We start from the raw sequence: 288,358 nt of genomic DNA, 5'->3' as shown, positions 1-288,358 counted from the left end.
AAATTGTTGTGAGTTATAATGTAATAATAATCTTTAAAACCTATTTTTAAAAAATGTACCCTAAGGAGACAGAAAACAATCCAAACAGCCTGGAAAGGAAACAGACACAGAAACAAGAATGCAAGATCACTGCCTATTGTGTCTCTGTTTTGTTAAGTGGAGCTTTAAACCAGAGGGCACTTAGATACAGTCTGAATTGAAGATCCCTCCAGGCATAAGAGTTGTGAGTATTAAGTGGATGACTGACACTTGCTATGGCCTTTGGCTGATGCTCTTGCTAATTACATTTTAAATCTTAAATTATATTGGGGACAGGCCATACACATTAAAATCCTCCATGCAGAGGGAACCCATAAACACAGCCCTGTGGAGGAAGTAAGATAGGAGGCGGCATGACTACATCAACAGGTATTGCTTCCTAGAAATCATTTCCATGAACAGGGTAAATGTTGAGTCCCTCTTTGCTCTGAGACCTTCAGAAATTGTAAACACCAAATCCTCAACCATGGTCAGCCCTACCATTAGGAAGAGTGAGATGAGTGCCTCAGTGGCAAATACAGTGGCAGCCTCCTGGCTGTTCCTCCTGAACTCCTCAGCTGTTCCCTTTTGTTGGAGGACAGAGCAGTGTAGACGACATGCCTGTCCTGGGCCCCCTAAACTAGCCTGCTGCCTCAGGTGTGGAGGACACCATTCCATCACAAGTGTTGAGGGAAGTTTCAACAGCCAGTCCAGCCAGCTTCTGTACATGGGATGGGGAGCGGATGCCATCTTGTCCTTCACCTCAGGAAGCAAAATCTTAAGTAAAGTTCTTCGGCTCCACTTGGCTTTTAGGTAGCATTTCCGACCCTTGTGACCCCTGTTTGCACCCAGGGCTCTCTGCATGCATCCAGGGCAGATCCCTGGGTGAACCCCTGCTATTATATATTTAAAACTCTAAGAACAGATTAACCCTTAGGTGCCCCACTTTCTCAGTGTGATGTCCTGCCATTGCTATTCTAAGATAAATCAGCCAGAGACTGGTGGGTGATCCTACTGCCTTGACAGATCCATTGAAGTCAGTGCGATTAGCAATTTAGCAGACTTAGGAACATCAGCATAACTGTATTCTGGATAAAGCTGCCTACTTGTTAATCTTTCCCTCACATTTTTATCTTCATGTAATTATTTCTGATTATAGTCACAAGTTAACCATAAATACATTAAATAGCGTCATAAATCTAGCATCTTCATTTGCTTTTCTGTATTATTTGGAATAGTAGTGCTATGGATCAGATAGTGTCCAATTACATTCCCTGCAGGGAGAAAAAACCCAAGAGATCAGCAGTCTTTTATGCTTTTGCCTAAAGGTATCAAATGAAAAAACAAATTAGGTGTCTAAAATAAAATTAAGGATAATAAAATTGATTTTTATGCCAGACTTGTTTGTATTCAATGACACAGACTGACTGGACAGGTAATTGTTATAATCGGTTTTAGAATGAGAATTTGGGAAGCAAATTAATTTTATTTGTTCTTGGACAGTTAAAAAGGATATTGAAAGTTAAAACACTGGAACACTGGAAGAGCTTAGAGGAACACTGACATATTAGCTGGTGACAATGCCTTATTTCACTGGAAGGAACACTGACATCTTAGCTGCTGACAATGCCTTATTAGGCAAATAAGTTATAAAACAAACAAAAATGATAACAAATAAGTCAGTGTGATTGGAGTCTTTTAAAAATAAAAATGTATTGGAATTTTCTTTTACAATTTTCCTGTACAAATGAAACAGCAATTGCACCCACACAGAAAGCAGGATTGTTAAATAACTTATCTAGTGCTTAACTGAAACTGATGATAGCAACTAGGGATCTTCAAAGTTCAAACTAAATTTTGTCTCTGGGTTTGTAACAACACACAACTATGAATTTCAATAAACAAATGTTGGTGCATTTTGTATATGGGAAACAGAGACACACACCAGATGTCTTCAGACTCAACAGCGATTCAGTATAACTTACAGAAACAGTCACACAGCAACCTTCTTTGACTGGTAAGAGGAGCATAAACAACTTAACCAAACACTTGTCCTTGGTAACTGGTACAGTCATATAGGCCCATGGTTGTCCTGGCCTCTCAGGAGATCATAACAGGCCCAAGCCACTCTTCGTGACTTGTGCCCCAAAGTGAAAGCATTCCTCTCTATTCCTCTCACATGGTGTGCAGTGTGCTAACACTGAAGCCTTCCAGGCTTGCCTCTTAAGAGGCAAAGCCACGCATCATTAAACTAACATGAACTGCCCCATGAAGTAGAGAATATGATTTTAAATAGTCCCACATGAAATGTTATGGTAACTTTTACAGTTGCTCCTTTGTACACTTTTAATCAGCCACCTCCCCATTGTAGGGCCCATCCTCAATTACCTTGGCTGAGCTATACCACTATCGCCGTTCTTAGTAGAACAGGCATGCCCATACTCTCCACAGAGGGCCGGTTCACACTTGGCAAATAGGTTGTACTTGATGTGGAACACAGGAGCAGGCCACAGATGCACACACCTCCTCCACTGCACTATTGACAGAGGACTATTGCACATCAGTGCCTAGACAAGAAGGACCTTCTCATGGGATCTGTCCAACTTTTTTCACAGTAAATGGATCACATAAATGTGGCTTGGTTTGTTCTTGCTCAAGGGCAGAAACAGCAGCAAAAAACAAACAAAACAGGCATTGTGCAGAGGCTAAGAGAGGCAACCATTGCAGCTGAGGGAACTGTCTGTGATGAAAGTACTTGTTCCATCTATCTGGAGTACTTTGATCTAGTGACTTTATTGACTACAGGCACAGCTTCTACCAAGCCTGCCTCAGCCAGTGCCGAGGATTAGTTTAGCACATCCTCTTCTTGCTCTCAGTGTAGAGAAAGGCAGGAGGGAAGAATGAATGGAGGAATGATTGGCAGCAGGAGACTGAGATGGAATGATGATGGGTAGAATCAGAGAGTGACAGGTGGAGAATGTCAGTTGAGAAAAGACAGTTGCTTTAGAGGGAGGAGTTTGTGAGAGAAGAATAATGAAGTAAAAGGCTAGGGGTTTATTTAATTATTTGATTTATTAGCTACCCATCTGGCCAGCTACCTGGCCACTCTAGGCAGTGTACAATACTAATAACAAATTTACATAATCAACTGAACAAAAAACAACAACACTGTTCTAAAAAACCCTAACCCACCCCAAATGCCCACCTGAACAGCCAGGTTTTTAAAGCCTGGTTACAAAAGGATTCAGCAAAGGACCATCAGGCCAAACTGATAGCTAACAATATTGCAGAAATGGCCAAGAAATGTCAGGAGGAGCAAGGAGCAGAAGGAAAGAAAGTGTGAGCATTTCTACACCAGCCTAAAATCCCGCATTTAAAATGGGGCTTTCTCGGTCCATTTTAAATGCAGAATCACCACAGAGTCCCTATACATGTGCTTCCTTCCCCCCCTTTCCCCTTCCCCCCTCCTTTCCCCCCTTATGTAAGGATAATCAAACCCCATCTTGTGGTGTACAACAGATCGAAGGAGCAACCAGATCACAAGTTTCTGAAGAAGGAGAGAGAAAAGCTTGTGGACACAAAATTGGCTGAATTGCTGAGAAGGCAAGAATGTCAGGCACAATTAGAAATGGAAAAGCAGAAGGTCAAATCTGCCCTTGCAAGATTGTAGAAGTTTCTGGAGGAGGAACAGTACCTCTGACTAGGTCAGCTGAGAGTTCTTGAGAGATGGAGAAAGAAAACCTCATCAAATTCTCTCAAGAGATTTCCCAACTCAGTACGCTGATCACAAAAATTAAGGGCAAGTGCTTACAGCCAGCAAGTGAATTCCTGCAGGACATCAGAAATGCACTGAGAAAGTATGAAAAGTTTTTGTAGGGCATGTGATGGACCCGGAGAGGGCTCCTTCACACTGAGCTGTTATCCTGCTATTGAGATGGCTCAATCACGGAAGTTTGTAGGCTCTTTAGATGATGCCGTGAATCATAGAATCATAGAATAGGGGTGTATGAAACCCCGCTTACCTGGCTCCGCCGGGTTCTGCAGGTGGGGGGAGGCAATCCGTTCCTCCCCCCGGAATCCTCAACAGAGGGGAGGTGATCCGTTCCTCCCCCCCAGAATCCTGCCCGGCCAGCTCCGCTCCACGGCCAGGCCACAGAGCCACCAGCCAGGCCAACCTGCAGTGGGGCCTCCAGCCGCTGCCAGGTTGCTGTGGACGCAAATGGTGTCCTGCGTAGGGGACGCCATTTGCGTCCCTACGCAAGCCCATGATAGGCTACGTATATATTTACGTAGCCTATCACAGCTAAACTGGGAACGCAAATGGCGTAGGGGATGCCATTTGCATCCCTGCTTTAGCCGTGATAGGCTACGTAAATATATACGTAGGCTATCATGGGCCAGCGTAGGGATGCAAATGGTAGGGGTGTACGAAACCCCGCTTACCTGGCTCCGCCGGGTTCTGCTGGGGGGGGAGGCGCTCCGTCCCTCCCCCAGAATCCTGGCCTGCCGACTCTGCTCCGCCAGGATTCCGTGGAGCCGCCAGCCGGCTCCGCCAGCCGGACATCCGGCCGCTGGCTAGCAGGGACGCAAATGGTGGCGGCCGTAGCCACCGCTGTTTGCGTCCCTGAATTCAGCCGTGATAGGCTATGTAAAGACTTTCGTAGCCTATCACGTCTGGGTTTAAAAAAAAAAAAAAATACGCAAATGGCGGCGGCTATGGCCACTGCCATTTGCGTTCCTTATTTTTTGCTGTCTTAGTCTACGTAAATATTTACATAGACTAAGACGAAGACAAGAAAGGGGAATGCAAATAGCATAGCAGACGCTATTTGTATTCCCCTTCATTTTCACCATCTTACTCTACGTAAATATTTACATAGGCTAAGACGGCGAAAATAAGGGGGAACGCAAATAGCATCTGCTATGCTATTTGCATTTCCCCTTATTTTCGCCATCTTAGTCTACGTAAATATTTACGTAGACTAAGACGGCCAAAAATTAGGAAAGTAAATGGTGGCGGCCATAGCCGCCGCCATTTGCGTATTTTTTTTTGTTGTTGTAAAGATTTTTTGTAAATCTTTACATAGACTACGGCGAAAATAAGGGCAACACTATTTGCGTTGCCCTTATTTTCGCCGTAGTCTACGTAATCTTTATGTAGACTACAGCGACCAAATAAGGACTACAGCGACCCTCTTAATACAGGAGGGAAATTATGACTTGATAGGTATAACTGAGACTTGGTGGGATGACTCTCATGACTGGAATACAGCAGTTGAAGGATATAACTTGTTCAAAAAGAACAGGAGGAACAGAAAGGGAGGTGGGGTTGCACTGTATGTGAAAAATACATATCTCTGCACAGAAATACAGGAGGAGGAGCTTGGTAGCCCCATCGAGAGCATCTGGGTTGAAATAAATGGAGCAAAGAATAAAAGGAACCTGGTGATCGGAGTCTACTACCGGCCACCCAATCAAGGAGAAGCCAAGGATGAAACTTTTGAAAAGCAAATAGCCAATGTTTTAAGGAAGCATGATGTAGTAGTAATGGGGGACTTCAATTTCCCCGATATTTGTTGGGAGACAAATTCTGCAAAACATGGCCCCTCCAGGAAATTCCTGACTTGTGTGGCGGATCACTTCCTCCTACAGAAAGTAGAGGAAGGAACTAGAGGATCGGCTATCCTTGACTTGATCCTAACCAACAGAGATGACTTAGTGGATAAAGTAGCAGTTACAGGAACTCTGGGGGAAAGCAACCATGTTGTACTTGAGTTCTTGGTTCTAAGGGAAGCACAAGCCGAGTGTACTCAAACGCGTACCCTGGATTTTAGGAAAGCTGATTTTAATAAACTCAGAACAATGATCAGTAAGGTCCCATGGCAAACAATGCTAGCGAGAAAAGGAGTCCAAGATGGGTGGGAACTTTTAAAAAAGGAAATTCTCAAGGCACAATCACAAACAATTCCAACAAGAAGAAAAGGTGGAAGACAACAGAAGAAGCCAATGTGGCTTCACAAAAAGCTTAGGGATGACCTGAAAACAAAAAAGGACACATATAGGAAGTGGAAAGAAGGCCAAGTAACAAAGGAAGAGTACAGGCAGGTAGCACAGAATTGCAGGGATGGCGTCAGGAAGGCTAAAGCGGAGAACGAGGTGAGGTTAGCGAGGGATGCTAAAAACAACAAAAAGGCTTTCTTCAGCTACGTGCATAGTAAAAGGCAGAGGAAAGAAATGGTTGTTCAGCTATTAAATAAGGATGGCAAAATGATAACAGATGACAACGAAAAGGCAGAGGTGCTCAATTCCTACTTTGGCTCAGTCTTCTCCCAAAAGAGGGTCTATGACCCCCCTGGCAAAGGCGAAGTACAGGCTGAAGGGGCAGGATTGCAGCTTGAGATCGACAGGCATATGGTCAAGGAACACCTCATTACTTTGAATGAGTTCACATCTCCAGGGCCAGATGAACTGCATCCTAGAGTAATAAAGGAACTGGCAGAAGAACTCTCAGAACCGCTGTCTATTCTCTTTGAGAAATCATGGAGGACCGGGGAAGTGCCAGATGACTGGAGGAGGGCTAACGTTGTCCCTATCTTCAAAAAGGGTAAAAAGGAGGCACCTGGGAACTACAGACCAGTCAGTCTGACATCAATCCCTGGGAAAATTCTGGAGCAGATCATAAAGCAATCCATCTGGAAGCACCTTGACAACAATGCCGTGATTACTCGAAGCCAACATGGATTTGTCAAAAACAAGTCCTGCCAGACAAATCTGATCTCATTTTTTGATCAAGTCACCTCCCTTGTAGACCGTGGGAATGCTGTAGACATCATATACCTCGACTTCAGCAAAGCTTTTGACAAAGTGCCCCATGATATCCTGATGAGCAAACTTGCTCGAAGTGGGCTAGATGAAACAACGATCATGTGGATCCACAGTTGGCTACAGAATCGGACTCAAAGAGTGCTTATCAATGGGACCTTCTCAAGCTGGGGAGAGGTAACAAGTGGGGTACCGCAGGGCTCAGTCCTGGGCCCAGTGCTCTTCCACATTTTTATTAATGACTTGGAGGAGGAGGTGCAGGGAATGCTGATCAAATTTGCAGATGACACAAAATTGGGAGGGATAGCTAATACTTTGGAAGACAGAAACAAAATTCAAAGTGATCTGGATAGACTGGAGTGCTGGGCAGAAAACAACAGAATGGCATTTAATAGGGACAAATGCCAAGTTCTGCACCTAGGAAAAAGAAACCAAATGCACAGTTACAAGATGGGGGATACGTGGCTCAACCACACTACGAGCGAGAAGGATCTTGGAATTGTCGTCGATCACAAGCTGAATATGAGCCAACAATGTGATGTGGCTGCAAAAAAGGCAAATGCTATTTTGGGCTGCATTAATAGAAGCATCGCTTCCAAATCCCGGGAAGTACTAGTTCCCCTCTACTCAGCACTGGTTAGGCCTCATCTGGAGTACTGTGTCCAGTTCTGGGCACCACACTTTAAGAAGGATGCAGACAAGCTGGAGAGGGTTCAAAGGAGGGCAACAAAGATGATCAGGGGACTGGAAACAAAGCCCTATGAAGAGAGACTGAAAGAACTGGGCATGTTTAGCCTTGAGAAGAGAAGACTGAGGGGAGATATGATAGCACTCTTCAAGTACTTGAAAGGTTGTCACAGAGAAGAAGGCCAGGATCTCTTCTTGATCATCCCAGAGTGCAGGACACGGAATAATGGGCTCAAGTTACAGGAAGCCAGATTCCGGCTGAACATCAGGAAAAACATCCTGAGTGTCAGAGCAATACGGCAATGGAACCAATTACCTGGGGAGGTGGTGGGCTCTCCCACACTGGAGGCCTTTAAGACGAGGCTGGACAGCCATTTGTCAGGGATGCTCTGACTTGGATTCCTGCATTGAGCAGGGGGTTGGACTCGATGGCCTTGTAGGCCCCTTCCAACCCTACTATTCTATGATTCTATGATTCTAAGGAATGTGAATGGCGGCTCCCTATGGGGGCCGCCATTATCCGTACGCGCTTTTTTTTTTTTTTTAAGTCACCCGTGATAGGCTACGTGACGATTTATGTAGCCTATCACGGCTGACTTTGCAAATCTAGCCATGATAGGCTACGTTAATCGTCACGTAGCCTATCACGGGGGCGTTTTTTTTTTCTTTTATTGGAATGGCGGCAGCAGCAGCCGGTCAAAAGACCGGCTGCCACTCCCGCCCCGGACGAAGACCCGACGAACCGCCGGCCGGACCCACCGCCGGGAGGGACATTTGGGAAAGGTAAGTCCCATCCCGGGGGGGGGGGTGCGGGGGGTGGGGGGTGCAGAGAATTTCTCCCCAAAACTTGTTCGGGGGGCCGAACATGTTGGCGCTCGGCCCCCCGAAGTTTCAGGGAGAAATTCTCCGCCATCCCTTATTCAAAGTAATTAGGTGTTCCTAGACCATATGCCTATCGATCTCAAGCTGCAATCCTGCCCCTTCAGCCTGTACTTCGCCTTTGCCAGGGGGGTCATAGACCCTCTTTTCAGAGAAGACTGAGCCAAAGTAGGAATTGAGCACTTCTGCCTTTTCTTTGCCATCTGTTATCATTTTGCTATCCTTATTTAATAGCTGAATCACCATTTCTTTCCTCTGTCTTTTACTTTGCACATAGCTGAAGAAAGCTTTTTTGTTGCTTTTAGCATCTCTCGCTAACCTCGGCTCATTCTCAGCTTTAGCCTTCCTGACACCATCCCTGCAATTCTGAGCTACCTGCCTGTATTCTTCCTTTGTTGCTTGGCCTTCTTTCCACTTCCTATATGTGTCCTTTTTGTTTTCAGGTCATCTCTTGCCTTTTTGTGAAGCCACATTGGCTTCTTCTGTTGTCTTCCACCTTTTTTTGTTTTTGGAATTGTTTGTAATTGTGCCTTGAGAATTTCCTTTTCTAAAAACTCCCATCCACCTTGGACTCCTTTTCTCGTTGGAGTTGCTTGCCATGGGACCTTACCTATCGTTGTTCTGAGTTTATTAAAATCAGCTTTCCTAAAATCCAGGGTACCAGTTTGGCTACACTCGGCTTGTGCTTCCTTTAGAACCAAGAACTCAAGTATAACATGTTTGCTTTCCCCCAGAGTTCCTGTAACTGCTACTTTACCCACTAAGTCATCTCTGTTGGTTAGGATCAAGTCAAGGATAGCTGATCCTCTAGTTCCTTCCTCTACTTTCTGTAGGAGGAAGTTATCCACCACACAAGTCAGGAATTGCTTGGAGGGGCCATGTATTGCAGAATTTGTCTCCCAACAAATATCAGGGAAATTGAAGTCCCCCATTACTACTGCATCATGCTTCCTTGAAACATTGGCTATTTGCTTTTCAAAAGTTTCATCCTCATCTTCTCCTTGATTGGGTGGCCGGCAGTAGACTCTGACCACCATATTACTTTCATTCTTTGCTGCATTTATTTTTTACCCAGATGCTCTCGATGGGGCTGCCAAGCTCATCCTCCTGTATTTCTGTGCAGAGATAAGTATTTTTAACATATAGTAAATCTCCAGGGTGTCTCCTGCACTAAATGCCCTTTGTTCTGTTTTTAAATAGATTGCAGGTAATGAGCTATCAAATTACCCTACTGTGTTCTGCTTGAGTTCCCTCTGTGAAAAGAGGAAAATCTGCAAGAAGAGGAGCAAGATCAATGAAAGATATGGAAGGAGTCATTGTGATCCTGCTTTTAAAACGGAAGCAGAAAGCCCCATTTTAAATGTAGGATTTTAGGCTGGTGTAGAGATGCTCTTTGCCTGAAGCAAGCCATGAAGAAAGAGAATGCAACTGTGGATTCAGACAGGGCAAATTCCTTGCTCATTCTGTCTAGTCTCTTGAAAATTATGAGAAGGGGTTATGAGGAACAGGACCTGCCTGACAAGCCAGAGAGATCTGACTGGAAGCCCTGTATGTTGGGCTGCCAGAGACTTGCTTGGTGGGTGGTAAAGGTGCGGGGAAAGGGAAGTTGGGAGATGCAGAAGACTACTAGGAAGAAAGGGTGTATCAGCCTTAATCCAAGCCATTTGTGACTCATCCTCAGCTTGTGAATTCTCAGCTTTTACTTCCCCTGAGCTAACCCTTTATATTTATACCTTGAGAAAAAAGCCCAGAAATATTGGGGTGGTCTTGGTTTATGAAGAGGGTCAGGTGGAATTTCTTTGATGCCAATAGAGATGAATTGAGCTTCACAGTTTTGATTCAAGTTCATACTATGGGGAGGGAATTTGACCCTGCTACCAGGTGGAGACCTAACCTGAGCTGCTGAATGGAATCCCCACCATCCTGAAAGGAGGAGACACTGTAGAACTTTATCTGTGGCTGCTTAAGAGCCAGATAAAGGGCTATAGTCTTAATGTTTTTCAGGTGGAACCTCCTGTTCTATATGTGGATTTTTTTAAAAAAAACACCTTAAAATTAAATACAATCCTTTAAGAGTATGGCAGGATACTACCAAGTTTTGGTTACAGCCAGATTAAGAAAGGAAAAAGCAAAATGGAATATATATATATATATATATATATATATATATATATATGTTTGTATGTTCACCTTGAGGTATGTTAAAAGAAGCAGTTCTAGCTATTCTACCCCTGAAAGACCAAGGGGTGGGCAGAGAAACATTTTGCCCAAACTGACATTCATGCTAACCCCCAAGCATTTTAGTGTCTTTCCTCCTAAGAGATAAATGCAAATATAAAGAACAAATGAACAACTAACCTTCCTGATTCCAATTCACCCTCAGAGCAAGCAGGAAGAAGGTAAACAAAAGTGAAGATAAGCACACAGGACTAAACTACTACAGATAGTCAAACTGACTCAGACAATACAGGCTCTTAATCCGGCAAGAAACACAATACAAAGGCAATGGAAGCTTTTGCAAAATAAAGCGATTTCCAGCGGGTAGCCCTGTTTATGTATTGCAGCAAAAACAGCAAAGAGACTTGTGGCACCTTAAAGACTAAGAAATTTATTCTGGCATAAGCTTTTGTGGACACTGGCCACTTCATCCGATGCATGGATACTGAAACTCTCCATAATACTCAAGTGCATCTGATCCATGAAAGCTTATGCCAGAATAAGTGTGTTAGTCTTTAAGGTTTCACAAGACTCTTTGTTGTTTTTAAAAAAGCAGGATACTTCAGCCACAAAAGTGAAGGTACCTGCTTATTCCTTCATATATCGTACTGAAAATCTCAGTGCTGGTAGAGGAAAGGAGGCGGCAGCAGCAGTGGAAATTTTTGCTGATTTGTCTTTCCCCCTGTGCCCTGCAAAAATCTGCTCCAGAAGTTTGGGGCACCCTCCAGAGCAGCATGGGAGATGGTAATCTGCAAATATTTCTTAAGAAATGACATCTCCTAAACTCCAAAAATGCCACTTTTATGGCTTTTTAATGAAATATTATGTGAATGCCCATTCATAGGTATATTAACAAAGTTACATAAATGCAATAGATTGTTTAAAACTGCAAATAAGGACTTTTGATGTACAATTCAACATAAAATAGTTGGTGCTTAACTATTAAGTTAGCACAGCACAATAATAACACATTAAAATCAAGAACAGAAAAACTGACAGCCATGGCATCCAATTAAGTCATAAAGAGGGATTGGTTCTTGATTCAAAAGTGATAAAAGGTGGAGTTGTTGAGGTCTATATGATTAAAATATTTGTTTGAAGTTTCAATCCATGTGCCTGTTAACGCTTGCATCCTGTCACCCACATATATACCCCCCCCCAATGTTGATGCACAGGAGAGCGCTTGCCAGGTCTTTATATGAAAGTGTAAATAACAGGGAGCTAATGACTCACTACACAAAGGTAACAGCTCTAATATTTCAGCAGCTGCTATCTAGCTACCTTTGAATTGGTTCAATAGATCCCTGTCTATCTGCCTAGATATTATTAACTTGCCTTCTTTGTTTGTGGTAACAGGCAATTCCTTGGAGGAGGAAATTAGTGGTGAGAGAAGCAGCTCAGAAATTGTCACTAGGTTAAGTAATTCCTTCTCAGTAGGGCTAGTGACTTTAGGGTGACCTATACATTTGCAAGGATGGGAATACATGAAACTTCCAGGCTGCGGGGGGGAGGAGATGCTCCCAATTTTGTAGTGGAAGAGGAAGTGCTCAAGACAGGCCTGTAGAGCTCACTGTCCATCAAACCACTTGTAGTCTTGCCAGCTCTGTCAACTCAGTCCTTAATAAGCCTCCTGCTTTTTCTGTTTTATTGGGACTTGAAAAAACAGGGAGGTTGCCCAGCAGCTGGCTTGTACACTGCTCTGTACGCCAGGTCACAGATTGTCCAGGTCTGGTCTGAAGAATGCATTTGTTTCAGTGGTGGGAAGCTGATAGGGCCCAGTTAAGACAAGCTATTTTGCCAGAACAAAACTACAAAAGATATCTGGCAGGAACCTCACAACTTCACATCATATAGATAGGGGTATGTTTCTTAACAAGGAAGCAAAACATGCTTCCTTGTTAAGAACCAATCTCAGCCACTGCTGTTCCAATCCTAAAAGAATATATGCTTTTTTAAAAAATGAAGTTGAAGGCCAGGTGCCTTTTCAATTCTAAATGGGGAAGATGAATACTAGTAAAATATTTAAAATGAGGGCCAAGACGAAAACGTACGAAAATGACTTACCTTTTGTGGGTTAAGTTGATGGGGGGGGAGGCATTCTGTCCCTCCCCCTGGAATCCCGGCCCGGGGGGGAGGCGCTCCGTTCCTCCCCCCGGAATCCTTGAACGGCTGGCTGTGCTCTGCGGCAGCTCCGCGGAGCAGCCGGCCATGGCCCGGCCCAGCCAGGCCAGAGCCGTCCGCAGCCAGATTTCCTGCCGCGGAGGGCTCTGGGTAAAAAACACACACACACCGCGTACGCAAATGGCAGTGGCTACGGCCGCCGCCATTTGCGTTCCTTCTTTTTGGCGGTCTTAATCTACGTAAATATTTATGTAGACTATGACGGCAAAAATAAAGGGGAACGCAAATAGCGTAGTGGACGCTATTTGCATCCCTTTTCATTCACCGTTTTAGCCTACGTAAATCTTTACATAGGCTAAAATGGCGAATCAAAAGAGGACGCAAATAGCGCCCGCTACGCTAATTGCGTTCCCCTTTATTTTCGCCGTCATAGTTTACGTAAATATTTACGTAGATTAAGACGGTAAAAAGAAGGAACACAAATGGCGGCGGCGGTAGCCGCCGCCATTTGCGTACGCGTTTGTGTTTTTTAAACCCACCCCCAACCATGATAGGCTATGTAAAGGTTTATGTAGCCTATCACGTCTTTTTCTTCTTTTTTTTTTAAACCTAGCCATGATAGGCTATGTAAATCTTTACATAGCCTATCACGTCTTTTTTTTTCTTTTTTTTTTCACAAGCCTGGAAGACCGCCCACCTCCGCCGCTGCCGAAGCTGCTGCCGGAGCCGCCACCGCCAGGAAGATCCGCCCAAGGTAAGTCTTGTCCCGGGGGGATCCGCAGGGGTGCGGGGGGGGGGTGGCAGGCCGTACCGCCACAGATTTCGGGGGGCCGAATGCACTGGCATTCGGCCTCACCGAGATCCGTGGCGGAATTCTCTGACATCCCTAGTATGCTATAATCTGCCAGCAGTGTCCTTCTGCAGTCTATATTGGGCAAATGGTCCAGTCTCTATGCAAAAGAATACACAAATCAGACATCAGAAAGGTCAGTTACCAGGAAATGGGCCTGTGGTGCTGCCCTATGTTGGTCTCCACCATTGGTCACACTGCTGGCCACACACAATTACTGGGGAGTGAGGCCATGCTGTTGGCGCCTGCCTGAGGTATCCATGCATTGGCATGGACATCTGCACTGAAAAATCAGCAGCAGTTGCTTGTGTGTCGAGTTCCACGTGATCGGAAGTTTCTACAATGAAACCAGTCCAAATATACAAAGATATTGAGGTCTGTGCTCTTTGCAACAGTGGCCATCTTGATGATGTCATCACGGCTGTGTGCCACACATGAGAGAGTGGCATGAACAGGTTTTTCACACAACATGCTCCCTGACTAATACATAAAGAAACAGTCAATGCAGTCTACCAGAACACTGTTACACAGCTTAGCCAGTCTTTGTGGTTTAACTTAATCCCCAGACACAAGTCCATGGCAATCTAATACAGTGAGGTGATCTGCAGTATGGTAATTGTAACTGTGACTTGACTCATTAATTTTTGGTAACAGTTTCTTAGCAGCTCATTAGGCAGCTACTGAACAGCAGATGTCAATCTGGGGAGGATTTCTCTGAGAAAGGAATTGTGTGTGTTGGGTGTACCACAAGTTCTAAGCTGTTCAGGTTCTATAAACATGTTAGGCTTGGACAGTCAATAAGCTCTCAGCTCAGTGAATCAGAGACACTGTATATATAGGGTACTTTGATGAGCGCATCGGCCAGGTATTTCTTGTTATAGACTGATTTCCAGGGGGGTGGGGAAGGGGGGTGGAGACGGAAGGCTGAAATAACATTAATCTGCACCATGCTAATAGGTGACACAAGGTGGCTCATACAAATCCCAGTTTTCTGTTTAAAATATTTTCATTCAGGATTCACATGGACTGATTTGTTGATGTGTATTGAGTCAGATGCAGTACATTGGCTGCAAATAAGTGAGCATTAGTTCCTCTTCATATACCTGCTGCACCTTGGCTATGGTGAGCAATCCACAGGCATGAAAACTAAAGCTGTCAATGCACAATGCGGAACATATGCTTTAATCGCATAGCTGCTATATACCTAACCAATTGTTTTCATGCACCAGTAGTGTGCGAGGGGCAACAGGACCATCAGCCGGACAATGCTGAAGAGACGTAACAAACTGCACTTTTTCTGTGCTGGAAATAGAACATAGTTAAATCAAGAAAACGAAGAAAAACATGTGCAAGATTACACATGCATCAGGAATAGACTGGTAATACTGGAAAAATCTGACTGATTTTGCTTTTCTTTTGGGGATGGAATAAAATTTTATATAATCTAACATAGACAGGGTTTTAATTGTGTTAATTCATTTAGAGCAGGGATAGGCTACTTGTGGCCCTCCAGACATTTTGGCCTACAACTCTAAGCATTGCTTGCCATTGGCTATGCTGGCAAGGGCTGATGGGAGTTGTAGGCCCAAATGTCTGGAGGGCCACAAGTTGCCCACCCTTGATTTAGAGTGCCTATACTTCTCAATGGCAGCTTCAATTTGCATTATGTCCCTTTAACATAGAGGACTAAATGCCATGTTGTCAATGGCTCCACGTAAGTCACATCTACATTCACTGTAGCACACTGTAGTGTACGCATGACCGCAACCTTAAAATCCTAAATGATCTTTTTCTAACATAGTTTAGAGAGCCCCTTCTCTCATATGAACATTCCCATGCCCTCAGGTCTTTGGGGACGCCTGAGCCGCATATCACTTATTAAATTATTGCTGCTATCTAGTAAGCAGAGCAGGACTTTCTTAATGGTGACACATGAGTGCTGTGGAATAGTCTCCCCTGGAAGACTGGCCAGGTTCTTTCACTGTATATTATCTAGCCAATGGTTTTAAAAAATATTTTCTGAAAGTTTTGTTGTGTTTTATTTGCTGGTTTTAGGAAGTTTTGTTAAAAACTTTGGGTTTTTTTTAAATTAAGCTTTTTTTAATTGTTCATTTGTAGTATTGTGCCTTTGCCTTAAGCATACTGTGGAAAGGGAACGAAGACATTTTATAGATTGGTCCAGAAGACCTAGCTCATAGATGCTGAAAGTGCCGAAAGGCAATTTCCTACTGCAAAGCAGGAAGGACCATCATCCGCACAGCAGCACCCTATGGATCAAGCTCTGCAATTCATAGCTTAGTATAACACTGAGAAGTACTCCACAACAAAGTGACTGCTTGAAGAGTTCTAGTTCTAAAATTTTTTTTAAGCATTGTATGCTGTAAAGTTCAGAAGTATTACATTACAGTAGATCATCAGACCTATGAACACTTAAAGGACAGAGATCTTCTGAAATTTTTGCCCTATGTGTACTATTTGCTTGATCTCTGTATCCGAACTCTCACCCTCCAGCTGCTATTCCACATGTCCTAGCACTAAGAGCAGAGCAATACAATTCACAAAATCATATGTTGAGGCTCATGCTGGATTGTACCACTTCAGACTGTAGTGCGTTGGGGTTTGTTTTTGTTTTGGTTCATATTTGAAAGCTCCCCTCAGGTTTTTTAAAAAAATCTTCCCTACTTATAAAAATTAAAAAACTATTTCTAGCTCAGCTTTTTCCCTGTCATGTTATTTTTCTACATGCAGTGAGTCTTTTATATGAAGGATCATTCAAAAGGGCAGTCTCTCTCCCCACCTGCTCCATGTGATTCTCTCGACTTTATAACTTGACTCTAATTGGGAGCTCTGAATATTGCAAAATATATTGCAGAACTGTATCTTCTTATCTGGGTGGGCTTTGCTTCTTATTTCTTGAACGCTTGTTAGTAAAATCAGCAACAATGTCCTCACAATGTTTCCTCATAACAATATTCGCATACGAGGCATGGATTTTTGTTAGCCATTTATGAATTACTGGCTCTGCATGCCCATTGCAATTCCACTCACATTTCTTTTCTTTTTTTATGTCATTCATGGCTCAGCTGTGGGAAAAGGAATAATTTCAAGGATTAGTAATAGGATATGGAGCATTTCACCTCTAGGTCACTGGTTTGAATCCACCCTCCTGTCAGCAGTGATTGAAAATCATTGCCATTTGATTGCTTTTCAGTGGCCTATCTGACATGAGCTGGTGGTCCCAGCCTAGATCCTAATAGATGAGTGCCCACATCTGTCTTCAGCCTCAGAATTACCTGGCTAGTTCAGCCTGAGCAAAAAATACTGTGCAAGTGGCTGGTGCCTGATTTTTGGAGCTGGCACAGGCCTTTCAGGAAAGGTTTGTTGTTGTTTGACTTCAGACAAAGGGATCCTTAAGCCAAATCAGGAAGTCCTTTCTTAGGGTGCGTTCATGGTATGAGTGGTCCATGTGATTACTGCAGATACTATTTCATCATCTAAAAACATAGGGAACTGTTGCCATCTTCCACATGATTTCTTTATGACCCAACAGTCAGTCACAACAAGCCAACGTCAAGGGTTTGTTAACAGATTAAGTTTGTTAATTATGGGTTGTTTGGGAGTGAGTGGAACCTTGCCAATTTCTGGTGCGATAAACTACCCAGGGACACTGTCCATGTCATCAAAACCTGGAACTCTGGGTTGTTGAGGGAGAAACAACCCAGAGCTATAATCCGTAGTTTGTTCTTGGGTTTTAACTCTGGGTTGTTTCTTCCCTAACAACCCAGAGTTCCAGGTTCAGACATCACAGCTGTTTAACACACCAGAAGTGGATGAGCAGTCAGGAGCCAGCACACTTGTTCATTCCCACTCACTCCCGAACAACCCATGGTTAACAAACCGGGTTGTGCAAACCAGGTCAATAAGCCAATTCCAGGTTAGCTATCACTGAATGCAACATATTAATTCATCCTCCTTGGTTTTCATTTAGTACAAACACCCATTCCAAAGAACAGAACTATGAACTGACAAAAAAAAAGGCAAGCACAATTGGGTCCCATATGATTTTTTCAGCATATGATTCTTGTTTCAGTACATGAGACGTCACTATTAACAAGCGGATACATGGAAAAAATGGTGGATTGCTGAGGAGTCTGTGAAAATAATGTGGTGGATAATAAAGAACAGTCTAAGATCACTAGCGCAAGAAAGAAGTCATGATATATTTCCTCTTTATCATGGAGGTCTCTTTTTTCTTTCTTTTGCCAATTTAAGATCAAGATCTTTAAAAGAATTGCATTCTGTCTTTGGAGGAGTGACAGAAACTCATTTTCAATTACAATAGAACAACAATGTTAGTGCTTTTACCTCATCCCCAAACAAGATTATTTCTTGGTTTTAAAAGGTGACAATTTATAAATAATTGCAGAAGGATCTCTTACAAATGCTTTTATTTTAATAAAACTAAATACTCTAGGGAGGGTGGGATTCATGAAATCTTTAAGAGGAAAATGATATTTCTTTGGAACATTGTAATAAAGGAAATGCTCCTCATAAATTGAAGTAAGACGGAGGTGCCTATATTCCTTTTGGTTCACAACTGCAGAGTGGCCTTTGGTTTCACTAGGTCAATGTTTGTCGTCATAGGGTCTGCTGACAGGGAAACTCAATCTATCATAGAAACTATGCTGGACTCTGACTCCAACCTTCCCATGCTCTTCATACCGAAGCACTCCTGTCCTGTTCCTGTCCTGCCACTTGCATATCTTTCCTCTCAAAACAGAATGTCAGTTGAAAAAAGCAACACCTCCTGGTCTTAACTGCTCAGGCCAATTTCAAGGATCAGTTCAGCGTACAATATGTGTGATACTCTAGGTCTACAACAATCCTTTAACTTGATCTTAGCCACTTTTCTGATACGAGTGGCAAATCATGGTATCAGGATGTATATTCAAATTTTTCATACTAGTATAGGAAGTGTGCTTGTTTGAATATACTTCAGAATTAAAATAAAAGAAGTGACAACAGTGTATTTAACAGAGTTTAGTCCTAATGAAAAAGGATGGATGACGGATAAAGCAATTAACAGAATTAGATAAATTTAATTATTATGCTTTAAACTATAATGTACCATTACCCTGTCAATCATGTTTTCAGACTTGGTAGCCACGGTCCACTGACTTTCGAATGCACCCATTAGAAGATGGGTATGCACCTTCTTTTTTCTTTTCATTTTTACCTCTGTAGTCTGCGGGCCAAACTACCACTGTCACCCTCCCGCTGCAGTCCAACAAGCTTTGCACTAAGGTCTCCTGCAGTTTGTCAGTTCAGAGAAGAAGAGGTGCTGAGTGCTAGAGCAAAAATGAAAAAGGGAATACTCAGTCCTGAGATACAGGTTCATGGTCAACAGAAATTGTGCCGTACATTTCATGGCTAAACCTGTTCCTCATAGAATAGCAGTAGTTTACATAATGAAAGTGGATGTAATTATTACGTACATTATTATTATGTATTAATTATTAAGTGGATGTAATTATTTCATTATTATGTAATGAAAGTTTACATAATAAAGAGTTGTACTCTTTATTATACTTACACACCAGTGGGGCATTGGTCCTTAAACATATTTATTCACTTTATAGATTAATTTCACTTTCATTTCAAATGTTACTTAGGTAGACAATCGACCTAATCAAGAACAAAGTTTTTTTGTATTATCTGTTTTCATAACATGAACATTTAAAAACTTGACAAAGCCTACAACATCCTGGGGAAAAGAGATAATGGTCTTTCCTCATACAATCTTTTTTTTTTTTTTGTAATTGTGCAGAACATTGTAAACTGTATATTCAGTGATAAAATATTTTATTCTGTTAACTGTGGTTTGGCATAAAGGTTTTAAACTTCATTAAATTATGTGCCCCACCCCTTTCTCTTCTCTCATTCCATTAACCTTAGTATTTTTTTAAAAAAAAACTTTAACTTTGGATAAATAGCTTTCCGATGTTTTTCCTGCTAGCTTTTGACACACCTCCACTATTTTAAGCTTCACCTGCAGAGTATTATTTTCTAGTTTTAAACCACCAAATTATTTCTAAAGAATTAAAACAATGTTTTTCTCCGTGTGTGTGTGTGTGTGTGTGTGTGCATACACACACCCACACAGTATGCAGTGTGTGTTTTCGTTTGTTTTAACAGGAGAAAGCTTTAAATCTTGGTACAAGTAACCTGATGTGGCTTTGATGGTTTTGCATGATGAGCGTCTAATGAAAAAAATGAATTCAAAAATAATGGTTGGCAAATGACTTTATAGGTCCTACCCCCCTGTTAATAAACTTCAGGAAACAGACGTATATCTGTCAATTCTTTTTAAAAGAAGAAAATCACTTGCATCTCTCAGCATTCAAAAGACAACATTATGGATTTATGTAGAATTAAAAGGTGATTCACACAAACACTTGGTGCTTATTTTGCTGCATGGGCTGTTATTTTCTCATTATGCAAGATCCTAGTGTGCTAATGGAAAAGCATCCATCTGCATACTTTGTCATGGATGCCCCGTTATAACTGGAACTGCCAGGAACACACATGGTGCCACCCATTTCTTTTTCCTCAAATCCCTTTTCACAACCACCCTTTTCTATGAAACCCCTGGATTATTTCCCTAGTCTTTATCCTTAGCTAAAATGAAGCCTAAGTAGTGACTCAGCCAGCATAGGATTTTTTAGTGTGTGTGTGTGTGTGTGTGTGTGTGTGTTTTGTCATTTAGGGTGCATGGCCGGCTGGGGCATACTGGGAGTTGTAGGATTTTTTTCTGTCTAAATATGCATAGGATTGTAGCCTTATACAAGCTGATTTAAAAAGGGGGGGTAGGCAACATGAACGCACCCCCCGTGACCCCCCGACACACACACATGCACACACAGAATAATAGAAAAATATTATATTTCATTTACAACAAATGACAAATTTGGTACTACAGAACATTAAAAGGGTCAAATCTAGTTTGTTTTCAAACTACGAATTTCTAATTTTTTAAAAAAAATCAGATTATGGCCCAAGGGTTGGGGGGAGTGTCTAGGGGATGAAAATTACCCCCATATCTACCACAGTTGCCCACTCCATATTATACTCACTTTCCTGGGAGTAACCTGTATTGAACTAAATAAGACTTACCTCTGAGGAGACATATATAGAATGGTGCTGTTAAAATGCAGAGTTTGGTCAAGTGGGAAGAAAGTAGACAGGCTCACTCATGCATCAAGTCTGCTAATGAAACTCAAATATCACTGTAATTGGCTAGTGCCTAAAGTGTAAAATTATGTGTAATTTGCATGGTAAGACCAGACTTAATAAATGGGAAGACAAATCAGCAGGACAACTTTCATAGAGGCTAAGGAGATGAATGCTTTATACTGCTTTGTACTGAGGAAGAGTATTCAAGCATCCAAAACAGAAAAAGACATAATATGCAGGTAAGGTTTCATTAAACAAAATGCAGAACTACAAGCATGAAGTTGTACTTGGGGATTGTATACGAATGAACAAAAATGCTGAATGAGGAGTTAAGATTATTTTAAAAAATTGTGCATTATTTCCATAGCAGTTAAATTAGAAGATCTATAATTGGATACAAATAAACATGAGTAGGGGTGGGGAGGGGAATCTGCAGCCATAAAAAATAGAAAGAAAAATAAAAAGGGAGTAGTTGCTCTGCATATATCGATGTAGTTGGAACAACAACATGTATAAGGGGAAAAGAAATAATCCAAATAATTCATTATCATTTTCTCTCTATTTCAAGTTTTAAAAGCACAGCTTTCTAACATGTTTCAGCAGTGATAACTCTTCCTCTGGACTAATCAGCACCTGAAGATATATCATGAAACGTCATGCCTACTACAAAAAGATCCTCCTTGCTAACTTATTAGCTTGAGTTGCTTAGGGCACAGTCCTATCGATTGCACCCTTGATGACTGGAAGCCCCTGATCTCGGAGGCCCCTGAACTTTCAATATTGCAATGCAGGGTGGGAGGAGCAGTGGAGGCGATCTTCGCCTCCCCGTCCTCCCGCCTTGCATTTTTCGTTAGATGGGCTGTTTTGCCCATCTAGCGGTGAAGCTTTGGGGGAGGGGAAGGAGGCTGGAGAGGCCTTGGGACAGCTCATATCCTGGCCTCTCCAGGATCCTCCCCTACCTGCCCACCGAAATGCCCTCCTTTGCCCCTCTCCAAGGTTGAGTTTCCAACCTCGGAGAGGCAGCCGGCATGGTTCTCTCCACACTGGCTGCCCCTTCCACAGTCGGGGCTCTGCCTCTGACCTCAGAAGGGTTTTACAAGCAATCCTAAGGCCCCTGGGACACTTGCCCAGGGACTACAGGATTGCTCCCTCCCCTTCTGAGTTTAAGCATGCATCTCCATAGCTGCACAATAGGTCCATCCCAGAGCATTAGTTGTGTGGCTGGGGCCCTCCTACTTTGGAGCATTTTTCTTACTAGGGCTGGGCACGATACAAGTCATTGGTAGGGGTGAGAGGATCACTTACCTGGCTCCATTCCAGGGATCCGCGGTGGGGGGATGCAATCCGTCCCTCCCCCCAGAATCCTCTCCGGCTGGCTCTGCTCCACAGCAAGTACGTGGAGCCACGGGCTGGGGCCGCCCGCAGCCAGACCTCCGTCCGGTGCTGAGCCACGGTCACAAATGGGAGCTGTCATAGCAGCCGCCATTTGCATCCCTGTGTTGCCGTGATAGGTTACATATATATTTACGTAGCCTATCATGGCAAAGAGCAGGGACGCAAATGGTGGCCGCTACACCATTTGCGTCCCTGCTTTTTTCCGTGATAGGCTACTTAAATTCTTACGTAGCCTATCACGGCTAACGGGGCGAGGGAAATGGTTGCTGCAGACCAGGGCCGCCATTCGCACCTGTGGACGGCTGACAAAAGGTAGGTTCCGTCCTGGGGAGGTTTTGTGGGGTGGCGGGGGGATTGTTCCATTCCGCCATGGACTCTGGGGGGCTGGATTCTAAAGAATTCTAAACCCTAAAGATTCTAAAGAATTCTAAAGAATCCAGCCTTACTGGAGTCCATGGCAGAATTCTCTGCCATCCCTAGTCATTGGAGGGAGACCAGCTACCCCATCCGACTGGCTGTCTCCTGAAGCATGTGGCTGCGTCAAAGAATAAATATTGCAGCTGCAGTCTCCATTGGGAAGGATCTTTGTTTATGTGTTTATCTGAGCACTTTTACAGCTTACAATGCATTAAAAAAATCTAAAATTCAATGAACAATACATAAATAAGATGTAATAATAAAATAAGTATCAGACTGAAAGCTAAACTTAGAGCCAGCTACAATAAACCCAGTGCAAGGGAACACAAAACTCAAATCAATGCAAAGGCCTGGCAAAATAAAAATGTTTTTATAATTCAGTGAAAGGCCATCAGAGCGGGGCTCAATTGGGCTTCCTGGAGGGAAAAGAGTTTCCACCTTGGATGCCATGACCGCAAAGGCCTTGTCCAGCATCCCAACCCAATAAGGCTCCGACAATGACGGGACACAGACCAAAGTCTCTGATGATGAATGCAGTGTGTAATTCACCATTACATCTGAACCAGGAAATCTTGGCTTGATGTCCATTCACAAACCAGAATAAGAAGCCAGGATCAGATTGTAATTTGTATCTCTCAGCATTCAAAAGACAACATTCTGGATTTATGTAGAATTAAAAGGTGATTCACACAAACACTTGGTGCTTATTTTGCTGCATGGGCTGTTATTTTCTCATTATGCAAGATCCTAGTGTGCTAATGGAAAAGCATCCATCTGCATACTTTGTCATGGATGCCCCGTTATAATTGGAACTGCCAGGAACACACATGGTGCCACCCATTTCTTTTTCCTCAAATCCCTTTTCACAACCATCCTTTTCTATGAAACCCCTGGATTATTTCCCTAGTCTTTATCCTTAGCTAAAATGAAGCCTAAGTAGTGACTCAGCCAGCATAGGATTTTTGCTATGCAACCCAATAAGGCTCCAACAATGACGGGACACAGACCAAAGTCTTTGATGATGAATGCAGTGTGGGTGAAGGCAGCCCTTCCCTTAACACAGTTTCAAAACCTTCTTCCGAGGGAGCGGAGGAAGATGCTCAGGCAGAGATGCTTCCTGCCTCAAACCACCAGAGCTGAGCCGAAAGAGTGAAACCATGTTCTTATTGCTCAGTAATAATGTTTGGCATGTATACAGAGCTTCCAAAATGCTTCACATATATTATCTCAGAAATCCCTACAGCTACATCTACTGTAAGGTGGGTCAGTTTTATTATCCCCATTGTGCAAATGGGGAACTGAGGCCAGTGCTGGATTCAGGGTTTAGAGCCCTTGGGCAAGACTAGGGATGGCGGAGAATTTCTCCCCGAAACTTCGGGGGGCCGAGCGCCAACGTGTTCGGCCCCCCGAAAAGTTTCGGGGAGAAATTCTCCACGCCCCCACGCCCCCCACCCACCCCCAGGACGGGACTTACCTTTGGTGACTGTCCCTCCCGGCGGCAGGTCCGGCCGGCGGTTCGTCGGGTCTTCGTCTGGGGCGGGAGCGGCAGCCGGTCTTTTGACCGGCTGCCGCCGCCGCCATTCCAATAAAAGAAAGAAAAAAAAACGCCCCCGTGATAGGCTACATGACGATTAACGTAGCCTATCACGGCTAGATTTGCAAAGTCAGCCATGATAGGCTACGTTAATCGTCACGTAGCCTATCACGGGTGACTTAAAAAAAACAAAAAAAAACATGTACGGATAATGGCGGCCCCCATAGGGAGCCGCCATTCCCGTTCCTTATTTGGTCGCTGTAGTCTACGTAAAGATTACGTAGACTACAGCGACCAAATAAGGAACGCGAATGGTGGCTCCCTATGGGGCCCGCCATTTGCGTACGCGCTTTTTTTTTTTTAAGTCACCCGTGATAGGCTACGTGACGATTTACGTAGCCTATCATGGCTGACTTTGCAGATCTAGCCATGATAGGCTACATTAATCGTCACGTAGCCTATCACAGGGGCGTTTTTTTTTTTTAACTTTTAATTTCGCGGCCGGGCGAGGCGAGGCGCCTCCTCCCCGGCCTGAATTTCGGCCCGGCGAGGCAGGAAGCCTCCCCCCCCGGCCTGAACTTCGCGGAGGGAGCAGCGAAGCGCTTCCCCCCCACCGCGAAAAGCTGCGAGACCAGGTAAGTGACTTTCGTGCACCCCTAGGCAAGACGCCCTCAAAGGGCCCCCTCTCTCAGTGAGTGAGCTTTTCATTGCCTAGGTCACCAGCTGCTATTGTTCCTCCTCCACTTTCTCACCATTGCCACCGCTTGCTCGCTTGACAGGCAGAGGCCCAGTGAGCAAGTAGGCAGGGGCATCGACTGCTCCTCCTCCTCACCACCACCATTGTCTAGGCCAGAGAGAGAGGCAAGTGAACAAGCAGGTTGCAATAGTGAAGAAGAGGAGCAAGTCCAGGGGGCTCTTGCCAGTGGACCCCTGCTGGGGAGTGGGCCCTCGGCACGTGCCCAAGCATCCCCACCCTTGACTGGCCCTGACTGAGGCTGAGAGTTACCCGCTTGCCTAAGGCCTCCTAGTCGAGTTTTGGACATGCATCCACAGCCTCCTAAACCACGCTTTCTGAGCGCTGTGGAGACTCACTCCTCACTTGCCTCCCCTCCTTGTGTCATGCGCCAGCTGTAGTGCAGAGATACTGCGTTATATTAAGCCAGAATTCACCATTACATCTGAAACAGGAAATCTTGGCTTGATGTCCATTCACAAACCAGAATAAGAAGCCAGGATCAGATTGTCTATCCTGAACACATTAGAGCAATTTGCTCCAAGGCTCATGTGTCAAGAAAATCCACCTAGTACTGATTTTTTCTTCTTCTCACAAAGTCCATTCAAGCTGAAGGGAGTTTCTCATACTGATTCAGAATGGCCAATGGCTCATTCAGTTAAGATAGTTAGATACAAGTGTAAATGGTGTTTGTTTTGAATTTTTAAATTAAGACTTATCTAAGCCTTCCCTTTGACTTTGTTCTACCTGGTCTATTCTTTTTTTCCAAACTGCGTGTGAAGCATCAGCTCTCATCAGCTCTTGGTATCAGATGCCATAATAATGAAGGCATAATTAAAGTTGGTAGACTGCCTAGGGCAGTAATAATTTTAAGCTGCATGCAACAGCTTCATGACTATTTACTTGTGACAAAGCAAACACAAGCACTGTTTATTGTAATAAGGTATCTAGGGGTTTCCCTGCATGGAAACTATAGGGGAAACATTTAAGAGGTCCATACAGTGATACCGATGAAAGGAAATTTAGTTTGACTTTTCTCACTGTAAAGTCTGCAGAAGCCAATAAGGTCCACCACCTGTTTATACACTTGTCAGGGCCTTTTGCATGACATAACCCTGCAACATTTGTTCAATCTGTAGTAGTTGGACAGCAATATAATGCTTGGAAGTTACAGTGTGCTGGTATTGCTTTAAGTGTTAGCAGATGGAGTTATTTATTTATTTATTTATTTATTATTTACTTAAGATACTTATAGGCTATCTTCACAATGTAGGGTGGCAAGGTGTTCTACTTTGCAGAAGACCATCCTCTATTTTGGAGAGCTGGCAGAGGACAGTCCTCCATTTGAAGGTGTCCTCTCTGGTAGGCTGCCCAGTCCAAGGCTTTCTTCACACGGGCTTTTATCCTGCAATCGAGACTGCTCCTTCATGGAAGTTTGCGGGCTCTTTACATGATGCCGTGAACCTCCAAGGCATCTCCTGCACTAAATGCCCTTTGTTCCATTTTTAAATAGATTGCAGATAACAAGCTATCAAATTACTCCGTTGTGTTCCACTTGAGTTCCCTCTGTGAAAACAAGTAAAGCAGCAAGAAGAGGAATGAGATCAATGAAAGGTAATGGAAGACTCAGATATGGGGAGAAGGAAGGAGAAAGGGGAGGGGGGAAAGGAAGCAGGTGAAAAAAGGAGTTGTTGTGATCCTGCATTTAAAATGGAAGCAGAAAGTCCTGTTTTAAATGCAGAATTTTAGGCTGGTATAGAGATGCCCCAAGTCTGGTTTAAAGCCAAAGAACCATAAGGAGGGAGAGCAGCAAGGGCCTCAAAGTTGTTCATCAATACTTACCACCAGATGACAGACTGAGCAGGCACACAGGTCACCTTGTCACAGTCTTCCCCACTATGGTGAGATGCATTGTACTTCCATTTAAATGATAGTTATTATTTCTAAATTTGTACCTATAAATGTATATTTGCATATAAAAATGTCATGCAGATTGGTGTCCTCTTTTCTGGTGATCCAATTCCTCTTTTTTGGCAGTATGTAAGCGGCCACCCTTCGCAAGATGGCTTAACTCTTTTGGAAGTAGTGCTGTATCAACACTGGAATCTCAGAAAAGTTAGAGCAAAAATCGGGGAATTGGGGTGCAAGGAAGGTGTTCAGGTATGCTTTACAGTGAATCCAGCCCAATTTTCACTTTCTTTCCTACATACCCCCTGTACCTTATTTTCTTTGCAGACTATTTTAAACCATCTCCTGCCCTTGCATATTTCTCTCATAAGTATTTGCACAGTAAGAATCTCCTAGGCTGTTTCAGTCTTGGAACAGGTTCTCATTAAACATTCTTAGTTCATTCAGCATTGCATCAACTTTGCTACACAAACCATTTTTCCCCCTAATTTCTTTTGGTTATATTGAAAGAAAAAGGTGGCTCCCAATATACCTCCAAATCTAATTTCCTAATAAGCATCCACCAGGCTCAACAGTCCCTTCAGTTTTTTGTTCTAGGGCCTAACAGCCATGACTATGCATGTTAATTGCTTTGGCTTGCGCTATTCATTTGCATATATCTTTAAAGAGACAGGGTTAATATGTATATTTTGTTGCTCCTCTTGACTTTACAGAATATGAAATATAAATTATAGACAGATCAACTTAAATCTACCACATCAGTCAGTAATGCAAATCTATCTGGGGACGTATCAAGCTGATTTTACAAGCTAACCAAGAAGCCTGCTGCAGATATGAAAGAATTCAAGGGCAATCTAGGAAATAAGATTCATTATTTCTGGTTACATTCAGATCTAATGTAAGAATTGGGTCCATTTAGCAGTAAATACTCTCTTAATTCCTTGACAAATTATTGTTTATTCTTTATTACTCCAAACTGTTAACATGTCTAATAAAACAAATAAACATGAGTCTCACGCCTTGCTCAAAGGGTTGGTTTTGCTCTACTCATGCCAGCTAAACTGTAAATAGCAGGGTCTGGATACTGCCAGAACCACCCACAGAAGAGAGGTTGTGGAATTCTTGTTATAGAAAATACCATCTACCAAATTAGAGTTTCCTTTGAGCAAGGAAGGCGAGTGGGTTTTTTAGCAGCATGGTTGCTGTTCAGGGGTTCCCAACCTTTTGGTGGGCACATTTGGAATTCTGACAGAGTGTCATGGGCACTCAGGAAATGGCTGCCATGACGGCAGGGCGGGTGTTGCCCATTCACACAATGTTGCTATGGGTGGTGTGGCCAGCCACAAAACACCCATTTCCCAGAAAGCAAACCTGTGAGACTAAAAGAAAAGTAACTTGCCCAAGAACCAGAGTACAAGGCAGAGGTGGGATCTGAGCTCAAAAATACCAAACCACTTTTTGAACCCACAGTTTTTTGCTTCAACATCTATTTCACAGAAGGCAAACTGATGAGGCTCAGAGATAAGTAATTTGGCCAAAGAACTGCATTGAACACAGAGGTGGGGGCTGAACCCCAAATGCCAAATCACTGTTTGCACCCACAAACCACAACAAAATACTAATTTCACAGGAGGTAAATTGATGATGCTCAGAGAATCACAAACATCCCCACCCATACGCAGGCAAAATACCCATGCCACAAACCTAGCCAAAACACCAGATGTGTACCTGTGCACACACACACACAGGCAATATGCACACCACACCAAAACAGCCACCCACCATTTTTATTTTCTAAGTAGGTCTTTGGGGTTCAGAGGCATTCTTGGAAATAAAGATGGTCCCAAAGGCTGGTGTTTTGCTTTGAAGAACACCAGCCTCCCAATTAAAAAAAACTTTTTTAATTTAAAAAACCCTTTTAAAATAGAATGAAAATAGAATAGAATAAATAAAAAATAAAATAATAATAATAACTAAAATAAATGAACAAAAATAAAAATAAATAAAAACATGGGCGAATTTAATTCAGGTGACCATCATATCTACTACTGTGGGCAAGAATCCCTTAGAAGAAATGGAGTAGCACTCATAGTCAACAAAAGGGTGGGAAAAGCAGTACTGGGGTACAATCACAAAAACAATAGAATGATCTCAGTACGAATCCAAGGCAAACCATTCAACATCACAGTAATTCAAGTCTATGCCCCAACCACTGATGCCGAAGAAGCTGAGGTTGATCGGTTCTATGAAGACCTACAACACCTTCTAGAACTAACACCAAAAAAGATGTCCTCTTCATCATAGGGATTGGAATGTTAAAGTAGGAAGTCAAGAAATCACCAGGATAACAGGCAAGCATGGCCTTGGTGTTAGGGATGTACGAAAATTCCGCCACGGATCTCGGGGAGGCTGAATGCCAGCGCATTTGGCCCCCCGAAATCAGTGGCGGAACGGCCTGCCACCCCCCTGACACCCCCCCCCCCCGGGACGAGACTTACCTTGGGCGGATCTTCCTGGCGGCGGCAGCAGCGGCTCCGGCGGCGGCTCTGGCGGTGGTGCAGCGGCTGTGGCGGCCGGTCTTCCGACTGGCTGCCGCCGCTGCCATTTCCAGTTAAAAAACAACAACAACAACAAAACGTGATATGCCAAAATAAGGAACGCAAGGGCGCCGCCATTTGCATACGCGTGTTTTTGTTTTTTTAAAAAAATCAGCCGTGATAGGCTACGTAAACATTTACGTAGCCTATCACGGCTGACTGCAGGGACGCAAACGGCAGCGGCTATGGCCGCTGCCATTTGCATCCCTGCTAGCCAGCGGCCGGATGTCCGGCCGCTGACGGAGCCGGCTGGCGGCTCCGCAGAATCCCTGCAGAGCCGAGCCGGCTGGCCAGGATTCTGGGGGGGGGAGGTACGGAGTGCCTCCCCCCCCCGGTGAGGATTCCGGGGGGAGGAATGGAACGCTTCCCCCCCAACCATTAGCATAATCCCCAAAAGGTAAGTGATTTTCGTACATCCCTAATCACAGGTCGGAATTAAGATTGCCAGGAGAATTATCAACAACCTCAGATACGCAGACGATACCACCCTAATGGCAGAAAGCGAAGAGGATCTAAAGAGCCTCTTGTTGAGGGTGAAAGTGGAGAGTGCAAAAGCTGGTTTGAAACTCAACATTAAAAAAACGAAGATCGTGGCATCTGGCCCCATCACTTCTTGGCATATAGAAGGGGAAGAAATGGAAGCAGTGACAGATTTTATTTTCTTGGGCTCCAAGATCACCGCAGACGGTGACTGTAGCCATGCAATTAAAAGACGCTTGCTCCTTGGGAGGAAAGCTATGGCAAACCTAGACAGCATAGTAAGAAGCAGAGACATCACCTTGCTGACAAACGTTCGTATAATCAAAGCTATGGTTTTCCCAGTAGCAACATATGGCTGTGAGAGCTGGACTATAAGGAAGGCTGAGCGCCGAAGAACTGATGCCTTTGCACTGTGGTGCTGGAGAAGATTCTTACGAGTCCCCTGGACTGCAAGGAGGTCAAATCAGTCCATCCTAAAGGAAATCAACCCTGAGTGCTCATTGGAAGGACAGATACTGAAGCTGAAGCTCAAATATTTTGTCCACCTAATGCGAAGAGAAAATTCCCTGGAAAAGTCCCTGATGCTGGGAAAGATTGAAGGCAAAAGGAGAAGGGGACGGCAGAGGATGAGATGGCTAGATAGCATCACCGATGCAATGAATATGAATTTGAGCACACTCCAGGAGAGAGCGCAGGACAGGAAGGCCTGGCGTTAGGGATGTACGAAAGGCACTTACCTTTCACGGATTATGTTTATGGTTGGGTGGGAGGCGTTCCGTCCCTCCCCCCGGAATCCTCGCCAGTGGGGGAAACGCTCCGTTCCTCCCCCCCCCCCCGGAATCCTGGCCGGCCGGCTGTGCTCCGCAGGGATTCTGCAGAGCCATTGGCCGGCTCCGCCAGCAGCCGGACATCCGGCCGCTGGCTAGCAGGGATGCAAATGGCGGCGGCCATAGCCATCGCCATTTGCGTCCCTGCAGTCAGCTGTGATAGGCTATATAAATGTTTACGTAGCCTATCACGGCTGACTTAAAAAAAACCAACACGCGTACGCAAAATTTGTGTTCCTTATTTTGGCACGTCTTAGTCTACGTAAACATTGACATAGACTAAGACGGCAAAAATAAGGGGAACGCAAGAGCGTCGTGGATGCTACGCTACTTGCGTTCCCCTTATTTTCGCCGTCTTAGTCTATGTAAAAGTTTACCTAGACTAAGACATTCCAAAATAAGGAACGCAAATGGCGGCGGCCGTGGCCGCCGCCATTTGCGTACGTGCGTTATTGTTGTTGTTTTAAAAAAGTCAGACATGATAGGCTACGTAAACATTTATGTAGCCTATCACGGTTTTTTTTTTAAACCTAGTTGTGACAGGCTATGTAAATCTTTATGTAGCCTATCATGTTTGTTTGTTTGTTTGTTTGTTTTAAACGGGAAATGGCGGTGGCGGCAGCCGGTCAGAAGACCGGCTGCCGCCGCCACTGCACCGCCGCTGGAGCCGCTGCTGGAGCCGCCGTCGCCAGGAAGATCCGCCCAAGGTAATCTCGTCCCGGGGGGTGGCAGGCTGTTCCGCCACCGATTTCGGGGGGCTGAATGCACTGGCATTCAGCCTCCCCGAGATCCGTGGCGGAATTTTCGTACATCCCTACCTGGCGTGCTATGGTCCATGGTGTCACGAAGAGTTGGACACGACTTATCGACTGAACAACAACAACAACAACAACAATAAATAAAATAATAAAAATAAAATAAAAATAAAAATAATAAAATAAAATAAATAAGATAGAATTAAATAAATGAATAGAATAGAATAGAATAGAATAGAATAGAGATCAGGAGGGGCCTGGCAGGTGCAACAGAGGTGTCTGTGGGCACATTGGTGTCCATGGTCACTGTGTTGGAGACCTCAGGTTACATAGTGCAAGGATAGCCTGCTGGCAGCCTGAGGGCCAGATCCCGCACCAAAGCAATGTTATCAGCCCCCCCCCCCCCCCCCGGTCATATCACATTTTAAGGTATGGTTAAAAATAATATGGCCAATTGGACCAGTATCATTTGTAAAGAAAGTGGAAGAGATTGTAAGACATTTACAGTTGTAAGAATCTGACAGATTTCATAGTCTACTGTTATATTTTTCTTGTGGTTTTTGAATCTAAAGGCATATAATATGTCAGTGCACTTATTTGTTTGCAGTGCTGTGGTTCAGCAGGTGTGTCATATAACTATTGAACACTTACTGTTTGATAAACAGCAGCTTTACTGGGAGATCAATTTGCGTGGCAAAATATATCTTCACCCCAAGAACTGAGTAGTACTTGAGAATGTAGAAGTTGCTGGTCCCTGATGATCCGAACTAAATACCCAAGTTTTAAATATAAAGTGATTTATACTCACTAAATATCCTAAACATATTTACTTGATTAAATCTCATTGATTTCAGTGAAGCTTATACCTGTGATGAAGTTCACAGCCTTCCTGTACACTTATCACTATAAATATGTTTTTACTCATTTGTTTTGAGTGTTTAAAAGGTCATTGTAGTTGATATAATTAATTTTATCTGATTACATGGTCATGTGAAATTTTGTTAAGCCCTTCTCTATGATTTTGTGTATGAAGAATAAAAAGAGTGGATTGTGTGTGTCTTTCAAGGCAATATAAAATGCTGTTTCAGTCATGGGTGAAATAATGACTTCATATTATTACAGTGTAATTTGCAAAGAATCTTGTGATCTTTTAGGGTAATGGTTATTATAGCAAACCTGACATGATAATGCAAACATGCAAGGACAATAAAGTTGAGATTGCTGAGAGAACTGAAACTGGCTTTTCCGTTTAATGCTACATTAAGACTTGCTCTGTTTTTACTTTAAGTATAATAAATGAAAGTAATTATTTAAATGTGTGTGTGAGAAAAATCCATGAGCATTCTGTGATCAGAAGTAGTTAAGGAGGTGTGTTCCCTTTTCCTTCCTCCCCTTCCGCAAATAGATGCTCTGCAAGAGAACATCTTATCACCCAATGAAGCACTTTGCCTATCTTCAATAGCAAGGAGAACTTAACGTTCTGGGCCTTTTTAACTTTTAAGAACTTTTCTCTCTCCTCTGCCTTCCTGCTGTTTGATTGCATGTCCTCACTGAATATTTTAAACCCTCTTCTATACAAAATAATGCAGAATTAATGCCACCTCTTTCCCTTCCCCAGTCACGTGAGTGTTTAATGTCTGGCATTAAAGGGAAACCATCCTCTCTCTCTGGTGTCTGCTGGGCTGTGGGCCATCAAATAAATTCTCCTTTGTCCATATGTAAAATAGCTAACAGTTATAGCTTCTGTATATAATGGAGCCATTAGCAGTAATCTGCCCCGCTCTGCCAACTGATTTTCTCAGATGAGTATACATGAGTTGGTGTTCAACTGCCACATAGGCCTGACTATTTTGTTACCCTTGAATATCCAAAGGTACATCAAAATGTAATGGCTTGCTCTATTATACCTCTGTTGGATGCGATTACTTATAATGGGATTACATGCTGGTGTGGCTGCACTTGGATTTCCACTCCTATTGCATTCCAGTATTAGAATTTACACAAATATGATTCATGATCCAGCATAATGCATAAATAAAATGCTTTTGATTTGATAATGTGTATCTGATCTGTGCCGATTATGCTCAACATTGCCGTTGAACAGCCTAAGCTCCTCTTAGTATTTGCCAATTCACAAACACAGCAGATATTGTAAATGGATTTTGAAATCCTTTGTAAATATCCTATCTGACTGCACTATTATTATCTGTGGTAATAATTCCACAGATTTTACATATATATATATATATACACACACACACACACATACAAACAAACACCTCTCATTTCAAAGGCTACCAGAATTACAATGTGCTGCGGGCAGGTTGGCATTTTCCAGAGAGAAAAATGAATTTAAGAAAGTGACGTAGTGCAAATACTGTGTGCGCACAAAAAGGATTGTTGTATGGTATTGTTTTTTTATGGGGATCAACATTCAGGAGTGAATAATTACTCCGCTTTGATAGTTAATAAATGAAATACTGGGTAGTCTGATTTTAATAGTCCACTTTAGTTGCAGCGACAGGTAGCGGTTGACACTACCACAGTTGTAGCAACATTCCATGCTTTGCAAGTGCAGAGAGTCATGGAAATCTGTCCTTGTCATTATGAAAGGCTGCATCAAGAAATAGGCTTCTAATGCCACATAAAGGGACACCAGAAGCTCCATATGGCCAGGATCAACAAGTGAAGGTGGAATTGGGAAGATACCTGCTGGCCATGCCCCTGTGTCCACACATTGTGCACACAGAGCGGATCAAAACAGGGTAATAATTTCGATCCCTGCTCTTTGCATTGCTTCCACGCCCACGTAGAACCCAAATAGGACTGTAAGTATTGATGTAGAAATGTTTGGGAAGGATGAGGAATGCAAATGTACCAGTGGCTGCTATTGTACGAGGGCTGAAAGGGGCTAGTTGAACCTTTACTCTGGTAACTCTCAGTTCTGGGAAGTCTGGGTTGATTCTTAAGATTCGGAGGTTAGGGTGGAGATAACAGACACATCTCACATTATCATGGCCAGAGCCTTAGGGTGTAGGTATATGTTAACAATGCAAGTATGTATAACAAAATCCCTGATGGCTACTTCCAACAGAGCAAACTGTCATGGCCCAGGCCTGAAACACGGAGTCGGAGGAAGAGGATGAGCTGGCTGAGCCCGAGGATGCTGTGCCACCAACCAAAGAACGGGACTGGTCCCCAGACACTGAGCCAGAACCTGCTGAACCAAAGCCTGACACACTGGAGCCCAGACCTTTACAACCCGTCCCTGAGCCCAAGTGCCTCCCATGCTATCTCAACAGTCCAGTGGTGCAAGGAGTGAACCAGATGAGAGCACAGGCCAGAGGGCTGACACCTTAAGGATCTGCAGTTTCCCAACAAAGGCAGCAGGGTTTTAAGCAGGAAAGGAACAGGCAATTGGAGTGTCCCGTTCTGTCTAATCAGTAGATCGTCTGTTTGGTGTCAATACCTGTTGTGTCTATGGATCTTTGTTGTTGTTGTTGTTCAGTCGTTCAGTCGTTCAGTCGTGTCCGACTCTTCGTGACCCCATGGACCATAGCACGCCAGACCTTCCTGTCCTGCGCTCTCTCCCGGAGCGTGCTCAAGTTCATATTCATTGCATCGGTGATGCTATCTAGCCATCTCATCCTCTGCCGTCCCCTTCTCCTTTTGCCTTCAGTCTTTCCCAGCATCAGGGTCTTTTCCAGAGAGTTTTCTCTTCGCATTAGGTGGCCAAAATATTAGGCTGTGTCTTATTCAGCAAAAACTTTTGTTTTGTGTCTATTGTAAACCACAACATCTCTTTAATAAGGGATTGTATAATTTGGCTAATTGCTGGCAGTGCAATATAGCAAATGCTTCTTTTAAACCTATATTTTGGTAATGTTCAGTAGATGCTTCTTTTGGGGAGAAGGTTATTAAACGGATAAATTTTGTACAGGAACAGTCTTTAATACTCACTGATATACATAGTCTTTTAAATTATTTATTTGCTTCATGGAAATTATCAAATGATCAGCATAAATGGATTCTCTGCACCCTTTTGACAGCTAAAAGACTGATATTACAACATTAGGATTAACGCTCACCTCCTATAATGCAATGGATGGAGGACCTAACAATACTTTCCGTATATGAATGGGTGGCATATAGATGCCACTTTCTAATAGATACTTATTTGGATATCTGGTCCACTTTTGTTGAAGCCTATGTATAATTGCTAGAAAGTTGTACTTTCATATATATGTATTTCATATGTATTCATTGCTATGGATATATACAAACGGAAAATCTTAATAATAAAAAGGAAAAAACAAAAATAAAGGGATCAGTGCATAGGAGGGGCAGAGCAAGTTGTTCAGTAGGAGCTATCCACATGCCACTTGCATCATGGGCTCATTCTCAAAACTAGAACAGCGCACAAACCAGTTTTGGGTGGAGAGAGATTTAGAGCAGAGAAGTAGTGAAGGTAGAGCTTAACCCTTTCCCTACTCACCACATGGGGCACATGTTACTCTTTACTCTTGCAAACATACCCCAGTATTTATTTTTACAAACATACATCCAGAACCTCTTGGGTGGTTAGCGTGTCAAGGGAAGTTGCAATGGAAAAGTGGCACATTGGCAAAGGTCTAAGCACCACTTCTCTGCTTCAAATTGCACCTACCCACAGTTGCTTTGCCCTAATAGAACTGGCTTTTGTATATGGGAAATAGCAACACACACCAGATGTCCTCAAACTCAACAGCGATTCAATATAATTTACAGAAACACACAGCAACCTTCTTTGACTTGTAAGAGGAGCATAAAATACTTAACCCAACACTTGTCCCTGGTAACTGGTACAGTCATAAGGCCCACGGTTGTCCTGGCCTTCTAGGGGATTATACAGGCCCAAACTGCTCTTACTGACTTCTGCCAGGAAGTGAAAGCATTCCCCTCTATTCCTCTCACATGGTCTGCTAATACTGAGGCCTTCTGGCCTTGCCTCTTAAAGAGGCAATACACAGCATGCCTGTTGGGGGTTGTCACACATTTTTTCATGTTAACATATAGTTATGCAGCTATTATAAATATGAAGATTATGAAAAACTCTGCAGAGTCCATTGTCACAGGAATTGGGTTGGCTGAAGATGCACTACCAATGTGGAAACACTGGATCACAGGAACTACCCTTCATAGGAACGTAGGAATCTGCCTTATACCAAGTCAGACTATTGTTCCACCTAGCCCACTATTGTTGACACTGACTGGCAGCAGCTCTCGAGGGTCTCAGGCAAGAATCTTCCCTCACCTTACCTGGAGAAGCCAGGGATCGAACCTGGGACCCTCTGCATGCAAAGCATGTGCTCTATCACACTGAGCTATGGCTCCTCCATTCATGTGAATTTAGAATTTAGAGAGTATCCTGTGCTCATCCCAAAATAACCCAGGCCCTTCGAGGGTTCAGTTCAAATCCTCAAAAACAGGTGGAAAGGGGAGCATTCAAAAGAACTCCCAAACAGCCTGATTCCCCTCCCCTGCCCACTACTCTTTTTCAATCCCCAAGGGAGAAAAAAATGACCTTGGCGGTCAAGACAGGGTTGCAGATGTCAGATGCGGCTCCCTTGAAGCCAGAGGAGTCCTACCAGGTCTCTTTTCCTGCCAAGTGAAGATGCTGCCACGATAGACCATACCACTGGCCCCACAGTGAACTCTATGATTCTTTGCTCCTTGGGTGGGGTAGGAGATGGTGGAGGAGGTGAGGTTCTGTGCCTGCCCCAATTCTATTTGCAAGAATTCAAGCAAGGGTGCTCACCTCTGTGAGCATCTCTGCTGAATTTTTTGTGACACCACTATGAAGCTGGTCCAGCTATTACCCTTTTGGTGGGGTCTTGGAGAAAATCATATGGGCCCATCATATGTATGAACTGGCCCTTTAGAGTTCATGAATGAACATAATGGAGGATGTAGTTGATTATTTATGTTGTCGCCAATCAGAGCAGCTGTACCATTCATTCAGGCAAGGCAGTCGCTTGGGGTGGCATAATTCAAGAAGAGGTGGTGGTCGTATTAGCACATTAGTCTCGGCACATGCAGTATTGCTACCATGGCTGCTTTCCATGGGGAGGGAGAGTCCCAGAATCCTCTGCAGTATAGCAGCAAAAATCTGTGACACAGTCACATTTTGCCCTGACACATCCTTGTCTCCGACACATCTCAGGCAGCAAAAAAATGTGAACTGGCCCTGAACCCAGGCTATTGGTTTCATCTTTCCCCAAAAAAATTCTTAAGATCTGGCTTTGGCTCCTTTGGATGAGTTCTTTAATAAAGGTTAATCACACCTTGCCTGGTCACCTTATAGAACAAAATTGATGGATTGGCATAAAAGTGATCAGATGTAAGGGATGGTGTGTTCCAATAGAGCAAGCAGAGCTCAGATAATTGTTCCCATTTACCCCCAAACAGGCAAGAGGAGCATCAACAGGATTGCCTTTGCCAATGTGGGGTTTTTTTTAATCCCAATTTTTCACTTTTTATTCGGAACTAAGCTTGTCTGACTCTCTGAGCCTCGTGGGCTATTACTGTGCTCTTTAGCACACAACAAAGAAGTGAAGCAAATACAGTAAATGCATTTCAGTTTGTAGTACATTTTCATGGCAGGCTACACATGGGTTTTGCTAAGATGGCAGTCATGAATTTGATGCACCATAAATTGCTAGTGAATTAGGGCCCTAAGGGTTGTTTAAATATTACAATAATCATCTTGTCAGGCAAAGCCCCAAATTCTGCTCAGAGTAAGCTGACGCTTATCGGGAATGGCACAATAGAAGGTTATTTAATTTGGATCATGCTGGATTGGAAAACTGGCATCAGCAGGAGAGAAATGACCCAAATTGGAAACATTCAGTGTAATGGGAGCCAGAGGGGGGAAAAGCCTACAAAGTGCATGAAACGCACGCACATTACTTGGTTGTGCACTTTTGGTTTATTACATAGACACAAAATAGTAGGTGAGATTTTTAGCATTGCTCTCATTCTGCTTGTGATAAAATCAGTGGGAGTGTTGGCTTCAAATTTTGGCTTAATTGGGCTCTGATTCTGAGCTAGCATTTATTTTTAAAGTGGCATCCTAAAAGGTTTATTTTGTTGTTTTGTTTGCCACTTCCACAGGAGCATGCAGTAAGTCAAGCAAGCTAGAAGGCACAGACGGTATGCTGACCACAAATGCATAAATCGGATTTTCCCTTCTGGAGCAGAGATTAGAGCAGGCTCCAGCCTCTCTGATAGGAAACAAAGTAACAAACTGCAGTACTTACTTTTGAAGAGGAAGGAATAGGTATGCACAAATCTGTTGATTGCGAGCGGAGATGGGTTAAAGAAGACGCAGACAACAAGCTTGGGTTGAAAATTGGGCCACATTTTTAAATACCTGCAAAGGGGTAACTAGGACGGGCATCTAACTGTGTCAGCGGCTAGCTGGCACTTCTTGGGCGAAAACATACCCAGCCTGAGGGGTGGCGGTGATCTCGCCATCCCTCCGGACTGCCCCTTCTGGGGGAGGTAGACCTTCCGGTGTCACCCCCAAGCCGGTGCCGCACAACACCTGGGTGAGTGAGTAGGGTTGGTCTCCCAGGCAACCCTTATCCCCCCGCCGAGCCGCACAACCTGTTCGGGGGGCCTCAGGCGTCACCTGTCACCATAAGGTGCCTCTGCATGCACACCATCCCTACTTTCCTGTTTTTGCCCATCCTAGCCGTCAACTGGAATGTGACCAATGATAAAGACCATATTCCCTTACAGGACACACTCAACCCGCAAAACAGTGTGACGTAGGCAAAAAAGACGCACAGTAATAGGCCAATCGAACTGTGAGCCAAAAAATTCCTACATGGTTCCCAAAGGGCAACCGGTAATAAACCCACACTGCTTAGTAGAGGGTGGGAGGGAGCTGCGTCGAGCCAGAGAGCTGAGATTGGGAAGGGGGCTGAGTTTAAGGCAACTCAGCCTGCCCCTCCTTGCATGGTGGTGCTACTGGGGTGCACCAATCAGAGGCCCCTACTTCTTGTCACCCCACCCGCCCGCAATAGCCCCCCCCTTTTGGCCAGACAAGCTGGCGCTGGGGTGAGGGCATTTGCGAGCGGAGATGGGTTAAAGAAAACGCAGACAACAAGCTTGGGTTGAAAATTGGGCCACATTTATTAAATACCTGCAAAGGGGTAACTAGGACGGGCATCTAACTGTGTCAGCGGCTAGCTGGCACTTCTTGGGCAAAAACATACCCAGCCTGAAGGGTGGCGGTGATCTCGCCATCCCTCCGGACTGCCTCTTCTGGGGGAGGTAGACCTTCCGGTGTCATCCCCAACCCAGTGCTGCACAACACCTGGGTGAGTGAGTAGGGTTGGTCTCCCAGGCAACCCTTATCCCCCTGCTGAGCCGCACAACCCATTCGGGGGGCCTCAGGCGTCACCTGTCACCATAAGGTGCCTCTGCATGCACACCATCCCTACTTTCCTGTTTTTGCCTGTCCTAGCCGCCACAGGAGTCACAAGCCTAGAGCTTGTGAAACTCCCCCCACCTGCGCAGAAGAACTTCCCACAGGCCCCTTTGCAGATCAGACAGACATATGTTATTCACTAAATGAGACAGGCGGACACCGTCCTACCTGTAACGCTCCCTCGATGTCCACAGAATTCCCTGGCGGGTGGTGTATCCATCACCTCATTCACATGGCCATAGGCCATTTTTCTGTGCACTTTCAGACGTGCCCTGCTACTGGCAATGTCATTCCATTCCTTCCCATTGATCCATGGGAGCAGTGAGGGCTGCAATAGGCTACTTCCGGCCAGGTATGCCGGACCACCTGCATCTCAACCAAGGCCTGTTCGATCAGGTCCTCGCCTGGCTTACAGCCGAAGTCATTCCTTCCAATGTGCAGCACCTGGACCTGCGGAGGAAGACTGACAAACTTTGGTGGGACAGAGTGAGGAGGGGACTCCCACCGTATGCCACGTCTATGGAGCCACTGGATCTTAATGTGACGGGGTGACAGAAGCTGAAGTCTGAAGATGACATACACGCCCTTCATGCAGCTCCAGACATCATAATGTGCCCATGTAAGAGCACCCGTACCGGCGTACGACGAGTCTACTGGTCTAAGGAATAAGCACATTAGGGCAAACAAAGCGAAAATTGCGTCAGGAAGAAGCGGACAACTTGCGAACGCAGGCCGAAACGCTGAGAAGCCCCATTTTCAAAATGTCGTAACATGCCTGAGAGATAAATCTCCAGCGGCTACCATGGAGACTGCTTCCATGTAACTACAGTGGGTTCTGAACTGCAAATTACCTAGGCATAGCAGGGTAAAGCTAATGCAGAAACTGCACAATTGCCCTTAAGTCAACAGTAAACCGTTGAATTGATAAAAACGGAGGCCCCTCCTCAGACCCATGGCATTCCATAAAACCCGTAAGGTGCCACCAGAGCATAATCCGTTGACTTGCATTTGGCCGTGGGCCACTGCCGTGCCCTTGCCATACCGATCAGTTTGATCACCAATTATGTAAATGGGTTACATTGGGCCAGACCTGTACCTTGAAGCAAATCAAGGCCCTCCGGGACGAGTCGGCCTTGTGAGCCCAGACCAACCCTGCATTCCGTTAAGGCTGCTACGTGGAACAGGGAAACGTCTTACTGGAAAGCTCAAATGGAGGGCCATTACCCCCGGAGCCTGAAAGGGGTATCCGGAGAGAAAGGGTGGTTAATTTACTAATGCAGGCAACATCTGTGCCCAACACTATCTTGCACGCCGAAACCTAAAATCTGACATGGAGTCAGCGAAACCCACCTTTGTGGGCCGAAGGCTAAATGGCCAGCTTGCGACTTATGGTCCAAAATAGTCTGTTGTTCCTTAAGGAGGCGTGAAATTGTGGCCAATGATCTATAGATAATGGCCATGAATCCTATCACTGAGGCTTTGCCTAATGCGCGGCACACCCCACCTGCTCTGTCACAGGCGGCTCCTGTACGGAAAGCCATGGAATGCAGGCTGGCACGCCTGGCTTCAGTATCCTGGTCTCCCATAGTACTGCAAGGATGGGATCTGAGAATGGAGCACCCACGGGGCTAAGGCCTGGAAGATGTTGACCTAATCGCATGACAAGGCATCGACAATTGGGTTTGCCTAACCCGGCACATGGTGGACCCAGAACCAGATGTTGTAACACTGACTCTGGAGCGTGAACACACTGACACATGACATGACCCTCCAATTTCAGGAGGACGGAGAATGAATAACGTGGTCATGTTGTCATACCGAAGGGGGGGGGGTTACTGACTTGGCTATAAGGTCATCCCACAATGTGCTTGGCGGGGGCAGCAGTCTCCACTCTACGGGCCACTACCCACAGCACGATTGGACCTGCCCTAAGAATCTGAAACCCCTTGGGGTAGTGGCGGAACCATGTGAGTCCGCAGTCCAGCTTTGAGGAGAGGCTCACACTTCCGGAAGGAGGTGCCATTAAAGCCCTACTAAGTTGAAGCCATGCCTGATGTATAACTGCTTGGAGCTGTGCCTAAAAGACCTGAAAATTGTCCTGAGGGAAGGGAGAATAACACCTAAGGGTATCAGATAGGCTTCACCGAATGTTGCTGTGGGAGACAGGCCCTCAGCCTTTGTGAGCTAAGGGGCACCGAAGTAACAGGAAAGGGGAGCAATACTTGCATTAGGTCAGAACATTGACCACCGTCTTTAGCACATGCCCCTCAGGGACCCGTGGACAGGATCCCAGACCAAGACAGCTGCCTCATGAAGAGGTGTGTTGCACTGAGCAGAGATGATCAAGGATCTTGTGATTAACTGACTGGCCCTCAGGGAAGAGAGGTTACGAATCAGGATAACTCCCTAGAGGATTTCCTGGGTACCATTTCAAGAAGGGAGATCCCTAGAGTAGCTAACGGGGTGTGGAGAAAAGGGGGGGCTAAAACCCTTCTGCCAGTACTGCCTTGTTAACCGCTTAGAACCTAGCATAAACCGAGTTCCAAGTTAAGACGCGTTCCCCCAGTTGGGGTAGTGTCTTAAAGCCGGAGTAACGGCGCCAACCTAACTAGGCATGGGCCATCCAGAGCTTCCTACTGCCTCGGCTTTTCCAAGGGGGACCTCCCCATCCCCGGGCATTGGACAAGAGGTGCATGAGTGCTGACTGCTACAAGGGAGCACTCACGACGGAAACTGCAAGTGTCCTGGGAGTATGTGCCCTTGGGGCTCTATTCCCAGCACAGATAGCAGTGCTGAAGCAGCGGACCCGCCAAAGGCCGAGGGCCAGTGCGGGAGACCGCTTGGTGAATGTGGCCACTGCCAGATCTGTTGCCAGCCCCGACCGGGAAGGAGTCAAAAATTGGAGCGAAAGGTCCTGGTCCAACAGGTCCTTATGCAGAGCAGTGCAATGGCGGCCCTCCTGTGAGAGGCCTCAACAAGCCATTCACACACCTCCTCAGGTGAAAGACATTACGAGAAGGAGTAGCCCTGGTGACAATACAACTCGCCAGATTAGCATAGGGATATGATATGCCCCTTACGTGGATGCCTGAATGGGCGGGGGCAGGCGAGGGATCCTAAATTAATCCAGCAAAACCCAGTAAGATGCTGCATTAAGCGGCTGGGGTTACTGGGGTGTGACTGACGGAGCTGCAAGCGGCCCGGGCATCATATAGGGAGATGACATTGGGAGGGACAGCCGCCCCAGGGAGGTAAGCTAAGGCGGCAACCCCATGGCCCTGAAGGTCACCCGTCTGGACAACTGGGGTGAGGTGCAGTCATCTCACCCATATCCAGGGCAGCCGTGTCTGGGTCCCCGGGAATAAGGGAGGCGATGCCACTTGTAGTGCTCCTGATGGAGATACCCCATGAGGGCGGACCGCCTCCAGCTGTGGTGTGTCGCCTGGCCTGGGCGAAACCCCAAGGAGGAGGATGTTGCTTGGATCACTGCTGATGGAGATGCCGCAGGAAGGTGGACTGCCTACAGTGGTGGAATGCTGCCATGGTGAACCTGCGAAGGCGAGATGGAGACCTCAATGGCGTCCGGGTGCACTGAACCCAGAGACGAGCTGAAATAGAAATAAGTAGCGAGCGTTGGGTCTGCTGTCGCGTTCGCTTAGGCTGGACCAACAGGATCCCCGAAGAATGCTCAGCGGCTTCCAGACGAGCAAGAATTGCCACCAAAACCGGGTCTGTTTCATCATCAAACTCAGAATCGGGCCTTGGCAGCGGACTGTTGGGGAGGGGAGGCGGGGCCGTACTCTTCCGGGGCCCTACCCTTCTCGATCTTTCAACCTTGGCCCTTCTTGGGGGGGCATGATGTAGAAAGTGAGGTAAGCTTGGCATGACATTGGCAAGAAGAAGCAAGGGCCCGGGTGCCCGGACCCAGTCCAACACACCAACCACCACCTCAAGAAGTAAATGCGGCAGGGGTCAAAGCACATAGCAGGAGGTTCCAGTAGGGATGGCGGAGAATTTCTCCCCAAAACTTCGGGGGGCCGAGCGCCAACGTGTTCGGCCCCCCGAACAAGTTTCGGGGAGAAATTCTCCACACCCGCCCCGCACCCCGCACACCCCCCCCGGGACGGGACTTACCTTTGCCAAATGTCCCTCCCGGCGGCGGGTCCGGCTGGCGGTTCGGCGGGTCTTCGTCAGGGGCGGGGGCGGCAGCCGATCTTTCGACCGGCTGCCGCCGCCGCCATTGCAATAAAAGAAAGAAAAACGCCCCCGTGATAGGCTACGTGACGATTAACGTAGCCTATCACGGCTAGATTTGCAAAGTCAGCCGTGATAGGCTACGTCAATCGTCACTTAGCCTATCACGGGTGACTTTAAAAAAAAAAAGCGCATACAGATAATGGCGGCCCCCATAGGGAGCCGCCATTCGCGTTCCTTATTTGGTCGCTGTAGTCTACGTAAATGTTTACGTAGACTACGGCGAAAATAAGGGCAACGCTATTTGCGTTACCCTTATTTTCGCCGTAGTCTACGTAAACATTTATGTAGACTACAGCGACCAAATAAGGAATGCGAATGGCGGCTCCCTATGGGGGCCGCCATTTGCGTACACGCTTTTTTTTTTTTAAGTCACCCGTGATAGGCTATGTGGCGATTTACGTAGCCTATCACGGCTGACTCTGCAGATCTAGCCGTGATAGGCTACGTTAATCGTCACGTAGCCTATCACGGGGCGTTGTTTTTTTTTTTTAACTGTTTAGTTCGTGGCCGGGCGAGGCGAGGCACCTCCTCCCCGGCCTGAATTTCGGCCGGGTGAGGCGGGAAGCCTCCCCCCGGCCTGAACTTCGCGGGGGGAGCAACGAAGCGCCTCCCCCCCACCACGGGAAATCTTCGAGGACTGGTAAGTGACTTTCGTCCACCCCTAGGTTCCAGTGGGCTAGTGGGGGCACCCCGGGCAACAGGCGGCAGCGGCTAGAGAGGTGAGCTCAAAAACATAGACCCTTTCTCTGTATGTGTCTATGTGTTCACATTTAAGACACTGTGTGTCTAGCCATTAACCTTATTAGCTTATAGGGCAGGGGTGGAGAATCTGTGGCTCACTCAATGGCTCTGCAGGGGTTCAGAAAGGGGTTTTCTAGCCCTACCTGGAAATGCCGGGACTGGACCTGGGACCTTCTGCATGCCCAGCAGGGGCTCCGGCCTTAAACGATGCCCCTGGAAAGGACTCTAGAACCTGGGACTCTCAAGTCCCAGTCCAACACTCTAGCCACTACAACACAGTGGCTTTGAAGGGGGCGCAGTTGCCACCTGCTGCAAGCCCGGCGCCCAAGAGGCGCAGCAAGGGCCTGCGGCCACGGGAGCCGCTCCTGAGCGGAGGCGCCCCCAGGTGGTTATTTTTGTTTTTGTTTGTTTTGTTTATTTTCGAGTTTGTGTGTGTATTTTGGGGGGGGATGCACGTACTGCCGCCGCGAGCGCCCCACGCTCGCGGGAGGCAGCAAGAGCCAGCGCCGATTTGCTCGGCACCCAGGCCCGTGCAACTGCCAGTGAGAACAAAAGCGGAGGGTTTATTGTTTTTTTTGGGGGGGGGGTTGGCTGAACATTGGAAACGGCCTTATACTGGGCCAGACCATTGCTCCCTCCAGCCCAAGAGTGCCAACATTGCTCGGCAACCATGGCTCCCCAGGGTTTTCTGGCAGAATTCTTTCCTAGCCCTGCCTGGAGCTGCCGGGGATCAAACCTGGGACCGCTGGCTTGTCAAGCAGGCACTCCCCCCACAGAGCCATGACCCCCGGTGGGGGGGGCGGGCACCTGGCGGCCTTTTTTTTTTAATATGAGCGCGGTCGCCCCAGCAGGGGAGCGCACTAGGAGGCGCCGCGCCCAGGCGCGCACCCGCACACCCACTGGCGCTCCCAATGGGCGGCAAGCGCCGGCTGAGGGGGCGGCACTTGCGTACACGCGCCCCGGCCGCGAGCGCCGGCAACCCCGGGGCCGCGCCAGTGTATGCACGCGGCAATCCGCCCGAGGAGGCGAGCGGGGGGGTGCTCTAGGAGGCGTCACGCCCAGGCCCGCGACGTCACAGTCGCCGGCATCCCCATCGGGCGAAAAGCGCCAGCCGAAGGGGCGGCACTCGCGCACACGCACACACGCCACGAGTCCCGGCAACCCCGGGGCCGCGGTGGTGTAGGCGCGCGGCAATCTGCCCGAGGAGACGAGTGGGGGGTGTTAGAAAAAGAGACTCCATAACCGTTGGCGCCTCAGTTACGTAGGAGCCCGAGTGGCGGGAAAAATGTGGGCGGAGCAAAAAGGAGAACCATAATGACGCACTCATGACTAACGGCTTGGTAAGCTGATATTGACTGTTTATTGGCTATTGGTTTGGTAAGCTAATGTACTGACTGTTTCATTGGTTATTGGCAAGAACGATAGAGGTGATAAGGTATAAAAGGCTTTTGCACACGTGTCTCGGGGTCCAGACTGCTCTGCACCCATTTTGTAAAATGTTCAATAAAATAGTGTTGGATCCACTGCTGCCTGCCTGGCATCCTTTTCTTCTAAACCGAAAGCAAGAACTTTTTATCTGACAATTTGACTCGGATCCTGCTTCGGGGCGCGTCCCCTTCGTGCTGAGCCGAGGGGCCGCGGAGGAGAAGTGGCCACAGGCGGTTGTGCCTTCTCCTCACGTCGGCGGCAGCGGAGGCGCTTGGGGACCAACGCCAGAGGGAGAGGGGGACGTGATCACTCCTTTTTGGCACCGGCAGTGGATCAATAGGCAGCTGGACGCGGCTGCGGGCGGGACAGAGGAGGCCTCGGGGTAAGTGAAACAGCTTACTTTAGGGGATACACGCGGGACGGTGGTGTGTTTGTGATTGTGTGAGATGCCTACGGGCGAAGCGAATGAGGAGCCCCGATCTGCATTTCCCTGTCTCGGCGACGGGCTGGGTCAGAGGAGGGCGAAGCGCGAGATTTGTTGAGTGAAATCCCACTGTCATGGGCGGGTCCCAATCCAGGCTCACAGAAGAGTCCCATACGCCCTTGGAGTATTGTTTGCGCAACTGGTCACATTTTAAGCAGGATTATGGAACTAAGATGACAAAGGATCGACTTGTCCTTCTTTGTGCCTGGGAATGGCCGATATTAGAACCCAAATGGCCACCCAAGGGTCTTTTGACTCAACCCTGGTATCTGCTGTGCGCATAATAGTAATGCAGAGGGGAAGTTGGGATCAGTTCCCCTATATTGATTCATGGGCAACTTGCGTACCTCTCGGCGGCAGGCCCGCCCCATGGGTACTTAAATGTATGTCCTTGGCCCTCCCTGTGATAACTGAAAAAAAATTGACGAGGAAAGGAACACCTAGGGTGGCAGCGACAGCCCCTGAGGATCCATTGCTTCCTCCTCCCTACGGGACTGCTGTCGCGGGGAGACTACGCCCGCCCCAGTCCCCCCCCAAGGGAGCCTGCCCAAGAGTTGCAATCATTAAAAATTCCCGAGATTGGGTCTATGACTGAGTTCGAGGACACTCTCCATTTGGACGCCCTCGAGAAAATTTTCAAAGAGATGAAGGGTGCTTGGGGGCCTCGAACCCAGGAAAAGGTGCCTGATAAAGAGGAGGAAACCAAAGGAGGGCCTAATTACAATTTACGAAAGTACCCTCAACCGCTAGTAAAATTGACCTTCCCTATTAGAGAGGTCCCCGATCCTACCGCCCAACACCCACAGGGGACAATTTTGTTTACGTTCCCTTTACGACATCTGATTTGTACAACTGGAAACAGTTCAATCCTCCCTTTGAAGAGGACCCTGGTCCACTGTTGTCCTTAATGGAAAATGTGAGGCTTACACACAATCCTACCTGGGATGATACACAGATGTTGTTAAACACTTGCTTCCTTAGTCAAAAACCAACTATCCTTGAGGGGGCGCGAACTAGATTTAGAGAAGAGAACCCCCAGGCAACTGAGTGGCAGAGGTTTTGCCTATTGGGAGGCCTGACTGGGGAGTGGCCACGGCAGCGCAAAGGCAATTATATGCCAAATACTTCCGGCTTGTTTTAGCGGGCATGAAACAGGCCGCTCGAAGGGCCCCCAATCTGCAAAAGGTCTTGACGTTGAAACAGGACAAAAGCAAGCCCCCCGCCGTCTTCCTCCAAAGGCTGAGAGAAGCCTTTGCTAAATATATTGACATCGACCTGAATGACCCAAATAACCTACGAATTCTCACAACACAGTTTGTAGGAAATAGCTGCCAAGATATTAGAAAGAAGTTACAAAAAGTCGAAGGAGGACTGGCGGCTGATTTGGGAGTCCTGGTTGAGGTAGCCCAGAAGGTCTATGAAAGATGAGAGGAAGAAGAAGAAAAAGAAAAAGATAAAAGGCAGGCAAAACTACTTGCTGCCGTTCTCAAGCCAGAGAAAGGAGGGACTAAGAAGGGTGGAAAGGGGAACAGAAAAGGGCCTCCCTTAGGAAAGGATCAGTGCGCTTTCTGTAGAAAGACTGGGCATTGGAAACAAGACTGTGAAGCCCTGAAACAGAAAGAGAAAGAAAGCAGGGGGGAAGAACAAAGAGTGTTGTATGAACAAGAAAGAGATTAGGACAGACCGGGGCCCAGACCCCTCTTCGCCGTTTCCAAGGCAAGACAGGACCCCATGGTCAAAATTAAAGTTGGGGGTCGCTCCTTTGATGCCCTTGTGGATACAGGGGCTGCCTTGTCCATACTCCCCCTTAACAAGCCACCAACGGGAAGTGGGGGAACTACCACCATAATGGAGGTCGAGGGAAGGGCAACGCGAGTGCCCCTTTCTCGTCCTTTGTTTACTAAAATTGGAAAAACACACCTAGAACACATGTTTGTCTGTACCCCCTCCTGTCCGGTGGCATTGTTAGGGAGGGACTTATTGACTAAGCTCCAAATTGAGATCACTTTCACCCCTGATGGAAGAATGGAAGTACGACTTCCCAAGCAACAGAGCAGCAACTATCAAATGGCCCTTTTTAAAGCCATGGAGGAACCCACCTCAGAGGCAAATGAAGACTGGTGCTTAATAGAAAACAGAGTCAACCCACTGGTTTGGGCCGGGGTTGGAGGGGCCTCTTGTGCCAAATTGGCAGCACCATACAAAATTCCTCTCAAGGAAGGGGCGAAACCAGTTCATATGAAACAATACCCCCTTTCCCGCCAAAGGAAGCTGGGTCTACAACCAGTAATAACGAAGCTCCGAGAGGAAGGCCGACTCATCGAGATAATGTCCCCCTACAACACGCCCATTATCGCTGTGTCAAAAGGGGGGCGCAAAGGGTTTCGCCTTGTGCAAGACCTCCACCTCATTAACCAGCAAATCGAGGCCCCCCACCCTGTGGTCCCTAACCCACTCACCCTTCTTGTAAGAATTCCAGAAGGTCATGCATGGTTTACTGTCATAGACCTAAAAGACGCTTTCTTTAGCATCCCACTCCACCCTGACTCGAGGCCTTTGTTCACCTTTGAGCGGGAAAGCCCAGAGGGTGAGTCAAAGGTTCAATTAACATGGACAGTGATCCCTCAGGGGCTCAATCTTTCACCGGTCATTTTTGGTCAGCAACTTCAAAAGGACCTCGAGCCTTGGGTCCATCAGCACCTTGAGGTGCATCTCCTCCAATATTGTGACGACCTCCTGATCTCAGCCAAGGCTAAGGATATGTACCTAAATGGAACAATTTCCCTCCTTAATCATCTAGCAGAGAGAGGTTATAAAGTGTCAAGGGAGAAGGTGCAGCTAGTCCAACCAACTGTAAAATTCTTAGGTTACCACTTAGCCAAGGGGACCCGAAGCCTGGGATCAGAAAGAGTCGAAGTCATTCGTGACACTCCTGTCCCTACGTCCCCCCGTGAGCTAAGGTCCTACCTAGGATTGACTGGATTCTGTCGGCTGTGGATAGCCAACTATGGGGAAATAACACGACCACTATATGAGGCACTGCAAAAGGATAAATTAGACAAATGGAAATGGACTAAAGAAATGAATAAGTCTTTCCTCAGCCTTAAAGCTGCCCTTGTGTCACCACCGGCCCTCGCCATGCCAAATCCCAGTCGACCATTTAGACTCTATGTGCATGAGAATAAGGGCGTAGCCTTGGGGGTACTCTGCCAACGGACGGACCCTTCCTGGAGGCCAGTGGGTTACTACTCCAAAGTCCTTGATGTTGTAGCACAAGGATGGCCGAGCTGCTTGAGAGCGGTAGCAGCGACAGCCTTGATCTGCACTGAAGCTGAGAAAATGACAATGGGAGGGACCATCGAGGTCTGGGTGCCACATGGGGTGCCGCAAATCCTAGGGTCAGGGGGAGGAAGCAAATTCCTCAACCCGGCTCAGCACTCCCAATATGAAATAGGCTTGTTAGCGAATGAAAGCCTCACTTTCAAAGCCTGCTCTAGCTTCAACATCACCACCCTGTTACTGGCAATACAGGCCACACGTGGGCCGGGGCTCCCAGATCATGATTGTCTTGAAGTACTAGACTTGAACACCAAGGGTCGGCCAGATCTTGAAGATGAACCGTTGGAGGGGGTCGAAGATTTGTTTGTGGACGGGTCCAGTTATATTCTAGACGGGAAGCGTTACACAGGGGCGGCTGTCATCACCCATAGCGAGAGTGTCCATGAAGAACGACTGCCTCCTCATTTCTCTGCCCAATCCGCTGAACTGGTGGCCCTGACAAGAGCTTTGCAGGCAGGCAAAGGAAGGCGGGTAAATATTTACACTAACAGTAAGAATGATTTTGCCGTTGTGCACGCTCATGGACAGTTATGGAAAGAGAGGGGATTCCTTACAGCAAATGGATCCCCAGTTGCCAATGGCAGCTTAATCGTAGACCTCTTGGATGCCCTCCAGTTACCCTTACAAGTGGCAGTTATCCATGTTCGAGCCCATGGAAGGGAAAAAGAGGAAAAGTGGAGGCAAGGAAATCAAAGAGCTGATGAGGCCACAAAGAGAGCAGCCAGGGAAGGAATCCAAGGAACATTCCTTGTCTTACCCAGAAGGGGGGAGCACCCCACATACTCCCCCTCTGAGCTGCAAATGGCACAAGAACACAAAGTGAGTCCTCGCAACGATGGATGGATCCAGATGACGGATGGAAGACTGCTTCTTCCACAGACCCTGCAGGGAGCTATCCTGGAACAAGTGCATCACTCTCTTGGACACCCTGGGGCATCAGCCATGATTGACTATTGCAAGAGGCTATTTGTCTCCCCTGGCCTAACTGTACTCACCCATCGACTAGCCGCAACCTGCTAGGTCTGTCAGAAAACTAATTCCCCCAGAGCCCCCCCTCCACCAAAAGGAGGGCGACCATGGGCGTACTATCCCTTCCAGAGGGTACAGATCGATTTTGCTGAAATGCCACCATGTAGGGGTTACAGGTATTTGCTTGTAATAGTGTGTCAAATGACGGGGTGGGTAGAAGCGTTCCCATGCAGGAACTGTCAAGCAAAAACTGTAGTTGCTAAATTGTTACAGGAGGTGGTGCCCAGGTTCTCCTTGCCTGAAGTTATAGAATCCGACCAGGGCTCACATTTCACTTCAGCTGTTACGCAAGGGTTGGCACGAGCTCTGGGGGTAGAGTGGCACTTACACTGCCCCTGGAGACCCCAGGCAAGTGGGCAAGTTGAAAGAACCAATCGGAGTCTCAAGGAGACTCTAACCAAGCTCCAGCAAGGGGTAAGACTCACTTGGGTTGAGGCTCTGCCAATAGCTTTGACAAAGCTTCGAAAAATGCCAAGAAAAGACATAAAGCTGTCCCCCTTTGAGCTAATGTTTGGATTCCCGCCTCGGGTACACTGCGGAAGGAGGGAGGAGGTCAAATGGGAAATGGGAGATCAGATGTTAAGGGGCCAGTTGATTTCTCTACAGTCTGTTCTTTCACAGCTAGGAGCCTACTCTGTCCCATTCCAGAGATTGCCACTAGATGCTCCCATCCATCTCTTCCAACCGGGAGATGAAGTACTGCTGAAAAAGTGGAATAAAGAAGCTTTAAAGGAAGGGTGGGAAGGACCCTACCTACTGGGACCAACCAGCCATTCATGTGTAAAACTTGTAGGTTCTAGCAAATGGACACACTGCAGCCAGTTGAAGCCATTTAAACGACCCCTGCCTCCTCCTGTCACCCAGAGAGAACAGGAGGACACGGGCAACGGTCCTCTGCTCCCTGGCACCCCCCAGGAAGCTGCCAGGGCCACAGGCGAAGAAGCCATCCAGGAGCCACAATCACCTCTTGTCTATAAATCCCAGCACCTAGGAAAGGCCAAGATCTGACTTAATCGGGGTTAATAGAATAGCTACTCTTGCTAAAATGAAGTGGCTGTGGATCCTAACATTGCTTACCTATGGAGTAATGGGATCAAAACAATCTTGTTGCCAAGAAGGGGGAAACACAGTCTTCAGAACTTCTCTAGGGACAGAATACTACAAATCCATGAAGTCTATCACTTGCTTAGGAAAGAAGGTTTTCGAGATACAATTAACCAAACCCTACACCTATTATCCTGGTACTCGGAAAAGCCAATTACCACTAGGGGCCAAAGTTTGCCTCACTAAGGGAGGGCAGTGGGGATTAGATCGATGGAGCCCACCACGGGTCCATCAGACCATTAAGCAAGTTGTGCAGCAAGCCAGGCTAACCCCTGCAGCCCCACGTCTGCCCCCCTTAATAAAGATCCCAGAGATAGAGAAGTGCCCCTGGAAAGCCAGATTAGGGGTCCCAATAATAGAAGAAACTGATAATGTGTGGCTAGAATGGGTAAAGTACACCGCCAAGTCCTTAAATAAGACTGACTGTTTTATTTGTGCTGCAGGAAGATCGGTAGCAAGGGTACTGCCTTTTCCTCTGGGATGGGACACTCCCTCCCTCCTCACCTGTGTGATCCGTTTGTACCAGCACCCTAATGCATGGGGAGAGGAGGAGTGCCAGACTCTCAATAAGTTGTACCCTCCCCTCAAATTAGAAAATCGTGTTATACCCCCTGTAGCTTTTGTGCAACAAAGAAACCATACTGGATGTATATACCGAAATCTTATAGGGGGAGGGGAGCCTGTAGGGAACCTGACAAACAAATGGAGATGTATTAATTCCACTAGCTTTAAAAATTATTCCCTCCCAATCCCACGGGCTGATCTCTGGTGGTATTGCGGGGGTCTAGAGTTGTATGAAGTATTGCCCTTCAATTGGTCACGAGTTTGTGGACTGGTCCAGTTGGCAGTCCCCTTTTCAATTGCATTTCATCCAACAAGGGAGACTAGCCAACCCCGACAGAAACGGTCAGTAACCCCTTTTGATAATCGAATATACATTGACTCTATAGGGTGCCAAGGGGAGTGCCAGATGAGTTCAAAGGGAGAAATCAAATCGCTGCAGGATTGGAGTCTACCCTGTTTTGGTGGGCAACCATTAACAAAAATGTAGATTGGATCAATTACATTTATTATAATCAACAAAGATTTATAAATTATACCCGTGATGCTGAAAAAGGATTGGCTGAGCAGCTAGATGCCACTAGCCAAATGGCCTGGGAAAATTGGCATGTTCTTGATATGATGTTAGCAGAAAAAGGAGGGGTATGCGTTATGTTAGGTGGGCGGTGCTGCACTTTCATCCCTAACAACACTGCCCCAGACGGCACAGTAAGAAAAGCATTACAAGGTCTCACCACCTTATCTGAGGAGTTAGCCAAGAATTCAGGGATTAACAACCCCCTGACTGCCTGGCTAGAAAAGTGGTTTGGAAAATGGAAACACCTAGCAGCCTCAATCCTTATCTCGCTTGTAGTGGTGGTAGGAGTTCTGGTATTATTTGGTTGCTGCATTATCCCCTGTGTCAGAGGCTTATCCCAGCTAGGGTTGGCGGAGAATTTCTCCCCGAAACTTCGGGGGGTCGAGCGCCAACGTGTTCGGCCCCCCGAACAAGTTTCGGGGAGAAATTCTCCGCACCCGCCCCGCACCCCGCACCCCCCCCCCAGGACGGGACTTATCTTTGCCGAATGTCCCTCCCGGCGGCGGGTCCGGCCGGCGGTTCGTCGGGTCTTCGTCAGGGGCAGGGGCGGCAGCCGATCTTTCGACCGGCTGCCGCCACCGCCATTCCAATAAAACTAAAAAAAAAAAACGCCCCCGTGATAGGCTACGTGACGATTAACGTAGCCTATCACGGCTAGATTTGCAAACTCAGCCGTGATAGGCTACGTAAATCGTCACGTAGCCTATCACAGGTGACTTTAAAAAAAAAAAAAAAGCGCGTACGGATAATGGCGGCCCCCATAGGGAGCCGCCATTCCCGTTCCTTATTTGGTTGCTGTAGTCTATGTAAAGATTACGTAGACTACGGCGAAAATAAGGGCAACGCTATTTGCGTTGCCCTTATTTTCGCCGTAGTCTACATAAAGATTTACGTAGACTACAGCGACCAAATAAGGAACACGAATGGCGGCTCCCTATGGGGGCCGCCATTTGCGTACGCGTTTGTTTTTGTTTTTTTTAAAGTCACCCGTGATAGGCTACGTGACGATTTACGTAGCCTATCACGGCTGACTTTGCAAATCTAACCGTGATAGGCTACGTTAATCGTCACGTAGCCTATCACGGGGGCGTTTTTTGGGTTTTTTTTAACTTTTAATTTCATGGCCGGGCGAGGCGAGGCGCCTCCTCCCCGGCCTGAATTTCGGCCGGGCGAGGCGGGAAGCCTCCCCCCCGGCCTGAATTTCGGCCGGGCAAGGCAGGAAGCCTCTCCCCCGGCCTGAACTTCAGGGGGAGAGCAGCGAAGCGCCTCCCCCCCACCGCGAAAAGCTGAGAGACCAGGTAAGTGGGTTTCGTGCACCCCTAATCCCAGCGATTGATAGAAACCGCTCTGTCAAAACAGATGCTCTTGCTTTATTGTACCAATAAAGAAGCTCCGTTTTGAACGCTTTAAGACGTGAGTAAAGACTTAAAGGAGGGAATTGTTAGAAAAAGAGACTCCATAACCGTTGGCGCCTCAGTTACGTAGAAGCCCAAGTGGCGGGAAAAATGTGGGCGGAGCAAAAAGGAGAACCATAATGACGCGCTCATGACTAACGGCTTGGTAAGCTGATATTGACTGTTTATTGGCTATTGGCTTGGTAAGCTAATGTACTGACTGTTTCATTGGTTATTGGCAAGAACAATAGAGGTGATAAGGTATAAAAGGCTTTTGCACACGTGTCTCGGGTCCAGACTGCTCTGCACCCATTTTGCAAAACATTCAATAAAATAGTGTTGGATCCACTGCTGCCTGCCTGGCATCCTTTTCTTCTAAACCGAAAGCAAGAACTTTTTATCTGACAGGGGGGTGGGCACTCGGCCGCCGGGAGCGCGGGTGCCACAGCAGGGGAGCGCACTGGAGGTGGCGCGCCCAGGCCCGCGGTGTCACAGCCGCCGGCGCCCCCGTCGGGTGAAAAGCGCCGGCTGAGGGGGCGGCACCCACACAAACGCGCCCCCGCTGCGAGCGCTGGCAACACCGGGGCCGCGGCGGCACAGGCGCGCGGCAACTGCCCAAGGAGGAAAAGGAAGGGGGGCGGTCAGTCGGAGGGCAAGTCTCGGCCAGGCGGGGCCACGCACAAGGAGCAGGCAACCAGCGCCTCCCCCGGGTGAGTGCCGCTGGCGCAGCCGCCTGCACTCCTGCCGGCGCGACCAAGCGCCGGCCGTGAAGGGGGCGGCGTCTGAGCATGTGCACCTCCGCTACGGCTGCCGGCAAGCCGGAGCCGCAGCAGGCGCACTGAGCCCTCGGGACCAAGAAGGAGTAACTGAGGAGAAGGAGGAGTTCAAGTGGCTGGAACAACGACGACGATGGTTTCCAGCAGGCAGGTGTCCTTCATTGTTCCTTGGCGGAGCTGAAGTTCTCTCTAGCTTCGTCGAGCCAGAGAGCTGAGATTGGGAAGGGGGCTGAGTTTAAGGCAACTCAGCCTGCCCCTCCTGCATGGTGGTGCTACTGGGGTGCACCAGAGGCCCCTACGTCTTGTCACCCCACCTGCCTGCAATAGCCCCCCCCTTTTGGCCAGACAAGCTGGCGCCGGGGTAAGGGCATATGTGTTGATTTTGTGTGTTGTTGTTGTTGTTCAGTCGTTCAGTCGTGTCCGACTCTTCGTGACCCCATGGACCATAGCACGCCAGGCCTTCCTGTCCTGCACACTCTCCCGGAGTGTGCTCAGGTTCATATTCATTGCATCGGTGATGCTATCTAGCCATCTCATCCTCTGCCGTCCCCTTCTCCTTTTGCCTTCAGTCTTTCCCAGCATCAGGGTCTTTTCCAGAGAGTTTTCTCTTCGCATTAGGTGGCCAAAATATTGGAGCTTCAGCTTCAGGATCTGTCCTTCCAATGAGCACTCAGGGTTGATTTCCTTTAGGATGGACTGATTTGACCTCCTTGCAGTCCAGGGGACTCGTAAGAGTTTTCTCCAGCACCACAGTTCGAAAGCATCAATTCTTCAGCGCTCAGCCTTCCTTATAGTCCAGCTCTCACAGCCATACATTACTACTGGGAAAACCATAGCTTTGATTAGACGGACCTTTGTCGGCAAAGTGATGTCTCTGCTTCTTACTATGCTGTCTAGGTTTGCCATAGCTTTCCTCCCAAGGAGCAAGCGTCTTTTAATTTCATGGCTACAGTCACCGTCTGCAGTGATCTTGGAGCCCAAGAAAGTAAAATCTGTCACTGCTTCCAATTCTTCCCCTTCTATATGCCAGGAAGTGATAGGGCCAGATGCCATGATCTTAGTTTTTTTAATGTTGAGTTTCAAACCAGCTTTTGCACTCTCCTCTTTCACCCTCAACAAAAGGCTCTTTAGATCCTCTTCACTTTCTGCCATTAGGGTGGTATCATCTGCATATCAGAGGTTGTTGATAATTCTCCCAGCAATCTTAATTCCGACCTCTGATTCATCCAACCCGGCATTTCTCATGATGTACTCTGCATATAAGTTAAATAAGCAGGGTGACAATATGCAGCCTTGTTGTACTCCTTTCCCAATTTTGAACCACTCGGTTGTTCCATGTCCGGTTCTTACTGTTGCTTCTTGACCCTGGTACAGGTTTCTCAGGAGACAGGTAAGGTGGTCTGGTACTCCCATCACTTTAAGAATTTGCCACAGTTTGTTGTGATCCACACAATCAAAGGCGTAGCGTAGTCAATGAAGCAGAAATAGACGTTTTTCTGGAATTCTCTTGCTTTCTCCATGATGCAGCGAATGTTGGCGATTTGATCTCTAGTTCCTCTGCCTCTTCGAAACCCAGCTTGTACTTCCGGTAGTTCTCAGTTCGCATACTGCTGAAGCCTAGCTTGTAGGATTTTGAGCATCACCTTGCTGGCATGTGAAATGAGCGCAATTGTGCGGTAGTTTGAACACTCTTTGGCGTTGCCCTTCTTTGGAATTGGAATGTAATCTGACCTTTTCCAGTCTTGTGGCCATTGCTGAGTGTTCCAAATTTGTTGGCATATTGAGTGCAGCACTTTAACAGCATCATCTTTTAGGATTTTAAATAGCTCAGCTGGAATACTGCCATCTCCGCTAGCTTTGTTGTTACTAATGCTTCCTAAGGCCCACTTGACTTCACTCTCGAGGATGTCTAGCTCAAGTTCAGTGACCGCACTATCGTGGCTATCAGGGACATTAAGATCTTTCCTGTATAGTTCTTCTGTGTATTCTTGCCACCTCTTCTTAATCTCATCTGCTTCTGTTAGGTCCCTGCCTTCTTTGTCCTTTATCATGCCCGTCTTTGCACAAAACGTTCCCTTGAGATCTCCAATTTTCTTGAAGAGATCTCTAGTCTTTCCCATTCTGTTGTTTTCCTCAATTTCTTTGCATTGTTCATTTAAGAAGGCCTTCTTGTCTCTCCTTGCTATTTTCTGGAACTCTGCATTCAGTTGGATATATCTTCCCCTTTCTCCCTTGCTTTTCGCTTCCCTTCTTTCTTCAGCTACTTGTAAAGCCTCATCAGACAGCCACTTGGCTTTCTTGCATTTCTTTGTCTTTGGGATGGATTTCGTTGCTGCCTCCTGAACAATGTTACGGACCTCTGTCCATAGTTCCTCAGGCACTCTGTCTATCAGGTCTAATCCCTTAAATCTATTCCTCACCTCCACTGTATATTCATAAGGGATATGATTTAGGTCACACCTGAACGGTTTAGTGGTTTTCCCTACGTTCTTCAATTTCAGCCGAAATTTTGCAAGAAGCAGCTCATGATCTGAGCCACAGTCAGCTCCAGGTCTTGTTTTTACTGACTATATGGAGCTTCTCCGTCTTTGGCTGCAAAGGACATAATCAATCTGATTTCGATATTGACCATCTGGTGATGTCCATGTGTAGAGTCATCTCTTGTGCTGTTGGAAAAGAGTGTTTGCTATGATCAGCGTGTTCTCTTTATTAGCTTTTGTCCTGCTTCATTTTGTACACCAAGGCCATGCCTGCCTGTTATCCCGGTGATTTCTTAACTTCCTGCTTTAGCATTCCAGTCCCCTATGATGAAGAGGACATCTTTTTTTGGTGTTAGTTCTAGAAGGTGTTGTAGGTCTTCATAGAACCGATCAACCTCAGCTTCTTCGGCATCAGTGGTTGGGGCATAGACCTGAATCACTGTGATGTTGAATGGCCTGCCCTGGATTCATTCTGAGATCATTCTATCGTTTTTAAGATTGTACCCCAGTACTGGTTTTCCCACCCTTTTGTTGACTATGAGTGCTACTCCATTTCTTCTAAGGGATTCTTGCCCACAGTAGTAGATATGATGGTCACCTGAATTAAATTCGCCCATTCCTGTCCATTTTAGTTCTTTGATTCCCAAGATGTCGATGTTCAATCTTGCCATCTCATGTTTGACCACCTCCAGCTTACCTTGATTCATTGATCTAACATTCCAGGTTCCTAAACAATATTGTTCTTTACAGCATCGGATTTTCTTTTCACCACCAGACACATCCACAGCTGAGTGTCCTTTCGGCTTTGGCCCCGCCGCTTCACTCTTTCTGGCGCTACTTGGAAATACCCTCTGCTCTTCCCCAGTAGTATATTGGACACCTTCCAACCTGAGGGGCTCATCTTCCGGCGTCATCTCTTTTAGCCTTGTGATACGTTCCATGGGGTTTTCTTGGCAAGAATACTGGAGTGGGTTGCCATTTCCTTCTCCAAGGAAATTTTGTGTACTTCTCAGTAAAAACAAACACAACCCTCTCAAAGCACCTTAAAAATAGAACTAATTAAAAACATACTAAAATATATAACCATTTCAAATAGCCAGTCATTAAAACAAGACTGAAACAACAATTGCTGCAAAACCAAAGAAACATAATCAGTGTTCCCTCATCCAGAGGGACCTCCCCCCCTCAAGCTCGGACAGTACCTTTTTTTAATGAAAAATGTGAAGCGGCCATGCAAGCTTCTATAGACAGGAAGTTTTAGAGGTATGCTGCCACTGTTGAGAAGACCCTGCTCCTGACCACCACCCTCTGTGGTTCTGATAGTTCTACAGTTTCAGGCCATGGGTTCTGAGAATGCTCTGTGATGTGGCTTTCGTTGCAGGGTTCTACTATGGATCAGATCTGGAGCAAGGGTCAGGTTATATCAGGTTTCTCTGGAAGCAAAATGAAACGAAATCAGCACTACAGAAAGCTCTAGGCGGGGCTGGACACTAGACAGGCCTGCCTGCTTATTGCTCCAGCAAGGACCAGACTAAGACTGAGGTTTATAGAAGTGTTGCTGGAGTTAGGCTGGTTTGCCCCACCTCCCTGCTGACTGAGCTTTTGTCTCTTCAAGGGGCCTGGCCTGTTTTAGCCATCTCAGGCTGCATTGATGTGGGATTGGCAGTGGCGTACTAGTTTCCTCCTGGGCTGGGCCCTCAGAGTTTGAGGATGGTGATGCAATTTCCTCTGGCTGCAAGGGAGCTGGCTCCTGTGGTTTTCATGGAGAACTGGGCCCTGCAAAGGTGGAAGCCTCATGCTGCCTTTCCATAGCCAGGTCTTCTCCCTGAACCATTAATTCTGGAGCCTCTTCTTGTGAGGACAAGCGTTGGTGGTTCTGGTCCATGACAACAGTATTGCGTGGAACTGATAGATAATCCTCCTTTACATAGGTCATTTACCCTGGGGAAAGAGCACAATGTAGTCTCCAGAACCTAGATTCAGGAAGATAAGGTGGTTTGCTGATACAGCATCCCAATCTTAGCAAATTAAATCTGGAAGTCTAAGATACAAACTGCCTAAACTTACGGTCAAACTACATGTGATATTAACTGTGTAGTTCTGTCACTGAATGCAGGGTGTCCCCCATACACACACACACACACACACACACACATTGCCAGTGTAGAGTAGAATCACAGAATAGTCATAGAATAGTAGGGTTGGAAGGGGCCTACAAGGCCATCGAGTCGAGTCCAACCTCCTGCTCAATGCAGGAATCCAGGTCAGAGCACCCCTGACAGATGGCTGTCCAGCCTCGTCTTGAATGCCTCCAGTGTGGGAGAGCCCACTACCTGCCTAGGGAATTGGAATTGGTTCCATTGTCGTATTGCTCTAACAGTCAGGAGGTTTTTCCTGATATTCAGCCGGAATCTGGCTTCCTGTAACTTGAGCCCATTATTCCGTGTCCTGCACTCTGGGATGATTGAGAAGAGATCCTGGCCTTCTTCTCTGTGACAACCTTTCAAGTACTTGAAGAGCGCTATCATATCTCCCCTCAGTCTTTTCTTCTCAAGGCTAAACATGCCCAGTTCTTTCAGCCTCTCTTCACGGGGCTTTGTTTCCAGTCCCCTGATCATCTTTGTTGCCCTCCTCCGAAGCCTCTCCATCTTGTCTGCATCCTTCTTAAAATGTGGTGCCCAGAACTGGACACAGTACTCCAGATGAGGCCTAACCAGTGCTGAGTAGAGGGGAACTAGTACTTCCCGGGATTTGGAAGCTATGCTTCTATGAATGCAGCCCAAAAGAGCATTGCCTTTTTTGCAGCCACATCACATTGTTGGCTCATATTCAGCTTGTGATTGACAGCCATTCCAAGATCCTTCTCACTTGTAGTGTTGTTGAGCCATGTATCCCCCATTTTGTAACTGTGGATTTGGTTTCTTTTTCCTAGGTGCAGAACCTGGCATTTATCCCTATTAAATGTCATTCTGTTGTTTTCTGCCCAGCGCTCCAGTCTATCAAGATCACTTTGAATTTTGTTTCTGTCTTCCAAAGTATTAGCTATCCCACCCAACTCTGTGTCATCTGCAAATTTGATCAGCATTTCCTGCACCTCCTCCTCCAAGTCATTAATACAAATGTTGAAGAGCACTGGGCCCAGGACTGAGCCCTGCAGTACCCCGCTCATTACCTCTCCCCAGTTTGAGAAGATCCCATTGATAGGCACTCTTTGAGTCTGATTCTGTAGCCAACTGTGGATCCACCGGATCGTTGTTTCATCTAGCCCACTTAGAGCTAGTTTGCTCATCAGGATCATGGGGCACTTTGTTGAAAGCTTTGCTGAAGTTGAGGTATATTATGTCCACAGGATTCCCACAGTCCACAAGGGAGGTTACTTGATCAAAAGATGAGATCAGATTTGTCTGGCAGGATTTATTCTTGAAAAATCCATGTTGGCATCAAGTAATCATCACTGCATTGTTTTCAAGGTGCTTACAGTTACAGATGAATTGCTTTATCATCTGCTCCAGAATTTTCCCAGGGATTGATGTCAGACTGACTGGTCTGTAGTTCCCAGGTTCCTCCTTTTAGTTTTTACCGTTTTTGAAGATAGGGACAACATTAGCCCTCCTCCAGTCATCTGGCACTTCCCCCGTCTGCTATGATTTCTCAAAGAGAATAGACAGGGTTTCTGAGAGTTCTTCTGCCAGTTCCTTTATTACTCTGGGATGCATTTCATCTGGCCCTGGAGATTTGAACTCATTCAAAGTAATTAGGTGTCCCTTGACCATATGCCTATCAATCTCAAGCTGCAATCTGAACCTTCAGCCTGCACTTTGCCTTTGCCAGGGGGGTCATAGCCCCTGTTTTGGGAGAAGACTGAGCCGAAGTAGGAATTGAGCACCTCTGCCTTTTCTTTGTCATCTGTTATCATTTTGCCATCCTTATTTAATAGGTGAACCACCATTTCTTTCCTCTGTCTTTTACTATGCGCGTAGCTGATTCTAAAGAAAGCCTTTTTGTTGCTTTTAGTATCCCTCGCTAACCTCAGCTCGTTCTCAGCTTTAGACTTCCTGACACCATCCCTGCAATTCTGAGCTATCTGCCTGTACTCTTCCTTTGTTACTTGGCCTTCTTTCCACTTCCTATATGTGTCCTTTTTTGTTTTCAGGTCATCTCTACTCTAAGCTTTTTGTGAAGCTGCATTGGCTTCTTCTGTTGCCTTCCACCTTTTCTTTAGGGGTGTACGAAACCCCACTTACCTGGCTCTGCCGGGTTCTGCAGGTGGGGTAGGCAATCCGTTCCTCCCCCCCCCCGAATCCTGCCTGGCTGGCTCCACTCCGCAGCCAGGCCGCGGAGCCGCCGGCCGGGCCAACCCACAACGGGGCCTCCAGCCGCTGCTGGGCTGCTGTGGACACAAATGGCGTCCTGTGTAGGGGTAGCGCTCTTCAAGTACTTGAAAGGTTGTCACAGAGAGGAAGGCCAGGATCTCTTCTTGATCATCCCACAATGCAGGACATGGAATAATGGGCTCAAGTTACGGAAGGCAGATTCCGGCTGAACATCAGGAAAAACCTCCTGACTGTTAGAGTAGTACGAGTCGACAATGGAACCAATTCTCTAGGGAGGTGGTGGGCTCTCCCAGACTGGAGGCGTTTCCAACCCTACCATTCTATGATAGGGATGTTAGAGAATTCCGCCACAGATCCCAGGGGGCCGAATTCCAGTGAATTCGGGCTTCCGGAATCCATGGTGGAACGGAGCCCCCCACCCCATCACCCCGTGAAAGCCCAGCAAAACAGCGCCTACCTGGCTGTGGCTCCGGCAGCTCCGGCCGCTGCCAGGCTGCTGCAGCTGCAAATGGCGGCCGTCGTAGCAGCCACCATTTGCATCCCTACTCCGGCCCGTGATAGCCTACATATATATTTACGTAGCCTATCATGGCTAAAGCAGGGACGTAAATGGCATCCCCTATGCCAAAACGGCAAAAAAAAAAAAAAGGGAACACAAATGGCAGTGGCTACAGCGGCTGCCATTTGCATTCCCTTTTTTAGCTGTGATAGGCTACGTGATAGGCTACGTGATAGGATACGTAAGTATTTAGTTACTTGTAAATATAATAGGCTACATAAGTATTTACGTAGCCTATCACGGCCATTCGAAAGACGCAAATGGCGGCTGCAGACACGGCTGCCATTCGAGGAGCACCGGAACGGTCGACAAAGGTAGGCTCCGTTCCGGGCCCATTTCGTGGGGGGGCAGGGGACTTCGTTCCGCCATGGAATTCGGGGGGCCGAATGTGCTAGCATTCAGCTTCACTGAGATCCGTGGCAGAATTCTCCACCATGCCTACTTTTCTTCTTGTTGGAATTGTTTGTAATTGTGCCTTCAGAATTTCCTTTTCTAAAAACTCCCACCCATCTTGGACTCCTTTCTCATTAGAGTCGCTTGCCATGGGACCTTACTTTTCCTTGTTCTGAGCTTATTAAAATCAGCTTTCCTAAAATCCAGGGTACAGATTTGGCTACACTCAGCTTTTGCTTCCTTTAGAAACAAGAACTCAAGTATAACATTGTGCTTTCCCCCAGAGTTCCTGTAACTGCTACTTCATACACTAAGTCATCTCTGTTGGTTAGGATCAAGTCAAGGATAGCCGATCCTCTAGTTCCTTCCTCTACTTCCTGTAGGAGGAAGTTATCTGCCACACAAGTCAGGAATTTCCTGGAGGGGCCATGTTTTGCAGAATTTGTCTCCCAACCAATATCGGGGAACTACATCATGCTTCCATGAAACATTGGATATTTGCTTTTCAAAAGTTTCATCCTCACCTTCTCCTTTATCGGGTGGCTGGTAGTGGACTCCGACCATCACGTTCCTTTTATTCTTTGCTCCATTTATTTTGATCCAGATGCTCTCAATGGGGCTACCAAGCTCATCCTCCTGTATTTCTTTGCAGAGATATGTAGGGATGGCAGAGAATTCCGCCACGGATTCCAGTGAGGCCGGATTCTTTAGAATCCGCCCCCCCCCCAGAATCCGTGGCGGAACGGTCTACTGCCCCCCCCGCCCACCCCCTCGCAGTATCCCCGGGGACGGCACTTACCTGGGGCGGATGCGGCGGATGCGGCGGATGCGGCGGCGGCGGCTGGTCTCCTGGCCAGCTGCGGCCGGGCTGCTGCAGCCGCCATTGGCATCTTTGCAGCTGTGATAGGCTAAGTAAGAATTTACGTAGCCTATCACAGCTAACCCCCCCCCAAAAAATCCAGTGTACGCAAATGGCAGCGGCTACGGTGGCCGCCATTTACAATCCCTATTTTTCACCGTTCTAGCCTACGTAAATATTTATTATTTAGTAATAATAAATATTTACGTAGGCTCTTACGGCGAAAAAAAGGGGAACGCAAATAGCATAGTGGGCGCTATTTGCGTTCCTTTTTTTTCACCGTAAGAGCCTATGTAAATATTTATGTAGGCTTTTACGTCGAAAAAAGAGAAAGAAACGCAAATAGCGCCCACTACGCTATTTGCGGTTCCCTTTTTTTTTTGCCGTAATTGCCTACGTAAATATTTACGTAGGACAAAACGGTGAAAAATAGGGAACGCAAATGGCAGCCGCTGTAGCCGCCGCCATTTGCGTACGCCTTTTTTTGTTTTTTGGGGGGGGGCATGCCATGATAGGCTATGTAAATACTTACGTAGCCTATCATGGCAGCCTGGAAGGACGCAAATGGCGGCCACTACGGCAGCCACCATTTGCATCTGCAGCAGCCCGTCCGCGGCTGGAAGTCCAGCTGCGGACAGCCCTGGCCAGCTGCTCCGCGGAGCCGCCACGGAGCAGAGCCGTCCGGGCAGGATTCCGGGGGGGAGGACCAGATCGCCTCCCCCCTCGTCGAGGATTCCGGGGGGAGGGATGGAGCACCTCCCCCCCCCAGTGGATGCCCCGACCGGAACCAGGTAAGTGTTTCGTACATCCCTAGAGATATGTATTTTTAACATATAGTGCAACCCCACCTCCCTTTCTGTTCCTCCTGTTCTTTTGAACAAGTTATATCCTTCAATTGCTGTATTCCAGTCATGAGAGTCATCCCACCACATCTCAGTTACACCTATCAGGTCATAATTTCTCTCTTGTATTAAGAGCTCAAGTTCATTCTGTTTGTTTCCCATACTCTAGGCATTAGTATATAGACATTGAAGACCATGTGCTTCATAGTCTGGCTTTCTTCCTACATGTTTCTGAAGTCTATTATTGGGCACTATTAGAACTGTTCTCTCCGTTGCAGTGCATGAGCCTTCATCCATTGTTACCCCCAACTTTACATCTCCCTTCCCCGTAGGATTCAGTTTAAAGCCCTCCTGATTAAGTTCTTCATGCTGTGGCCAAACACATTCTTCCCATCCTTTGTGAGGTGCAACCCGTCCCTTGCCAATAGTCCATCTTCCAGGAAGTATAGCCCATGGTCACAGAATCCAAATCTCTCGTGTTGGCACCACCTTCTTAGCCAGTCATTCACCTGGAGTATTTTTCTTTCCCTTTCTTTCCCTCTTCTAACTGGATGGATGAAAAAACTATCTGGGCCCCCAAGTTCTTGCATTTCCTTCCCAAAACTTCAAAGTCTGACGTGATTTCTTCGTTGCTTCACTTGGCGGTATCATTTGTTCCCACATGGATGAGAAGAAAGGGATATCTGTCAGTGGGCTTTAAGAGCACAGGCAATCTTTCAGTGACGTATATAATCCATCCTCCCAGGAGACAACATACCTGACGAGTCCACGGGCCTTCGCGACATACTTGGGTTTCAATCCCATGCTGCAAGGAGTCTCCCACTACTACTACTCTTCTCTTCCTGTTGTTGTAGGCTTGGGTTCCATCGCCTCTGCTTGACTGACCTTCAGCCTCTTGCTCACTCTCATGCAGGTTCCCCTGTAATTGTTCCTCTGCAGGCTGTCCTGCAGTCTCATCCTTAAGTACCTGGAATCGGTTCCATATAGGGATGGCGGAGAATTTCTCCCCGAAACTTCGGGAGGCCGAGCGCCAACGTGTTCAGCCCCCCAAAGGAGTTTTGGGGAGAAATTCTCCGCACCCCCCCCCGCACCCCGCACCCCCCCGGGACGGGACTTACCTTTCCCGAATGTCCCTCCCGGCGGCGGGTCCCGGCAGCGGTTCGTCGGGTCTTCGTCAGGGGCGGGGGCGGCAGCCGATCTTTTGACCGGCTGCCACCGCCGCCATTCCAATAAAAGAAAAGAAAAAACGCCCCCGTGATAGGCTACATGACGATTAACATAGCCTATCACAGCTAGATTTGCAAAGTCAGCCATGATAGGCTACGTAAATCGTCACGTAGCCTATCACGGGTGACTTAAAGATTTTTTTTAAAAAAGCGCGTACAGCTAATGGCGGCCCCCATAGGGAGCCGCCATTCCCGTTCCTTATTTGGTCGCTGTAGTCTACGTAAAGATTACATAGACTACGGCGAAAATAAGGGCAACGCTATTTGCGTTGCCCTTATTTTCGCCGTAGTCTACGTAAAGATTTACATAGACTACAGCAACCAAATAAGGAACGGGAATGGCGGCTCCCTATGGGGGCTGCCATTTGCGTACCCGCTTTTTTTTTTTTAAGTCACCCGTGATAGGCTACGTGACGATTTACGTAGCCTATCACAGCTGACTTTGCAGATCTAGCCGTGATAGGCTACGTTAATCGTCACGTAGCCTATCACGGGGGCATTTTTTTAAAAAAAACTTTTAATTTCGCGGCCGGGCGAGGTGCCTCCTCCCCGGCCTGAATTTCGGCCGGGCGAGGCGGGAAGCCTCCCCCCCCCCGGCCTGACCTTCGCGGGGAGAGCAGAGAAGCGCCTCCCCCCCACCGCGAAAAGCTGCGAGACCAGGTAAGTGACTTTCATGCACCCCTAGTATAAAGTGGGGCAAAGGCCTACTTTTTGGAGCAAAACCAATATGTAGATGAGGAAAACTCTCTACCAACCTATGACTTACTTTCCCACAACCCCTCTGCCCCTCGGCCATGCATCTGTTACCATGGTTGCTCAGGATATGTTGACCCAATAGGGGTGTACGAAACCACACTTACCTGGCTCCGCCAGGTTCCGCTGAGGAGGGGGAGGCACTCCGTCCCTCCCCCCGGAATCCTCACTGGGGGGGAGGCGATCCAGTCCTCCCCCCCGGAATCCTCGAAAGCCGGTTGTGCTCCGCAGTGGCTCCGCGGAGCAGCTGGCCAGGCCCAGACCTTGGCTGTCCGCAGCTGGATTTCCGGCCACGGAGGGCTCTGGGTAAGGTGGGGGGAAACGCGTACGTAAATGGTGGCGGCTATTCTTATTTTTCTTCATCTTAGTCTACGTAAATATTTACTGTAGCCGCCACCATTTGCGTACACCTTTTTTTTTTTTTTACCCAGACGTTTTAGGCTACGTAAAAACTTACATAGCCTATCAGGGCTGGGTAAAAAAAAAACCCCCACATACACAAATGGTGGTGGCTACGGCCGCCGCCATTTGCATTCCTTATTTTTCTTCATCTTTTTTTTTTTTTTTACCCAGACGTTTTAGGCTACGTAAAAACTTACATAGCCTATCAGGGCTGGGTAAAAAAAAAAACCCCACATACACAAATGGTGGTGGCTACGGCCGCCGCCATTTGCATTCCTTATTTTTCTTCATCTTTTTTTTTTTTTTACAGAGACGTGATAGGCTACGTAAAAACTTAGGTAGCCTATCACATCTCTCTCTATATATAAAAAAAGAACAAGACTGCAAATGGCGGCGGTGGCAGCCAGTCGGAAAACCAGCTGCCGCTGCCACAGCCTCCGCCGAAGCTACCGCCGGAGCCTCCACCGCCCGGAACATCCACCCCAGGTAAGTCTCGTCCCGGGGGGGATCCGCGGGGGGGTGGGGGGGTGGCAGGCCGTTCCGCCACAGAGTTCGGCCTCACCGAGATCCGTGGCGGAATTCTCTGACATCCCTAGTATCTAACAAATGCTTAATCCTACTTCCATGGTTGGGGAGTAAATCCGTTAGGAACAGTGATACATTGGGGAATTTAATCTAGTAGAGATGGTTCAAAAAACTAGTGCCTCAGCCAAATTAACAGGAGCTATCATGTATAATTTAGCACATCTCAACCTAGTCAGATGTGTAATAGATGCATGTGTCTTAAGCAAGCAGCAGACCATTTTTGGTTCTTATATCAGAACCCGGCCAGTCTATATGATTTTGACAGATCCGGATTTAAACACATAAGGTTGTATCCAGTGTTGTTGTTCTGATCATGTAAGACTCTTTGAGGGTAATGGGATCCTCCAGAACAGCATGAGTTATAAAGGAGCAGGGGGGACTGGTAAAAAACACTGTCCCCACTTTTGGTCAAAGAAGCCTCCACTGAATCGAAGTGTCTTCTCAGAGTGGAACAACACCATTTGATACAACCCAGGGATCTGTCACTCTGCCATTGGAAATGCAGACAATATGCAATTCACATGGAAGTCAACAAAGGTTGTGGGCACTGAGTGGGGGTTAGGGGTTGGGCGGGGGGGTGCAAACCAGGCCAGTAATGTCTAGAAATAGCCTAGGAAGATTTCAGACATGAAAAGCCTTGTGACTTTGATAATGTTTTATATCTTCCGATTAAGCAACATCAAACTAACCCTAATCCCTTTGCAAATGTTAAGACTTGACAAAAAAATTTGCTTGGCCCTGTATCCCTGGGCTACCAGATGCCACAGCTAACAAGCACAGCAGTCAACATAAATAAAACAGTAGAGAGCTCTTCTCTTCTGTAGTGTAGCCTTATTACAATTGGGCTATATTTTATCCTTCAGAATTCAAAGTTTTGCTTCAAATTCTGCATATCACAGCCATACTAAATATCCCCTCAGACAAGGCGCAAAGCTGCTGAGTAAGATCCCTACAAATCAGGGAGGCTTTTTCATAAGGCCAACATGCATAATTTATATCTGCATACCATTAGCCTGTTTACATTTATACATTTTCTGTTTCCTTTTATGTGAAGTGTTCCACAAGATACTTGGTAATGCATTCAGAGAAAAACTCTTCTTTTTTAAAATAAAAGCTGCAGGACCAAACAATTTATAAAACCTAACACCTAATAAATACTTTATGAGAAATGGGTGGAGAAAAGGTGTGTTTTCTTAATACAGCAGCAGTGTATTTACATACAGAGGGTTTTGCTCTTTTTCTACATTTGGCTTTACATCTTGCTGGAAGTTCATCGTTTCTTTGTGATATTGGTTTGCATTCCATTTTTAATTTGCACAGGTGAATTCACTGAATATTGAATTGGCAGCTCCCTATGCAACCCACAAGGGCGGTTTGTACTGTAGCAGCTCAACATTTACAGCTTTTCCCAGCGTGGAGACATAGTGATGGGAAGGACTTCGCCTGCTGAGTCTCTGCCTGCTATGAAAGGTGCAGCAAAGATAGTAATCCTCTAAGGATTTATAGCAGCAATCCTGCAAATATTAAACAGCAGCCACATGTGTATGATACAAAAAAGAAATATATTACCAAGGCCATCAGTTTTCTATTCCTTAATACAGGGCTATGCAGAAGGTAGTTTGGGGTCATGAGAAAGGGGCTAAAGTTGCAGTTATCAGTGGACCATGAACAACACCACACATCCAGGGGAAAGCTCTATGGTAGCCTTCCCCAACCAGGGGTCCTCCAGATGTTTTGGACTATAGCTTCCATCAACCCAGCCAGCTTGGTCAATGGTTGTGGATGATGGGAGCTGTAGACCAAAACATCTGGAGGACACCCAGTTGGGGAAGGCTGCTCTGTGGCAACCTTGGGATCAACAAGGGATAGGTTAATGCTTTGGGCAGAAAAATTAGGTCAGGAGTCCCCAACCTTTTTGGACCCATGGACATATTTGAGAATTTGAGAAACTGCTGTGGGCACCACCACAAAATGCCTAATTGGTGGATCGCAGCTTTGGCATCTCCCTGTCACATCTATGGTTCTTAGGCTGCATCTCATTCAGCAAAAACTTTTGTGTCTATTGTGGCTCTTTAATAAGGGATGATCTAATTTGGCTAATTGCTGGCAGTGCAAACAGCTAATGCTCCCTTTAAACATATGTTTTGGCAAGGTCCAGTAGTTGCTTCTTTTTGCAGGGAGGTTATTACACAGAAAAAAATTGTACTGGAACAGTCTTTAATATTCACTGATGTACACACTCTTTTAATTCATTTACTTGCTTCATGGAAATTAACAAATGGCCAGCATAAATGGATTCTTTGCATGCTTTTGACTGCTAAATGACTGATATTACAACATTGGAAGGATAAAAATTCACCTCCTATAATGCAATGGATTGAGGACTGTACAACGCTTTCAGTATTTGAATTGGTGGCATATAAACACCACCTCGAAATGCATACTTATTTGGATATTTGGTCTGCTTTTGTTCAAGTTGTGTATAATTGCTAGAAAGTTGTATGTGTTTCATACAATTCCATGTACATATATTTTAAAAAATGGAAAAAAGTAAAAAAAATATTAAAAATAAAAAATGGGTGCCTGCAAAGACCACGTTGGGGAGCCCTTGTGAGCCCCATTGAAGGCGCCAATGGATGCCATGTTGGGGACCCCTGGATTAGATGGTGGAAACAGAATTATGATTAGTAGTATTGTCTCCACTATGAATACAAATAATTTGAAAACCTCTTTCTTTAAATACCAGGTATTTTATATACTGTCCGTCTAATCAAAGCTATGGTTTTCCCAGTAGTAATGTATGGCTGTGAGAGCTGGACTATAAGGAAGGCTGAGCGCCGAAGAATTGATGCTTTCGAACTGTGGTGCTGGAGAAGACTCTTACGAGTGCCCTGGACTGCAAGGAGGTCAAATCAGTCCATCCTAAAGGAAATCAACCCTGAGTGCTCATTGGAAGGACAGATAATGAAGCTGAAGCTCCAATATTTTGGCCACCTAATGCGAAGAGAAAACTCCCTGGAAAAGTCCCTGATGCTGGGAAAGACTGAAGGCAAAAGGAGAAGGGGACGGCAGAGGATGAGATGGCTAGATAGCATCACGGATGCAATGAATATGAACTTGAGCACGCTCCGGGAGAGAGCGCAGGACAGGAAGGCCTGGCGTGCTATGGTCCATGGGGTCACGAAGAGTCGGACACGACTGAACGACTGAACAATAACAACAACAATTTTATATACTACTAGTCAGCATTTGTAAAGCTTAACCCTCCCAAACAATGATGTTTCTTGAAAATGAGTGTATTTCTGTGCTCGAAGATGAAGTAGAGTTACCAACTTCTTTTCTTACAGGGTTTCTGTGTTTTTAACTATGGGGTAGCTGAAAAGGGGATTAGACAAATTCATGGAGGCTAAGTGGCTATCAGTCATGTTGGGTATATGTTACCTCCAGTATTGGAGGCAGTATGCTTCTCAGTACCAGTTGCTGCTGGGGAACATGAGTGGGAGGATGCTGTTGCACTCATATCATCCTTGTGAGCTTTCCATACCATCTGGTTGGCCACTGTGGGAACAGAATGCTGGGCTAGATAGGCCTTCGGTCTGATCCAGCACAGCTCTCCTTATGTTCTTATTTTAAGAAGCCCAATCTTAAAATAAAATAAAAATCTTATTTTGTTTTTCTGAGCCATACCATCCTACATCTGAATAAGAAATTAATGTTAAAAGAGATGGTAGAATTCATTAGAGTATTCTGTGCACCAGCAGAAATTACCATCTCCTGCAGCTGCTTAAGTATTAGTGATAAGAGAGAGCTGGAGGGAAAACGTTAAAAATAACAAAACCTTAAGAGGAGAAGGTACATGCGTGTTGGGAGATGATTATAACTTATTTTACAGAATGCCTGTGTTTCTGGTAAATTCAAACAATTAAGTTGTTTCCAATTATACTGTCAGATATTGTGCTGAGTGCATTTACAGAAAATTCCTTTGAATTATAGAAAGAACGTTACAAAAATTATCCTGAGAGAAAATTACTCCTAGTGCAGCTCCATAGATTTTCTGTAATCACCCAGGAATGAAGCTGGTTCTCTGTGTTTGTTCTATAACCTGTTTCTTTTTATAGCATGGATATTGCAACCCTATCAAAGTTAGTAGGACACATGCTTGACCAATGTATTTCTCATCATTTTTTGTGATTAATTTTAATGTTAGAATTTTGTTTCAGTGTTTATTCTACAAAGGAATGAATACCAATAGCTCATTAATAGTAATATTGTGACTTATTTTTGCATTACTGTTGTTGTTGTTGTTGTTATTTAGAATATTTGTATACTGCTCCACATCTAAATAGATTCCAGAGCAGTAAACAACAAGAGATAAATTGAACAAGAGATAAAAAGAAGAATGAAACATGATATTAAAATTCTCTTTAAAAAACAGAGTGCCAATAAAACCGAGCCTGACCAACCAAGGAAAGCTTCTTTGAAAAGAGCTGTTTTCGGGAGGCACTGAAAAAAACACAATGTTGTTGTTTGCCTAACCTCCAGAGGCAGGGAGTTCCGTAGGAAGGGAGCCACCACACTGAAGGCTCTTCTCTGGGTGAACTCCAGTCAGGCCATAGGTCCATGTGGAACCACTAGGAGCATGCCCTCTGATGATCTCAGTGATTGGGCAAGTTGGTAAGGCACTCTGTCAGGTATCCTGGTCCCAAGTTGTTTAGGGCTTTGTACACTAGTACCAAAACCTTAAACCTGGCCCAGTAGCAAATGGGCAGCCAGTGCAGTTCCCTCACCAAAGGAGTTGCATGCTGAAAAGGGGCAGCTCCTGACAACAGCCGAGTTCCTGTGTTCTGGCCTAGCTCTAGCTTCCAGAGCAGCCTTAAGGGCAACTTCACATAGAGCACATTGCAGTGATCCAGTCTTGAGGTTACTAGCACCTGTACCACTGTGGCCAAGTTTTCCCTGTCCAGGAGAGACTGTAGCTGGCGAACCAGCCAAAGCTGGTAGAAGGCACTCCGAGCTGCCATGGCCTCTTGGGCCTCCAGCGACAGTGATGGATCTAGGAGTATCCCCAGACTACGAACCTGATCTTTCAGAGGGAGTGCAACCCCATCCAGCACAGGCAATGAGCCTACCTACCGGACTCAAGAACCACTCACGCACTGGACTTCCATCTTGCCAGGATTTGTTTTCAGTTTATTGGCCCTCATCCAGACCATTACTGCATCTAGGCACTGATCCAGTATTTGCACAGCCTCATCTGATTCAGATGTCACAGGGAGATAGAGCTGTGTGCCATCAGCATACTGATAGCACTTGGCTCCAAGTTCCCTAATGACTGCTCCCAGTGGCTTCATATAGATGTTGAACAACACTGGGGACAGGATGGTACCCTGCAAAACCCTATAGCTCAATTGCCAAGGGGCCATTGACCCAATGTTACTCTCTGATATCGGCCCCGCAGCTATTGTGTTGTGCTTGCATTATTGTACTATACATCAATATGATTAAACAAATCTGTATTCCATAAATATCTGGAACAACTCAAAGGCAGAGCATAGTAGGCAAAAACTAAGGCAAAGCTGATGACTTCATAGTGCTAGGGTTGCTAGATTGCAACCTGGGGAACAAGTAAGGTGATCAGGTGAGACACAGGATGCTTCTACCTATTCCCTCCTGATTCTTTTGTGTGCCTATCTTGGAAGGAAATGTTTTCCCAGGAGTCATTCTATTACTCTTGTATCGTAAAATGTGTGAATACTACAGGGTGAGATATACTGGAATCAAATCAAATGATACGAAGGTGTATGTGAGGAAATCTTAAACATTGTTTAGCTCTCTTAAATTACAATTGCTGTTTGATTTTAGTGAAAGCACTTATTTTTTGCTTCATTTTGCTGTTTATTTTATTAAATCAATAAAAACTATTAATTAAAAATAGTACAGAGAGCTTCGGCTATTGGGCGGTATAGAAATGAATAAATAAATAAATAAATAAATAATACAGAGTAAGGCATATCCTCCTGAAGAACCCCTTAACATTGTTCATTTAAACCCCCTTCATGGATGGATCACATGATAGGGATCACATCTAAAACAGCTGCAGGGCTGGTCCTGTGGTCCTGCCTCAGGGTCTTGTGGCTCCACTGGCCCCGCCTCCATGCAGTACACATAGAATCACAGATTAGTGGGGTCGGAAGGGGCCCACAAGGCCATCGAGTCCAACCCCCTGCTCAATGCAGGAATCCAGGTCAGAGCATCCCTGACAGATGGCTGTCCAGCCTCGACTTGAATGCCTCCAGTGTGGGAGAGCCCACCACCTCCTTAGGGAATTGGTTCCAATATCGTATCGTATTGCTGTAACAGTCAGGAGGTTTTTCCTGATATTCAGCCGGAATCTGGCTTCCTGTAACTTGAGCCCATTATTCTGTGTCCTGCATTCCGGGATGATCGAGAAGAGATGCTGGCCTTCCTCTCTGTGACAACCTTTCAAGTACTTGAAGAGTGCTATCGTATCTCCCCTCAGTCTTCTCAAGGCTAAACATGCCCAGTTCTTTCAGCCTCTCTTCACAGGGCTTTGTTTCCAGTCCCCTGATCATCTTTGTTGCCCTCCTCCGAAGCCTTTCCATCTTGTCTGCATCCTTCTTAAAATGTGGTTCCCAGAAGTGGACACAGTACTCCAGATGAGGCCTAACCAGTGCTAACTGGAGGGGAACTAGTACTTCCTGGAATTTGGAAGCAATGCTTCTATTAATGCAGCCCAAAAGAGCATTGGCCTTTTTTGCAGCCACATCACATTGTTGGCTCATATTCAGCTTGTGATCGACAACAATTCCAAGATCCTTCTCGCTTGTAGTGTTGTTGAGCCACGTATCCCCCATCTTGTAACTGTGTATTTGGTTTCTTTTTCCTAGGTGCAGAACCTGGCATTTATCCCTATTAAATGTCATTCTGTTGCTTTCCGCCCAGCGCTCCAGTCTATCAAGATCACTTTGAATTTTGTTTCTGTCTTCCTTCCAAAGTATTAGCTATCCCGCCCAACTCTGTGTCATCTGCAAATTTGATCAGCGTTCCCTGCACCTCCTCCTCCAAGTCATTAATACAAATGTTGAAGAGCACTGGGCCCAGGACTGAGCCCTGCGGTACCCCACTCGTAATCTCTCCCTAGTTTGAGAAGATCCCATTGATAAGCACTCTTTGAGTCCGATTCTGTAGCGAACTGTGGATCCACCGGATCGTTGTTTCATCTAGCCCACTTTGAGCTAGTTTGCTCATGAGGATATCATGGGGCACTTTGTCAAAAGCTTTGCTGAAGTCAAGGTATATTATGTCTACAGCATTACCACAGTCCACAAGGGAAGTTACTTGATCAAAAGATGAGATCAGATTCATCTTGCAGGATTTGTTCTTGACAAATCCATGTTGGCTTCAAGTAATCACTGCATTGTTTTCAAGGTGCTTACAGATGGATTGCTTTATAATCTGCTCCAGAATTTTCCTAGGAATTGATGTTGGACTGACTGGTCTGTAGTTCCCAGGTTTGTACTGACTGGTCTATAGTTCCCAGGTATCCTTTTTACCCTTTTTGAAGATAGGGACCACCTCCAGTCATCTGGCACTTCCCCCGTCCTCCATGATTGCTCAAAGAGAATAGACAGCGGTTCTGAGAGTTCTTCTGCCAGTTCCTTTATTCCTCTAGGATGCAGTTCATCTGGCCCTGGAGATTTGAACTCATTCAAAGTAATGAGGTGTTCCTTGACCATATGCCTATCGATCTCAAGCTGCAATCCTGCCCCTTCAGCCTGTACTTCGCCTTTGCCAGGGGGTCATAGACCCTCTTTAGGGAGAAGACTGAGCCAAAGTAGGAATTGAGCACCTCTGCCTTTCCTTTGTCTGTTATCATTTTGCCATCCTTATTTAATAGCTGAACCACCATTTCTCTCCTCTGTCTTTTACTATGAATGTAGCTGAACAAAGCCTTTTTGTTAGTTTTAGCTAGGGATGGCGGAGAAATCCGCCATGGACTCCAATGAGGCCAGATTCTTTAGAATCCACCCCCCTGGAATCCGTGGCGGAACAGATTACCCCCCCAAAATCCCCCCAGGATGGAACCTACCTGCCACCAGCCAGTGGGGTCCATCCGCTGCCACCATCCGCTGCTCCGCTGCAAATGGCGTCCAGTGTAGTGGACGCCATTTGCGTCCCGGCTTTAGCCGTGATAGGCTATGTAAATATTTAGGTAGCCTATCATGGCAAAGAGCAGGGACGCAAATGGTGTCTGCTACACGATTTGCATCCCTGTTCTTTGCAGTAAAAGGCTACGTTGCGTAGCCTACGTTGGCTACTGGTGTAGCCTACGTTGGCTACATTGCGTACATAAACGTTTACGTAGGCTATTGCTGTAAAGAACAGAGACGCAAATGGTGTAGCGGATGCCATTTGCGTCCCTGCTCTTTGCCGTGATAGGCTATGTAAATCTTTACGTAGCCTATCACGGCAAAGAGCAGGGACACAAATGGCATAGCAGGCGCCATTTGTGTCCCTGTTCTTTACAGTAATAGCCTACGTAAAGATTTATGTAGCCTACTGCTGCAAAGAACAGGGACGCAAATGGCGTCTGCTATGCTGGACACCATTTGTGTCCCAGCGGCCGGAAGTCCGCCAGTGGCCAGAGCCGGCCAGCAGGGTTGTGGACTCGCCGCAGAGCGGAGCCGGCTGGTGAGGATTCTGGGGGGGAGGGATGGATCACCTCCCCCCCCTGCAGACCCCCAGCGGACTGAAGGTAAGGCTGTTTCGTACATCCCTACTTTTAGCATCCCTCGCTAACCTTAGCTCATTCTCAGCTTTAGCCTTCCTAAGGCCATCCCTGCAATTCTGTGCTACCTGGTTATACTCTTCCTTTGTTGCTTGGCCTTCTTTCCACTTCCTAAATGTGTACTTTTTTGTTTTCAGGTCATCTCTAAGCTTTTTGTGAAGCCACATTGTAATTGTGCCTTGAGAATTGCCTTTTTTAAAAGCTCACACCCATCTTGGACTCCTTTTCTTGTTAGAGTCGCTTGCCATGGGACCTTACTGAACATTGTTCTGAGTTTATTAAAATCAGCTTTCCTAAAATCCAGGGTACGTGTTTGACTTCACTCAGCTTTTGCTTCCCTTAGAACCAAGAACTCAATTATAACACTGTCGCTTTCCCCTAGAGTTCCTGTAACTGCTATTTTATCCACTAAGTCATCTCTGTTGGTTAGGATCAAGTCAAGGATAGCCAATCCTCTAGTTCCTTTCTCTACTTTCTGTAGGAGGAGGACCATCGAGTCCAACCCCTTGCTCAATGCAGGAATCCAAGTCAGAGCATCCCTGACAGGTAGCTGTCCAGCCTCGACTTGAATGCCTGCAGTGTGGGAGAGCCCACTACCTCCCTAGGGAATTGGTTCCATTGTCATATTGCTCTAACAGTCAGGAAGTTTCTCCTGATGTTCAGCCGGAATCTGGCTTCCTGTAACTTGAGCCCATTATTCCGTGTCCTGCACTCTGGGATGATCGAGAAGAGATGCTGGCCTTCCTCTCTGTGACAACCTTTCAAGTACTTGAAGAGCACTATCATATCTCCCCTCAGTCTTCTCTTCTCAATGCTAAACATGCCCAGTTCTTTCAGTCTCTCCTCACAGGGCTTTGTTTCCAGTCCCCTGATCATCTTTGTTGCCCTCCTCTGAACCCCCTCCAGTTTGTCTGCATTAGGGGTGTATGGAACTCACCTTCGAGTCTGCCGGAGGGGTCCACGGTGGGGGGGAGGCGATCCGTTCCTTCCCCCAGAATGCTGCCCAGCCAGCTCCGCTCTGTGGCAAGTCCACGGAGCCGCCAACCGGGTCCGTCCGCTGCCACCTTGCCTGTCTTCGGACACAAATGGCATCCAGCGTAGCAGGCGCCATTTGCGTCCCTGCTCTTTGCTGTGATAGGCTACATAAAGATTTACGTAGCCTATCACGGCAAACGGCAGGGATGCAAATGTCGTCCACTACACCAGACACCATTTGCATCCGAAGACAGGCAGGAGCAAATGGGACAGGCGGTAGCGGACGGCTGGCAGAAGGTAGGATCCGGCCCTGCACAGTTTCCCCCAGGTGGCAGAAGTTAGTCTTTCATTCTGCCGTGGACTCCAGGGGACTCAACGGACTCATTGGAGTCCGTGGTGAAATTCTCCACCATCCCTAGTCTGCATCCTTCTTAAAGTGTGGTGCCCAGAACTGGACACAGTACTCAAGAGGAGTTCTAACCAGTGCTGAGCAGAGGGGAACTGGTAGCTGTTGTGATTTGGGAGCTATACTTCTATTAATGCAGCCCAAAAGAGCATTGCCTTTTTTGCAGCCACATCACATTGTTGGCTCATATTCAGCTTATGATCTACAACAATCCCAAGATCCTTCTCACTTGTAGTATTGTTGAGCCAAGTATCCCCCGTCTTGTAACTGTGCATTTGGTTTCTTTTTCCTAGGTGTAGAACTTGGCATTTATCCCTATTAAATGTCATTCTGTTGTTTTCAGCCCAGTGCTCCAGCCTATCAAGATCACTTTGAATTTTGTTTCTGTCTTCCAGGCTATTAGCTATCCCACCCAATTTTGTGTCATCTGCAAATTTGATCAGCATTCCCTGCACCTCCTCCTCCAAGTCATTAATACAAATGTTGAAGAGCACTGGGCCCAGGACTGAGGCCTGTGGTACCCCATTCGTTACCTCTCCCCAGTTTGATATGATCCCATTGATAAGCACTCTTTGAGTCCAATCCTGTAGCCAACTGTGGATCCACCGGATCGTTGTTTCATCTAGCCCACTTTTAGCTAGTTTGCTAATCAGGATTCCCTGATTAGAACATTTAGATTCCCTGTAATCAATATATTTTATTGGACACATGGACCATCCTTGATGCAGGTAAAAATACATTAAGGGTGCAGTCCTCTGCATGTTTAGACAGAGAAAAAGACATGCTGGCTGGGGCATACTGGGAGTTGTAGGCCTTTTCTCTGTCTAAACATGCAGAGGATTGCACCCTAAATATCCTTCCTTAAACTTGGCCACCAACAGGCAGTTTAAATAAAAGCATGTTACACTTCTTCCAGAAGACATGTAGGCTCTGTGGAAGGGAATTCCACTGAGGAGCAGACACCAAGATGATCTCTTTGTGTGCTATCATGGTCCAGATATGGCACATAATATGTATGTTTGTTTATTTTTTAAAAGTATGTATTTTGCCTCTTCTATCCAAATAGAGTCCTCAGAGCAACTTACAACCAAATATATGCTAAAAAGTTAAAATGATAAATCAACCACTATCCAGCAGCAACAATACAACAACCAATTAGCAGCAGAAAAACATCAACATGCAGGGTTATAAAATCCATATTCAATCCTTAATTTAGGATGTGCACTGTCTGAAGACAAGATTTGGTTCAGAGCTTGCTTTGGTGATTTGGGAAGCTGGCTGATTTGGGTTTGACCGCTTGGGGCATGGCTTGGGTCCAGTGCAGAACCTTGCTCCAGAAAATCAGAGGCTTTATAGGTCTCCTCAATGACTTAAATGAGGAAATGAACAAATGGCTCTACAGTTTTAGCTTTTTGATAAAAATGGATAACATTTGCAGACACAGTAGCCTTTCTGAGGGTGAATTCTGCCCAATTTCAGCTAAATAAGTACAGGAGTTTCTGTGCTAGGCAACTATATAGTTTGATTGGTAGGGGGGTTAAAGAGACACCTATAACTTTTTAAAATTTCTGGGTAGAATTGGATGAAATCTGCAGACATAGTAGTCCCTTATAAGAGGATGAAGTCTGCCAAATCTCAGAAAGGTGGGTACATTTTGTGTTTATTTAAGGGGAGTCTCTAAAGTTGGCAAGATGGATGGATGATATCCTAGAGGTGATGGACTCGACCCTGGGGGAGCTGGGGGTGGTGATGGCTGACAGGAAGCTCTGGCGCGTGGACTGGTCCATGAAGTCACGAAGAGTCGGAAGCGACTGAACGAATAAACAACAACAACTCTAAAGTTGCAGGGGGCAATTTGTATGAAATAGCATACTTCACAGAAGTGTCCCTCGTTAACTAACCTATAATATTTCAGAAAGGCAGGTCCAGGGGTTAGGGCATTACGACAATTGAAAAACAATTTCAAGCTTTGTTTTTCTTTCCTGGTCAATTGTCCTCTTCTACATCCCTTCCAAGAGCACTGTAAGTGGAAATCAAAAAGGAGATCCCTGGTAAAATAATGTCCTGGTTGGAAACTAGAGTTCTGAGTCACAAAACTATACCCCAGCCTGAATCGCTGCTCTGAAGCAGACCACTTTGATTTTGGATGTGGACTTCATCTGAAGTGGACACAAACCTTAGTTTTAAGCTGCCATTTGAACATGACCAGTGGATAGATCCCTAGATCCCCTGGATATTAAAAGAGAATATCTCTGGTTGATCGTAGAAATTATGTTTGAATATAGGAGTACCATATAGTATTTGAAGTTCTGTTTTTTGCTATAATGTTTTCCGTTTTAGATGATTAAAACGATTTGCTTCTTTATACAGCTGAGAACTCCTTAGCTTTCCATTTTGTTTTATAAGAATGTTAGTTTCACTCAATAACTTGTATACTTCTATACCAACAGAAAAAGATAGTCCAATCAAAGCTTACTCATTGGTATCACATAGTTTTGGGAACCAATATAGCAGTAACTATCTAAATTGTGCAACAAGGCATTTTCAAAAGGTTGGTTTGGCATGCAGATAGATAGCATGTTTGAACCAGTTCTTAGAAAGAGGATATGGTAGAGTTTTTCATGGGCTATATCTCTTTACAATCTAAGTGAGGAATTTCTTATTTGAATGCTGCCCATGGGAGAAAAAACCCTCCCCAAATGCAGAAGTGTTTTCATGGGGAAGGCTAGTTAGAACTCCTCCCTTTGACATGTTAGCTTTCCATATATGAAGTGTGTTCTGAGTCCAGAAAGGACCATATATCTTTTAGCAAATAAACAAATACCAATATGTCTTGGGAGAAATCATAGGAGGCTTTCTTCAGCACTGAAGTATCATTGTCTTGTAGGTATGAGAATGTCCCACACAGATTACTTCCGATTTTTCCAGAAAAATTACTTATTTCTGTGTCTATCAGGAGACATATGTTTTCATGCATTGCAAATTGACAACAGATGCAATGTATGGGGTATCTGAAGTTACGGTAAGCTTCAAATCAGGAGTATTTAATATTGTTTTTAAAGAAGATATGAATAAATTCACACCAACATTCTCGATGGTTGACCACATAATAGCTAATCTGCTAGTAAATTGTTCTGAGGGAAGTCTCAGTGAAGACAAAAAATGTTGTCCATATGTTTAAAGGAACTAACAGAGCAATCCCCTACCCACTTTTGTGGGAGTAAGCCCCATTTCACTCAATGGGACACTTCTGAGTATTTATTTATTTTTAAAATAATAAATAGTAGTCATATGTAGGATTGTGCTGTAAGACCAGGATTTTATACATTTCAGTGTGTAGAAATGATTTGATGTTGTATAGTGTTTATTCTTTAACATAATATTGTACTTTTCTTCCCAGCAAGAAATGTCTTATTGTATCAACTTGTCCTTTGCATTGGCATTTGGTGAACTTTACCTACCTGTGTGTGCTGGGATTTTGGTGGCTGTGCTGGAGTTTGAAAATATATGAGCAGATGGCAAGGGCTTATAAGTTATGTACACATTCGTGTATATTTCAGTATAGCTCTGTAAAATAGAGCAATTAGAAAAGGTATAAAGGAAATGCAGAGATCATGAAAACTGGTCTCCCAAGGTTTATAAGACAAAGCAAATATTTTATTTGGCTTTACTGAAGAAAAAAAAAAGATAGCAGAAAGCCTAGAAATTCTCTGCTGAGCTTCTGCTAGAAAACTTTTAAAAATTGCAAAACATTTTTAAAAGTATGGTCATATATATATATATATATATATATATATATTGTTGTTGTTGTTCAGTCGTTCAGTCGTGTCCGACTCTTCGTGACCCCATGGACCATAGCACGCCAGGCCTTCCTGTCCTGCGCTCTCTCCCGGAGTGTGCTCAAGTTCATATTCATTGCATCCGTGATGCTATCTAGCCATCTCATCCTCTGCCGTCCCCTTCTCCTTTTGCCTTCAGTCTTTCCCAGCATCAGGGTCTTTTCCAGGGAGTTTTCTCTTCGCATTAGGTGGCCAAAATATTGGAGCTTCAGCTTCATTATCTGTCCTTCCAATGAGCAGTCAGGGTTGATTTCCTTTAGGATGGACTGATTTGACCTCCTTGCAGTCCAGGGCACTCGTAAGAGTCTTCTCCAGCACCACAGTTCGAAAGCATCAATTCTTCGGCGCTCAGCCTTCCTTATAGTCCAGCTCTCACAGCCATACATTACTACTGGGAAAACCATAGCTTTGATTAGATGGACCTTTGTCGGCAAGGTGATGTCTCTGCTTCTTACTATGCTGTCTAGGTTGGCCATAGCTTTCCTCCCAAGGAGCAAGCGTCTTTTAATTTCATGGCTACAGTCACCGTCTGCGGTGATCTTGGAGCCCAAGAAAGTAAAATCTGTCACTGCTTCCATTTCTTCCCCTTCTATATGCCAGGAAGTGATGGGGCCAGATGCCATGATCTTCGTTTTTTTAATGTTGAGTTTCAAACCAGCTTTTGCACTCTCCTCTTTCAGCCTCAACAAGAGGCTCTTGAGATCCTCTTCGCTTTCTGCCATTAGGGTGGTATCATCTGCATATCGGAGGTTGTTGATAATTCTCCCGGCAATCTTAATTCCGACCTCTGATTCATCCAACCCAGCATTTCTCATGATGTACTCTGCATATAAGTTAAATAAGCAGGGTGACAATATGCAGCCTTGTCGTACTCCTTTCCCAATTTTGAACCAATCGGTTGTTCCATGTCTGGTTCTTACTGTTGCTTCTTGACCCTCGTACAGGTTTCTCAGGAGACAGGTAAGGTGGTCTGGTACTCCCATCACTTTAAGAATTTGCCACAGTTTGTTGTGATCCACACAATCAAAGGCTTTAGCGTAGTCAATGAAGCAGAAATAGACATTTTTCTGGAATTCTCTTGCTTTCTCCATGATGCAGCGAATGTTGGCGATTTGATCTCTAGTTCCTCTGCCTCTTCGAAACCCAGCTTGTACTTCCGGTAGTTCTCGGTTCGCATACTGCTGAAGCCTAGCTTGTAGGATTTTGAGCATCACCTTGCTGGCATGTGAAATGAGCGCAATGGTGCGGTAGTTTGAACACTCTTTGGCGTTGCCCTTCTTTGGAATTGGAATGTAAACTGACCTTTTCCAGTCTTGTGGCCATTGTTGAGTGTTCCAGATTTGTTGGCATATTGAATGCAGCACTTTAACAGCATCATCTTTTAGGATTTTAAATAGCTCGGCTGGAATACTGTCATCTCCGCTAGCTTTGTTGTTAGTAATGCTTCCTAAGGCCCACTTGACTTCACTCTCGAGGATGTCCGGCTCAAGTTCAGTGACCGCACTATCATGGCTATCAGGGACATTCAGATCTTTCCTGTATAGTTCTTCTGTGTATTCTTGCCACCTCTTCTTAATCTCATCTGCTTCTGTTAGGTCCCTGCCTTCTTTGTCCTTTATCATGCCCGTCTTTGCACAAAACGTTCCCTTGAGATCTCCGATTTTCTTGAAGAGATCTCTAGTCTTTCCCATTCTGTTGTTTTCCTCGATTTCTTTGCATTGTTCATTTAAGAAGGCCTTCTTGTCTCTCCTTGCTATTCTCTGGAACTCTGCATTCAGTTGGGTATATCTTCCCCTTTCTCCCTTGCTTTTCGCTTCCCTTCTTTCCTCAGCTACTTGTAAAGCCTCATCAGACAGCCACTTGGCTTTCTTGCATTTCTTTTTCTTTGGGATGGATTTCGTTGCTGCCTCCTGAACAATGTTACGGACCTCCGTCCATAGTTCCTCAGGCACTCTGTCTATCAGGTCTAATCCCTGAAATCTATTCCTCACCTCCACTGTATATTCATCAGGGATATGATTTAGGTCATACCTGAAAGGTTTAGTGGTTTTCCCGACGTTCTTCAATTTAAGCCGAAATTTTGCAAGAAGCAGCTCATGATCTGAGCCACAGTCAGCTCCAGGTCTTGTTTTTACTGACTGTATGGAGCTTCTCCATCTTTGGCTGCAAAGGACATAATCAATCTGATTTCGATATTGACCATCTGGTGACGTCCATGTGTAGAGTCGCCTCTTGTGCTGTTGGAAAAGAGTGTTTGCTATGATCAGCATGTTCTCTTGGCAAAACTCTATTAGCTTTTGTCCTGCTTCATTTTGTACACCAAGGCCATGCCTGCCTGTTATCCCGGTGATTTCTTGACTTCCTACTTTAGCATTCCAATCCCCTATGATGAAGAGGACATCTTTTTTGGGTGTTAGTTCTAGAAGGTGTTGTAGGTCTTCATAGAACCGATCAACCTCAGCTTCTTCGGCCTCAGTGGTTGGGGCATAGACTTGAATTACTGTGATGTTGAATGGTTTGCCTTGGATTCGTACTGAGATCATTCTATCATTTTTAAGATTGTACCCCAGTACTGCTTTTCCCACCCTTTTGTTGACTATGAGTGCTACTCCATTTCTTCTAAGGGATTCTTGCCCACAATAGTAGATATGATGGTCACCTGAATTAAATTCACCCATGCCTGTCCATTTTAGTTCGCTGATTCCCAAGATGTCGATGTTCAATCTTGCCATCTCATGTTTGACCACCTCCAGCTTACCTTGATTCATTGATCTGACATTCCAGGTTCCTAAACAATATTGTTCTTTACAGCATCGGATTTTCTTTTCACCGCCAGACACATCCACAGCTGAGTGTCCTTTCGGGTTTGGCCCAGCCGCTTCACTCTTTCTGGCGCTACTTGGAAATACCCTCTGCTCTTCCCCAGTAGCATATTGGACACCTTCCGACCTGAGGGGCTCATCTTCCGGCGTCATCTCTTTTAGCCTTGTGATACGTTCCATGGGGTTTTCTTGGCAAGAATACTGGAGTGGGTTGCCATTTCCTTCTCCAGTGGACCACATTTTGTCAGAACTCTCTGCCATGACCTGTCCGTCTTGGGTGGCCCTGCACGGCATAGCTTATGGCTTCACTGAGTTACGCAAGCCCCTTCGCCACAACAAGGCAGTGATCCATGAAGGGGATATATATCCCCTTCATATATATATATATATATATATATATATATATGTATTCAAAGCAAAATTATATACATACACACAAAATGTTTTGTTTTTATTAAATACATTTGCATATATTGAAGATGCAGTGGTTATGCAACACAATAACAATTATTACATCACATGTATTTTTATTCTGAACCCTGTAATACTTTGGAGTCCTATGTGATGTATCGCAAATAGCTTGCTCTTCTGTCTAAACAACTGGCCCTTTGTGTATTAAACTTGCCCATGTTCTCTCTCCAGTGTGTAAGATTAGGGATGTACGAAAGTCACTTACCTTTTCGCAGCTTGGCTTCGCGGTGGGGGGGAGGCGTTTCGCTTTTCCCCCCGAAGTTCAGGCGAAGGGGGGGAGGCTTCCCGCCTCGCCCGGCCAAAATTCAGGGCAAATTTTCAAAAAGACCCCGTGATAGGCTACGTGACCATTTACATAGCCTATCACGGGTGTTTTTTGTTTTTTTTTACTTTGGGGGGGGTTGCAATGGTGGCGATGGCGGCCGGTCGGGAGACCGGCCGCCACCCCCGCCCGCGACAAACCGCCGCCGGGACCCGCCGCCCAAAGGGACATTCGCTGAAGGTAAGTCCCGTCCCGGGGGAGGGGCGGGGGGCCGACGGAGAATTTCCCAACCAACTTCGTGGGGCCGAATGCGTCGGCGCTCGGCCTCCCTAAGATTCGGGGAGAAATTCTCCGCCATCCCTATGTAACATACTATGTGCATTATATGGAAACAGGCTACAGATTCAGATAAATAATGTGTTACTTGTGTCTGGAACTGTACTATTTCAGACTGCTGGCAGAGGATATCTGAGTGAGGTTAACGGGACTTGTTTCCAAATAAATATATAATGGATGAACATTAAAACTCCTTTCACATGCACATTAAAGGCCTCATCGTGCATCGAATGGGGCTGCAGGGCCAGTCATTTGGCCCCACCTCTGAAGTTGCAGGGCACCACTGGCCCCACTCCTGATGTCCACGTGTTAGGCTTGGACATCTGCAAGGAAACCCTGCCCACAGAGACCTCAACACATATAGGCATTTCCGACATTTCAGAACCTGCACAGGTAGGATTCCAGAATTCAGGGAAAGCCTATGGACACAGGCTTTCCCTTTCCAAAAATATGTTCACCACCTTGGATAGCTCCTTTAGAGTTCTGGCTGGTTCTGACTGAAACCCTGAATGGATACACAGCCCCACAGAAATCAGAGCCACCAGCCTCCACTATCCCTTCCAGTTATCAACATTTTTATTAATTACTTGGATGAGAAGGTGCAGGGAATGCTGATCAAATTTGCAGATGACACAAAATTGGGTGGGATAGCTAATAGCCTGGAAGACAGAAACAAAATTCAAAGTGATCTTGATAGGCTGGAGCACTGGGCTGAAAACAACAGAATGACATTTAATAGGGATAAATGCCAAGTTCTACACCTAGGAAAAAGAAACCAAATGCACAGTTACAAGACGGGGGATACTTGGCTCAACAATACTACAAGTGAGAAGAATCTTGGGATTGTTGTAGATCATAAGCTGAATATGAACCAACAATGTGATGTGGCTGCAAAAAAGGCAAATGCTCTTTTGGGCTGCATTAATAGAAGTATAGCTCCCAAATCACAACAGCTACCAGTTCCCCTCTGCTCAGCACTGGTTAGAACTCCTCTTGAGTACTGTGTCCAGTTCTGGGCACCACACTTTAAGAAGGATGCAGACTAGGGATGGTGGAGAATTTCGCCATGGACTCCAGTGAGGCCGGATTCTAGGAATCCAGCACCCTGGAGTCCACGGCGGAATGAAAGACTAACTTCTGCCACCTGGGGGAAACTGTGTGGGGCCGGATCCTACCTTCTGCCAGCCATCCGCCACTGCCTGTCCCATTTGCTCCTGCCTGTCTTCTGACGCAAATGGTGTCTGGTGTAGCGGACACCATTTGCGTCCCCGCCGTTTGCCGTGATAGGCTATGTAAATCTTTATTGTTGTAGATCATAAGCTAAATATGAGCCAACAATGTGATGTGGCTGAAAAAAAGGCCAATGCTCTTTTGATAATAGAGGCATAGCTTCCAAATCCCGGGAAGTACTAGTTCCCCTCTACTCAGCACTGGTTAGGCCTCATCTGGAGTACCGGGTCCAGTTCTGGGCACTACACTTTAAGAAGGATGCAGACAAACTGGAGAGGGTTCAGAGGAAGGCAACAAAGATGATCAGGAGACTGGAAACAAAGCCCTATGAAGAGAGACTGAAAGAACCGGGCATGTTGAGCCTTGAGAAGAGAAGACTGAGGGGAGATATGATAGTGCTCTTCAAGTACTTGAAAGGTTGTCACAGAGAGGAAGGCCAGCATCTCTTCTCGATCATCCCAGAGTGCAGGACACGGAATAATGGGCTCAAGTTACAGGAAGCCAGATTCCGGCTGAATATCAGGAAAAACCTCCTGACTGTTAGAGCAATACGACAATGGAACCAATTCCCTAGGCAGGTAGTGGGCTCTCCCACACTGCAGGCATTCAAGTCGAGGCTGGACAGCCATCTGTCAGGGCTGCTCTGATTGGATTCCTGCAATGAGCAGGGGTTTGGACTCGATGGTCTTATAGGCCTCTTCCAACTGTACTATTCTATGATTCTATGATAAATCAGTATTGTGTAGGGATGTCAGAGAAATCTGCAACAGATTCAAATTAGTTCTGATTTCTATGAATCTGACCTGCAGAGTCCACAGCGGCTGACTTTTTCTGAGTGGTACGGATTCTGTAGACCTTTGGAGCATTTTATTTTCCTTTGGGGGGATTTGTGTACTTGTGCTAATGTGTGCAATAGTGTGAATTAGCTCAAGTATTCATTTGCAAAGAGGAACAACATTCTCGTACATCCCCCCACCCCCAATCTGATTCTGTCAATGAGCTAGGGATGGCGGAGAATTTCTCCCCGAAACTTCGGGGGGCCGAGCGCCAACGTGTTCGGCGCCCCGAACATGTTTCGGGGAGAAATCCTCCGCACCCCCCCTGCCCCCTGCCCCCCCCCGGGACGGGACTTACCTTCACCGAATGTCCCTCCCAGTGGCTGGTCCGGCCGGCGGTTCGGCGGGTGTTCGAGCGAGGCGGGAGCGGCAGCCGGTCTTTCGACCGGCTGCCACCGCTGCCATTGCAATGAAAGAAAAAAAAAATGCCCCCTGATAGGCTACGTGACGATTAACGTAGCCTATCACGGCTAGATTTGCAAAGTCAGCCGTGATAGGCTACGTCAATTGTCACGTAGCCTATCACGGGTGACTTTAAAAAAAAAAAAGTGTGTACGGATAATGGCGGCCCCCATAGGGAGCCGCCATTCCCCTTCCTTATTTGGTCGCTGTAGTCTACATAAGATTTACGTAGACTACGGCGAAAATAAGGGCAACGCTATTTGCGTTGCCCTTATTTTCGCCGTAGTCTACGTAAACATTTACGTAGACTACAGCGACTAAATAAGGAACGCGAATGGCGGCTCCCTATGGGGGCCGCCATTAGCGTACGCGCTTTTTTTCTTTTTTTTTAAGTCACCCGTGATAGGCTACGTGACGATTGACGTAGCCTATCACGGCTGACTTTGCAGATCTAACCGTGATAGGCTACGTGAATCGTCACGTAGCCTATCACGGGGGCGTTTTTCTTTTTTTTTTAACTTTCGCGTTCACGGCCGGGCGAGGCGAGGCGCCTCCTCCCCGGCCTGAATTTTGGCCGGGGCGAGGCGGGAAGCCTCCCCCCCGGCCTGAATTTCGGCCGGGGCGAGGCGGGAAGCCTCCCCCCCGGCCTGAACTTCGCGGGGGGACCAGCGAAGCACCTCCCCCCCACCGCGAACGTCCTTCGAGGACAGGTAAGTGACTTTCGTCCACCCCTACAATGAGCAGAAGACAGGATAAAAGATGCCTGACAATCCGTGAAACACGAACAGAACAGATTAAACAAAATCCATATATCCCTTGTGTCATGAACTTGAATCCTTTGTACTGATGATATCATTTAAAGGAAAGTAATTCCAGGGAATTAGCAAATCAAAAGGTGAACAATATAACAATGAAGACTCAGAAAAACTTCATTGCTGTCATCAGGGCTGTTACACAAAGTTTCTCTGAGACTTTGAGAAATTATTTTGGCTTCTTCTCGGGACCTATGAAATCAGGATGGCACTCTCTTGCAAAGATGTTATGATGCTTAGCGTATTGTGATTTGTAAAATCCCATGAAATTCACACTTGGCATGAGCTTGAGACATGGAAGCTAATTATTTATGTTTCACTCTCCCATGCACTTTAATTGGTTCTCACTGTGCTTAACTCCCCACCCGAGACCCTTTCTTCCCACTTTTTCTTATATTAATGGCTAGAGAAAATAATTGCTGTCCCAAGTGATTACCATGCATATGTTGGAGTACAAGATGCTTATGACTTGTATCCTCTACAATAGAGCACACTAGTTTCTAAATCCTGCACTGTATACTCAACCAAGCCTCCACCAAAGATGGTGGGAATTACCAGAATTTAAATACATATTCACAGCAATTTTTTTACAGTTAGTTGAATTAACATTGCTAAATTGAGAAGCCCAGACTGAACAACAAATCCTCTCCTTTTTACAGACTTCGGGGGTTGGGGGAGATATTCTCATTATCTTTCACTGAATGAAATACCTAGTCAGAGCAAATGAAACAGCTGGAGAACCTCCCCCCGACCCCCAATATTACAGACTGGGTAAATCATGTTGAAGTCTGAATGATTCACAACAAGCCCATGGCAAGGTCCATGATCATTTAAAAGTCCTTACAAACTTTCATGAATTATTTATGAAGATGATGTTTCTGTAGAGAAAAGAAAATATATTGTATTAGTGTGGTACCAGTTGGCATCCTGTGATTATCTGCACATTGAAACCAAGTCGCAATTTAAGTGGGCTGTCCCATGTAAAGTTGTCAGTCTGTAAACAATTCAAGTACACACCTTAAGTAAAGTAATTAATAATGGCCCATGTGGCTATAGATGTCCCTGGAACCATGAGCAGTCAACCCTGATCTCTTTGGGTACTCAGACCTATTATTGTAGTCTTGGGGCTTCTTCACAGGGAGTTGTGATCCTGCTATTGAGATTGCTCACTCACGAATGTTTGTGGGACCTTTAGATGACATCATCAACCTTTATTCCATTTTTTAAAAGATTGGAGATAGTGAGCTATCAAATTACCCCACTTGAGTTCTGCTTGAGTTCCCTCCATGAAAACAGGAAAAGCAGCAAGAACAAGAGAGAACAATGAAAGATTATGGCAGACTCAGACACCGGGAGAAGGAGGGGGGAAAGGGAAATGCGTGTAAAGAGAGTCCATTGTGATCCTGCATTTAAAATGGAAGCAGAAAGCTCTCTTACTCAAGAATCTCTCCACACCAAATAAGAGTTCCGTTCTGCATAGCTATCCCTGTGAGCTGCATGGGAGATGGCCCCAGGCTTTGGGGCTAAACAGATCCTTCTTGGTTCCTGAAAAATCAGGGCCTAATGACACACTGACCTGGTTCACATGATCACTGCAGCTTAAATAAGTTCCAAGCATTCTCATTTAAGCCATGGAGCATGCTGGGCACCATATGCCTAATTACTCACCCAGGCGCAACTTGTTGCGCAGTCCAAACCTGGGTGGCATGGCTCATTTGAGGGGGAAACAACCCTCAAATAACACAACAACAGGCCCTCGGTTATCTGAGGGTTGTTTTCCCCTCAGACAAGCCATACTGCCTGGGTTTGGGCGACATAGGCCACGCCCAGGCGGGCAACTAGGCAAATGGTGCCTAGCACGTGCTGGCATGCACCATGGCTTAAACAAGCCACTGTGGCTGATTGTGTAATCGTGTGTTAACAAAATGATTAGCAGTCATGTAATGGGTTAAAAATAAATAAATTCCAGGCACTGGTGTGTGTGTGTGAGAGAGATTGTGATTTGCACTGCAACACATGGGAACGGGGAGTTCAAGCCTTCACACCCATTGGCACCAATGTAATGTAATGTATAGTTAGGCCCCTAGGTTAGAGACCTGTTGTAAAACCATCCTCTCTCTGGTGATCACACTCCTCAGCATTCAGAAATATGGCCTTGCTTCTAAGGATGGACGAAAGTCCCTCACCTGGTCCCGCAGCTGTTTTCAGTGGGGGAGGGAGGCACTCCGTTTCTCCCCCCGAAATTCTTGGCGGGAGGGAGGCGCCCCATCCCTCCCTGCCAAAATTCTGGCCGGGGGGGGAGCACCCTATCTCCCCAGCTGCGAAATAAAAAAGTAAATTGTAAAAAAAAAAAAGTGATAGGCTACGTAACGATTTACGTAGCCTATCACGGCTAGATTTTCAAAGTCAGCCATGATAGGCTACGTAAATCTTTACGTAGCCTATCACGGCTGACTTTGGGGGGAAAAAACCGCGTACGCAAATGGCGGCGCCCATGGGCGCCACCATTTGCGTTCCTTATTTGGGCACGGGTAGTCTACGTAAAGATTTATGTAGACTACGGCAAAAATAAGGGCAATGCAAATAGAAAATAAGGGCAACGCAAATAAGGGCAACATGAAATAAGGAACGTAAATGGTGGCGCCCATGGGCGCCGCCATTTGCATACGCGCTTTTTTTTTTTCTCAAAGTCAGCCATGATAGGCTACGTAAAGATTTACGTAGCCTATCATGGCTGACTTTGAAAATCTAGCCGTCATAGGCTACGTAAATCGTTACGTAGCCTATCACGTGTTTTTTTTTTTTAACTTTACTGGGAAATGGCGACGGCGGCAGCCGGTCAGAAGACCAGCTGCTGCCCCTGCTGCCGCCGAAACGCCGCCGAAACGCCACTGGGACCCGCCGCCAAGAGGGACATTCGCACGAGGTAAGTCCCATCCCGGGGGGGCGAGGGGCGGAGAATTTCCCCACCAATTTCGGGGGGCCGAATGCGTTGGCATTCGGCCTCCCGGAGATTCGTGGAGAAATTCTCCGACATCCCTACTTGCTTCTCACTCGAGGGTATGGGCATAGGAAGGGCTTCTGAGGCTCCATCTGGCATTGTCCTACCTCAAATAGAGAATAGCCTACAGTGTGGTGGCTCCATTCTAGGGGTGGACGAAAGTCACTTACCTGTCCTTGAAGCTTGTTCGCGGTGGGGGGGAGGCGCTTTGCTGCTCCCCCCGCGAAGTTCAGGCTGGGGAGGAGGCATCTCGCCTCGCCCGGCCGCGAACTCCAAAATTTTTTTTAAAAAAAACAAATGCCCCCGTGATAGGCTACGTGACGATTAACGTAGCCTATCACAGCTAGATCTGCAAATTCAGCCGTGATAGGCTACGTTAATCGTCACATAGCCTATCATGGGTGACTTAAAAAAAGAAGCGCGTACGCTAATGGCGGCCCCCATAGGGAGCCGCCATTCGCGTTCCTTATTTAGTCGCTGTAGTCTACGTAAATGTTTATGTAGACTACGGCGAAAATAAGGGCAACGCAAATAGCGTTGTTTTCGGCGCCTCCTGAAAACAGTTCTTTTCCAGGAAGCCTTCCTTGGTATTGGCACTGTGGGTTTTTTTAAGAATAATTTTAATATCACATTTCATTCTTTTCATCTTTTGTTCATTTTATCTCTTGTTGTTTACTGCTCCAGAATCTGTTTAGATGTGGAGCGGTATACAAATTATGTAAATAAACAAACAAATAAATAATAGTGCTATTATGCTTCCACTACAGATTTGGTATGCTTATGATGTGGGTAGATACTGAGATAAGTACTGACCAAGGAAAACCTAATGAATATACATAGAACTACTTTTCTGCATATTTTACTGCACATCTGCACCTGATATATGATAAAAAATTGTCCTTACCATAGGCAGGAGGATACAAACACAACTGGCTTACCAAATGGTTACATGCACACCATGATTAGTTACCATTTGGTAAATCGCTGTCTGCATCCATCACCATACCATTCATAGGTATTTTAATGCTTGAATTAACAAAATGAAAGAAAAAAAAGCCATAATATAGTAATTAAAAATGGAATGCTTAAGCCAAGATGTAAAGATAAATAAATGCAATTTTTAGAACTACCAGAAAAATGACAGACTGAAATTTAAACCAGATATCCTAAAAGAACAATGCAAGAAAGAATAGGACCAAGAAAGATAACTATTGAAAATCTTATTCACTAGAAAATCAAGATACAGCTATCTAATTTTCATGAGCGCCTTAAAGTTCAATAGGCATAAAATCATACAGTTAAATTACAAAATACCAGCACTTTAAGTCATGCATACATACATACAAACAAGATGTTTAAAAAAAATGTAATCTTATTTTAAACAGCTTGTGTTCCCTTCCAGAACCAATTTAGCAATTTTGTCTGTAATACCCTGGCATGGTTCCTATGAAAAAGTAAGCAATTTCAGATTCAGCAAATCAGATAGGAATATTTAAAGTGCAAAAAGGTATCTGATATACTGAGATATATTACAGAGTGTCACTTTTACTTTTCGCCAATCCAGTTAACATCTGAAACTCCAGCAGTTAAAGAAGGAAAAAAAGGACAAATCTCCAGTTAAAAGCCAAAGATAGAGATTCGAAGGCCATCACTTCCATCTACACTTCAAGGGAACTATACTTTTTATTTGAAGTGGTCAATTGCTAAGTTAGCTCTCTTGAACCCCAATATTAAACGCATTGGATTTCACCAAATGTTGCAAGAATGGCCTTCCCCTTCCTCTCCTCCCTTCTACAACCCCCTGCACCCCTCCAACTCTGTTCCAGATGGTCCCCCAATCCTCTGGACTGGATTGGAGGGGGGCTTGTGCGGGTGCAGGGGGGAAGGGGGAATCTGTTCTACCAGTGGTGTCTTTTCCACTGGTACAACACACTGTCAAACATCCAATAGATTTTGATAGAAGTTGTGCTCATCCGTTGACTGTAAGCCAACGCAGAGTTAGGCAAATTTAAATCCAACTGAAATCATTGAGTCTTAGGCTACAACCTTATGCACACTTACTTGAGACTAAGGGCTTTTCCACATGAGGCTTTTATCCTGCACCTTTACTGAGGCTTCTGCTTCCGGATTCTTTGCAGGATTAAGCTCTGCTCCTTTACACGTGTTTTTTCCAGGTTTTTTCTTTCTCTGCCTTTCTATATGTTTCATTACACAACCATTAGATGGTGCTGTGGTATAGCAGCATTGCAGAATTACATGAGAATCTCATTCTACCATTTCTAAATAATACCACACTTTCCTCGATCTAAAAAAAGCCAGGAAAATGGTTGCAAAGAGTGGGAGAAGCCCTGGAGGACGACATTGTGTAAAGGACCCGCAAACTACCGTGAGTGAGCTATTGTGAGCACAAAATAAAAGTCTTAAGTAGAAAGGCTGTGCTCTCCACTGAGCTCAGTGGGACTTACTTCCAAGGAGCACAGGAGCAGGCTGCATTGCACCTATGTAAATGATAGTGGAGTGTAGCCATTTGCCTTGACCCAACTAAGGTAATCCATGCACAGAAGCAGACTGTTGCACATCATCCATTTGCGAAACAGAACCTGTGCATCATGCAAAAGACCAGTGGTGCCATGAGGTAATGTTAGACTCTGAACTAATGCCCTCTCCCCACCCTCTTTAGATAGTAATGTATATTCCGTAATGTTGCGGAATTCTCTGACATCCCTACTTTTTTTGCCGTGATAGGCTATGTAAATACTTACGTAGCCTATCACAGCTAATGCAGGGATGCCATTTGCGTCCCTGCAGAGGCCATGATAGGCTACGTAAATATTTACAAAGCCTATCACAGCAAAAAAAAGGGAACGCAAATGGTGGCCGCCGTAGCCGCCGCCATTTGCGCCCTTGTTTTTTTGCCGTGATAGGTTACGTAAATATTTACGTAGCCTATCATGGTGAAAGACAGGGGCACAAATGGCAGCCACTACATCATTTGCGCCCCTGTTTTTTTGCCATGATAGGCTACGTAAATATTTACATAGCCTATCACAGCAAAAAAACAGGAACACAAATGGCAGCCACCGTAGCCGCCGCCATTTGCATCCGCAGCTCCGCACGCATACAAATGCACCCAGCTGGTGGCTCCGCAGAGTTGCTGTGGAGCGGAGCCAGCCAGGTTAGGATTTCGGGGGGAGGTGTGGAGCGCCTCCCCACCACGCGAATCACGCCCTTTGAAAAGGTAAGTGAGTTTCGCACATCCCTAGTGAATCCGCTCTGGGTTTCAGTCAGAACCAGTCAGAACGCTTAAGGAGCTATCCAAGGTGCTGGACCCTATTCCCAAATAGGTTCAGCATCTTGGATAGCTCCTTTAGAGTTTTGACTGGTTCTAACTGAAACCCAGAGTGGATTCACAGCCCCGTGACATCGGAGCTATCAGCCTCCACTGTGCAGGACCATTTGTGTGTGGAGAGATATTTGCTGATTTGGGAGCAGGGGGTGGGGGGTGTAATTCTAAGACCTTTCAGGGGTTGTCTTACCTTTAATACCTGTGAGGTGTCTGAAGGCTCCCCCCCCCATTTTTGTTGTAACTGAAGAACAAAGTCTTGCTGCGTAGCACAGCACAGTTTGGGTGTTGGGAGGACTCTTTGATTACCTCCCTGGAACGGTAGATCTGTGTTCTCAGGGCTGACAGTGCTGTTCGGTAGGCGGCTAGGTGCATACCTGGAGAGTCTTGCATGCTGCATGAATCATGAAGCCTACTGAGGTGCACAGTCACCTGCGTATCATGACCAGGGATGCCATTTCATAAGGGAAGAGATTTTGTGTGTGTTGGGGACAAGATTCTGAGCAAACTTTTTAAGAAACCCTCACTCTTGGATATACGCAAGATCTTTTAAATGGCAAAAAGCAGCATATTTTTAAGACCACCCACCCACACATGTATGTGTACATTTTCAATATCTCATTACAGCTGTAGCAATGCAAACATTACATGTCAAAATGTCACCTTTCAATAATAATAATAATAATAATAACAACAACAACAACAGCAGCAGCAGCAGCAACAACAACAACAACAACGGGGTTTTGTTTATTCCATTTAGGGAGCAGTCCTATGGCCCCTAGACAGAGTCTGAAGGGCCATAGGATATTTTGGATTCCTGAATCCAAGGTCAGAGACAAGCTCTGGCCTCGGAGCCGACCTTGGAGTGGAGGGAAAGGGGGTATGCCAGTGGGCAGGGAGGGAATGAGACTGGGGAGGCTGGCTTACACTGTATCTCCAGGCCTCCCCAGCCTCCTTCCCTCCCTCTCCACAGGGTCCCAGCTAGCTAGATGGGTGAAAAGCCTGTCTAGCCAAAATGCAGAGCCTGAGGAGCACAGAGGCAAAGATCGCCTCCAGCATTCCTCCCACTCTGCATTGCATGGCCATAAGCCCCCGAGTTCAGATGCTTACAGCCATCCCCACAGGACTGTGCCCTTAATTGTTTATAACAATAATAACTCAGTGTGTAGAACCAGGCCTACTTCTTATTCAGGTAATAAACCTCTCTATGGGCCATAGTACTTGAGACTGTGGGTGGGGGCTTCTCCTTGACATCTCATTGACATCTCGTTGTCTTTGTGCAATGAATTGAATTTTGGGAGTCCCCACCTGCAGTCTGAAATGGTGCAACCAGAACACAGGGTTACCCCCTCGAGGAGAACCAGACCTCAGTTGAACTCGAGATAAACATAGGGGCCTAGAAGAACAATTCCCACCCACCCCCATTGAGGGATCAGGCCATTATGACTTTGTCCAATTTATTTCAGTAGGACTTGTGATGAACTTTTGCTGGAATGTCCCCAGAATATTTAGGGTAGGAGTGGCATATGGGATGACAAAGGAAAGTTCTCATGGGAAATGATATGAAGAAATGAACATTCTCGGGGTGAGCTATATCATTCCACTTGAGTTTGCGAAGCCTCGGTTTCTGTACAGTCAGTCACTGAGCCATGTGATGTGGGTAAGAAGTCCTTGAAGTGGCTATACAATGCTGTTACACCCTATCTAGGCAGGGAAGGTTAAAGAAAAGGTATCCCTCTTTCTAGATCAAGTTATTCAACCTTGAACTATTACTTTAAGTGTTTTTAAAAATTCAGAATTAAAATCATATAACTTTAACATGAGTTGAAAGGGTTAAACGTTTATTTTAAAAAATATATTGCTTTTAAAATATTCAGGTTTCATACATTTCACTTTTTATATTAAGATGAGTCCTGCTGTGGGTTATGTCAGTCTTGTCAAATTCTATCTTGTCAGCCATCAGAAAGATAAATGGAACAAAGAATGGAGATAAAAAGTTAGGTTAGTATGCAGAGGAGAATTTAACATATACAAAGGATGACTAGAAATGGAGATGGGAAAGAGGAAAAGGATGACATGAAGAAAGACATACGGCCAGAAATATTGGAACAAGGATAACTGTTTGGGCAGTTGGCCTCTGTACACCACCACATTGAAGGTGAAAGGAAACACACCCAGATGGGAGCGAAGTCAGGACTTTCAGCTGGAATTCAAGGGGTTTGACAAAAGTGGGGCACTAACCATTCAGGAAGGACAGCCAGTGGCATACACATACACACACACCCATCATTGGTGGCTCATAAGTAATGGAACGAATGGCTGACAAGCAGCTGCATGGCCAGGTGTGCCCTGTTTCCTGGGTACCCCATGACCAATCAAGCAGATAAGAGGCCTGGAGGTGGTTCTGAGTGTTACATTTGCATTTGGTAGCTGTTCACTGGAACTCTCAACATGAGGTCCAAAGAGGTGTCCATGCGAGTGAAGGAGGCCATCATTAGGCTGAGGAAACAACATAAACCCATCAGAGAGATAGCAAAAACAGTGGGAGTGGCCAATACAACAGTTTGGAATGTCCTGAAAAAGAAGGAATTAACTGGCAAGCTCAGCAACAGCAAAAGGCCTGGAAGACCACGGAAGACAACTAAAGTGGATGACCGCAGAATTCTGCTCATGGTGAAGAGGAACCCTTTCACAACATCTAGCCAGGTCAAGAACGCTCTTGAGAAGGTAGCCATGTCATTGTCAACATCTACAGTCAAGAGACAGTTTTATGAATGTAAAATACAGAGGCTTCACAACAAGGTGCAAACCACCAGTAACGCTCAAGAACAGACAGGCCAGATTAGCCTTTGCCAGCAAACACCTAAAAAAGCCTGCCCAGTTCTGGAATGAGATTCTTTGGACTGATGAGACTGAGATTAACTTGTACCAGAATGATGGGAAGAGAAAAGTATGGAGAAGGAAAGGAAGAGCTCATGATCCAAAGCATACCACATCATCTGTCAAACATGGTGGAGGCAGTGTTATGGCATGGGCATGTATGGCTGCCAATGGAACCGGGTCACTGGTGTTTATTGATGACCTGACTGCTGAGAAAAGCAGCAGGATGAATTCTGAAGTGTAGGGCTATATTTTCTGCTCAGATTCAGCTGAATGCTGCCAAACTGATAGGATGCCGCTTCATATTGCAGATGGATAATGACCCGAAACATACAGCAAAAGCTACCCAAGAGTTTCTCAAGGCAAAGAAGTGGGATGTTCGCCAATGGCCAAGTCAGTCACCTGATCTCAACCCAATAGAGCATGCTTCTTACTTCCTGAAGACAAGACTGAAGGCAGAAGGACCCACAAACAAGCAGCAGCTGAAGGCAGCTGCAGTAAAGGCCTGGCAAAGCATCTCGAGGGAGGAAACTCAGCATTTGATCATGCCCATGGGTTCCAGACTGCAGGCAGTCATTGAGTTGACTGCAAAGGATTTTCATCCAGATATTAAAGGCGATCCTTAAGTTTGAAATGATGTTGGCTTGTTCCATTACTTATGAGCCACCAATGATGGGTGTGTGTGTATGCCACTGGCCGTACTTCCAAAATGGTTGGTGCCCCACTTTTGTCAAACCCCTTGAATTCCAGCTGAAAGTCCTGACTTCACTCCCATCTGGGTGTGTTTCCGTACAACTTCAATGTGTGGTGTACAGAGGCCAACAGCCAAAACAGTTATTCTTGTTCCAATATTTCTGGCCGTGACTGTATGGTGTAGAGTCCTAGGCTGCCCTTACAATTTAGTCTACACATAATCATCATAATGGGTAAGTTTAACTGTCCTCATATTGACTGGATTCATATCACCTCAGTAGTGGCTAGGAAAGTTTATCTAGTCATAAAAGTATGCTTTCTGGAACACAGAACTAAATGAGGTGGCTAGGTCCTAACTTCTGTCTGACATTCTCCCATTATGAAGCTTTTCTGGTGAACACAGACTACTATATTAGTAGTAGGTTAAATATAGGTCAGATTTATGTTAAAAACAAACATCATCATAAGGCAATGACAAGAAAGATGTTCTATGTAATGATATTTACCTGTCATAACTTGGGATGGGAGAACCAGACATGTTTGAGCTCACCAAAATTCTGCAAAATTCACTTCAAAGCTCACTTTGGCTAGCTCCCATTTTTGTTTGCAACGTGTTTTCTTATTTGTTCAAATGTGAAAAGTGCACATTTCTGTGAGTATTTTTCAAAAGTGTGCACTTTCCCCCCATCAACTAAAGCATGAAAATGCTTTTTAAAGGTTAAAGAAATGTGCATTTCAAAGTGCACAGTTTTTAAAAATATGCATTTTTTAAATGTTCGCAAGTTTGAGAATGTGAGAACATTTATTTTTAGAAATGCACTCCCGTTCATGTTCGGGGTTGCAAATGGGGCAAGTTTGGATGATTTGCTAATGCTAACTGAAACAAAATTCTCATACATTCCTAGTCAGTAGGGATGTCAGAGAATTCCGCCACGGATCTCAGTGAGGCCGAATGCCAATGCATTTGGCCCCCCAAAATCCATGACGGAATGAAGCCCCCGCCCCCACGAAAGGCGCGCGAAATGGAGCACTTACCTGCTGCCATCTGTGCTGACTTGCGAATGGCAGCCGCGCTGCATCCACCATTCACTTCCTCATCATAGCTGTGATAGGCTACGTAAATAATTACGTAGCCTATCACAGCTAATGCAGGGATGCCATTTGCATCCCTGAGGAGTAAGTATTTACGTAGCCTATCTCAGCAAGCTAAAAAAAAAAGTACGCAAATGGCGGCGGCTACGGCAGCCGCCGTTTGCGTGCCCTTTTTTTCGCTGTTTTAGCCTACGTAAATATTTACGTAAGCTATTACGGCGAAAAAAAGGGGAATGCAAATAGCGTAGTGGGCGCTATTTGCGTTCCTTTTTTTTCCGCCATAATAGCTTACGTAAATATTTATGTAAGCTAAAACAGCGGGGAAAAAAGGAATGCAAATGGTGCCCACTACGCTATTTGCGTTCCCCTTTTTTTTCGCCGTAATAGCTTACGTAAATGTTTACGTAGGCTAAAACAGTGGAAAAAAGGGAACGCAAATGGTGCCCACTACGCTATTTGCGTTCCCTTTTTTTTTCGCCGTAATAGCTTACGTAAATATTTACGTAGGCTAAAACGGCGGGGAAAAAAGGAATGCAAATGGTGCCCACTACGCTATTTGCGTTCCCCTTTTTTTTTCGCCGTAATAGCTTACGTAAATATTTACGTAGGCTAAAACGGTGGGGAAAAAAGGAATGCAAATGGTGCCCACTACGCTATTTGCGTTCCCCTTTTTTTTTCGCCGTAATAGCTTACGTAAATATTTACGTAGGCTAAAACAGTGGAAAAAAGGGAACGCAAATGGCAGCCACCGTAGCCACTGCCATTTGCTTACACTGTTGGGGGGGGTTTTGGCTGCAGGCTGCCCAGCGGCTGGATGTCCGGCTGTGGGCAGCCCTGGCCAGCGGTCCTGCGGAATCTCTGCAGAGTGGAGCTGGCTGGGTTAGGATTTCAGGGGGAGGTGCGGAGCGCCTCCCCCCCACCACGAATCACCCCGTCAAAAAGGTAAGTGACTTTCATACATCCCTACTAGTCAGAACTATGCAAAGTGGAAGAAAGATGCTTTCAGACCTTAAAGCTTATCTGAATGAAAGTGTCTTTAATGACTAAATTAGTGTAAAGATACTCCAAGTGAATGGCAGCCCCAGCCGCACCCAAGGAAATGTCCCATAAAAGTTGTGAGAAGTCCAGGTTCCTCTCTGAACTCTACTAGTCAAGGCACAGCCATTTCCTCATGCCTGGGAGCCAGAAGCTGTTCTCAGCTATGTCCACATCTCAGACCATCTGTGGTTGTTGGCAAGGACAATGACATTTTGCACACACACACCTGTCATGTAATAAAAATGGAATAAAAGCACCCTTTCCTCCTATTTTTCTTACCAAGAGAAGAACTGGTAAATCTTATCAAGAATTTAAATCATACTTGACAGACTGCCTTAATTGGTCAGGGCAAAGGTCTACATCCTGGGGACTGACTGCACCATTTTGTTCCAGACTGTTGCTCTCCTTTATGGAAGAAAAGCTTTCTCAGTTCAAGGCACATCAAGGCACACAGATACCACTTTCTGCCTTTTCACTGGTTGTTGCTTGTGGATGCTGAGCTCCATACAACTACAGAGCCAAATCTATAGCATACCATCTTTCACAAATGAAAAAAGTAAGGCTGCAACATTTAAGCTGCAATCCTAGGCACACTTTCCTGGGAATAAGTCCCATTGAGCTCAATGGGACTTACTTCTGAGCAGAGATGCATAGATTGCATTGCTAACTGTTTTTTTTTAAAAGGTGCTCCCAATTATTTGAGAAACAGATATATTCCCCAAAGAATAAGTTTGGTTTACTAAGGATTGATAGCAGAAAAAGATAATTTTGAAAATATTTTTAATACAGGTATTTATGAAAACTACAGGTGGCAAAGGAATGGAAGAAATGTCTCTTCTAAGATGATGCCTTCTGTGTACATACATCATCTAAAGAATTTTTTTTTTGTATGAAGCATTTTGCTTTAGAATGGTTGTTTTTCCACACATGCAAAGTTATGTACATTCAACTGATTAATTCATCGGCTTGAACTCATACAGTTAATCAACTAACATTTATTTAATCAGATGACTGCCCTACAGAGCTGTCATATAATCACAGCCAGGATCTGTGCATGAGCCCCTGTCCTCCCACTGCTCCTCTGCTGAATAGTTTCTCCGCCTGCTCTTTGTTTACTGTCGCGCAGGGCTACTAAAACAGTGTGTGTTAGGAATCTGACCTTAGCAGTTGCTTTTTAAAAAAAGAAGTAAGAACATTTAATTTCTGGCTGTACAGCAACCCAAACCCATTCAGCGCCATTTTATTATCTGCACACGCAGTTATAGGAGAGTAAACTGGTATTTTGTGTCAATGGGCTGGTTTAGGCATAACAATCTTGATCCAATAAACCATGGTTATTTGGACAGAGCGTTGTGCCAGCATCCTCCCTGCCCTTCTCTTGACTCTTTTGCTCCATAATGCAGAACTACTGGGGTTTGTAAAATCACGGTTGACTGGTTTGTTATCCTGGTTTGTGATCAGAGTTTCCCAGCTGTGGATTAACAAACCCTGGGTGTTTTGTGATACAGTGCGTACATGAAAGAGAAAGGACAAGGGAGTGTGGAGTCATAAGGCTTATTCCTGGTCCATTAAACCATGGTTTGTTGAACCGAGATCATTGCACGGGCCAATATGTGTGCATTTACATGCCTATGCACTACGATCAAGATTTATGTCCCCCAACCCCGATTCAGCGATTTAATTTCTAGAGAACGAGGGAACGCAGCTGAAATCTGAACAATGATAGCAAACCCCACCAACATTTTTTTCAAACGGACCTCCCAAAATCTCCCCCAAAGAATACATAGGGATGATTTACTAGGGACCAACAGCAGAAAATAGACATCCCTGGTAATTGGGCAAAATTGAGCTTATTTGGGCACAATTGTCTCTGCTAAAATGCTAATGCTAAGTGTGATGAAGTTGCAAGGGAGTTTTATCTGTAGAAGTGGATGCTTAAATGGCATGTGATTAACAAAATAATAGAGGGAAACAAGCACAGGCTTCCTCTGCACTTGACTCTTTTGACTTTAATACTTTCGCTGTAACCTGACACTGTCTTTACTTTCAAGCCATAATATGCAAACAGGAGATGGGAGTCTGTGGCATTCCATGGAATCACTACCCTTCCAAGAACATGACAAGATATTTGAGATTTTACCCCAGCCCAGTTGTTATAACATGCTACAATGCAAAGGGGGAAATATCCTAGTTGAGGATTTATTGCAGGCTGCTAAGCCCCAGGCTGCTCAAAGCTAAGTTCATGGTGAAGGTGAAAACATTTAGTCTCCAAAGCATAAGAGCTATCCACACCAATTTGCAGTAGGCTAAGTGGCATCAGCCGGAGGAGGCCTGCTTGCAGTACGTTGGTAGCTATAATCAGAAAGACAATGGGGAATTTAAAGGGCGTAGTCAGATAAGGGGAAAACTCAAATGGCTGGATAATATCAAGGCTCCAAATTCATATTCATATGTTCCTTGAGGACTGGGATGATTTAGAGCAGGAGTGGGCAACACTTGGTCCACAGGCCGGATGTGTGCCCCCCCCCCTTTTTTGCTTTCTGCCACTGCTGCACTTCCAAAATTCGATGGTGCAGCAGCAGAGGGGGAAAGGCCCTTTGGGGGGCGCAATCCTATTGGGATGCCTGTTAGCCACCGAACTCAGAGGCTGACGTGCATCCTATGCAGAACGCGGAGCAGTGCGGAGGCAATCTTCAGCTCCATGCTCCTCCCGCTCTGCATTTTTGCTAGACGGGCTTTTTCGCCCATCTAGCTGCACAGCGAGGAAGGAATGAGGCTGGGGAGTCCAGAGGATTCTTTGTAAGAGGCAGCCAGAGTGGTTCTCTCCATGCCGGCTGCGAGGGGGAGGAGGAGGAGAGCTCGGACTCCTGGGTCCGAGGTTGGAGCGCTCTCTCCAACCTCAGAACCAGGAATCTGAACTATCCTATAGCCCACTAGATGCTGTCTAGGGACCATAGGATTGCTCTCCCCATGGCTTTACAATAGCCCCTTTTTGCTGCTGCATCACCAAAATTCAGTGGCAAACTGCTGGTCTTCCTTGTAAAAGTGGCCCCTGGAGGTTGCCCACACCTGATTTAGAAAAAAGAGTCTCTCATCTCTGTTTGAACATTTATTTATTTGATTTCTATCTGACCTTTCCATCCAGAAGGTTCCCAAGTTGGCTTACATAAGGTAATAAAAAATAGTTACTGACACTGCTTTTAACCCCTTCTGACATTCCTCTGGGACAACACATTACCCCCAAACCTAGTTCTTATTAGGTCACTGTGGCTGTTCTCCTCACCTTTCATCCCATCTTGCGCTTTTGATTGCTGGCAATTGGTGGTCCATTTCTGCTCTGTGTGCTCCTTACTCTCTTCACTCAGGACTGCAGGTCTTCAAACAGTCCAAGGGAGGGGAGGTCAACTCTGGCCTGCAGGCGTAATCCAGCATGCAGTGTTGCCAAATCTGGCCTGCTGAGATCTGGGCACCCTTGATGGACCCCCTCCCCTCCCCTCCCCAAACCCCACCTCATGGAAAGGAATCCCCTTGTTATATCTGATCGGAGATAACAAGGGGAAATTTCTTTGTTATCTCGGATCAGAGATTGGAGATAACAAAGGGATGCCCCTGCACTCGGCTGGGGTTTGCAGGACTGGATCCTGCAAGTGCTGGCTGAACCTCATCCTGTCCTGCTTGCACCCCAGTAGGGTAGGAAGGAAGCATTCAACTTGGCCAGGGCTTGCAGGTTCTGGCTCCTGCAAGCACTGGTCAAGTCCCTTCCCTCCCTGCTCATGACTTGATTGGGTGCAAGTGGGACAGGAAAGAAACATGCGACCCATCTGGGCCTACAAGGACCTGCCAAGTCACTTTCCATGGAGAGAGATATTCTGCATGGAAAAAAAGTGGGTGGGGGTGATGCCAATTATTTCATGGGAGGGGGGCCTTGGGGAGGGGCCACAGTCCCTTGACATCATGTGGCCTGGATTGCCAAGGGGCAATCTAACCCCCAGACCAAAAATGGTTGCCCCATTCCCCCGGTCCAAGGGCAGAGATGAAGGAACCAGATCCAGCAGCCCGATTGCCATCTGTTCTGTATACTCTTAGGGCTTGACATTTGGGCCTTATATTTTAAAGCATTCAGTAACTATTTACTCTGATCAAAAGCTCTCTGAAGCTTCAATGTACACAGGAACTCCACACGAGGAGGTGTGGAGTCTCCCATACATTTACTTGTCACATATGAGCCCTATTCAGGTGTTCAGCTTTAAAATTGTATACACCGAGCTGGGGATGCCAGTTCCGCCCCTGCCCCCTCCACTTCTGCAGAGGAAATGCAAGGGTATTCAAGCAGCAAGGCAAGGTTCCCAATTGCGTAGCACTTTGTAATCACACTGACCTGAATGCGTTAACACTTTCACCGCAGATCTTCCCTGTCAACACAGTGGAGGGGCTGGAGTGTGCGTCCCCAGCTCCCTCTACACAATTTTAAAACTGAATGCCTGAATAGGGCTATAGAATGGTTTATAAGTGTCTTTTCAGAACCTCCAAATGTACACCAAAGCTGGACTGGCTTGGATCCAAAGGTGACTGTCTGGTAGCAGAAAGGCTCTTCTGCTCATGACCCCAAATCCAGAGACGTTTGTCTATTTGCACAAGCACAGCTGCGTTGCGCATGCACAGAACTGTACTTTATCTGGCCCAATGCATTTCAGAGAGATCTTATTCATTTACTGAACAAAGCAGCCTCAGTCTCTGCTCCCCAGTGATTCAATTGCAAAGTGCTGCTTTTTTGTTCAGCAATGCTTCTGGAGAAGACCCTCTTCAAAACATATTGGACAAAATAAAGTACTGTTCTGTGTACCTACAGATTTCCTCCTTCCACCTTTCTGTGCTGGTGTGCCTTTCTCCCCTTTATTTTCTTCACAATCAAATGTGAAAGAACACTCACAATCGCAATGGGTGGCAGACCTATTCCATGTTCCCCAGTACAAATAGCTGCTCAAAAATACTTTGAGTCACATCCAATCCCAATGTTCTAGCCCAGTCTTCCCAACATGGTGCCTTCCAGATGTTTTGGACCACAATTCCCATCAGCCCCAGCCAGCATGGACAATGGTCAGGAATGGTAGGCATCGTAGTCAAAAACATTTGGAGGGCACTTGGTTGGGGAAGAGTGTTCGAGTCCCCATACCACACCGGTTCTTTGCCTGAGCTACACAATTGCTTTCCTGTGAAGATATTAGCTAATTTTTCTTCCATGTCATGACTAGGGGTTGGTTAATAATTCATAATACAATCATTTAGTTGAGGACACTGCCTTTTTCCAATTCGCAAATTATCCACATATACAGTACATACTGCAATTTTCTAGAATTTATTCATTATTAAAAATGGCTTTGTGAATAATTGTTTCCTCCTAATTTGTGCTGAATAGCTCATTATAAGGATACAGCATTTAAATCAGAGCTGCTCTGTGGTCACATGATAGGGTTCTGCTCTCTCTTACAAGGAGGCTTCCTCCATGGTTACTTATCTTTATTAAGCTTAAAACATGGAACCATTCAGTTTCTTGAAATGGTAACTTCAGGAAATATTCCTTCCTATGAATGTAATGGTTGGTAGGTACAGAAATGCAAACCATTGGTCCCCGGTCATCCAGGGGTGGAGGGGGGGTCACTGTGCCAGCTGCAAGGGCACAAAGAGAGAGCAGGAGGTGGCTCTGTCTTGCACAATTAGCAGTGGTCTGAGATGGGCACTGCAACCCAAATCCCACCCCTGGAGCCCACGATATCAGTCCACTCCATGATAGGACTGAATGTCCTGCCACCCCATAAGATTTTCCCAGCATGGGGGCTGGGTGATTGTGTCAGGCTGTCTGATATCTGGATAATCGCCCTGTGCCATGCCAAACTCTGTAAGCTAGAAGCAAGAAATGTTGTGCCCATTTTTCACCTATTTTCTGTCAGGGCACAGTTCTAGATCCCACCTCCCTGCTCCTCTCTACACTCTGGACACAACTGAGGATTATTATAGCAGGTGTCCTACATTCTTTCTCTATTGGCTTACTTGCCTGTGTTGAGCAATGACAGTCCCTGCTAGAGTCTAGGTCAGAGCAGAGGTGTGCAACCTTTTGGCCCCTGTGGGCCACACGGGCCAATGGCTGGTGGGTCAGGGGCCACAACAACATGTGCATGCAGGTACTGCATGCGCACGTACTCTTCCCCACACATCTCAGTGTGCAGGGATGGGGAGATTTAAACTTACTCCTCCCTGCGTGCTGAGATTGTGCCTCCTCCACATCACCAATCAGGAGCCCAGTTCTGCTCAGAAACAGGGCATGTGGGGATTACTCTCCTGGTATGCCCTGTTTCCCAGCATTTCCCCTGACTATGCTGTGAAACAGGGTGCATGAGGAGAGTCATTGTGGCATATCCACTTCCTTAGCACTTCCCTGTGGGAGCAGCACACAGGAGGAGACAGGACACCCATAGCAGGCTGCACAGGCAGTCTCTGGGAGCTGCTGGTGGCCTGTGGGCCACGGGCTGCCCACCCCTGGTCTAGGCAATAGATAAAATGGGGAAAGCCTTTCCTGATGGCCTGTTTTTCTTTTTAATTAGAAAAAGTTTCCAAAAAGTTTATTTCATCCACGAGTACCAACATATTTCAAATTCAAAGCAAAACATGTAAGAACTGCTGCAACACGTCTAAAAATCAACCCTTTCTTATGCAAAATAAATTTCTCCTGAAGAACCTGTGAGTTCCATGTGCATCACAACTTGGGCTTAATAAACCTTATTTACACCCATAGAAGCCATATGCTATTTCTGGTATTTGGATGCTGCCCTCTTGTTGCTGCATCTATTCTTTGTTTTAATCAGTCAGGCTCCAGACCAATTTGACCAACTACTGTGGTCCAAAAAGTAAACATTGTGGTCTGTTACATGTTTGGAATGCCTCCGCTATATTTGATTAGATCATACATTATCTCTGCCCCCTGCGTTGGAGAACTTACCTACATTTTTGGTTTAATACTCTACTGTATGGAACTTTTAATTAAGGGATGAGCAGGTATGGTTTAAGCTTTTAAACAAGACATCCAAGAGGACAGACTTCCCCAATCTGGTGTTCTCCAGATGTTGTGGACTTCCACTCCTATCAGCCCCAGCCAGCAAAGCCAATGGCCATGAATCTTTGGAGTTGTAGTACAAAACATCTGGAGGGTACCAGGTTGGGGAATAGGGAGAACACTAAAGTGTAGGGATGTCAGTAAGGAACAAGCTCATATACGTAGCATAGGCCTTTGTTGGTAGAGCTGTACAGTTCATCTGAGAAGCCTGAGTGAACAAAGTAACCACCCAGGATTCCAATTGAAACCCCTCGCTGACGATGCCCCATTAGGGGGTCATCTGCTCCTATTTAGCATTATCTGTGGTCAGGCATTGTTCTATTATCTTGTGCTGAAAAAGCTGTTGTTCAGCCATGACTAATTTTCACTTACTAACTCTATTTCCGTAATGGAGAACATTTATCATAACAGTGTTATGATAATTAAATGAAGTCATTCAAGGTTATTTATGTCTACCACAGGAACAGTGAAGTAGAGATTCTCTACATGGTTTCCAGGCCATTTTCTGTTTAGCTGCCACATACAACAGGATTTAAAACTGAACTTCATCTTGAAAGGACCAACATGCAAATGTTTCACGGTTCATTCCTGCTGTATATGTTTCAGTGCTGCTTTGAAATGAGTGATTAAGACTGAAACAATGTTTTTTTCAGACAGGAGAGTGCTTGTAGGCCTGTAGGTGGGGCATCATGATATGTGTGTGAGTACAGTAGAAAGAACAGCCTTTGTGATAAAACATAGGGCAGTATCCAGTGCTGCTGCTGTGCTGACAGAAACATAGCGCTTGCTAGCACAACCAGCAAATGACTGCTTCTGGCATGGGACAAGTCACTGGAGGTTCTGGAAGTGCTGGTTTTGGATAATTTATTGGATGTGTTAGGAAGCACTACTTTCCTGTTGTGCTAGCAGTTATTCCCATTAGCGCAACATGTTTAGAGCTCGCAGATTACCAGCACTGCCTGTAGCCCACAAGCAGCCAAGAAAAACACCTCTGAAAAATCATCCTTTTGTTTAATAATGGTCTTCCACTTTGTCTTTTCTCTTAGTTCTCACATTTTTAATCTTTCTTTCTTTCTTTCTTTCTTTCTTTCTTTCTTTCTTTCAAAAAGCTCATATGGGGTTGTCTACTTTACCTTTACAACAGCCTTGTGTAGTAGGTTGGGCTGACAGTGATTCAGCCAAGGTCACACACTGAATCTCGTGAGTTAGTGTGAGATTTTCGACCCAGGTCTCCCTAGATGAAGAGAACATGCACTACATTTCAGCTGTAAGCGCATGCACATTTTAGAGGTGCAATGCAAAGATAAGACCTGGCCTTTTGGGGGATGGGCACGTCCTGGCAACCAAGACTAGCCAAAATGTATGGAACCCTGATTAAAAATGAATATTTACTATAGGGGAAAAAAAAGGATAACAGCGGCCCAAATGTTCACAGACACTACTTAACAGCTAGTAACACTAGCTGTTTGGAATGACCAGTGGAGATGCTACACTATTGTTTTAGGCTATGGTGTACTTTCATTTGTCATTCCTTTCTTTAAAATACATTTGCTTAAATTCTTCTCCCTCCCTTCCTCCCTTTGTGTATATGTGTGCATCTTTTAAAGATGTGGAGAAGAACTCTTCAGGGCCAAAAATGATTTTATTTTCTTATAAAATAGTAAAGTTAAGAGACCTTTTAAAATGGCTCACATTACTTTCTGTGGTTGTTTCTATAAATTTTCCAAAATGGTGGATAATCTTAATGCACTCGCTCTACAACTGTAGTGCCTGGCAGAGAAGCTTTTATGTTGATCTTGTTCCTGAGAGGTTATTGGGCTTTCAGATTCTTACTCAAGATCTGCAGAGAGTTTAAAAAGAAGTTGGATATATTGTTTCATTGCTGCACTCACAATATGCAATACTGAACATCATTTTCAATTTCAGCCTCCATAAAACACATACTGCTTTTAACTTCTTTGTTACGTGTGGGTACCACAGACTGAAGATTCCCTTCTTAGTGGATTTAATTACTTTTAGCTCTAGAATCTGGCCTGTTTCAACAGATAATCTGAGACCCTTGATAAAAACTAAACACGATTAATTTGTGTTTTTCTGTGCCCTATGCACTCAACATTTTGTTGGTATCTTGGAGTCTTGTTATAAGATTCCATAAAATAGCAAAGCTAAAGGTAAAATGGATACTATAAAACCTCCCTTGCCTCCATGAAAGAAACTAAAATACCAGAGCAGTGCTGAAAAACAAATCATTCACACATCAGATTCAAAATCTGGACCTTCTTGAAAACTATACCTAAAAATGCTGCCAAAATGTCTGGGAAGGTAGCCCAAACCCAATTTTTTTTTAATACAGACTTCTTAATAGGGCTACCAAATAGATATTCTGACATCAGAATTGATACTTTGGTGCAAAAAAAAGCTCATTTTCTATTTTTAAGTACGTTTTTGAACATCCAGGTGTGAGATTTGCCACCTGATCTTATGTGCGTTTCCTCAGAAGTAAGTCAACTGAGTTCAGTAGGATTTACTTCACATAGTAAGCATGTTTAGGATTGCAGCATAAAGTTGTAATAATCACGTTTGTGGAGGAATAAGTTACTTTAAGGCTGCAATCCTATGCACACTTACCGGACAGTAATCTCTATTCAACACAGTGAAGTTTACTTCTGAGTAATATGTGTAAGTTATTACTGTGTTCGCGCTTTCCCCTCTAAAAAAAAAAAAAGTAATATGTGTAAGTTATTCAACAAAAACATCCCCTTTGGATGGGAATATACAGAAGCAGGCTGCAAACCTGTGCACAGTTACTTGGAAATAAGTCCCATTGAACTAATTGGAGGCTTACTTCTGAGTAAATATGCTTAGAGTTGGGTTGAGTCTCTGTTTTGGTAATGGGGGTTGGAAGTGGTTGATGTGAAATGGTTGTGTGTGAAGGTTGGGGCTGCAGTTCTAGACAGCTATCACACAGACAAGGTGGAAGCATGGATGTAACTGGAGGTTTTTGGAAAGTTTTTTTCCTACCGCAGCTTATCACTTGGCTGAAGAGGCAAGCCAGTTTTAAATGGAGATGTGGCTTGCCTGTCGGCTGATTAGCTGTGGAATGTAAAAAACCGCAAAACTGTTCTCACTGCAAAGCCAACATACTTCTTTCCTGGCTAGTCTGCAGCTGTCTAGGATTTCTGCCTGGATGTGCAAACCAGAGCTATTAAAATCAATGGCAGTTGTGCTATCTTAACTTCAGTCAAGGCCAACCCCCTCTTGAGGCAAGGTGAAGCACTTACTTCAAGCAGCAGAGTGGGGGAGGGCAGTACATTTGGTGGGAGTGGGGGCAAGAACCCATCCCCCACCCCGGCCCTGGCCCCCCATCTGACTGCTGCTGCCACCCACCTGTTGCCAAACAGAATACAGGTGCCAGTTTGTTCCTCCAGTGATGACTGGCAGCTTGCTCTCCCTTCTGAGATTAAAGCACGGTGCCTGCCAGCCAGCTGGCAGCCCCCACACTTTAATGTAGGAAGAGAGAGCTGCATGCCTCCCTTTCCAGCTGGGCGTCAGCTGCTGGCTGTTGCATTGCTCTGCTTGTTTCAAGTGCAAGGAGAAGGAGAGCTTGAGCCTTCCTCTACCTTGTCTTCTTTGTCCCTGCAGTCAGGCTTCGGTTGCTAGAACAGCTGCCCGGCTGGGTTACAGCAGCCACTCCCGTTGCCATCCCTCCTTGATCTCTGCAGCCGAGAAGGGGAGGTGACCCAGGGCTTCCCTCTTTCCCTCCCCCATTTGCTCCTTCTGGCTGCTGGGTTGGTCTGTCCTCCCTCCTCTCCTTCTAATTGCTCTGGTAGGAAAGGAAAGGGCAGGAGCAGGACACAGCTTACTGGCACTAAAGCAGAGGGCAGGATGAGGAGCGAATACTGTCGCACTGCTGCAAACACCTGGCTTGCAGCAGGTAAACAGTTGTGCTTTTGTTTTGTCCTGGGACTGTATTTTCTGAGCTACTTTGGGGGAAAGGAGATTAGTTAGCAGTGTGCAATGTGTTTCTCCTGCTGCTATGCCATTGGCAGCTGATAAGGAGCTCCTCTCTTGTCCTGGGTTGTTTTTTAAAACAAACTTTGTTGAAAAAGAGAATGGAGAAGTTCTTTAAAAGCAGCCCCTGCTAATCCTCACTCAGCTACCCTTCCTCTGTTTTGCTTCCCTACCCACTGAAAGGATTCTCCCTGTCCCTTGCAATTCTGTGGTGATGAGGGCTTGCTTTCTGCCAGGGCTGTGTAGTTGTGCTTCCCTTGCCACCCTACCCCTTAACGTTGAATTTCATAGTACAAAGCTGAAAGAATTAAGCAGGGTCTAGGTATGGTCTGCTCCCCCTCCTGCATGCAAAACTGCCTCCCCAACCTTGCAAACACAGCTCCTCAAAGCAAAGGGCTTTTCTACATGAAGCTTTTAACCTGCGCCTTTACCAAGATTCCTGCTTCCGTATTCTTTGCGGGATTAAGGTTGGCTTCTTTACACGTGTTTTTTCCGGGGCTTTTTATTCTCTCTCTTCCTTTCCATATGTTCCATTACACAATCACCATTCAGGAAAAAAGCCTGGACTTTCCTCATTAGGGGCAAAAAAAAAAACCATGACAATGGTTGCAAAGCACAGGAAAGGCCCTGGAAGATAACAACATCATGTAATGGACCTACAAACTACTGTGAGTGAGGAATCATGGCCACATGATAAAAGTGTTGTATAGAACAGCTCAAGATCCTCAGAACTTTCTAATCTCTGTAGGTAGCAGCCAAAAGTTTATTTCTCAGGTAGTTTCTTTCAAAAATAAAGTTTGAGTCATAGAATAATCATAGAATAGAAGGGTTGGAAGGGGCCTACAAGACCATTGAGTCCAACCCCCTCGATGGCCTTGTAGGCCCCTTCCAGCCCTCCTATTCTATGACTCAAACTTTATTTTTGAAAGTCCTTTCATGTGTGGTGTAGTGGAAAGAGTGTTGGACTAGGAGCTGGGAGATCTGGGTTCTAGTCCCCACTCGGCCATGGAAGCTCACTGGGTGACTTTGGGCCAGTCACAGACTCTCAGCCCAACCCACCTCACAGGGTTGTTGTGAGGATAAAATGGAGAGGAGGAAGATAATGTCAGCCGCCTTGGGTTTCTTGCAAGAGGAAAAAAGGCGGGGTATAAATGCAATAAATAAATAAATAAATGCCTGTATAATTGAACCTGTTAAAATGTACCTGTGTGTGCTTGAGCATGTTTGTTTTCTTACATGGAGTAATAGTACCAGGGCATGGCTGGGAATTTTGTTCTCACTGCTAGGCCTTAATCTTTGCTCATGTGAAGTAATTAGAGATGTTAAAATAAATGTTGGTGCTTCAAGCTAAATGCTTCTGGGCATGTGCAGACCTCTTCCTCCAAGAAAGACAGAATTTCATTATTTTAGACAGCAGTCCTATGGGGATTGACGGTCACCTCTGAACCCAGGGGTGACTGCCTATCCACTGCAGGGCGGGAGGAGTGGTGAGGAGCGCATCTCCTCCATGCTCCTGCTACCCTGCTTTTGTGGCTAGATGGCCGATTTCAGCTGCCTAGCTGCGGGACCTCAGAGCGTGGGGTGGGGAGGTTGGGCAGCACATAGGAAGTGTCATACCAGCGCTTCTGACCTCTGCGGCCTGGCGTGCCCCCAGGAACACCCTGTTTCCCCCGCTCTGCACTGCTCTTCCGGGTGTGGAGCACAGGGCCAATCTGTGCTGCCTACAAGGTGGCGCAGCAGGGGGTACAGGCGGTACAGTTCTCCAGGAACTGACCGATCCTATGGCCATCTAGCCACTGACTAGCGGCCATGGGATTGATTGTACCCTTAAAGAACCTAACATCTAATTGTCTCTCACTATGTCTATTGTGACTTTGGGGGGGGGGGCTGGTGGTGGCATTTGCTTAGGTATGTCAGAGAATTCTGCCACGGCCAGTGCATTCGGCCCCCCGAAATCCATGGTGGAATGAAGCCCACACACCCCCAACCCACAAAAGGCATGCGAAATGGAGCACTTACCTGCTGCCGTCCGCGCTGACTGGCGAATGGCGGCCGCCCTGCGGCCGCCATTCACTTCTTCATCATAGCCGTGATAGGCTACGTAAATATTACGGTGAAAAAAACGGAACGCAAATAGCGCCCACTACATCCACTAAATATTTACGTAGGCTAAAATGGCTAAAAATAGGGAACGCAAATGGTGGCCGCCGTAGCTGCCGCCATTTGCGTACGCTGTTGTTTTTTTTTGGATTGCCGTGATAGGCTACGTAAATACTTACATAGCCTATCACAGCAGCTTCGCAGGACGCACATGGCAGCCGCTACAGCGGCTGCCATTTGTGGCTGCAACAGCCCGTCCGTGGCCAGAACTCTGGCTGCGGATGGCCCTGGCTGGCGGCTCCGCGGAGCTGGCCCAGGGAGGATTCCCGGGGGGAGGGATGGAGCACCTCTCCCCACCGCGAATCCAAGCTCTGCAAAGGTAAGTGACTTTTGTACATCCCTACATTTGCTGCTCTGCTTCATGTATCAAAATGACTCTTCACTAGGATGTGAAGCCAATGTGGGAGCCAGTGTGGCATAGTGGCGAGAGTGTTGGGTTGGGAGTTGGGAGATCCGGGTTCTAGTCCCCACTCAGCCACGGAAGCTCACTGGGTGACTTTGGGCCAGTCACAGACTCTCAGCTCAGCCTACCTCACAGGGTGGTTGTTATGAGGATAAAAATTGAAGAGGAGGATTATGTACGCCGCCTTGGGCTCCTTGAAGGAAAAAAGGCAGGATATAAATGCAATAGATAAATAATAAATAATAAATAAATAATGTGAATTATACCCTAAAGCTGTGGCAGAGTTTCTCATTGGCTCAAAGTACTTCAGATTCATCCTCTGTGCATTTGCTCAGGGACATTTTCACTGACAGAGCAGACAAGATATAAGTGGAAGGGAAGGTACGGCCCTAAACATTCTAAAAAACCCAAAACAAGCTGTTGCCCAAAACTCTTAAGACAATGAGAAAGCAAACATATTTCAAAGCAGAAGAGAATAATTTTTGATTTCGCATTACTTTCTTCATCAAGTCTGACCCAAGTTACTAGAATTACCATACTTATTATGTGTTTTATCTTTTGCTTTCAGCTGATCAGTGACATTCAAATTTGTGTCCCAATGTCTCTTTCTGCATTTCCCCCTTCGCTCTTTTATGTTTTTTTTCTTCTTCCCTATACTTATATAAGCACATGGAAAGCAAATATATCTCAGTGGAGTTGAAATAGCACAACCTTTTTTCAAGTTTTTTATTCAATTCAGAAGAGAAGATGAAGAATGCAAGCAAGCGAAAGTAGCATACATATGCTGAGGGAAAGTACAAAAAAGAAGTGGCAATTGAATGAGTCCTTTCACTTGAAAGGTCCAGGAAAATGAACCATCATTCTGAATTAGAGCAGGCCAGGATACAGAAATCAGGATTTCCCTGAAATATATTAACAATTGCAGAAATTGCAGAAAGTTCTTTACAATTCTAACTTAGATCTTCAGTAATAGTGGCAGATACAGCCTTCCTTATTTCAAAAATTTTATAAAATGTAGCATCAAATATTCTTCCATTCCAAAAAGCTTCTCATCCGAACTCCCCAATTTTGTTAACTGCTTGGCTTTTCACATCATCTTTAATCATGCAATCCTATGCCAATCTATGCAGAAATAATTCCCATTGAGTGTATAGGATTTCAGCCTCAGTTCCATAGACATTCTCAATGGTCTTCTCCCATCCCTATAAAAGTGCTAAGGGCTTCTCTACATGAGCAATTTATTGTACGCTTATGATTGGCCACTCACAGATGTTTGTGGGTTCTTTACACAATGTTGTCAACCTCCAGGATGTCTCCTGCACTTTTCCTTGGTTATCCTGCTTTCAAAAAGATTGGAGATAAGCTGCATTTTTTTTTTAAAAAAAAAAAGCAGGATATCGTCCGTGTGTAAGGCTGGTGTAGTGCTATAATTCAGTCACTAGATGGTGCTGTTTCATTGAACATATAGAGCATGCTGAGAAAGGAAGTTTTCAATTCCATATCATGTGCTCCCTATCTAAAGGAGCCCGTCGTAATCCTGCAAAGAAAACAGAAGCAGAAAGTCCCAGTAAAGCTGCAGGATTTGAGCCTGGTATAGAAATGCTCCAAGCCTGGTGGGACAAGGAGCTATGGGATGATGCACACAAAATAAGGACTCCACCTGTATTTTTCGGTTTCAGATATGCAGGACACCCTGAAGAGTTAAAGACCTTCTTACCCAAACTCTTTGGGGAGACCCCTCAAAATCTGTTTGCTTAAGGAGGACGCTTAAACCTTGCTTTGGATTGTCCTTTAGGAAAAATCCAGAGATAACCAGCTGCAGTAGCACCCTGACAAATGTTTCTGGTCTTGATGAAACGCTTGACTTTCCAAGAATTCTTTCTGGTGTTTGACCTGAAGGGGAACTCAGATTTTACTTTAAGCCATATTTTGGAGTCAGCCGCGTAACGCTGTAGGAGAACAGTGGCAATAGCAAAGAATTAGAACAAAGTATCCAGGGGTAAAGAGAAGAGAGGTGAGGCCCTGGATGATTTCTATATGCCGCCATCCTGATTCATGACGTCACATGCAGCGTGATACATGGAAATGGACGTTCTGCCCAAGCAGGCTTCTCCGGTGAGTTCAGTGGAAGCTGCAGCTTCCGGTGGAGGTCAGGGCAGCCAGGGGCGGGGCAGAGAGGCAGGATTTGGCTCTCCTGCAATGGTGTCCCAAGTGCAGCACTTTTCTTTATGCTACAGGAGTAAATAGCAGCCGTTCACTCATTGTGGAGAATGTAAAGGGGCACAGGCAGGAATACCATTGAAGTGGGGGCTAAATATGACCCTTACCCATTGGTACCCCAGTGTCTGGGGCAGGGAGTAGCTTCCATCACTGTCAACATTTTCCCAATTGCAGATCTTTTCCTTCCTTAGGGCATAAACCTATGTGTGTTTAGACAGAAAAAGCCTTATGACTCCCAGCATTCCTCAGCCAGCATTTAAGGGCTCCCACTGACATGCCAAAATGGGGAGGGGCGTAAGAGCAGAGGAGGGTCCTGTATACTGCAAGCATCTCTCTCTGGCTCCTGTTAAGTTCTATGGGAAAAGTAAATGGCTGCTCTGGCATACACAACTGAAGGTCAAAATCTGCCCTCACCCCAGAACAACTGACATGACATCGCAACTGTGCCTCCAATTGCAGCCTTCAATTGCTTCTATTAGGGAGCAATCCTGTGTCCCCTAGACAGCCTCTGGGGGACATAGGATTTTCCAGTTCCCTAGCCCTGAGCTCGTAGACAGGACTCCAAGCTCAGAGCCAGGGAACCATGCTCCCCGCCCCCGGCCCTGCCCCCTTGTAGCTGGTGCAGAGAGAACCGGGCTAGCTGCCATTGCATATTTGTAAAATGGAGCACGGAGATGGGGAGAAGGGGGCGTTCCCAGGGGAGAGGAGGAGAGGGGGGCATTCCTGGGGAAGGGCGGCATTCCTACGATCTTTCCTATGGCCATCCCACAGGAAAGCCTCCTTCCCTCCCCTCCCCTCCCCACCCCACCGCACCCCACCCCACAGTCTCTGCTAGACAGGCAAAGAGCATCTCTACACCAGCCTGAAATCCTGCATTGAAAATGGGGCTTTCTGCTTCCGTTTTAAATGCAGGATCACAATGACTCCCTCTTTCACCCGCTTCCTTTCCCCCCTTCCTCCCTCCCTCCCTCCCTTCTCCCCATATCTGAGTCTGCCATTATCTTTCATTGATCTCACTCCTCTTCTTGCCACTTTTCCTCTTTTCACAGAGGGAACTCAAGCAGAACACAACTGGGTAATTTGATAGCTCATTATCTGCGATCTATTTTAAAACGGAACAAAGAGCATTTAGTGCAGGAGGGTCACAGCAGGGTCACGGCATCATGTAAAGAGCTTGCAAACTTCCATGAAGGAGCAATCTCAATCATAGGATAAAAGCTCTGTGTGAAGGAGCCCAAAATCGCCCGTCTCACTTAGATGCAGCGTGGGAGGCACAAGGTACCTCCTGCTCTGCATAGGATACTTGTAAGCCTCCAAGTTCAGGATCTTATGGGTACCCAGAGCACAACCCATAGGATTGTGCCTGTCACATCCTTTGGACTTCAGCTTCCATCAGCCTCAGCAAGCATGGCCAATGGTCAGGAATACTGGTAGTTGTAGTCTGAAACATCTGGAGGGCACCAGGTTGGGGAAGGCTGCTGTATTTATTGTTTTAATGTGCTTTAGTAAGCCATTTCAAATGTATTTATAAAGAGGGCAGAAATGTCTAAATTAAAAAACAAATAGCCCCACTCTGAGTTCAATTTCCTGGTAGATTTGTCCGTGTGTGCGTTTGGCCAAGAAACGAAACCTAGAAACTGGCATATATATTATTTTCCACATTAGATTTTTATAATGGGAAAGGCAAGTATAAATAAAATGATAATGTACATTTAAAAAGTACTGTAAAGCAAGATACTCTTAAGATTGCCATATTATCTTTATTTTTAAGGCCCAACCTTATCCCAATACACTTCATCTCTATAGACCATGATGGACAACAGTTATTTCAGAAGGACCGTCCTTGTAGAACTATACACAATGAATGCACCATGCAATGCTTTAGGAATTTTGATGGGATGACGCCCAGTACAATGTAATGCTCCCTCTATTTTCTACTAGTTTCTCGTTGCCCTTTCCCACTCTGAATGAGCACAGTTCTTTTAGACAATCCTTTTGTGTGAGTTTTTAACAAAATGCAACCTGATCTTTCCCTGGGCTATAGCTATTGCAGAGGCTTGCAGTGCAACAGCCACTGCAACTTCCTGTGTAAGACATGTCATACGGTGAGTTTGCACAACACGACAACCCACCCTGGCAAACAAGCCATGCAGTGTGGGTTGTTCGTGGAACAACCCACGGTGAGCCCAACAGACAATCAGGCTGACTGTAAGTTGTTCTCTCTTGCCTTCCCCCTCGATCCTCCAGCTGACTCCAGCACATATCCCAGGGATTTTGTGGCTGAACCATCCCATTCCCTTCCCCTCTCTGCCCATCCCATCTCTCTCACTGCTATGATCTCAACCCTGTTTTCATTCCCCAGTGTTTTTGCAACTCCCCCTCCTTCCCCCTCAGTCCTCCAGCCAGCTCCAGGATATATCCCAGGGGACTTTGTGGCTGAGCCCATCTTGTCTGCCTGTCCAGTCCCCCTCCCTGCTCCAGTCATGACTCTCTTTTCAATCCTCCCTCTTTTTGCAGCTCCCATTCACAGTATCTGCAGCAGTAACTGCTCTGAATGGGAGCTGCAAAAAGGAGGTGGACCCTAGATCTCTCTTAAAAGGACTTGCTGGAGACTTGGGCAAGTGTGGAATGGAAGCAAGGAACCCCCAAGTGTCAGCTCAACACTTAAAACCCTGGGGATCACTTTGCTAAGGGGGCAATCTTGACTCCTTTCCCCCTTCTGTCAACTGTCAATGGCTGTCAAAGTTGCCTATATGCAGTCCCATCTGGTCAATTACCTTGTATGTTTCATACTGCAGTAGGTTCCCTATGACAGCTGAAACATACAAGGCAATAGACAAGGCAAGGCTATATATATTTTTGACAGCCACAAGTGCACACTTGTGCGATTGTGAAAAGCCAATGTTGTTGATGATGATGATGATGATGATGATGATGATGACATTTGTGCACATTCCTGGGGCAAAAAATATTCCAGCCCCATTTGTACAAATGTTGGGGCATGAACATTTTTTTTAAAGGCATTGTCAGAGTGACAGCCACTCCAAAGTTCTGTTTGGGCATCAGTGGGCCTATCACTGCAGCATGAGCAAGATCACTCAGGAAGAGCGGCAGCATTTTTTTCCACTCTTGCTGAGTGAGTTGCTGCCCGATCGCTGCAACCTACGATGGGTTGGCTCTGCCAGGTTCAAATGATATGCCAACCCATCATGGGTTAAACAACCCCAAGAACAAACTTGTTGTTGAAAAACAAGACACCCTGCAGGAAGTGGTCCAGGTTCAGACAACACAACAACCCACTGTGGCTTGTTTCAAATGGCAACTGACAATGGCTTATTGTGTCATGCAAACCCAGTCATAGACATCTCTGCTCCCTCTGAGTTACAACTGAAATTTAATCTAAAATTTAATCTAAGATGAAATATCTGTGGAATTTAAAGGAAAAGCAACCTTCAGCAAGGCTATAGACATTTATTTGGGGAGGGCAAGGGAGTCTCCTTTGTGGGGCTTTAGATTAGAACTAATACTATTCCTCCGCCCTCTCCACCCATTCTTTAAAACATGTTTGCATATACAGTTCTTTCTGCTTTGTGCAGAAACAGCAGCACTGATGGCTGCGTCTGCTTCAGTGTTTGGGCAGGCACAGCACAGATAGGTGCAGGCTGTCCTTCAGATAACCTGGTTCCAAATGTCTAAGAGAGCAATCCTAGGTGAGCATCCCAGGGACCATAGGATAGCTCAGATTCAGATGGGGGAGTTAGAGATCTGATGCCCCTCCCCATCAAGCTAGCATGGAGAGAAAAATCAGAAAATTGACCTTGAAGAAGGTATTCCAGTGGGCAAGGAGGGGAGGAGACCAGAGAGGCCAGGATACAATTTATCCTGAGCCTCCTCCAGCCTCCTCCCCTTCCCCTCTGAAGCACCCTTGCTAGATGGGCTAAAAAGCCCATCCAGCAAAAACTCAAAGATCAGAGGATGGGGAAGCAAAGATTGCCTCCTCTGCTTCTCCCGACCTGCTGGCTTAACCCTGGCAGGGCATAGAAATCTCAGAAGCCTCTGAGTTCAGGGGCTTCTGAACAGTGAGGGGATGTCCATAAGATTGCACCTTTTGGATTTAAAGGCCAAAATCAACACCTTGAACTGAGTCTGGAAACATATAGGGAGGTAATGTAACTGGAACAGAACAGGTGTGATGTGAACTAAATGCCTATCTCCCAGAAGCATAAGATTTGACCTTGTCATATTGCTTGGTTTTACAGGATATTTTCTGAATCAGTGGCTTACTCAGAGGAAACTATATTATTTTGCTGCAGAAAACACACACCAAAGGTCTTGTAGCACCTTTAAAATGGAAAAAGACTGAAAATACCAGTCTTGGATTTGTTTGTATATTTACAATGTCCAGTTCTGCCTGTTTCTAGAAGCTCCAGTGGTAAAAGCTTCTCCCCAAAAAGTGTCCAACTTTCAGTAACAAATGGAGATTCACTGATATTCTGGTCTTCTGAGATTAAAAAAAAACCCTAATTGCCTAATGGGTCATACAGCAGAACACCCCCTTCTGTAGTCAGTATCGATACTGTGGTAAACCTTTGCTATGTATGACATGACTATGTTGGAAGTAGCACAGTTAAAAGCCAGATACTTACCAATACTGGCAAAAAGCACTCTTGGGAACTGGATATAGATTTTAGTGGATCATTTCAGTACCAATTCATCAAATACTATGTACCGTATGCCTTTGACAGTACGCAGAACTGGCAAACGTTATAATGGAATGGAATAACAATGATGAACAGTACATTTATAGCACTTATAAAAAGAAATCTTGGATTGATAGATTGGAATGACAGTGTTGGCAGACCTGAATCTAAGCATTTGTATGGTATACTTAGTAATCAGAACAGTGGAAGAGCTCCCAAATACTTAATGCCAAAAAGCTTTCGTAATGTCTTTCTGGTGCTTGGTGCCAAGATAGTGCCAAATAATTTTCATCTTGTCACTCACATCTCCCTTTGCATCTGCTGTTGCAACATGTGAACGGTGACCTCGTTCAATATGCTTTAATTAATTAATAAGGAAAAAGCTGTTTGACAGATGATTAGCAAGGAGGAAAAAGCTCTCCGTACATGGGAAAATCCATATTGCCCAGTTTTTCCTTTCTGGGTGGATGGCTGGGTGGAATAAAAAACTTTACTGAAGAGAAGCATGGAATTTCATAATGGAGCATTTGGGAAGCCTCATGACATGGTGCCCTTTTATTCATGGTGCTGTGTCCCAGCAGGAAATGTGAATAGCCTTTGTCATGAAGCACCCTGAAGGACACTAGTCAGAATGGCAACCAAGCTGGATGGTTATTATTTTTGAAAAAGAGTAGGAAGATATTGAGCAAGGCATATCTCAGATATATGTTAAGCACCTAGAGTCAGAGAAGTTGTCTGCATGATCAAATAGTCTTATACCATAATTAGATGGTGCCTCTGGTTTCTGCATTTCCATAGAATTATACATTTCCATATGTGAAGTTAAAGTTGCCAAATGAATAGTAGATATTTAGCCTCCATTTGGTCAAGCTAAGGGGATTTCATTATGCTGAATTACTGCAGGCAGCACATTATCACTGACCTGTTATGTACTTTAGGCAATGTTATACATCACAGAATATATTGACTAATGCAGGAATCCTAAGACTTGCTTATGAATTCACAGATAGGATTGCATTGAAAATCTGACAGTCCTAATTATCCAAATTCACTATATGTCCCTATGAAGTTCTATGTTGGTAGAGTTTTTGTTCATTCAAATTACATATTTTATTATCAACTTATATGTCCCTTAGAATTTGGCCTACAACTCCCATCAGCCCTAGCCAGCATAGCTAATGGTGAAGGATGATGGGTGTTGTAAGACAAAACATCTGGAGGACCACAAGTTGCCCACCCCTGCTTTAAATGCAAATGATAAGTTTGGAAAGGACTACTGCACCCAGGTAATATATACCTTAAAGTAGCCTTCCTCAACCTGGGTCCCTTCAGATGTTTTGGCCTTCAACTCCCATCAGCCCCAGCTAGCATGGCCAATGGTCAGGGGTAATGGAAGTTGTAGTCTGAAACATCTGGAGGGATCAAGCTTGGGGACGGGCACCTTAAAGTCTTCACATGTGGAGACTGGTAATAAAAAATAAGTATTGCCCTACACTGTAGGACCCGGAAGCCAAGTCTAAGCACAATGAGATGGGCATCATAGCAGTGGCACGCCAGCAGAGCTATTTGGAGCTGCAGTCTTAAGCTTAGGAAGTAGGATCTGCTGAATTCTATAAGACATCTGAGCAAACAAGCTAGTATTGTGCTATAAATTTTCTTGGAGAGGTAATGAACTTCTAATGCAGGGGTAGGCAACCTTTTCAGACCTCTGGGCACATATGTCATTTTGAGGAAGGAGGGCATGGTGCATTTGTCTCACAGTCATTTGTGCCCTTGGGCATTTTTCTTGCCTCCCTTCCTTGGAGTGTCTCTTTCTTGCCCCTACCCCTGCTTGGAGTCTCTCTTTTCAGTGGATGCATTTTTATTTCCTAAAACATTTTCAACCACTTTTTAAGCATCCAGGCCCTAGTGAGCACTTCCTATTAAAATCCATGGAAGATACAAAAAATATAAGTAGGATGACAATAATAATCAATTCTGAGCAGATCATCTTAAACCTTTTTAAAAAACAAAACAAAAAAACCCACCATGGATATAGCCTGTTCCTCTCCAGCTCTGTTCCTGTCTTCTCAGTTTGTTATCTAATTATGTCATTATTGCCTCTTATAGAAGCCATTGTGATTTATTTACAGAAAAAAGCATCACAACTTTCAAGGAGTCTTTGATTACACTTTTGATCTTTCTTATCCACCCGTTGAGTTCCTTAAGGAAGGAGAAACTCTCTGAGGGTATGATATTGCTGTCGGATAACCCAACATTGAAGTCGGCATGTGATAAAAATCAATTTAATTTCCACTTCTTCAGGCATCCAAGCCTGCTAGCTAATCTGCTAATTGGGTTGGAGAAAGGAGGGGATGCGGTGGCCGTGGCAGGGGAATGAGAACTGAAAGAGGGTGACGAAACACTGTGAGATTTTGTAGTGGAAATTGTCAACAGGTACTCGGAAGAAATCAGCCTTCCTGTGACTTTTGAAAGGTCAAGGATTGTTCAGTCTTGTTTAATAGATAAAAAATACTGTCCTTACTAAATAGTATCTCATTCTCTCCATTGACCATCATTTGAATGAATGCTATCTTCTTTCTCTTTTGCCATTAGCTTTGCCAACACCAAGAACAAGTTTCTTTTAGATCTCCTTTTTCCTTTTATTATAGTTTGGTTATATACAGAAAAGTTAATAATATAAAAAATAATGTGAGAAATAGCCAGTATAAAACCCATGTCTTCCATCATAACCTATTGACAAATGGACTAACGTTACAATACTATACGTATTTATTCAGAAGGAGGTATAATTGTGTTAGTGAGGTTTACTCACATGTAAGTGTGTGTAAGATTGCAACTACATGTATGATAAAACACATATTTGCTGTGTTCACATATGAAAGAGGGTTGGGAGGGGGTTTCCTTTTTGCACAGTAAGGAGTGAGAAGGCCAGGGAACTGAAACCTGTCCTTCTCTCTCTCTCTCCCTCCCCCCCCCGCCCTCCCCTCCATCTTATTTCACTGTGCTCTGTAGCTTTAAGCTATTTTCTTCCTGCCTGGCTCACTTCTGATTTTGGACCCAAGCTGGGGAAACTGCTTCATAGCAAAAGAGTGCAGCAAGGCATAGTGGGGAAGGGGACTGAGTTTTCCTCCTCACCCCTGCACACTCTTTTTTGTGTAAGGACTAGAGATGGGCGGATTCCCTACCTGCCGGTCTGTGGGGAACCTGCCAGCAGGGGGGAGGCGATCCATTCCTCCCTCTGGAATCCTCTTTGGCCGGCTCCTCAGCAATTCCGTGGAGCCAACAGCTGGCTCCGAAGTGCCAGCAATATGGCCGCCATGCCATATTGCTGGCTGAGGGGTACTGACTGCGGATGCAAATGGCATCCAGGATGCCATTTGCAGCCGTAAAGGTCTTAGTTTAAGCTAAATGCAGCCATTTATGGCTTCACTTACCTTAAACGAAGACCTTCACGGCCGCAAATAGCATCCTGGACACCATTTGCATCTGCAGTCAATCCCCTTCAGCCAGCGATATGGCATGGCAGCTGTATCGCTGGCAATCCAGAGCTGGAGGATCCGGCCAAAGAGGATTCCGCAGGGAGGCGGAGGTAAGTGTTCCGTTCCACCACAGACTCCGGGGGACTCATTGGAGTCCATGGTAGAATTCTCCGCCATCCCTAGTAAAGACTGAACTCTTCCTAAACCTGCTTTAGATTAGGGATGGCAGAGAATTCCGCCACGGATCTCGGTGAGGCCGAATGCCAGTGCATTCGGCCCCCCAAACTCCGTGGCGGAACGGCCTCCCACCCCGTGGATCCCCCCCGGGATGAGACTTACCTGGGGTGGATCTTCCGGGTGGCAGCGGCTCCGGGGGTGGCTTCGGTGGCGGCGGCTGTGGCGGCTGGTCTTCCGACCGGCTGCCACCGCCATTTCCACTCTTGTTAAAAAAAAAAAAAGCGTGATAGGATATGTAAAGATTTATGTAGCCTATCATGGCTGGCTGGGTTTAAAAAACAAACAAACCGCGTACGCAAATGGCGGCGGCTACAGCCGCCGCCATTTGTGTTCCTTATTTTTGGCCGTCTTAGTCTACGTAAATATTTACGTAGACTATGATGGCGAAAATAAAGGGGAACGCAAATAGCGTAGCGGGCGCTATTTGCATCCCTTTTTGATTCCCCATTTAGCGGAGCTGCCGCAGAGCACAGCCGGCCGCGGAGGATTCCGGGGGGGAGGAACGGAGCGCCTCCCCCCCCGTCCTGGATTCCGGGGGGAGGGACGGAATGCCTCCCCCCCACCATCAACTAATCCACGAAAGGTAAGTGACTTTCGTACATCCCTACTTTAGATGTAAACAGGGCAAACACATGTTTGATATAGTTAGCATGTCCAGTTTGGACCTTAATGTCAGTGGGTTACATAAATATAGATAGGGGTTGTGTATGCTGTGTTTACAAATAAATGAATCAATATTCTGTGCCAAGGTAGCCCAAATCCTGCACCATGAGAAGTTGAATTCTGAGACATAGATAGATAATGAAAATGTGCATATATGTACATGATTTGCATAATTTATTCTTATGCTCAAGTCATGTAGAGAAACAAGGAGCTATGCAGGACACCTATCCCACCCCCTGACCAAGAGAAATCTAACTCAGTTGTTCTCTGCTTTTAAAGATTCTATCAGGCATAGCCCACACACTTTCAAGCCTATTTTCACAGCTGTAAAGACAACAAATACGTTTTTAAATGAAAGCTGAGATTCCCAGGATGCTCAATTCTTTGTCCAGTGCCAGATTCTGTGATTCCTCCCCCCACGTTACTCATATAAAAATGTGGCATATACACATTTCTGAATAAATTTACTTTTTGTGGAATATCATAGGTGTAACTCACAGTGCAGTTAAATCAAAAAGAGAGGAGAGCACCGGTCCAATTGTCATATAGGTGTAGCAGCAGAAACCCATAAAATATTTCAGATCCCATCGCTCTCCATTATTTATTTACTCATGTGATTCACCATCTTCTCAAAGCCAATAATTTGCATTTGATGCCTGTATAGAATACAGTTGCATGGTGTTTTAAGAAATGGTTCCACATAATTAAAATGGCAATAATAACTAGGATCCAGGTTGGCATTCCATCTCAAAGAATTAACACACAAACACAAATTTTGACCAAACCATATTTGGGGTGATGGGCAGTATTCTATGACACAAATGGAAGTTATTTATTGCTGACCTGTCTATGTTACAGATGGTGTAGGATGATCTGTCACTGATGGATGGTATAGGATGGAGCGCAATTGCTGGTGGAACAATTTTAATGGCCTTTTAAATGTGTGGTTTGTCAAATTCCAAAACACGGATACAATGAGGATTTGGGTTTTGTTTTGTTTTCCACACTAACGCTTTGTAGTCAAAATGTATATGGTTGCAATTAAGGCTGTGAAGTTTAGTCAATTAATTGGTTGGATTAATCAAAATTCTTTTGATTAAAAAAGGTGTTCCTGCCTCCCGCCACACATATGTTCACATCTAAAAACAAAACAAAAAAAATCAGGATATACTCATATGCAAATTGATACAGACTTGATGATTTATCAAGTGTAAGATGAATTGACTAAGATTTATTAAATTGGGTGATAGCCTTAGTTTCAATATTACAAAACAAGGCCATTTCCAAGTCAGATTGCTATATTTTTCTACACAGGGGCTCTGTGACTGTAGGGCAGGCAAAGCCTCAATGCCTTTCATTCCCCCCAGCTCCTAATAATTAGCGGGGCTGGATGCCCAAGAGCAGTGACAGCCACTGGCAATGTATTTGCTTCTGTCCTCCATACTTGTGAGTCAGCAGTGTAGTAATGCGCACAGTGAGGGCTGTGGGTCTCTGTTCACAGCTGCCAATTCTACTTTGTGATCAAATACTACTGATGACATGGTCTGCAATGCCTCCTCTCTATTCATTCTCATTTTAGCTGTCACCCATTTTACTTCCTTGGTCTCTCTTTTTTCGTCCCTCAAAGAACATGCTTAGATTCTCCCTATTTGTGATTGTATAAGCTGCCCCCATTAGCTTGTCCTCTGAAGCCTTGCCTTCAGCTTGCCTGTGGCCCTAAACAGAGTGGCTGATATTTATTTTTTTATCCTTAGAGGTGTGTCGTTCAGCAGCATGTAAATCCCATGACAGCCAGTGTGGTGCAGGGTTTAGAGTGTTGGACGGGGACTGAGGAGACCAGGGTTCGGTTCCCCACTTGGCCATGAAGCTCACTGAGTGATTCTGGCCCAGTCTCTGACTCTCAGCCTAACCTACCTCACTGGGTTGTTGTGAGGATAAAATTGAGAGGAGGATCATGTATGCTGCCTTGGAATCCTTGGAGGAAAAGGTAGGAGATAAATGTAACAACTTAAGAAAAGAAAAAACCAGGACCAGCTAAAGCTCCATGTTGTTAGAAGAGCACAGAGAATGATGGAGCCAAAGTTAAGCACTTATCAGTCCCATTTATTTGAATGGGAGGCAGCTAAGCACACACATAACTCTCCCATTGAAATAATTTGGACTTATTCATGAATTGCACAGGAGTATGGGTTGAATCGTTCTTGTATTGTTTTGCCATTGGCAAAGGAAGAAAAGAGGTTCCATGCTAGAAGCATCAAGCATGGCAGAAATAAAATTGTGTCTGTCTGCTGATGGAACGGCATTCACTAGTGGAGCAGACGTCCCCTCCCCCTGCACCTCCACATCTGCTCTTGAGGATTGGGGGACCTGCCAAAATGATTTTGGGGATACACGGGGGACTGCGGGGAGGAGGGGAGGGTGGGAACAGTCTTCTCGTGCGATGTAGCCCCATGTGTTTTATTTCTTAAAATTAGTTGTCTGTCTTTTAATAAGGCATAGACTTATGTATTGTTAAAAAAAGAAGCAAGGATAACAGACAGGACACAGTCTGGAAACCCTTCATTAAGCAGTCTAGCTCTACTGAAATCAATAGGTCTGAAAGTGTTATGAACTTAAGTTCAATGCTCTGATAACTCATACTTGCAAATGCGTTCATCGTGTTCACACTTTACGTTTTTAGGCATTCATGCTCTGGCACAAGGAGAAGTTTAGGTAGAAATTTCACTTCAAACTCACTGGAAGAGGCAAAGATAATTGTTATAAAAATGTGTCAATAATTATTGAGGAACTGAACCATCAACAGTTGTTACCTTAGTAAGTAATATGACTTCCATATCATAACAAAGTAATAACTAACTATAAATCCTGAGCCTATAAGCAACTGAGAACTGTATCTATATTCCTCTCTCTCTCTCTCTGTTCTGTTGAACCCCTCTCTTTCTTTCTGATGGAGGGAGCAATCCTATGGCCGCTAGTCAGTGGCTAGACAGCCATAGGATATCTTGTTTTCCGGGAACTGACCTCAGAGCCCATGCTCCGAGGTTGGTTCCCGGAGAACCAACCTTCCCCCCCCTTTTCATGCTGCCTCGCGGGCAGCACGGAGAAGCCCCGTGCTCCATGCTCGCAAGAGGAACGCAGAGTGGCCAAAATGGGCCGTTCTGGGGGGCATTCCAGGGTGGAGAGGGCGGAAATGCCAGTATGACACATCCAATGTGTTGTCCGGCAGGCGGCAGCCTCCTCCCCCACTCTGCTGTCTAGGTGCAAATGCAGGGCAGGAAGAGCACAGAGGGAACAATCCCCTCCATGCTTCTCCTGCCCTGCATTGGATAGGCGGTCGCCTCTGAGTTCAGAGGCGGCCGCCTATCCCCATAGGATTGCGCCATAAACTGACTTTTAAAACTGTCTTTTGACTCTAACTGACTTGGAATGCTCCCGTTAATCACATGCACCTCGTCGCTAGCATTCCAAAAGGACTAGGGCATTATATACACAAAACATCTTAGGTGTACATCTAAAAACATATGAAGAGGTCCTAATTTCATCGAAACCCTTGTTTTCTTTCTTGCTTCAGATTAGGTTTATAGAATTCAAAAGCTACTAATCCATCGGGGCATTTTTGACATATTCTTTCCTTCAGTGAAACTAATTAGGAAAACTAAGCACTTGCATTTACTAAATTACCTACTTCAATAAAACAAAAGTCTTATATTCCATCCCCTTTTGCAAAATACCAAGAAAAGCTTTACCACAACAATCCTGAAAATATGTCAGTGCTGCTACTTCAGTAAACTTGAAGCTACGAGCTCTGGTGATTAATCAGCTGTTGCTCTAAATGAGATTAATTCAGGTGTATCCACAAGAAAACCGGTTGGGGCATACATCCTTTTCTTCATCTGTCCTGAAGTCTTTTTCTTTTTTTTCCTTTGCTGAATTTAAACTGAAGCTATAATCTTGTATGGCAATGGATGGCAGATACTGGATCATTCCTTTGATAAACATCTAAAATGCAAATGAAGGTGGGATGTAGTTCTGAAATAGGGAAGCAAATGATTTGACAAGAATCGGGCGGGGGGGGGAGGACCCTTCCAACTTGAAACACTTTTTTTGCAATCTATATTGTTTCCCCATTTTTGGTTTTTTTCCCCTGTCTTTGCCACAAAACAGGAAGAAAAATCCTACCACATCAAAATGCAGGAGCATGAAAAACTGATGAGCTTTCAAATTGTCCTCTTTTGCATGCAAATCATATCAGAGTTCTCATTAGCATAAATGCATGAGCAACTCTAAATGCTTTTAATTTCCAATCTCAGCCAGCAGAGGAGTAATTTGTCACTGTCAGGGTGAAAATCTAAAAAGAAAAAGAGAGAGAGAGAGAGAGAGAGAGAGAGAGAGAGAGAGAGAGAGAGAGGGCTCCATGCTAAATTGGAATCATATAAATTTTTGATTTGCTAATTGACTGATGCTGCAGTTCAATCAACTGCCTTGAAGGTGTAAATAATTCAATGTACAGTCAAAAATAAAGGCATAATGTTCTTTTGCTGAAGGCATATTAGTAGTCACAGCAGAAGGACATACCTGACCAAATCTCTTCCCCCACCCCCATCCCTTTAGATAAATTATGGCTTTAAGTTGGCAAGTGCACTTACACTAACAAACGCAACAACTACTCAGCAAACTGTAACCTTTCAGATGAATATATATATTTGAACCAGAAACAAGATTTATAATTTATTTTACAGTGAATGTTCTGGGAAGCTGTACCTAGTTTCATTTCTTTTCTTTTCAGGAATAGTGTGTACTTGTAGCGCTCTAATGCAATTATAAAGTCTAGAAAGTGCTCAAATTGAAATCTAGCATTTCTATTAAGTTTTAATTAGCCTTTTCCCTTAATCAACAGCTTCAAATGTCATATGCAAAGTGTATTTATTGCAAAAGCGCACTCTTTAGTGTGCATATACTAAAGGGTGATCTTAGAAGCCAAGGTTTTATCTTGATTCCTACTTTGCTTTTATTCTTTTTAAACTTGTTTTTATACTACGTTTTACTATGTTATTGTATTTTATGGTTTTAAGTTCTGTTTTGTGAACTGCCCAGACAGCTTCTGCTGATGGGCTGTATACAAATATAATAAATGAATGAATGAATGAATGCAGGGGTTTATAATATACAACATTGTATTTTGATTTACTTCAAATTTTTTTGGTTGCCTCCCTGAGCACCATTTGATGGAAAGGTCAGATACAAAGATAACTAACAAACAAGACACTTGTAATATGTTTTGGTTGTTCTGAAATATTTACAAGCCATGAGTCAGTTTTCATTGCATTTAAATGAAAAGACGGTGACATAGTTAAATTTGTGTAAGAACTATAGGCCTTCTAAAACTCTCCACTCTATTTGTGGGCAGAGAAATGGGAGGTGAGGGAGGCATTCGCATTTCACCAAATTTCTCCAAGGGGAGGAGAAATTTTCCAACAGTTTCTTGGAGATGGGGCTCACCATTAGCAATGGTTGAAGCACACCTTTGTTTTTTCTTAGGGATCTTTGGTGTTCTTCACTGCTGCTGTCTGGCCACCATTTTGCATCCTCCACAATGCCCCATAACTAGCATTGTTCTGGGGGCATTGTGAGGGGGGTGGGGAAGGGGGCTACCGCCAAAAAGAAGGGTGGAGAACATTTGAAGAAAATTTTGCAAAGCGGACTTCTATTTTTAGAGGAGGAGTTACCTTGTGACATCTTCCCCTGGACTTTAATTAAGGTCCATGAAGGCAGTGGCCAGCTGCTGGAGAGATGACTGCAAAATAAAAGACAGGACACACACACGCATTCTTCAGACACCTTATAAGTAAGGTCACCATAAGAACCTTGAACTTCATCCTAATAATTCCTCCAAAATGTTGTTCTCTTTGGAACATTTTTTGAAAGCAATTTCTTTCCTATCAAATTGAATGAGAATGGTTGGAAAAAATATGGAAGACATTTTCAGCAAAGCGCTAGTAAGAACATCTTCTGGCCAGGTTCTAAGACCAGTTGCCCCATCCCAGTGTTTAGGGTGAGGTTTATCAACAGCTATACCAGTGCAGTGGTATTGTTTCATGCCCCATCCACCTTCTCTGAACGTTGCAAACTTCATAGCAGGAATTACATGACAGGATTCCTTTGAAGAGAACGCTGAAGACTTATGGCATCTTTGTAATAATCTGTTTTTAGGCGCAAATGGGGCTAAATTTAGAAGCAGTTTGGGGCTGTTCCCACATCACGCTAACCCATCATGGGTGGCAAGCTGCACTGGGTAGGTGGTTATGCAAATAACCTACTGAGTTCCCATCAGGCAATCAGTCCTGCTGCCCAGTCATCCCGGTATCCCAGATTCCCAGCTTTCTTTGTGGTGGGAACAGAGATCGCTCAAGAGGAGCAGAGTGGTGGCAGCATTTTTTGGCTGCTCTTGCCAAGTAGCTCTGTAGGCGATAACCATAACCCATGCTGGTGCGACAGACAACATGCTAACCTGCCATAGGTAAAATAACACTTACTGCAGAGTGTGGGTTCTGAGGGTGGCTTAATTGGGGGAATTAACCCAAAATGGGCAGGGGAAACACCCTTCACGTGACATGCTAGCCCATCATGGGCAGCTCAGGCCACTTACCCACCATAGCTTAGCATTACGTCTAAACCCAGCCTTTGACTCTCACCTCAACCACATCTTGCTTAATACCTTAATCATCTGAGGAGGGAAGAGTGTGTGTGTGTGTATGTGTGTGCATGTATGTTTATGTATGGGATTTATACCACCTCCCAGCAACAGGTTCCTGAGGCAGCCTTCAAAAGGTTAAAATTACAATTAAATTAACACAAAAAAGATTAAAACAGCCATTATAGAAAAAAACAGTATAAAAGCAGTCAGCAGAAATAAAAACAACCACCCCATATAAAAGCACTGTACAGAGTGTGGCCAAAGTGGGTATTATTGGATTATTGAGGAATGTGGGTATATTTAGAGAAATGTATATTCTAGAGATGAAGAAGTGTAGGATAAAAAATATTAGAAGTTTCTTTTCTGAAGTGGGATTGAACAGTGGGGTTCTGAGAGCTGTCAGACAGGCTCTCTTCAGATGTTCTTCCTATTGTGTTGAATGTACATGTGAGGAGAGGAACGCTCCAGCTCTGCCCTCCTCTATTGTCGCATTCATTGCCCTCTATGCATGGAGAGTGATAGTCTGTACGGGAAAGCATCCTGTACCAGGCTCCTTCACATGGGGCCTTTATCCTGCTATGGAGATTGCTTACTCACAGAAGTTTGCAGGTCCTGTAAATGACGCAGCCCTCCAGGGAACCTTCCACTCTTTGTGAGCTCTATGGAGTTGTTTTCCATGATGACGAAAGTCTGGCATTTTCCCTCCTCCCACCATGCACATGGAGTTGATATAAATGAGGGTATACTGTTTAAAGTAAGGATATATGACAGTAACTTACCTTTTCGCAGGTGTGATTCACGGTGGGGAGGAGGCGCTCCGTCCCTCCCCCCGGAATCCTCCCTGGCCGAGCCGCCGTCTGCAGCTGGAGTTCCGGCCACGGCCGGGCTGCTGTGGATGCAAATGGTGGCCACCGTGGCAGCTGCCATTTGCATCCTGCCAGGCTGCCGTGATAGGCTACATAAGTATTTATGTAGCCTATCACGGCAAAGAGCAGGGACGCAAACGGCGGCTGCTACGCCGTTTGCGCCCCTGCTCTTTCCGTGATAGGCTACGTAAGTATTTACATAGCCTATCATGGTAAAGGCAGCCACACAAGTGGCGTAGTGGCTGCCATTTGCGTAGCTACCTTTATTGTGATAGGCTACGTAAATACTTACATAGCCTATCACGGAAAGAGCAGCGGCGCAAACGGTGTAGCGGCCGCCGTTTGCGTCCCTGCTCTTTGCCACGATAGGCTACATAAATACTTACGTAGCCTATCATAGCAGCCTGGTAGGACGCAAACGGTGGCTGCTACGGTGGCTGCCATTTGCATCCGCAGCAGCCGGCCGAAAGACCAGCTGCCACCACCGGAGCTGCCGCTGCCACTGCAGCCGCCCCAGGTAAGTTTCGTTCCGGGGGGATTCCGCAGGGTGGCGGGGGGTGGGATGCCATGGGTTTTGGGGGGAATTCCGCCACGGATTTCAGTGAGGCCGAATGCACTGGCATTCGGCCTCACTGAAATCCATGGCGGAATTCTCCGCCATCCCTCGTTTAAAGTAGCTTTTTTTGCAAATAAGCCAACAGTGCCACTTATTGGCTTTGTAATGAAACACATGGAAGTTTGGGGTTTTTTTGAAGCCATGTGGAAAGGACCCGATCTAATCCCACAAAGATTCTGAAAGCAGAAGCCCTGGTAAATTGCCGGATTTTTAGCCTTGTGTGATGAAGCCCTCAGTGGCAGCTTTCCACGCTGTTAAGAACCCTGGAAAGTCATGCATACAGGATGATAGATGCGACGACGGAGGGGCTGCTGCTGGAGTGCTCCTCATGCGTTCATTCAACACAGAAGGAAGAACATCTCAAGAGGGCTACAGTTAGTTACAGATGGAAGCTGGGGGTTGAAGAAAAAAGGAGAAGCCTTAGGAAAGTGAGGAAAGGAGTATTCCCTTAACTACATGTCTCTACATTCTTTGTGTTGCAATTTAGAAGGAAATATAATGTAAGGAAACTAACCAGTATAAATGAGAGGAGACAAGAATGTTTTGTCTATTTTGTTTTGATTAGCTGTGTGGCTTTGTTTACTTTGTGCGGAATGATATGAAGTAGCTTCCGTTATTTAAAAGGAAAATTAAATACTTGGCTGTTTATGCAGTTCCCCCATTGTTATTCCCATGCTTAACAGCTTTCACAATCTGGTTATCCTTGTATACATGAGGGTACAGGGTAACGGAAGGAAATTCCTCAAATTGTGGCAGCTGTCTGGTAGAGTCAGCAATAGGCCTCTCCCTCCTACAGGGTGAGATATCAAACATGAGATTAAAAAACCTGGGAAAATAAAAAGGCTTTCAGTCAGTGCTGAAATTACATCAAGGCGAGCCTCCATGGTACAACTCATATTTCCTGTGTCATAATAGAGAGTATGCCATTTCCTAACAATCAGGATACCTTGGGATAGATGAGCTACCCTAACAATAGTGATACCCATATGAGTGAATGAACCAGTGGCTCAATTTAGACGTAATGCCAAACCACTGGAAAGGAGCCCATGGGGCTGTTCACACAGCATGCTAACCCACACTCACTGGTTGAGTGTGGGTTGTTTGTTGAACCGTGGGCTAGCGTGTTGTCTGAACCCAAGACATTTTCCGCAGGATGGCTTGTTAACCATGCAGTGTAGCTTGTTAACCACCTTGAACAACCTAACAACAAACCATGGGTTCTCGAGGTGACTTGCTCGAGAAAAATAAGCCACACTACATGGTTAACAAGCCACCCTCGGAAAATGTTCTGGGTTCAGACAACATGTTAATCCACGGTTCAACAGAAAAAACACAGTTCAACAACAACACACGCTCAACCACTGTATGTGAACCGAGTCTCAGGCTCACATGCTCCCTCCTCCCCAGTGAACTCAGACTCATTATTTTCTACTTTGGGGCAAACCATAACACCTGTGCCTTCAAACTAGGATTGTAAACCAGGATTTGATCCTAGTTTGAAGGGCAAGCACAAGCCCTAGTTTGCTGCTTCAGATGTAATGGCAAAAAATCCAAAAGTAAATAATTACCCTGAGTGCATATGGGGAGGATGAAGGGGGAAGAAATGAGGAAGCATGTGAGCCTGAGGTTCTCTCCAGTCTTGTTCTCATAGTGTTGAACCATGTCTGACCTGAGAGAGTGGCCCAGTTAATGACTTAGCGCTATCTCCCCTCTTTCCTTCCCATGTGGCTGGAAGGAGGACTCAACCAAGATTCAGTTTCCAGCATTCTATGGTTCTTGAATTCCTGGTACAAACGATCTGTCTGTCATGTACAGACACACACACACACACACACACACACACACTGTTTCAAACTCGGAGTGATTTTTGCTGTACTGCTTCCAACAAAGAGATCTTAAAGTAGAAAATAATCCTGCGGTACTAGAATGAGCAGTAGCCAAGTGGCTTAGAACATTATTTAGACTGTGAAGAAACAATTAAAACCCTGCTCCAAGAGATTAAAGTACAAAAGGACCAATATTCAGGCTGTTTTTTGAAACACATATTTAAATATATGGATTTTTTCTCCTTTTAATCCCTTGTTACATAGCTGCCTCTGGTATTCTTGTGGCTTATGTCTCATTCATGCAACAATTGTGAGCTAATCATTTGGACACAGTGAAAGTGAGCTTTTTTTTAATAGGAGAAATTAAAACTCACTGTAACTAATTGTTGCTTAATTCTGCATTTTCTACCATACATGCAGAGAATAATATATTTTCATGAACAAAGGCCACTCTAACAATATGGCCAAATTGTACTTTACCATTACTTGGTGGCTTACAACAATTTAGACACATCAATATGGTTGTTAAAATATCTTTTGGAATGAAAACTCAAGATAAAATATTACTCAGGTATTTAAAGGCCATAGATGTGATCCAGCTTTAACTAGGTACTTTAAGATTCCATTATTTTAGTAGGAAAGAATAAAGCATATGCCTAAATCTTCCATTGGAAGAAATAGGAGTTAAAATGCTTAACTTTGGTTGGATCATGCCCAGTTCAAAAAGTGAAAGGACAGTGCCCCAGTTAAGGCATTGTTAAGTCCCATTTAAATTGATGTGTAAACTTGTTGTTGTTGTTCAGTCGTTCAGTCGTGTCCGACTCTTCGTGACCCCATGGACCAGAGCACGCCAGGCCTTCCTGGCCTCCTTTCTCTCATTAATTTCAATGAAATGTGAACATGCCTAAATTTTGGTGGATCAAAGCCAATTTCTATAGGAGTTCAGGGAAGAAAACAAGCTTTTTTCCTTCAGTTACAGAGCATCAGCAGAATGATTACTGTTAAGTATACATTTGTATAACAGCTTCCCCTGCTATTGGATTTAATTCTGGAGTGCTAAACCGGAAACACAGGAAGCGTCCTTCAGTAAATCCCTCTCCCTTTGATACAGCAAGATCAGTTGTTCAGCTGCTGATCCTCTCCTGTGATGCAAAGAAGAGAAGCCAAGGCAGTATCAGCTTCACATGTATGCTAATTACTAGGGGCGGGGGGAGGAAGAGAAAGGGGAACAAGTGTGTCAAATGCCTTTTTTTAAAACCCATTCAAAACTTCCATGCAGTTGTGCTCAGTCTATGTCTACCTTCTCCCAACTTGGTGCCCTCCAGATGTGTTGGACGACAACTCCTAGAATCCTCCCAGATTCTGGGAGTTTTCATTCAACACATCTAGGGGGCATGAAGGCTGGTCTATGTTATTCCTCTGGTGCTGTAAAACCTGTATCCAGAAATGGTATGGCAGTGGTGTTGGATTATGGTGAGGTCAATGTAAAATGGCAAAATCCTAAGTGCAAGTAGTTTAAACTGCTTAAAGTTGCTTAGGGTGCAATCCTGTGGGGATAGGCAGCTGCCTCCGAACTTGGAGGTAATTGCCTATCCAATGCAGAGCAGGAGAAGCGTGGAGGGGATCGTTCCCTCCGCACTTCAGCCGCCCTGCATTTGCAGCTAGACAGCGGATTTCAGCTGTCTAGCTGCGGGAAGGCGGAGTGGGGGAGGAGGCTGCCGGATGACACATAGGATGTGTTGTACCAGCATTTCCGCCTTCCCCGCCCCAGAACGCCCCCCGGAATGCCCCGTTTTCACTGCTCCATGCTCCTCTTCCAAGCGCAGGGCGTGGGGCTGTTCCGAGCTGCCTGCGAGGCAGCGCAGGAGTGGGGGAAGGTCGGTTCTCTGGGAACTGACCTCAGAGCGCGGGCTCCAAGGTCACTTCCCAGAAACCGATGTATCCTATGACTAGCGGCCATAGGATTGCTCCCCTCATGTATTAATTTTAAAAGGAATTAAATTAAAATGGAATTTTAATAAAATTAGCACCAGGTATTGTTTGTCATCCAAGTACCATTTTACTTACTGATCAAAACAGCAGGACCATAGGGAACGGTCTGATAATGCCTCAGACCATTGAGCCCAGTACCCTCCATTCAGCCCAGTACTGTCAGTGCTAACTTGAAGTGGCTCTCCAGGATTTTAGCCTGGTTTTTTTCCAAGCCCTATCTGGAGATACCAGGGATTAAACCTGGGACCTTCTGCATGCAAAGGTTGATTACTTACTGCGCAATTGAATAGAATATTGCGCACATGCTTTTCCTTACATGCCTGGCAAGTAAAAGGACCAAAGACTTTGTCTTTTTTAATGAAAGCTGCAAATAAAAAGGAAGAAATATCCCCAAGAGGTTCCTCCCACCCTAGGTTTGTTGCAAGATCTGGTCCCTGTGTGTGTATGTGTCTGTTATATGTGGCCTTTGTTGTTGCTGATTAGCGGTTATTGATTAGGGATTGTCTATAAACAAGGAGGAGCCTAAAAACAAGGCCTGAGAGACTGAGGTTACACTGAGGTTATACATGATGAGCTGTATAAGATAATTGATGATACGTTAGAGTAGTGTTGGCCTGAAGCTGTAGATGACAAGTGTTGCTCTGCCATGCTGTTTTCTGGATCTGTCCTGTTCCTGTAGCAGGTTATTCCTTCGTACCAGTCTGGGCTTATCAATATTCCTATCCCCACCCCTTTCACTTCATTAGGTATGCATTATAGTTAAAGGCACGCCTGATGCAAATTCTTACAAGTGTGAGTCCCTCTCAGAAGAGCTGGAATGAATGTGGGTGCATCATAGGGCTTGGCCATAGACAGTGGATCTTGAGGTGTGTTCTTGGTGGAAACCAGAAGTTGTAGGTATGTGTAGCAGTTGTAGATTTCCAATATAAGGTGGTGTTTATATGTCCATTGTGTAGCTACACAGTAGTGTCCAGAAAGTAAACATACTGCATGGACTGGTGCAGGCACAGGCTGATGGTGTGGTGAAAGTTGTTGAAGACCTGGCTGTGTTTCCACCAGTGATTTACTCCAACCTGGCTGCGTGGTGAGGTCTCTGTGTTTCCATGATGTCGTGGCCATTCAGCACCAGCCCTGCATTTTATTGCTGAACAACTGCTTCTTCTGAGACTGCTTATAGTCCGACTTTTCCAGCTTACCACAGCTCCATTACTGACCTGTTTCCACAATCGCACTGGGTCCGGTATCATAGTCCTGCCCATGGGGTGTATAGCCCAGCCTTTGTTGGTGTGTCACTCTGACCTCAGTGATCTAACGCTTTCCCTCCCTGTTTTTTGAAAGTTTCATTGCCATTTTGGAGCAGGATGCCAAGGGACCAACTTTTAAAACATCATTGAAAATAAGCACTAGAACACAGCCCATGACCCCCCCCCCGGGGGGGGGGGTCCTCCCATTGTGCTGAATGAGGCTTGCCCTCTCAATGACCACAGAAATAAAAAGGAAGCCCCTCAATTGACATGGCACATATCAAAGCCCAATTCCTTAAATGCGATTAAGCGTGATCTCGAGGCTTTGGTCCATTGCCTTAGGACATAACTCATTCACAGCTTCCATATAGAGATCCTGTGCGTTAAAATGGGGGCTGGTTTCAGTCTCTTTCCCACAACAAACCCATTACTGTCTCCTCAGAAGTAACTCCCATTGAGGTGGATGAGGCTGAAACTCCCCCTCAATTGAAATGGCACACATTAAAGCCCAATTCCTTAAATGTGTTTAAGCAACCAAGCAAGGCTCCAATGAATTGCCTTAGAAAGAAAGTACTTGGCAGCTTCATTATAGCTATCCTGTGGGTTATAACGGGGGCTGGATTCCGTTTACTACTCTGTTTCCCACAGCAAACCCATTAGTGTCTCCTCAGAAGTAACTCCCATTGTGCTGAATGAGGCTTGCCTTTTAATGCCTACATCAGAACTTACAGAGATTCCCCCTCAATTGAAATGGCACACGTCTAAGCCCAATTCCTTAAATGTGATTAAGAGTGATCTTGAGGCTTTGGTCTGCTGCCTTAGGATGTAATTCATTCACAGCTTCGAAATGGAGATACTGTGCTTTAAAATGGGGGCTGGTGTCAGTCTCTTTTCCACAACAAACCCATTACTTTATTTATTTTATTTTATTTATTTCATTTCTATTTATTTATTTATTTCATTTCTATACCATCCAATAGCTGAAACTCTCTGGGCGGTTCACAAAAATTAAAACCAAATGGCACACAATAAAACAATTTAAATATATAGAACATTAAAACCACAATATAACAATACAACCACAATAAAACCTAGCAGCAGTGCAGGAATTTAAAATACAGATTTAAAACAGCAAAGCTAAAAGTCTAGAAAGCTAAAATGCCTGGGAAAATAAAAAGGTCTTCACTTGGTGCCGAGAGGAATACAGTGTAGGTGTCAGGTGAACCTCACTAGGGACCTCATTCCACAGCCCCCGGGATGCCACAGCAGAAAAAGCCCTCCTCCTAGTAGCCACCTGCCTCACTTCCTCACTTCTTCCGTAAGCAGGGGCTTACGGAGAAGGGCCGCTGAGGATGATTTTAAGGTCCGGGCAGGCACATATGGGAGGAGGCGATCCTTCAGATAACCTGGCCCCAAACCATTAAGGGCTTTAAATGTTAATACCAGCACTTTTAATCGGGCCTGGAAATGGACTGGCCACCAGTGCAGCTGAAAAAGTACTGACATAATATGAGCTCACTGGCCAGTCCCTGTTAACAATCTTGCTGCCCTATTTTGGACAGGCTGAAGTTTCCGGACCGTTTTCAAAGGCAGCCCCACATAGAATGCATTGCAGTAATCCCGATGAGAAGTTATCAGAGCATGGATAACTGTAGCTAGGCTATCTCTGCCCAGATAAGGGCATAGTTGTTATACCAGCCTAAGCTGATAAAAAGTGCTCCATGCCACTGAGTTCACTTGTGCCTCAAGTGACAGTTCTGGATCCAAGAGCACCCCCAAACTACAAATGTGATCCTTTAGGGGGGAGTGCAACCCCCTCCAGAACAGGCTTAATATCACCTAGCCGGGCAGACGAACCACCCACTAACAGTACCTCCGTCTTGTCTGGATTGAGTTTCAGTTTATTGGCCCTCATCCAGTCCATTACCGTGCCCAGGCACTGATTCAGAACAGCCACTGCCTCACCTGGGTTTGATGAGAAAGAGAGGTAGAGCCGGGTGTGATCTGCATATTGATGGCACCTCAGCCCACACCTCCGGATAACCTCCCCCAGCGGTTTCATGTCGATGTTACTAGATGTTGTCAGAAGTAACTCCCCTTGTGGTCAACGAGGTCCTCTGGGTTAAAATACGTGCTACTTTCCCTCTTTGTGTTCTCCCCCACCCCACTTTCCCAGCACAAGCATAAGTGTGTCTACTTGGAAATAACTCTCATTGTGCTCAATGAGGCTTGCTCCTGAAATGCAGGTGCATCTGGTCTTTCAGGGGAAAGGAGAAGGCGGGGGAGAGGGGAAAAGCTTCTCTTCACAGCAAAGCTGATTCCTTTTTTAAAAAATCCCATACTCCTCCATTAGCTTCTCTTTCTGTTGTTCTGGAAACACGGCCGAGGAGGCGGGAACACTGATGAGGTAATCAGACCCAACCCAGACTCCACTCAGACTCCAACCAGCCATCAAGAAAATAGTTCCACTAGAGCTCAGTGGAAACAGCACAGAGCCCCATGCTACAACAATGATAAGCTGGGACTTTAAGCACTGTGGAAACTGGAAAAGGAGAAGATGTGATTGTGGAAACATCGCAACAAAGTTGCAAACAAAGTGAAGCCGGCATTGTGGAAACATATCCCTGGTGGAATGTCTTGAGGACTTCCTGCCTATACATTTAGATTAAATAATACTTATTGAATCTTCAGCGGGAATCTTAGTGACTGCTCTTATCCAGGTGAGGCTCACCTGTAATTGTTGGCACCTTGTCCAGCCAGTCTGGGGGAAGTGGGTAGAATAAAAATAAAATAAAAGCAAGTATTGGTAAGGATGCAAACATACTAGTCATTTTTCACCCAGCTTGTTTGTTGGCTGGCTGTTTATTCTGCAGTTAGGCCAGCTGAGTTGAGCATCTGTTTCACATGCCCAGCACTGCTATAGAAAGAGAAATCTCAAAGCACAAGCACTTATGGCAGATACTTACTGGGTCTATGACACCACCGCAGTTAAAGTGGCAATACACTGAGCCCATGAAACAGTAGGACTCAGCATGTGGGGGAACTGCTGAGCTTTGCTGGTGCTGGCAACTAGACCTGGCTGATTTTGCTGAGGTCATTTGCTTCCTTTCTGGATCCCTTTTTATTCATGCTCCTACAAGCAGCTGCTGCCTGTGCCTTCCTTTGTTTGAGCAATGCTTTACAGATGAGATACACTGAACCTTGTGTAACCACCTTGGTTGGCTTCAGAAAGGCTGTATAGTACAATGAACACAGAATAATAATAAATAATAAATGTGCATCCAATTGGCTTTTAAATCATTTATTTTGAAGCATTCGAGCCAGCCATTAGACAGCCATTGTAGCATACTGGGTAGTTGTTGGACTAGGAAACCTAGAGTTAAATCATTACTCACTGGGTGATCTTGAGCCCATGGGCGTCCGCTGGAATTTTTCCAGGGTGTGTGTGTTTGTGCAAAAGTGCACAGCAGTTAGTGGTTGTACTTTGCAAGCATAGCACACGCTGCTACAACACACCTGTGCACTTTCCTTGTGTGCTCTTTGTTGCTTAGCATCACATTCCATGAGGTTTAGAAGCCTACACAGAGTAGCAGAAGATCCTGGGAACTGAACAGCACTAATGCAGAAGAGTGTTATATTCAAGAAGCAGCATGAACTCCAACAAAACTTTATTTGGAGTGAGGGATAAAAACACACACACCTGGGAACAAGAGGAAAAAAAAACCCAAATGCACAAACACGGTACAACTGTCTTAAGAATATCACATTGTATCTTTTATGGCAGCACTGCCTTATCATAACATTGACAACTTCACATGACTCATCCTAGAATGATTCCCTTCATCTTGGAAACATTGGTGAACATTCTCTAGGACAGTCTTCCCCAATCCGATGCAGATGTTTTGGTCTGCAACCCCAGCATTCCAGACCATTGGCCATGCTGGCTGGGGCAGATTAGCGTTGAAGTCCAAAACATCTGAAGGGCACCAGGTTGGGGAAGGCAGCTCTAGAGAGGACCCGTAGAGACTGTGAGGAGTGTCTTTAGCAGTGGAAGGGGAAATCAGTATGCTTGATCAGGTTGTAGGGTTCTAGAGGAACCTGGACTACTCACTTTTCACATTGTTATCAGCCACTTTTTACATCAGCTAACAACAGACCTTCTGCATGGCTTGAATTTTGAACTACAGCAATGTTCTTTTGGAATTGTGTATTTTTCCTTGAACCGTACTTTTTGTGAATGGTTGCACATTTTAAAAAGCCGTGATAGCATCAGAAAACAGGTCTACCATTTCTGGTAGATCTGTTGACTGAGCAGCAATAAGGCCTGGGCACCAGGTCTACCAAGATAAGTAGATCTAGCCTCTGAGAAATTTGTATACCAGGGTCTACCCCTCTGTTGTTTCTCGATGGGTAGTGTCCAGACAATGTATTGCCATTCACAGCTGAAACCTTCAGTTTTTTTCCATGTGTCCCTTCACCCCTGTAATGGCCTTTTGGGCCAAAGGCCGTTATAGGGTTGAAGGGCATGGTTGAAAGGGATGTGTAACCTACTCAGCTTGCAGCCCATTGCTAGGTTCTGCTCTATAGGCAATGCACAATAGATTCAGGTACATTCACAAGAGGTTTCTTTATTTCTACAATACATGAGAAAACACTAACTTCTGTGGAGCTGCTTCAGCTCCAAGGCCAACACTAAGAGTGAAATGTGGAGAGGTTTCACTCAGGCCTCCTGCAAGAACTAAAAATGGCAGCAAGCCATTCTAACCCTTAAGAAACTGCACTGCTGCTAATTTCACAGCCCCCACTGCATTTCCCTAAAACACCAACAACACTGGGCTATGCTGCAGAATTGTCATACACTACTCTAACACACACACCCCTCTGCAAAATGGAATAACAAAACTGGGCTACTTCGCAGAATCATAGAATAGTAAGGTTGGAAGGGGCCTACTAGGCCATCGAGTTCAACCCCCTGCTCAATGCAGGAATCCAAGTCAGAGCATCCCTGACAGATGGCTGTCCAGCCTCGTCTTGAAGGCCTCCAGTGTGGGAGAGCCCACCACCTCCCTAGGTAATTGGTTCCTTTGTCGTATTGCTCTAACAGTCAGGACGTTTCTCCTGATGTTCAGCCAGAATCTGGCTTCCTGTAACTTGAGCCCATTATTCCATGTCCTGCACTCTGGGATGATCGAGAAGAGATGCTGGCCTTCCTAACTGTGACAACCTTTCAAGTACTTGAAGACTGCTATCATCTCTCCCCTCAGTCTTCTCTTCTCAAGGCTAAATATGCCCAGTTCTTTCAGTCTCTCTTCATAGGGCTTTGTTTCCAGTCCCCTGATCATCTTGGTTGCCCTCCTCTGAACCCTCTCCAATTTGTCTGCATCCTTCTTAAAGTGTGGTGCCCAGAACTGGACACAGTACTCCAGATGAGGCCTAACCAGAGCTGAGTAGAGGGGAACTAGTACTTCTTGGTATTTGGAAGCTATGCTTCTATGAATGCAGCCCAAAACAGCACTGGCCTTTTTTGCCGCAACATCATATTGTTGGCTCATATTCAGCTTGTGATCGACAACAATTCCAAGATCCTTCTCGCTTGTAGTGTTGTTGAACCACGTATCCCCCATCTTGTAACTGTGCATTTGGTTTCTTTTTCCTAGGTGCAGAACTTGGCATTTATCCCTATTAAATGTCATTCTGTTGTTTTCTGCCCAGCCCTCCAGTTTGAATTCATGTTTCTGTCTTCCAAGGTATTAGCTATCCTGCCCAATTTTATGTCATCTGCAAATTTGATCAGCATTCCATGCACCCCCTCATCCAAGCCATTCATACAAATGTTGAAGAGCACTGGGCCCAGGACTGAGCCCTGCGGTACGCCACTCGTTACCTCTCCCCAGTTTGAGAAGATCCCATTGATAAGCACTCTTTCAGTCCAATTCTGTAGCCAACTGTGAATCCACCGGATTGTTGTTTCATCTAGCCCACTTTGAGCTAGTTTGCTTATCAGGATATCATGGGGCACTTTGTCTAAAGCTTTGCTGAAGTCGAGGTATATGATGTCTGCAGCATTCCCACAATCCACAAGGGAGGTGACTTGATCAAAAAATGAGATCAGATTCTGGCAGGACTTGTTCTTGACAAATCCATGTTGGCTTTGAGTAATCACTGCATTGTTTTCCAGGTGCTTAAAGATGGATTGCTTTATAATGTAGGACTTATTATACATTAATAATTATTATACTTTATCAGCCTCAGCCCTGCCTCCTGCAATATGGGCATGGTGATGATGAACTATATCTGCACACATTCTTAAGGATTTTTTTTTAATGTTTATAAACTCCCCCCAAATTAGCAAGACCTGAGTTAGAAAGATCACAAACTCTTGCCTTTGCTGCTATCTTTTGTTTTTTGGAAGACATACTACTGCCCAAATCCAGCTACAGGAAACTCCTGGATTTGTAAATTGTTTTTGAGGCTTCAGTTACTAGGGATGTCAGAGAATTTTGCCACGAATCTCGGGGAGACCGAATACCAGCGCATTCGGCCCCCCGAAATCGGTGGCGAAACGGTCTGCCCCCCCACCCCCCCACCCCGGGACGGGACTTACCTTGGGCGAATCCTCCTGGCGGCAGCGGCTCTGGCGGCGGTTTGGTGATGGTTTGGTGGCGGCGGCGGCGGCCAGTCTTCTGACCGGCTGCCGCCGCCGCCATTTCCAGTTAAAAAAAAAAAAAAAAACGTGATAGGCTATGTAAAGATTTATGTAGCCTATCACGGCTAGATTTTAAAAAAATACCGTGATAGGCTATGTAAATGTTTACGTAGCCTATTGCGGCTGAGTAAAAAAAAAACACGCGTACGCAAATGGCGGCGCCCATGGGCGCCGCCATTTGCGTTCCTTATTTTGGCACGTCTAGTCTACGTAAACATTTACGTAGACTACGGCGAAAATAAGGGGAACGCAAATAGCGTAGCGTCTATGCTATTTGCGTTCCCCTTATTTTCGCTGTAGTCTACGTAAATGTTTACGTAGACTAGACGTGCCAAAATAAGGAACCCATGGGCGCCGCCATTTGCATACACGCGGGTTTTTTGTTTTTTTTTTACTCAGCCATGATAGGCTACGTAAACATTTACGTAGCCTATCACGGCTGACTGCAGGGATGCAAACGGCGGCGGCTACGGCAGCCGCCATTTGCGCACTCGGCCGGTCAGGATTCGGGGGGGAGGGACGGAGCGCCTCCCCCCCCGGCCAGAATTTCGGGGGGAGGGACAGAGCGCCTCCCCCCCACCGCGAATCAAATTTCGTGAAAGGAAAGTGACTTTCGTACATCCCTATCAATTACTTCCTAACATGGAAGACCCCCAAAAGGTTTAACACACCCAGATAGTGCATGTGTTAAGCATTGCTGTGCCTGCATTCATTGGCTAAAAACACTAAAAGGTGGGAGCAGGTGAGTTTCTCACAAAATGAATGGGCACAATAGTGGCTGCACATTTTGTTTCTTATCTTAGGTTCTAGAAGAGCTAGTAACCTTTTTTTTTTTTTTTTTTTTAAGAAAGCTGGGAATCTGGAGACAATGGCTCATCCCCAGGGAGTCAATTGTCCTTCCTTGCCCCTCTTTGTGAATGCCCATGAACCTGGTTGATAATCCTGATGATGCGAACAGTTCCCTTTCCCAGCGTTTGTGTGCGAAAGCACAGGGTTTTCAGGTGCTTTCACATACCAACATTAATGTGCCAATCCTATGCATGTTTGCCGGGGTGGGGGGCTAAGCCACAAAAAGCCAGTGCATGTAAGGAGTGCACCTTCTCTTGTGATTCTGGGACTGCCAGGGATTGTCCTTACAAGCAATACACCCCTCCCCCTTCCCAGATGGGTGGCGTTCCTGTGTTCTCCCCCCACCTCACCTCACCTGTGGGCTGGAAAACAACTCATTGGTTCACTTTAAATTAAATTAAAGTGACCTCAGCCAGGGGCCCATGCCAGATGGAACAGGATGAGAAGTCAGTAATTTGCATCCTCCCATTCAGCAAGTGAGCCCATGGTACTACTGCCTGTTTCTTTTACGAGGCGTTCCTGCAGGCTGTCAAGCCAAGGGCCTAACAGGCCATGCGCTGCCTGACTGGGCCAGAAAGCCTGCCTCATTGTCCCTTCCAGGTCCACGTTCAACCATTTGCATTGCAGCCACTCTCAGTTTTGCTCACTGGAATCCCACTACCAATTTAATTTACTGACCAATCCTGGCTAGGCCTCGCCTGCCTGTGTTATGGGGAACTGAAGAGTAGAGATAGATGGGGCAGGCATACATAGCACGAGGTGTTGTTCCCGCTCTCAGAATGGAGCTACTTCGGTGTGAAGGAGCCTGGTCGTGCTGCTGCCTGCTACAACAACCTCTTTGAGGAGGCGCTGCTGCGGCGCCAGCTAAACTCGAGGGCATCCACCCCTCCCGTGTTTAATTTACTGACTTTCTGTCCTGTCCTGAGCCTTGCCTGTGTAGCTGGAAACTGAAAGTAGCAATAGACGGGGCAGGCTCAGCACTGCAGCCCCTTTCTCAGAATGCTCTCAGAATGACAGTGTGACTGGAATGTGGGGGGCAGTTGCACCCCCTTGTCCTTATGAGCAGATGCCCATGCTTGAGCCAAGAGATGACCATCTCTCAGCCTAACCTACCTCACTGGGTTGTTGTGAAAATAACACTGGGAGAAGGACAGACCATTGATGTTGCTCTGAGTTCCTTGAAGGATGGGCAGAGTAGAAAATATAACCACTTTAGCACAGCTATGATTTTGTCATTTGCTTAATTTATATACAGCTATAACAAACTCTGTGACTAAAATAATTATAGATACTTGTATTTTTTTCCAGCTTCTAAGCCAACACTTCATGGGGAGAAAAAGAAACATGGCAAAGACAGAAATGCAAACTGCAAGTGAAAATAACTGAGATTGGGTTAACCATTATTAGGGTGAAGCAAAAAGACTGAGACTGTTAGCTCCAATGAGGCTGATTATATGTTTAGAGCAAACAAATTCCTCCTGTGAACTTGTTGTCAGCCATCTGGAAGCAAAGAGAGAGTCTGATACACTCCTATTCATATATCATTCTGTTCTCAGCTGCCAATTTCCTTCACGCTGAAGTAATGCTCTGTGCCCAATTGAATGCCCGTCGGAATGATGCCAATATACCACTATATTGTAATAGGACTGCTGAGTCTAGGGACTACATTTCCCAACAGCCCCTGCTGTGCCCTGTAACTCTGACTTTGAAAAGAGAGGTTTGTGTTTCAAGGGGCGGTGGTGGTGGGAGAGCAGGGCCAGGCTTATGGGTGGGCGAGCTGGGTGGTTGCCCAGGGTGCCAAGCTGAGGGGGCACCAAACTGAGCTCAGTCGCGATGTTTTTTTTAATGCACTATCTGCAGTGAACTAGGGTGGCAAAAAGCAGTGTCTTTAACCTTTCCCCCCCAAGGTTCTACAGGTTGTTTTGGTACTAACTACAGAAATTATCTTCCTTCAATTAGCTTTAAAGTATGTTTCCTTTTCATTTTCCAGTTTGGTGTCACTTGCGCTCCGTAAAAATCAGTAGAGCATAGCTTTACTTTGAGGCCTAGCACTTAGCACTTCAAATACTCTAAACACTCTAAACACTATATAAATAATAATAAAATAAAGCAGAAAGCTATAAGAGGTCACCTGGATACTATATATATATATATATATATATATATGTTTTCCTTTATGTTTTTAAAGATAAAAATGATGGATATTGTAAAATATAAAATGTTTACCAAAAAATAGGAACTAACTGCTACAAAATAAAAAATATTAAAAGTAAAATCTGTGATAGTTTTGCTGTATTTCATAGTGCACTGCCCCTGCTCAGAATGTGGCTTTTCGAACTTTGGCTTGTGCAAACTGTACCACAGTGGCTCAGAGATCAAGGTTTTGAACAATGTCGTTCTTGATGGATCTTCATACTATCTGCATCCTTCTGCAACTGGCTCTGTTGCTGTGCTTTGTGCTTTCTGTTCTGAGGCTCAGACAGCTTTTTAGAAGACATTTTCACAAATACTCCAGTTGAGACACTTATATATACCCTACCATGGTAGGTGGTGGTATGGTGATATCAGCCTCACTTGTGCTACAAAACTTGTTGGCATACAAAGCAGTTGCTAGGCTTGGTCACGTTACTACAGCTCTATATTTTGGGGCAATGGTAATTTTCAATATTATTATTATTATTTTTTAAGCAGCAAGGGAAGAAGACTGAAGAAGAAGCTATAGCCTGGGAGACTGCAGTATATGGTAATTGTTGTTGTTCAGTCGTTCAGTCGTGTCCGACTCTTCGTGACCCAATGGACCATAGCATGCCAGGCCTTCCTGTCCTGCGCTCTCTCCCGGAGCGTGCTCAAGTCCATATTAATTGCATCGGTGATGCTATCAGTATATGGTAATACTGTCCCTTTAAGACTAGTTGTACCACTCTAACAGAGGGCCCTGCTTCTTGTAGCTGAGGAGGGAGTGTTGGAACTCAGGGAGGAGAGTTTGCAACAGGAGCCATTTTATGTGTGTGCTGAACATAATAAAGAACATAGGCCTACAACTTTCATGAGAGTCATTTTCTGAGAGCCACATGACAGAGACTTCGTTGGGATCCTAGAACTGGAGTAGGAGAGAACCTGAAAGCAGAGCAGGAAATACGAGGTAGCTTGCGCCGGGCCCTTTTCTTAAACATCGCTAGAGAAAGGCCTGGGAGTAGCAGGGCCTTTTACACTGCTATGTTTTGCGATCCTGCACAAGCCATACAAACTTGTGTAAAGCTGCAGGCCTGCCCAGAGGGTCGGGGAGGAACTGGGGCAATTTGCCCCTGGCTCCAACAAAACAAGGGCCCCCTGACTCAGTTCTTGCACGTCCTGTTGGGCCCTGTCCTGACCCTGCCACATTGCTCACCAGAATGCTTGGCATTTTGTTTAAAGTTGTCATAAAAAGAGGAAATTGTATATTAGAGTGCAAGATGACACTGAATTTTGGCATGTAATTGTGACATAAGGGGATCTCTCCCCAGCCATGATGAAGTAAATATTTTACATAGTTGTGTGTGAAACAGAATAGAGGCTAATTTGAGGCTTAAGATGGCTGTAAAATTTAACCTTTGGAAGCTGGAAGCCCTGCTTATTAGCTAGGGCTGCAGCCCAACTGTAAAGTAGGGATGTACGAAAGTCACTTACCTTTCACGGATTATGTTGATGGTTGGGGGGGAGGTGCTCCGTCCCTCGCCCCGGAATACTGGACGGGGGGGAGGCGCTCCGTTCCTCCCCCGCCCCGGGAATCCTGGCCGGCTGGCTAGCAGGGACGCAAATGGCGGCGGCCATAGCCGCCGTCATTTGTGTCCCTGCAGTCAGCCGTGATAGGCTACGTAAATGTTTACGTAGCCTACCATGGCTGACTTAAAAAAACAAAAAAAACAATGCGCATATGCAAATGGCGGCGATCCCCTTATTTTCGCTGTCTTAGTCTACGTAAATCTTGACATAGACTAAGACGTGCCAAAATAAGGAACACAAATGGCGGCAGCCGTGGCCGCTGCCATTTGCGTACGCGCATTTTTTTTTTTTAAAGTCAGCCGTGATAGGCTATGTAAACATTTACGTAGCCTATCACGGGCTTTTTTTTTTAACCTAGCCGTGACAGGCTACGTAAATCTTTACGTAGCCTATCACGTCTTTTTTTTTTTTAACTGGAAATGGTGGCAGCGGCAGCCGGTCGGAAGACCGGCCACCGGAGCCGCTGCCGCCAGGGAGATCCACCCCAGGTAAGTCTCGTCCCAGGGGGGCTGGGGGGGCAGACCGTTCTGCCACCGATTTTGGGGGGCCAAATGCGCTGGCATTTGGCCTCCCTGAGATCCGTGGCGGAATTCTTTGACATCCCTATAAGGGAGCCTAAAGCAATCACAGTAAGGTAAAATCTTTCTTTATGTCTGGGAAGCAATAGAGATAAGATTGGTCAGGCAGGCTTATGATTGGCCCAGGCCAAGTAGCCCTGCAAAGCTGACCATGGTGTGTGTGTGTGTGTGTGTGTGTGTGTGTGTTGCAGGGCACCAAATAGCCCAGGGTGCTATTTAGGGTTGGCTTTGGGGGAGAGGATGAAAAAGAAGAGATGGAGACACTGAGAGGGCCACAATCCTGGGAGCATGTCTTGGAGGGCTGATAAAGTTCAAGTTCGGAGCGGTGAACTTGAATGGAAGATCGAAACTCAAAGGCAGAATCATAGATAAAATCGCAGAGTCGGAAGGTACCTTGGAGATAATCTAGTCCAACGTCCTACTCAATGCAGGCTCTGCACTCCAGGGTATAGCTCTGGGATTATGACATGAACTATGTTAGGAAAGTCCAGGAACAAGGGATGATATACTATTGAACCTGTGCAAGCCTACTGCTGAACTGACAACTACAGAAGCCTGTTAAAGACTTGAACAATGACACCTTGAATTCAGTTATTACACGTGGGGCCCTGCAATAAAATGTTGCAGTGTGTTCCTGCTTTTTGTGTCTTACCTGAGTCTCTGGCTGAAAAAAAAAAAACAAGTTAGCATGAAAGACAGGAGTCTCTGGTCTAACTTGGGCCACACTTCATTTTATTTTTTAGCTTTTGAACATGTGAAAGAACCACCAGTCTGATGCAAGTCAACAGAGCCCGAATGCCTGCATGCAGTTGATTTGGCCTGGGAGAAGTGGACATTTTAAACCTTTGCTGCAACCTGAGAGGCATGGAGGATTTTTTAAACTGGGAATCCAAACCGGCCTCAGTCCTACCTCTTACTTGCAATTTTAGTAATGGATACGTTCCAGGGCTGCCATAAGCAAAAGAGAAGGAGAGAAGCGGAGCAAAGGACAATAGACACTTGGGGCATCTCTACACCAGCCTAAAATCCTGCATTTAAAACGGGGCTTTCTGCTTCTGTTTTAAATGCAGGATCACAACGACTCCCTTTTTCACCCACTTCCTTTCCCCTCTCCCCTTTCCCCCTCCTTCTCCCCGTATCTGAGACTTCCATATCTTTCATTGATCTCACTCCCCTTCTTGCCGCTTTTCCTCTTTTCACAGAGGGAACTCAAGCAGAACACAACGTGGTAATTTGATAGCTCATTATCTGTGATCTATTTAAAAGAGGAACAAATAGCATTTAGTGCAGGAGACACCTTGGAGGTTCATGGTGTCATGTAAAGAGCCCGCAAACTTCCAAGAAGGAGCAATCTCAATCGCAGCATAAAAGTTCCGTGTGAAGAAAGCCTTGGATATTAATTCCCACCTTCCATTCGCCTTCTCTCTCAGCTTGCCTTTCCTGCCAGCTGATTCGTTTTGAATCCCCCCCCAGCTGCTGACCATGCCTTCTTCTTCACTGGCCACTGCCAGCTTGCCAATTCCATTCTCCCCCCCCACCCCCCAATGCCATTTTCTTTTCCAACTGACTCGATGTTCTATGGCCCTGAGCATGCACAATCCTCCTTGAGGGTTTTGGCGGGTTTCCATCCACTCATTTTGGTTTTATAACTACATATTTTTTTGTACTCCTGCAAACCTTGGTACCTCCAAGCCTGCTGTTACCTGTCTCGTGTGCATGGATGCTGCTGCTTTGGCTATATAAGGATTGACACTAACCCCTGAACTTTGCAAACAGAGGGAATAAGTAGGACCTACAACAAAATATTGTGGTGTGGTGTGCTCCTGTTCAGTCTCCAAACCAGGCTGCCAGCCATACCTTCTTTTAGGATACTCTATTCCACCCCTCCATCCCATTTTGTGTGTGTCGTCTCCCCACCCCAGACAGATGTCCGGCATTCTGTGGTCATTGAGTATGCTCTGTGCTTATTGTGTTGTTTTGGGTTTGTTTGTTTTCTCTGCTTTAGGTGTGTTTTTTTCCTAATTTTTTTTTGTACTTCTACAAACTTTGGGATTCCCCCAAGCATGCTGATAACCTCCTCCTTGCATGTTGATGGTGCTGTTTTGCTATATAAAGAGAATGCAGAATGAGTCTGTTATTAGTCTATGATGTGCCACTTCTGTGGTGGCTGCAAGTTTTCCTGTTTTACCTAGCCTATTAAACTACATGTCCATTAATCATGTCAGTGTGTGTGACTGCTGTAACCCACCGGGATTCATACAGGGATGGCTATGCTGGAGTACCTTCAGCACTGATCTCCAAACTGGGTTGTTCAGACATGCTGCTGACTTATAACAATTTGTTATTGATGCCAAAAGCATTATAAATATTTGTTACTTATTTACAGCATTTATATACCGCTCTGCATCTAAACATATTCCAGAGTGGGGAACAATAAAAGATAAAATGATACAAAGATGAAAGAAATAAAAATACCATATTAAAATTCTTATAAAAGATATGGACCTTTTGATGGATCAGCACCTGTAATCCAACAATAGTGGAGATGTTCTGCAACATCATATTGTCACTCCCCTTAACTGCTGCAGTTTTACTTCGCTTCCTGCTTCTAAGTCCCACTCCAGTGTTACCCTAACAGCCTTAAGGCTGTGGCTGATGATCTGGATCAGGGAGTACACTTACATTTAAAGGTGCATGTATGCTTTCCTGTGTCTGGCTTCGTCTTCCTTCTTTTGTCTTTATAAAAATAGTTATAATGCTTGCAATGTGGTTGTTTCTCACTAGAAGTCATTATAGGTGGTTTACTCAGCACAGGAGAACCTAGCGAAACATTGGGATGAATGGAGATAATGTATATTAAGGGACATCATAACACAAGGGTAAAGAAACAGTTATTTTCACATATGAAATTTGTTCTCAGCAGTGATATATGGTAAGTTTTCTTATTTCTGGTAAAACATCTTTTTAAAGAAACAATTCCGAGCATACCGCCTTCTCCACTAAATACTGTTGCTCATTCCTTTAGACATATGTATATGCAAATTAAGTTCTTAAATTAAAAAAAAGAGGTCAGAAATAAAGCATTATGCGTCTCTTGCAAAAAATAAAATTTAATTAACGATTGCCAAAAGCAACAAGGCTAAATTCTTGGCAATGTTCTGATTAGAATTAATAGGTTTTTTCTTTGGGTCTTGCAGCGCAGGGGCTAAGAAACTGAGCCATGAATCAGGAAACCCCTAGTTTGAGTTGCCTTTTCCATGAACTTGCTAGGTAGCCTTAAGCAAGCCACTCTTTCTCAGCCCAACTATATGGAGATCATTTGCTGTATGGAGGTAATATTGATTGACCTTTCAGGGTTATCGTAAAGATGATCACAAGATAAAATATGTGTGAAGCACTTTGAATGCTCTAAAAGCACTATATAACTGCTAGGCCTTATCCATCTTGATTTCAACACAATGACAGGATATTAAAATTAGAACTGGATGTTGGGTGGCTTGGGCTTGTAGACCAATAAAGTGTTTAGGGAAGATCAAGTGGATGGGTTCTGCTTCAGTCTTGAGGGCAAAATGGGTAGTAGGGACTGGCTAGCTAAAATACAACAAATGTCTGCCACTGGGGAGGGGAAAGGAAAGTGAGTGATCCCTAAATGGCTGTATTCTCCATTCTCATGGAGAAAGCATGGCTAGCTCCTTCAAGGCTGTGGCTAACGCATCAGTAGTAACAGCAGTAGCAGCAGTAGTCCTGAAGGAGTCATGCTGGCCACATTTTCCCCATCTATGATGATGGGGCAATAGCCAACAGTAGCAACAGTAGCAGGAAGGGGCAAAGTGTGGTCCAAGATGGCAGCAACTCCTCATCCTCAGAGGACAAGGTCCCTGAGTTAACAGAATAGGGAGAGGGCTTGGCTATAGAAGGGCACCATGAGGTTTCCAGCTCCTTAGGACTAGTTCCACAGAAAGACCCTAGGGACCACCACCTCTGTGTCTCGGGGAGGTCACTTTGCCATCCTCATATTCTGAGGACTACAGCCATGAAGATACTACCATGCCATAGCTACTTGCATATCATTGCAACCTGAGGCTGCTGAAACAGACCAGGCCCTTTTAGTAAAGAAGTGATCAGTTAGTATGGAGGTGGGGCTAAGCAGCTTAAAGGAAACCAAAACCATACTTAAGGCTCATTCACAATCTGCTGCTTATTGGAGCTACATACAGTCAAGCTTGTCTGGCTTCCAGCCCTAGCATCTCTCAGTGCTCTTCATAGCGCTGCTCTGGTCTCTCTGGGAGACCTAACTCCTGCTTGGTCAGAATCCAACTGAAACTGACTTTCCCCAAGACACTGATGTGAACCAGATCCATAGAGGACACCCTGTTACCCAAATCTCCCAGTGCCCAACAATTCTAGGCCCTCTCTGCAACAGAGCTTGCTGGCAGAAGAATTGTGAGAGTGACTATCACTGTCCTAATAAAAATGGGTTGTATCCAATTGTGGATAGCTTGAAACCCCCTGTTTGGGCAGTAGTCAGAGCTACCCTTTTATTTCATTGGTTAACCATCTGTGACTACTGCAGTTTCTTGCCATCCTTAAAAATACTTGTTCATAGTGGAGCACTTGGCCCCCTTATCATAAGATGCACATGCCTTGGCCGGTTCATGTACTAGAGGAGGTTTGGCAAGACTTATAAGTGGTTTAACAACTGCAGTGTCTAATGTTAGTAATTGTGAGGAATCTGTTGTATATAATGTGGTTGCATACATATGTCTGTTCACTATATACTATACTATAGTATGTATACTATATACTATAGTATAGTATACTATACCATGTCCTCATTGTACTAGCCCACTGAGGAAGACTATGCGTCAAAATGCGTTTGGTCCATTTGGTATTGGTTATTTTTGGTATGCTTAGGTTTTTTCAGCATAGTAATATTGTACTCTCTTTTATTGTTTAGAGATACGCTTTTAAACTAGGGATGGTGGAGAAATCCTCCACGGACTCCAGAGAGGCCAGATTCTTTAGAATCGGGCCCCCCAGAGTCCATGGCGGAACGGACTACCCCCCCACCTCAACCCCCCAAAATCCCCCCGGGACGGACCTTACCTGGTGGCGGCGGCTGCTCCGGGTTGGGTCGTCGTCTTCCTTCTGCAGCCGGGCTGCGGAATGAAATGGCGGCCGTCATAGCAGCTGCCATTTGCGTCCCTGCCGTGATTGGCTACGTAAATATATACGTAGCCAATCACGGCCATGGGCAGGGATGCAAACGGTGGCCACAGCAGTCCAGCAGCGGACGGCAGTCTGGCTGCGGATGGGCCCGGCTGGCAGCTCCGTGGACTTGCTGCGGAGCAGAACCAGCCGGACAGGATTCCGGGGGGAGGGATGGATCACCTCCCCCCCACCCTGCGGACACCGCCAGCGGAATGGTGAGTGGGGTTCGTACACCCCTATTTTAAACTACACAGATTTTTTTAAAAAGCCTTTACCATTAGATTTTGTCATATATATTTATTATCACCAGTAAGCCCAACCCAGCTGATTTGCTGTAAAGCTTAGAATTATTTGTATTTGGTCTGTACAGTTATATTTGTTATTTGGTTAATGTATTTACTGAAAATATTCAAACTTAGCAAGTGTGTGTGTGTATACACACACATACACACACTTATTGGACCCCTGAGTGATTGTCATCCTGCACCTCCTCAGCCTGATTATGGGACTCTGAGGCATTACAGCAATACAGTGAATAATAAAATAGTCTCCCTTGCACAAGCTTGGGGTAATCTCACCATGGCTTTGGTATAGCCGTCCCAAGTATTAAAGTCTTTATTTTACACATCATCTTCATGCACTTTTAACTCACTTGCATGAGTTAGATAAGGACACAAAATCAGCCTATGTTATTAATCATAGTTAATCTATTCCATGTTGATAAGTAACTGTTTGATTTCAGATTTTGCTCTAAGGGCTTATTCAGGATTATGTTTCTAAGAGGAACAATGCAATCACTTCTCATTCTTTAAAGGAATCATCAGCAGTAGTGTAGTAGAGTTAAATCACTTGACACAATTTCCTTCTAAAACAAGTTTTTTTTAAAAAAAATAAACTGAATAAAATGAATTTGAATGTACAGATGTTAACATTATTAAAGTGTTCAGCTATATCATTTGCATTCTGCTGGCAATGTAGAAAAACTAGGGAAAGGTTTTGTGCCAGTTAGAATGAAACTGAATACGGATGGACGAATCTGTCAAGCGCAGTTTCTCAGTTCTCTAGTCCTTGCATTCCACCCCATTTCCACATTACTTTGTGACATTTTTTTTTAAGTTCATACAAAAATATACATTTCCATGTGTATTTCTCCTAATATACACATTTTTGTACTTATTATTATTATTTATTACGTTTCTATACCACCCCATAGCCGAAGCTCTCTGGGTGGTTTACAAAGATTAAAAGCATTAAAAATACAATATACAGAGGTTAAAAAACATTTACATAAAAACACATGAACAGACTATATACACAAAAGAAACATATATCTAAAACAACTTCAAACAAACAATCTCAAAAGCAAACAACTAAAACCATAAGACATTCCAGGATCGATTAAAACTTATAAGCTGCTGAATGCCTGGGAGAAGAGAAAGGTCTTAACCTGGTGCCAAAAAGATAATGATGTTGGTGCCAGGCAGGCCTTGTTGGGGAGATCATTCCATAATTTGGGGGCCACCACCGAAAAGGCTCTCTCCCCCTTGTCGCTGTCTTCCGAGCTTCCCTCGGTGTAGGCAGCCAGAGGAGGGCCTTACATGTTGAGTGTAGTATATGGGTAGGTTTGTGTCAGGAGAGGTGCTCCATCAGGCATTGTGGTCCCAAGCTGTGTAAGGCTTTATAGGTTAAAGCCAACACCTTGACTTGGGCTCGGAAACATACAGGTAGCCAGTGCAAGTGGGCCAGAGTCGTTCTTATATGTTTGGGCCTTCTGGTCCCCGTTATCAGTCTGGCTGCCGCATTTTGCTTGAGCTGCAGCTAGGAATGGGCGGATTCCCTACCTGTTCTTCCGCTTGGGAATCCACCCGCGGCGGAAGACTATCTGTCCCTCCCCCCGGAATCCTCCTTGGCCGGCTGTGCTCCGCAGCGATTCCAAAGCGCCAGCGATACAGCCACCATGCTGTATTGCTGGCTGAAGGGGATTGATGGCGGATGCAAATGGTGTCCATTCCGCGATTTGCGGACTTAAAGGTCTTAGTTAAAGGTAAATACAGCCGTATTAAACTAAGACCTTTACAGCCGCAAATGGTGTACTGGACGCCATTTGCATCCGCGGTCAATCCCCCTCAGCCAGAGATATGGCATGGTGGCCGTATCGCTGGCGCTCCGGAGCTGGAGGATCCAGCCAAAGAAGATTCCGCAGGGAGGCGGAGGTAAGTGCTCCGTTCCCCCACGGACTCGGGGGGCCAGATTCTTTAGAATCCCGCTTCATTGGGGTCCGTGTAGGGATGCACGAAAGTCACTTACCTGGTCTCGCAGCTTGCTTGGCGGTGGGGGGGAGGTGCTTCACTCCTCCCCCCGAAGTTCAGGCCGGGGGGGGAGGTTTCCCTCCCCGCCCGGCCGAAATTCAGGCCGGGGGGGGAGGATTCCCGCCTCGCCCGGACGAAATTCAGGCCGGGGAGAAGCGCCCCATCTCCCCAGCCGCGAACTTCAAAAGAAAAAAAAAACAAAAAACGCCCCTGTGATAGGCTACGTAACGATTAACGTAGCCTATCACAGCTAGATCTGCAAAGTCAGCCGTGATAGGCTACGTTAATCGTCACGTAGCCTATAACGGGTGACTTTGGAAAAAAAAAAAAAGCGCGTACGCAAATGGCGGCCCCCATAGGGAGCCGCCATTCGTGTTCCTTATTTGGTCCCTGTCGTCTACGTAAAGATTTACGTAGACTACGGCGAAAATAAGGGCAACACTATTTGCGTTGTCCTTATTTTCACCGTAGTCTACGTAAATCTTTACGTAGACTACAGGGACCAAATAAGGAACGCGAATGGCGGCTCCCTATGGGGGCCGCCATTAGCCGTACGCGCTTTTTTTTTTTAAAGTCACCCGTGATAGGCTACGTGACGATTAATGTAGCCTATCACGGCTGACTTTGCAAATCTAGCCGTGATAGGCTACGTTAATCGTTACGTAGCCTATCACAGGGGCGTTTTTTTTTTTTTTTTACTTTTCTTGTAATGGCGGCGGCGGCAGCCGGTCCAAAGACCGGCTGCCGCCCCCGCCCCTGACGAAGACCTGCCGAACCACCGCCGGGACCCGCCGCCGGGAGGGACATTCGTGAAAGGTAAGTCCCATCCCAGGGGAGGGGGCGGGGGGGCGGAGAATTTCTCCCCGAACAACCTTCGGAGGACCGAATTTTATTTTTTATTTTATTTTATTTATTTCATTTCTATACCGCCCAATAGCCGAAGCTCTCTGGGCGGTTCACAAAAATTAAAACCAAACAACACACAATAAAACAATTTAAAATATATAGAACATTAAAACCACAATATAACAATACAACCACAATAAAACCTAGCAGCAGTACAGGAGTTTAAAATACAGATTTAAAACAGCAAAGATAAAAATTTAGAAAGCTAAAATGCCTGGGAAAATAAAAAGGTCTTCACCTGGCGCCGAAAGGAGTACAATGTAGGCGCCAGGCGAACCTCACTAGGGAGCTCATTCCAGAGCCGGGGTGCCACAACAGAAAAAGCCCTCCTCCTAGTAGCCACCCGCCTCACTTCCTTTGGCAGGGGCTCACAGAGAAGGGCCGCTGATGATGATCTTAAGGTCCGGGCAGGCACATCTGGGAGGAGGCGATCCTTCAGGTAACCTGGCCCCAAGCCGTTAAGGGCTTTGAATGTTAACACCAGCACTTTGAATCGGGCCCGGAAATGGACTGGCAGCCAGTGCAGCTGGAAAAGTACTGGCGTAATATGAGCTCGCAGGCCAGTCCCTGTTAACAATCTTGCTGCCCTATTTTGGACCAGCTGAAGTTTCCGGACCGTTTTCAAAGGCAGCCCCACGTATAACGCATTGCAGTAATCCAGACGAGAAGGTATCAGAGCATGGATAACTGTAGCTAGGCTATCTCTGTCCAGATAAGGGCGTAGTTGGTATACCAGCCTAAGCTGATAAAAAGTGCTCCGTGCCACTGAGTTCACCTGTGCCTCAAGTGACAGTTCTGGATCCAAGAGCACCCCCAAACTACGAACCTGATCCTTTAGGGGGAGTGCAGCCCCCTCCAGAAAAGGTTGAATATCACCTAGCCGGGCAGACGAACCGCCCACTAACAGTACCTCCGTCTTGTCTGGATTGAGTTTCAGTTTATTAGCCCTCATCCAGTCCATTACCGTGCCCAGGCACTGGTTCAGAACAGCCACTGCCTCACCTGTTTTGATGAGAAAGAGAGGTAGAGCTGGGTGTCATCTGCATATTGATGGCACCTCAGCCCACACCTCCGGATAACCTCCCCCAGCGGTTTCATGTAGATGTTAAACAGCATGGGGGATAAAATAGAGCCCTGTGGAACCCCATGGCACAATTGCCATGGCACAGAGTGATAATCCCGCAGCATCACCTTCTGGAATCGGCCATCCAAGTAGGAGCGGAACCACTGTAGTGCAGTGCCTCCAACTCCCAACCCAGACAACCTATCCAGAAGGATACCATGGTCGATGGTATCGAAAGCCGCTGAGAGGTCCAGGAGAATCAACAGGGTCGCACTCCCCCTGTCCCTCTCCCGGCAGAGGTCATCCCACAGGGTGACCAAGGCAGTCTCCGTTCCAAAACCAGGCCTGAAGCCCGATTGAAATGGATCTAGATAATCCGTTTCATTCAAGAGTGCCTGGAGCTGTCCTACAACCACCCGCTGAAGCACCTTGCCCAGGAAGGGGATGTTGGCCACTGGCCTATAATTGTTAACATCCTCTGGGTCCAGGTTAGGCTTTTTCAGGAGTGGTCTAATTACTGCCTCTTTTAAAGCAGCAGGCACCACTCCCTCTCTCAAGGAGGAATTTACAACCTCCTGGACCCAGCCGGACAACCCCTCCTTGTTTGATTTAATAAGCCATGAAGGGCAAGGGTCAAGCACAAGTGGTCGATCGGACTTGGCCAAGCACCTTGTCCGCATCCTCAGGCCTCAGTAACTGAAACTCATCCAATAAAACTGGACCAGACGGTGCTCTGAACGCCTCTACCAATGGAACTGCATTAATGGTGGTGTCCAATTCATGACGAATCTGAGCGACCTTATCCTCAAAGTGCCGCGCAAACTCGTCACAGCGTGCTACCGAGGGTTCCACTGTCTCTCTCCCTGGCCCAGAATGTAACAGGCCGCGAACCACTCGGAAAAGCTCCTCCGGACGACACTGAGAAGATGCAATGCTGGTGGAAAAGAACTGCCTCTTTGCCACCCTCACCGCCACAGAGTAGGCTCGATAGTGGGCTCTTACCTGTGTTCGGTCAGACTCAGCACAAGTTTTCCTCCACCTGCGTTCTAGCCGTCTCCCCTCTTGCTTCATTGCCCTCAGCTCAGGTGTATACCAAGGAGCTGGCCGGGCTCTGCTCAGAGGGAGAGGGCGCTTGGGCGCGATCGTGTCAACCGCCCGAGTCATCTCTGCATTCCACAGAGCGACCTGGGCTTCGACAGGAGCACCAGCCATACCAGCAGGAAAATCCCCCAGAGCCCTCTGGAATCCATCGGAATCCATTAATCTCCGGGGGCAGACCGTTTTAATAGGTCCCCCACCCTTGCAGAGGGGAAAGGCCGCCAGAAGTCTAAACCTCAGCAGGAAGTGATCTGACCATGACAAAGGGACAGATGTTAATTCCTCCACTTTCAGATCACCATCCACCTGCCCAGTCGAGAAAACCAGATCAAGCGTGTGTCCTTTTATATGCGTTGGGCCGATGACATGTTGGGACAGCCCCATGGTTGTCATGGCGGCCATGAAGTCCTGAGCCACCCCGGATACAGCGGCCTTGGCATGGAAGTTGAGATCCCCCAGGACCATCATCCTGGGGGTCCTCAACACCAAGTCCGAGACCACCTCCGTCAGCTCAGGCAGGGAGTCCGATGGGCAGCGGGGTGGGTGGTACACCAACAGAATCCCTAATCTGTCCCGGGTACCCAACACAAGGTACAGACACTCAAGATCTGCACTCGAATGAGCAGGAAGCCTGGAGAGGGAGATTGAATTCCTATAGACCACGGCAACCCCCCCTCCCCGACTCTCAAGTCGGTGTTGGTGCTGCACTGAGTACCCAGGAGGGCACAGCTGGGAGAGAGTGACCCCTCCCAGTTCCCCCACCCAGGTCTCAGTAATACATGCCAGGTCAGCCCCCTCATCCACAATCAAATCATGGATGAGGGAGGTCTTATTTTGGGCCGACCTGGCATTCAGCAGCAGCACCACCAGACCCGAGGGCAGACTGGTAAGGCTGCCAGGAACCATCAGGTTGGGGGAAGAACCAGAAGAGGGGACAGCTGTAAGGTGTCTAGCCCCTCTTCTCCTCAGCTGGCCTGTTAATCCCCCAACGCCATACCTCCCCCGGCCCGTGACCACAGTTATGGTGACACCTCCCCCACCTCCTGAGTTGCCCAATAGTCCTCCCAGGCACATATTAAAATATTAAGATATAAAATACACAACAGTTTAAAAGAATATAAAAAAGATAAAAGAGAACAGCAGCTAAGAAGGAGCAGATAGTCCACGTTTGCCCCTTCCCCTGGTCTTTAAAGCTGCTGCCCTCTGCTGCTATTTGCTGCTGGTGTTGTGGCTGCTGGTGTCTCTGGAGAGGCAGGTGGGTAGATCTTCAGGTCCTACGCGACTCCAAGTGCGACACCGAGGCACTGCCTTAAGTACCTGTGGGCGGGGGCAGAAGCAGGCTCAGGCTCAGGATCCACCCGGTGCAGCTGCTGGCTGGTCCTCCTTCCCCAGGCTCCTTCCCGAGCAGCCTCTGGCAGCCCCGCCGTAAGTACCTGTGGGCGGGGGCAGAAGCAGGCTCAGGCTCAGGATCACCCGGTGCAGCTGCTGGGTGGTCCTCCTTCCCCAGGCTCCTTCCCGAGCAGCCTCTGGCAGCCCCGCCGTAAGTACCTGTGGGCGGGGGCAGAAGCAGGCTCAGGCTCAGGATCACCCGGTGCAGCTGCTGGCTGGTCCTCCTTCCCCAGGCTCCTTCCCGAGCAGCCTCTGGCAGCCCCGCCGTAAGTACCTGTGGGCGGGGGCAGAAGCAGGCTCAGGCTCAGGATCACCCGGTGCAGCTGCTGGCTGGTCCTCCTTCCCCAGGCTCCTTCCCGAGCAGCCTCTGGCAGCCCCGCCTTAAGTACCTGTGGGCGGGGGCAGAAGCAGGCTCAGGATCCACCTGGTGCAGCTGCTGGCTGGCCCTCCTTCCCCAGGCTCCTAATGTGTTATGCGTTGGCACTCGGCCCCCCAAAGTTTCGGGGAGAAATTCTCCCCCATCCCTAGGTCCGTGGCGGAATTCTCCGCCATCCCTAGCTGCGGCTTCTGAACCATCTTCAAAGGCAGCCCCACGTAGAGTGCATTTCAGTAATCTAGCTTGGAGATTACCAGAGCATAGACAACTGAAACCAGGTTATCCCTGTCCAGATTGGGGCATAGCTGGGTCACCAACCGAAGTTGGTAGAAGGCACTCCGTGCCACTGAGGCCACCTGAGCCTCAAGTGACAAAGATGGCTCAAGGAGAACCCCCAAGCTATGAACCTGCTCCTTCAGGAGAAGTGCAACCCCATCCAGAACAGGTTGAGCACCCTCCAGCCAGTCAGAAGAACCACCCACCAACAGCATTTCAGTCTTGTCTGGATTGCGTTTGAGTTTATTAGCCCTCATCCAGTCCATTGTTGCAGCCAGGCACCTATTTAGCACATCCACAGCCTCACCTAAAGAAGATGAAAAAGAAAATAGAGCTGTATGTCATCAACATGCTGATGACAACGCACGCCAGAACTCTGGATGACCGCATTCAGCAGTTTCATGTTAAATAGCATGGGGGACAGAACTGACCCCCTGTGGAACCCCATATTGGAGAATCCATGGGGCTGAGCAGTATTCCCCAAGCACCACCTCCTGGAGCTGACCTTCCAAGCAGGACACCTTTGGAAGAGAGAGGAGGACCCCAACCAAGAACAACTGCAAGGTGGAAGGAGAGGGAACCTGCTGCTGGCTGCGACCTCTGCTTCTGCTGCTGGAACTCCTGATCCACCACATCACTGTGAGTGCTGCCTCTTCGCAGGATTAAGACCCTGACTCAGCAATCTCTCCCAGGACTGCCACCCCCTCCCAGCCCAACTGGGTCATCTTCCTGGGCTGGGGGCATAAAAGCTAGGCTCCTGTGGGGGTGGGACGACCACCGGAGGGATGGCCACCAAAGGTGCAATACCAAAGGGGTTTGCCCCTTTGGGGGAGCCACTTCGGGGGAACACAAGGGTGAAGGCCCTGCCCCTTGTCAACAGAGGGGTGGGGTGTGTTGGGAGGGATGTGCTTCAAAAAAAGAAGGGGAGATGAAGGGACACAAGGAGCAGCCATCACAACTATACAGGGCAGAGGGAGATATGGTGGGGGGAGACAGTTGCGTGTTCAGGGGAGCGGGGACCATAACAGGGTTCTGGTTGTCCCCAAGCGGTCCCCAAATACAAGTAACCTGGATAGCCTTGGCAGCAGTCCCCCTGAGTTGAAAATACTGTTGGTGAATGCCAGGTCGGTGAATGGTAAGACAGCTGCCATCCCGGACTTGATCCTGGATGAGCACGACGACCTGGCATGTATTACAGAGACCTGGTTGGATGAAGCTGGGGGTGTTAATCTATCTCAGCTTTGTCCCCCAGGGTTTTCTGTAGAACAGCAGACTAGACCTGGGCGGTGGGGGGGGCAGAATTGCAGTGGTCTATCGTGATACTATCCCCCTCACCAGGTGCCCTGGCCCACAGTCTAGTGGGTTTGAGTGTGTTTACTTAAAAGTGAGTGCTCGGGACAGAACAGGGATTCTGTTGGTGTACCGCCCACCCCGCTGCCCAACAGTCTCCCTTCCTGAGCTTGCCAGGGTGATCTCGGCGGTGGTGATGGAGTCCCCTCAGCTTGTTCTGCTAGGAGACTTCAACATCCATGCTGAGGCTGCCCTGTTGGGAGTGGTTCAAGACTTCATGTCCTCCATGGCGACCATGGGTCTGTCCCAAGTGGTTTCTGGCCCCACTCATACAGCAGGTCACACTCTAGATGTAGTTTTTTATGCTGCGCAGGATGACGATGATCTGGGTGTGGAGGAACTTTCTGTTGTTCCGTTGTCATGGACAGATCACTACCTGGTGGGGTTTAGACTCACTGGAACTCAGTGTAGGGATGTATGAATCCCACTCACCCATCCGTTCCGGGGCATCAGTGGTGGAGGGGAGGCGCTCCGTCCCTCCCCCTGGAATCCTCCGTGGCTGGCTCTGCTCCGCGGCGACTCTGTGGAGCCGCCGGCCAAGGTCGGCCGCAGCTGGAATTCTGGCTGCCGCCGGGCTGCTGCAGCCACAAATGGTGGCCGCTACGCCGGCCGCCATTTGCGTGGCTGCCTTTTGCCATGATGGGCTACGTAAATACTTACATAGCCTATTACGACAAAGGGCAGGGGCACAAATGGCGTAGCGGCTGCCATTTGCACCCCTGCTCTTTGCCGTGATAGGCTATGTAAGTATTTACGTAGCCTATAAAAGCAAAAGGCAGCCGTGCTAATGGCGGCCACTACGACGGTCACCATTTGCAGCCGCAGCAGCCCAGCAGCGGCCGGGAGACCCGCCAGAGCTGCCGCATCCACCGCTGCCGGAGCCCCATCCACCACCAGGTAAGCTCTGTTGTGGGGGGATTCCACAGGATGGCGGGGGAGGGGAGACTGTTCCGCTACGGATTCCAGGGGGCCGGATTCTAAAGAATCTGGAGTCCGTGGCAGAATTCTGTGACATCCCTAACTCTGTGCCTCTGCAGGGGTGGGGTACCGATTAAGCTGGTCCTAGGGATGGACGAAAGGGACTTACATGGTCCCGCAGCTTGCTTTGCGGTGGGGGGGAGGCGCTTTGGCTCTCCCCCCGAAGTTCAGGTGAGGGGGGGAAGGCGCCCTGCCTCGCCTGGCCGAAATTCAGGCCTCGGGGGAGGCGCCACATCCCTCGCCGCCGAAATTCAGGCCGGGGAGGAGCGCCCCGTCTCCCCGGCTGCTAAAAAAAAAAGTAAAGTAAAAACACACACACCCGTGATAGGCTACGTAATGATTTACGTAGCCTATCACGGCTAGATTTCCAAAGTCAGCCGTGATAGGCTATGTAAATCATCACGTAGCCTATCACGGGTGACTTTGAAAAAAAAAAAAGTGTGTATGCAAATGGCAGCGCCCCATGGGCATTTGCATTCCTTAGTTTGGCACGTCTGGTCTACGTAAAGATTTACGTAGACTATGGCGAAAATAAGGGAACACTATTTGCGTTGCCCTTATTTTCGCCGTAGTCTATGTAAATCTTTACGTAGACTAGACGTGCCAAACTAAATGGCAGCGCCCCATGGGCGCCGCCATTTGCGTACGCGCTTTTTTTTTTTTCCAAAGTCACCCGTGATAGGCTACGTGACGATTTACGTAGCCTATCACGGCTGACTTTGGAAATCTAGCCGTGATAGGCTACGTAAATCATTACGTAGCCTATCACGGGTGGGGTTTTTTGTTTTTTTTACTTTCCTTTTTTATTTTGCAATGGCGGCGGCGGCAGCCGGTCAGAAGACCGGCCGTTGCCGAACCGCTGCTGGGACCCGCCGCCGAGAGGGACATTCACACGAGTTAAGTCCCATCCCGGGGGGAGGGCTGGCGGAGAATTTCACCACCAATTTCGGGGGGCCGAATGCATTGGCATTCGGCCTCCTCGAGATTCGTGGAGAAATTCTCCGCCATCCCTAGCTGGTCCGCCTCAGGAGGCTGATGGATGCAGATGGTTTCCTGACGGCTCTTGGGGAATTTCCTGCTGCCTTGGCAGGCGATTCTGTCGAAGCCCCAGCTGATCTCTGGAATAGGGGAATGGCCGGGCGGCGGACACAATCGCTCCTGAGCATCCCCTCTCCCGGAGTGGAGCCAAACCAGCACCCTGGATCTCTACGGGACTGGCAGCGATGAAGCGAATGAGACAGAGACTAGAGCGACGTTGGCAGAAAACTCAAAACGAATCCGATCGAACACAGGCCAGAGCGTATTTGAAAGCCTACTCCGTGGCAGTGAAGGCAGCAAAGAAGTCTTTCTTTGCTGCCACTAGGGATGTCAGAGAATTTCTCCACGGATCTCGGGGAGGCCAAATGCCAGCACATTCGGCCCCCCGAAATTGGTGGAGAAACGGTCTGCCCCCCCGCCCCACCCCGGGACGGGACTTACCTTGTGCGAATGTCCCTGGCGGCGGCGGTGGCGGTGGCTGCGGCGACCGGTCTTCCGACCGGCTGCCACCGCCGCCATTTCCAAGTTAAAAAAAAAAACAACACGTGATAGGTTACGTAAAGATTTACGTAGCCTATCACGGCTAGATTTTTAAAAAACACCGTGATAGGCTATGTAAATGTTTACATAGGCTATCACGGCTGAGTGAAAAACAAAAACAAAAAACCGCGCGTTCCTTATTTTGGCACGTGTAGTCTACGTAAATATTTACGTAGACTACGGCGAAAATAAGGGGAACGCAAATAGCGTTCCCCTTATTTTTGCCGTAGTCTACGTAAATATTTACGTAGACTACACGTGCCAAAATAAGGAACGCAAATGGCGGCGCCCATGGGTGCCGCCATTTGCGTACGCGCGGTTTTTTGTTTTTTTTCCACTCAGCCGTGATAGGCTACGTAAACATTTACGTAGCCTATCACAGCTGACTGCAGGGACGCAAATGGCGGCGGCTACGGCCGCCGCCATTTGCGTCCCGGCAGGACAGGATTTGCGGCCGGAGGGACGGGGCGCCTCCCCCCCGGCCAGAATTTCGGGGGGAGGGACGGAGCACCTCCCCCCCACCGCGAATCAACTTTCGGGTTCAGGTAAGTGACTTTCGTACATTCCTAGCTGCCACCATTGCATCTGCAGGGAGCCGGCCAGCGGAGCTGCTTCGAGTGGCCAGGGTCCTTCTACATCCTGGCCCATGTGATGAAAATTGACCACTCAACAGCCTGCTGTGAACAATTTGCTCAGCACTTTGCTGATAAAATCGCTCAAGATCCGTTCTGACTTGGATGGTGTAGTTGATGCAGATCCTGTGGATGTCACTTTGGCTCCTGCTTGTTCGGTGTTGATGGATTTTTTTCAATTTCTGAAGTCCGAGGATGTGGACAGGATCCTTGGAGTTGTGAGAGCCACCACATGTATGCTGGATCCTTGCCCCTCCTGGCTTATTAAAGAGGCCAGAGGAGGACTGGCTGAGTGGATAACGGGAGTGGTTAATGCCTCTTTGGGAACAAGTTAATGCCTCTTTGTTCTATTATGCCTAAAAGAGGCGGTGATGAGACCTCTGTTGAAGCAGCCTTCCCTGAATCCCACTATACTAGATAACTATCATCCAGTCTCTAATGTACCATTTTGGGGCAAGGTATTAGAGCATGTGGTGACCTCCCAGCTCCAGGGGTTCCTGGATGAAATGGATTATCTTGATCCATTTCAATCTGGTTTCAGGCCTGGGTATGGGACAGAGACAGCTTTGGTCACCTTGGTGGATGACCTACGCTGGGAACTGGACAGGGGAAGTGTGGCCCTGTTAGTTCTGCTGGATCTCTCAGCAGCATTCCATACCATCGACCATGGTATTCTTCTGGGATGCCTCACTGGGATGGGACTTGGGGGTACTGTTTTACAGTGGCTCCATTCCTTCCTAGTGGGGTGAACTCAGAAGGTGGTGTTGGGGGATGCCTGTTCGACTCCATGGCCGTTAGCTTGCAGGGTCCCTCAGGGTTCTGTTCTGTCTCCCATGCTGCTTAATATCTACATGAAACTGCTGGGAGAGGTTGTTCGGAGTTTTGGAGTTTGGTGCCACCAATATGCTGATGACGCCCAGCTCTACTACTCCTTTCCACCAGATTCCAAGGAAGCTGTTTCTGTCCTTAACCACTGTTTGGCATCAGTAATGGACTGGATGAGGGAGAACAAATTGAAACTTAATCCAGACAAGACAGAGGTGCTCCTGGTCAGTCAAAAGGCAGATCAGGGAATAGGGATTCAGCCTGTGTTGGATGGGGTTACACTCCCCTGGAAGACTCAGGTTCGCAGTTCGGGGGTGCTCCTGGATTCAGCCCTACGCCTGGATGCTCAGGTTTCAGCGGTGGCTAGGAGTGCTTTTGCACAGTTAAAACTAGTTCGCCAACTGCGCCCGTTCCTGGAGATGTCTGATCTGGCCGCTGTGACACATGCCGTAGTTACATCCCATTTGGATTACTGCAATGCGCTCTACGTGGGGCTGCCTATGAAGAGTGTTTGGAAACTGCATTTGGTTCAAAGAGCTGCTGCCAGACTGTTGACTGGGGCTGGTTACAGGGAGCATACAAGTCCCTTGTTAAAACAACTTCACTGGCTTCCAGTCTGTTTCCGGGGACAATTCAAAGTGCTGGCTATGACCTATAAAGCCCTATACAGCTCTGATCCAGGTTATCTGAAAGACCGTATCCTCCTTTATGAACCTGTCCATGTCCTCGGATCCTCTGGGGAGGTCCTTCTCTCAGTCCCACCACTGTCACTGGCACGTTTGGTGGGCACCTGGGAGAAGGCCTTCTCGGTGGCTGCCCCACGGCTGTGGAACACCCTTCCCAGGGAGGCTAGGATGGCTCCCTCCTTGATGTGTTTCCAGAGGCAGATTAAAACATTCTTGTTCCAGCAGGCCCTTGCGACATAGTTGGAACCTGGGGGTAAGCTGCTAAAATGCTGTTTTAAAATGCTGTTTTAATGTTTTAATATAATGTTAATTGTATTGTTGTTTAATTTATATTTTAACTTCTGTATATTTTCATATGTTTTAACTGTATATGTTTTAATTTTTGGAAGCTGCCTTGTGTCCCAGTACTGGGAAAAAGGCGGGGTATAAATATAAATATAATAATAATAGGAGCGAAACCACTGCAATGCAGTGCCTCCCACTCCCAGCTCAGACAATTGTCCCAGAAGGATACCATAGTCAATGGTATCGAAAGCTGCCTTGCTTAATATACACATTTTGGGTATATTTCTCCTTGTTTAATGTTTTTTATGTGTGTGTGTCCTGCCATATGTGAATTTTGTGCACATTATTCCTTAATATATTCATTTTGTAAGCATATTTTTGTTTGGAGAATTGCATTGCAAAATTCTGAGATGTTCAAATACGGAAGGATAATTGTATTGTAGTTCATATATTGATTCAGAAAGTGTGAATTTGTTAATTTTGCATCAAAATACAAACTGAACAAAGTCCCCCCCCCCCATCCCTAACTGAACACTGTAGCAAGTTGGAGAGCATTTATAGAAGAGGGTTGGTTAGAAAATGACACATGATTATGACCTTGTATATGTAACCCAGCACGTATTATGTGGCTATTTCTCATTTTCAACAGATCATTTTTATGAATAAACGTACCCACATTTATCTACAAAACTAGATGCTAAGCAATCCATATAACATCCCATATTCACATGTAGTGGAAATGCCCTGGAAGACTTTTGTATATCGAGGAGATAGTGTGACATGCTACAACAGCTTCTTTTATGCCTGCAACTCCTGTGAGATCTTAAAAACCAAGTCTCTCAGCCCTCTTTGAGCTTTCTAGCTTCTTGGTCTGACTCCTTGTTCTTCCAACAAGTTAGGATGGTATGGCCTTGGAAAGCAAGCAGGGTCTCTTTGGCTGCGGTCCACCTGCTAATTTAACTTAAGATGAAAAAACGCCTAAACATCATGAGACCATCAGAACAGGTGTGATTGATTAGGGAGCTGTGAAAGACAGCATGTGGGCATGGGAGATTTTGAGTATACAAGTCCCTCCAGAGTGTCTCTCAGTTAAGCTTTGGTGCAGACCAGGACTGCGAAGGTGCTGTGTGTTGGCCAACTGGAGTCTCTCCACTGTCATTATCTGGGGCTCCCGACAACAGAGAGGAGGAGTAAGATATTTTACTTAGTTTTGCTTTATATCATCATATGCTTAACTGTAATACTCTGCCTGCTATAGTTAATAAAGCTTTTTGACTCTTACTCCTTTGAGTAGTCATTGCTCTGAATCCAAAAAAGAACCTCTCTGCCTTTGGCAAAACACACCAACAACATCCCCTTATCAGAGAAGGGCCACCATTTTGCACATGCAACACTGAATGGTGGCTGGGAGCCACATGCTGGTGGTGGGTATAGCCAGGGCCAGTGTCCCCCTCACTTTCTCTCTCTCTCTCTCTCTCTCTCTCTCTTTCTCACACACACACACACACTTCCCCGAAGCCCAATCAGACAGAGACACACACACACACACACATACACACACACAGCTGTTTGGCAAGCTGGGAAGAGCACAATATTAATGTAGGAATTCAGAGGTAGTGGGAATTTGGCAGGGGCTTGGGCACCCACAGTAAAGGCCTCTGAGGACTGCATGTGGCCTGTGACCTGTGGGTTGCCCATATGATATATGCTAAGAGCAAACTCATTCTCCATGTGCCACTCCTTATGTAGCCAAAACAGCATCACCCATGCACAAGAAAAAAAGTATCAGCATGCTTGGGAGAGCTCCAAGGTTTGCAGAAGCGCAAAAAAAAAGTTGAAAAATCTCTAAGGGGGCAATTATTTTGCCCCCCAAAACAGCCCAATGAGGACTAAGCAAACTCAATGGCCCTGGAATGCTGACTTACTGTGTGGGCGGGTGGGGGGTGGAATGGAATATCCTGGAAAAGGGCATGGCCAGCTGGCTGACACCTTATTTATGTATTATATTTCATTTATTGAAAATATAACTCCACACTGCAATATTTTTTTTGCAATCCATCTTGTGTGATTCTTAATTTTAAGCGAATGTCTTCAGATCTTCTCAGGTTTCAGGTCCTATTTATATACAATGAGCAGATAAGGACACACATACCATGTGGATTGGAAAGGAGATGGGAATGAGCAAGTCTAAATGTGATACTTGGTAACTTACTCAGTAACTGATTTTTAAGAGAGGCCATATATTTAACTGAGCAAGGCCATTATTGCCGGCAACATTGGCTCCATCTGTTCTCACCCTCTATCCCTATCCCTGTGGTGGTGCTGGCAAAGACAGGAACAGATTGTAGTGAGGCCTTCACTAAAGCACACTATTCAACAATGATATGCTACCATAAAACGGTGTGAACCTCATTACATCTGACGCATCCTTCTCTACTCTCTGGGGGCTATTGTGTGGGGCAGTTATTACCTGCATGTAACTAGTATATTTGGTGTGTGTTTTCACCGCATTTGTAAACATAACACGTCTTCCAACATGCCAAGGGTCACATCTGTGGCACTGTCCTATTTCATACTTCCAAAAACCCTGTTTTCAGTAAGGCTGAAAAAGAGCAACTGACCTAAGATAATCCAGTTTTGTCACTCAGAATTCATTGTTCCACATGAATGTGTCTAGGCTGAGGACCATGCTTGCAAAGACAGGTCACATTTCAGATTGTATATATGTGTATTACAAAGTGCAAGAGGCCATGTTTTCAAACTTCTGTTAATTTAGGAGTTGCTGTTGTGAAACATGTCTACCACTGTTTCATTGGATAAAAATCTGTGTACATTGGTTCTAACAGATGTTCATGAGATTGGTCTTTCTAGATAAATAGGATTGTTTCTCTACTCTTGTAATTAATTCTGATCTGCCTGTCTGGACAGTACTTCTTTCTTGTGCTGCTTTGTTTCTTGTATTTAATTGAAAATGTGTTATGTTTGCAGAACGTCAGAGATCTGCATCTCATCTTTTAATGTGAGTGTTAAAGCATCTTTAGGCCACAAGATGGCAATATCAGTTATACATTTTCCTCCTTGTTTTTAGTACTGTCTGATCATTTCTTATTCTGATTTTCAAAAAGAAAGAATTACATTCCTAAGAGTCATCTGTAGATTACTGAGGCAAGTTCATTATGTAATTATGCAATTTTATAAAAACTCAGTAGCCAGAACCTGAATTAAAAGTGAAGCACTCAGAAACAAGCCATATTTTGAGATGATTTATAAAGGACTGCAGCTGTTCACTTTAAGGAGACTCAAATGGAGAGGCTGGTGGGGTTGGAAGTGCTTAATAACTCGTGTTTAGGAAAAGTTGCTCAGGCGATAAATACCAGAACGCAACTTGTAGAATAAGGCCTCTTATTTTTGTTCTTCTTCTTCTTAACTAGGTTTAAGTCATTTGTTCAGATGTATCCCATTTTTCAATTTTATAAATCTGGTCACATCCTGAGCTGAAATACATTTGTCCTTGCCTTTTTATGTACAGTCTCTACGGTGTTTTCTTTCAGATGTTAGTGATAGGAGTTGTAATCTATGTTTCTCAAAGTAAAGGAGATCTGATCTAGAACAACATTTTCTGGAAGCTCACTAAATGCTTGGGCAGCCCAAGACGTTTTGCTGCCTGAGATGGAGTGTTAAGTGCCCTGTCCCACCCGTACCCCAGTCAATGTACCTAATACTCGAGGCCAGTTGAGTTATTTTGGCATTTGAGGCAAAGAGTCCCACAAGAACCTCTCCCTTTCCCAAGCAGTAAAAATGAAATAATCATAAATTAAATAACTAACAGTTTGCTGCCCTTTCCTGACATCCAAAATCGGCTGCCTAAAGCAGCCACTTCATTCTATCTGATGATAGTACTACAAATATTTTGAGCAAAAAAATGATGTGATGCCCTGTCTGAATTCCCTTGATCCAGAGCAGAGAACAGATCTGAAGACAGTCAATGCAGCAGTCCCATTAGACTTCATATATGGATATGTGGGACCTCCCATAAATGTTACTAGTTTTACTGAAACGAAGGAGGTTTCTCAAACTTATTTATTTATTTATTTATTTATTACATTTCTAATCTGCCTAATAATTAATGACCTCTGGGCATATTACAAACAGTTATAAAAACTAAAATTCCGCAGAACAGTTAAAAATACAAAATACAATACAAATATTTAAAAGAATAAAATACAGTATAATGCAAAACAATAAAACAGCACATGAATCGATAAAACAGCCATAATGACATAGAACTGAGTTACTTATTTATTTGCCCCCATAACGCAAGTTCTCTGGTTGGCTCACAGATGTTGCATCTGATGAGGAACTCCAGTAGGCAAAATTTTAGTAGCAGCTCTATTGTCTGTTTCAGAGAGCTTGGCTAAGATAAGCTCACGGTTAGTAAGGGTTGCAGTGGTAAGTGTACAAAAAGAAGTGTACTCAAACGTTGAAATGAAGGAAGGTTAGATTTTTGAAGGGACACCGCCCCAGAAGGCAGGGAAGTCAGGTGGCTGAAGCATATGGGAATGCTTGACATTATAGTATCAATATCATTCTATGTGCTGAATGCTGTATAAACAGTGAGGAAACACTGTCCCTGCCCTGTAAACTTTCATACTAAATTGGTTCTAGAGTTCTTTTATCTGCTGTTTTGCTGGAAATTGCTAGAAAGCCTGAAGAGCGAGGCAGCTGGTTTGGTTCCACTTCAGCTATCCATCTTTGGCATAAAAATCTGCAACAATTACATTGCGTTCAACAGAGAGCTTGATCTCTTTAATGCCTGGGAGTTCTCGAGATGACATTTCATCTGACTATTTTTCTGTGTCTTTACAAAAAGTAGAACCTGAAAGGGGGGGGGGGATAAGTAGAGATCACCCAGTATGAAAATCTGTGAGTCTCTGTACTTTCTCTTCTACTTCCTCTCCTTTACCTGTTTGACTGTTTTCTTCCTTATACCACTTTCCTATGCATATTTAAATGGAAGTATGTCCCACTGTATTCAACTTACTCCCAGATAAATGTGCTTAGGATTGCAGCCATATTCATTATTTACTTATGTAATACTTTATCTCATCTTTCCTAATAAAGACCATTAAAGAACAGGTGTAATGTTAATATTAATTAATTAATTAAAATATTTAATCATTGTCATTAAAAGAATGTCCTGAAGTATAAAAGATCTTTAAAGGGTTACTTCAAAAGAGTGGTCTTATATCAGAAAGTAAGATCCTGCAAGCCAGGGCAAAGGCAAGTGTCCCTGGGCAAAGCATCCCATAATTTTTGGAGTTGAGCATAAGAAGAGCCCTGCTGGATCACACCTAAGGTCCATCTAGTCCAGCATCCTGTTTCCAACAGTGACCAGCTAGATCAGGAGTGGGGGGACATTTCCCCCTGAGGGCTGCATTCCCACCAGGGAATTTGTTTTTATTTATTTAAAACATTTCTTGGCCACCTTAAAATACATAAAACATTTACATTTTAAAAACGATAAAAACAATAAAAGCAGCAATAAAAGCCAACAATGAAAACCGCAGTAAGAGCAACAATAGCAGTCATATCAACAGAAGGCCATGGTAAAGTAATATGTTCTCAAACCTTCTTAAAAGCCTGCAATGATGGAGCATGGCAGTCTGATGGCAACACCTTCCACAGGTGTGGAGCCACTGCAGAGAAGGCCCTCTCACATGTAGGGATGTACGAATGTTCCGCCACAGATCTCAGGGAGGCTGAATGCCAGCGCATTCGCCCCCCCGCAATCGGTGGCGGAATGGCCCCCCGCCCCCCCCCCGGGACGGGACTTACCTGGGGCGGATCTTCCTGGCGGCGGCGGCCGGTCTTCCAACTGGCTGCCGCCACCGCCATTTCCAAGTGTAAAAAAAAAAAAACGTGATAGGATACGTAAAGATTTACGTAGCCTATCACGGCTAAATTTTAAAAAACACCGTGATAGGCTACGTAAATGTTTACGTAGCCTATCACGGCTGATTAAAAAAAAAGAAAAAAATAGCGCGTACGCAAATGGCGGCGCCCATGGGCGCTGCCATTTGCGTTCCTTATTTTGGCACGTCTTAGTCTACGTAAACATTTACGTAGACTACGGCGAAAATAAGGGGAACGCAAATAGCGTAGCGTCTACACTATTTGCATTCCCCTTATTTTCACCGTAGTCTATGTAAATGTTTACGTAGACTAAGACGTGCCAAAATAAGGAACGCAAATGGCGGCGCCCATGGGCGCCGCCATTTGCGTACATGCATTTTTTTGTGTTTTTTTTAATCAGCCGTGGTAGGCTATGTAAACATTTATGTAAACATGGCTATGTAAACATGGGTGCCGCCATTTGCATGCCTGCTAGCTAGCGGCCGGATGTCCGGCCGCTGGCGGAGCCGGCCGGCGGCTCCGCAGAATCCCTGTGGAGCGGAGCTGGCTGGCCAGGATTCGGGGGGGGAGGGACGGAGCGCCTCCCCCCCCGGCCAGAATTTCGGGGGGAGGGACGGAGCGCCTCCCGCCCAGCATTAGCATAATCCGCGAACAGGTAAGTGACTTTCGTACATCCCTACTCACATGTCGTCACCCACCTGACTACTCTCACAGGTGGGCAGATGAGAAGGGCCTCTCTTTCTCATCTTAAAGTGCAGGCAGGCCAGTATAGGTAAAGGTGGTCAAAACCAGCACTTTGAATTGGGCTCAGAAACACACTGGTAACCAGTGCAGCTGATACAGTATAAGTATTATGTGATCAAATCACCTCGCCCCACCAATACTCAGGCAGCTGCACGAGCTGGGATTTCTGAACCATCTTCAAGGGCAGCCCCATGTATAGTGCATTACAGTAGTCCAGTCTGGACGTCACTAGTGCGTGGATGACTGTCTCTTCCTCCACTGGTAAACACATTTCAGGCCTGCTAAAACCACATTCCAGTAGGGATATTGGAGAATTCCGCACGGACTCCAGTGTGGCCGGATTCTAAAGATTCCGGCCTCACTGGAGTACGTGGCGGAACGGACTACCCCCCCGCCACCCCCTGAAATCCTTCCCAGAACAGACCTACCTGGCGGTGGCAGCGGCTCCAGCAGTGGCGGCTCTGGGTTGTTTTCCAGCTGCTGCCAGGCTGCAGCCGCAAATGGCGGCCGCTACACTGGCCGCCATTTGTGTCCTTGCCAAGCTGTGATAGGCTACATAAGTATCAATGTAGCCTATCATGGCTAAAGGCAGGGATGCAAATGGCGGCCGCTACACCATTTACGCCCCTGCTCTTTGCCGTGATAGGCTACGTAAATATCTACGTAGCCTATCACGGCAAAAGGCAGGGACGCAAATGGCGGCCGCTACACCATTTGCGCCCCTGCTCTTTGCCGTGATAGGCTACGTAAGTATCTACATAGCCTATCACGGCAAAAGGCAGGGACGCAAATGGCGGCCGCTACGCCATTTGCGTCCCTGCCTTTTGCCGTGATAGGCTATGTAGATACGTAGCCTATCACTGCTTGGCAGGGAAGCAAGTGGCAGCCGGCGTAGCAGCCATTTGCGGCCGCAGCCTTGCCGCAGAGTGGAGCCATCCAGGGAGGATTCTGGGGGAGAGGGACGGATTGCCTCCCCCCCCACCGCGGACTGCCAACCGGAACGGGGTAAGTATTTCGCACACCCCTACATCCCAGGTTAGGCTTAGTTGATGTTGCTGTCAGGACCTACAAGCCAGAGATCGCCAGAACCAGAGTCAAAAGTGGGTGGGGCTGGAGCCATCCCCCTCTCTTCCTTTGTCTGTCTGTCCGTTTCTCTCTCTCTCACACACACATACCCCATTCACACATAGGTACATCCTTTCCCACTCCCCTCCATCCATTTCACTATCTCTTCACCCCTTTTCATTCTCCTTTCCCCCTTTTTGCCGTCTTGCTTTCTTCTCTTTTCTTGTCTTTTTCTCTCTTCCTCCCCTTTTCTCTATCGCTTTCTCCATCCCCACGTCTCTCTCACATTCTCCCCTTATCTTCCCAGCCGCTTCTCCTCATCCCCCCATGGCAATAAGGCTTTGAAAAAAGGTTCCACTGGTGCCAATGGGAGCTCTGGGCAGAATGTAATGGGGTGTTTATTCCCCCACCAATTCCCCTTTGCCCTGCCACAGTGGCAGCTGGTGCTCATTGAGGTTGGAGGGGCAGAGGGCAGGGCAGATACTCGATATTCTACTGAGATTGTCAGAGGAGGGCAGTAGAAGATCATGCGTGGCAATTGGCAGCTGCAAGCCGTGCACTGGAGCAAATGTACCTAGTTATGGAGGGATTTCTCTGCCACAAGTGGGTGGAGGAGAGGCAAAGGTTCGCCGCCCCAAATACAGCAAATCTACCCTGCTGATTCCCTTCTGCATGGTGGGACCCCACAGCTTATGTAACTGAGATTCATTTCTTCCTAGAGGAAGCCCGCAAACAAGTGGAAACACTTGTTTCTAGATCGGGACAGGTTGGGGGAGCTCGCTTATGTGAGCTCCGCTGACCTGCCCCATTCCAGAAACAAGCATTTCCACTCATTTCGGGTTGCCCTGGAAGCATTAATCTCTGTTCCACAAGTGGTGGGCACCACTTGCAGAAGGGAATCAGTGGGGTGTAAAAGAATCAGCATGGGTGTAAGTGCCTCATTGGATACTGCCCTTTATATTTATTATTATTCATAATAATAGTAGTATTAATATTTATTTATTTACTTTAAAAGCCGAATTCTGTTGGGAAAAATCAAAGTGCACAAGGAGGGAGGTTAACCCTTCCCTCCCCAGTTCTTACCCTCCCTGTCCCACCCCACCCCCTCCCACAGCAAATAGGGTTTTAAAAAGCTTCTATTGGCATCAGTGGAAACTTTTTAAACAACCTAAAAGCTGTGCTGTTAGGTGGGGCCAAGAAGGGGATGCCACGGGCTGGATAGGTTCCCTTCCCCCTGAGCTAGATACTTCCTGGAAGCCCACAAACCAGGCCTGAAGGCAATTAATAGTTCATCCGCCCCGCCCCAGCAACAGGTATTCAGATGTCTGCTGCCTCTGAACATGAAGGTTCTATTTAACTTTCATGGCTAATAGCTGTGGACAAGTGCATGTCATCTGCAAGTCTTGGCAGGTCTGAGTGGGGGACTCAACTCCAGGCAGACACAATCTTTTTCTGCATGGGAATTATTGCATTCTGTTCTGCAGTGGTCTGTATCATCAAATTCATTAAGTTATAGAAAACTATAAGTTCTAGTAAGAATATGAGGGAAATATTAACTTGCCACACTCCATACAAAGACCATTCACTACAGTACTGAAGCGTGAAGCAGCTTTAGGTTCAGCACCAGACCAGAAGCCAAACTGGTATGGGCCTAGGGAAGAAGTTGTGGTTCAGAATTATTGGAATTTGACTGTAACTGAGCATTATATGTTCCCCCTCCCCCCAGAAAGGGAGCATTGGACACTGGCTGACAATAGGAAGGGATAATCAGGATCTCCCTTGGAAAAATACTGCCTTTTAAAAGTGGGAGAAATAATTTCCTCTGTTTTAGTAAGGCATTGGGGCCCTTTCCACAAACAGCACCAGTTTCTCCTGACATGCCTGCATTAAGAACATAAGAAGAGCCCTGCTGGATCAGACCAAGGGTCCATCTAATCCAGCATTCCATTCACAAGTGGCCAACCAACTGCCTATGGGAAACCCATAAGCAGAACATGAGTGCAACAGAACCCTCCTGCCCATGTTCCCCAGCAACTGGTGTACATAGGCATACTGCCTCTGACACTGGAGGAAGCACATAGCCATCAGAACTAGTAGCCTTTGATAGCCTTAGCAGTCATGAATGTGTTGCAGTCCTCCAAGTATCCCATCAGCTTTAGAGGAACCAACCGTAAGCCATGAAGCAAAAGCTACATGTGGGAAAGAATGACTCCTGCAGAATGCCAAGTTGGATTGTATGTGAGCAGTTTTTAGATGAGAAAGGTCTTGAAAACACACACACAGAACGAGAGCTCAGGTTCAAAAGCCTCTTATAGCACCCATGCTCCTCCTGACCCTGCGACCTCCTGATGAGTCTCTGCTTTCCCCGGCTTCCTGTGGCTAGGAGAGAAGGAAAAGCGAGATGCAACAGCAGCAAGCATTATGGGTTAGCAGCAGCTGCAGTGTGACTTCTTCATTTGTTCCGATAGGGCATAAGAGTGAATGTGAGAATCCCTGTTTGCATTTGTGTTTAGAACCCGAGCGGCATTTTGTACATCATGCTGGAGCTTATAAATGCTCTTGGACAATCGGAATGTTTATTGGTGTCAACAACAGTTGTACAAAACCCTATAAGAAGGAAAACTAATGTGAAGTTATCTACTGTCTCTATAACAGCTCTGGATGAATGAATTTTAATTTGACCCTTAAGATTCGGGCTAGCCAAATAATAACAATGAAAAATGCATGAGAACAGAAATTTCAGAGTGGCGATTTCACAGACAAGCTTATTTTAGGCATCAGTAGCAAATTAATTGGAATGTCATTCCCTTTTCTAAGAAAGCCCTTTTAGGTATTGTAACCAGCAGTTCTGAAGTGTGTTAGCGGAGGAAGGATTATGGATGGATCACTTTTTATTCAGGATGGAATTCTTCACATTGCTTTTGCAAGGAGTTTAGCATACAGAGAGAAGTAGGCTGTGCTATCTCAGCATTGCAACCTTCTCTGTGTGACCTATCAGTCATTCGAGCTTGGAGTTTATGGATTCTGTAAACGGAAATAGCCTCTGAAGGGAGACAGCTCTCTATGCATAGCATCTAAATTCACATAAATGTAGTGACCCAAGAAATGACAACTGACCATGGGCAGGTTAAATCTCATAACTTTATGATACTGTGCAGCTCTGTAAGATGAAGCTGTAAATGTATATCTATAAAAACCACAATAAAAGGGAGAAAACAAAAGAAGTCTCTTATTCAAAGGTGAGATGACTTTGAAAGTCGGGGCATATTGTATATAGATACCTAACATTAGTCAGGGGGGATGAAAGAAGACTAGCTGAATTTACCCATAAAGCTAGATATTTAAAAATAATATTTAGTTTTAACTTGTTTTCAATGGCAGTAAGGAAGTATTTATTAAATTTGTGTTTCTTAAGTTAAGGGATATGCACTGTCGTGAAGCACAACCTTGGACTCTACATATTTTTAAATAAGCAATCACACTGTTTCATCAAGCATAACACAGAGAAGCCAACACACTCACTCATACATATTTGTACTCCAATAGCGCCTTTCTATAGCTGACATTCATTGTACAGTGATATATGATATGACAGCCTTTCCCAACCTGGTGCCAATAACTGCTGGCTTGGGGATTCTGGGAGTTGTAGTTCAACACATCTGGAGGGCATCAGGTTGGGGAAAGCTGACATGTGAAATGAGTTGTTTTCAGATTATAACCTGCTTCCTGTCTTAGACATGGGTGGGCTACACATTTTAATGAAAGCATACCCACACATCATCAAATGAACCTATTTCATAGTTCTAAAATCTTTTTCTTCAGTGCGCTTGCTGGCATGCACCAAATGTCTTCCTTCTTTCTGGAATATTCTACCAGATGTTTCTGGTTTGGCCAGCAGAAGATCAGCTTAATAATTTTTTATAACAAATGTGTTTTTTTAAATAAACTTGTCATTTGCAACACAATGGTAACAGCAACAAAAAAACTACAAAAGCCCCTCCCCCCCCCAAAGGGGGAAAATATTTCATGAAACATCAATATACAGTCATCATTAACTATAGGGAAAAGAAGAAAAAAAAACAGAAAGTGGGGGAGAAAAAGGATTAACATTTCCGTTTCAAATATGTTCATTAATGTAAGCAATGAATATATCTAAATAAGCATCCATACCACTTGGACAGTTGAAGGAGATATGCTCAAACGTAGCAAGAGCAGTAATATCTTCAGTTAATTGAGTGATAGGTGGTGGGTAGTTTTCCTTCCAAACTATAAGGAGTATAAGTCCCTTTGCAACTGTAACAGCTCTCAGTATCTACTTTTGCTGTCCATCTGTTAATCCACACATTACAAGGGTATAGTTTAAAAGTCCATGTACATCCGCTATTATCACAGATTTTTCAAGAACAAAATTTGTATGAGCAATGACTTACAACCAAAAAGAAGCCACTATAGGACATACCCACATCATCTGCCTCAATGAGTCATTATTCTCATTACACTGCCAGCATCTGGTAGAGCTAGCCAGCTTCTTAGCAAGCCTCTGTGGTGTCCAGTATACACGAAACATCATTTTTTGTTGAATTAATCTCAATTTTAAATCTACAGAAATAGTATATATGGAAGCTAAGGCAGCTACCCATTGATTAAACTGTACAGAGCATTCCAATTTCTTATTCCATAATCTCTGACCTTCTGAACATCTACTTTACTACACTCCAGAAGACTTTTATAGACAGCTATTGTGGGCTTATGTTTCTGCAAGGAGCCAATTAATTCCTCCAACAGTACAGGAGGCACTCATTGCTGATGGGCTGTATATAGACTCCAACAAATGCTAAAGCTGAATATACTGCCAACTAGTACTAGATGATAAATGATATCTAATCCACAATACCAAAACATGGTAGGAATTCATCATCCAGGCCTATTAGCTGATCTAACATATACAGTAAATTCCATTGTCAGCCCAACTCCTCCACATAAAAGGTCATTTTTCTGTTTTCAAAACTGGATTCTCCCATAAGGTTAGTTTAGCATGAGAATATGGATCAAACTGCAGCTGGTGAGCCATTGAATTCCAAGTCTTTCTTGCTGCTAAAATTGTTGGTAGAGCCATTCCTTTCTTTTTAATATACCTAGACCCTAGTGCCAACAAGCCAGATAGGGCTACCAAATAATTTGACTCCAAAACTGCCCATGGAGGATTATTAAAGGAAAAAGTTGTTTTCTAATCATCAGTGTGGATTAATAAATAAGCTTTATATAAACTAAGATCTGGAAAATTAAGTCCTCCTTTAATTGACAACTGCATCTTCTTCATTGAAAAACAAAGAGGAGACATCCCACCCCCAATACACTTCTGAAATAGTACATAAAATTTTTGAAAATATGTTTGAGGAATATATAAACGAATACTATATAATACATAAATTACCCATGGCAGGACATTCATCTTAACTATATTAACCTCATCCCAGTGCTTAAATTAAGTGATGCCCATCTTTCCAAATCAAGAAATATTTCTTCCAGTAATGTACTTATATTCAATTTAAACATTTGCAAAATATTTCTAGGCACCAATATACCAAGATACTTCATCACTTCTGGGCACCAATGAAAGTGCCAGTTAGTAACTACTTTGGGTAACTTAAAACTACCTACAGGCATTAATTCAGATTTTGTCCAATTTAATGGTATAACCGGAAAATGTACCAAAGGTATCAATGAATCTTATTAATTTAAGTATAGAAGACTCTAACCTACTAATTAATGAATAACAACAAATCATCTACATATAGAGCTGTTTAATATTCATGCACAAAGCCAAAAATATCTCTATTCTGCCTAATTGTACATGCCAAGGGTTCAAAGCACAAATCAAATATTAAGGGAGACAGCCTTGTCTTATACTCTGTTGACAAATTCCATTATTATGGAATTCCATTTCACAATTCCATTTGTCAACACTCATGACACAAGAGAGAGAGAGATAAAATACTAATCCATTTTAAAAATTCCAGTGGAAATCCAAATTTTTCCAAGGTCACAAACATAAACTGCCAATATAATTTGTCAAATGTTTTCTCAGTGTCAAGTGAAAGAATTGTGGGGGAATCCGTTCTTTTAGAATTCAAAGCAATCAGATTTACTGCAGGCCTTAAATTATCTGCTCCCTGTCCCTGGTGAATAAATCCCAGTTGATCAGGATGAACTAACGTATGTATCACTCGCTGAAGTCTATTAGCCAAAATTTCTGTTAATATTTTAGCATCCACATTAATTAAGGAAATTGTCCTATATTTTGTACAGTTGATATGGTCTTTGCCAAGGGAAAACTGATATATAGGCATCATAAAAAGAAATGGGTAAAGTTCCTGTTTCAAAAAAGTTTAGAAGTCAAAAAAACCTTAAATGCACTTTTTATTATTCTATTGGAAAACTATCTGGCCCTGTAGTTTTCCCATTCCTCATGTTTTCAATGGCACAGTTAACCTCTTCCCTCTGCAAAGGCTCTACAAGCAGCTCCTTTTGCTGCGAATCCAGTTGTGGAAGGGCCAACTCCAAAAAGAAAATTCCAAAATCTTGATTCGTAGGCTCCTTATCGTTGTTATATAATTCATAATTTTAATAAAATCTTTTGGAGTTGTATATACATTATTATGATTATCTTTGATCAGTACAATATAATTCCATTTTTGTTGTTGTTTCAACTGAAATGCCAGGATCCTGCCAGGCCTTTCTCCTCTTTCCCAGAACCTCTGATGCAGACAAGTCAAGACAAGTTCTGGTTTGGATGAATATAATCTATTCAATTCATATTTAGTACATTGTAGTCTTTGATAGAGGTCTGTGGAAGGACAGGCTGCAAACTGACTTAATAAGGACTTCACTGTTTTATCCAGTTCCACTTCCTGAGTAACCATAAGCTTCATTTTATAAGAAGAAAATGCAGTAATCTTTCCCTTCATATAAGCCTCCGATGCCCCCCATTCAACAACACGAGACGTGGTTGTACCTTCATTAATCTCAAAATATTCATTCAGTTCAGATGCCATCTGTATTTTAAAATTATCATAATTAAGCAATGAAACTTCCATGCACCAAGCGCCAGAAGATTTAATGGACTAGGGCAATTTGATTCCTAAATGGACTGGATGGTCTGAAGTAGCAATTGTATCGATATCACATGCTGTTACATGTTGAATTAGTGGAGAAGAGGCCAACAAATAATTTAACTTAAAACAATTTTAAGGCACAGCCGAAAAAAAGTATACTCCTACCTGTGGGATACAACATACACCATGCATTGATCAAACCTAAGTTGTACATATAGCCTTCGATGTTTAACGGATTTCAGATTGAAATTTACAAGGGAGATTATTGCTATCCACAGTGGGATCCAGAATTTAATTAAAATCCCCACCAATTATCAAATGATCATAAGTAATAGTAGGCAAGTAACTAAGGCACTCATGAAATACAGTAGTGAATCAAAATAGGGCCATTAACCACCAAAATAAGAAAACATCTCTCTGGATCAGTTATTGCTTGCAAAAGTGAAATTGGTGCCTTTTTATGTATAACTATCACCACTCCTTTAGCATTCTTAGAATAACGATTAGCATAAATTTCTCATACTTTGCTAAGACTGTCTTTATCTTCCACCAAAAGATGAGTTTCCTGTAACAGAACAACATGCGTTTTGAGCTTCTTAAATTTGGAAAGCAGTTGCTTTGGTTTGTTTGGGCTACTCAAGTACCTAACATTCAAGTACTAATATTCATAGACATAATAATACATTAATTAGAAACAGCCAAGAGAAAAATACAACAAAACCAATTATGTACCTAAAACACTTATTAACACCCACCATCTCATCCTTGCTACTCCATTTACAACATATGCAGAGCAAAAAGTCTCACATATATGAAATCCATATACTACATAAATTTGAAGATAACCCACTGTTCTTTCTCTTATATTTCTAAAACATTCCATCTCCACAAAACAACCCATATACAAACAGTCCCACCATTGCTCAGACAAAATATCTAAAGCTACAAATATTGGAATATTTTGGAATTGTTGTTGATCACAAGCTGAATATGATCCAACAATGTGATGTGGCTGCAAAAAAGGCAAATGCTATTTTGGGCTGCATTCATAGAAGCATAGCTTCCAAATCCAGGGAAGTACTAGTTCCCCTCTACTCAGCACTGGTTAGGCCTCATCTGGAGTACTGTATTCAGTTCTGGGCACCACACTTTAAGAAGGATGCAGACAAACTGGAGAGGGTTCAGAGGAGGGCAACAAAGATGATCAGGGGACTGGAAACAAAGCCCTATGAGGAGAGACTGAAAGAAGTGGGCATGTTTAGCCTTGAGAAGAGAAGACTGAGGGGAGATATGATAGCGCTCTTCAAGTACTTGAAAGGTTGTCACAGAGAGGAAGGCCAGGATCTCTTCTCGATCATCCCAGACTGCAGGACACAGAATAATGGGCTCAAGTTACAGGAAGCCAGATTCCGGCTGAACATCAGGAAAAACTTCCTGACCGTTAGAGCAATACGACAACGGAACCAATTCCCTAGGGAGGTGGTGGGCTCTCCCACACTGGAGGCATTCAAGACGAGGCTGGACAGCCATCTGTCAGGGATGCTCTGACTTGGATTCCTGCACTGAGCAGGGGGTTGGATGCGATGGCCTTGTAGGCCCCTTCCAACCCTTCCAACCCTACTATTCTATGATTCTATGAAATATGATCAAGGACAAATACCTTGATTAATAGGCCTTCTGTTAAGAAAAGAAAATGAAAAAAAAAAAGAATCCAAAAAATATCCAACTCACCACATTCTACCCCCCAATAAAAACAAAAGGAATACCACAAAAGATTAAAAACAGGCCAAAGAGTCCATAAAGAAAGGAAAAACATCAAAAGAAGAAAAGGGGAAAAGAAAAAACTGCACCCCCAGGTCAGGTGGCCTGCACTGCCCCCCCCCCCCGACTGCAAGAATAGATCAAGTCAAGCATGGTATTATGCCCAATACAAAAATATATGCACATATACATATGCACACATACATGAACATGCCATTCCAGTTCTGAAAAGTAAATGTCTCAAACTCAAGCTCAGTCAGTAGTAAAAAGGAGGGGGGGCAGGGGGGAATAGAATTTCATGCTGACACACGTAGAAAAAGACCTTGAAGCTTTAAAGCCTTGGGCTGCTTCAGCCCTCCTCTGCCCTAGCTGTTGGACTCATTCCATGGAGATAATCTTCTGCCCCTGCTGGTGTGTTGAAAAAAGTCCTACAAATCCCAGCATGCCCCAGCTAGCATAGCTGGCTAGGGCATGATGTGAGTTGTAGGACTTTTTTCTGTCTAAACTTGCATAGGATTGTGCCCTTAAACATTTAGGGGGTATTGTGGTCAAATGGATACATTTGATCTGGGACATCTGCATTCAAGCCCCTGCTCAGCTTTGAAGCTTGTTAAGGAGATCAAGGCCCCATCTACATAGAAATGCTTCATGATCTGGTTCTGGTCTAATGCAGAGTTTCATCAATTCGTGTTTGCTCCTTCGGCAGCACACAGTAGCCAGTAAATTGATGTATACCTTTTTAAAAAACTTGCTTGCACTGGGCAAATGGCACCTGAAGCCACATTAGTTTGGGTTGGGTGGGTGAGTAGAAAAACGGCATGAATTGCATAGGTGCGAATGAGCGGAGGCTCCGCTCCTGTTCTCCTTTCCCTGCTCAGTCACGTGCAATGGATGTGCATGACTTAGGTATGTTTAGAAAACATCTCCCCTCACATGCTCCCTCTCTCAGGGGAAGTCGGGGTCAATTAAAGTACTTGAATTGCTGTGGATGTGTGGACAAAAAGGCTGCCACCCCCTGCCCGCACTCCTGTTCTTTGTTTAAAAAGGTAAACGGTGTCCCCAACCAGTCATGTCCGACTCTAGGGTGCGGTGCTCATTCCCGTTTCTAAGCCGAAGAGCCAGCGCTGTCCGAAGACGCTTCCGTGGTCATGTGGCTGGCATGACTGAACACCGAGGTGCATGGAACGCTGTTACCTTTCCCGCCGAGGCGGTACCTATTTATCTACTTGCAATTTCTTGCTTTCGAACTGCTAGGTTGGCAGAAGCTGGGACTGAAGACGGGAGCTCACTCCGTCACACATCACTCGGGTCTCGAACTGCTGACCTGCCGACTTTCCAGTCTGCAGTTCAGCGTCTTAACCACTAAGCCACTGCGGCCCATTCTTTGTTTAGGAGACACCAAATTACTTCCTCCCCTGTTCTCCTTTCCGTGCTCAGGCAAGTGAAATGGATGGGAATGAGGGGGGTGGGGGTGGGGACTATCACTATTTGAGTGCCCAGAAATGTGCAGTTCTGCACTCCCATATATGAAGACATTTGAACCATCAGCTCAAAATCAATAAAGCTCTGCGTACCTGCACATCTCCATTTTTTTTTTAGCTCTCTGCTCCCCCCGCCCCACCGCAGCTTTGAATCAACAGGCTTTCCCTCCTGTGGCTTGTGCGCCATGGAGGGGTTACTTTGAAGTAGACATACAAACATCCTCCCTCCCACCCCTCTCTTTCCCTCCGGTGATGGCGGCGCCCCTAAGCCCCAGTGAAGTAATACAAAGGTGTGCTCAATGCTCTTACAGAAAAGTGATATTGTGAATGACTAAGCAGCAGTGCTAATAATAACAATAATGGTCCTGGCAGGATCAGGAATCATTTCAGGGCCATCAGCTCTTAAAATCAACAAAACTCTGAGTACCTGAGAACCCGGAAGTGGGGGAAGTGAAGGGCATTGCAGGAATGAGTGTAAAATTACTTATGCTTTGTGGAGATTTTTATATATAGAGAGATATAGATATAGATATAACCCAAAAGCAACCTGCTCGCTTTCTCAGGAGTAAGCCTCCTTGCAAAAAAAAAAGTGATTTACTTCTGAGTAGATATGGTTATCCATGCCAGCTTGTTGTTCCTTGAGGCAAAGAAATTAAAAAGGAGAAAGGAGAGAATCGGCCCCATTCATATTCGAAGATGTGCAGATACAGAGATGTGTATTTCCAACCCCCCACCCCATAGGGAGAAGCCGAAGGTTAACTCCTTCAATTCCTTCCCTATCCTGCTGTTTGAGGCTTGCTCTGCCACTTTTCCCCACCCCTACCCTCCTTGCGGGCAGTGAACTGCAAAAGAGGACGAGTTACTTCCAAGAAGGGATGGGTAATTTTAAAATGGCAGGCTTGAGGCTTGCTCTCCACCACTCCCCTTCCCCACTCCCACGCTCAATGAATATTATAACAACAGGCAGAGGAATTCTCCTGACCCCTCTGCTCCTGTACTTGGCAAAGTCCAATTTGAAGTTACTTCTGGGTAGTCATGACTCTGCTGTCCCTGCTCCCACCCCCTGCCACTTTCCCTTCCATCAATCAGTGCTGTTTCAGCACCCTGCTGCAAGGGAAGTTCCACTCACACAGACCTCAAAAGCACAGTGAAAGCATACAACGGGATAATCCGTCAGTTTCAGAAACACTGGATTTTAGAGCTAGAAACAGCGTGCTGGCTACAGTGAAGGGCATGTGTCATCTTATCAACTTCGGGGCGCAGTAGGACTGGCATAAAAGCCCCGTTGTAGATCTGGCCCAAGTCCTTATTTCTCAGTCTGAGTTCTCCACCTGTAATATGGAAACATCAGTTGTGATGTTCGCAGGATTACCGTGAGAATGAGATAGGGGTTAGGAGCCAAAGAATTATGGAACTTGGTCTGTGATTCTGGGAGGAGGGCATGTCCTGTCCTCCTGCCCCCAACAGCAGCCCTCTCTAACAAATTGCATTTGAAATTGAGGGGAACTTAAAAGATGATTTGTCGATTGGCAGGGGCATCAGCTGTAGAATTCCATTGACAAGCCCAATGCACTGCAGTAGCTTGGGTAGTTCTTCGGATTCAGGCAAAAATTATAAAGCAATTCAAATATTAGATTTTCTCTTTTTAAAAATACCTTACAAAATACCATTTAAACTGTCTGCAAATTAAATTGCATCCCTGATCCTAATTCTGATGGGGGCAGCTCCAGAAGTGACACCACATCCTACAATAATTTCATTGTTCCCTAAGCTTTCCCTGAAGTACATCAGAAGAAACTAGTTGAAAGTTCCACAAGTTCTTGATAATGGGGTTGTCCTGAACAGCAATAACCAAGCCTTCACATCCTATTGTGCTTCTTGCCATAAATCCTTTATATGTGAAACTTTAACCTCTGCTAGGCTAGATTAATGGTTACCAGTGTATATAATATTTATTAAACCTCCTTTTATGTTGCTTGGCAATCTGTGCTGCCATCAAACACGCTGAAATAATTGACATTTAGTGTGTCGTCTTCTTTTGACTAAGAAGTATGACATTCATGTAGATAGTAAACATTTGGCAATTGCTGTAAATGTCTCCAAATTTAACGTCATGACCTTTTCTCAGGTAAATGTTTTGGGATAAAATGTAAATAGTGATTCACTGGATGTCAAATATCACTGGATGTCAAACACTATGCAATGCTTAGTTCGCTGCCTTGTTATTTTTGAGAGGTTGGCAATTTGGTTTGGAGGACCTCTCTCTATATTAAAGTCTTTTAAACAGAAGTAGCTGAAAAATGTATTTACTTGCAGCACATTTTCAGCCCTATACTTCCATTTTTTTCAAACTGTCCTGTTGATTAATGGGGATTAGAGAGAACTTCTATAAAGCCATAATTAAATAGCACACTATGTTTAAATTGAAAGTGTTAAATTGAAACACTTTAAGTCTCCTTCATGGAACACTGCCTTGTTGTGGCGAAGGCGCTTGCGTAACTCAGTGAAGCCATAAGCTATGCCGTGTCCGTGCAGGGCCACCCAAGACGGACAGGTCATGGCAGAGAGAGTTCTGACAAAATGTGGTCCACTGGAGAAGGAAATGGCAACCCACTCCAGTATTCTTGCCAAGAAAACCCCATGGAACATATCACAAGGCTAAAAGATATGACGCCGGAAGATGAGCCCCTCAGGTCGGAAGGTGTCCAATATACTACTGGGGAAGAGCAGAGGGAATTTCCAAGTAGCGCCAGAAAGAGTGAAGCGGCGGGGCCAAAGCCGAAAGGACACTCAGCTGTGGATGTGTCTGGTGGTGAAAAGAAAATCCGATGCTGTAAAGAACAATATTGTTTAGGAACCTGGAATGTCAGATCAATGAATCAAGGTAAGCTGGAGGTGGTCAAACATGAGATGGCAAGATTGAACATCGACATCTTGGGAATCAGCGAACTAAAATGGACAAGCAAGGGCGAATTTAATTCAGGTGACCATTCTATCTGCTACTGTGGGCAAGAATCCCTTAGAAGAAATGGAGTAGCACTCATAGTCAATAAAAGGGTGAGAAAAGCAGTACTGGGGTACAAATCTCAAAAACAATAGAATGATCTCAGTACGAATCCAAGGCAAACCATTCAACATCACAGTAATTCAAGTCTATGCCCCAACCACTGAGGCTGAAGAAGCTGAGGTTGATCAGTTCTATGAAGACCTAAAACACCTTCTGGAACTAACACCCCAAAAAAGATGTCCTTTTCATCATAGGGGATTGGAATGCCAAAGTAGGAAGTCACGAAATCACTAGGATAACAGGCAAGCATGGCCTTGGTGTACAAAATGAAGCAGGACAAAGGCTAATAGAGTTTTGCCAAGAGAACACGCTGATCATAGCAAACACTCTTTTCCAACAGCACAAGAGGCGACTCTACACATGGACATCACCAGATGGTCAATATCGAAATCAGATTGATTATGTCCTTTGCAGCCAAAGATGGAGAAGCTCTAAATAGTCAGTCAAAACAAGACCTGGAGCTGACTGTGGCTCAGATCATGAGCTTCTTGTTGCAAAATTTCGGCTTAAATTGAAGAACGTAGGGAAAACCACTAAACCATTCAGGTATGACCTAAATCATATCCCTTATGAATATACAGTGGAGGTGAGGAATAGATTTCAGGGATTAGACCTGATAGACAGAGTGCCTGAGGAACTATGGACGGAGGTCCGTAACATTGTTCAGGAGGCAGCAACTAAATCTATCCCAAAGAAAAAGAAATGCAAGAAAGCAAAGTGGCTGTCCGATGAGGCTTTACAAGTAGCTGAGGAAAGAGGGGAAGCAAAAAGCACGGGAGAAAGGGGAAGATATATGCAAGTGAATGCAGAGTTCCAGAGAATAGCAAGGAGAGACAAGAAGGCCTTCTTAAATGAACAATGCAAAGAAATCGAGGAAAACAACATAATGGGAAAGACTAGAGATCTTTTCAAGAAAATCAGAGATCTCAAGGGAACATTTTGTGCAAAGATGGGCATGATAAAGGACAAAGAAGGTAGGGACCTAACAGAAGCAGATGAGATGAAGAAGAGGTGGAAAGAATACACAGAAGAACTATACAGGAAAGATCTTAGATAGCCATGACAGTGCAGTCATTGAACTTGAGCTGGACATCCTAGAGTGTGAAGTCAAGTGGGCCTTAGGAAGCATTAGTAACAACAAAGCTAGCGGAGACAGTATTCCAGCTGAGCTGTTGAAAATCCTAAAAGACGATGCTGTTAAAGTGCTGCACTCAATATGCCAACACATTTGGAACACTCAACAGTGGCCACAAGACTGGAAAAGGTCCATTTACATTCCAATTCCAAAGAAGGGCAATGCCAAAGAGTGTTCAAACTACTGTACAATTGTGCTCATTTCACATGCCAGCAAGGTGATGCTCAAAATCCTACAAGCTAGGCTTCAGCAGTATGTGAACCGAGAACTACCCGAAGTACAAGCTGGGTTTCGAAGAGGCAGAGGAACTAGAGATCAAATCGCCAGCATTCGCTGGATCATGGAGAAAGCAAGAGAATTCCAGAAAAGCATCTATTTCTGCTTCATTGACTACACGAAAGCCTTTGATTGTGTGGATCACAACAAACTGTGGCAAATTCTGAAAGAGATGGGAGTACCAGACCACCTTACCTGTCTCCTGAGAAACCTGTACGAGGGTCAAGAAGCAACAGTAAGAACCGGACATGGAACAACCGATTGGTTCAAAATTGGGAAAGGAGTACGACAAGGCTATATATTGTCGCCCTGCTTATTTAACTTATATGCAGAGTACATCATGAGAAACGCCGGGTTGGTTGAATCACAGGTCGGAATTAAGATTGCCGGGAGAATTATCAACAACCTCAGATACGCAGATGATACCACCCTAATGGCAGAAAGCGACGAGGATCTAAAGAGCCTCTTGTTGAGGGTGAAAGTGGAGAGTGGAAAAGCTGGTTTGAAACTCAACATTAAAAAAACTAAGATCATGGCATCTGGCCCCATCACTTCTTGGCATATAGAAGGGGAAGAAATGGAAACAATGACAGATTTTACTTTCTTGGGCTCCAAGATCACCGCAGATGGTGACTGTAGCCATGAAATGAAAAGACGCTTGCTCCTTGGGAGGAAAGCTATGGCAAACCTAAACAGCATAGTAAGAAGCAGAGACATCACCTTGCCGACAAAGGTCCATATAATCAAAGCTATGGTTTTCCCAGTAGTAATGCATGGCTGTGAGAGCTGGACTATAAGGAAGGCTGAGCGCCGAAGAATTGATGTTTTCAAACTGTGGTCCTGGAGAAGATTCTTACGAGTCCCCTGGACTGCAAGGAGGTCAAATCAGTCCATCCTAAAGGAAATCAACCCTGAGTGCTCATTGGAAGGACAGATACCGAAGCTGAAGCTCCAATATTTTGGCCACCTAATGCGAAGAGCAAAGTCACTGGAAAAGACCCTGATGCTGGGAAAGATTGAAGGCAAAAGGAGAAGGCGACAGCAGAGGATGAGATGGCTAGATAGCATCACCGATGCGATGAATATGAACTTGAGCACACTCTGGGAGAGAGTAGAGGACAGGAAGGCCTGGCGTGCTATGGTCCATGGGGTCACGAAGAGTCGGACACGACTTAACGACTGAACAACAACAACACTTTAAGTAGGTTCAGTAGTGCTGAACAGTAACACCATTTAGTAAGACTGCGTGTGATCTTGATTGAATATCCATGTATTCACAAGAAAATATTTGAATGTGTTCTGAAAGGACCATACTCTTATTCTTTAATTCATAAGTAGTACTTCAAAGTTATAAACTTCTTAGGCCTAGTTCTCACAAAGAGCAGATGAGATAGTAAACCTGTGTCTCAACTGTGCCACTTCAGACTGCCGGGGGTGGGGTGGGGGGAGAGTGTGTGTGCTGCCATATATCCAATGTTCCTCCACTAAAGAAAACAGCCCCGAATTTTCTATGTACAATAGCCTAGCCTCTTCCATGACATGCTAGTTTTCTGTGTGCAGATTGGGGGGGGGGGGGGAGCTGGAGCATTCAACTGTGTGAGCTTCCCCCTTCAACTTGAAATGAAACAGCCTAGAAACAGGTTTACCACTTTATCTGGTGGTGGTGATGGTGAGGACTAGGCTTTAGATATGTGGGTGAACAGGTTGACTCCTCTTACCCTGGCAAGTTCTCTGACTCAGATACTTGAAGGAGCATCTATTCCCATACCAACCTGACCTTGCTTTAAGTAATCTTCTGCTGAGGCCTTTCTCCAGAGCTGGTCCTGCTATTAGACAGGCTGGGGCAGCCACCTCAGACAGGAGAGGCTGGGAGACACTAGTTGCAATTCCCAAGCCATTCCCCTCTCTTGGAGGACAGAGCTGTGTGTGCCACAAGGCCAGTCCTGCAGCCTCTAAATTAGCCTGCTGCCCCAGGAGTGGTGGAATATGATATCCTATTGCCAGTGTTGAAGGAAGATTCATTTAGGAGGAATTCTGATACCCCCTCGTCATATTAAACTAGGCAAGGTATGCCATCTTCTGAAACTCTCTGAGTGAGATTGTGACATCATGGCTTCTAAGAAACATTTAAAAAGGCAGAGCATTTTTGATGGAGCCCCAAACAAAGACTATGTAGAGCTTCCATTGGACGTCTAATTTCTCACTGTAAGATCTTCATTGTAACAATTCTGTTACTGGTTGTTTTCCCTAAAGCCTCTGCTCTCTCAGTTGACTTGGCCCAGCATCAGTTGCTGAAATGTGTGTTTTGTAACTCCATCCTACATCAAGACCCCATCTTACCTCTTCCCCTCCTGCCCTTTCTTCCTCTAATTAATCTCTCTCTCTCTCTCTCTCTCTGTGCGTGTGTGTGTGTGTGTGTGTGTGTGTACACACCAGGTATGCTGATATGTATTCATGTTGTTTCCTTCACTTTAACTCTCTTGAACAATAACACTGTTCAGGCTACATAAAATCATCACGCTCAACATTATCAAGAGATTTAGAGCTCCTTCACATGGAGCTTTTTTCCAGCTATTGAGGTTGCTCACTCACATAAGTTTGTGAGTCCTTTTCATGATGTCGTCAACCTCCAGGGCACATGGTTATTCCATCTCAAAAAGACCCAGAACTAATGAACTATCTTTTTAAGTTGGAATGTTACATGATTAAAAAAGCCACTAGATGGTGCTGTTTCATTGGGTTCTGTGAAACCTTGAACTCAGCTTGAACCTTGTACCTTGAACATGGTCGCTGTCTGGGAGCTGCTATAAATGCAGAAAGGCTCCACAATGGGAGGACTGTGGTTTTTTTCTTTAATGTAAAGGCAGCCAAGGGAACCTGCACCTGAGAAAACACCAAAATGTCCTAGGAAATGAAAAATAATTATAATAACTTTAGCAGCATTCAGTACTTTGCATATAGCTAAAAGAAATAGTAACAAAGAAAACTACAGTAAATGGAAGATTAAATATGGTAGTGTCTCACCTAAATATTACGATACAGTGATCACAACCAAATATAAAATCTGTGGTGGAAAAATGGAAGGTTCACTGAAAAAATCAGATACATAAATGTGTCTAGAACCAGATTATTATTCTGAACTTATTCGTATGAGACAGATGTGCATCCATGCATGTAAAAGCCAAAATATGAAGCGATCCATAAACAGGATGGAAGATCTGACCATGTGCTATGTGAACGGGATACTAAGTTTCAAGCCACTTTATTACAACCAATAATGGCTGTGAAGTCAATAACTGTGTCTAGAAGATATCAAAACATTATGTGCACCTAATTGCCTGAGATTTCTATTAGATGCTTCTCTGTATCACTTTTGGAGTTTTGACCTTCCCTATTGATTAACTGGCAATTTTGTCTGGCCAGTGATTGAATTATTTAATCACAACTGCCAAAAGTGATCAAGAGTGTATGAAATAAAGGGCAGGCATCATGTGATTTACAACCCAAATTAGTTGCTTGCTGTAGTTTTGATTAAATAATACAAAATAAAAATTATGTAATGACCATATTACAGGCAGGGAAATATAACAGTTTTAATTTTTGTTCATAATTCATTTAATTTTGGATTGTACATGAACATCTGAGCACTTTGTATAATCTTTTCCTTGTTTAAAATCTGTGACTATAGTTCAAACTAAATTTTGGTGTGCCACTGCTCTTTGTGGACTAGGAGCCCAAACCTTACACTGATAGTCTTCTTCATTCCCTTTCAGTTTTTTTCTTTGTTGCATTGCATTATTATTGATTAGCGGTACATATTCACAAGCACATATACCTTCGCAGGGTCATGCATGTTGAACCGGATTCTTAAACGTACAACTCCCTGGTTGAATGATCCCATCTAGCAATTATGGTGAACAGTTAGATGGTTGGCCCACATCATTGGCACACATCAGCACATAGACCTTACAACAACATGTAGTACAGGCCCAGCTTGGCTAGTGCTAGTCCACTATTTGGGTAACATGGAAGGGTCTGAATTGAAAGCTCCCTATCTCCCCTCAGTAGTCCCAATCTGCATCACTCAGGTGGCAACCTGCACAGAGGTCCTGAAAGCTCCTGGACATGGGAACTACAACTTCCATGATGAAATGTAACTGCATATGTGTAAAAGCCCCCAGAAAAGCCCAGCTCTGGCTGCCGCCACCACAATGCTGTGCTGTCGCAAATAGCTTCTAAAGCAAGCAAGGTCCTTTTAAGGGAAAAGGCCTCATTCAGTATGGAGGCAGAGCAAGCAATCTAAAGGAAGACAAAACCCAACTCAAGGCTCATTCAGAGTCTGTGAGTTGTTGGAGCAACATTCCAGCCCCACTTGGAGCTCTCTGTGGTGCTGCCAATTTCTTCATTCTGCTTATCCAAGACCTGATCTAAAATGTGTCCGACCACACTTCAGGAATATTCCCTCTGCCAATGCCCTATTGGGGCTCCAGCTAGGCTAGGGGATGGAGCCCTTTCTTCAGCAGGGGTCTGCAAACAGAACAGCCATTGGATACCTATGCTGAATGGGAACTTCCCCCCCAGCCTTGTCATGGAGTCATCTACTAGGGCAGCAGTAGAGAGACCTTATTCCCACAACACAGGCCACAATCTGCAGAGGCAACTAGGAGCTACACATAAGCACCTAGAAGAAGCCTCTGCACCAGAATGTAGCTCCAACCTATTTTATCCTCCTTTTTTTGGCCCTGGATAACATGTTTCATCCAGGTGGCTGGATTTGTGACTAGTTTCTCCCAGTGAATTCATCAGGGCCTAAGCACAACTAATTTTCTCCTCATTGGGGTCATACTCTGCAGGAACTGCTGAAGGGACTGGTTTATTCTCTCTCTCTCCCCCCCCCCCCGCATGCAACATTACTTTAAATGTTTCAGAAACAGACTAAAAATGGCACTCAAAATGCTTTTAAAATCCTGATGTGACATAGGTAGGTTGGCAAAGAAGGAGGGATGACTGCTTAGAAGCAAAGACTCCCTACATAAATTTAAGAAACTGCAAATTACCTTTAATGACATTCATTTCTAATGGGAGCTCATTATGCAATAAGGAAGATTAGTGTAATTAATCTATTTGTTACAAAAAGAATCAGTATTGCTGTTCCATTGCATCTAAGTAGATGAGCAAAGTTCACAAAAATGAATGGGAATACGCATAAATGTTAGCTGCATTAACATACCTTAACCACATGCAAAGAATGTTTCATTTTCAGTGATGATGGGCCACAACTGTGATTCTAGCTAGTAGCAGAACATATACAATCTGCCCCACTTGGGATGCTTTGACAAATATAATTTCAGACACATCTAGAAATGAATCTTTAAAAATGAAGCAATAAGCTAAGGATGCTGTATTATAAAGATATTTGAACTAATTTATATTGTGATGGAAATATACAATGGGTTGGGTCCAATAGGGATCTGGTGTGAGTGGAAGGGACTTCTGCTTGTGCCTGGGGGTGTCCCTGATTTCCACTGATTTTTTCCCAGCTGCAACCCCCCAACAGCTGCATTGAATGCTGTTGCAGAGGTTCCCCCAATCCTTAGCAATGGCTTTGTGGGTGCCACAGATGACTGTACTGGGAAGTCCAAAGAGGTGGTAAAGCTCTGTTTAGGATGGCAGTGGGTCCTACTTTACAGAGGACAGCCCTCTATTTACTGCTGGGTCTTTAATATATTTAATATTTTGAGTGTTGTATTTATTGTTTTGGTTGTTATTGTATTGTTGGTTTGTTTTTTCATTATTGTAAGCCACCCTGAGGGCATCTGCCAGTATATAACTTTGATAAATTAAAAATAAATAAATACAGTATTTGAAGGTGTCCTCTATTTGAAGGGCTGTCCAGTACAAGTCTAGCTTAAAGATAAAGACCCAAAAGAAGGGAGAACAGGGGGCCTTGAATTTGCCTATTAACAGCATCTGGACAGCAGACTGAGCAGACACACAGGTCACACATGTATCAGATTTCTATATAAATTATAGTCATGATTTCCATAGTTATGTCTGTCTCTCTATTTATATATACACATGTGTATATTTTATGCAAATTGTTGTCCTCTTTAGGGGGGCGATGGGTAAATGGCCCCCACCCCTGCATCTTCAAGAGTTTCTGAACAACAATGATAATACCAGACCAAAACATATCACTACTTGAAATGGACAATTTCAGGTAGCAATATGTTTTGGGCTGGCATTGTTACTATAGGTTAGAAACTTTTGAAGGTAAAAGAAACCTGTTTGAAGGTAAAAACCATGGAATATCTGTTTTGTGCTTACATACACAATAGGTTGGATCCAGATTTAGTCATACTTAGACTAGACCCACTGAAATCAATGGGTAGTTAGTCATGACTAATTTAAGTCCCATTGATTTCAATGCATCTACTCTACATATGACTAAATCTGGAGCCAACCCAATAATGATGATGATGATGATGATGATGAAGGAAATTATTGACCATTTGCTTTCCTTTAATTCTGGATGTGGGCACATCACTTTGAATAGAGCCAGTTAGAGAATCCTAGGCTGCAATTCTAACTTACCTAAGAGTAAGTTCCATTGGAATCATTGGGGTTTACTTCTCAGCAGACATGCACAAGATTACATTAATCTTTTGAGTATAATGGCACTTATTCCCAAGTAAGCATGCATCAGTTTGCAGCCTTAGTTTGCTTAATCAAAATGCTTGCTATGCTGTAATCATAAAGTCTATGTACTATACAAAGCTTCAGCTTGCCATATAAGCCAATCAAGTTGTTTTAGGATTCTGGAATTGTTTGGTGAATTGTCCATTAAATGTGCTATCTGGAACATCCAACATCACAAAAGTGAAAGTCACCTCGCATATTGTCTAGAGATGTTGCCCACTGACCTTAACTGAAAGGACACTAAAGCTACAGAGAGGCTTTTATCCTGATTCATTTGAAGTGGAATGCAATTGTGTTTTGTCCCTTAAGGAAATACGAGGGAAATGAAAGATGCTGTAATCATTTCATCTAATTGCACATTATAATTGCAAACTGGAAATCAAAAACTTTTGTGTATGTGTGTGTGTGTGTGTGTGTGTATATATATATATATATATATATATATATATATGGAATTATTAGCAATGCAGTGAAAAAAATATTGTACTTCACAATGCAGGAAACAGAACAAATCAGTTACAGTATTATGAAACAAAATATTCAGAGATAGAAGAACAGTTCAAGTAGGTCCTCAGCAGCACAGTCCGTATTTCCCCAGTCACGTGTTCCCATGTGTGTGTGGGGATAAACTGAGGAGATGTCCATGTTGTGAGCTTCCTTGGAACAACTTCTGGTTATTGGGGTGGGCGGCTTGGGGGGGGGGGAGTTGGAGTGGATGGATTTTTTGTTGATCTAGCAAGGCACTTCTTATATTCTTATCCTCCAGAGGGTGAGGAGCATTCTCTGTATGTGCAGATTATTTATCATATACATACTAACAAGTAGGGATGTCACAGGCGCCCGGGTGGGTCTGGAAATTCGTTGGGCTCCCCCTGCCCGCGACCCCTAGACTGCGCCTGCTGAGACACTGTCCTTGCTTGTCCCCCGCTTGTACCCGCTCGTGCCTGCTTGCACTCTCCAGGATTCACCACAATCCTGTTCGGTGAGTGCCCGCCATTTTCACGCCTTTGATTGCTACATAAAACAGGAAGTTAAGAAAATGCACATATTTACATATGCGCAGTTTGGAGCTGGGAAAGCTAAATAAGCACAATATTAGAGGGATTATACCTCTAATATTGCATTTATTTAGCTTTCGCAGCTCCAAACTGCACATATTTCAATATGTGAATTTTTTTAACTTCCTGTTTTACGTAGCAATCAAAGGCGCAAAAATGGCGGGTGCTCACCGAACGGGATCTCGGTGAGCCCAGGGAACTCGCCGAGCTCATGGGCGGCCCGAGCACGGGTCCGGGGGAGTGCAAGCAGGAGCAGTGCTTCGGTGAGTGCTTGGAGAAACCGAGCTAGGGGGAGTTCTTACATCCCTACTAACAAGTAACTCATTATCTGTGTGTGAATCCTTATGTAGACAAAATTGCACCATCTACACACAAAAGGGAGGTAGCAGCAGGCTTGAAAGTACCAAAACATCTTTAGGAAAGAACATAAGGGAGGGAGAAAACATCCCAACCCCCAAAACAGCCCACTGAGAACTAAGCATGTTCAATGGCCATGGAGTACTGAAGGGACTGTGGTGGTGGTAGGGGAATGGAAAACTGAGGATGGGAAGGAATGAAGTGATTGTCCTGGAAGAGGACATGGCTGGCTGGAACTTTGAACAGGAGAATGCCACACTTCAATCATTTAATTACATTTACAGTCAGGGCCAGAAATATCGGAACAACAATAACTGTTTTGGCAGTTGGCCTCTGTACACCACCACATTGAAGTTGAAAGGAAACACACCCAGATAGGAGCAAAGTCAGGACTTTCAGCTGTAATTCAAGGGGTTTGACAAAAGTGGGGCACCAACCATTCAGGAAGTACAGCCAGTGGCATACATACACACACACCCATCATTGGTGGCTCATAAGTAATGGAACAAGCCAACATCATTTCAAACTTAAGGATCGCCTTTAATACCTGGATGAAAATCATTTGCAGTCAATGACTGCCTGCAGTCTGGAACCCATGGACATGACCAAATGCTGAGTTTCCTCCCTCGAGATGCTTTGCCAGGCCTTTACTACAGCTGCCTTCAGCTGCTGCTTGTCTGTGGGTCTTTCTGCCTTCAGTCTTGTCTTCAGTAAGTGAAAATCATGCTCTATTGGGTTGAGGTGACTGACTTGGCCATTGAAGAACATCCCACTTCTATGCCTTCAGAAGCTCTCGGGTAGCTTTTGCTGTATGTTTTGGGTCATTATCCATCTGCAATATGAAGTGGCTTCCTATCAGTTTGGCAGCATTCGGTTGAATCTGAGCATAAAGTATAGCCCTATACACTTCAGAATTCATCCTCCTGCTTTTATCGGCAGTCAGGTCATCAATAAACACCAGTGACCCAGTTCCATTGGTGGCCATACATGCCCATGCCATAACACTGCTTCTACCATGTTTGACAGATGATGTGGTATTCTTTGGATCATGAGCTCTTCCTTTCCTTCTCCATACTTTTCCCATCATTCTGGTACAAGTTAATCTTGGTTTCATCAGTCCAAAGAATCTTATTCCAGAACTGGGCAGGCTTTTTTAGGTGTTTGCAGGCAAAGGCTAATCTGGCCTGTCTGTTCTTGAGCGTTACCAGTGGTTTGCACCTTGTTGTGAAGCCTCTGTATTTTACATTCATAAAGCCGTCTCTTGACTGTAGATGTTGACAATGACGTGCCTACCTCCTCAAGAGCATTCTTGGCCTGACTAGATGTTGTGAAAGGGTTCCTCTTCACCATGAGCAGAATTCTGCGGTCATCCACTTTAGTTGTCTTCTGTGGTCTGCCAGGCCTTTTGCTGTCGCTGAGCTTGCCAGTTAATTCCTTCTTTTTCAGGATGTTCCAAACTGTTGTATTGGCCACTCCCACTGTTTTTGCTATCTCTCTGATGGGTTTATGTTGTTTCCTCAGCCTAATGATGGCCTCCTTCACTCGCATGGACACCCCTTTGGACCTCATGTTGGGAGTTCCAGTGAACAGCTACCAAATGCAAATGTAACACCTCCAGGCCTTTTATCTGCTTGATTGGTCATGGGGTACCCAGGAAACAGGCCACACCTGGCCATGCAGCTGCTTGTCAGCCATTCGTTCCATTACTTATGAGCCACCAACGATGGATGTGTGTGTATGTGTATGCCACTGGATGTACTTCCTGAAGGGTTAGTGCCCCACCTTTGTCAAACCCCTTGAATTCCAGCTGAAAGTCCTGACTTCACTCCCATCTGGGTGTGTTTCCTTTCAACTTCAATGTGGTTGTGTACAGAAGCCAACTGCCAAAACACTTATCCTCGTTCTGATATTTCTAGCCCTAACTGAATATCCCACTCCAAGGAGCTCAGGGTGGCACACATGTTTCTCACCTATTTTATTCTCACAACAACCCTGTGAGGTAGGTTAGACTAAGAGACAGTGACTGGCCTGAGCTCATCCTTTGACCTACATGGTTGAGCATGAGCAAGGATTTGAATCCAAGTCTCCCCTGTCCCCCCTTCATGGATCACTGCCTTGTTGTGGCGAAGGGGCTTGCGTAACTCACTGAAGCCATAAGCTATGCCGTGCAGGGCCACCCAAGATGGACAGGTCATGGCAGAGAGTTCTGACAAAATGTGGTCCACTGGAGAAGGAAATGGCAACCCACTCCAGTATTCTTGCCAAGAAAACCCCATGGAACATATCACAAGGCTAAAAGATATGACGCCGGAAGATGAGCCCCTCAGGTCGGAAGGTGTCCAATATACTACTGGGGAAGAGCAGAGGGAATTTCCAAGTAGCGCCAGAAAGAGTGAAGCGGCGGGGCCAAAGCCGAAAGGACACTCAGCTGTGGATGTGTCTGGTGGTGAAAAGAAAATCCGATGCTGTAAAGAACAATATTGTTTAGGAACCTGGAATGTCAGATCAATGAATCAAGGTAAGCTGGAGGTGGTCAAACATGAGATGGCAAGATTGAACATCGACATCTTGGGAATCAGTGAACTCAAATGGACAAGCATGGGCGAATTTAATTCAGGTGACCATCATATCTACTACTGTGGGCAAGAATCCCTTAGAAGAAATGGAGTAGCACTCATAGTCAACAAAAGGGTGGGAAAAGCAGTACTGGGGTACAATCTTAAAAATGATAGAATGATCTCAGTACGAATCCAAGGCAAACCATTCAACATCACAGTAATTTAAGTCTAAGCCCCAACCACTGATGCCGAAGAAGCTGAGGTTGATCGGTTCTATGAAGACCTACAACACCTTCTGGAACTAACACCCAAAAAAGATGTCCTCTTCATCATAGGGGATTGGAATGCTGAAGTAGGAAGTCAAGAAATCACCGGGATAACAGGCAAGCATGGCCTTGGTGTACAAAATGAAGCAGGACAAAGGCTAATAGAGTTTTGCCAAGAGAACACGCTGATCATAGCAAACACTCTTTTCCAACAGCACAAGAGGCGACTCTACACATGGACATCACCAGATGGTCAATATCGAAATCAGATTGATTATGTCCTTTGCAGCCAAAGATGGAGAAGCTCTATACAGTCAGTCAAAACAAGACCTGGAGCTGACTGTGGCTCAGATCATGAGCTTCTTGTTGCAAAATTTCGGCTTAAATTGAAGAATGAAGGGGAAACCATTAAACCGTTCAGGTATGACCTAATTCATATCCCTTATGAATATACAGTGGAGGTGAGGAATAGATTTCAGGGATTAGACCTGATAGACAGAGTGCCTGAGGAACTATGGACGGAGGTCTGTAACATTGTTCAGGAGGCAGCTACTCAATCCATCCCAAAGAAAAAGAAATGCAAGAAAGCAAAGTGGCTGTCTGATGAGGCTTTACAAGTAGCTGAGGAAAGAAGGGAAGCAAAAAGCACTGGAGAAAGGGGAAGATATATGCAAGTGAATGCAGAGTTCCAGAGAATAGCAAGGAGAGACAAGACGGTGTTCTTAAATGAACAATGCAAAGAAATCGAAAAAAACAACAGAAGACTAGATATCTCTTCAAGAAAATCGGAGATCTCAAGGGAACGTTTTGTGCAAAGACGGGCATGATAAAGGACAAAGAAGGCAGGGACCTAACAGAAGCAGATGAGATGAAGAAGAGGTGGAAAAAATACACAGAAGAACTATACGGGAAAGATCTGAATGTCCCTGATAGCCATGATAGTGCGGTCACTGAACTTGAGCCGGACATCCTACAGAGTGAAGTCAAGTGGGCCTTAGGAAGCATTACTAGCAACAAAGCTAGTGGAGATGACAGTATTCCAGCTGAGCTGTTGAAAATCCTAAAAGACGATGCTGTTAAAGTGCTGCACTCAATATGCCAACACATTTGGAACACTCAACAGTGGCCACAAGACTGGAAAAGGTCAGTTTACATTCCAATTCCAAAGAAGGGCAATGCCAAAGAGTGTTCAAACTACTGTACAATTGCGCTCATTTCACATGCCAGCAAGGTGATGCTCAAAATCCTACAAGCTAGGCTTCAGCAGTATGCGAACCGAGAACTACCGGAAGTACAAGCTGTGTTTCGAAGAGGCAGAGGAACTAGAGATCAAATCACCAACTTTCGCTGGATCATCGAGAAAGCGAGAGAATTCCAGAAAAACGTCTATTTCTGCTTCATTGACTACGCGAAAGCCTTTGATTGTGTGGATCACAACAAACTGTGGCAAATTCTGAAAGAGATGGGAGTACCAGACCACCTTACCTGTCTCCTGAGAAACCTGTACGAGGGTCAAGAAGCAATGGTAAGAAGCAGACATGGAACAACTGATTGGTTCAAAATTGGGAAAGGAGTACGACAAGGCTGCATATTGTCGCCCTGCTTATTTAACTTATATGCAGAGTACATTATGAGAAATGCTGGGTTGGATGAATCACAGGTCGGAATTAAGATTGCCGGGAGAATTATCAACAACCTCAGATACGCAGATGATGCCACCCTAATGGCAGAAAGCGAAGAGGATCTAAACAGCCTCTTGTTGAGGGTGAAAGAGGAGAGTGCAAAAGCTGGTTTGGAACTCAACATTAAAAAAATGAAGATCATGGCATCTGGCCCCATCACTTCCTGGCATATGGAAGGGGAAGAAATGGAAGCAGTGACAGATTTTATTTTCTTGGGCTCCAAGATCACTGCAGACGGTGACTGTAGCCATGAAATTAAAAGACGCTTGCTCCTTGGGAGGAAAGCTATGGCCAACCTAGACAGCATAGTAAGAAGCAGAGACATCACCTTGCCGACAAAGGTCCGTATAATCAAAGCTATGGTTTTCCCAGTAGTAATGTATGGCTGTGAGAGCTGGACTATAAGGAAGGCTGAGCACCGAAGAATTGATGCTTTCGAACTGTGGTGCTGGAGAAGACTCTTACGAGTCCCCTGGACTGCAAGGAGGTCAAATCAGTCAATCCTAAAGGAAATCAACCCTGACTGCTCATTGGAAGGACAGATACTGAAGCTGAAGCTCAAATATTTTGGCCACCTAATGTGAAGAGAAAACTCTCTGGAAAAGACACTGATGCTGGGAAAGACTGAGGGCAAAAGGAGAAGGGGACGGCAGAGGATGAGATGGCTAGATAGCATCACTGATTCAATGAATATGGACTTGAGCACGCTCCGGGAGAGAGTGCAGGACAGGAAGGCCTGGCGTGCTATGGTCCATGGGGTCACGAAGAGTCGGACACGACTGAATGACTGAACAACAACAACTCCCCTGTCCATTAAAGTCATTATATTTTAAATAATTCACACAATCTGTACAAATTAGTGTTCTTTACATATATAGGATGCTGCTGGCACTGGAAAATGCTCAGATTACTAGCTTTCCAAAGACATTATCAGCAACTCTTATTTCACCCATTAATACTATGCTAAAGTTTCAAAATGGATTACAGAAGTATCAGTATAAACTACTTCCCAATACTAAATCTTGTTACCATACTAGAGCCACTTAGCCAGAGGTAGTCAGCATTAAGGCCCTTGAGGTACATCTGGCCAAGCAGATTTTTTTTTCCTACAACCTCTGCAATCCTGCACTGCCACCAAGTGGCAATTCTCCTGTGGACTGATGTTTCTGAAGAAAAGTAGGTAGAAAACTTGCAAGTTGGTTAGGATCCACAAGCCCTCCAGAACCTAGCTGGCATCTGAGTCGTATACCTTGATGGGATTCTGGCTTGTACTTCAAGTGTGAAAAACCTATATTTTGGTACTGATCTAACAATATGGATCATAGGTAGCAGGAATCTATTATGTATTTTTTCTATTTAGATTTTATTTATATTTTCAAATGCATACAAAACATGGGAACCCAATGTAGCCCTTCTACTACATGCACTGGATAACTTATTATTTTATTGATTTGTTATAAATTAACATGCACCAGCTTACTTGCTTGTTTATTTATATCCTGCCTTTCCTTCAAGGAGCCCAAGGTGGCATACATGATTCACCTCCCCTCCATTTTATCCTCACAACCACCCTGTGAGGTAGGTTAAACTGAGAGTCAGTGACTGGCCCAAAGTCACCCAGTGAGCTTCATGCCCAGGTGGGGATTAGAACCCTGATCTCTCAAGTCCCAGTCCAACACTCTAACCACTACATCACACTGGCTCTCTTTTGACTCATGGGAAGTGATAGGGGCGTGTGGAGCAATGGAGGCTTAAAAGGGACACATTTCATTTGCTTTCAAGCTAAATTTCCCTCTTTAAGCCCCTGTTGTGATTTGCTGCTGAAATTCAGCAGCAAACTGCAGGGTTTTTGCCACCACGACGCCACCAAATTTTGGCAGCGGTGGCAGGAGGGTGACCTATAGTGGGGTTCATGGGGTTGGAAAGTGACCCCCAGACTGCCCAAAGTTGCCCACCCCTGCTTTATTGTATTGATTTTTTAAACAAAGTCTTTACCCATCCTGAACTTCTGGAATGGATCAGATGAAAAATATGAACAAATTAATTACAAATATGATTCATCAAAGGGTTTTACAGCCCTCCAGCCTGAGGCTGCTTTAGGGCTTCTTCACATGGAACTTTTACCCTGCTATTGAAATTGCTCACTCATGGAAGTTTGCAGGTCCTTTTCATGATGTCATCAACCTCGAGAGCACATCCAGAGGCATTTCCTGGTTATTCCATCTTTAAAAGATCCGGAAATAATGAAGTATCAAATTAAGTTGGATTGTTGAACTATTAAAACAGCCTCTAGATGGCTCTGTTTCATTGAGTTCTATGGAACCTTGAAAATCAAACATTTCCCCTCTCAGCAATCACGTGGTCGCTGTTTGGGAGCCTGCAGTAAATGCGGAAAAGCTCCACAATGGTAAGACTGCAGGATTTTTCTTTAAAGTAAAGGCAACCTTAGTTTCAAGAGGATGAGCCATTTCTTCTGCTGCTGCAAAAAGGATACACCCAGCTTTGCCTAGAAATCCCTGGCCATACCATTACAAAAATACATAGCTTGTGCAGGCTCTGCTAACGTCTGTGGCTTCTCTGGAAAAAGCAGGTAAGGGAGCAATCCTATGCACGTTTAGACAGAAAAAAGGCCTACAACTCCCAGCATTGGCTGGGGAATGCTGGGAGCTGTAGGCCTTTTCTCTGTCTAAACATGCATAGGATTGTTCCCTAAGATACCCTACATGGGGCTGGGGAAGCTCTTGCTCTTTCCTTGCCCTCATATGAGCAGCAAAAGTGTGGTTAAGAATTGAATGCAATGCTGTAACAGTGAGGATGGGGTTTGACCTTGGAAGCTGTATGAGTGTGCCAGACACATCCTTGTGCAAGTGCCAGGAACCTGTCCTATGTACTGTAGTGTCCTCACAGTAGCTCATAGGTCTAGGGTGCCAGAATAGTTCCTGTGACAAAATATGGTCATCTATATCATAAAACTACAAACATCTACAGCTGGACATCAGTTTGTATGCTCTGACCCAGCTAGGGGCATATATGGCATAGAAGCAGACTGCCCATGTTTCCCAGGATGGATGAAGAACCACACCAGCAAATAGATACTGTACACATAGTTCCTATTGCAATCCAGTTGCATGGCAGTAGCTCTAGTCACTTGGTTGGCGGCAGTAGTACCAATCAGCTGTAAAAAAAAGGGGGGGGGAACACCCCTCCTTTTCAAACACCTAAGTAGTTCAATTACCAATTATCTAACCATGTCTGCCTCTTTGAAGCTCTGACTGCTGAACTCATCTGCAGTTGGATCCAATGGGGGTTGGTGGCTCTGGTTTCAGTGGGGCTGCGAATCCACTCTGGGTTTTAATCAGAACCAGCCAGAACTATCTAAGGAGCTATACAAGGTACTGAACCTGGGGTGGTTTTTTGTTGGGGGGTAGGGTTCAGTGCCTTGGATAGCTCCTTTAGAGTTCTGGCTGGATCTTAATAAAGCCCAGCCTAGAGTGGATTCACAGCCCCATCAAAATCAGAGCCACCATCCTCCCCTGATGGGATCAGGCCCATTTTTGGACAACTCTGTAAATGAATTAGTGTTATAAAATTATTTCCGTGCATTCTAAACCACTTACTTCATTCATATTTTGTTCACTACATGAATGTACAAAGTCACTTATAAGGCAAGACATATGTATCTACTCAGAAGGAAGGCCCATTAAGTCCAACATGACTTATTCCCAGGTAAGTTTGAATAGGATTGCAGCCTTAAACATTTTAGCTAGCTTTGACTTTCTCATCAGTTAGTTTACATTAGGTTAGGTTATAACAAAAGTCAATATTATAAAATATACAAAAACAATAACAAAGATCTGCAATCAAATAAAACATACATTATACATTTCCAGTGTCAGTGTACAACTATTCACATCAGTTATCATACTTACAAACAACTGCAAACATATTGAAAAAACTCTGGCAAGATTTCACAGCTGCCAAAGTGAAGTTGATTGCATTGAATGTAACCTGTTTGTATATGTTGGCTTTTGAAAGACAGGCCAATAATCATGTCCCTCCAATAAGTGAGAAAGACATGTCTGCATTTCTCAGTATGTAAAAGCATATAGTGAGAAATGCCATCACAGAATCTTGAATTATATGGTATATTGTGACAATATTGCCCATTGACAACCCTGATGGTATTAACTGGAACAAATTGAAATCTCACACAGCACTGGACTACTATGGAATTCAATACAAGTAAAATATTATTTTGGATCAAAATCTTGCAAACCCTCTTTAAAAAAAACCTTTTGGGCAACATTAAATTGACAACCAAGAAAATATTCTGAAAACACATTGTCATAATCAACTAACAACTGGTTTAGATTTGGGGCCCATGAAACTTGCTTGATAGAATTTATTTGCAACTGTTCAGCCCAACACATCTTAGGTCATCTATCTTCAACCATCGATTGCAGTGTAAACCAGTAATTAAACAGGCTGACATGAACTTTTATTCGACGTGGTTAAGTTCCCATTTCAGCTCTTTGCATAGCCTTCATTTGTTATATCCAGAGGAAGAACATGTGAAAATAGGGCAGTAACTGAAGAAACAACACAGACTATCCCACGGCAAATATTTTATTCAACTTACTTGAAAGCATGTCATCAACCTTGCAACTGTTTGAATAAGAGCCAGAAGCAAGATCATCTTAATCCAATAATCTATGTCTTAAACAAACAAGGCAAATTAATTTCATAAAATTAAGTGTTTGTCTAGGGAGGTTAAAATATTAACATTGCATAATTCCCTGGACTTTAGCAAAATAAACAGAGACAGAGGGTTATCCTAATGTAGGAACTGAACAATTTGTACAGTGAAAGATGTTTGCTTTGTAGTTGAAGAAAAATATATACTATCACAATTTGCTGTTATACAATTTTATTATCTGTTTAACTGCATTAGTTTATGTTCTTGTGAGAAAGGTAATGATAATTCAGGGGGACACACGGGGTCTATCCACTAGTGCATAATTTAGAAACTTATAATTTTCATCTGAGAATTAAATATACAAACTAGATGGACTAGCACAATAATATATATTTATAGGGATTATCTTTTAAAATGCCTGTAAAAAAGACAAGCAGTTTTCAGGAATCTGTGGTCAAGATACTGCAGAGAGCATGTTAAATATTCAACACTTCTTGTCCCACATGTTTATTTTCTGTAAATTTATTTGAGATTAATTAAATATATGTCAACCAACAGCAATTTTCTTAACTGTAAAAATGTATCAGTGTGCTTTCATATAATGTTCACAAGTTGCCATTTACTCATGAGAAGCTCTCTTTTGTAAGGGAGCCCTTCTAACTGTGCATCTCTGTTCTGCCACCACCACCCCTTGCCAACAGGGGGAAATTGCCTGTTTTTGCCTGTGGTCAAGATGCCATTGGAGAGCTGATAGGAGAAGCACTTTGTAAAGATCCTGCAACTTTTCCCCTAGGAATAGCAATAAGGAAAAACAAAGACTGTTAGAATGTGCAGATTTGAGTGCCTTGGTAATATCAACTTTAGTAGATCAAATCCCTAACCCTCTCACACTTATTTGTACATTTCTAACACTCTCTTAGACCAACTGACAAGCTGCTACTGAGTGTGTCCTAGTAACAGATTCTGACTGAATAAACCATTTAGATACTTAATAGGCCCCATTCAGACATAACAGCTTGTTTGTTATGTGCACAAGCTGGGCATTCCACCTTTTCAGCCCCGCTCTTTCTCTTGTGGCACAGTGCCCTGTTACAGGCAGGGGAACAAGCTATTAGTAAAGGTAAGGGTCCACTGCAAAGTCAGAAAGCAGTCAAGGTCTGAGCAGGCAAGACACAAGCAGAGAATAAGGTAGCCAGGCAGGATGAAAGCCAAAGTCAGAAGGGGGTCCAGGGAAGCAAGCAAGCTAGGCAGGCAGGCAGGCAGGGGATACACACACAGAGAGAGAGAAACTAGTACCCCCCGCTTCTAGTGAAGGGTCTCTGCCTGGGACTAAGGATTTTGAGTTTGAACTCCCTGAGTCCCACCTGGGGCTCAACTGCAGGTCATCAGACGTACTCTAGAAGAGGCCCTACTCGTAAGGAGAGCCTTACTGACAAGTTGTCCTTTACTCACGAGAAGCTCTCTTTTGTAAGGGGGCCCCTTCGTTGCCTGGCCACTGTCTTGACCGCCTCTGAATCAGAAGCGGAGTCCTCCTCTTTTCAAGGGGGCTGACTCAATACCATCTCTCCTGAGGGCCCAGGATCTTTTTGGTCAGCCCCAGGGCCCCCCAAAATGGGGGGCATTAGAAGCTTCTTGTTTGTAGTGGTACAGTTACAGCTGGATCTTTGGGGCAAAGTCCAGGGGCCCACAGCTCAGGTCCCATTCCCCTGCCCCCTCAATGGGCACACAGACAGTGTCAGCACTTGAGCCAGCATGGGCATCCTGGGAGCCACTGGGGCTGATCCTGCTCACTGCAGCATCCTTCTTATTTTTAAAAAACATGTTATACTTGGGATATAGCCCAGGCATGCAGATCATGCTCATTTTATTATTTTTACTTGAAATAGATATGGGCAGTATCCAGTGGGGCTGCCCCACCTCTTCTGGTTCCGTGTGCACTTGTGGAGTGACTGCTTGCACACTGGGGCTTTCATGCTTCTAAAAATAATCCTGAAAATGAGCTCATTTCCAAATTGGGACAGGTCAGCAGAGGGCCTTTATGTGAGCTCTTCTAACCGGCCCCATTCCAGAAATGAGAGTTCCTGCTCATTTGGGGTCATTTTTAGAAGTACGAAGTGTTGCACAAGCTGTTACTCCCACAAGTGCATGGACACAATAGGATACTACCTACTTTAACCTTTTCTGCAACAACATGGCACTTATTCCCAAGTCAATATGTTGAGCATCAATCAGGGCAGCAGAAGCAAACTGCATTTTATTCCTGTAATCATGATGGTACTACAATTTATGTGAGTTTAAAATGCAAAGCTACATGTGCTCAGGATATTTATTTTTATTGTTTTATCAGGGTTGGCAAACAGTTGTTTGCTCAAACGTATCAGGAATGTAGAAGCAGTTGAAAACCATGGAATGGTGTGTGTGTGAGAGAGAGGGAAGGAGGGAGGGAGAGAGGGAGAGGTTAGTTGGGCGCTTCACAATTTAAATAATACATATGGCTCTCTAAAGCCTACCACCACCACCAAGGCCACTAAGTCTGGAGTCTAAAATTACCAAGCTGTACCACTGGTTTGCAGTCTGCAGCATGCTGCAGTTTCCCATTTCATCCAAATGTGGGAAACAGTGGTTTGCACAAAAACCATAGTTTGTTACCAAAGTTTGTTACCATATCAAACCAGGATCAGATCCTGTCCCACTGAGTACCAGCCACAGTTCATGGATGCATCTTTTGCATCTAATACACAAATTCTGTTTCCACTTATTTAGGCCTGTCCCTTGACCTGATACTGTTATTTCCCAACACTCAACACATGTATAAACAGATGAAAGAGCTGGGCCTTGAGGGTAAGAGAACTGGGAGAGACCTTCCAAACCTGATGAAACATGGTTAGATGCTACTAGAAGCTGGAGCCTGCCTGCACCAGTGGATAAGGCCACATGTGACTGTTTCTCTGCTCCCTCTAATTGAGAATAGATGTATAGAAATTAATTGAGTTCTCTTGGCAAAAACCTGAATCACAGCATTCTAAGCCAATCAGAGTTGAACCTTAGCCTCTGCTCATTCAGAACCATCTGAAAATGGCTCTGCAACCCAATCATCTTGCATATTTCCTTTTCTCTGAGAGACTGAATGGCTGATCAAACAAATCACGACACCTCTTGAGCCATTCGACACAGAGACAAATATCACACCGTTACTTTTTTGGGAAACTGGAAAATGAGGCAACATTAAAAAGCAGTGTTTTACATCCTTTTCAGGAGCTGTGTCTATAATAAAGGATATGTGTCAGTAACTGGGCAAATTTTGCCTTGAAAGTTAACACTGCATGCCTGGAAAGACATACAGACACGATTTACTGTTTACATCTTCAGATTATTGTTCATGTAGCCAGCATGTGTGTTCCAGAAAATTGACACTTGGGTAGATACTTGTGATGTATGTTGCAAGATAAATGCCAGCAATGTATTGGCATGGGCTCATTGGAGACAGCATAAACATAAATTCCCTTCCCACCAAAGGAGAGCCCCTTAATTTATAAAGGACAGCTTCTACCTCAGTTCCGTAGGATAGGCCGCCTGAGTCAAATGTCTAGAGCAGCCTTTCCCAACCTGGTACCTTCCGGATGTTTTGGACTTCAACTCCCATCAGCCCCAGTCACTATGGCCAATGGTCAAGAATGCTGGGACTTGTAGTCTAAAACATCTGGAGTGCACTAGGTTGGGAAAAACCGATCTAGAACCTATCTGCTGGGCAGGGGGATACCAAAGAAAAACATGCTATGAGATAAGAGTTGCCACGTGGATAATTAGTCCTTTTGGCTTGTGCTGTGCCATAGCACTGGATATCATTTTAAATGCATCAAGCCAACAAGGCTTTCAGGAGACTCAGCCAAAGCTAGGGGGTGATTGTGGTTACAAGAGGGTAGGGGGAAGACTGCTTAGGATGCAATCCTATGCAAGTTTAGACAGAAAATAATCCTACAGTTCCCAGCGTGCCCCAGCCAGCATGTCTGGCTGGAGGGGTGCTGGGAGTTGTAGGACTTTTTTCTGTCTAAACATGCCTAGCATTGTGCTTTTCCCCACTTGGAGACTGGAGTAAGCATAAAGAGCATAAAGAGTAAGCAAACAAAGCTCCCTCCCAGCAATCAGCGGTTCTCTCTCCCCATCCTTACACACACACACACACACACACTTCCATAGGTTCTGGTGCTTATACCCATTCTTCAGTGAGCATCCATTGACCAATTTCCTCTAGAACCTGAAGACGGACATGTTCCACCCCTACCTCTTCTAGTTTCCCTAGGGATTTGACACTCTCCCATATTCTTGGCAATCCTCCTACCACTTGTCATGCTAATAAGATAGATTTGAAATATTAAAAAATGAATTATTCATTACAGAGTACAATTAATTCACTCTGTTTCCCTCCCTCTCATTCCTTGGGGAACATTAAGAGCCCCTGCATGTTTTAATGGTTCCTTTCAATCTTTCTAGTAACAGAAGTTCTCATTTTGAACAGAATGAGAAACATTTTGTATCCACCTGTTACACTCCAACATTTTAAAAGCCTTCAGACACAGTTTTTCCTAAAGCACTAAAAGCCTCAGGCTAGCCTAAAGCTTATAGCTCTGGAGGGGGAGGGAAGAATGGAAAGAATTACCAGTTTTCCCCCATCTTTTCAGATAACTCAGGCTGCAGTCCTATGCACACTTTAATTTAGTTTAATTGAAATCACTGGGACTTTAGCTGATCCACATTTGCTGCAGTAGTTCCTGTTCTAGACCATTTATACAGCAGATGGGAAAGTGCATGTTTAAATGCTTCTCCATGGGTATGGTGGGGAGCTCCCCGCATGTAGAAATTGAGCATATCAGGCTAGTTCTAAATTAGCCTTCTTCACAAGGAATTGGTTTTCTATCTGCAGCAAGATTTTTTTCCCCTGGGGGAGCATTCAAAATAAGGATGGCCTTGTGTGCTTGTAACACTCATATTGTCACACCCAGGATCTCCGTCTGAACCTTCATCCTCCTGTTAGTAATCATTACTGAATGTTTTCTCTTTCTGCTGGTTGTTTACTGTTGTGCACTGCTACTGAACCTGTTGTGCACTGCTACTGAACATCTGGAGGGCACCAGGTTGGGGAAGGCTACCACATTAGGACAATATCCTGATTAGGTCTTTCAGTTGGGCTCTAAGTAATAGCTGGATTTTATATTTTCGAAAATGGGGGATCAATCATTCTGTGTTTCTTCATTCCAGCATCCTAGGTGCAGCCTGAAACCATCACACTACCCGGTAGAACCAAATGTGAATGTCTGCAACCTCCTCCTGCATTCTACCTTAAGACTGTCTACATGGATACTGCATAGCTTCAATGTCAGCCACTTTTTTTTCTTTTCCTCTCCACTTTGTTTACCATTGTAGTCTGATGAAGGGTTCTGGAGAAGTTGAAAGCTTGCATTGTATTTTGTGACCTTGAGGTTGGCCTAATAAATGTTTTGCCCTGATAATGGAGTCTGGAATGAATAAATGAGGGAGGGAACAGAAGGGAAGTAAAACTCTGGTACTATGTGCCAACATGTGTGCACTTACACATAAGTACTCTACAGAGTACTTTCATATGTGTAGATTGGCTCTTATTTTCAAGCAAAGATGATTAGGATCAAGACCTGTAAGAAGCAGGAGACACCAACAATAGATAGATGAATTTGTCAGTTTTGGTTTCTCTGTTTCTCATTTTTCCAGTCTTAAGTTCGTTTCCTCCCATTTCCACATCAGTTGGCTTTTTTTTTTTTAGTCCACATGAAAATTCATATACATTTCTCCTAATACATATATTTTTGTGCAATGTTTTGCAATCAGTTTTCTCTAACGTAATTCATTTTTGTACATTACTTTCACTAATAAATGCATTTTCATGTGCACTTATCCCTCATATAAGAATTTTGGTGTGCATTTTTAAATTGGAGAACTGCATTGCAAAATGTGGAGAAGTGCAAATACAGAAGGGTAACTGTGTTGTTGCTTGCATATCAATTCAGGAAGTGCAAATTAGGTAGGTTTGCACCAAAATGTGAACCAAATGATTTTCTCCCTGTTTTTAAAACTGTTGGCTGCTATCCCTATCTAATTGGACAACTCTGTATACATACTGCACACACAGTGTGTCCGCTGTTTACACTGTGTGTGTTAACTTCAGGCAGTTGCTTAAATCAATAAAAAGAGATAACTGTTTCTCACTGATGGTGATGGCAAAGTGACTGCATATACCAGCCATCACTTCATTCATTTTTCACAATTTATACTACTTAATTTTATATAAGGCAACGTACCCTACTACATGACAAATAATAATTTAGAGAATAACTATCAGTCCATGTGTGAGTTCTGGATTCTCTTAAGAAAACTAGCATCTGGATGAGATGTACTTCAAAGCAGAACGCTCCATGGAGCTATTCTTCTTTGAAGTACAGTTATAAGCACAGACAAGTTTAGGAATCCAAAGCAGCTTCTGACTCTGCTGTACTTGGAAAAATCCCAGTCACATGTCTTTTTTTAAAAAAATACTCATTTTAGAAAATCGGTGTCTGGATCAGCTGTACTTCAAAGCAGAATGTCTCGTACATGTTTTTTGCTTTGAAGTATGGCTAATTCAGATGCTGGCTGTCTTGTAAAGGAAGAAAAAAAGAAAGAATCGACATCCAACCTTAGTCATGCTCAGACCCTACTTGTTTGCTGCTTCCTCATTTTCTTTTCCCTTCAGCCTGTATGAAAAAGTTGTATAGCCTTTGCCATGCAATAATTATAATAATAACAACAGCAATAATCAATTTATATAGAACCATCTATGTACATGGAACTTTACAAAGAACAAGTCTGACAGAAACCTAAACAAGGAATGGGACTCTCCAGTCCACAAGCCAATTTGGCCTACCAGGTTGGCCCACCTGGCCTGCAGAGGCTTAGGCGAGCCCCCTCCCCTTCCCTGAAGCCACACCTCTCGGAAAGGGTTGGAGCAGGAGAGCGATTGTGTGCTCAGTTGCTTCGCACTCAGACGGCTCCTGGAAGCATCGGCCGAGTGCATTTTGCTCATGCTTTGCCTTCCCCATGTGGGTAAGGCAAAGGATGAGCAAAGCTGGCAGTGCACCTTTTGAAAAGGTTGCCAGGTCATTCTGTTTTGGTGGGCTTTTGGTGAGTCTGGCTGGTTTGCCTTTTGTCTGTACTTAATTTGATTTGGTGATGGTTACTGTTTGACATTTTAAATCCTGGTGGCTTTATTAAGTTTAAAATTTCTAACTACATAAGTTGCTATGAGCATAGGAAAAGCAGCATATAAATGTTTGAAATAGATAATTTTCCTTCACCTCAAAACAACTGCCTGCCTGCTCATGTAGAAGGCCTGTCACTTGTTTTGGGGGAATGTTCAGTAGGGCTGTGCACCACTTCGGCCCAAGGCCCGAAGCTCGAGTCAAAGCGGGCCACTTCGGGCCCCTTCCAAGGTGAAGCAGAGGAGTCACGAAGCGACCAAAAGCAAGTGGGGGCTTTCCAAAGCGCTTCATTGTGCTTTGGAGCTTCAGCACCCCAGCCAAATATCTCAGGGCAAAGCATAGGGATGTCAGAGAATTCCACCACAGACTGAAATGGGATTGAATTCCCTTCAGTCCGTGCCACGGAATCCTCTGAGGAACGGCACCAGGAGGTCCTGCGGAGCCAGCAGTCATGCGGCTTTTTTTTCGTCATCTGCAAAGAGTCTCGGAATTTTCGTAAATAAAAATGCAGTGTAGTATGTTCTGATAATAAATGGACAGAATGAGGAATAAACATACCAGGGAATATGAAGAACTGTATTCTTCCATTATCTGCATGTATGTGTGTGTGTGAGTGGGGGCGAGAGAGATTCTCTCTCAATCCAGCTGTTTCCCTGGTATGTTTATTCCTCTTTTTGTCCATTCCCTGAGCATATGCAGAGTGTGCTTTTTATTCAAACAAAGATAAGCTTGCTAATCTTTCCCTTCCTGCTGTATTTGTACAAGTGTGACTACTTCAGAAAGAACTTTCCATTATACTGTCTCTTTTTCATGAGTTTCATAACAGAAGTGTGGTGTAGTGGTTAGAGGCCAGCCCAAAGTCACCCAGTGAGATAACTAACAGGAGGTTTGATCATGAGCTGGATGTGGAAATACAAAGCTGAGCTGGGGGCAAGTGGGGTGCTGACATGTGTAGGAGTAAGTCGCATTGAACTCAATAAGACTTACTTCTGAGTAGACATGCACAGAGTTGGCTCTCCTGTCCATTTTAGCCTCACAACGTCAACAACAACGCTGGATGTGGAAATATAAAGCTTAGCAGGGAGAATAATACCTCATGCAGGGCTCCAAGACCGGCATGGTCATTTTAAAAGGTTTTTTCTTTCTTTAAAACAGCATTGCTTTAAACAAAGAGTGCATTGCTCAGGCACACCTAGGACAGCCTTGTTTTGGGAAGCCCCTAGGAGGAGGAAGTGTTTTGGCTGAAAGTAATTACTGCACGTCTCAGGGCAGGGGAAAAAATATGTAAATATCTACAAAAAATAGCCATTCTTACTGAAGTTATGCAGGCTCGCGGAGATGGCTGGGCACCGGAATTACGGTTGTCGGTACGGACTTATCTTCGTAATTTTTGGAGCTGAAAAGAGGAGAATTCCAGGGGCTTGTTAAGGACGGAATGGAGCACTGGCTGCAAACTGCGGAAGTCAAGCAGCACTGAAGATACACAATTCATACATCCTTAGCAAAGCACAAGATGGTGCCCATGTTCAGAAGCCAACCAGACTACCAGTTGAATTTTACTTCAATGCTTGCAATGGGACAGCATCCTCTACTGCACCTGAGGGCAGCAGGCTAGCTTAGGGGGCACAGAGCAGTCCATGTGGCACCCAGAACTCTATCCTCCAACTTCTCATTGTTGCTCCCCACCACTCAGCATCTGTTTCTTGAAGTAACCACCTCACTCTGCCTCATGGTAGGGCTGGCCCTGGTCCCTTAAAGAAAAAAAGAGGCCTGCCAGGAGAAAAAAAAAGGTACAATCATTGACCGCTTTGGCTATGTAGTGGGAAGGAAAGGCATTTTAGAGGTCAGAGGCAATTTTTTCTTTATTGTGATTTCTCAGATACCAGGATTAAGCCTTGGCATGAAAAAGCACTTCCTGTTTCCCTGGCAAAAATTGATCCCTCTCAAGGGTTTGTGGGAGTTTATGTTTTGTGAGGAAGTAATTGATGTACTTTACACATTCACATTCTAAGGGTAACCAAAACATTGGCATTTCAATCAGTGGTTGATCTTGTGATTGGAAATATGTAAATGCATGTGTATTTAATGTGTATTTAAAGTAATTGTATGCTTAATGGATCAGCTCTAAGGCACCCCAGAATGCACACCCATCAGAATAATGAGTAAATAATATCTTTCTAACCCACACTAAGCATACTTTTTTTTTTTCTCAGTCCTTTGATATTGCGGCAGTGACTGTTAAAAGGCCCTATTACACGCAATTCGTGAAAAAAGAATGTATATTTTCATAAGAAAAGAATATATAGCTGGAATCCAAGGAGTCCAATGCACATGGCCAACAAGTACTTCTGCACCATACACACTGGATTTGCCCACTCTGACTGGAACACTTTGTGCTGCATCAGAAACTGTTTTGGAAAATTCCCTGACTTTCTAGAGTGGCTTTTTAGAGACCACAAGGAGCTCAGGGCTGGCCCTACCATTAGGCAGAGTGAGACAGCTGCCTCAATCGACTGATGCTGTGAGGTGGGTGTGGCAGGGCAGCCAAGAAACAGTGTCAGTTCACAATAATATTAACAAAAATTTGACACTCATATCTTAGAGTTATACATTAGTATAAACAGTACATTTATCTGAATAGGTGTCCAAATGAGATTGATGACAGTAGGATATATGTTAACACGTAGAGAGAGCAGTAAGATCTTCAAACCACTGAATAATAGATGCTGGGTGTTTGTCCTTCCAAGCTTGTCATACAAGGATGTTGGCTAGGGAATGCTGGGAGCTGGACTTCTTTCTGTCTAAACATGCATAGGATTGTGTCCTAAGTCTCTCAGCAACTATACCGGCTCTCTAGGTAGCATCCAATATTAGTCCTACTTAGAATAAACTGCTTGGAATGAATGGGACTTAAGCTAGTCATGGCTAATGTAAGTCCCATTAATGTCAATGGGTCTACTTTAAGCAGTGGAGGCTGGTGGCTCCGATTTTGGTGGGGCTGTAAATCCATTCTGGGTTTCAGTCAGAACCAGCCAGAACCCTAAAGAAACTGTCCAAGTTAATGAACCTATTTTGGGGATAGAGTTCAGCACCTTGTATAGCTTCTTTAGAGTTCTGTCTGGTTCCGACTGAAACCCAGATTCATTGCCCCACCAGAATTGGAGCCACCAGCCTTGATTGACTCTAAGTAGAACTAGCATTGGATACAACCCTCACCGTCAGTGTTCATCTTTTCATCCTCACACCACAGGAATTTAATTTAATGGCATATGGCTTTTTGCAAATATCAACGATTTTTCTAAGACAAAATTAATTCGAACAATAACTTTTGACCATTGCCAGTGTTGAAGTAAGATTCAACTGCCAGTCCAGTCAGTTTCTGTACATTAAATTTGGGGTTGGGGGGTTGGGGTTGAGGAGGTAATTATCTCATCCTTCTCAAGTAGCAAAATGTCTTGGGCTGGCCCTGAAAGGGCTGCAGGGTGAAGGGAACTTAGAAACCCTGAAGTGCAGTTGAAAAACTCTGTCTGGTGTTCTTTGGGTATTGCCCTTTTATTACATTCACACATTAATATGCCAAGCACTGCATTACCTTTGCTTGTAATGGGTAAAAAATCTGGGGTCTACTTTCAAGCTCTTGTTTAAAATTGTGTGGATAATTTTTGCAGGGAGGAGAGGATTTACTGATTAGAATAAACTTTTCATTTCTTCCAAAATAATTTGGACAGAAGCCGCCTATTAGTTTCTCACATCACAAACTCTGTCCTCTTTGGAGATCTGACATCTGGTAGGAAGTCCTTAATTAGAATATTCCTAGGCTGCTACTCCAGAGAGTTGATTATGCAGCAAGGGGGAAGATCCAGAGAACTCAATTTGTATTACAAGGAAATTGTGAATTGTGACTAGCACAGAACAGAGACAATCAAGATGGTGTATTGGATTTTGAATGAAAGCTTGTCAGTTCTGTTATTTGTAAGTATCTATTTCATAATCAAGCTACTGATTCTGATTAATTTTCTGGTATTTTATAGAGGAACTCTCAACTTTTTCTGAAGTCTTTTGATTTTACAATTTCTATCTACACCAGATGCACAAAAGCTTCATTTTGAAAGACAAGTATCTGTTAGAATCAGGCTGTACTTGGGAAATGCAGTGTACTCGTGAGATTTCTTAATTGGATCTTGTATTTGTAAAAAAGACCCCAAAATGTGTGTGTATGTGTGAAGGAGGAGACAATGTCAGCCCATTAGGTTCTCTCTGCTGTCTCCTTTATCTGCATGTTGGAATGGCACTTACAAATTTCTGGAAGCCCCTTAGGAAGAAATTACAAAACTGACTGACCCTTAAGTAAAATACTGGAAGTGTTGTTGATTGGCAAAACCTTTTCTATTGTAGTTATTGTGGCTGGGGATGAACTTATACCTGTTTATTGACACATTCAACTGGTATGAAGATGAAAATGCCTATCTCTATACACGAGTTATGCTGGGTGTAAGTAACATTTGATAAATGCTTCCTCAGTTAGACTTTTTCTTAGCTGTAGGTCTGCATTCTTATGCACACCTGAGTCCCACTGATTTGCATGACATTCTGCTACTAGTCTTTTTTTTGCATCCAAATGATACATACATATTTAAATAGATTTGTCTAAGTATTTGGTTGCTTAAGGAAACATTTTAGGATTATTCCCTCTTTATTTGTTTTATTTGTGTTCCTTAAGAGTATGCGGCCTCCATATCTTATGCATTTTTGTCAGCCATAAGTGTGTATGCTTTTTTTTTTTTTTTAAGATCAGTGTTAATTACACCACCTCCTCCAAAGTGTCTTATGGGAAACACCTCTGACCCACTGTAACCACTTGCTGCAGGCACATCATATCATGCCTGTTTCACCAGGATGGCATGATTTGTGATATTGGAGTAGTGCAACATTTCGTTAGTACATCTTAACTTTTTTGCTGGTGCAGCAAGCTGTGAGATAAAGACAAAAGTAGTGCCAGCCCAAGACATTTTGCTGCCTGAAGTGGAACCCAAATGTGCCCCGCTACCACAACTAGGGCCAACCCTTTAAAAATCCTGTGGCACCATTCAGACACACATTTCTGACTTGTTTGCCTATTCCCCCACCCCACCTCCACCAGTCATTTCACTGTGCTGCATGGAAGGATCAGCCCCGGACATAAAGCTGTGAAACAGACAATCAAATAGAGATTGGACAGCTTTGGAGTTCTGAGATATTCCTTAGATGATGATGATGATGATGATGATGATTTCCAAATGTGTAACACCTTTGTCATTCTGTGTACAGTCCACACTTGCCTTGGCAAGAGCTTCTGCCACTTGCCTCAACTTTAACTGCCTGCTAATCCTCTTACCAGTCAGTAGAAACCTTATTTCGTTCTTAAGGGGAACAAGTTTTGTAAGTATTCTTGTCTATTGCACAACTATTACCTTTTTAAGTATTATTGACAGTGTTCCTCCTTTTAGTCTGATTTCAGACCAGTGTGCTAGAAATGCACATTTCATGATTTAAAAGGAGATAAATTATAGCAGTTACTTGCAAGTGGATATTCATAGCTGGGAGTAATTTTTTCGTAGGACCACTTGAGGGTTGCAAATATATCTGTAATTTTACCAAAGCATACTATTTAGAAAAGAATTGGTATGGAACACGGGCTTAGATCCAGCGTTCCTATGAGTGGAACTCCGTTCAATGGGACTTTCCCACAGGAGTTAAGTGAGGAAGAGTTATCATTCATTCATCTTTCCTCCTGCATCCCCTGTTTCCTCTGAAAAGCTGCCCTGGAGAATTGGGGGCCCTCTGGAACAGTGTGGTAGGTAACATGGCTGCAGGGTGTATTGACAAAAACCACCTCCCCCTTCCTTCATGGGGATCCTCCGCTGGATCTCAGTCTCTTCCATGGAGAGAACAAGGCCTTCTGTTCATAGAAGGGCAGCTTTGGATCCAACCTGTAGTTTATTATTACTGTAGGACATGCTAGAGCAGCCAGTAATTCTTGACTGCTAGTAGGAGCACGCAATGGAGAAAAGATAGCTAAGGGATAACTTTGATGCAACTGTAGGATGTGATAACCACCAACTCTTACCATGGAAAAGGTTATTCACAGAACATACTCACCACATAAAAGTTCTAGGAAAATAATCTCAGTGTGACTTTATCAAGCCTGACTCATCCCTGCATTGTGACTTTATAACATGCTTGAGCGTAATTGTGAATTTTGACTGGTATTTTTCCACTAATGAGTAATGGTAATGTGGGCAATTTTACACCATACCATCAGCCCTCTTCAACGGTTATGGCTCAGAAGAAAGGAACCCCTGGGAACTCTAACTCTTCACAGCATCCCTTCAGAACTATAATTATCACGATACTTTGGAGGAAGCTGTGAAACCATGTAGTGGAGCAACTGCAGGCACACTTGCAGGATACTGATTATCTGGACCCATTCCAGTCTCGGTTTCAATCTGGTTAAGGGACTGAATCAGGCTTGGTCTCCCTGATGGATGACCTTTATCGAGAGAGCGACACGGGGAGTGCAACCCTGTTAATTCTGCTCAAGCTCTCATTGGCTTTTGATACCACTGACCATGGTATCCTCCTGGATTGACTCCGTGGGATGAGTATCGGAGGCACTGTGTTACAGTAGTTCCAGTCCTACCTGCAGGGCCAATTTCAGAAAGTAACATCGGGTGACCATTCCTTGGCCCCTTGGCAATTGAGCTATGGGGTTCAGCAGGGTACCACCATCTTGTCCCCAGTGTTGTTTAACATCTATATGAAGCTCCTGGGAGCAGTCATTAAGGGTCTTGGAGCCAAATGCCATCAGTATGCTGATGACATGCAGCTCTATGTCCCTGTGACATCTGAATCAGGGGAGGCTGTGCAAGTCCTGGATCAGTGCCTGCCTAGATTCAGTAATGGGGTGGATGAGAGCCAATAAACTGAAGTTGAATCCTGGCAAGACAGAAGCTCTGTGGGTGAGTGGTTCCTGAGTCTGGGAGATTGGCTCATTGCCTGTGCTGGATGGGGTTGCACTCCCCCTGAAAGATCAGGTCTGTAGTTTGGGGGTACTCCTGGACCCATCACTGTCGCTGGAGGCCCAAGTGACCGCAGCAGCTTGGAGTGCCTTTTACCAGGTTTGGCTGATTCACCAGCTACGGCCTCTCCTGGACAGGGATAGCTTGGCCACAGTGGTACAGGAGCTAGTAACCTCAAGGCTGGTTTACTGCAGTGTGCTCTATGTAGGGCAGCCCTTAAGGCTGCTCTAGAAGCTGGAGCTAGTGCAGAATGCAGCAGCTCAGCTATCGTCGGGAGCTGCTTGTTTTTAGCATGCAACTCCTTTGCTGAGAAACTGCACTGGCTGCCTATTCACTACCAGGCCAGGTTTAAGGTTTTAGTACTACTGTACAAAGCCCTAAACAACTTGGGACCAGGGTACCTGAGAGAATGCCTGCTCCCTTACCAACCTGCCTAGTCACTGAGGTCATCAGAGGGCATGCCCCTGGTGGTTCCACATGGACTTATGGCCTGATTGGAGTTCACCCGGAGAAGAGCCTTCAGTGTGGTGGCCCCCTTTCTTTGGAACTCCCTGCTCCTGGAGGTCAGGCAGGTACCAACATTGTGTTGCTTCCATCTCTTCCTGAAAACATCTTTATTTCAGGAAGCCTTACTTGATTGATTGGCCACATTTTTTTTTTCAGAATTCTGTTTATTTTTTAAAAATAGTAATTGTTTTAACATGGTATTTTGTTATTTTACCCTATTTTGTATTTTTATTGTCCACTGCTCCAGAATCTGTCTAGATGGGGAGCGGTGTACAAATGTTGTAAATTAATAAATTTATATGTTAAAACATTCTGGCCTGGTTCACACATATAAACCCTAGTTTATTTAACCATGGTTTGTTGCCTTACCTAGGATTTATCTGGCAGACAATCGAAGAAACCATGGTTTGTTTTCTCAATCCCCAGGTTGTTTGTTTCCCTCCTCCTTTGCCCACTCCCTCCCTATATCCCAAATGCCTTTGCAGTACTATAGCATTAGTGTGTAGAGTGGCTGTTTTTTGGGGGTTTTTTTACCACTGTTGTCTGCTGCCTCTGTTGTTGTTGTTGTTCAGTCGTTCAGTCGTGTCCGACTCTTCGTGACCCCATGGACCATAGCACGCCAGGCCTTCCTGTCCTGCGCTCTCTCCCGGAGAGAGAGAGCTGCCTCTGTAGCCTGGGAAAATAACTTACGAACAACCCATGATGCTGGGTGCACATGTAACAACAACTCATGGTTTAAACAACCCAGAGTTCACAACCCAACAACAAACCATGGTTCTATTTCTGGGTTGTTTGTGGTTAACAAACTATGGTTTGTTAGTACAGCTGTGTTCACACATCACGACAACCCAGAATTGAGCAACCCTTACCATGGGTTATCATGCAAACCAGGCCATAGAACAGATGTGCCTATTGTCCAGAATTCCGTAAGTACTGATTATCTGAAAGAATCTTCGGAGAGATAGATAGAGAAAATGTTGTAAAACTGTTTATTTAACAATAAAATAGTTATTGCACAGAGAAAAGGGCATTCTAGAATAAGGTATATATATTTAATACAAACTTTATATACCAAACACACTTTCTGCGGAATCAAATTTCAATTTGTATGACTCAACATGTGTCTTCCAAAATGTCATTTAAAATAACTCATTAGGTTGGATCCTTCTAGCCTTGCTTGGTTTAATTGTGTAACTTTTTCCATAATGGCCAAGTATGGTCATGCCCTATAGTTTTACCAAACAACATTTAATTTCCACAATTGTGGTTTTTGTACATGTAAACAGTACATATTTGTTCTGTAATTAATAGATAAATGGAATATTTTAAATGTAGAAACCCCTGCTTTTCAGGCTGCATTTAGATGTAATGATAAACTGTGGTTTATCACTCTGGGAATGAACCCAGGCGAGCCTTTGGCTCATGCACTCCCTCACTTTCCTCTCCTTCTCCAGTGCAGTTATGAAGAGACTGGAAATTTTTGCTTCTATTTTTTTACTAACCACAGTTTAGCCTTATGTACAAACTGGATTAACTGTTGTTAGCCTTAACTATGATTTACCAAAACGAGCCAATTTCAAATCTCGGTTTATAAAGCTAGCTTGTTGCAATAAACCATAGTTAAGTTTAACCACACTTTAGGGTTTGGGTGTAACACTAAACTGTACTTGACTGAAAATGGCAGCAAAAATTTTTGATCTCTTCCTTGTGGGCACCCTACAGAAGGCAAGGAGATGCATGTGAGCCCAAAGCTCATTTAGGCTTATTCCTGTAATGATAACCATAGTTTATTGTTATGTCCAAACTCAACCTCAGAATCATGAAAATGGAGTTTTAAATTATTTTAAAATTGTTTTTTCTTCTTCTTTTCATCAAGTGTTACAGAGGAGTACTTAGGAGACAACTTGACAAAAATATCACATTTCATAAGACTGTTGCCTATGGAGTAGCTGTAAATGCAAGTAAGGTTGCAAATTCTATACTTACAGTATAGGTTTCATGGTGTCTGTTTGGGGTGATACAAGTTCCAAATGCTAGTCATGCATTCTTATTTAGTCACATGTTACTTCCAGTATTCCTATATTAAAAGCGCATTCTGTGCTTACATATGCTGGGTTAATCTGGAACAGCTAGACCAGGCATCTTCAACCTTTTGGGGTCAGTAGGGATATTTGAAATTTTGAGGGAGTGTTGTGGGCACTCTCGCAAAATGGCTACCATGGGGGTTGCCCATTCACTTCCTCCTAACCCACTCCCCAGCTTACCTTTTTCTATCTTCTGAGTGGCTAGGCACATTTCAAAAGAAAGTGCTGGTCCTTTTATTTTCTAACAATACCTCTGGGGTACATGTGGGTCCCAGAGGCATTCTTGGAAATGACAATGGTGCTGGAGGCTGGTGCTTCATTTTACAGCATGCCAGCATCCTTCCATTAAAATTTGTTTTGAATTAAAATGAATCTTTAGAAATAAAAGAAATAAGGAGGGGCAGGGAGACTGGTGGGCTCCAAGAAAGGTGTCCAGGGGCATAGTGGTGCCCATGGGTGCCCTGTTGGAGCCCCAAGAACAAGATACTCCCCATTATACATGCTTAGTATGAAATATTCGTTAGGCCACAAATTGCACTCCTTAAAGTCAGGGCAGGGGGAACCCTTCATTGGGATAAATGCATAATTGTTGATTTGAGCACTGCTGTTTATTTCAATTATTGGTGGGACCCTTTGTTGGGATAAATGCATAATTGTAAAGTGGGGGAACCCTTTGTTGTAAAGAAGGAGGACCCTTTGCTGAAAATGAAGGGTGGGGGGACACTTCATTGTAAAGAAGGGTGGGGGAGACCCTTCATTGTAAATGCATGATTGTAAAGTGAGGGGAGACCCTTCGTTGTAAAGAAGGGTGGGGGGGACCCTTAGTTGTAAATGGATAATTGTAAAGCGGGGGGGGGGGACCCTTCGCTGGGATAAATGCATAATTCCCGATTTGAGCACTGCTGTTTATTTGAATTGCTAGCCTGTTCCCAAGACTCAGCTGGGGTAAGGAAAGAAAAACAAGAGGCTGGGGGAGAAAGTGCAAAACAGGATAAGAGTTCATCTGATTCATACCATAATAGTGCCTTTCTCTTAATAAGCACCATCTTATTCCCTGTCAGTATAATCTAGAGACACTTAAGCACATTTAAGTCCAAGTGCACGTCCAAAAGACAAGCAATGCAATAAGTAAGTGGAAATAGCCCCATCTAAATCAAGTAGTTTGCCCCCAAGTAACATACTGAAAATCAGAATGTTAAGTACTTAGGGATTGTGCTCATAGTTATTATACCTATTCTGGAAGGAATTGGAGTTCAGATGTGTGCAAATGAAAAATAAAATAAACACACAGAGAAAATCTCTGTTTATCTCATCTTTTTACATTTGGGCTACAATCTAGAGGCACTTTTAAGCCTGCAATCTGGGAGTAAGCCACATTGAACTCAGTGGGACTTACTTCTGAATGACTTCAATTAAGATTGCACTGTCAAATCCCTTAACAATGCAAATACATGTCTATACATGTCTACTCAGAAATAAGTACCACTGTGTCCCAAGCAAAGAAGGCATGGGCAACTGCGGAAGTGGCTGCATTGGGATCTCCCAGAACCCTCTGGGGAGTGCACCCCTCTCCCTGCCACAGCCACCACCACAGCCAAGAATGACCGTGCAGCTGATTCATTCATTCATCCATCCATTCATTCATTCATTCATTCATTCATTCATTCATTCGTGATGCTTCTATACTGCTTAATGTGATAAAGTCCCTAAGTGGTTTCCCTGCATCCCCTGGGCATGGCGTTTCTCTGCAGAACCACCATTTCTGCACGGGGAGCACCCACTTTATTTTCCAGCAGAAATGCACTCCCCTTCCCCAGCCCACTAAACAGCTCCCCCTGCATCTTGTTTCCAGCAGAATCACAGGGAATCTGGCATCCTGGCTGGGGGGGGGGGCTGAGCCACAAAGACAGGGGACCCAGTAGGGACCACAAAACTCCCCCTGGGGGGCCACATGCAGGCGACGTGTTGCCAACCCTTGGCATATAGGACTGCGCTTTAAGTGCCCCACTGCTCCTTCTGCTGTGCTGGAGACCCCTTCTGGTTTGTTGAGAGAGAGGTGGCAGATGAGGTTGTTCTGGAAAGAGGGATCTCAAGCTGCACTAGGCAACAGTGGTGGCCTCCTTATTATTAGATAGTATTGGGAAAATCATGTATTTTTGTAGAAATCAAGACTGAAGTGGGAGTATTTGCTCTCTCCAGTCCAGTACAACTTTCTCCAGTTTTCTTCACTGCATCCAAGTAGAAACACAGACCCTTATAAATACAACAGAGATCTAATGCATAAAAAGGTAAAGGTGTCCCCAGCCAGTCGTGTCTGACTCTAGAGTGTGGTGCTCATCTCCATTTCTAAGCCGAAGAGCCAGCGCTGTCCGAAGACGCTTCCGTGGTCATGTGGCCGGCATGACTGAACACCAAGGTGCACGGAATGCTGTTACCTTTCCCGCCGAAGCGGTACCTATTTATCTACTTGCAATTTCTGGCTTTCAAACTGCTAGGTTGGCAGAAGCTGGGACTGAAGACGGGAGCTCACTCTGTCACGCAGCACTCGGGTGTCAAACTGCTGTCCTGCCGACCTTCCGGTCTGCAGTTCAGCATCTTAACCACTAAGCCACCGCGGCCCCTATATCTAATGCATATGGAATATTAAATACTAGAATGAAGGGCGTGAGAGTTCTACTTAACGCCTACTGATATTCCTTGACTTCAACAAGGAATATGGAATAACTCCAATATGGCATCATTCCCACCAGGATCAATCAGCTGCATTTTTGTTCGTTGTTTTGCTTTAATAATTTTTTTTTAAAAAACCTTCAAAAGGGTATGGAATGCAGAACATGTTACAATGCAGTGTGATGATATTGCTTATCTATCATGCCCAGCAATTTATCAATTTCCTTTCATCATAAGAATGGATTCCTGAAGAAGGCATATATTTCCCCCCCTTTTAATTAACAAGCCATTCCAGGAACAGAAATGCATTAATTGGACTTGTTTTCTTTTTCTGATATACCAGAGTAAAGATGCAGCAAACTATAGTGCACCATTTCCTCCCAGTGCAAATAACAGCTTTAGAGGAGGGGTTTTCCTCTGTACCTCAGCAGGGAAAACTAGACATATTTTCCCCCTTCTTGTGATTTCAGTAATAATCACCCCCCTTCCAGCTGATGGTATTTTTTAAAACCTGCATTTTAGATGCAAAGACACATTTAATGCCATGTCTCCTTTGACCAGAGAGTGGGTGGTGTGGTGTGGAAAATTTAGGAAATACTGTGGGTTGGCAGACCATCTGATTCAGGTTTGGGGGTGCAGCCTGCCTTGGATGGGCAAATCCATAGTTTGCGGGGGGGGGGGTCATCGACCCTGTGCTCCTTTTTCCAGCTTCAGCTGGTATGCTAGCTATGATGACTTTAATTGATTAAACTTATCACATTCATTCATTAATTGGTTACCTCTAGGATAGACTACTGCAACACATTCTAGGTTGGGCTATCCTTGAAATGTATTCAGAAACTGTAACTAGCGATGCCAGAGCATTAACTGGAACAAGGCCATTAAAATGCATTACACCCATTTTCCAAATGTTCTTGCCCACATGTTCAGTTCATTATCTGAGTCCCTGCTCCAGATTCCTTGACCATCTGAAGTTCAATGGGCAGAAACAAGGAGTAGGACCTTTTCAGTGGTAGCACCCACTCTGTGGAATGTCTTCATTGAGATTCACCAAGCCCTAACACTTTATGATTTTAGGCATTTGGTGAAAACCTGGTTATTTAGGAAAGCTTCCAGCTGATTTTTCTCTCTCTCTCCTTGTGAATACGTTAAGGCTGATTTCTTTTTTCTCTGTCTTCACTTTGGTTTTTTAGGGCGGTTAGTGGCTTGCATCCAACTGTGTCCATCTGCTAGTGGAAGGGACACTGCTGGTGGAAACAGATCTTCCCTCCTACCTGCAACTACCGCACACACCCCAGATCTGAAAAAAATAGTTTTTATTATTGTTATTTATTGCCTTTTATAGAATCATAGAATAGTAGGGCTGGAAGACCATCGAGTGCAACCCCCTGCTCAATGCAGGAATCTAAGTCAGAGCATCCCTGACAGATGGCAGTCCAGCTTCATCTTGAATGCCTCCAGTTTGGGAGAGCCCACTACCTCCATAGGTAATTGGTTCCATTGTCATATTGCTCTAACAGTCAGGAAGTTTTTCCTGATGTTCAGCCGGAATCTGGCTTCCTGTAACTTGAGCCCATTATTCCGTGTCCTGCACTCTGGGATGATTGAGAAGAGATCCTGGCCCTCCTCTCTGTGACAGCCTTTCAAGTACTTGAAAAGCACTATCATATTTCCCCTCAGTCTTCTCTTCTCAAGGCTAAACAACATGCCCATTTCTTTCAGTCTCTCCTCAGAGGGTTTTGCTTCCAGCACCCTGCTCGTCTTTGTTGCCCTCCTCTGAACCCTTTCCAGTTTGTCTGCATCCTTCTTAAAGTGGATTTAAGAACTGACACAGAACTGACACAGAACTGACCCCAGAACTGACACAGTACCCAGATGAGGCCTAACCAGTGCTGAGTAGAGGGGAACTAGTACTTCACTTGATTTGGAAGCTATGCTTCTATTAACGCAGCCCAAAATAGCATTTGCCTTTTTTGCAGCCACATCACGTTGTTGGCTCATATTCAGCTTGTGATTGACAATAATTCCAAGATCCTTCTCACTTGTAGTATTTTTGAGCCAAGTATTCCCCATCTTGTAACTGTGTGTTTGGTTTCTTTTTCCTAGGTGCAGAGCTTGGCATTTACCCCTATTAAATTTCATTCTGTTGTTTTCTGCCCAGTGCTCCAGCCTATCAAGATCACTTTGAATTCTATTTCTGCCTTCAGGGTATTAGCTATCCCGCCCAATTTTCTGTCATCTGCAAATCTGATAAGCATTCCCTGCACCACCACCTCCAAGTCATTAATACAAATGTTGAAGAGCGCTGGGCCCAGGACTGAGCCCTGCGGTACCCCGATCGTTACCTCTCCCCACTTTGAGACGGTCCCATTGATAAGCACTCTTTGAGTCCGATTCTGTAGCCAACTGTGGATCCACCTGATAGTTGTTTCATCTAGCCCACTTTGAGCGAGTTTGCTCATGAGGATATCATGGGGAACTATGTCAAAAACTTTGCTGAAGTCAAGGTATATTATGTCCACAGGATTCCCACAGTCCACAAGGGAGGTGACCTGATCAAAAAATGAGATCAGATTCGTCTGGCAGGATTTGTTCTTGACAAATCCATGTTGGCTTTGAGTAATCACTGCATTGTTTTCAAGGTGCTTACAGACTGATTGCTTTATAATCTCCTCCAGAATTTTCCCAGGGATTGATGTCAGACTGACTGGTCTGTAATTCCCAAGTTCCTCCTTTTTGCCCTTTTTGAAGATAGGGACAACATTAGCCCTCCTCCAGTCATCTGGCACTTCACCCATCCTCCATGATTTCTCAAGGATAATAGGCAGTGGTTCTGAGAGTTCTTCTGCCAGTTCCTTTATTACTCTAGGGTGCAGTTCATCTGGCCCTGGAGATTTGAACTCATTCAAAGTAATGAGGTGTTCCTTGACCATATGCCTATCAATCTCAAGCTGCAATCCTGCCCCTTCAGCCTGTACTTCGCCTTTGCCAGGGGGGTCATAGACCCTCTTTTGGGAGAAGACTGAGCCGAAGTAGGAATTGAGCACTTCTGCCTTTATCATCTGTTATCATTTTGCCATCCTCATTTAATAGTTGAACCACCATTTCTTTCCTCTGCCTTTTACTATGCACGTATCTGAAGAAAGCCTTTTTGTTGCTTTTAGCATCCCTTGCTAACCTCAGCTTGTTCTCAGCCTTCCTCACTCCATCCCTGGAATTCTGTGCTACCTGCCTGTACTCTTCCTTTGTTGCTTGGCCTTCCTTCCCTTTCCTATATGTATCCTTTTTTTGTTTTCAGGTCATCTCTAAGCTTTTTGTGAGGCCACATTAGCCTCTTCTGTTGTCTTCCGCCTTTTTTTCTTGTTGGAATTGTTTGTAATTGTGCCTTTAGAATTTCCTTTTTTTAAAAAACTCCCACCCATCTTGACCCCTTCATGGATCACTGCCTTGTTGTGGCGAAGGGGCTTGCGTAACTCACTGAAGCCATAAGCTATGCCGTGCAGGGCCACCCAAGATGGACAGGTCATGGCAGAGAGTTCTGACAAAATGTGGTCCACTGGAGAAGGAAATGGCAACCCACTCCAGTATTCTTGCCAAGAAAACCCCATGGAACGTATCACAAGGCTAAAAGATATGATGCCGGAAGATGAGCCCCTCAGGTCGGAAGGTGTCCAATATGCTACTGGGGAAGAGCAGAGGGTATTTCCAAGTAGCGCCAGAAAGAGTGAAGCGGCTGGGCCAAACCCGAAAGGACACTCAGCTGTGGATGTGTCTGGTGGTGAAAAGAAAATCTGATGCTGTAAAGAACAATATTGTTTAGGAACCTGGAATGTCAGATCAATGAATCAAGGTAAGCTGGAGGTGGTCAAACATGAGATGGCAAGATTGAACATCGACATCTTGGGAATCAGCGAACTAAAATGGACAGGCATGGGCGAATTTAATTCAGGTGACCATCATATCTACTATTGTGGGCAAGAATCCCTTAGAAGAAATGGAGTAGCACTCATAGTCAACAAAAGGGTGGGAAAAGCAGTACTGGGGTACAATCTTAAAAATGATAGAATGATCTCAGTACGAATCCAAGGCAAACCATTCAACATCACAGTAATTCAAGTCTATGCCCCAACCACTGATGCCGAAGAAGCTGAGGTTGATCGGTTCTATGAAGACCTACAACACCTTCTAGAACTCACACCAAAAAAAGATGTCCTCTTCATCATAGGGGATTGGAATGCTAAAGTAGGAAGTCAAGAAATCACCGGGATAACAGGCAGGCATGGCCTTGGTGTACAAAATGAAGCAGGACAAAAGCTAATAGAGTTTTGCCAAGAGAACATGCTGATCATAGCAAACACTCTTTTCCAACAGCACAAGAGGCGACTCTACACATGGACGTCACCAGATGGTCAATATCGAAATCAGATTGATTATGTCCTTTGCAGCCAAAGATGGAGAAGCTCCATACAGTCAGTAAAAACAAGACCTGGAGCTGACTGTGGCTCAGATCATGAGCTGCTTCTTGCAAAATTTCGGCTTAAATTGAAGAACGTCGGGAAAACCACTAAACCGTTCAGGTATGACCTAAATCATATCCCTGATGAATATACAGTGGAGGTGAGGAATAGATTTCAGGGATTAGACCTGATAGACAGAGTGCCTGAGGAACTATGGACGGAGGTCCGTAACATTGTTCAGGAGGCAGCAACGAAATCCATCCCAAAGAAAAAGAAATGCAAGAAAGCCAAGTGGCTGTCTGATGAGGCTTTACAAGTAGCTCACGAAAGAAGGGAAACGAAAAGCAAGGGAGAAAGGGGAAGATATACCCAACTGAATGCAGCGTTCCAGAGAATAGCAAGGAGAGACAAGAAGGCCTTCTTAAATGAACAATGCAAAGAAATCGAGGAAAACAACAGAATGGGAAAGACTAGAGATCTCTTCAAGAAAATTGGAGATCTCAAGGGAACGTTTTGTGCAAAGACGGGCATGATAAAGGACAAAGAAGGCAGGGACCTAACAGAAGCAGATGAGATGAAGAAGAGGTGGCAAGAATACACAGAAGAACTATACAGGAAAGATCTGAATGTCCCTGATAGCCATGATAGTGCGGTCACTGAACTTGAGCTGGACATCCTAGACAGTGAAGTCAAGTGGGCCTTAGGAAGCATTAGTAACAACAAAGCTAGCGGAGATGACAGTATTCCAGCCGAGCTATTTAAAATCCTAAAAGATGATGGTGTTAAAGTGCTGCATTCAATATGCCAACAAATCTGGAACACTCAACAGTGGCCACAAGACTGGAAAAGGTCAGTTTACATTCCAATTCCAAAGAAGGGCAACGCCAAAGAGTGTTCAAACTACCGCACAATTGCGCTCATTTCACATGCCAGCAAGGTGATGCTCAAAATCCTACAAGCTAGGCTTCAGCAGTATGTGAACCGAGAACTACCAGAAGTACAAGCTGGGTTTAGAAGAGGCAGAGGAACTAGAGATCAAATCGCCAACGTTCGCTGGATCATGGAGAAAGCAAGAGAATTCCAGAAAAACGTCTATTTCTGCTTCATTGACGACGCTAAAGCCTTTGATTGTGTGGATCACAACAAACTGTGGCAAATTCTTAAAGTGATGGGAGTACCAGACCACCTTACCTGTCTCCTGAGAAACCTGTACGAGGGTCAAGAAGCAACAGTCAGAACCAGACATGGAACAACCGATTGGTTCAAAATTGGGAAAGGAGTACGACAAGGCTGCATATTGTCACCCTGCTTATTTAACTTATATGCAGAGTACATCATGAGAAATGCTGGGTTGGATGAATCAGAGGTCGGAATTAAGATTGCTGGGAGAATTATCAACAACCTCCGATATGCAGACGATACCACCCTAATGGCATAAAGCGAAGAGGATCTAAAGAGCCTCTTGTTGAGGGTGAAAGAGGAGAGTGCAAAAGCTGGTTTGAAACTCAACATTAAAAAAACTAAGATCATGGCATCTGGCCCCATCACTTCCTGGCATATAGAAGGGGAAGAAATGGAAGCAGTGACAGATTTTACTTTCTTGGGCTCCAAGATCACCGCAGACGGTGACTGTAGCCATGACATTAAAAGACGCTTGCTCCTTGGGAGGAAAGCTATGGCCAACCTAGACAGCATAGTAAGAAGCAGAGACATCACCTTGCCGACAAAGGTCCGTCTAATCAAAGCTATGGTTTTCCCAGTAGTAATGTATGGCTGTGAGAGCTGGACTATAAGGAAGGCTGAGCGCCGAAGAACTGATGCTTTCGAACTGTGGTGCTGGAGAAGACTCTTACGAGTCAGTCCCCTGGACTGCAAGGAGGTCAAATCAGTCCATCCTAAAGGAAATCAACCCTGAGTGCTCATTGGAAGGACAGATAATGAAGCTGAAGCTCCAATATTTTGGCCACCTAATGCGAAGAGAAAACTCCCTGGAAAAGACCCTGATGCTGGGAAAGACTGAAGGCAAAAGGAGAAGGGGACAGCAGAGGATGAGATGGCTAGATAGCATCATGGATGCAATGAATATGAACTTGAGCACACTCCGGGAGACAGCGCAGGACAGGAAGGCCTGGCGTGCTATGGTCCATGGGGTCACGAAGAGTCGGACACGACTGAACGACTGAACAACAACAACAACCCATCTTGAACTCCTTTTCTCATTAGAGTCGCTTGCCTTGGGACTTACTTATCATTGTTCTGAGTTTATTAAAATTGGATTTCCTAAAATCTAGGGTATGCCACACTCGGCTTTTGCTTCCTTTAGAACCAAGAACTCAAATATAGCATGGTCACTTTCCCCCAGAGTTCCTGTAACTGATACTTTATCCACTACGTCATCTCTGTTGGTTAGGATCAAGTGAAGGACAGCTGATCCTCTAGTTCCTTCCTCCACTTTCTGTAGGAGGAAGTTATCTGCAACACAAGTCAGGAATTTCCTGGAGGGGGAATGTTTTGCAGAATTTGTCTCCCAACAAATATTGGCAAAATTGAAGTCCCCCATTACTACTACATCATGCTTCCTTGAAACATTGGCTATTTGCTTTTCAAAAGTTTCATCCTCGTCTTCTCCTTGATTGCGTGGCTGGCAGTAGACTCCGACCACCATATTCCTTTTATTCTTTGCTCCATTAATTTTAACCCAGATGCTCTCGATGGGGCTACCAAGCTCATCCTCCTGTATTTCTGTGCAGGGATATGTATTTTTAACATATAGTGCAACTCCACCTCCCTTTCTGTTCCTTCTGTTCTTTTTGAACAAGTTATATCCTTTGCTCTGATTGCTCGCTCTCTGGGAGCTTGCTTGCTTACGTATATAGCCCCTAGATCAGCTGGAGCAGCTTCCATGTTATTTTTGTAAATAATGGGAGGCATTCTGCAATCCATGCATGCTTAAAAGGGGTCCATTGAGTTCTATGGTGACCATGGGAGGATGAACTGCACCGTTATTTCTTGTAAAAGTTATAATCCACCCTTCCCTCATCCAAGTGCCCTGATAAAGTACAAATGATAAAAATGCAAAGCAAAACAATTCAAAGGCCATTTGTAATCTTAAAAACAGAACACATCATTATTCCCCTTAAAATCGCCAGCAGCACACAGCAGCTAAACAGCTACAGGCCTGTGGAATACTGTTTTAGAGCCTCTTAAAATTATTCACTAGAGAAATATTCTTTATATGTTTTGTGGGAGGAGGATGCATTACAAAATTCTGTGAAAGGTAGTTTTCTGTTTCATCTTGGGGGCGATCACAGATATAATGATAGGTACCCAATAACCGTGTTTAAGGGCCCAAGAATATGCTGTGGGATCATGGGACCACTCTTCCTCACCCACCCCTCTCCCATACAGATTCCCTCCTCCTCCCATTGCCTCTTTTAGGTTGAGCATTATATTTGCACCAACATTAACCATGGTTTACCCTAAACTATTTGTAGTCCGAATCTGGCATTTCAAACCAATCTAGTGGTGTAGGTAAAAGATGAGACAACAATAAGATTAGTTTGCTATTGAGTTGTTAGTTAAATGCCAATCCTTGAAATATAATAGATTGTAATATCATATAATACCATATTGATTGATTGTAAAGTGGTTAATTAGAAGGTGACTAGCTTCAGTACAACTATTATCCCAGACAGGCATGCAGAAAGAGAAGTGGCTTTTATTCTTGAATAAATGCGTGCACTAGTTCAGTAAGAGCTGCATATGCTTCACTGAGAACAAACATAGATTAACCAAATACATCCTCTTGTTTGGTTCTTTCTTTGCTTACTGAACAGATGGAGAATGACCTGTAATTGCAGCTCATTTAGTACCCAGCCAACAAAAGAATCCAGCAATGAGCTAGATAGGAAATTATAGAGTAGCATACAACAAAGCAATAATAACCCACATAAACAACTTACATATGATCATGTAGATCCTTTAAGATTCTTTAGATCCATAGCTCTGTATGAGTGATGGCCACATTTTAAATGTAGGGGAGACTGCATAGAATACAGCTGGCAAAAAATATGTCTAATTCTCTTCAGTGAAAAGGTACTAAACCTCCACTCTTTATTTAAAAAGATTTTTACCTGTATTGAACCACTAGCTAGAGCTCCAGTGTGTATGCAGACAGCACATCACCTACAAGGGATGCCTCATTTGCAGTAATCATGTGTTCACATTCCTCGTCATCACGTTGAAGTGAATGGGGCAGAAACGCCTGCTTTTTGAATCTATGGGGATGAAATCATGTCCCCTGCATGCATTTAGATCTTGGCACATGGGAAAAAGCTCTGCAGAAAAAGAGGGGAAGGATATAAGGAGAGACTAGATCACCCCCCAAGTCAGCCTTTCTCAACCCAGTGCCCAGATGTGTTGGACTACACCTTTCCTCATCCCAAGCCAGTGCTTGAATGTTAAATATCACAAATGAACTTAAAACAGATTTATATTGCCATGTAAACCAGTTCAGCTTACAGCATGATAATATATTGACCTTTCATGGTTTACATTGCAATATAAAATTAGGTATATTTAGGTTGTTTTTCTTTACATCAGAGTACAGAGGAAATCATTAAAGATTCACTACCAAGATTAAAAATATAAAATTACTAGCATTTGTTTACCCAAAGATAGAGCAGAAGTTGAATACACACACACACACACACGTCCTGAATGTAAAGGGTAAACCAAGCAATGTTTTCAGTCTTATCAGCCACTACCTGTCCATTGATGCAAAAGATAAATGGTCAATCAAACTGAAACTGCCTGACATTGTTCTAGGGATGCAGGTCTGTTAGGAAGCCATTCATCTAAGCAACCATGCATCAGTCGAAAGAAGACTTTGTTCATTTCTGATGTTGGTATATAGTAATCTACGCTTTCTACAACTGTTTCTTTTTTATAGGCATTCATATCATTGCACACTTGGTCAACATTGAACGATATCATATTAGCCAGTCAAAACAAGCAGGAGAGTTAAGCAACAAACTATCTGGCATTGGCAAAAGCCCTAATGAAAGCTACTTGAACCCAATCAGGAACTATGACACAGTAAGTTAGCTGCTTCTTCTCCTCCTCCTCCTCCTCCTCCTCCTTCTCCATGTTTCTCATTGGACCTCTTCCCCACCCTCAAAACAGTCTCTCTCTCTCTCTCTCTCACACACACATACACACACACACACACACACTGCTAATGTAAAAATGTTAACAGCAGAGGGGCATAAACAAAAATGAGGCTCAGATATTTCCCTTGAGGGAGGCTTCGTTGTGTATAAATGCAAGAATGGAGCTCCAGTCCAATGAGAAACGTATGTACGCACAGAATGCTTTCAATTTCCCCCCTAGCAATACTTTCCCCCTCCCATAGACAAACATAGCCTGTGCCACATATTAACAAACTACTTTTGAAACTAACCTGAATTTTAAAAACAAACACCAAGGCCTTTGTGATATGCCACAGTATGTTCTTCCGCTCTCTCACATACTCACAGTTGCACAGTTCTCTACAATGTTGTCTGGGACTGTTTTTACATGTTAGGTTCTGCAATGATCTCTAGGCAGAGAATCAAGAAGAAGGCAGGAAGCAGCACACTCTATGTGAACTCTCTAGACTCTAGAGAAAACATCTCCCTTCAGAACAAGAAAAAGTGCTCCAGGAGTGGAAAAATGAACATAGGGATGAGTTAGACCAGTGGTGGTGAACCTGTGGGCTTCCAGATGTTGTTGGACTCCAACTCCCATCATCCCCAACCAGAATAACCCATGGTCTGTGATGATGGGAGTTATAGTTCAGCAACATCTGGAGGCCCACAGGTTCCCCATCGCTGGATTAGCAATCCTGTGCACACTTACATGGCAGTAAGTCCAATTGAACTCAGTGGGATTTAGTGATGGGTAGGCATTTATAGGATTGTACTATAAGTGATATGGAGGAGGATGGATGTTAGGAAGGCAGGATCAAGAGACCTTAGGGCAGGAGTAGGCAACACCGTGCCCGCAGGCACCAGTGCGCCCATGGACACCTTTCTTGGTGCCCACCATAGTGTCTTACCTTCCCCATGTATTTTTAAAAAATTAACATCGTTTCTTACTGACAGCAGGGATTGCCATGAAATGGGTTTCTGTTGGTGCTGAAAACTGTGGGTTCAAAGGAACAGTTTAACATGTTGGAGCTCAGATCCTATGTCTACCTTGTACTCAGTCTATTGGGCAGGTTACTTGCCCTTTGCCACATCTGCCATGCGAAACTGTTTTATGGTAGTGCCCAGGACAATTTCTCACATGACTAAAATGCCCACAGCCCTCTGCCTTAAGGTTTCCTACTGCTGTGGAGCAGATGCAGAATACACAGGAGGGAGTGCTTGTTGGAAATGAACCCTTCAGAACGTGAAACAACTGGCTGATGGCTGCAGGAGACAGGCCAATCTCAGCACAACTCCTTTATCTCAGTCTTCAAACTAAACATCATAGTGTATATATCCAAAATATTATAAATGAAAAGCTAACCTGCATAAACTGGCACATGCAAAAAATAATAGCTGATAAATTCTAGAAAATTGTGCCAAGGCCTATGGAATATATTCTTCACAAGAACTCATTTGCCAAGTGTGATCATTGTGATCACACAATGCCATTGTGCTTCCCAAGAAAGAATGAACATCTGTTTAAAAACAATTAGCAGCAATATCTAGTTGACCTGTGGAGTTGGTTCTAGGATAGGTCACACTAAGAAGTGGCAAAGTAGAATGATCATCTTGGAATACTGAGCATGTCAAGGGAGCAAATATCATAGGTGGTATATTTTTTGTGGATTTGTCTGCAGCTCAGCTCAATATTTGAGGATGAAGTAAGCTCTTTCATTCCCATCTTCATCAGTAACAGTTATTCTGTGCTTTCTATTCTATTAGGCTGCAGTCCTATTCCCACTTACCTGGGAGTAAGCTGCACTGTACTTAATGGGATTTACTTTTGAATTGACATGTATAGGATTTACACCATTAGAACTTCATTTATATTACACAACTGCATACTTCTAGTTTTATCACTGTGAAGATAGATCACTTTTAAAGCATTTGAATTTGATTTGTTTTAAGCATAGCCAAAACAGCTTCTTGGAAACTCTGTACATGCCCAAAGGAATAGAATTCTGCACAAGCATACTTTATTCTGAAAAAAGAAGAATGTGGCACCATACATGTTACTCATTACTCCACTTTGCTGTTTTGGAAAGTTACAGCTAGATTATCCCATGCTATTTCCATTGTTCCCTTTCTGCCTCATTAAATCTTGCTTTAATAGTTTCTTTCCTTCCTAAATACTCCAGTGTAACAAAATAGGTATTGCTGAGATGACATAATTTCATCGTATCATTTTTACAGAAGCAAATAAATTGCAGATAATATTATTGACAGACCTTCCCGGTACACACTTAAGTAGGAAATAGAAATCCATGTCCGTATGTCTGATTTTTAAAAAATTGTTCATACTTTTATTCTTACGCTGAAGTCACAGCACTAATTCAGTCTTCCCATAAACCACTTTATTCTTCTTTTTTAGAATACAATAACTGAAATACTAACAACCATTGCTGGAATGACTGGTCTCCTGATCACTGTGTCATTAATTCTGATAATGACGTCATCCACAGAGATTATCACAAGATCCTTCTATGAGGTGTTCTGGTACACCCACCACCTATTCATTGTTTTCTTCATTGGTTTGGTTATCCATGGCATGGGGTGGGTTTAAATATATGTCGCAGTGCATAATATTTCCTTCACCCATATTATAAGGTTACTCAATCAATATGGATGGTGTACAGCTTTCCAAGGGAGGGATAAAAACAGCCTCAAAGTGAGCTAAGGTAGCTGCCGCCATCATCCCTGAAAGTGGCTCATGGGTGTCCCAGGCTGCCACCATTGTGTTACCCCTGGGGGGGGGGGGGAATTAATATTGAGCTTAGCCAAATATTCATGAGTTTGGTTTTTAAAAAGTTAAGAACATAAGAAGAGCCAAAGTTCATCTAGTCCAGCTTCTGTTCATACAGTGGTCAAACAGCTGCCCATAGAAGACCCACAAGCAGGACATGTGTGCAACAGCACCATGTACCCCAGCAACTGATGTACTTAGGCAGTCTGCCTCTGATACTGGAGGCAGCACACAGCCATCAGGACTAGTAGCCATTGACAGCCTTATCCTCCATGAATTTTTAGAGAGGCTTTGTGACCAAACCAAAAGTGAATATGAAGTGTGACAGACTGTTTAGGCTGAGCTCTAAAGTTGTATCTTTGTTTTTCTGTTATAGTCAACTTATCCGTGGTCAGACCACTCAGAGTCTGTTGCTGCACAATGTCACTTACTGCAAAGATCACTATTTGGAGTGGGAAACATCAGCTCAGTGTCCTCTGCCACAGTTTTCTGGCAAGGATCCTGCGGTAAGAATGACCCTTGCATCTTGAGTATCTCATCATTAAGACTGTTGCTCTGTTTAGAAGGCTGTAGGAAAACAACAGTGCCACCTGTATAAAATGGGCCACAGTAGCACCTGTAGTAAAATCCCAGTTAATTTATGAGTCCTGATTGACTGATCACATTTCTATCCTACCCAATTGCCAAAGCTCTCTGGGCAGTTCACAGAGCAAGACTTAAAACCACAAAATACAATAACATAATAAAAGATTTTTAAAAGATCTTAAAACATAGTAACACTTTAAAAACAAACAAACCTGAAGGACTAAAAAGCCTTGGAGAATGGGGCTTTCTTCACACGGAGCTTTTATCCTGCAATTGAGATTGCTCCTTCATGGAAGTTTGCGGGCTCTTTACATGATGCCGTGATCATCCAAGGCGTCTCCTGCACTAAATGCCCTTTATTTCTGTTTTTAAATAGATTGCAGATAATGAGATATCAAATTACCCTGTTGTGTTCCACTTGAGTTCCCTCCCTGAAAAGAGGAAAAGCAGCAAGAAGAGGAGCGAGATCAATGAAAGATAATGGAAGACTCAGATACAGGGAGAAGGAGCGGGGAAAGGAAGTGGGTGAAAAAGGGAGTCACTGTGATCCTGCATTTAACACTGAAGCAGAAAGCCCTGTTTTAAATGCAGGATTTTAGGCTGGTGTAGAGATGCCCTAAGAAGGTCTACACTTGACACAAAGAAGACATGATGTAGGCACCAGATGAACCTGTAACCAGGGTGCTACAACTGAAAAGGCCATCTCCTTAGTAGCCACCTTCCTCACCTCATTTGATGGGGGCACATAGAAAAGGGCCTCTGAGCATGATCTTCAGGTCTAGGGACATATATGTGGGAAGAGCCATTTAGGGCGTTAAAAGTGAATGGCATTTTGAATTGGGCCCAGAAATGGACTGAAGCCAGTGCAGATCACAAAGCACTGGTGTAATATGACCATATTGGCCAGTCCCCATTAACAGGCTTGCTGCCCTGTTTTGGACTAGCTGAAGTGTCCAGATTGTTTTCAAAGACAGCCCCACATATAACTCATTGCAAAAATCCAGATGAGAGGTTACCTGAGCATGGATTCGCCAACAGCGCCTTCCAAACTGTTAGAAAATGTCATTAGATGGCACATAATGTCTCTAATTCTTTGATTAGAATAAGGTTGACTGACTGACCACATGGTGCAAAGAGCAAAATTTGATGCAGGGGCTTTTTTTAAAAAGAAACAAGAGAAAAATCAAGTAAAAGGTCTAACAGATTGGAGAGTTTGTTTGGTGTTTAAATAAGATTGCAAATCCACAGGGGGTAATTAAGTAGCCATCATGTACAACATGTCAAATGCCTGAGTGACAACTATGTATTGCTAACATTTAAGTCCAAATATTTGTAGGCTACTATTCACGAAATATTAGGGATGTGGAGGAGGAGAGTAGGAATAAAAAAAAAAACTATGTTAAAATACAAGGGGAAAAACAAGTCAATATCTTGCAGGGATTGTAATGGCTGACCTGGATTAATTCCCACATAAAACTATAGTTTGCCTCTACCCTGCCAGCATATTAAGAAGCCAAAGAATGCATCTCTACAAACTTCAGCTAAGTTACCGTGTCTCCATACAAAAATCAATACCGTGAATACAGACAGCAGATTTCTTTCAATACCATGCACTGAAACCAGTGAGCATAGCATCAGCTGGTCAACACTTCTCTGCACCCAAAGGAATGTACCTTGTTATGTTCCGATAATTGGCACATAGTGAATTTGGACGTTTATAACTGGTGGTTGGTCATACTTTTGCATGATGACAATAATTCAAATAGCCAAGAAACATATATATTTATTTCAATGTAAACCCATATTTAAATCATGGCAGATTACAGCAGCAGTTTTCAAACTGTAGGACGGGCCCTGCAGGGAGGCCATGTCAGAGAGGAATGAAGTTCAAAAGGGGATAGGATCCTGACACATGTGGCATGTTTTCTTTCATTCAGTTAAAACCTGGGTAGATTGAACCCCCACAGATACACATTAGATGATGTGGGGTGTTACTGCACCTTTCCTGACACATCATCTCTGTATGATAGGGGAAGAAGGGAGTTCGGAAAGAGCAAGGATCTCTGTACAGTCATTTGTAGAACAGATTATTACTGCTCATTTGGGGAAGGTAGCATATACATAGAACAAGGACAAGGAAAAGGCAGCCTTTCATATTGGTCCACCAGCCTCTCATCTGAAGTTCTGCCCTCTCCTCAGTCTAACACCTCACCCTCTCCTCCTGAGGCCTCCATTTTAACTTTTGGCAACTGCTTGCTAGAACGGCTACAACAACTATCTCCTTGTTTTCCCTTGTCACTTCAAACACCTTCATGAAGTGAAGAGCTATTGTCTCTTTGAACTTCCTTTCTGAAACCTCCTGAGCTGCCTAAAAGTCCTTGGAAGGGTCTCAAGTCACAGTCAGCTCGGGAGGCTCCCAGCTGAGTGCCAGAGACTGGGGCTATGTTGTTTTTAGGTTAAAAGGCATTTCTGTGTATAAACTCTATAGGAAGGATGGGGAAGGGCTCCGTACATATAGTGTCAAGCAGACTAGAAACCGTAAAAGGGGCTTACTCATCCACAGAAGCACTATGGGTGACCATACTAACCTCCCAAACTACTTAGTACTCGGGACATGCTGTCATCCTCTGGACCAGAAGGCTCGGGATGATCTTGAGTTGGAGAATGAAATCAGGAAGGCATCCAAACAAGGAGGTGTTGTAGTAAAGGGTGACTTCAATAACCCTCCAGTTGACTGGATAAATGCATGCTCCAGTCATGACAAAGAGGTTAAATGTCTTGATGCCTTAAACAACTGTGCCCTGGAACAGTTGGTTACGGAACTGAGCAGTGGAGAGACGACCCTGGACTTGATCCTAAGTGGGCCTAAGTGGTGCCACCCAGGGACCTAGTGTGAGATGAACCAAATGGAAACAATGACCACAGTGCTTTCAATGTGGATGTCAGGGTGGACACTGAGCCCATAGAACCTCAGAGCAGTTCTGATTCTGAGGAGGAACAGCCGTCCATGGGAGAGGAGTGCGCTCATACCTCCCAGGCCCTGCAGCTGGCAGAGATTCCTCCTGCCGGCATTCCAGACATAGATAGCGGTCCTGGGAGTAAAAGAGCGCGGGAGGAGGGCTGGCTGGATGCTCGACTCAGACGCAAAGACCGACAAGCTATGGAGGGCGCGCAAAGGAGGCGTAGCGCCCATTTGGCACGCAAGCAACAGTCGCGTCCAGAGGACCCAAGAGAAAAGGGGAGGGACTCTCCCTAGCCTGTAAGTTCAGGGTCTGCAAGTGATTCTCATTCAAACGGGGACCAACTGTTTCCAACCCGGGGCACAGGTTACTCTGCTGTTCATAGCTTAGTCGCTGGTGATAGAGTTATTAAGTTGTAAAAGGAATAAAGCCTTGAAAAGAGTCCTTTGTCTGTGTCTGGAGTTGGCTACTGGAGTAGACTGAAAGAGGCCGGCTAGGGCCCCCTGACAGTGGAAAGCCCCTGCCAGTCAGTGTTGACAATACTGAGCTTGATAGACCAGTGGGCTGGCTCAGTCTAAGGCAGCTTCCTATGTTCCTAAGATGGCTGTCAGTGATAAAAAAAAAAGTCACCCTGCTGACTTACAATTCAACTGATCCATCAGCAAGTGGACTGTGTGGGTATATCCCCTAGTGAATTTTTTGGATTCTGCTTTATTAATCTCTCAGAGCAGATCAGCCTAATTGGTCAACACTGGTGGGATCAGATGAAGGTGCAAATCAAATGACGATGCCATTTCAACACTACCCAAGATAGAAGTGGGGAGCTTCCAGGATAGTAAAACCATTAGGTCCAAAGCAGATCCATATTTGTTTACAAGTGCCTAGCTTCACTGTAACGATATGAAAATTCAGTAAGTTAGGCAAAGAATGAAGTCAAGCACCTCTTTACAGAATTCATATGTTTTCTGTTGTTGATTTTTCCATGTCAGTGTGTTCTTTCTATCTATCATCTCTCTCTCTCTTTCTCTCTCCCCCCCCCCCCATATCTGTATGAAAGAGCCATGCCTCATAGATTTGACCAGGTTTCCCTCCTAATAATGCTCTTCTACCATTACGGTAGTAAAGCCTGCCCAGTCCCAATCATCAGCCGGTCCAAGACCTCTGAATGTCAACATTAATGAATTTGTCACCTTGGCAAAAGGCAAGTGTCCTGAATACAAGGAATGAAGCTTTGGTCACTCAACAGGGCCTGTCAAAGACTATTCATTTCCAGCAAAAAGACACTTTAAAGATAACGCTTTGTACAGCTGCTTGCTAAAGGATCAAAGGGGCGTATTTGAAAGCCTTGGCTGAATTCTCAGGGAGGATATCAAATACTTTCAAAATTCCTCACCAGGGTTTTTATGTCTGTGCAATACAAATAGAAAGAATAAAGTCTCTTGCTTTTTCCTTTTCTTTAGCAAGTAATTAGGCCAAATGATTTACTTTTCAGCAGTGACATTTTGCAACAAACTCCACGGCAGTTTCTTAAGCCAAAGTGCATTTTTTTGACATGCAGTATTTCTGTTCAGATGAGCTAAAGCCTCGTCAACAATCCTGCTATGTTAAAGAATGTAGATTCAAGAAAGTATATAGCCCTGGTGACTTCAAAGCAGGGATAGGGTGACTTTTTCCTGATGCTGATGAAGTCCGCATCATCTCGATAGAAACCTGCATGCCAGCAATGGGCATGGCCAGAGCTCAAGGTGGGTGGACTTATGGATGTGGCTCTTACGTTTCTTCAGTATGCAGCGGGGGTTGGGGGAGGAAGACATTTGCATCCAGGCATTCTCTTTCCCCAATTTGTGCAAGGTTACCTCCATCAACTTTGTAGTTTGGGGGCAGAGCAGAGTGGAGTAAACAATGTAAATAACCCACAGTGGGGGTGCTGAGGGGGTGTGGCCTGGAGAGAGTCTGGAGATAGATGCCATTTAAATAGTTGATCTAGATTTGTTCCTTTTTTTATATAGACCAGAATAATCCTGTCTATCTCTGTTGCGCAAGAGTTATGCACAACACACCACACAAAAGCTTGTGCAAGCATAATGCACAACCACTTTTGTGCAAACGTAACTTTAGTTGGATTCTCCTCCTGCTCATAGTTCAGAAGTCAGAACCTAGTTTTTCCTAGCGCACTATCATTTCTGCTTATGGAATGACACAGTTGGATATTGCCCTTGTTTTTGTTCATGAATAAATTAAATGTCAGCTTAAATCCAACTACTTTGGTTTAAATCCAAGCACTTTGGTTACAGACTGGAAAAATTATCGAGAGTAACTATTTCCCATATACTTCGCTAACTACAATAAGTCACCAAAAGCTGTTTTTCAGATACTAAAACTAAAATGTGAATATGAGTGCTTGCAATTCTAAAAAATCCTGCATCTTACATTATATCTAATTATCTAAAATTGTTGTACCACCTAATATTTATATAGCCAGCTAAGTAACTTTGATCAATAGGATGATCAGTATATATGGCCATGAAGTGCAATTATCAGCTACAATATCCTGAGGTCTAAGCAGCTTAATGTCATCTATCTTCTAAGTGTAATTATTGACAATAAAACAGCCTAATCAATTAAATAAAAATAGTTCATTTCAGCATAACAGAACTTTTGGGGTCAATTTCTGGCCAATGCATTATGCTAGGAAACTTTGATAATTGTACAGCAGAAAAGCAGAGAGGGGAAATTCTTAAATGTTGAAGAATCCAAGGAGTATCTGTGATAGAAAGAGGGATGTAGCATTTTAGTGCAGCATAAATATATACACCTTGAGCCAAACAGGATCCATGTGCAGAAGCAGGATTCTGTGTATCAGTCCCCTTCATGGACTGGGTCCAGCTTGTGCAAAGAATGTGAAGGGCTTGAAATCCAGCATCTAGCAACCAACAGAGCTGTGTGCATGGATCCCTCTTCCTTGCTGAACAGCATCTGCATGCAGCCCCTAACATGGCATGCTGAAGCTCTTTCAGCTTGAGGGCCAAATTTCACTTTGGAGAAGCTCTCAAGGGCCACATTCCAGTGGTGGGCAGAGCCAAAGACAAAAGAGGCAGGGCCAAATGACCAGAAATACCATCATATTGCAGCTTGAAGCTCTTACTGCCAGGAACTAGGCCTTAGAAGAGGCATTTCACCTTTCAGAAGGGAGGGGGGACGGCTGAAATGCCAGGAAACCACCAAATCATTGGTGGTCAGGGGAAAAGGGTGGGGCCAGAGGAATGGGGCATGGCCATCTGGGGAACCCTGGAGGACAGGACTGGGACCCCAACAGGGTTGATTTGATTTAAATCAAATTGATTTAAATTGCTTCTCTGAAGGGCTAGATTTTAATGATTTAAATCAGTTTAAATCACTGGTGAGGAAGGTTCTATTTAATCAACATTTTTAGTAGGAGTACATTATTGTTTAATATAATCTTGATACATATTCAGAGATGGAGGTTTCATTAGAAGGTAGGTACGCAGTAGAGGATCCATGCAGCAAAAATTTCCTCAGGAGTCAGGACTGCATGAATACGTTCGGTTCACTTTTGGTTTCACTTTCTATCTCCCTCCCCTATCCTTTGCATTGATATCAAGACGACGACTCCTTGTTCAGATCTACTTCACCTCCCCAAATTCTCTATTCATTGACCTTCTCTATGTTTGCACTTAGAGAGAGGAAAGAGAGAGAGAATGCACTTCTATACACCATCTGCAGTGAAGAATAGGGCTGACCAGGTTATCTCCCATCTCCATAAACTGCTGTTAACATATTCATAGAATATAATTAGAAGGTATATAATTAATATTCATGATTATATGTTTGGCCTAGGCTCTTTTTTAACTAATTGTTTTAAGAAAATTTTGAAATCCGATTTAAATTTTAAAAATCCAATTTTTGAATCAGTTTTTATTAACCCTGGACCCCTAGAGGGCTGGATATAGCCCCCGGGCCTGAGGTTCTGTACACTACCACATGGGTGTGGGCAGATTTCACTGGCTCATCCATGTGCCTCTCCAAGCAGATTATTAGTATTTTCGAAACTAAGCATGCCAGTCAACTGTTTGGTGAGTAAGTGCATATTCAGGCCACTACCAAACAGGACTGGCCGAAGCACTCGATATTGTGAGGCAGCTGCCAGAGCCCCTGTGCCCTGGCCACCTGCTCTGCCCCCTTCAAACTTCCCCCTCCCTCCAGCCCAGTACTCCAAGTAGTAAACCAATGTGGACTGGCACTTAAACATTCTACAGTGTTCTGGAGTGACACTCCATCAGGGGCATTGTGGGAAATTTAAATGGCAGCTAGACATAGCCACTTGGCAGTGTTTGGAGCACTGCTGCTGCTGACAAACTTGCTAGAGTCCACTGACAGAGGAGGGAGCCCACCAGAAAGCACTTTGCAAAGGATCTCTTCAAACCTGGAGCGAGCTCTGCTTCTGAATAATACATCTGTAGCCCGGGAGAATGGTACACTGGCTTGTGATTCCGGACTATGTAAGCACATCTTCAAACAATCCAAGAACAGCTGGAAGTTGACTGGAAGGCAGCTTTTGCAATGTACTTTTGAGGTCTCACCTAGGCCAAATGAGGTTCACTTCAGATGTAGTGGGAAAGCATGGTTTCCCACTATACAAATGATCCTGTATAAGCCTCAGGCTTGCATTCCCCTGCCTTCTGTTCTCCTTCCATGGATGTGAGGAGGAGATTAAAGGCTTTCACTTCTGGTTTTAAACAAACCACATTTCCTTATGACATCCAAAGCCAAGGAATTGTGGTTTGTTTAAACTCTAGTTTAACAAACCAGGTTCTGGAACCATGGTTTGATCCTGGTTTGCTCTCACCAACTAGATTTTAAACAAACTATAGTTCCTTGAGTATAGACATCAGAGGGGACTCTGGTTTGTTCAAAAACAACACTGAAAGCATCCAACCTTCCCCACTTGACAATGAAAGAGAAGGAAGAGCAAAGTGCACAAACTTGAGACTCATGCAAGCGCTTCCACTTAGCAGGAAACTGTGGTTATCTGTTATGGCTGGACCTGAGCCCTAGGGATTGAGAGCAGTAGCACGGTTGAATTGGATTGAATGACCCAATCCAGCTAGCCTATTTAGCAATTTGATTAGTTTTTCAGCACTTAAGGAGGCACAAAAGTCTTAGTTGGCCAGTTAAGCCAGTTTGAACTTTTTCAGTATCCCCTTGGTCAGAAAAACATCCCTCCAAGCCCCTTACTAGAGATGTTTAAAAAGCACTCAAGGCACTCTGGATGAAAGCTAACCGATCATATGTGGTATGGTATAATATGGAGGATAATATACAGCAGGGGTCTCCAACCCCCGGGCTGCGGACTGGTACTGGTCCGTGGCCTATTAGGAACCGGGCCGTAGTAGGGGTGTGCGAAACCCCCTTACCAGGGGTGCGCGGGGGGGGCGATCCGTCCCTCCCCCCCTGAATCTTCGCCAGCCCCGGCCAGCTCTGCTCTGCAGTGAGTCTGTGGAGCTGCCAGCCAGCTTCAGCCGCTGGCGGACTTCTGGCCACTGGGACACAAATGGCATCCACATAGCAGACGCCATTTGCGTCCCTGTTCTTCAAGTAATAGGCTACATAAATCTTTACGTAGCCTATTACTGCAAAGAACAGGGACACGTCCCAGGAGCCAGAAGTCCGCCAGTGAAACCATCCCACCCCGGTCCGTGGAAAAATTGTCTTCCACGAAACTAGTCCCTGGTGCCAAAAAGGTTGGGGACCACTAATATAGAGAGGAGGAGGACCATGTAAGCTGCCTTGAGTTCCCTGTAAGTGGAAAAAAGGCAGGAGATAAATGTAATAAATAAATAAAGTAATGGAAACCTGCATTCTCATCCAATGGGATGGGAGTTCAACAGCATTCCCTCTCTTGGTGAAGGAATTTTTGGTAGTCTTGCTAGGCATCCACCTAGTAAAGATGAGGTGGAGATGGGCTGGAATAACATTGTGCCTATTGAGGATTCCATCTGTCTGTCTGTCTGTCTATCTATCTATCTATCTATCTATCTATCTATCTATCTATCTATCTATGTTGTCTTTTAAAAAATTATCTTTATATGATTCCCAACAGGCCTGGAAGTGGGTCTTAGGCCCTGTGATATTGTACATCTGTGAAAGAATTATTAGGTTCTGGAGGTTTCAGCAAGAGGTTGTCATTACAAAGGTATGTATATAGTTTAAACTTTATTATCTGTATTAAATCAAAATGTATGGTCATTTTGCTTCATCAGTAGAAAGTTCTGTATCCTATTTTTGTTGGTGTATTCCACATTCTGTTCATAGGTACATTTATTACCATATTCATGAGCATTTCAGTATTGCCTTGCTTTCATTTTAAGAAAAAATCAGTTTTCTTGCAACAACAAGTCTGAAATTGAATGATGGTGCATGTAACATAGTTGTTGAGGCCCGAGGATGTGGACAGAATGCTTGGCCAACTCTGGTTGACTACCTGTGTGCTTGACCCTTGCCCGTCATGGCTTATTACATCTTATAGGGAGGGGATGTCTGGCTAGATCCAGAAGGTTATCAACTCCTCCTTGAGAGAGAGAGTGGTGCTGGCCACTTTAAAGGAGGCAGTTATTAGATCACTCCTGAAAAAGTCTAACTTGGACCAAGAAGATGTTAACAAGTACAGGCAAAATTGCTAACACCCCCTTCCTGGGCAAGGTGCTTGAGCGGGTGGTTGCCAGCCAGGCACTCTTGAATGAAATGGATTATTTAGATCCATTTCAATCAAGCTTCAGGCCTGGTTTTGGAACAAAGACTGCCTTGGTTGCCCTGTGGGATGACCTTTGCTGGGAGAAGGACATGGGGGAGTGGGACGCTGTTGATTCTCTTGGACCTCTCAGGGGCTTTCGATACCATTGACCATGGACAGACTAACTGTGCTGGGAGTTGGAGGTACTGCACTGCAGTGGTTCTGCTCCTACTTGGATGGCCACTTCCAGAAGGTGGTGCTGGGGATTATTGCTCTGTGCCTAGGCAACTATGCCATGGGATTTCACAAGGCTCTGTTTTGTTCCCCTGGCTGTCCAACATCTATATGAAACCACTGGGGGAGGTTATCCGGAGGTGTGGGCTGAGGTACCATCAATATGCAGATGGCACCCAGTTCTACCTCTCTTTTTCATCAAACACAGGTGAGGCAGTGGCTGTTCTGAATCAGTGCCTGGGCATGGTAATGGACTGGATGAGGGCCAATAAATTGAGAATCAATCCAGACAAGATGGAAGTACTGTTACTGGATGATTCGGCTGCCCAGTTAAGTGATGTTCAACCTATTCTGGAGGGCATTGCACTCCCCCTAAAGAATCAGGTTCATAGTGTGAGGGTGCTGTTGGATCCAGAACTGTCACTTGAGGCATAGGTGGACTTGGTGGCACAGAACACCTTTTATCAGCTTAGGCTGATATACCAACTACATCCTTGTCTGGACAGAGACAGCCTGGCTACAGTTATCCATGCTCTGATAACTTCTCGTTTGGATTACTTCAATGTGTTATACATGGGGCTGCCTTTGAAAATGGTCTGGAAACTTCAGCTGGTCCAAAATAGGGCAGTGAGATTGTTAACAGGGACTGGCCAATATGATCATATTATGCCAGTACTTTTCCATCTGCACTGTCTGGCAGTCCATGTCCAGGTCCAATTCAAAGTGCTGATATTAACATTCAAAGCCCTTAACGGCTTGGGGACAGGTTACCTGAAGGATCATCTCCTCCTATATGCACCTGCCTGGACCTAAGATCAACCTCAGAGGCTTTAGGTTGTATTTGGTTATTATTTTTATACTACAGTTTTAAACATTAAAATTTTTATATTGTATTTTATCATCTTGTATTTTATGGTTTTAATTGTTGTGAACTGCAGTATAGAAATTAACAAATGAACAAATAACACATCACCACCTGAAAAAATATGGAGGGTTTTGTGGACTGTAAAGAGTTGTGAATCCTGGAGCAAGTTGTAGCTGGATGGTTGCACATTTAAAGTCAAATGGATCACATGATTCTGATCTGTGCAACAGGATGGTTTCCCTAATTGGCTGGAGTAGCAGTTGATAGAACAAGGATGATTCCAAAGTACCTAATATTTTTTTTTCTCCCATCAGTGGTATTACCTGAGGAAGGGGGCTAAGATGTTCGCAAGACCACGTAATGTAAATTCCAGATGAACTGATCTGGGTGGGAGCGAGGGGGCATGTGTCCACCTGATGGAGGCAGTGGGGGGAGTGTTGGGGGTAGGGATGGTGGAGAATTCCGCCACGGATTTCAGTGAGGCCGAATGCACTGGCATTCGGCCCTCCGAAACCCGTGGCAGAACGGCCTCCCACCCCCCGCCACCCCGTGGAATCCCCCCAGAACAAAACTTACCTGGGGTTCCGGCGGCGGCTCCGGCGGCGGCGGCTGGTCTTTCGGCCAGCTGCTGCAGCTGCCATTTGCGTCCTGCCAAGCTGCCATGATAGGCTACGTAAGTATTTACGTAGCCTATCACGGCAAAGAGCAGGGACGCAAATGGCGGCCGCTACGTCGTTTGCACTGCTGCTCTTTCTGTGATAGGCTACGTAAGTATTTATGTATGTATTTACGTCCCTCTATGTATTTACGTCCCTCCCCCCGGAGTCCTGGCTGGCCGGCTCTGCTCCACGGGGATTCCACGGAGCCGCCAGCTGGCTCCGCCCGCAGCTGGACATCCAGCCGCTGGGCAGCAGGGATGCAAATGGCGGCTGCTGTAGCCGCCGCCGTTTGTGTCCCTACGTAAAATATTTACGTAGCCTATCACGGCAAAGTAAAAAAATTAATGTGTACACAAATGGTGGCAGCTATGGCGGCCGCTATTTGCATTCCTTTTTGATTCGCCATTTTAGCCTACATAAATATTTACGTAGGCTAAATATTTACGTAGGCTAAAACAGTGAATCAAAAAGGAACGCAAATAGCGCCCACTACGCTATTTGCGTTCCCCTTTATTTTCGCCGTAATAGTCTACGTAGACTAAAAAGGCGAAAAATAAGGAACGCAAATGGCGGCCGCCATAGCTGCTGCCATTTGTGTACGCCGTTTTTTTTTTACCCAGACGTGATAGGCTACGTAAGTCTTTATGTAGCCTATCACGTCTGGGTTAAAAAAAAGAAAGAAAGAAAGAAAGAAAGAAAGAAAGAAAGAAAGAAAGACCAGACTGCAAATGGCGGCAGCGGCGGCTGGTCGGAAGACCAGCCGCCGAAGCCGCCGCTGGAGCCACCGCCGTCCAGAACATCTGCCCCACGTAAGTCTCGTCCTGGGAGGGATCCGTGGGGGGGCGGGGGGGCAGGCCGTTCCGCCACGGATTTCGGGGGGCCATATGCCAATGCATTCGGCCTCGCTGAAATCCGTGGAGGAATTCTCCGCCATCCCTAGCAGCTGCGCAAATGGCATAGTGGCCGTTGTTTGCGTGGCTGCCTTTACCGTGATAGGCTACGTAAGTATTTACGTAGCCTATCACGGTAAAGGCAGCCATGCAATCGGCAGCCACTATGCCATTTGCGTGGCTGCTAGGGATGGCGGAGAATTCTGCCACGGATTTCAGTGAGGCCGAATGCACTGGTGTTTGCGTCCCTGCTCTTCGCTGTGATAGACTACGTAAATACTTACAGTATAGAAATAAATACTTTCGTAGCCTATCATGGCAGCCTGGCTGGACGCAAATGGTGGCCGCTATGGCAGCCGCCATTTGCGTCCGCAGCAGCCTGGCCGTGGCTGGAACTCCGGCTGCGGATGGCCCTGGCCAGCGACTCTGCGGAGCCACCGCAGAGCGGAGCCGGCCAGGGAGGATTCCGGGGGGAGGGACGGAGCGCCTCCCCCCCCCCGCGAATCACACCTGAGAAATATAAGTGACTTTTGTACATCCCTAGTTGGGGGCCAGAACATACCGAGGCTGGGCGGCAGGCTCTGGCGGAGCGCCAGGGGCAGGCCATGCCAGGTAAGGGGAACAAGGGGGAGATGTGTAATATCTGTCCACTGTTCCAGGCCTGTCCAGAGCCAAAGGATGGCTGGGGGAGGCGTGACTCCATCCTCTGGCCTTCGTTTGCTGCTCTACAATGCCAGGTCTGTTACCCAGAAAACATCCCTCATCCATGACATGAACCTGGATGAGGGTGCAGACCTGGCATGTATTACGGAGACCTGGCTGGCTGAGGCCGCTGCTCCAACTCTGGCAGCCATGTGTCCAGCTGGATTTTCGTATGCATAGCAGCCGAGGGCTGGGGATCAGGGAGGGGGAGTGTCTGTTACCTACCAAGAGTCCTTGGTCTTCACTAGACCCCCTCTCCGGGAGACCAAGGTTGCTGAGTGCATGTACTGGAGGTTGGGCCCGAAATGCAGTCTGGGGATTCTGCTCGTGTACCATCCACCCCATTGCACGACTGACTCCCTGGCCGAGGTGCTTGAGGTGGTCTCTGATGTGCGTGTGCAGTCCACTAACTTATTGGTGATGGGGGACTTCAACGTACATTCGGGGGCCTTGGGACTTCATGGGGACCATGGCTTCCTGGGAGCTGCACCATATTCCAACTGGGCCCACCCAGGTAGCCGGTCATGCACTAGACCTTGTGTTTGTTTCTGGAGAAGCGGGGAGTGATCTGGAAGTCGGGGGTATATCCACCACCCCCTTGTCATGGTCAGATCACTATCTGGTGACGTTGGACTTCTCGGTACCACAACTCCTCCGCAGGGGTGGAGGACCCATTAAAATGGTCCGCCCCAGGCATCTTATGGATCCGAATGGATTCCTGAACGCACTTGAGGATTCTCTGGAGCATGCCAACGGCCACTCGGTCGAGACCCTGGTGGGTGGCTGGAATGCTGCAATCACTGGGGCATTAGATCAGGTGGCTCCAAAACGCCCCCTCCCCCTGAACAGGGCTCGGACTGCACCATGGTTCAATCTGCAGTTACGAGCTCTGAAACAGGAGGTGAGATGGCTAGAGTGCCGGTGGCAGAAGTCTCGCTCCAAAGATGATCAGACACAGGCTAGAGCTGTATCTTCAGCCTATCACGTGGCAGTGAAGGCAGCAAAAAAGGAATATTATGCTGCATCTATCGCGTCTGCAGAGTGCTGTCCCAGGAGGCTGTTCCAAGTGGTCTGGAGCCTGGTCGGTCCAGTGGCTCCCGAACCACTGGAGCATTCTAAAGCCTCCTGTGAGGCCTTGGCAAAGCAATTTGCAGATAAAATTGATCGGATTAGGAGTGTTATTCCGTGCGCTGTGGGTACAGTTAGTGAGCAAGAAGCGGCCTGTGGCAAACTGGTTTTGTGGGATCGGTTCCAGCTTCTTCCTCCTGATGAAGTGGACAGGGTGCTTTCATCTGTAAGGCCGACCACCTGCTTACTTGATCCTTGCCCATCTTGGCTCATTATGGGCTGCAGAGAGAGACTGGGTGAGGGGATCAGGGCAGTGGTGAACACCTCCCTTGAGGAGGGATTGATGCCATCAGCCCTCAAGGAGGCAGTGATAAGACCACTCTTAAAGAAGCCCTCCTGGGATCCCCAAGTTCTGGACAACTTTCGCCCAGTCTCAAATCTGCCATTTTGGGGCAAGGTGATTGAGCGGGTGGTGGCGATGCAGTTGAAGGCACACTTGGAAGAAGCCGATTATCTAGACCCATTTCAGTCGGGCTTCAGGCCTGGGCATGGGACAGAAACAGCCTTGGTCGCCTTGGTGGATGATATGAGGAGGGCTCTGGATAGGGGTGAATGCTCCTTCCTTGTTCTCTTCAACATCTCAGCGGCTTTTGATACTGTTGACCACGGTATCCTCCTGGACCGCCTGGAGGGGTGGGGCATTGGAGACACCATATTGCGGTGGTTCCAGTCCTTCCTCTATGGCAGGTACCAGAGGGTAGCACTGGGAGAGGAGGTTTCGGACCCATGGCTGCTCACTTGTGGTTCCATCCCCTCCCTGATGCTATTTAACATCTATGTGAAGCCACTGGGGGCTGTCATCTGGAGGAGGGGTGCGGTGTCATCAATATGCGGATGACACGCAGCTCTACCTCTCGTTCAAATCTTCACCAAGATTGGCCGTAGAATCCCTGTCCAAATGTCTGGAGACGGTGAGTGGCTGGATGGGGAGGAATAAGCTGAAGCTCAACCCTGACAAGACCGAGGTACTTTTGGTGGGAGACAAGAGGAGGCTGGGGGTTGTTGACCTGGTGTTGAATGGGGTACGGCTACCCTTGAAAGACCAGGTCCACAGGCTGGGGGTCATTTTGGACTCCCAGCTGTCCATGGAGGCTCAGGTGTCAGCTGTGAGTCAGACAGTGCTATATCAACTCCATCTGATACGGCGGCTGCACCCCTTCCTTCCCGACCATCTGCTCCCATCATCGGTAGTACGTGCCCTGGTCTCCTCTCGTTTAGACTACTGTAATGCACTTTACGTGGGGTTGCCCTTGAAGACAGTTCGGAAGCTGCAGCTGGTACAGAACGCGGCAGCTTGCCTGATTAAAGGCAGCCGCTGGCGAGATGACATCACTCCAGTGCTGAAGGAGTTGCACTGGTTACCAGTTGTTTTCCGGGCCAAATTCAAGGTGTTGGTTTTGACCTTTAAAACCCTATATGGTTCCGGCCCAGCCTATCTTAAGGAGCGCCTCCAGCAACACCAGACAGGCCACTTAACAAGATCATAGTAGAATCTTTATCCTATCTTGGGCACAGGCTGTTGACATCAGATGGGGTGATTATCCATTCAGCAACTCCCAACTTGTAAAGTGCTGGCTACGGCAACTCGCACCTCCACCACTGGTTCCCAATGCCCAATGGTAAGGGCAGGAATTCCTCTCTTCTGTTTAACAGCACACAGTGGTAACCAGTGGTTTCATCTAGCAAACTGCCTCACTGGCTACTCCTGAGGTTGGGCCACTTTAATCACACTATGACTGGGTTCTCACATAATGACAGCACAGAGTACGGGTTAAGTATAGGTTGTTGTTGAATTGTGGGTTGTTGTTGAATCATGGGTTCTCATTATGTGTGAACCCTGCACTATGTTTTAACTATGGGTGGTTAACCATGAACAATCCAGAGTGCACAACCCAACAACAAACCATGGGTTCTCTTCCTGGGTCGTTCATGGTTAACAACCCAAAGTAAACCATAGTGCAGGGTTTGCAGGTAACAACAGCCCACAATTCAACAACAACCCACAATTCAATGACAACCTATACTCAATCCATACTCTGGGTGTCATTACATGTGAACCAGCCTTCTGTTACACATGTTTAACTGGTCCCCAAAATGTACATACGGCTCAAGTGTGGAATATAACTCATGCTGAAGGGATCCTATGAATAATCCCTTGTGAATTTTAAGAAGGTAAGAAGATTCCTGCTGGATCAAAGCAAGGGTCCATCTAGGCCAGCATTTTGTTCCTACAATGGACAACCAAATGCCTCAGGAAAGCCCACAAACAGGACATGAGTGCAATAGCAATCTCCCACTTGCGTTCCCCAGCAAATGGTATTCAGAGGCCTACTGCCTCTGACACTGGAGATAGCATACAGCCATCATGACTAGTAGCCAGCCATTGCTAGCCTTATCCTCCATTAGAAGAATTTATAATGCAATCCTACACATGTCTACTTGGAAGTAAGTCCCAGTGACTTTAATGGGGCTTATTCTTAGGTAAGTTTGTATAGGATCACAGCCATAAAAGCACTGTTTACTAGGAGCAGGGAGCCTCAATATTGGCAGTGGTAAGGAGGAAAGGGAGATCCCTGCAACTGAATTGGTATTAAACTTGGGCTATTTTTTAGAAGAGTGTTATTTTATTTGTTTATGTATTTATTTAAAATATTTATAGACCAACTTCTGGGAAAAACTCTCACACGGTGGCTTCCAGTATATGCATTTATAATATATAAATAGTACATTTTAAAAACCATAAAACACCATAATAATAACTAATGAGAACCAGCAATGACGCTAAAACACATATGCTAGAAAAAATTATAAGATAAAATAAATAATTCCATTTAAAACTGTAGCAAATATACAGCCAACTTAGCCAATAAAATCCTTATCTAAGAGAAGGCTGTAGAGCTTCTCCACATGAGGTTAAAATCCTGTACCTTTACCAAGGCTTCTGCTTCTGGATTCCTTGCGGGATTAAGATCACCTCCTTTACATGTGTTTTTTTCTGGGGATTTTCTTGCTGGGAAAGTTCTATATGTCTTGCCACTAGATGCTGCTGCGATATGGCGGGGTTCTGGAAATTCATTGGAAATTTATTGCGCTTCAAAGTGGGTAAGATCTTTTATCGTGTTTTCCCCGTTGAGAATACCACAGCTATAATGGCCAGAAAGCACAGGAGGGGCCCTGGAAGTTGATGATGTCATGTAAAGGACCCCACAAAAAATGTGAATGACCAGTCATGAGTGCACAATAAAAGCCTTGTGTAGAAATGCCCATAGTAAAAAAAAATGGTTCATAGGATGCTTGCAGGTGCTTTTATTGTGCAATTACCCTGCCTCATTCACGGAATTTTATAGGGGACCCAGATGACTTTGACTTCCATTTGTAACCCACCCATGTTTTCCTGCTGCTTCTTCCATCTTTTTTTGTTTCCACAAAAAAACGCATTAAGGAGGAAAAGATGGGATAGCTGCACAATGCCTTTGGAGCGCTAGGGGCTCTCCATCTGGAAGCACAAGTTTTTGCATTCCCTACTGATGGACAGAACAAATATAATGTGCTGGTTGTCATTTGACTGTGGCTTAGGTGGTGTCTCATTCCTCTGGAGTTCTGGAGCTTCATCTGAAGAAGCGTGGCTTTAAGATGGAAGCTGGTCAGTATATCTTTCTTCAGTGTCCTGCTGTGTCACAGCTGGAATGGCACCCTTTCACTCTCACTTCAGCTCCTGAAGATGACTTTTTCAGTGTACACATAAGGTCAGTTGGGGATTGGACAGAAGCCCTTTTCAGTGCCTTGGGAGCAGAGGAAAAAACCTTTACGGAGCCCTGGAAGCTGCCAAGGTTCGATAACTAATTGCGGTGTTGCGAACTTGTCATTTTGTTTTTGATTAACTCAAGATTTGTCATGTTGTTTTGTATATTAAAAGAGGGTATAAATTATAATTACAGACATAGTAAAATGCAGGCTTACTGGGAGGGAAAAAAACATATCTTAATGTTTTCCTTCATGAAGACTACTTAAATTATGTTACCTAGAAAAGATCTTAAATATAATTTGACATAGACATGAACCAGCCAAAACTAAGCATGCTGAAGTCCTGGGGCTTTCAAGGAGAAAGTGAAGCACCTGCTTAAGGCTGCCACCAGGGTTGCAGTGGAGCCAGGGCTCACTGGGTTGGAGCGCCAGGACATTTGATTAAAGGGACGTTGACTTCATCTGCCGCTCTCCTGCGGCTTTCCTGTTCCCTCTGACCTTAGCTGTGGTTCTCACAGTAGCTTGTGGGGCAGAGGGCTGGGGAGATTGTCCCAGCAGCAGTATATTGTACTGAGCTATCCCTGATGTAATGCAAAGTACCTTGGGGTAGCTTGGTCCTGAAGGGGCAGTTAAGACTCATTAACTGTACCTCCTCCTGGCGGAGATGAAAATTGCTGGAACTGGCTTGATTATCTAGATCAACACAGCCACTTGCATTTTTAGATGCTCCTTGCGTGGAGTGGCTGTGGGGACGGTCATGATGAACACCTGCACTTCAGAATTTACCGTGACACCACTGGCTGTAACCCTAAGGTCAGGGTTGGCCCAAAACATTTTGATGCCTGAGTCAAAGGACAAAATGGTGCCCTCCCTTTCAATGTGCAGAAGTCAACTGAACTGGTAGTTTACCCTTACTTCAACATCGGCAATGGGATAGCGTCTACCACCGTACCTGAGTGCAGCAGACCAAGTCAGCAGCACAGGGCAGGCCATGTGACACCCAGAGCTTTGTCTCTTCCCCAGCCCTCAACATCTGCTTCCTGAGGCAGCTGTATCACCCTGCCTAATAATAGGGTTGGCCCTGCCTAAAGTCCCTGCCGTGCTTGAGGGGAAGGCGTGGGGGTTTAATGAAATGAACAATCCCTCTCAATTTTTCCCAGTTTTTAGCTAAAGCATGCCCCTTTATAGCTTTCTAAAACTAGTAAAGAAGGCTGACACCCCACTCTACCCCACCCCAGTAATTCAAGCACTGGGAATAGGTGCCATTGAACTCAGTAGGATTTACTTCTGACTACACATACTCACCATTATGCTACATTGGGGGAAAGAGGTTTTATCTGAAAATCAGAAATGTTTGTTTGCATTGCAATGCCTCTAAGTAAGCCAAAAATAAAGGATACAAAAATAAATTATCCCAATATGGAAAGCATGCCTTTCTGCATGCTCTGTTGTTCTGTGACCAATTTGTCTTTGCTCACTAGCACACTTACTACTTTTCCCAGCTTGCCATGGACATAAGAACATGTGAACCACCCAGAGAGCTTCGGTTATGGGGTGGTATAGAAATATAATAAATGAAATGAAGAACGTAAGAGCCATGCTGGATCAGACGAAGGGTCCATCTAGTCCAGCAAAGTGTTCACCCAATGGCCAGCCAGCTGTTGACCAGGATCCGACAAGCTGGACACAAGTGCAACAGCACCCTCCTGCCCATGTTCCCCAGCAACTGGTGTACATAGGCTCACTGCCTCTGGTACTGGAGGTAGCACACAGCCATCAGGACTAGTAGCCGCTGAGAGCCTTGCCCTCCCTCTTCATGCCCCCTAATAGTCATAAAATGATACCCACAATTTAACAGAGCCTCTGGGGCAAGGGGGTGCTGGATACAGACCTTGTGCTCATAATACACCTGGTTTCACACGTGCATGACACTGACACATGTTTGGCAACCTGACACAAAATCCCTGGCAGCTACCCCCACCAGTCTGAACTGGGGTGGAAACTGGAGAAAGTGAATGGCTGAAATGCCATCGAAATGAGCAGGTCTTCAGTGTAGGCGAGGGACTGCAGCTCAGTGACAGAGGACGTGCTTTGCATGCAGAAGGTCCCAGGTCCAGTCCCCGGCGTCTCCTATGAAAAGCCTCAGGTGATGTGAAAGACATAAGAATATCAGAGCATAAGCTGGATCGGACCCAGGGTCCATCTAGTTCACCATTCCGTTCACACGGTGGCCAACCAGCTGTCAACCAGGAACCCACAAGCAGGGCATGAGTGCAACAGCACCCTCCCACCCATGTTCCCCAGCAGCTGGTGTACGTAGGCGTACCGCCTCTGGTACTAGAGGCAGCACACAGCCATCAGGACTAGTAGCCATTGATAGCCTTGTCCTCCTTCATGCCCCCTAATAGTTATAAAATGATGCCCACAATTTGACATAACCTCTGGGGCAAGGGGGTGCTGGATACTGACCTTATGCTCATAATACACGTGGTTTTACCCATCTCCTTGCAGTGTGCATGATGCTGACACATGCTTGGCAACCTGACACAAAATCTCTGACAGCTATTCATATACCCCCACCAGTCTCAGCTGGGGTGCAAACTGGAGAGAGTGAATGGCTGAAATGCCATTCTTCAGGACATGAGCGCAACAGCACCCTCCTGCCCATGTACCCCAGCAACTGCCGTACAAACGCATACCTATGACCCCTACCGGAGAGCCACAGAATAGCCAAGACTGGCCTAGATGGACAAATAATCTGAGCTGGTGTAAGGCAGCTTCCTATGTCTAGTCAACTATCCCTTTTTTCTGGATTGCTATTCCTAATAGCATTGAAATGTGTTGAACCCAAATCCTGTGTTTTAAGTCTTGCGTGTTTGCATTAGTAAATCACTTTTAATCCAGTGAATCAGAAATTAGGTGTTCAGAATATTCTATCAGAAAGGAATATATTAGATGATTTAAGGATGGGGTTAGAGAAATACCCTGCACTAGTCACCTGCAGGGCCAGCCCTACCATTAAACTGTCAGTGTCAGGGTGGACACTGAGCCCATAGAATCCCAGAGTAGTTCTGATTCTGAGGAAGAGCAGTCGCTCCTGGGAGAGGAGCGCGCTCCTCTTTCCCAGGGCCAACAGCTGACGGAGATTCCTCCCACCAGCATTCCTAGCTTAGATAGCAGTCCAGGGAGTGACAGAGCGTGGGAAGCAGACTTGATGGACGCGCGACGCCGGCACAGAGAGCGGCGCCAAATGGAGGGCGCAGAAAGGAGGCGTAGTGCCCGGTTGGCGCACAAACAACAGCTGCACCCAGAGGATCCAAGGGAAAAGGGGAGGGACTCTCCCTAGTCCTTAAGTTTAGGGGTCTGCCAGTAATTCCCTTTCAAACGGGGACCAACTGTTCCAACTTAGAGCATAGGTACTCTGCTGCTCATAACTAGTTGCTAACGGTAGAGTTGTTAAGTTGTAAAAGAGGAATAAAGCTTTGAAAAGAATCCCTTTGTTTGTGTCTGGACTTGGCTACTGGATTAGACTGAGAGAGGCCTCCAAGGAGCCCTTGACATAAACAGAGTGAGGCAGCCAGCTCAGGCACAGATGCTGGGAGGCAGGGAGCGGCAGCAAGATGGTGGAGGACACAGTGGTGTGTGCTACATGGCCTGCCCTGCACCCTTCAACTGAGCCTGCTCCCCCAGGTCCAATGGAGGAGTCTGTCCCATTAACAGTGCTGAAAATGCAATTGGCTTTTGTGCAGAGAGTGGGAGGGAGGGCACCATCTTGTCCTTCACCTCAGGCAGCAAAATGCCTTTTCCCAGCTCCGGTCACATGAAACAGCTAGTGCAGGGGTAAGGCAACCTGGTGCCTTCCAGATGTTTTGGACTACAATTCCCATCAGCCCCAGATAGCATGGCCAACAGTCAGGGGTTCTGGGAGTAGTAGTCCAAGACATCTGGAGGCCACTGGGTTTCCTATGAGCATGAAGCTACAGATGAAGATGTGGCTTCATGTTCTCATAAACAAAGACACATCTAGTCAGTCCAGTTGCGATGCTGATATGAATGTGCAGATCAGCTATGTGAGGAGAAGCCTGCTTCTCCCTGACAATATCCCTCCCTGGATTGCATCTAATTTGTTTTACCTTCAAATCTCCTTTTACTTCAGGCATTTTAATATATTTATTGAATTAGATGCTAATGTCTCTGCTTCCTTCCCATTCCTCTCATGCTTTTTCAGTCCTCCACCATGTAGCAAGAAGTTTCCAAACTGATTAAGAACATTCCCAAATTAAATCAGTTCCTCTGTGCTTTGGTTTTTGCATGTGATAGAAGAGAAGACTTTAAAAAACCCAGGATGCTTTTTAAGTAAATCATAATTAAATATGCAAATGCTCCCACTAAATTTGGCCATGCAATTAAGTGACTAATCAGATTTCCGAAATCCTTAAAATTGCAATTGCATGCTTAAGTAAATGGCCAGGTCCCTTATCCACACAGTCCTCCTGCTCTCTTGTGCTATGATAAATAGGCTTTGAAATCAAAGCTTTACTCAGCTGTGCTTCTTTGTAAGAAAGGCAACTGAACCATCGCGTTTAGAAAATGGAGGCCCGCTAGGTTTTGTGTATTAACTGATTTTATTCATTTATTTTAAAAATGGATATCCCACCTTTCTCGAGCTTACCTACAGCAGCTAAGAATCCATATATTAAAACAACTATTTCACGAATACAAGACAAAACAAACCCACGAAAACATGAAATCATTTAAAAAAATAAGACACCGACAGTTACGGACTTGTAGCATCAGTTTGAATGTCATTTCAGGCTAGCTGTGGATGGACCCTTTGGAGCTGCGGCCACAGACGCCTTTCAGTATCGAATCAGTGTGTGCATTGCAGCAGGAATAGGAGTCACTCCTTTTGCATCCATTCTGAAATCTATTTGGTATAAGTGCTGTAACTGGAATACAGAACTGAGGCTGCAAAAGGTAGGCCATATTTTGGCGACGAATTCCATTTCTAAAGATGCTTTTAAAACACCTGCCACTTTGGGAGGTAACCTGAACAAATTCTCACTTAGCCTTATAGTAGCTACTTGTCTTCCAGCTAATGCCCCAATTCTGTTAATTTGTGGCATCCTGCATCTAGCAACAGAGGCAGAGCTAACTGGCTGTTCCCAGGGCAAATCCAGCCTATAGCTCAGAGGTGCAGAACCTAATGAACAGGGGCCAAATCCACCCCTCTTGGGGTCCCAATCTGGGTATTCCCCGGATGGCCACCTCTTTCCCCTAGTCCCACTTCCTTTCCCCCAACCATCAATTGTTTGGTGTTTTCTCAGCTTTTGCCATTCACCCCCCCCCCCTTCTAAAAGGTTGAAATGCCTCTCCTAAGGCTTAGTTATGGGCAGGAAGAGCTTTAAGCTAAAGTATGCTGGCATTTTTGGCTCTGCTCCTTTTGCCTTTGGCCACACCCACCACTGGAATGTGGCCCCCGAGAACTTCTCCAAAATGTGTCCCAAAGTTTCAGAGCACACTCCCCAAATGGCCTGCCACACCCTTACTATTGCCGACTGTGGACTATTGTTGGATCGTTGTGTGATGCTGTTTCAGTGGGCACCGTGGTGTAAATATGCTGATGTTGGATCCTCTGCTACTGTTAGGATTTGAGTTACATTATCAATTCACCCTGTTTTCTTTTTTAAAAAAATGCTGTTTAAAAAAAACAAACAAACATACAGCTTCCATGGCAAGCTGGAGCTTTCTTCACATGGAGCTTTTATCCTGCGATTGAGATTGCTCCCTCAAGGAAGTTTGCAGGCTCTTTACATGACGTCGTGACCCTCCAGGGCATCTCCTGCACTAAATGCCCTTTGTTCCATTTTTAAATAGATCGCAGATAATGGGCTATCAAATTACCCTGTTGTGTTCCGCTTGAGTTCCCTCCCTGAAAAGAGGAAAAGCTGCAAGAAGAGGAGTGAGATCAATGAAAGATAATGGAAGACTCGGATATGGGGAAAAGGAGGGGGGAAGGGGGGAGGAGTCATTGTGATCCTGCATTTAAAATGGAAGCAGAAAGCCCCATTTTCAATGCAGGATTTTGTAGAGATGCCCTGGGAATAGCCATACTGGTGTTTGCCACTTTAAAACATAGATCAAGACTGATGTGCACTCCAGCACTGGAGAGAAGAAAAAAGGAGTAAAAAACTGAAAAAATAATAATTAATAAATATCCTCCCCACCCCCCAGCAAAGCTTTTGAGCTGCAACACTTCTTTTTTAAAGGGTTAGGTGAGTGCTCACATGCTGGAAAGATCAGGGGTTGTGTTATCCATCAAAAAGAATTACTGTTAACAGGGATGATCCAAGTGGGTCTATAGGTGACTCCCCCACTTCCAAAAAAAGCTGGACCCCTGTGGAAATTATAACTGTATCATAAACTGGAAATAAAACAAGGCTGCAACCCTATGCATGCTTACTTTAAAGTTAACTCTATCAAAATCAGTAGGACTTATTTCAGATAAACTATATTTAGAATAGGGGCGTTCATGTGAAATAAACATTTATTTCTCTTGTAGAAATCTAAAAGCTTGGTCCACTTTGTCACACACACACACACACGTCAGTATTTTTTTTCTGGTGCCTCTTATGTATTTACATTCTGCACAGCATATGCAATAGTAATGGACAGTTCACTTGTGGTCACTCCAGCTCGGGGAAGAATTGCATTTTCCCAGTGACAAATTATTTCACTTTTTAGTGCTTGGGAAATGCAGTATTCCTCAAACAGAAGTAATCCCTTGAGGGAAGGTGTCTGGGTCCCTTGTAACAATGCTGTGTCATTAAACCTCCCATTTTACTAATGGAGAACTGGTGGTAATTACACATGAACCCAAGATGATAATTAAACGTAAACAGCTGGTGCAATGTAGTGGCTAAAGGTGCAATCCTATGCATGTTTAGACAGAAAAAAAGTCTTACAACTTCCAGCTGGGGAATGCTGGGAGTTGTAGGACTTTTTTCTGTCTAAGCATTCATAGGATTGTGCCCTAAGAGGGTGAGATGTGGTTCAGGAAACTCCTAGTTTAAATGTCATTTCAGCCATGACTTATTAAGGGAGGAATCCTATGGCTGCTAGTCAGCAGCTAGACAGCCATAGGATATGTGGTTTTCTGGTAACTGACTTCAGAGCCCGCACTCTGAGGTCGGTTCCCGGAGAACCGACCTTCCCCCCACTTCTGTGCTGCCTCACAGGCAGCGCGGAATGGCCCTGTGCTCCATGCTCAGAAGAGGAGTGCAGAGCGGCCAAAATGGGGCATTCCGGGGGGCGTTCCAGGGCGGGGAAGGCGGAAATGCCGGTACGACACATCCTATGTGTCATCCAGCAGCCTCCTCCCCTGCTCTGCCTTCCCACAGCTAGACAGCCAAAAGTAGTTGTCTATCCGCAAATGCGGGTCAGGAGAAGAGCAGATGGAACGATCCCCTCCGTGCTTCTCCTGCCCTGCATTGGATAGGTGGTCACCTCCGAGTTCGGAGGCGGCTGCCTATCCCCATAGGATTGCATCCTAAGTGGCCTTAAGCAAGACATTGTTCTCTCAGTGTCAGTTCCCCCATCTGTAATAGGATACAAATAAAAATCAACCTAACCAGGTTGTTGTGACAATTACTGAGATAATGGATGTGAAGTGCTTGGAACATCCATGGTCATTACTGTAGTTATTGGAGGCACAGTTGTGCCTCCAATAGATAAAGCAATCAGTCAGAAAAGGGTTCCGCAATATTAAATGAAAATCAGGGGGTGGGTTATTCTAACTTTAATAAAATCGAAAGGGTTAAACCAATCTTCCTGAAAATCACACGCAGACCCTAGGAACGTCATGGTTATTTTGTTTGTAAGCACATTAATTTTAATTAATTTTCATGAGTCCATGTGGTTGAAGCCAGCTGCAACATCTTCAGTGACATCTAACCAGCACAAAGCATTGCGGTCAACACAGTCTGAAGCCAGGGAAGATTAGTAGGCCGAGGGACAGTGTCGGTATGGGGCCACCCCCCCGTCCCAGGAGAATGAAGTGGACAGACCCCTCCCTTAGAAGGCTATAGCAGTGCACCATGGCAGGGGACATGCTTGCTGGTGGCAGCGTACATGCCTTCACTAGATGGACTGGACACAGTGTGTTCAACTCTGACAGCTGCATACAGCTCAAAGACTTTGCTGTATCAAACTGTGGGCTACTCCAACCTGCGCAAAGCTGGATCTGTTCGCTAGTTACCATATCCAGTGCCCAAGCCCACACAGTATCGTGGCCTAGTAGATATTTGAACTACATCTCCCTGGTCTAGGTCCCTCTTGCTATCATATTACTGGAAGCAGTTTAGATCAAGCCGTGAGGAATGTCTACATCTTAGCTCCTCAGAGGCAGTCATGGTGATTTTCAGAAAATCACTTGAAACGGTATATGAATGAATGTCGGAGTATTTCTAAAAACAAGCAAGCTCTGTGCTGTCAGTGCTGGATAGAAAATCAAGTATAAATTTACACCTGAGCAGAGTAGCTAGCTATGAGATTAGCCACTTATCTACGAATAAATAATTTAAGAGCCATATCGGACGCCCGACGAAAGCTTGCACTTTGTTGAATTGTTTTACTTTCCCTTGACAGGTTTATTTCTATTGGATTTGCCGAGATCCATCTGCCTTTGAGTGGTTTGCTGATCTCCTGTGCTTGCTGGAAGCGCAAATGGCTAAGAAAGGGAAAGCCCATTTTCTAAGCTATCACATATTTCTTACCGGCTGGGATGAAAGTCAGGTATAAATGAAATCTTATGGGACTCAGTTATTGAATCTTACTTTCCCAGGACTGCAGCCTAAGGAACAGTAATCAAATGAATGCTTAATCGCATAAAGCATTGCTTCCTTAAGGTGAATCGTTGTTACATTTGTCTTTTGAAAGTATTCATTCCAAGTAGATGGTCGTGGAGTCCCTTGACACCAAGGTCCTTTGTAGCTGCAGGAGCACCCAGATCTGAAACTGCTCCCCGAGCCCTCTTCTCTCCAGCTCATCTCTCCCTCTCTCTTCTCCCTTCAGTTTGTCGCCAATTCACCTGACCCGCTGCCATCATTAAACTTCTCTTTCTGGTACTACTACAGTATCTCTGCCACTGCTTGTACATCAGTCCCTGTGGGCTATCATGATTGATGAGGGTGGAAAAAGAAGGTCACCCCCTGTTGCTGAGAAACAGGAAGACACTAGAAATGGCCTCCAGAGTAACCTAAACATGATTGGGGCCTGTCCTCCAATTGTCTAACTACTAGGACACACACTCCCACTCCATCCCAGTCCCACTGTGTGGGCTGCTGCACAAATCGATGCAACAGTGAAGAGAGAGAAAGAGAGAGGGGATTTAAGATCAGCTAGGGAGGTTTTGCTTGTGATGCCGTTGAGGAATGTGGCCTCTGGGGCTACCACACATAGCAGAGCCTTCTTGGTGATGGGACCCCAACTTTGGAATGCCTGTAGAGATTCAGCTGACCCCACCGCTGTTGTCATTCAGGTGCTAGTTAAAGACGTATTTATTTGTACAAGCTTTTAGGTATAGACAAGTGTTTTATCTATTTTTTGGTGTTGTAGTGACTGTTTTATTGTGTTTGTAATTGTGTTTTTGTAATTTTAGAGTTATGATTTTTAACACCTTACATGTGTTGTATTGTTTTTATATGGGTTGGTCGCTGCCCTGAGTTCCTTACGAGGAAGGGCGGGATATAAATATCAATAAAAATTATATGAATGCAATGCAAGGTTAAGGAGTGCAGCTGGGAGATGGGGGAGAGTGAAGGGGGGAACAATGCAGGGAACGAGCGAGAAGAGAAGGAGGGCTGAGTCAGGGGTACTGGGCAGTGTACTCCATCAGCTATTGCTGACCCTGAGTAGGTGCTGCAGATTAAATTCTGTATGCTTTCCTTCCCCAACCTGGAAGATGTGTTGAACTACAACTCCCATCACCCACAGACACTGACTGTGCTGGCTGAGGGTGATGGGAGTTGCTCACACCACATATGGAGGACGTCAGGTTGGGAAAGGCTGCTCTGTGTAGTGGGCTGTCCAGATGGATCTGCTTGGTGATGTGGGAAATCTTCATGCTAGCACTACACTTCACTCACAACTGGGTAGGACCCACATGGGATGCTGCTTACATAATTTATGGCATCCCTTGCATGTGAAAAGTTGTGGCAACTGCACCACCCATGTCATAAGGTATGAAGATATCCTAAGATCTAGACTAGTTGGGGTGAATCCATATCTACGTGTGTAATGGGGCTGTCAGGAGCTGACTTCTCTGCCCTCTCCTCCCTGGAAGTCAGGTGGAGGCAACCTGACTCAGGGATTGCCTCATTCCCCCTCAGTTCCTCAAGTCACAGTCCATGCCATTCAGCAGGATCTTCCACCCCTTAAAGGAACCTTTTCAGGGGGCTGAGGAAACTGCCGGGGAGAGGAGTGGTGAGGAAGTCAGCTTCCGCCAGCCATGTTATGCCCAGGTTGATCTATATCCAACCCTTTGTGTGCTTCCTGGTCTGTCTCTCTCTCTCTTTCTCATTTTTAACATTTGTATACGGCCTTATCTGCTAAGAAGCCATCAAGGTGGTATACAACGATTTAAAACAATAAAACTTTGCAACAATAAAAACAAGAACATTAAAAACAGTTAAAACATTAAAACATTAAAAACTACACATTTTAAAAGGCTACATTGAAGAGATTTAATCTTTTAATCTCAATTTCCATTCATACAGCCTTTGTTGTTGTTCAGTCGTTAAGTCGTGTCCGACTCTTCGTGACCCCATGGACCATAGCATGCCAGGCCTTCCTGTCCTCCGCTCTCTCCCGGAGTGTGCTCAAGTTCATATTCATTGCATCAGTGATGCTATTTAGCCATCTCATCCTCTGCTGTTGCCTTCTCCTTTTGCCTTCAATCCTTCCCAGCATCAGGGTCTTTTCCAGGGAGTTTTCTCTTCGCATTAGGTGGCCAAAATATTTGAGCTTCAGCTTCAGTATCTGTCCTTCCAATGAGCAGTCAGGGTTGCTTTCCTTTAGGATTGACTGATTTGGCCTCCTTGCAGTCCAGGGGACTCGTAAGAGTCTTCTCCAGTACCACAGTTCGAAAGCATCAGTTCTTTGGCGCTCAGCCTTCCTTATAGTCCAGCTCTCACAGCCATACGTTGCTACTGGGAAAACCATAGCTTTGATTATATGGACCTTTGTCAGCAAGGTGATGTCTCTGCTTCTTACTATGCTGTCTAGGTTTGCCATAGCTTTCCTCCCAACAAGGAGCTTTTAATTTCATGGCTACAGTCACCATCTGTGGTGATCTTGGAGTCCAAGAAAATAAAATCTGTCACTGCTTCCATTTCTTCCCCTTCTATATGCCAGGAAGTGATGGGGCCAGATGCCATGATCTGAGTTTTTTTAATGTTGAGTTTCAAACCAGCTTTTCCACTCTCCACTTTCACCCTCAACAACAGGCTCTTTGGATCCTCGTCGCTTTCTGCCATTAGGGTGGTATCATCTGTGTATCTGAGGTTGTTGATAATTCTCCCAGCAGTCTTAATTCCGACCTGTGATTCATCCAACCCGGCATTTCTCATGATGTACTCTGCATAAAAGTTAAATAAGCAGGGCGACAATATGCAGCCTTGTCGTACTCCTTTCCCAATTTTGAACCAATCGGTTGTTCCATGTCTGGTTCTTACTGTTGCTTCTTGACCCTCGTACAGGTTTCTCAGGAGACAGGTAAGGTGGTCTGGTACTCCCATCTCTTTCAGAATTTGCCAGAGTTTGTTGTGATCCACACAATCAAAGGCTTTAGCATATTCAATGAAGCAGAAATAGACGTTTTTCTGGAATTCTCTTGCTTTCTCCATGATGCAGCGAATGTTGGCGATTTGATCTCTAGTTCCTCAGCCTCTTCAGAACCCAGCTTGTACTTCCGGTAGTTCTCGGTTCACATACTGCTGAAGCCTAGCTTGTAGGATTTTGAGCATCACCTTGCTGGCATGTGAAATGAGCGCAATTGTACGGTAGTTTGAACACTCTTTGGCGTTGCCCTTCTTTGGAATTGGAATGTAAATGGACCTTTTCCAGTCTTGTGGCCACTGTTGAGTGTTCCAAATGTGTTGGCATATTGACTGCAGCACTTTAACACCATCATCTTTTAGGATTTTCAATAGCTCAGCTGGAATACTGTCATCTCCGCTAGCTTTGTTGTTAGTAATGCTTCCTAAGGCCCACTTGACTTCACTCTGTAGGATGTCCAGCTCAAGTTCAGTGACCGCATTATCTTGGCTATCAGGGACATTAAGATCTTTCCTGTATAGTTCTTCTGTGTATTCTTTCCACCTCTTCTTAATCTCATCTGCTTGAGGAATGAGGCTGGAGGTCAAGGTTGAGTTAACACAAATCCTTTATTCATGCATGAAGGTTGGCCACCAACAAAGGGGAAACAACAACCCTCCTTCCAGAACAACACATTCATATACCTGAGGAAAAACCCCTCCCAAGGACCAATCACAGTATATCACCATATATGGCATCTAATATCTGCTATTCACAGCAGTTTCTTAATCATATGATTATTCTAAATTAGGACTGCTTTATTGCAAAGCTTTTACAGACTTAACAATTAGCAAAGTTAGAAAGCAACAGTTGGCAAAGTGAGCGAATATGTTCCAGCAAACGTCTGGCACATTATGGAAGCATTTCAAGTTTCTTTTCTTCGGTTCCCCTTTTCTTAAGGCCTGTTGCTAGGGTGCGTCTGACCCTTCCTCTTAGTTACAGCAGACAAGCTAAAAATGACCTTTTAGCAAAATAAAAATGACTCTTATCAATTGCCCTTTTGATGGTTCTTTACTAAAGGAAGCATCACACTTCGATCTGGCCTAGCTTATTTGCTTCTTCTTCAATTAAGATATTACTTCCATCTCCCTCTGTCCCTTCTATAACATGCATTTCTTCATATTCATCCTGTAATTCTGCATAGTCAGGTTCCTTTTCTATAGCTACCATACTGTGGTTTTCCCGTTGAGGGGTTATCTGCATTTTTCTTGCTTTCTGGCAGAGACAAAAGGATACTTTCCACACTAGGATTGCTAAGACAATCAACAGAGTAATTCTTAGTATACCCATTAATATTTTGTCCAGCAGATGTTTCAGTGCTCTTCTAATATTTGGGAGAAGGTCGTCTAGCCAATTAAACCATCCTCTTACTTGGTCAGTATTTATTTGGTGTAAAACATGTACAGCCTCTTTTAATTTTGCCAAATCTGTTTCTATTTTACTGTTATGATTGACATAGAAACAGCAAGATTGGTTTATTACAGCACATACTCCTCCTTGCTGAGCCAGCTCTAGAGCCATTCTATTTTGTAGAACCACATCAATTAATGATTTTATTTCAACTTTCAGCTCTCCGATAGCATCTATTTCTATGGACACTTTTATTTATTTATTTATTTATTTATTTCCATACCACCCAATAGCTGAAGCTCTCTGGGCGGTTCACAAAAATTAAAACCAAATGACAGACAATAAAATAATTTAAAATGTATAGAACATTCAGAAAGGCTTGTTCTAAATCATATATTCTCCAAGCCAGAAAGAACATACGTGCAAAGGTATAAAACCCTGATTTTCATTTTAACGGGATTTTCTATTGTGACAGTATCTTGCTTACCTCGGACCTTATGGGCAAAGCTTCCTAAATTAGTAATCCCTTCGGAAGTCAATTGTTTATGTACTGCAAAATGCAGCATTACGTAAGCAAGGGTACACCTTCCCCACCAATTAGGAGGAAGGGCTTTGTACACTTTTGTCCCACATTGAAAAAAAAGGCCTTTCTTATTCAGCATTTCCTTTTGCGCAAAACTTACCACCATTTGGATGTTTACTGGTTTCTTATCTCAAGTGACCATTACACTGTCTTGAAAACTGGGGACTCTTCTAATTTTTAGTAGATGTAACCCAGTTTTTCTGTGTGTTTTTTATACCCACACAAAATAGATGTGTGTACTTGCTGGGTAACAGACCGGTCTATTAAATTTTCAGTGTCTGGACACCATGAGGCATTAAAGTTTGGTTTTTGTACAGCACTATTTGCATATAGGAAGTATAAGGGGCAGTTATAGAGGAACAATGCATCCTGTTTTCAACTAGGGTCCAAAAAAATTAGAAAATCTGGGACCACATCAGACAGCTGATAAGGAGGAAGTCTTGGGAAACCTAGAACTGTGCCTTGAGCACAGTGGCTTTTTTTTTTTTAACCCCAGATCCAATTAAAATTTATCCATAAACTCATCTTCAGAGTCAAACCAGAAAATGTGAGCACATTGGTTTTCTGGAACCCACCCTAATTCCTTTCTTGATCCATTGCGGTGTTCTAAGCATATTGGAAATATAACTGTAGAAGGTTCCACTTCAGCAAAAGGAATACCCTTGGCTAGAACATGATCATACTACACCTTTTTCAAGTACTCCTCTCCTGGACTGACTTTGCTAGGTCCTCACCCTGCGAATTTATGTCTCCCCTCCACCCATCTTGTTAGGGGAGCTGGAATACCCATCAATAGGGGGTTCTTCTTGTGCAATCAACTTCTCACATATCTAACAGTTTTTCAACCCTGCTCCTTCTGCTAATACTTCCAGAGGCTTCTGATGAGGGTGTGTAGGCCAGGTCTTGACAACTGGACTTATCCAACTCAGCCCCACCAGAATAGACCCACATTTTCTGTGGTCAGATTACTCTAACACAGAATAAAATTAATATGTAAAAGAAGCTAAGCAAAAGGTATAATACCCTAACATCTTAAGATTTGCTACTGCTATTAAAAGAGCTGTGCTTGGTGTTAATATTATCAAAAAGACAATAGACACTACTGCAGTATTTGTTAGTTCTGACATTCACAAAATATATATAACAGTAAGTCATAAGTGAAATATAGACACAAGAAGAAGAATATAAAACAACTCAAAAATATCTGGAAGTTGAATTTTCCAACATCTAGGGGTTTGGTTTTGTTTGTTTTTTTTCTTTTAGCGATTGGGGACCACTTTAATTTCTAAAAGGTAGCATTTCTGGGCATTCAAGTTCAAAAATATTTGTTATTCAGCTAGATATTCTTCGAGACTACGTTTTCAAGACTTCACTCAGCAGGTGTACTTCAAGAAATTTCCAGTTTAAGGTCTTCTCCTGGAATTGGCTCTGCCTTCCACTGGCTGGAAGAATCTCTCTTTACATGGGAAGCATGTATCTATGTAGGCCTCTCGTCAACTTTAACAGCTGTATGTGAAGTGGCCAAGACTTGGCATGGACCTTCCCACCGGGGCTGGGGACACATCTTTTGTCTGTGGCTCTTTATCCACACCCAGTCACCAGCACGAATCTCGTGACATGGCTCTGCAGGCGGCTCACCCCACGACTTCTGGGCCTGTTGGTGGAAGTTTGACAAACTTTTAGTGAGAGCTTTTACATATCCCACCTGCAGGTCCATTAGTTTTCTCAGTGCTGGGGCTGCTTAGCACATGTAACCCTGTTGGCATGGGCCTGCCAAACAAAATTTCAGAAGGGGTGAGACTTGTTTGTTGATTTGGAGTGTTTCTAACCTTCCTTAAGGGTAGAGGCAATGCCTGGGTCCATTTTAGGCCTGTGGACTGTCCAATTTTTGCTAAGGTGTTTTTCAGAGTGTTATTTATGTATTCTACCATACCTGAGGACTGTGGATGAAATGGAGTGTGAAATTTTAACTCTATGGACAGTATTTTACACAACACCTTTACCATGTTAGCGGTGAAGTGACTGCCCTGATCAGATTCAAAATGTTCAGGCAGGCTAAATCTCAGGATAATTGCATTCAGCAGGATTTTCCTTACTCTGGTGGCATCTGCCCTTTGACTGGGAAAGGCTTCTGCCGACTTTGAGTACATGCACACTAATACCAAACAGCACTTCTTCTCTTCAGTTAAAACATTAAAACATTAAAAACTACACATTTTAAAAGGCTAAATTGAAGAGATTTAATCTTTTAATCTCAATTTCCATTCATATAGCCTTTCCTTATTGATTCTAATGCCATGCTACAACTGGATGATTCTAAAATAATGACCTTCTGGTTCACTACAATATAGGCTACTCATATTGCCCTGCATTATGATGAAAAGGTGGATGTAATTACTGGTTTGAGACAGAAGACCTTCTATGGAAGACCAAACTGGGACACTGAATTTAAACAAATAGCAGAAAATCATCCTAGGTAAGGCAGACAACCGAGTAATGTCAATGTGATGAGTCTTCTCTAGTGTTCAGGGTAGGGAAGGGAGTCTGAACCTCTTTAAAAGTGACCCTTTTAAAAATAATTTAAGTTGGGTTCTTATGTGGAAAGCATCTTTATGTGTAATAAAGCTTTAAATGAAGAAATCTTGGGCAGACCACGCCAATAAAATCTAATTTTTGGACAAGAAAATCTAATACTTAGAAGTATTTCAATATCTTGGCATTTGTCCAGCTATAATTGAAAGACACAATCCAATTATTGTTCAGCACAAAGGACAAAGTAACGTTAATTTCCCTTGAAAATGGTTATTAAAGAGATAAACAGTGAGGCCTTTTTCTTATGATGTCAAAGATGTGTTTGTTCCCTACCATAATTGGCTGTGGATGTAAAGACAATGCTCTTATGTTATTAGTTCATCTCAGCTTGAAAGAGCTTCGTTGAACTCCAGAGTTTTTGCTAGGAAAAGCTTAGAGAAGCTTCTTTGTTCCCAGAAGTCTCTGAAACAATAATCACAACCTATTTTGTCTTCATCAACCAGAAAAAGAAAATCTTTGTGATTTCTTAGCAGGGCCCAATATTTACCTACCCACTGATCAAAAATAAATGCCAGGGGTGAAAAGAGTTCAAATATCTTTTTTTAAAATAAGAAGAAATACATAAGCATATTTAATCAGAAGTAAGCCCCACTGAGTCCAGTGGAACATACTTTCTATTAAGTGTGCATAGGAAAGCATGCTCCGCAGATTCCAGATTTTGAGGAACATGGGATGGGGCTGCAGGGAGAGGAGAGAAGTCCAACTGTGTGAGTGGAGGTCCATTCATGCAGAGTTGGTTTTCATCCAGAGCTTTTTCAGCAGTTTGTGAAATTCCCTCCCATGGCAGCTCACATAAAGAATTAGAAAAGAAAAAAAATACATAAAACATTCCTATTACAAGTTAAACAGTGTCAACAATAGAATCAGCCGCAGTTTAAAGCAATTTAAAAATCCACCTCACAGCACCATTTTAATTAAAAGCAGATTGAAATAGGCAAGTAGTTTAAAAATGGATGCAGATGGAGCCATACATATCTCCCTTGGAAGGGAGTTCCACAAATATGGTGCCACTACTGAAAAGGCCCTGTCTTGACAATCTAATAGACCTTGATGGTGGGCCTTTGAGGCTGATCTTAAGGCCCAGGCAGTCACCATCATTATATTTATTCCATTACTATGCTAAGATGTGACTCTTTCCAGAGGACTTTGACAGAGGCTGGTTGCTGATGGGGTTTTTTTTTTAACTGTTACTGTGATGGGAGGAGGTCTCTGCTCCTTGCTGGCTGCTGTTGTATCATTGCTGACATACTATTTTGCTTTATTTTTCTTTTTGATGTTTTTATCAGTTGTTTCAATCTTTTATTATTAGCCACTTTGGATCTTTTGTAAAAGTAATAAGTTTTAAAAAGTAGGAGGAAAGAGGATACTATTTTTTTTAAGGAATTCGTGATGTAATCTAAGCCCCTGGCCAAATGCAGGGTTACACCTCTCTGTCCCATACATCTGGCAACCTTGCAAAAGACCTGTCACTGCCCACCCTCCATAGATGCCCATAACTCCTGATTCTCTGGAAAAAAAGAATTTGTGTTAAAATGGCAATGGTCAGGGTTTTCGTTTTAAGGAATTGCTTTTAGAAGCTTAAAAAAATTAATCTGTGTCTCTTGATTTTCTTGGCAGCGACAGCATTGGTGTTTTCTTTTGTGGACCTAAAACTCTTTCTCAAATCCTTCAAAAGATGTGCAGCTGCTATTCATCTGCTGATCCAAGAGGTGTTCAATTTTACTACAACAAAGAAAGTTTCTAGATCTTCTTTTGAAAATGGTAATCGACACCTGTATGTTTGGTGCATTTTCCTCTGCCTTACTTCTCTTGATTTGGGTGGAATTACAATATTTAAAAGCAGGATATTCGGCATTTCATGTTTATTGAGGAAACTATGTCTTTGTTTGTAACCACATTGCAACCCGACATTGCTTAAAGCAGGGTAGACAACCTGATGCCCTCCAGAGGTTTTGGATTACAACTCCGACCAGCTAGCAGGGCCAATGGTAAAGGACAGTGGAAGTCGTAGTCCAAAACGTATGGAGGGCATCAGGTTGCCTACCCCTTAGAGCAGGAGTGCAGAACCTCAGGCCTGTGGGCCAAATCCGGCCCTCCCGGGGTCCCAATGTGGTCTGAGTTCCCCAGATGGCCCCACCCCCTTTCCCTTGGCTCCCTATCCTTTGGGGGTTTCCTCGCTTTTGTGCATTCGTTTTTCATTCTAAAAGGCTCCATTAGTGGTAGTAAGAGTTTTTAGCTTAAATATGCTGATAATTTTTGTATTTTAGATCCACCCCTTTTGCGTTTGGTCCAGCCCACCACTGGAATACACACACCCCGCCGAGTTTCTGTGAAATGGAAATTGGCCCTCTGGCTGAAAAGGTTCAACACCCCGTGCCCAGTATCGGAGAGAGGTCCCCCCTGCTCCAACAGTCCCATGAAGTCTGAGTTACCACAGTGCTGTTTCCCTCCTGCTAGGCTCCTCCTAGGGTTGCACAACCACTTAAAGATCAGATGAACAGCTTGGGGTTGCTCCTGGATCCATCTATGTCACTTGAGAAACAGATGGCCTTGGTGGCTTTTATCAGCTTAGAGAGCAATCCTAACGGGATAGGCAGCCACCTCTGAACACTTCTCGTCTACGCTGTGGCTGCTCTGCATTCACAGCTAGCTGGCCGATTTTGGCTGTTTGGCCATGGGACCTCGGAGCAGGGGGTGGGGGGAGGAGACCATACGATGCATAGGAAGTGTCGTACCAGCACTTCTGCACGCCCCGCCCCTTCCCACCCCCAGGAACACCCCCTTTTGCCCCGCTCTGTGCTGCTCACCCGAGCATGGAGCCCAGGGACAATCCGCACCACCTGCAAGGAGGCGGGGGAGGGGCAGAGAGATGGTTCCCTGGAAAACGACCTTGGAGCATGGGCTCCGAGGTCAGTTTCCCCAAAGCAAACAATCCTATGGCCATCTAGCTGCTGTCTAGCAGCCATAGGATCATGCCCTGAGTTTATATAGTTCCTTTATAAAATAAATAGCTGCAACCCTATCTGGACAAAGATAGCCTGGTGACAGTTATTCACACTCTGATAACCTCGCAGTTGGATTGCTGCAATGCATTTTATGTGGGGCTACCTTTGAAGATGGCTTCGAAATTTCAGTTAGATCAAAATAAAACTCCTATTATAGTAACCAGGACTGTTTGATACGATCGTGTGATGCCAGTGCTTCGTCAGCTGCATTATTTTCCATTCCATTTTTGAGCCCAATTCATAAAAGAGTGAGAGGGAGAAATACCTTTGCCAAAATAGCTCTCATCTTCCAGAGGTGTCTTCAGCTGTTTCCTAGAGCTTTTCTGCATGAGGCATTTATTGTGTGCTCGTGATTCCTTACTCACAGTAGTTTGCAGGTGCTTTAGGTGATGTCAGCATCCTCTAGGGCCTTTCCCATGCTTTTAATGCATTTAAGTGGCGGGGTTTGATCAAGGAAAGTCCAGTATTTGGGGGAATGGAGGAATGAAATGCTATTGTAGTTGTGCAATTCCACTATACCACAGTGCCACCTAGAGGTTATACAGCAGAATATATAGAAAGGCAGAGAAGGAAAACCCGGGGGGGGGGGGAACGTGTGTAGAGGATATGATCTTAATCCCGCAAAGAAACTGGAACAGAAGTCATGGTAAAGTGGCGTGTTAAAAGCCGCATCTAGAAAAGCCCGTGGTCACTGGGGGCCATCTGCTTCTAAGGTGTGCCTGGCATGCTTTGCCACTGACTGTTCAAAAAGCTCCAAGCAGTCCTTCTGGTTCTGTTAACCTTCTCCTGTCCAAACCCCCAGTCTCACAACAATATTCTAATTCTTGCCATCTACTATAAAAGGCAAATATGTCTGGGAAAGATAAAGGAGCTAGCTATATGTGACCTATAGAGAAAAGAAGATGAGGGGATATTTGCTGTTGGATTCCAGTTTCTTCAACAAATCATTGTATATAAACGAAAGCATACCTAGGTCATGATCAGCACAAACAAAATGGTGGACAGGACTATGGAGAGGGGATCGAGGTTCTCCAGGCCCATCACGCACTCGCTGCACACGACTGGTAGCACAGCTGGAGTGGGGATGGGGGCAAGGGTTGGGCTTCCCTCTCCTTCCTGCCTCGCTGACTTATGGCAGTAGCATCTCAGGACTGCTGCAGTGCTGCTCAAACAGTGGAGGGGGAGAAGGGCCTTTCCCCTATTTGTTGTGAGGGCAGGCGGCCAGTCTCCCCCGTTGCATCCGCCTTGCAGCATAAATGGAACCGGGGATGGAGAAAAGGGCGTCTGCTCCGGCTCCAAGACTGCAGGAACTGCTCCTCCTCACCCCCTTCAAAGGCTGAGAGCCACACGACACATTCCGCCAGTCATGTCGCATGTAGCTGCTGAGTGTTAGCTGTTGATTTACTCTAGTGTAAGTGCGTGTGGCCCCATTATGGATCAGGAGCACTGTGCACCAGGAGGAGAGGATTAAACCCTACACTAAACATAATATATTTGGGGAACATAACATTTATGGTCGAGTTTTTTGTTTCTAAAAAGAAAGACAAAAAAGACTCTATGGAAACTCCGAAGGATTAATACATAGCAGTAGATGTGTTCAATGGTAAACAAAAGAAAGGTATTACAGTTGTACTGAGGTGTAAAATACAGATCAAGGGGATCAGATAATGCATTTACTGATCCATGCAATAAAATCTGAAGCACAAAACATCCCATGTGTGTCACCAGGTGAACAAGACAAATGACAACATTATACATACACACACGGGTGGGGAACGCTAGAAAAAACAAGAGAGAATATATAGGGCATGAAAAAGCCACATAAGGATAAAAATTATTACTGAAGGCTCCAGGTATAATTTTCTGTTTGGGGACACAATGTGTATGTAAGTCTTGCTATAAAAGACGCAGTTGTAGCATTATTGAGTTCAAGGCTGTGCATCTTTATTTCCAAATAGTTTTAAAAGATTTTTTTCCCAATGTGTTGAATGATTAATGTGGGGCATAGAGTGAAGCCACAGAGAAAGTGATGAATGAATCTGTGCCGCTCTGCCTGGAGGCATCCCCTCTTCCTCAGTGTTAGAGAAAGTTGACACGCTTAAAATATATATTTTATAGAGAGAGAGACATCATGCTTGTTGTGTGAATAACAGAGAGATGCTGTGCTGAAACTAATATCAGCTGCTACTCTATGAAAGAAAGAGGTGATAATTTCCTGCCGATCCAGAGGGATTGTTTTAATGGACCTATACAGAAAGTAAATAGTACTGAGGTTCTGTGCTACACACACACACACACACACACACACACACACAGTACTTAGCCAGCCTCCTGCAACAAGATGTAGTGTTTTACTTCTGGCTCAACATGGCATCTCTTCACTGCTTTGATTTATTCTCACTTTTGCAAATCACTGTGGTATGCTACAGAAGATGCATTTGAGCCCTTGCTGTAGTTCACTGAGTAGCAGAACTGTTATTGCTGCGAGAGGCAAATTTCACTGGTATCAGGGTGAGTGGCTTAGAATAAAAGGGAGAGGGGAGAAGGAAGGGAAAGACTGGTGAGGCTTGTTAGAGGCAAATGAAACTGTATTTACATTTTTATGGATGTGGTTGAAATCAAAATAGATAATAGGGTGTGTAGCACCCTGCTTGCAGAAGTGCTATTTTACACACTGGCTTCAATATTAGGAGTGCACATGAAATGCCTATATTATTACATATATGCATAGGGCGAGGGACTATATAAAATACCTGGGGAGGGGCGGGGGGGTATAAACTTGCTGCATGGATATATCTTTTCATTATAGCTGCAAAATCAATCTTTGTACATTAAACTTAGAACAGCAAAAAAAAGAGAGAGAGAGAGTCCTGCAGCACCTCAAAGACTAATAAATTTATTCTGGCACAAGCTTTCGTGGACTACAGTGCACTTCATCAGATGCATGAATTATTTCTTGAGTTACCAGTATACACCAGTATACACATGGTCACAGTGGGGGTATTTTGGTAACTCAGGAAACACTTCATGTATCTGATGAAGTGGACAGTGTCTACAAAAGCTTATGCCATAATAATTTAGGGTGCGATCCTCAGGATGTTTAGATAGAAAACAAGTCCTGTAGCTCCCAGCATTCCCCAGCCAGCCATGCTGGCTGGGGATCGTGGGACCTTTTTCTAACTATGCCTTGCATTTCAGATTGGGACTACCCAGCTCACTTCCTCCTAGCTCTGGCTTTCCATGAGTGTTCACAGGAAATTTTCCACTGGGGGTAGGTGGGTGGGAACAAAGAGTATACATACATAACTAGCATCAAAGGACTGGTCTACCATTTCAGTTAGATCTGGTAACTGACTGGCACCAGCTCTACCAAGTTATGTACACCTGGGCCTCTGAGAAACTTGTAACTTTGACCCTTTCTACATGAGGCATTTATTGTGAACTCATGATTCCTCACCCATGGTAGTTTGCATCCTCATGGATGTTGTCATCCTCAAGGGCCTCTCCCGTGCTTTGCAACCATTATAGTGGAGTGTGTGTGTGTGTGTGTGTGTGTTCTAACAAAGAAAGTCTGGTATTCTTGTGAATGGCGGCATTGGTGTATTTGCGCATTTCCCCTGTGTGTTTGTGCAATTCTACTATACCACAGTGCCACCTAGTGGTTGTGTAATGAAATACATGGAAAGGCAGAAAAAGAACCCACCCACTTCCCCGGGAAAAAGCATGTGACTCAGGAAGAAGAAGCCTGGGTAAAGTGGCAGGTTAAAAGCCTCATATAGAAAAGCCCCAGGTCTATTCTTCCATGCTTTCTCAGTGGATAGGCTTGATGTCCAAGTGACTTCATCTGTGGCTGAAACCATCCAATCTTTCCCTCACTACTTACACTGCTGTCAGTTTCATAGCCCCTGCTCTGCATTTCCCTAAAACAACAACACACATGGACACTAGATAACAACACTGGATTATGCTGCAGAGTACTCATACGCTACTGCAAGAGTTCAGAACCTCAGGCCTGAGGGCCAAATCCAGCTCACCTAGAGTTCCCCAGATGGCCACACTCTTTCCCCTGGCCACATCCCCTTTTCCTGACCACGGATCGTTGGGAGGTTTCCCGGCTGTTGTACAGTTTTATTCCCTATTCTGTTGAAATGCCTCTCCTAAGGCTTAGTTACTGGCAGTCAGAGCTTTAAGAGAAAATATGTTGATATTGTTGGTATTTTAGCCCCGCCTCTTTTACCTTTGGCCCATATTCATATTTCTATGGAGCAGCAATCACATCTCAACTAGAGATGTTCCGCCTCCCCAAAGGCTTCAAAAGGAACCAGGAAGTTACTTCTCCACACAGTGGTTGCGCCGCTCTAGCCTTCTTTTTGTATAATTGTCTAGCTCTGCTTTCCTAAATGGAGCAGGCTAGTTTCTCACAAATGAATGGGTGGAATAGTGCTTGCACGTTTGCCCTTGAATTTCAAGTTCTACAAGGGCTAGAGGATTGAGTTGTTTTTTTAAAAAAAAATAAATTGAAAGCTAGGAATCTATGGATTATGGTTCATCTGGGATGGGAGTAGGGCAGCGGCTCTCACCTTGCCCCTGCCTTACACCCAAGGCAGGTCCAAGACATTTTGCTGCCTGAGATGAAGAACAACATGGCGCCCCCTCCAGTCCATCTACAGAAGCTGACTGGATCAGCAGTTGAATCTTAATTCCATACTGGTAATGGGATAGCATTATCTACCTCACGTGAATGCAGCAGGTCAACAGAGGGAATGGCCAGGAGTCTGCCATGGCTGGCTGCTCCTTCCACACCACTGAGTATCTGCCACCGGAGGCAGCTGCCTCAGTCTGACAAATGATAGGGCTAACCCTGCTTACATCTGCTACTTCCTGGTGGCAGCCTGAGGTCACTACCACATGATGTAGTGATAGTCACCAATGTGGGTGGCCTTAAAAGGTGGTTAGACAAATTCCTGGAGGAAAAGGCTATCAATGGCTACTAGTCTTGATGGCCATGTGCTTCCTCTAGCACCAGAGGCAGTGAGCCTATGTACACCAGTTGCTTGGGAACATGGGTGGGAGGGTGCTATTGCTCTCGTGTCCTGCTTGTGGGTTCCTGGCCAACAGCTGGTTGGCCACTGTGTGATCAGAAAGCTGGACTAGATGGATCTTTGGTCTGATCCAGCATGGCTCTTCTTATGTTTTTATGATGTATCAGGACCATGATGCAAAGTGGCCATAGGAAGGCTGTCTGTCTTGGTGTTGTTTTTATGGTTTCTATCTATCTTCTATACCACCCAAGAGCAGAAGCTCTCTGGTCTGTTCACAGCAATTCATGTTATTTTTACTGTTCGACTGTGTTTTTATCTGATTATGTCTTTACGTTTTGGATCTTTTTAAAGCTGCTTTTATTGTTCTAGAAAGGCAGCATAGAAAATGAATGAATGAATGAATGAATGAATGAATGACAGGAAAAGAAAAGATCACTCTTGGGCCGCTTTGAAACTATCAGTATCTATGAAGATGTGATGATTTTGTAAAGATTCTTTCTTGTCTGTTTGTGGCCATGAAAATGTCACCATGTCTGGAAGAATGAATGGAGACCATGTCCAAACAATTTTATTAAAGATTCATTAGCAAAGTCCTATGAGCGCTAAATGCACATGGACAGAATGCAAAGAAGTTCATGTTTTGATCTGGCTTTTTAAATGAGACTTAGCCAGGTGATAAGAAATACGGAACATCTGCAACCCCAAATTGCCTTTTAAAAATTTATTAGGGTTTTGTACATGATCCTTTATTTTGTTTACAGCACATGTCAAACTACCAAATAGCTGCCTCTAAAACAGCAGAGGTGTGCAAAATATTGGGGGGGGGACGGTGATTAAGATGTCTTGCAGTGTAAACTAAAAAGGCAACTGGAAATGGGATTCTTATGTTAACTTACACAGCATAGGTATATGTAAAGACAGATCAAATATTTTAACCTGCCTCTTCATGGTGGGATCATCAGAGTAATGCAAGTTCAAAAAGGGAGGAGGAGTGGAGGTCCATGATCCATCTTAACTCATATTGTAGTTAATAATTTTGTTGAAATAAGGCCCTTGGAAGGCTTCTGTCAGTCTCTAAAATGGGATTTATTTCAATTTCCATTGTAAGGCATCTGTTCCTATAGAACTGTCCTTTGTCTGTTACAATGAACCACAATCTTTGGTGACTATTAATGAGCATTTTAGTTGTTCTTTTTAAAACAGGGAACTGTGGGAATAGTTGTGTCCCCTTGTAAGTGAACATTTAGTTTGTCCAAACATTGAGAGAATCTAATCTAACCAAAGAGTTAGTACAAGGTCTAGATCCAAAATAATCATGACAAATGCCTTGTTCTTGGAAGACTGAATTGTGACAGGGAGCCAGAGGCTACAATCCTATATCCACTCACCTAGAAGTCGGTGGGACCTACTCAGTCAATGTGCTGAAAGAGACTGTTATTGGTGTCTCTGTTCTCCACATCCTTGCACAAATGATGGACAATGCCTGGGAATTACTGGAGGAAAGGATGGAGTATAACACAGATTGATTGGCAGGTATTATCCTGTCTTCTTGTGTTTTAACATAGATAAATCCAAAAATCAGTGTTGCAAGATTAATGAATTTTCAGTGGGATATGAAGGTAAATGAACAGAGAAGTAAAATACTCCCCCTGTCCCAATTTTGCTGTCATACTTGACTATATTATTAATTCTAATGTCTGCCCAAGTGCATGAAGAATTTAGTTAAAGCATGAAGCTGGGAAAGCTCTGTCAATTGAAGGAAACACTGTCAGTTAAGAAGTCTGGTTATCACCAACTTGATTTATGGGCTAGAGAAGTGGTGCCCTTATAGGCCAGAGCTCATACCATCGCGATGACACTAGATAGATACACTGTGGCTCCCCCCCTCCCTGCCTCCGCTAGGCTGCCACTTAAAATTCCATTCAGTTATTCTACAAGTGGTTCATCACATGCTCAGGTTCCCCTGCACGGATGAGTGTTAAGGGAGAAACATTACCTTCACCAAAGTATTGACCCCCCCCCCCAGCATTTCCAGGTTGTTGTTCAGTCGTTCAGTCATGTCCGACTCTTCCTGACCCCGTGGACCATAGCACGCCAGGCCTTCCTGTCCTCCGCTCTCTCCCAGAGTCTCACACAAAAGTCTTTTGCATGCACTTTTCTACCTTGTTAACTTTTTGGTTCAACTCTTGGGGGCACTCAAAAAAAAATCACACATTTCTCTACTACCTGAGCAATGAAAGAGCAAAAGTAAGGCCACACTGTCGTTAAATCCATTTATTGTGGAGCAATGTCATTGGGCTTAATAGCATGAATGATCATGGAGAAAATGGGCTGTGGCATGAGTGTCTTAGTATGAATCCAAAGTAAAAAATATTGGGCGAAAGCAGGGGTGGGCAACTTGTGACCCTCCAGATATTGATGGACTGCAGTTCCCATCATCTATCACCACTGGCTATGCTGGCTAGGGCTCATGGGAGTTGCTGTTCAACAACATTTTGAGGGCCACAAGTTGCCCATCCCTGGGCTAAAGGAACAAGAACTGCTTGGCCTTCAATCAAATATTTCATCGTTCCTTCACTGGGTAGTATCCAATGGTGTCTCAGTGCTAGCATTAATGATGTTGCACTAGTGTTAACCAATGCTTGCACAATGTAACTTGCATTTGCTAGTGCAGTAGGAAAAAATTGGCGTAAATAAATGCAATATGAACTGGAATAAATAAATAAAATATGTGTGAGTTGTAAAAAAGAGACAGATTGTCATAGCTCTACAATTAAAGGTAGCAGGGTCACTAGAAAAAAGATGGTACGCGTGCTCCAGAAGATTTACTAGCTACATTTCCCCAACCCCTCCAGTTAATCAGGAGCTGGGCTAAATAAATACTGATAATAACAAGGCCTTCAGACATTTCTCATTCAAAAACAAAATGGTACATGACAGATCATTCATTGTGAATATCACTTAAAAAGAAGAAATTACTATAGATCATCATTCTCCAACCTGGTGCTCTCCAGATGTGCTGGATGACAGTGCCCATCATCCCCAGCCAGTGACCCCGTTGGCTGGGATTGATAGGGTTTGTAGTCCAGCACATCTGGAGGGTGCCAA

At 44.9% G+C, this 288,358-nt stretch overlaps 1 protein-coding gene across 2 annotated transcripts; it reads left to right on the top strand.

The window, feature by feature from the left end:
- The first annotated feature begins 150,060 nt into the window (after positions 1 to 150,060).
- On the top strand, positions 150,061 to 279,047 carry NOX3 (NADPH oxidase 3). 2 transcript variants are annotated; one of them, XM_084831878.1, is made up of 11 exons: positions 150,061 to 150,238; positions 226,978 to 227,062; positions 239,264 to 239,409; positions 241,915 to 242,096; positions 242,663 to 242,792; positions 251,953 to 252,045; positions 260,637 to 260,806; positions 265,619 to 265,781; positions 269,451 to 269,597; positions 276,963 to 277,087; positions 278,821 to 279,047. In XM_084831878.1, exons 4-11 carry the CDS (start codon positions 241,951 to 241,953, stop codon positions 278,945 to 278,947), a joined length of 1,101 nt encoding a protein of 366 aa, XP_084688004.1. In that variant the 5' UTR covers positions 150,061 to 150,238; positions 226,978 to 227,062; positions 239,264 to 239,409; positions 241,915 to 241,950; the 3' UTR covers positions 278,948 to 279,047. The 2 variants fall into 2 exon arrangements, with proteins under 2 accessions (XP_084688004.1, XP_084688006.1); XM_084831880.1 differs by having other exon boundaries at positions 150,099 to 150,238; positions 241,915 to 242,039.
- Positions 279,048 to 288,358: the final 9,311 nt, after the last annotated feature.

This window comes from Heloderma suspectum, chromosome 1 (genome assembly GCF_057233095.1).
Source record: "Heloderma suspectum isolate Gila_16-S chromosome 1, 16-S_ref, whole genome shotgun sequence".
Classification (NCBI taxonomy): Eukaryota; Metazoa; Chordata; class Lepidosauria; order Squamata; family Helodermatidae; genus Heloderma; species Heloderma suspectum.
Note: the sequence above shows the minus strand (reverse complement) of the source record. Positions and strands in the feature narration are given on the sequence as shown.

What these genes read in the sequence shown, in the direction of transcription:
- NOX3 (XM_084831878.1), top strand. Translation starts at nt 241,951, where the DNA reads ATGACTGGTCTCCTGATCACTGTGTCATTAATTCTGATAATGACGTCA. An exon ending in TTGGTTATCCATGGCATGGG is followed by an intron (nt 242,097 to 242,662) that starts GTGGGTTTAAAT and finishes TTTCTGTTATAG; the next exon opens with TCAACTTATCCGTGGTCAGA. An exon ending in CCGGCTGGGATGAAAGTCAG is followed by an intron (nt 269,598 to 276,962) that starts GTATAAATGAAA and finishes ACTACAATATAG; the next exon opens with GCTACTCATATTGCCCTGCA.